At 44.4% G+C, this 248,955-nt stretch overlaps 2 protein-coding genes across 2 annotated transcripts; both read left to right on the top strand.

Annotated features, from left to right (window-relative positions):
* The first annotated feature begins 38,326 nt into the window (after positions 1-38,326).
* LOC127542520 (myosin-11-like) lies at positions 38,327-197,079 on the top strand. Its single transcript, XM_051968183.1, has 6 exons — positions 38,327-38,413; positions 43,324-43,535; positions 43,659-43,723; positions 70,495-70,555; positions 140,271-140,401; positions 195,256-197,079. The coding sequence occupies exon 6, from the start codon at positions 195,636-195,638 to the stop codon at positions 196,671-196,673; it is 1,038 nt and encodes a 345-aa protein (XP_051824143.1). The 5' UTR covers positions 38,327-38,413; positions 43,324-43,535; positions 43,659-43,723; positions 70,495-70,555; positions 140,271-140,401; positions 195,256-195,635; the 3' UTR covers positions 196,674-197,079.
* An 8,446-nt stretch (positions 197,080-205,525) lies between these two features.
* NEXMIF (neurite extension and migration factor) lies at positions 205,526-229,287 on the top strand. Its single transcript, XM_051968163.1, has 3 exons — positions 205,526-207,667; positions 219,049-219,174; positions 224,465-229,287. Exons 2-3 carry the CDS (start codon positions 219,099-219,101, stop codon positions 228,832-228,834), a joined length of 4,446 nt encoding a protein of 1,481 aa, XP_051824123.1. The 5' UTR covers positions 205,526-207,667; positions 219,049-219,098; the 3' UTR covers positions 228,835-229,287.
* Positions 229,288-248,955: the final 19,668 nt, after the last annotated feature.

Here is a 248,955-nt window from a genome sequence, read left to right as displayed (position 1 = left end):
AGTAATAACTGACATGTGAGAAATAGTAAAACCTGGTATGACTGGAAGAAAAATCCATGGATTGGTGTGTAGTGAGAACAAGACACCACAAACAGACAACCATGGAATATTAAATGTTAAAAGGCCTCCTGTGCATTAGTAAGATCATAGACTTTGAGATCTGGATCTGGAAGGAGCTTTAGAGGGCCTTCTGAGGCTAAGAAAGGGTAAGTGGCCTGCCCAGTGCTGTATACGTTACTAAACTTTAGAGTCAGGATTTAGGGCCTGGATCTCTCCACTGTAGCACAACACCTGATAAATGCTATACAAAAGATTTATGGAAAGGGGTAAACGAGAACCTCACCGTTAGAGAAGGTATGGTGGACTCAAAATCTTTTCCAGAATAAGGACCGTCCATATCAGAGAGGTTCCTATAAGCAATTTGTAACCTTTTTCTTTTGGGTCAGCCATACTACTGATTAGTAGCGATCTTCAGCTGCCACAAGGGTACAAAACCATACCGACCTTTAGAGTTTATGTTAAAAAAGAGATAGCGTCCTTTTTGTTAGAGCTCATCAGTCAGAACAAGCTACAGAGGGGGAAATCATAGATTAGTAAGGCTAGAAGGAACATCTTCAAGTTGGCACAAGAAGTAAGTGGCCTTTTCCAGTCGATGGTACCCCTGTATTAATGACCAAACTTCCCTTCTGGACCTGGTCCTTACATCTTTGCCATTTCCTTTGCTCATAGTGACCCTCTCCAGCATAGTGTGTTACTTGCTTTTCTCATTGTCCCTGACAGTCAGGAGGCAGTAGGCCTGAGCTTTATTCTTCATCACTTCCAGGCTCTCTCCATAGCACCATCACTCAGTGATCTCTCCTATGTTCCTCTTTTCCATTCTATCTTACCTAGCCCAGATCCTTGTTATAGTCTCTCCTTTCACACAAAATCCAATGACTGACTGACAGCCTTAGTCTTTGCAATCAAGTCTGGCTTCTTCCTAGACTGTTACAACTACTGATGCTTTTTTTCACGCTTGAAAGTTTGCAAAGCACTTACATTATTTAATCCGGGCCAAAAAACTATCCTGTGAGAATAGGTACCGCAAATGATAAGGAAACTGAGGCTTAGTTTGTGACTAGTCCATGGTGATAAAGTTAGTGTCAAAAGTAGAATTAGTGTGCTAGTCTTCCAGCATTTTATCTACCATACTATTATAGTCTGTGTAGACATTCTGTTATCTCCTCCAGCCTGAGGAAGAGGACCCCTCACCTCCCAGTTCATTTGCTTTCCTGACTCATTTCCTCATTCTTCACATATGGTTGCTTTCTTTTTATCTTTTCTCAGTTCTTTGATAATTCCATTACTGTCCTGAAACTGATGTCACCAAGGAACTCTTTTAAAAACCATTTTCACTGATATTTTCTGTTTTTACATCACATTTAGATCCGAATACATCTTTCCCTCTCCCTTGAGAGCCAACAATCTCTTAAGTACAGGAGGACCTGAATTCAACTCTAGTCTCATACATTTAGCACTTAGTAGCTGTGTGACCCTGGGCAAGTCGCTTAACCCCAATTGCCTCACCTAAAATTTTTTTCATTTTTTTTCTTCAGTTCTCATCCTGCTTGATCTATTTGATTTTGCTAGCTCTTCCCCATCCCACCCCTCCCCTCACTAGCTCCCACCTTCTGGATATTTTCCTTAGCTTCTGTGACCTTGCTCTTTCCTTGTTCTGTCACTCTTCTGTTTCCTTTGCTAAATCATCATCCATGTCCCATCTACAAAGCTTGGGTATTTCCCACCACTTTGTTTAATCCTCTTATCTATGCTATCTTGTCTCTCGGGTTCAATTATCAATTAGTAGCTCTCACACTCAACATAACCGCAATGGAATCTATGATCACCCTAAACCTGCCCCTTTTGCAAACTCCCCACTTTTGAGGGTTTCACCATTCTAATCACCCAGGTTGGAAACTTCGCTCTCCCTTGATGAATTGCAAATCTTATTTCTTCATTATCTCTTGCATCTGCTCTGCACTCATACTGCTCCTCATTGCTCCTGACTTGAAGTATTACTGTTGGCTCTCTTGTTTTTAAGGATCCCTTCTTCACAGCATCCTCCTGACAGCTGCCAAAATGATATTCCTAAAGTACAGATCTGACCGTCTACAGTGGTTTCCCATTGCTTCTAGGATAAAATACAAACAGCCTGTCATTTTAGGCTTTCCATCTGACTACAACTTACCTTTCCAGACTAATTTTATATTACTCCTTTTACATAGTCAACATTCCAGCCAAACTGACCTATTAACTATTACCCAAACCTGGCATTCCATCTCCTACCTCTGCTTTTGCCCAGGCTGTCCCCCTCATCTAGAACATCCTCCCTTTTTACACACACACACACACACACACACACACACACACACTCACTCATTCACACTCATTATCCCGTTAAAGGGTCAGCTTAGGTGACACCTCAGAAAGAGCCTCTTTCCTAACCTCTTCCTCCCAGTTATTAATGTGTGCTCCCTCAAATTACTTTGTATTTATATGCACTTGTTGCATCCCTTGCCATACCCAATTACTGATATAAGCTTCAGGGCCTAATTCAGTGCCTAAAGCATAGTAGGTGCTCAATAAATGTTGAATTCACTTGAATCTTATAATCTAAGAGCAGCAGTTGATTCAAGAGTTATGAGTCCTTGTAGATGAAATTGGGCCAATAAAAAAGGTTAAAGGCAACCTACGTTTTTCTCTCACTCAAGACACTTCTCTGAACAAAAGATGTTGGAGATGAAGTTATGATCTATTTGACTATATATATATATATTGATCTCTGAGAAGCTTCAGCCTAGGATTTGACATTGGTAGGTTCTATGATCCTTTCTAGCAGGGTGAGACAGGGTCTCTAGTATAAGAGGATCATGGGCCATCCCGTGGCCCTTGGAAAAGCTTGGCCCACCTCAGGAGCTTCCCTGTTCTAGTTGATTTCTTTTAATTTGTTGTACATGGACCTCTGTAATCCAACCAAATGTAATTCTGGCAAAGCAGAGGATCTGTAACATATTGTAAAAGTGTAGGCAGCCTTGATTCTTCTCTCCACCCCAAGTTTCAGATTGAATTTGGTCTCTGAAGGTGGAGTTACTGCTGGCTTCCACCCACGCTTCATTCTTAGAACATCTTAGAATATCCTCCCACTTCTCCTTTCTGTAGGAATTCTAGCAGGATAACACTCGTGAACATATCAGTGCCCTGTGCCATTTTCATGTTCACGTCCTCACTTTCCCCATGTTTGTCAGCCATCCTCTGTAACAGCTATTTAGTGTCTACTATATGTTAGATAACAATGTAACCTCTAGGGGAGACACAAAGGAAATGGGAATATGGTCTATGCCCTCCCTCCGCACGAGCAGGGCTGACTCTGGTAGAACTTCAGTGTTCTTTCTTAAGCCCCTCCAGCCATTTTCTCCTGTTTGCGGACAATTCCTAGGGTGGGATGTTCAGGAAAAGAGTGGAATGAACCTATTGGCTTACGTTAGATTCTGACCTTCCTGCCAAGGTCTGTGTAAGCTTATGAATACTTGTGATGTGATGCTAATGATCACAATTGCAGTAAATGCCAATGGAAAGGCTCTACAGTGACTTAGACCCAAGAATTCAAGGACACGTATGCGTGGAAAAGAAGGTGGGCCAGCCATATAGCAAGAGGGAAGGCTTCCCAGATGGACAATCTTGTTGTGTTGGCGCCAGGGAAGTGTTAAAATAACCAGAGGAAGGATTCCAGAATTTTGGATGGGTTATTTGGAAGATTAAACTGAAACTCAGTGCCTCAGTGCTACAGGGAACCTCAAAAGCTTAGCTAACTCAGACCCATATCCTCAAAGGAATCTTTTATATAGTATCTCTGATGAGTGCTCAACTTTTGCTCAAAGACTTCTGTGTGCAAAACTCCCTACCTCTCAAGGTAGCCCATTCATAATTCTAATAGTTGATGGACCTTCCTTACAATGAATACAGTCTGCCTCTTCACGATGTTTAGCCGTATCTTTCTTAAGGAAATGAGAATGAGGACACAGAATGAGAATTCGTGGAGGGGTGGCGGTCTGCCCCAGTGCTTGAGCCCATTCTCTCTGCTGGAGAGAAGCAGAGTCCTGAGAGGAAGATGCCATTAGGCACCATGTGCTGATGTGGACAACCCATTTCTTGCCCAGGAGTCAGATACATGTGATGATCAGTAGGAAAAGTCGCGTGGTTTGGGGCAAGACACATCTTCTCTGGGCCTCAGTTTCTTCATTTATAAGAATTGAACTTAAACACTCGTATCTTTTCCAGCTTCTATGAGTGAATACTCAAAATGAGTATATCCCTCAAGTATTGCACCTCCCATAGGGGATATTTAAAAGGAGTTTGATCACACACCCCTGCACAATTCAGTAGTAGATGGGTTTTTTCTTTTAGTAGATGGCCTTTGTGAATTTCTGTGGCCAAGATTAATCATCGGTTGACAGCCAACCTTCTCTGCCCTTAGCCAGGTTACTCCTGAGATGGTAATCCATTGCTAGACCCATACTTGAAACCTCTACAGCTTGGTTACTCCTGCCAATGCTTGTGTTCTGTTTCAGAGCTATTAAGTAGCCAGGGTTTTTGCTATGTCTCAACATACAAAGTATTTGATTGAGACTCATGTGGAGAAGATGAGGAAATATGAGCTAAACAGACCCAAAAAAAAAAAAAAGTACCTTTAGTTGGATTCAGAAACGTATTGAACTGCCAGATCCAAAGAATAGCCATTAATGGGTCAATGCCAGTTTGGATGGCAGTTTCCACCGCAGTGTCCCAGGGATTTGTGCTTAATACTTGCTATTGCACATTTTTATTAATCCAAACATTTATGCAGTGCATGCAGTGTGCCAAACACTGAGGTAGGGCCTGGGGTTATAAATGCAATGAATGGAAAAATCCCTGCCTTCTAGGAGCTTAAAAAGGGAGACAAGTACATATAAGTATAGGTGCAATAATTAGAATAAATTTGTGTATTTATTCCCCAGTGTTCTGTTCTGGGCTTTCTTCTCTTTTTTGAATATCCTCTTTCTTGGTAACCTTATCAGCTCCTGTGGATTTAATAATCATCTCTATGCAGATGACTCCCTAATCCATATGAGCCTAGAGGCCGCAGGGTAGTATGATGGAAAAGGTACTGGGCCTGGACTCTGGAATAGCTCAACACTACTAGCTGTGTGATCCTGGGCAAATTACTTAATCTCTGTTTGCCTTACTTCCCTTAACTGTAAAATGGGAATACTCCACTTATCCCCAGATTGTTTTGAGTGTCAAATGAGATAAGCACAGTGCCTGGCACATAATAGGGGCTTAATAGATATTTCCTTCCTCCCTTCCTTCCATCAGTCCTTCCTTCCTTCCGTCAGTCCTTTCCCTTTCCTCCCTTCCCTCCCTTCCTTTCCTTCTTTTCTTCTCTTCCTTCTCTTTTTTTCCTTCCCTTCCTTCCTTCGCTTCTTTCCTCTCTTCCCTTTTTCCTTCTCCATCCCCCAGCTACTTTCACTCTCTCCTTGCCTTCTCCCCCAGCTTCAGTCAACATGTCTAAGATTGAATTCACAGTCCTTCCTCCTAACTTGTCTATTTATGTAGGAGCCTTTTCCAAACTTGTCTATTTATGTAGGAGCCAACACCATACCTCCAATGTCAAGTTTATATTCTTAATGTTATCCTTGACTTTTCACTGTCCCCCCAACCCACATGCTGGGTCAGTTGCCAAATCTTGCTCTGTGTACTTTCGTTCCACCTCTTGCATCTGACTCCTTTCACCCATACAGCTTCCACCTTAGTTCAGGCCCTCATCACATCTTACCTGGATTACTGCAACAGCTTAATTGGTCTCCTTGCATCAAGTCTCTCCCTACTCCAGGTCATCCTGAACACTGCTGCCATATGTGCAGATCTGACCACGTGCTTAGACCACTCGGCAACTTAGGGGCTTCTTACTGCCTCTGGAATCAACTAAAAGCTTCTCTATTTAGTTCTCATAGCCCTACACAACCTGACCTCAGCTTACTTTCCAGCCTTATACATTTATCTTTGTGGGTCTTTTTTCCTACACTCTGTGAAATAAGCTAAATTGGCCTTCTCCTGTTCCTCATTCCTAATACTCCATCTCCTATCTCCGTGCCTTTGTATTGGCTACACACTTCCTGGAATGCCCTTCCTCTGTACCTCTGCCTTTCTTCCTTTCAGCTGCAGCTCAGGCACCATCTTCTACATGAAAGCCTTTCCTGATCCCCTTAGTGCTAATGCCCTCCCTAGCAGCCACTATATATATATATATATATATATATATATATATATTTATTATAGCTTTTTATTTACAAGATATATGCATGGGTAATTTTTCAGCATTGACAGTTGCACCTTTTGTTCCAATTTTTCCTTCCTTCCCCCCACCCCTTCTCCCACATGGCAGGTTGACCAATACGGGTTAAATATGTTAAAGTAGATGTTAAATACAATATATGTATACATGTCCATACCCTTATTTTGCTGCACAAGAAGAATCAGACTTTGAAATTAATGAATAATTAATCTGTGAAGGAAATCAAAAATGTAGGCGGACAAAAATAGAGGGATTGGGAATTCTATGTAGTGGTTCACATTCATTTCCCAGAGTTCTTTCGCTGGGTGTAGCTGGTTCAGTTCATTCCTGCTCCATTGGAACTGATTGGTTCATCTCATTGCTGAAGAGGGCCACGTCCGTCAGAACTGATCATCATATAGTATTGTTGTTGAAGTATCTCATGATCTTCTGGTCCTGCTCATTTCACTCAGCATCAGTTCATGTAAGGCTCTCCAGGCCTTTCTAAAATTATCCTGCTGATCATTTTAAAAAAATAATTATAACTTTTTATTGACAGAACATATGCCAGGGTAATTTTTTACAACATTATCTCTTGCACACACTTCTGTTCCGATTTTTCCCCTCCCTCCCTCCACTCCTTCCCCTAGATGGCAAGCAGTCCTATACATGTTAAATAGGTTATAGTATATCCTAGATACAATATATGTGTGCAGAACCAAACAGTTCCCTTGTTGCACAGGGAGAATTGGATTCAGAAGGTAGAAATAACCAAACAGTTCACACTCATTTCCCAGTGCGCCTTCTCTGGGTGTAGCTGCTTTTGTCCATCATTGATCAACTGGAACTGAATTAGATCTTCTCTTTGTCGAAGAGATCCACTTCCATCAGAATACATCCTCATACAGTATTGTTGTGTATAATGATCTCCTGGTTCTGCTCATTTCACTCAGCATCAGTTCCTGTAAGTCTCTCTCTGTATTCATCCTGCTAGTCATTTCTTACAGAACAGTAATATTCCATAACATTCATATACCATAATTTACCCAACCATTCTCCAACTGATGGGCATCCATTCATTTTCCAGTTTCTGACCACTACAAAGAGGCAGCCACCTTATATTTAATTATTTTATATATATTTGTGTTCACATAGGTGTATATATGTATATGTATGTAGTTTTCTATATACTTGTCTTCTTCTCCCCCATTAAAATTAAAGGTCCTTGTTAGCAAGGACTTTTTTTTTTCTCTGTACTTACATCCCAATACCTAGCATAGTAGTTGGCACATTGCAGACACTTAATTACTGGTTGATTGATTGGCATATAAAATAGGTTAATCTGCCAGAGGCGATGGACCAAAGATGAGGAATAGGACATGCACTGTCGGATTTGGCCAGCATATGAATTTGTTTTGTTTGCTTTTGCTTTTTTTTTCTTTTGTTAAAAGCTTTGTTTTTCTTTTTTTTCCAAGCTGGGGTATAATGGAAGTGCAAAGGGGGATATGAATAGGGTAACAAAAAAAAGTAATATTTGTGATGTACTTAGCACAGTGCCTGGCACATAGCAGATGCTATATAAATTCTTATTCCCTCCCCAGGAAAGAGAAAAAAGAATCACTGGGGCATCTTTTTTTTTAAAATGCAGAGAAGAGAAGGAAGGCCAGAAAGAAAGAAGCACAGACAAGCAGGACAGCTTCGAAAGCTACAGGTTGAACTTAATTTGTTTTTAAAAGAAAAGCAAGCTATATATGACAGTCTGCAGTTTCATGTACTGTTCTCTTTTTCTGTTATGAAGATATGCAAATATTCAGTTTATCTGAACATGAGACACGTTCAGAATAAAAATGAAATTTAAATAAATGAAACGTAGTTGGAGAGGGAGGAGGGTACTAGCAGTTGGCGGTGGGGGTGTGCGGAGAGGATTCATGAAAAGCATCACGTAGAAAATTGTATTTAAGTGGCATCTTAGAGGAAGAGAAGGATTCTGGGATTTTATACAATGACTAGAATAAAGGCAGAGGCAAGGTGACATAATTCACTCAGTCCTGAGCTTGGACTCAAAGCCTGGGTTCAAGTTTTGCCTCTGATACTTATTAACAGTGTAGGTTTCGCACCACACAGTATCGTTAGACGCTTGTTATCTCTATCCTGTGAGGGAGTTCCCACATCAGGGAATGCCACATGCTGACAAAATCTTGGCACCTTTGAGAGCTGGCTAAAGCCATAGATGGTATCTTTTGTCAAATTTGCAGGTGACACAACTAGATGCAAGGATGCAAATGGTCCTGACAAGGGACAGTCTAATAGGGATAAATGAAAAGTATTACACTTGGTTTCCAAAGTCAGTCTTGCAATACAAAATAAGAGAGGCTTGGCTAGCCAGCAATTCATCTGAAAAAGGTCTTGGGGTTTTTGTGATCTGAAAGATCAATATGAGGTAATAGTATGATATGGCAGCTGAGAAAACGAATTCAGTATGTGGCTGCATTAAGATGCCTAGTGCCATTAATTGACACTCTTGGGAAAACTGGAAAGCAGTCTTGTGGAAACTAGGTCTAGACCAACATTGCACACCATATACTAAGTTCCAAATAGATACCTGACTTAAACTTCACAAAGCAATTATAGGAGGAAATACAAGGTGTTCTTTTTGGCATTCAACCCCTCTTATTGAGGGCTACCCCCCCTCTTAACTTTCTGTTCTTTTCCATCTATGGCTAGCAGAAGAGTTCTTGAAACAAGGCACACAGATGATCACAGAAGATAAAATGGATAACTTAACCTTAAAGGGCTTTACATGGACAAATCCAATGTAGCTAAAATCAGAAGGGAAACAATTGACAGGGAGAAAATATTTGCAGCAAGTTTCTCCAGCAAAGCTCTCATTTTACAAGAAACTGATTCAAATGTATAAGGACCAGAACCATGCCCCGGTTGATAAACAGTCAAAGATCATAAACTAGATAGCATTCAAGGGAAGAAGTCTAAGTTATCAACAGTCATAAGGAAAAAAAGTTCTAAATTACTAATTAGAGAAATTCAAATGAAAGCAACTCCTAAGTTCTACCTCACATTCATCAAATGGTCAAAGCTGACCAAAAAAAAAAAAAAAACAAAAAACAGAAAATGGTATGTTGGAGGGGCTGTAGTTGGCTGAACAAATTATGGTATATGAATGTAAATAGAATATGTTTGCTGTAAGAAATGATGAAAAGAATGGTTTCAGAGAAACCTGGGAAGACTTGTTAAAATGTAGAAGGAAGAGAGCTGAATAATCTGAAACAGCAACATTGAAAAATTTAATAACTCTGATCAGTGCAGTGACTAATTGTGATTCGAAAGAACTAATAATGAAATTTGCTACCCACCTCTTAAAAGGGCAATCATGGGCCCGAGGTATAGAATGAGACATATTTTTGGATATGGCCAATGCAGAAATTTACTTTTGCTTGGATACATTTCTTTTTGTGGTAGAGTGGAGGTGAGAGGGAGAGAAAATAAATTTTTGTTAATCAAAAAAGGAGTTTTTTAAAATGTCCTTTGCCATAGTCTGACCACATCTGGGTTCAGTTTAGGCAGTACATTTCAAGAGAGACAATTTGGTGAAGCATGTGGATGTGATGCTAAAAATAGCTAACGTTTATATAGCACTTACCTATGTGCCACTCAGTGTGCTAAGTGCTTTACAATTATTGTCTCATTTATTCTTCACAACAGCTCTCGGAGGTAGATGCTGTTATTATCTCCATTTTACAGTTATGGAACATGAGTCAGAGATTAAATGGTTTTCCCAGGGTCATACAGCTAATTCAGGTCTAAGGCTGGATTTGAATTTCTGCCTTCCTGGCTCTAGACCGGGAACTCTCTCCACTGTGTCACCTCGCTGCCGTGTAAGGACCAACTAAAGGAACTAGGGAGGTTTCCTTTGGAGAAGAGAAGATTGAGGAAGAATAGGGATCTGCCTAATTAGCTTCAAAGTATTCGAAAGGTTGTATGGGAGAAGGATTCGGCCTGTTCTGCTTGGCCCCAGAGAGTAAGGCTAAGAGCAGTGGGGCTTGCTTCCTGGGTTTCCCCTTTATATCTTCAGGGCCCGACATGTAGGAAGCCCTTCATAAATTTTTTTTCACTAACAGAGCTATCCATAAGCTATCGAGAGGGATGCTCTTCAAGCAGTCTGGATGCCCCATTGTCCATTATGTTTTGAGGGGTTCCTCACTCGGATAAGGGCTGGACTCAGTGGCCCCTGAGCTTCCTTCCATCCCTGAAGTTGTGCAGTACCTGCTGACGTGGCTGGGAACTAAGAGACTAAAAGAAATCACAGCTTCTGCTTATGACTGAATGCAGCATTTGATACGCACAGCAGGAACCCTGTTTCACCTGTGGCCTTGCAAAGCCCCTTTGTGGGCTTCTCTGGTTTCAAAAAACTGTGGAGTAATATTCATGTCTAACCTTTATGTGAAACCTCTACAGAGCCATGCTGTCTGCACAGGCTTAGGGCTGTTGCTTCTCTGGATGTTTGGTGAAGAACACACGGTACATTCATGTATTTTTAAGCCTCTGCTGCAAAGAACAAAACAACTTGCTTGCTTGCTTCTATTTGTGCAATCCTTCTAATTTGATGTTTGAAATTAGAGTTAATGCTCCAACAAGTGGTGATTAACATTTGCCTCTTAAAACTACTTGAGGAAATTAAACCTCAGACTAATTTTATTGACAAGCTTTAGCCCAGATGTTGCAAAGGTTTCTAGTGGACTCTTGGTGGTGAACCACAAATGGGAATGTTTCAGGTACTAGTGTTCAGCAATTACCTGGCTACTTCTGCAGTGGTATTACTTACTTAGGAAGCAAGGAGGCAAGGAAAATACCGATTCCTTTGTATACAGCATCTTAAGGCTCTCCTTGTGCCCAGAATAATCCTGTGAGGCAGGCAGTTGGTCAGTCACTGCACTCATGTCTGACTCTTAGTGACCCCATTTGGGGTTTTCTCAGCAGAGATACTGGAGGGGTTTACCATTTCTTTTTCCAGATCATTTTACAAGCGAGGAAACTGAGACAAACTGGGTGAAGTGACTTGTCCATGGTCACACAGCTAAAACATGTTTGAAGCCAGTTTTGAATTCAGAAGGAGGTGTCTTCCTTTCTCTAGGGCCAGTGCTTTCTCCAGTGAAGCATCACCCAGCTGCCCTGAGGCAGGTAATAAAAGGCTCTTTCTCTCAGAAAAGCAAGTTGTGAGTTGGACAGGATCCCCGTGGCCAATGAGTTCAGCCCATGCCTGACCTGAAAGGGAATTGCCACTACAGCAGATTCAACAAGTGCTCATCCATATTCTGCTTGAAGACCTCTAATGAGGGAGAGCCCTTTCTTTTTTTGGACATAAGGACATTTTTCTTGCATCAAGTCTGAATTGGCTCCTTTTGCGACTTCTGTTCATTGCTCCTGGTATTACTCTTTGGGTCCAAACAAAGCCACAACTCTCTTCTACATGACAGACTTTCACAATCTTGAAAGAACTTTCATAGTCACGCCCCCTTTCAAGTTTTCTCATCTGTAGGCTAAACATCCCCAGGTCTTTCAGCTTATCCTTACAGGACTTGGACTCAAGACCTTTCACTATAATGGCTGCCCTTCTCTGGCAGCTCTCCAGCTTATAACTGTGCTTTCTTAGTTGTGACCCCCAAACCTGGGCACGGGATTCCAGATGTAGTCTGAGAGAGCAGAGGACAGAGGGACCACTACCACCTCCTTTTTCCTGGAAGCTCAGCCTCTCTGAATGCAGCCCAAGGTCACATTTGCTTTTTTTTGCCTATTACATGCTACCCTTTTTTATTGTACCCCAGCATCTTTATTTTTTTAAGCAGCATCATACTTCTCACAATAATAGTTCCCTATTTTTCCAAATATTTGCAGATAGTTTTCAACATTTGCTCTTGTAAAACCTTGTATTCTAAATTCTTCTCCCTCCCTCTCCATCTTCCCCCTTCCCTAGATACCAAGTAATCCAATATAGGTTAAACATGTATGTTTCCTCTAAACATATCTCCACATTTATCATCACATCCCATTCTCAGCTTGTAATCCACTCAAACTCCCAGAATCATTTTCTGACAAATTGCTATCTAGCCAGGCCTGTGTCCCATCCTGTCTCTGGGAATTTGATTTTTGTGATCCCAAATGTAAGGCTTTACATATATCCCTATGGAACTGCATCTTCTTCGATTCAGCCTCTTGAGATCTTTGTGTATCCCGACCCTGTCACTGACAACAAATGTTCCACAGTACAGGACCAAGCCCAGATCCAAGGGACACTCTACTGGACACCTCCTTCCAAGTTGACATTGAACTATTAATGATTATTCTTATTTCAAGAGTACATTCAATCATCCAAGCATGTTATGATATAGTTCACATCTCTCCAGATGTTCTGTGAGGTGCTTTATGAAAGTCTGAAGTCTAGGTAAACTCTCTCTACGCTGGTTTAATAACACCGTCCAAAAAAAGAAATAGGGTTAGGCTGGCATGGCCTGCCTTTGATGACACTTTTGTAATCACTGCTTCCTTTTCAATAATATCTCTTTATTGATCCATTCTCAAATTTCCCCAGAATTCAAAAGCAAGCTCATAGGCTTAGACTTGACAGATTTGTTTCCCTTTTTAGAAAATCATTTGCCCTTCTCTGATCTCATGACATCTTTCTCATAAACGTTCAGATAGCACTGAAAGGGCTTAGCAATTCTCTGTCCATTTGTTCCCTAGCTGAGCATACTGTTCTTTTCATCTAGACCAGGCGACTTGAATTTACCAAGGGTTATCTGGTGCTCTATCTCCTTATTTATCTTGAATATCAGCCCCCATTAACCATTTTTGTTCTATCATCTGCAGACTTTCAAGGCTTTGAAAGACTAAATCTAGGCCTGTGATTTCATAAAACGTCAAACAGTTTTATCTATACAGTAAATGACACAAAAAGGATATAGAGAGTAAAGAGACCCCCCCCTTCCCCCAGTGAAACAACTTCCCTTTTCCAGGTACTCATGAAGTTCTCCTGTTTTATAGTCAGAGGTGTGCTGATAAATGTTTAGCAACCAGATCTCTGAAAATCATAACACATTTTAAAAGTTGAAGCTGTATTACTAACGTTTTCTCTAACACTTTCTTAAATTTAGACTATCAAGGAAACAATAAATCGAGTCCTCATTTGTGGGGGGTTGATGATCTATGAGATGTAAATGATCATACTGGAAATTTGAAAATTGGGTCTTAGGAGCCAGTTTGAGCTGGCCCCAGCACATCCCCATTTAAGAGTACTGAGCTAGGTGGGGGAGGGGCCAGCAAGTCACATCAGTGCCCTTTCCCAAAGCTCTTTCTCTGCCCCACATTTTTTCTCTTGTTGGGAGCTCTCTTCTGGTACCTATTCCCTACAGCAGCCTCTACCTCTCTGTTATGACTGTCATTTGCTCCTGACAAGTATTATAGTGCCTTTTGATTCTAGGTTGCTTCTTTCTTCTGGTAACTTGTGCTAGCTGCTTCTTCCCTCTTTCCTTGAATAAACAAATATAATAATTATTATAAATTATATTATGTTATTATATTTTTTATTCACTTATAAAAGTGAATGTTGAAAACTATCTTTACAGCTAATTGGAAAATACTATTAAATGGGGAAAAAGTAATATAACAAATCTATTATTTATGTATATATACATACATATGTATTTTAAGTAAACCATATATAATAGGAATTTGTAATTTTAACAAATAATCCTTTTTTCTGTTCTGTTTTATATTTGGAAATACTCTTTTTTTTTTTTTTTAGTGCTCATTAGGCTTGGAATAATTTTTTTTTTTAAAAAGAAACAAATGTGATGTAAAAACAAAAAGTGTCAGTAAATAAACTTTGAAGCCAAAAATAAGATCTATAATCTGCATACAATTATATGAAAACGTCCTAAATATCTAATAATAAAAAAGAAATAGAAAATATAAACTTCTGAGGTTTTGCCTCTCAACCATTTAATTGGCAGAGATAGAAACAATCGATGCAGGAGGATCTATGGGAAGACAGATACTCTAATACACTGTTGGCATAGCTGCGAATTGGTCCAACACTTCTGGCAAGCAATCTGGAATTATGTGAGAATAGTCACAAAATGCTTCATATCCTTTTGAACCAGTGATCTCACTTCTGGGCATATATCCTAGGGAGGTGAAACAGAAAGAAGAAGAAAAAAAGATCCCTATTCAACAAAATATTCATAGCAGCATTTTTTGTGCTACCAGAAAATTGGACACAGTAGCCATTGATTGGATAATGGGTGGACAAATTGTGATATATAAATAACAAAGACTCAAAGAAATATGGGAAAGCATGTATGAACTGATGAAAAGATAGAAGAATCAAGAGAACAATGCAATGTGCCAAGCATTACACTCCAGACTAGGGAGACAAAAACATAAGCAGCAAAGCTTCTGCTCTCAAGGAGCTTACATTCTAAGATGAGACAATATGTATAGACAGCAGTATACAAAATAGCCTCAATAATGTAAATGAAAACAGATACACAAATGCTACATAGAGGTAGCTAAGTGGTAGTGGATAAAGCACCCAACTTAGGTTGGGGAAAAATTGAGTTCAGATCCTGACTTTGTCATTGTGTGGCCCCGAGCAAGTAACGTCAGCAATTGTAATGGCATCAGAGCTGTTGAGGATTCAATATACGTAAAGCACAACATAAACTAACCATTATCATTATTTTGTTAACACAGAGACATCCCAATTGAGATTAAAGGCTGAATTGCCTCCCCCCCCAAAAAAAAAATGCAAGTAGCATGTTTCATATCCTCCATAGCATTATGTTCATTTCTCTTTTTCATTCTTTCCTTTTTTTTTTTTAGGCAATTGGGGTTAAGTGATTTACCCAGGGTCACATAGAGCCAATAAGTGTCTGAGGTCAAATTTGAATTCCTGACTTCAGAGCCAGTGCTCTATCCACTCTGCTGCCTAACTGCTCCCTATCACATTCATTTCTAAATATATTCCCTTCCCTCTACACTAGCTAGTAAGCCTTCCCTTGTAACAGAGATTTCAAATAAAAACTAAGAGGAGAAAAAACCCAGTTCAACAAAAGCAACCAGAATGGTGGCCACATTAAACAGTAGGTACAAAATTATACATGTATAATCCTTGATCTTTATGATGAAGGAAGAGAGGTTATTTTTTTCACCTTTTTTCCAGATCCAAGCTCAGTTTTCTTTTATTTTTTTACATTATTTTGATTATTCCACAGATTGCTTTTCTTCTTCTCTTCACCTTACTCTCTATCAGTTCATATAAATCTTCCCATGTTTGTCTTCACATCTGTAAGTTTCAAAAAAGATTCTGTATATTTAGGCACCAAGATTTTAAACAGCTTTCTCAGTTGATAGGAATCTATTTGTTTCTACTTCTTTGCTACCACACAAAAAGTACTGCTGCTATAAATATAAAAATATGTATGTTGGTATAGGTAAAGATAAAGACCTTTCTGTCTTTGACCTTCTTGGTCAAACAATATGCATAACAATAGGATCGCTACATAATCACTTTTTAAAAAATGTATTTCCCAATTGTTTTTCAGAATAGTGATGGTATTATATCTCCACCGTTAGTCTATTAGTGTGCCTTTCTGCAGTGCCTTCACTATTGACAGTTTTTATTTTTGTCATCATTGCAAATTTACTAGGTGTGAGGCAAGACCTTGGAGTTGTTGTGATTTGTTATATTTTATTGTTGGCAGTTTGGAGTAATCTTTAATTTGATTGTTTTTAATTTATATTTCTTTTAAGACTTTTGGTTATTCAGCAACATTGCGCGATTATCAATTTTGATAGACTTATTCTTCTCAGCAAGACAACGATGTACGACAATTCCCAAAAACTCATGATGGAAAATGCCATTCACATCTAGAGGAAAAACTATGGAGTCTAAGTATAGATCGAAGCATGCTATTTTCACTTTTATTTTTTATTTTTTTATTTTTTTACGGTCTGGTGGTTTTCCTTTTTGTTCTGACTCTTCTTGCATTACATGACTAATGTCGAAATATGTTCAATGTGATCATACATGTATAATCTATATCAAGTTGCTTGTTATCCTGGGGAAGAGGGAGGAAGGGAGAAAAAACTGGAAATCAAAATCTTATAAAAAGTAAATGTTAAAAACGAAAATTATGTATGAGGGAAACACTTAAAATTTTTTAAAAGACTATACTTATCCATTGGGGAGTAAACCTTATTCTAGGAGTTTGGTTCAATTTCTTAAACATTTTGGATCTCAGATTTTATAAAATTTTTGATGCGAAGGGTTTTTTCCCCCATTGAAAATTTCTCTTTTTATTCTCTAGCCACATTCATTTTGTGTATCGAATTCTTATTTTTATATAACTCATATTGACTATTTTGTCTTTTGTGATCCCCTTTATTCATTGTTTGATTACAAATTTCCTGTCTTGCAAAAGTTATGAAAAGTACCTCCTTCCATAAGCCTCTATTCGTTTTTGTCATGTAATCTTTTATACTTGGTTTCTATAACCATTTGGAATTTATTATGGTACATGGCATTAGAATATTGGTCTAAATCTATTTTTAGCCATGCTGCATTTCCTTTTTCCTATCAGTAATTATAAAACAGGGAGATCTTCCTCCCGTAATTTGTGTTCTTGGGCTTATCAAACACTGGACTGACTACTGTTGTCTTTAACTGTTCCTGCATTTTGCTTGTCTATTTTTTAATGAGTATCAAATAGTTCAACAACTGCTGGTTTATATTATAGTTTGGAATCTGGTAATGTTAGGCCCCTTTCGTTCTTGAATTTTTTTTCATTATTTTCTTCAAAGTTCTTGACCTTTTGTTCCTTTAAATGAATTCTGTTATTGTTTTGTCTAGTTCTTTGAAGCTGCCTGTGGTCATTTTATTAAGATAGCCTTAAATCTGTAAGTACACTTAGGAAGTAACAGCATTTTCGTTAAGTTGATGTCACAGAACTTTAAGCAACATATCTCTCCCCAGCTCTTTCATTCTTACTTTATTTCTATAAAAAAATTTTTTTTCATAGTCCTGTCTTTGGCTTAGTAAGTTAATGCCCCAAACATTTTTTATGCCTTTTGGTAATGGAATGGAATTTGTCTTTCATCTCTTTGTCCTGGGTTTTGTCAATAATATACAGGAAAGTTAATGATTTCTGGGAGTTTATTTTGCATCCTGATACTTTACTGAAAGCATTAGTTGTTTTGATTCGTTTTTTTTTTAAAAACATCGAATCTCAGGGATTGTCTAAGTGAATCAACATATTGTCCACAAATAGAACTATTTTACCTCCCTCTTGACTATGTTCCACAGATTTAAAAAAAATTAATTGCTGCATTTAGCATTTCTAATACTGTATCAAATAATAAAATAATGGGTACCATTCTCTTACCCTAGTCTTTCCAGGATTTCTCCATTACAAATTATGCCAGCTTTGGGTCTTACATAGATTCAGTTGATCATATCAAGGTAAAGTACTTTTGCTTATATGCTCTTAGTGTTTTTGATGTAAAGAGGTGCTGTATGTGGTGAAAGGCTTTTTTGGTATAATCATGCGGTTTTTAATTCTTTTGATTAATATTGCCTTTTATATTTGTAGTTTCCTAATATTGAACTTACTTGCATTCCTGGTATAACCTACTCTAACCATAGTGAATAGTTTTGAAAATATATTGTGGTAGTCTCTTTGGTAATATTTTTATTATTTTTGTATCAACATTCATTAGTAGTATGGGATACAATTATTTCCCCTCTGCTTTCTCTCTTCCAGGTTGAATATGTAGTGCATATTTGTCTCAGAGGAAGTGTTTGCTGAGGTGGATTCTCTCTGTTTTTGTGAAGTTTGTGTAGAATAAGGAGTTAATTGTTCTTTAAATATTTTATACGATTCACTTGCTAATCCATCTGGACCTGGTTTTTTCCTTCTTTTCTTAGAGAGTTCATTTTATGGCTTGCTTAATTTCTCTTTCTGAAATCAGGTTGATTAGATTTCCTATTTTCTGTTCTCTTAACTCGGGTATTTTATATAGATTGTCTCAAAAGTCTGAATGTAGTTTTGAGATTGAATCCACGCCTTTAATAGCTTAAAACCCCACTGACTTTTGGGATGCCCCGAATTTTTGTAAATATTCATCTCTTTCATGTAAGTGTACAGTTTTCTTGATAGGTAATCTGCTGTAATATTTTCTCGTAATTTTCTTTCCTCTCATTTATTACGAATTCTTATTTTAACTTTTGATTTTGATTATTTAGGTTTCTCTGTCTCTCTCTTAGTCTCTCTCTCTTTTAAAGAGAGTATAGCAGATTGAGGATTGGTCAGGAAGAACTGAGTTCAAATCTTGTTTCTGACCCATACTGACTGTGTGACCCTGGATAAGTGACAGTCTCCTTGTGTTTGAGGGCAGTTGTCCCATATTGGTATAGATACAGTGTATCTTTACCTGGGAGTTTCCTATTCCAGTGAAATCACAGATCAAGTCCCTATTCCTCTCAGTTTTGTTTTATCTTTGTTTTTTCGTTTGCCTATTTTGTTTGTTCTTTAAAAATATAACTCTTTTAGTTAGCATTTCAGTAGTCTTTTTCCATTATGTTTTCTCTCCTTTGATTTTAAGGTCATCTATACTGGGCTTGTTTTAGGATGATTAATTTGATGCTTTTCTGGGATTTTTTTAGTCGCCCCCTTATTTCCTTGATTGTTCCTTTCTGCCTTTTGCTGATCACAAAAGCTTGGTGTTTCGGCTTCAGCTCTATTTATTTGTTTTTGTTTTTGTGCTCACCCTGACCCCAGATCATAGAGTAAGGGCTGCTTCAGATGCATCCTACAATGTTGTCAAAACTAAAAATATGAAGTGAAGCTGTCAAGATCTTTTTCGAACTGATTTCTGCCTAGCTAGGACTCCCCACATCTTCTATTAATGAAGTTAATTTTTTTGAACCCAAGATTAAGACTTCATTCAGATTGAACAGGAGTCCATTTTATCTTATTCGACTTTGTCCAGCAACCCAGCTTGTCGATGTGTTTTTGGATCCTAGATTTGGTTTTCAGTGTATTGATAATCTCTCCTAGCTGTGTGTCATCTGCAGAGGTGATAAATATGATCTAACTCATCGATAAAAATGTTAAGTAGCATAGGGCCAAACACAGAACTCCGGGGGACATCTATGCAAATATGGGACCATTAATGATTACCTTCTGTATCTGGTTATTCAACCAGTTCCAGACTATGGACGTGGAGCTATCTAGCTCCCATCTCACCAGATGCCTTCATCAGTCACTAGGAGCACAGCTTCTCCTCTGTATTCCAAGTAGAACACTTTTGCCCCTCATTGGAGAAGGTTAAGAGTTGACAACACAGAAGAAGTAGTAGGGGACCAGGGGAGAGACTGAGGAAATAAGCAAAGAAAAACTCTTAGTATCACCTCCCAAGGCAGCCCATTTTATTTTGAAAAACAACAATTGGTAATGATGATCAACTGCGAAAGCCTGGGTTTTTCTGATCAGTACAATGGTGTAAGACAATTCAGAGGGACTCGTGATGAAAAAAATGCTGTCCACATCTGGCAAGAGAACTGATAAAGTCCAAGTGTATACTGAAGTTTCTCACTTTATTTTTCTTGCTTTTTTTTTGGAAATTTCACTAATATGGAAATATGTTTTGCATGATTTCACTTGTATAATAATTGCTTTCTTGATTAGTGAAGAAGGAATGAGAGAGAATTCAGAACTCAAAATTTTAAAAAGAAAAAAGAATGTTAAACATAAATAATTTTAAACAAATGAACATCTATTATCTAACATAAATAAATGAACAGCAACATCTATTGTTAAGTGTTTTTCTTTAGCTCGAGCCTACATTTGCCTTTATGTCGTCCCTCTCCCCCCACCACAATTACTTCTAGTTCTGCTATCTAGGACCAAACAAGTCTGATCCCTCTCTTAGGGTGGAACCTGGAGTCACTTCTGATTCTGATGAGTTAGAAGAAAACAGCAGAGAGACAAAAAGGATGAGGACTCATTTTAGAATGAGGGAAATTGAGGCCTGGAGAGAAGAGCCTTGACTAAAGTGACACTAGTGGTAATAAATCCAGGATTCTTTTGATTTCAGAAAGTGTCCTTGCTACGATACCATACGAACTCCATTTGGTTTCCCTAGCTCTGCCATCCTCAGTTCTAAGGACCCTACTAGCCTTAACATTATTTGTTCCAACATCCCATCTAGCTCTGATATCCTGTGTTTCAAAGTTCCCTTTTAGCTATGACATTGTTGTAATATCATTGCCAACTCTGCCATTCTGCTGTTTCTAGACTCGTCCCAGCTCTGGCATGTTTTATTCTAAGGTCCCTCCCCACTCTAACTCAGTATGTTCCAAAGGCCTCCCCACCTCTCAGATTGTATTCACCTAATTGAGAGCTGAGTAGAACTGTTTTTTCAAGATCAAGGCAGACTCTTAACTAAGTTGTATTCCTTTCTAAAATGAATTGAAAGCTCTTGCACAATCAGATGAGCAAATGGTGAGATGTGTTCAAAAATAACATCAGGACAACTTGACCAGGCTTTGTACCTCTCATAGCTCCACTCACACTCTCCGTCATGTTATAGCTGTTTGTGTACCAGGCCCCCAGCCTGATTACTTCCCAGCCAGATTACTCTTTTGCTGAGAAAAGACTTCTCTCTATTATATCTTAGGAGCCCTCCCCCAGTCCCCTGCCCAATACCTAGCTAAGGGCCTTAGAATAGATCTGCCATGGATGTTTGCGTGAATAGCTTCATTTATTAGCATTCAATCTTGTGCTTTCACAGAAGAGAGAACAACTACATACCTGCAAGAGAAGAAATTGGGTCTATTAGTCTGTGAGTCAGCTGCTTACATCCATGGTAACCCTCAATGGCCAACCGACCTTCTCGTCCTCGCCTTAAAAGCTGTTTTCTGTAATAACAATGATCTAAAGCCATTTGGAGAGTTAGGAAATAACCGCCTGGTAAAAAGGGGACAAAGTTCTGCATAATGAGAAAGCCAAGTCAACGTTTCGGCCACTCAAGGGAACTACTTTGCAGGAGGATAAGTACAGAGAGGGCTGGGGGGAGGGTGTGTAAGGGAAGGGGGACAGGAATCAGCAGTAGAGAAATTGGAAATTCTCCAAGGGATCCTTCTGCTTTGAATATGCACTGACTTTTTAGGTGATGGGGAAGAGGGACTGAATTTCTGATTTCTTTGGGAAAGGGACCTCCTAGGTGAAGAGACTTCCTCTAACAGTACAATTCACCAACCTTCTCTACAACTTAGAATTTTAGTTATCTGGGGTTGAGTGACTTAGCCCATGGTTACATGCCTACAACATGGCAGAGGTGGGATTGAAACCCAGTCTTCCTGTTTTTGAGGCTAGCTCTGTAGTCCCCATGCCTTTCTCCCTCTCCTAACAGTTCAAACACCCTGTAAATGACTCTAATCACTAGGTTAAAAAAAAAAACCCTGGATACAGTAACTTCTTTAGATGAAACCAGAAGCTTGAAGACTAAAGCATTGTTTCCCATCAGGCATCTATGTAACAAACTGCTAACATCACTTTTCTACCAAGGCTGCAGCATGGTGAGCCTCTGCCCACCGAATCTTCTCTCTCTATAACTGTCGGTATTTATCACATGACCTCATAACAGTGAGAAGAAGAGCAATATACCTCAAATGAAAAGCATTGTAATATCAAGAGAGCGTCAAAGAGCAAATAGCAGAAAATAAATTGAATGTGGCCGCTAGTTCCAAGCCATTTCCTCCTCCTGCCTCCAGGCCCATGGGTGCCTAAGGCCATGAATCCTTTCCTTATTTCTACTTCCAGAGCCAGCTTACTGCACTGAGAGAGAAGGAACAGACAGGATGGAAACCTGGCCCAAAAGATGAGAACAAGGGCTCGGGGGCTTCAGCGCTTGATCTGTTCCTTGCCAATGAGTGGGGCTCTATAGCCTCAGTTTCCCTGATGAAGGGTAAGGTCTCTAGTGCAGGTACATGAAGTCCTCAGGGCTAGTCAGGGCAGTCACTGTGACTGAATCAGCCCTCAGATCTAGGATTGACAGGAATGGGAAGAAACCAATAATTCTAACTCCCTGGCAGTTTGGGCCATGGATTGCAGAGTACCCTGTCTTGGCAGCCATTAATCTTTTTTTTTCACCATTGTCTCTTCTTTTCCTGTTCTGTCTTTACCTGGGGGTTTCTTCTCCATTTTTGAACATCGGTCTAAGCTAGATGTACCAATCCTGCGACCCATGGCCATGAAAGCTGGTTTGGAATCAATCAACAAGCATTTATTAAACACCTACTATATGCCACTGCCAGGCAGTGGGCTAAGAAAATGCAGTTCGGAAAAACCTGGGCGACAAATCTGTTCAGATTTCTCACTTAAGAATTATGTGGTAGGGACAGCTAATTGGTACAGTGGGTAGAGCACCAGCCCTGAAGTCAGGAGGATCTGAGTTCAAATCTGACCTCAGATACTTAACACTTCCTGGCTGTGTGACCCTGGGCAAGTCACTTAATCCCATTGCCTCAGCCAAAAAAAAAAATTATGTGGTAGAAGTTTTTTTTTTTTTTTGTTTGATTATTGTTGTTGTTTTGGTATGGCTATCAAGGAAGCTTCTATTAAAAATTAGATTGTCACTTCCATGATCTCTGAATCCAAGTGTTTGATTCCCAGCAGTTGCCTGCTATGACTTCCCTACAAACAACTGAAAATAAACATATAGTATTGCAACTTTCTGATCTACAATTTGATCTAAGGCAACCTACTATGTCAGGTAGGGTTCCTACTGTAAGAAAACAAATGGGCATTTTCGTTAATAAGTCGTTGTCTGCTGTGGAGTTTGGGTCACCACAGTCAGTTCCCCAAAGCCTATTCATTTCAGGGGAATGAGGAAAATCCAATTTGTGAACTCGACTCCCAGGTATAGACCTTAGAAGGTATGGCCTAACCTGGAGAAACTCACATAAACTGATGCTAAGTGAAGTGAGTAGAACCAAGAGAACATCATACACAACAACAAGATTATGTAATGATCAACTGCGATGGATGTGGCTCTTTTCATCAAGGAGGTGATTCAGGTAAGTTCCAATAAGACTTGTGATGGAGAGAGCCATGTGCATTTAAAGAGAGAGGACTGTGGGAGCTGAATGTGGATCACAAAATATTTTCACCTTTTTTGTTGTTTGCTTGATTTTTCTTTCTCATTTTTTCCCTTTTTGATCTGATTTTTCTTGTGCATCTCGATAAATGTTGCACATTTGATAAATTTGACACACTTGATAAATGTGGAAATAGGTATAGAAGAATTGTACATGTTTAACATATATTGGATTACTTGCTGTCTGGGGAAGGGGGTGTGAGGAATGGAGGGAGAAGTTTGGAATACAAAATTTTGCAGGGGTGAATATTAAAACTATCTTTGTGTGTATTTTGAAAACAAAAAACTATGATTTAAAAAAGAAGGAGGAGGAGGAGGAGATGGAGAAAAAAAAGAAGAAAGAGAAAAAGAAGGAGAAGGAGAAGGAGGTGTGTCCTGAACAGCTAGCCTGACTTTTTCTTGAGCAGGTCTTAGTCACAGCAGAAGAGACACTATTATTGAATCTAACCACATGTTTGGCTTGTCAATAGATTTATCAAACTTTTCTGAGAGGGGCATGTAATTTATTACAAAGGAATGGCTTGCTGGGCAGGAGAGGAGGCAGGGCAAATTCAGAAAGGAGGGTCGAGTAAAAATGAAAGAATTCAGTACAATTTTTTTTCAAAAAAGACAAAATTTTAAGTGATTACTATCTCACGTTTGAAGTACTTAGAAACTAACTCCCATTCCATGATGACAGCTTTGAACTTTCCCATCTTTTAAATTAAATGGAATTGTATTTTCGTTTTACAGATGACGAAATAAAGGCAGTTTCCCCTTTTGAAATACTCCAATGGAGTTGTGAGCTTCTGATGGAAGTTTCTTCCAAAAATGGAGATTATAGCTATTACATCATAAGAGCATAGATTCAGAACTTAATGGAAGAGGTTAGGGAAACCTAACCCCTCGGTTTTATAGATGTGGAATCTCATGTCTACGAAGTATCTGAGGGAGGATTCAAATTCGAATCTTCCTGACTTTAGGTCCAGCACTCTATCCATTATGTCACCTGTGTCCATCCTGGGAGGAAGTCCACCCAGATCGTTGGAGGCCCTCTTCATTTTCTTCTGACATCTTCAAAATACCAATACAGGTAGCACATAGGTATTAAAGATGTGGCTCTTTGTTTCCATGAGAAATGGGATCATTAAAAAAGGAACTCTACAATTTCCCTAATACGATCCAGCCGACTATCTTCCTCCTGTTATCTCTAGGCCCAATCTGTCCATTTGTACTATCGGTCCCAGATATTTATATGAATAGACAAGTTCTAAATGGTGCCCATCAGAATTCATATTATAATCTGAGTATTAGACATTTTAATTCACTAGGTCTCTCCTGTGCAGATGGTCAGATAAAAGGCTTTTGAGTGATTACGGAGCTCTTCCAGGAGGCTCTTCTGTGTTCTAGGGCTAGATACAATCACCACCAACAGGAGCATCTGAAGGACTTCACCATCCACAGGGCATCTCTCTTCTACTTGGACTGTGCACTGGATTTCTTCTGTCACAGTGACTAATACCTTTGGTGAGCATATGGCTTCCTCTTTTATGCCTTGAGTGATATTTACGATCAGAGCAGTGTTATTTCTGTAATATTTTCCAAGAACTCTTGACTGATAGAAAATGCCGTGATAGAAAATCACTTTTAAAGCACAGTTTTATTTTATTCTACCAAATCAAATATTTTTTAAACCGATCAATAAACAATAAGTATATTGTAACCTTATATTCATTGCATCTTTTAATCAGTGGCAAAACAGCAAAGATATGGTTCATTATTGTATGCAGCTTGTGAAAGCCTGCATGTTCTCTGGCATCGAGGATGTCCTCATAAGGGATTGTTCTTGTTCTTGTGGTTATCTTGTGTTTGATATTAATGAGGTCTGAGATTGTTTCCCCACCTTTGTTATCTTCTGCTCCTTCAGATACCTCATTGCCTTTTTGTCCATTACCATCCTCACAATCGTATCCTTCCTCAGCACTGACATCTTCTCTAGTCACATGGTGACCAGAGCTTCTTTTCCCACCTCTTTTCTCTTTGGTATTATTTCTAACTCTGCCATTAGCCATCTGAGACTATAATATAAGGATCAAGTCCTTGGTAGTGCTTTATACTCAATCTGTCCTTTGTCCTTTCAGATCAGTAGTCTGATTGTCACGGACAACTGTTCAGAGATAACTCCTACTTTGGTCACAAGCCTTTAGCAGCCACTAAAATATAATGTAATTGCACATTTATAATCTATATCAAATGCTTGCTTTCTCAAGAGGGAGAGAGGGAAGGGAGGGAATTTGGAACTCAAAAATTCTTTTAAAAAACGTTAAAAATTGTTTTTACATGTCATTGAGAAAAATAAGATAAAAACATTCTTTAAAATGATGTATTTCATTCTTTATGGTATTATTTGGGGCTCAGTATCTCTAGGGTCTATCAATTCCATTCTGGAAGAGAGTGTTCCTGATTTAATATCTGTTGTGCAGTCTCCAAATCTTTGGCCACTGATTCCTTTTTCTTGAACCGTATTTTCCCTTATATTTACTGTCACCATCACTTTTCCCTACCTTTACGTTGAAGTCACTGATTAGCAGAGAGTTTATTGATTTAATTTGGAGAGACTCTTGTTCTTCATCCTCAGCAAGGTAGCAAGCATTTATTAAGATCTACGTCTTAATAGGCGTAGACGTTAATAGGCACTGTGCTAAGATCTGGGAATACAAATATAAGTAAAAAGAAAGACAGTACTGTCCCTCAAGGAGCTTCCATTGTAATGGGGGAAGACAATACAGAAAGACTCCCTAAAAAAGGAGAGAGGAAAGGAAGTACTGGAGATGAGATGTGATGACAAAGCCTAGAGAATCCAAAGTTGGTATGTAAGTTGCGGCTCTTTCTAACCATGGTTGTTTTTTGTTATTATTGTTGTTGTTTTTGGTGAGGCAATTGGGGTTAAGTGATTTGCACAGGATCACACAGCTAGTAAATATTAAGTGTGATGTGTCAGAGGTCAAATTTGAACACAGGTACTCCTGCCTCCAGGGCCGGTGTTCTATCTGCTGGGCCATCTAGCTGCCCCTCTAGTGATCCTTTTTTATTATTACAGCTTTTTATTTACAAAATGTATGCATCGGTAATTTTTCAACATTGACCCTTGCAAAACCTTCTGTTCCAACGTTTCCCTTCCTTCCCCCCATCCCCTTCCCTATAGTGATCTTTTTTCAAATGCTTACACTCAGTCCTGCAATACCAAATGACCATTATCTTATTAAAATAATTAATGTTTCTTGCTATCTTAGTGACCTTGAACAAGTCACTGAAACTCTCTGACTCTTAGTTCATTTATTTGTCAACTAAAATCCCTTAAGCTCCAAATTGATGATCCTCTGATGATGGACAAGTTGCTGTCAGTGTTGGTGGAGGGAGGTTCAACAATGGGAGTTCCCTATACTGCCAAAACCACAATTCCTTTGGGTAGTCATGTATGCTTTTTTAGAAAAGAAAGGCACTTAATGAAAACTAATTTTAAAAAATCCATTTTAAGCTATTTTAAGCTATTGATTTAATCTTAATACTCATTTTTCACTTCTCTTAGAGCTAAACTTTCAGAAATACATCAATTGTTTTAAATGTTGTAATTCTATTAGGTCCTGAAAGACATGGATTAAAAGAAGGCAATTCAATTTTCTTTTTTTGTAGGATTCATACTGGAAGAGACTTAGACATTGTGGGATATTTGATAGATGGGGAAACTGAGAACCAGAGACAGCAGGTGGATAAAGCCATGGGCTTAAGAGTAAGAAAGATCCAAATTCAAATTATTCATCCTGTGACCCTGAGAATGTCACATGACCCTAGGCAAATTACATGATCTCTCTTAACTTCATTTTCTTTATCTGTAAAATGAGGGAGTTGGACTCTAAGGCCTCTAAGTTTCGTGATTCAGTTCTGAATAGTTTTATAATCTTATATGTAACTTTTCTCAGGTCACACATTAAAGTAGTTTCAAAGTGACCTTAGAACCATGGTCCAGTCCACTACCTATGCTGACTCTCATATCACGATAACTAGGGTGAAGTCATTGGTTTTTCTCCTGGGTGCTGATATCCCAAGAGTGTCCTTCCTAGCACCACTCTACCAATCCCTTGGCAGTCAGCTTTCATAACATCATGGCCTCTTCCCCCTCAATTGACCTCAGGCTGCCATCTAAAAGAATCCATTTACTATCAAGTCCTTCCTCTCAGACCCACCTGCCCCACTTCCCGCCCCCCAACTGCTCTTGCCACTCCGTCTCTCCTTCCTTCTATGGGTTGGGAGGCCAGGGGTTATCAGTTGTGAGATAGAGGCACAGGTTGGACTCTGAGGAATGAGCCTTCTTCACCCAGTGTAGCTGCACCTGACCTTGCTACTCTATTCTTCATTCCTTCTGCCTGCACCCACGACTAAATCTTTTCCCAGGTGCCAAAATTGTTCACTGAGGCTCAACATATTATTGTCCTTACATACATAAATTCACAAGATTCTAGACTTAGAGCTGGAAATGCTGTTTAAGTCCATCGCATCTAAACCCTTACTTTAGAGATAAAGAAATTGGAAGTTCAGCATGGCTTGCCCAAAGTCACACAGTTTTTGAGTGTCAGGGCTGGGGTTTGAAAATAGGTCTTCTGACTCCAAAGCCAGCGCTCATCCCACTGTGCCACAAGTTCAGTTTCTTAGGTGACATGAAAGGATATGAAATATGGAAGTGGTAGAGTCAAGACCAAGAATCCAGGTTTTCTGACTCGATGATTCCTATGCTTTTTATATCATTGGGTTTTATGCTTTCCACATGATCCCCACTTTCAAAAAACTTAAGAGTATGATGGGAGACATGTGCGTAAAAAATGAAAATATATATCAAAAAACGAGATACAAGCTTGAGCCCAGTAATCCATATACAGTATTGGTGGATGTTGCTTGAGTGATTGGGGGAGTCAGGTTGGGATAATATTATTCCTGTGATTTGAGGAAAGGATGTCAATGAGAAGAGAAGAGGAAGGATATTCCTCTCTTCCCTTCAAAGCAAGCAATCTGGTTGAGGAAACAGATCACAGACATACAAAATATCTCATTTTATGGTTTTGAACAGGTCCCTCCCTGTCCCTGCACCTTAATTTCTTCCTCTGTAAAAAGAGAGAAGTGGACTTTCACTAGACCCTAGCATTCCCTAAAGCTATTATCCCCCTATCTCTCCTCCCTTTCTTAGGCAAACTCCTACAAAAGCTGTCTACACTCATTGTCTTCCTTTTCTTTATGCTCACTCACTCCTCAACCCTTTGCACTCTGGCTTCCAACTTCATCACTCAACTGAAATTGCTCTCTTCAATGTTATAAATGATCTCTCCTTTTGGCTATTGTCTCCTTTTTGGCTTTTTTTGGGGGGGTGACACTACTCTCCTTATTCTTCCACCTGTTTTTATGTCTCCCAGTTGTGGCTGTATCCCAACAATTCTGTCCTTAATCCTCTTCTCTTGCTATGTTCACCACTCTTGGTGACTTCACCAGCTTCCATGGCTCTAATCAGAACATACAGAAAGACAGCTTGGCACAGTAGAGAATTGGTTTCCAAGCCAGGAAGACCTGGGATCAAATGCTCATACTATCTGTGTGACCCGGGGCAAGTTAAGTGCTCAGGAGATAGAGTGCATTGAAAGAGGAAGTTTGCTCACCTGAGAGTTTCCTTTATGAATGAAATCACAGCTCCAGCCCCATCCCTTTGTAGATGACTACCAGACTTATTTATCCAGCCTGATTCTTCTCCTGAGCTCCAGGCTGGTATCACCAGCTGCTTGTTGGACATTTCCCAATGGATGCCTTATAAACATCTTCAACTCACCAGCCAAAACCCAGAATTCATTATCTTACCCTCTCCGATTCCAAACTTCCTTATTTCTCTTCAGAGCACTCTTCACCTAAGTTTCTCAACCTCGGCATCAGCCCCCATACTGCGTTCTCCTTCAACTCTTTCTCTTCCTGTGCTCTGCAGTCCTTTTCCTTCCCTCATTTCTTTATCTCTTCTTTCTCCCTTCCATCTTCTGCTCCTCCTCGTGTCTCCCCTATACTCATTCCTCCTTTTAAGACTATCTGTATTCTTCTGTGGCAATATATAATAAGGGCTTATTGAATGGTGACTCTTTTTTTTCCCTGGGGACAATCCTCTGTGGATTCATACCAACCCTGGAGTGGTAGCTTATGTGGAGAGATTGGCCCCTGCCAGGGTGACCTAGTGATGCCCGGGTAGGCTGGCAGCCTTCCCAGCCTCATCAAATGTTTGATGAACGTGTTGATTGAGCCAGGCAGAAAAAGGACTGTTCTTTGGAGATACCCACTAGGAGCATTCATCCATGGGCCCATGACAATTGTGATAGTCTACATAAGGTCCTTCGCTCCTACAGGGAGAAGTGGCAGATGGGTGGTCAAAGACATTTACAAGTCAGCTTTGCTCCCAAAGGTCCTCTCTCATGGGAAGACTCCTCTCCTACCCCCTCCCCCCCTCCAGAGATAATATGGTAAGGTGGGAAAAAAAACCCTGGCTTTGAGTGCTGGCCTGGCCTGGTCCTAACTGGCTGTGTGATCTTGGGTAAGTGACTTCCCTTCTCTTGCTCTCAGCTTCCTCGTTTGTAAAATGAAGGTTACTATCTTGATCCCCTTCTTACTTTTCATGAGTGCTGTGGGGCAAGTGTTCTGTAAGCCATCAGAAGCTAGAGAAATGACACTTTCCATTAACATTGCGGTATTGTCCATTTCCACACAGGTACATAGGAAGAGGGGCATGTTTCTCAAACCTGCAAGTGTCCTTACAGGCTGTCTCCTTATTTTAATGAGGGAGAAGCTCACTCCTGTGGAGGGGAAGTGGCCCGCTTACTAAGGTCTCATAGCTAACAACCTATGACAGATACACGAGTAGCAGAACCAGTATGAACCTAAGTCCCCGGGCTCCAGAGCCAAGGCTTTCCACTCCCACTGTTCCCATGTAGCTATCCAGTTCCACTGAGACCAGGGACTGTGTCTCCTCCCTTCCTTTCTCTTCCATAGTATTAATGGTCAGTGCTATCTGAGAGTTGAATGAACTGCCTAGGAAGTAGTGGGCTACCTCCTCACTGGAAGTCTTTATGTGGAAAGCAGAGAAGCATTTGTCGGATTGACTAGATGCCCTCTAAGGTACCTTCCAATTGTGAGATTCTGTGAACTGCCCTATAACCACGTCGTGGTAGAGTGCTAGTACTATTATTATTCTTTTCTACAGATGAAGAACAGAAATTGTGGCTCCAAAGGAGAAATGACTCGCTCAGTGTCCCATAGCTAGTGAGTTATGGACTAGGACTTGGATTTAGAACTGGAAGGGGTCTCGGAAGCGATCTATTCCAATCTCACCATTTTGCTGATGATAAATTTGAGACCAGAACCAGAGCAGTGAAGTAATTTGCATAAGATCACATGGAGTAAGTAAATAAATAGCAGAAATAGGATGTGAACCCCAGAGTTTACATCCCAAAGTCATCCCTCTTTCTTTCTCTCCTGATTCACAGACCACTACTCTTTCCATTGTTTTAGGCTGCCTTAACAAAGCTTGAAAAAGCTGGGCCGAGTCTGTCAGGGTTTGTCATCTGGGTTCTAGCCAGTATCTAGTCTATCCACTAGACTATATTATTTCTGTCTGCTGGTGTTATTACCCTCCCACTTCAGAGATAAGAAAACTGAGTCAGAGTCAGAATTTAGGCTCCGACTAAAAATCTAGTATTTTTTCCACTATTCTGTAGCAACACTACAAATATACTTGCAGGAAAGCACTTTTGCAAAGCTAGATGTGCTATATAGATGTGAACTGTTACCAGGATGAAAATTATGGGCACCGGAGTAAGTGATTGATATCTGAGGTTCTATTACTCAGCCAGATGTAGCCCAGGGCTTGATGTTTGGATGGCTATCCATCTCTGTCCATGGTACCGATCTTTAGTGATTGGGGAAGAAATCTAACCCCTCCTTCTTCTGCCCTGGCCATACAATCAGAACCAAAGTTGGGGGGGGGGAAGGAGGGGGAGCGTGCACGCAACTGGAACTTCTCTATTTGGGGCTTCACATACACTGCAGACCCCATTTGTGGTCCTCAACAACTGAAGATGGCTGTTTTTCTATAGCTATCCCTTAACCCACTTATGGTTTCTTCACAGACCCTTCTTTTTCCTAACTCTGCTCTGGGTGCTCTTTTGGGTTCTTTCCTTGACAGGCTTCTTTTGTCTCTCTTCAGCCTTTCTTTTGGCAATCTCCCTCCATCCTCCAACACTAAATATTATTTGCTTCCATACATATGAGAATCAAAACCGCTTCCAGTCCCAACATCCTTTCTGAATACCAGATCCATATCTCCAGCTGCCTACTGGACATTTCTGAGTGCTCTACTACTGGATCGATTTCAACATATCCAAGACCCCATCTTTTTTTCTTTCTATCTTTTCCTCTTCTTATGCCATTGTTTCTGAATGTGACATCACCATTTATTGCCCCCATGATTGAAACCTTGAGGTTACTGTGATTATTTCCTCTTCTGTACCTCTAATGTATGACATGGGAGACACTGGTTCAGGAGAGCCTAGCATGGTGTGCCCTCGTCAGAGAAGGATTGAATTAGCTCAGAAGAAACACAAGATGTGCAGTTAGAGAGTCCACTCCAAATATTCATAGGGATTATTTGTGTCCGACCTGTGGCTGAGCTTTCCAAGCTCGGATCGGTCTGATCGGCCACAGTCGGACACACTGTGACTCGACTCTAATGTAGTGATGTCACGTTGGTCCTCTTCGAGACTGAAGGACAACAACCAAGCAATCAACCGACCTCTAATGTACAAACGGTTCCCAGGCTGTGGCCATTTCATCCCTGCATTTTCTCTCAAATCCACTCTCTTCTTTCCTCTTCCCATTGTCCCCCTCCTAGTACAGACCTTAATTTTCACCCCCTTTGACAATTGTGATAGCCTCCTAACAGGCCTTTCTATTTCTAGCCTCCCCCTTCCACCAAATCTATCCTGTATGTTGCTTCCAGAATAATCCTTCTTAGGCATATGTCACCTCTCTGCTCTATAAGTTTCAGTGGCTAATTATTGCCTACCTAGTAAAGTTGAAATTTCTCTGGCTGTCACAATCTGGCTGTCACCAACCTTTCTAGCCTTAGCTCCTATTATTTCACTTATGCAATGTTCCAACCAAACTGGACAGTTCTGAACACGCACTATGCGGTCCTGCCTTCAGTTCTTTGCTCTTACACTTTTCTGTGTTCAATGCCCTCCTCCTCCCTCTGTTAAATTCTAACTTATCCTTTAAAACCCAGGTCAGATGCTATTTCCTCCAGGACACCTCTGCCCCAATGACTTCCTCCTTGGACCTCACAGAGCATTTGCCACTTTTTTTACTGGACTTTCCACACGCTATTGTATGAGCTCATTGTCAGACTGTCTTCTAAGCTGTGCCTAGAACAGAGCTTTGCACTCGGTACATGCTTAATTGATGTTTACTGCTGAACAGAAGTGACTCAGGAGAAGAACTGAGTAATGGCATCTCTTTGCCTTCATTGCACAATGAAAGGATCCTATGGCTGTGGAATATTGTAGGCACTATGAGACCCAGTTGGTTAGTTTTGCTGAACTGCAGTTTTTCTTTTTAAATCTTTGTTACAAGGAAAGGCTTCCTGGATAAGGCAGGGGGTAGGACAATTAAGAAATGAAGATGTCAGTAGCAGGTAAGAAAATACATTTTAAAACAAATGAATCATAAAAAAAAAATCCTCCAGGATATTCCAGGAGAACAAGAATTTAATGATCTCTTACTTCTCTGGGATTTAGAGCCCCAGTTAGAACACTGAGTTTTGTCCATTTTAGGAGGTACGTTGATAAGCTGGGGTATCCTGGGGAGGGCAAAGATGAGGAAGGGTCTCAAATTCATGCAACTGGGAATTGATTAAAGGAACTGGGGGTATTGAGCCTGGAGAAGAGTAGAAGAGGATTTAATAACTCTCTTTAAGTCTTTGAAGGGCTTACTTATGGAAAGAGGGATTAGATTTATTCTGCTTGGGCCCAGAAAGCAGAACTAGAAGTTGGTGGGATAAGATGGCCACTGAGGTCTCTTTAAAATCTGGATTCTGGGACCCCAAATTAATTCTCTTTTTTCCTACACTGCTTCTGTGTATTTTACCCTTGGCATGTGCTTCACTGTGTCAGTAGGTCTTTTATGTACATGTGAACTAGAGGGCAGGGAGCTTTCCTTGCACCTCCTCAAATGTAGTCAGTGTGGGGCTGCACACATTGTTGGTCCTCAATAAATCCAAGGAATCCTCTGGGAGTTGCTGACATGTGTGGGATAAGGGGAAACAGGAGAGAGGGGAGGGAGGAAAAGAAACTACCTTTCTCTTGGCTCTGCAAAAATAGTTGAACTTGGCTCAAGGTTCCCTTCCCTTGTTCAGGGCCTAGTGGATTGTATACTCTATAATAGGACATCCCCCCCAACCATGCTGGTTATTGACCCCGAACAAAGAGAGATTGGCACATGGGGTTTTGATCCATTGGCCTCTCCATCACAGCCCCCATGACTTCCTCTGGGCCATTCTTCTTCATTATTCAGAAAAAAGGGCCTTCAAACCAGAGCCAGGTATTAGCATTGTTCTATATTCTACAGGCACAATTGTATAATGGTGCATTATACCCATAATAATATGGAAATATCATACATTGTAACACCTGTGTATATGACCCTGCAATAATGATATTTTTTAATTTCCTTGCTTCATCTATTCTGGGTTCAGGTAGAGGATAAGCCCAGAAACCAATGTGGAAAGAGCTTGAGGGGCATAGGGAGGAGCTAAAGAGGTTGTTTATCACACATCTGGTTTAACAGAAAAAGCACTGGGTCGGGAATCCCAGGACTCCAGATCACAGGGCACTTCCTGTGTACACATCTTTTATTTACTTATCTAGGACTACATTGTCTCCCCCAGTAGAATGTGAGCTCCCTAATGGCAGGCACTGGCTCACTTTTGTTTTTCTATTCAGAGTACCTAGACAGTGCCCAAGGCAGAGAAGGTATCTAATAAGCAGTTGTTGAATTGAAATTATTTAAGGCAGTCAACAGAAACAGGCAGCATGGAGTAAGGGCGATAATATTCTATTGAGTAGAGGAGAGGTAGAGGCAGGTACAAGAAATGGGATCAGGGTTTGTTGGCTGGCACCGCCCTTCAGAGAGGACAGGATCGCTGAGTGTTAGAGCTGGAAGGGGACTTGATCATTTTATTTTATAGGAGCCAAGGGAAACTCCAAAAGAAGTGATTTGCTCCAGGTCCCACAGCTAGAAGGTGACAGAGTTTGAGCCCAGGTCATTGGATTCCTAGCCCAATAGTTCTTTGTGTTATACTAATATGTTATAAACATAAAAGTCCCTGCAGAAGAGGAAATGATCTATTTTCTAGATGCGAAAATGGATTTCAAGGAATTTCTGCGATTGTCACTTAGGCTGTTGGAAAAATTGGGACTAGAACCTAGTAGGTCTTCCAGACTGCCACCATAAGGCTCTTAACCCTTTTGGCTTTCCCGCCTCCAGCTGATGTGAGCAGGGTGTGTGACTAACCTCCGAGCTCTTGGGAATTTGGGTGCTTAATGTTGGGCTGGTCATTATGAAGCCAGTAGGGGCCAGTTTCCTCCACGTGGGCCTCTTAGACGCTAAAGTCTGATGGAGCGCTGTCTTTGGGGTAAGATACCCTTATAAAAAAGAGGGTTTTTTTCAGGTGTTTGCCCTTATGGGAAAACCTGCCTTACACCCAGTTCCAAGCTAGTCTGGAGTATTATCATGAAGTTTCCATAGAAGAGATTAGCTCATCAAAAGGAGCTTGGTGTGTTAGAAAGAGTGTGCTAGATCTGCAGTTAAAGGACTGGCTTCACATCATGACTCAGACCTGTTTACTAACTGTGGTCTTCGGCAAGTCCTTTGTAAGCTCCCTTGTAGCATTTGTTTCCCCATCGATAAAATGGGGGATAACAATCCTTGCAATGGTTCACCCAAGAAGATAGTAAGGGCAGTCAGATCCTGGCTCTGGTGTGTTTGTGGCAAGTCATGGAATCTCTTTAGGGCTCATTTTCCTTTTTTTTTATTTGTTGTTGTAAAATAAGAGGGGGTAGGAGCAGATGAGTTTCTGTTTGATGTCAAGGACCCAGGTTCAAATCTGAGCCCTGCCACTTACTGTGTGACTTTGGACAATCCACTAACTTCCCCGGACCTCAGTTTCCTCATCTGCTAAGTGAGGGGATAGGCCTAGAAGGCCCCCATGGTCTCTCCAAGGAGCCTTGGTAAAGTTGTAGATATGAGTTAGAGTAGAAATGTAAGAAGTTGTTATTATCTGAGCCCCACCCAGTAGTTCACAGAAGGATCTATGGTACAAGCAGACAGAACTTTCTTGGTTGCGGACTGCAAAGACAAACGCCAAGAGCACTAGGACTGTGAGCAAAGTACAGCAGACCTCTGTCTCAAACCTTTGCCTCCCAGACTGTGAGTGGCTGGCTGGCCAGGGGGTACTGGGACATAAAGTGACCCTCTGTTCCAAGCATGGCCTGTTGACAAAGGGTGGGGTCGGGGGGTGTGTAAGCAGCGCCTGGAAGACCAGAGAGTTGTAGAGGTGGAAAGGGATATTAGAATATAGAATGTTAGAATGAGAAGGGATCCTCAAAGTGATTTAATGCAACCGACTCCTCCCCCCAGTTTAGAAATGGGGAAATTGAGGCTCAGAGGAGGAAATGCCTTGTTCCAGATGAGTGTTGAGTGGCAGAGTTCCAAGCAGAACTCAGGTCTTCAGACTCCCTGGAGTTCAGGATTGTAGGAGAATGGAGCTGTGATTGCAGCAGCTGAATTGAGGAACAGAAGAGAAACTGTATTTTAAGAGGGTGGCAGACACTTTTTTTTTTTTTTTGCTAGTTTGTTTTCCTTTCTCTTAGGTGAGCTACTGCTGCTGCCGGCACCAGGTCGGATTTGAAGGGAAGGGGCAGTGGTGGGAGCAGGCAGAGTTTAATGAACCAGGAACCCAGAAACTCCAAATGGAGTCTTTTATCAGCACAGCTCTCCAAGAACCTTTCTGGGTCTTGGCCCTAGGTCAGAGGGATCAGGAGGATAGGATAACACTACTCAGGCATAAACCTGGGCACAAAGACCCTCCAGAGGTGTAGCGAGGCTATATCTAAATGTGCTTTTACAGAGAGGCAGCTAACAGAGTGGAAAGTACCCCAACTTGGAGTCAAAGCCGGGGTTGGGAATCCTGGGCCTATTTATTGCTTGTGAGACTTCACCTCTCTGGGTTTCCCTTTGCTTTTCTGTAGGAGAAACTTGATGAGCTATTAAATCTTTTGATCCTAGCACCTTTGGGATCTCCCCAAGTCTCCTTTCCCCCTTTCGGAGGGGAACGTTCCCTTCACCCAACCTTGTTTCTAACTCCTCAGCCTGCCTGGGTCCATGATCTGTTATTTAGGGAGGTGAGTGGATGGGTGGCCAACAGTTGGAGGCATGGTCAGCAAGGTTCTGAGGGGAACTAGCTATGGCCATCTTCTTCCTTCCCAAACTTCAGAGATGCTCCTTTCTGCACCCTCTCATGTCTCAGGACCTGTGGGGGAACTGGCCAGGACCAGGAGCAAAAAAGGACAGTTTTTTTTTGGGGGGGGGTGCCTGCCTTTTATGACAGGCGGCCCGGGCACACAAAAAGGGGGTCAGATGGGAAAATGTGGTTATAGGAAAAGCTGAGGGAGAAGGAAAGTAGAGAGGGGAAGGGTGGGGGCAGGAAGTCCAGCACTAGTGTCACTGGAGCAAACAATGGCAGGAGCATTAAGCTCCCGGGCCTGGGCACCTTTTTTGAATGGGCAAAGGCAACCCAGGGGAAGGAGGTGGAGGGGTGACAGCTCAGGGACAGGCAGTAACAGTAGCAGCGTCAGGGTGAGGGTGAAGAGCAGGAGGAGGAGGAAGGGAAGGAGGAGGTAGAAGAAGAGGAGGAGGAGGAGAAAGGAGAGGAGAGGAGAGGAGGAGGTAGAAGAGCAGGAGGAGGAGGAGGAGGAAAAGAGGGAGGAGGGAGAGGACGAGGAGAAGAGGGGGGAGGAGGGGGAAAGAGGGAGGGGGAGGGAAGGAGGAGGAAGAGAAAGGCACGGGGAGAACTCGAGAGGGGAAGCCAGCAGCATCAGCGGCAGCAGCAGCGGCAGCGGCAGCGGCAGCGGCAGCAGCAGCAGCAGGAGCAGCGGCAGCCGCCCTCCTCCTCCAGCTCCTGCTCGTTGTCCTCTTCCCTCCTACCCCCCTTCCCCCCCTCCCCCCGTAGGGCCGTCGCCGCCCCGAGCGGGCTCTCTGCGCCGCGCGCGCTGTCCGCGTGCTAGGCGCCCGGGGTTCGGGGCGGTGGCGCGTGTGGGGCACGGACCGCGGGACTCGCGGCGGCGGCAGTGGCAGCGGCGGCGGCGGCGGCGGCTGCTGCAGCAGCAGCAGCAGCAGCAGCAGCGGCAGCGGCGACGGCAGCAGCAGCAGCGCGGGCGTTGAGCGGCGGCGACGGCGGCGCTGACTCGGTCCGCAGCGGCGGCACCGGCACCACCCCCCAGAGCAGGAGGGAGGGAGGGAGCGAGAGGAGGAGAGGAGGCGCGTCCACCTGGCGGTCCAGGCGCATGGAGCAGCAGTAGCGGTGACGGCTGCGGCGGCGGCGGCGGCGGCGGCGGCGGCGGCGGCGGCGGCGGCGGCTGCAGTCGGCGCTTGCAGTCCCACTGGGCCCCAGAGCCCTGCCTCGCCTCGCCTCGCCTCGCTTTGCCTCAGGAGCCAGCCTGCTAGGTAAGTGGCCTGGATGCCATCCAGTGCCGGGGCCCTGCCCTGCCCGGCCCCGGGCGGCGGCGGCGGGGGCGGGGGGTGCGGGTGCCACCGCTGCTGCTGCATGCAGCTGGAGAAGGAAGGTAGCGAAGGCAGGCAGCAGGGCGTGTGAGAGAGAGGGAGCGAGGGCGGGAGCGGGAGCGGGCACGGGAACCCGAGCCCGAGCCTGGCCGCCGCGGGCACCGAGCCCCGCGCTCGCCCTCCCAGGCATTGCAATCTAGGAAAGGCCCCGTTCGCCTTCTGCCGCCTGCCTGCTTGTCTGCCTGGCCGGGGAGGGGGAGGGGAAGTCTTGGGGGCCGCGGGAGCCGCGCGCGCGCGCACGCACACACTCACTCACACTCACACACACTCACACACACTCACCCAGATACATGGCCACGGCCACACGGGCCGGCAAATACACACAGCCACGCACACGCAGGCACACACACAGAGACACGGACACGCGCGCGCCTGCTGCGCTGCGGGCTCCGGGCTAGCTGTCGAAGCCCGGCACCGCCGCGCGCGCCTTTCGCATCCCGCCGGGGCCGGAGCTGGGGGAGGGGGCCAGGCGAGCCTTTCTTCCCCCCCCTTCCCACCTCCATACCCCGACGCCCTCCTACCCGGGATCGGCCATCCCTTGTGACAACTGGCACGGGCCAGGGCCAGCCCAAGGCGAGCCGGGCTTGCGGTCCGGCGCCGCCCCGCACAACCCCGGGGGGCCGCTGCCAGGGAGTGCGGGGATGGTGGGCGGGCGGGCGCGCGGTGCTGGCCGCCTGCTGCCGCCGCCGCCGCCGCTGTGCTGTGGAATCCAGCGCTTGCAGCATGACTGCCTCTGCCTGTTTGTGGGCTGCCCGTCCCCCTGGGGAGCTGCCCGGGAGCCCAGAACCCCCCTCCATCCTTCCCACTACACACACACACACACACACACACACACACACACACACTAAAAAAAGCCCAAAAGCAAACCCACCACCCACCCATTGGGTCCGATTGCAGCGTCGGCTGGTTCGGGGGACATTTGGATCCCCCTCCCCGTCGCATCTTTAGCTCTCTGGCCTCTTGTTTGTGTTCGTTGCCGTGTATGTGTGCTGAGACACTTTATTTATTTATTTATTTTTGCGTGGTCTGGTGGTGGTGGTGGTGGTGGTGTGCGCTATAAATATGGCGTTCCCTGCACTTTGACCCGGGGCTTGGATTTCTCTTGGCTGTGCTTTGACTGAGGGGACGAGAGGGAGCCAAGGGGCTGCAGGCACCCATTGGGTCAGGGCGGTGGCAGCGGGGGCGGCGGCTTCTGCACCCGAACCTCCAGGCAGCCCAGCACCCTTGCACCCAGTGTGCTCGCTCGTTCTCTCTCTCTCTCTCTCTCTCTCTCTCTCTCTCTCTCTCTCTCTCTCTCTCTCTCTCTCTCTCTCTCTCTCTCTTCCTTGCTTTCCACGGTGGCGAACATATGCCTGCGGTTTTATTTACCGCCATGACGTTCCATGGCTTGGGAAAAATTTTCCCTTCTTGAAAAGGTATTTTTAGAAGGGGACAGAAAAGTCCTCATGAACTGTCATTTTACATATTAACTGGGAAACTGGCTAATCAAATAAAACTGGCTGACTGTCTGAAACTATCCCAGAGAAAAATGCGGCTGGGAATATAATTAGCCATCTGTCTCCTGAGCAATTTAAATTTGGGCCCGGACATCTGTATTACAATGTCCAATTTTTGGAAGCCTTGGACGTTTACCCAGCGGGGACAACAAAAACGGATTCGCTGACTAAGTTTGGAGGTCTGACCTGTATTTGCGTTCTCCCTTCACTTCCCCCTCCTCCCACCTCCCCCTCTCCTTGGAACCTAGACTCGGCCCTCGCGCCGGCCCGGTTGAGAGCCGATCCCTCTCGCTTGGCAGACTGCAGTGTTGGCAATGGCATAACTGGTTTGACGGGGCTACAGGTTCCACAGTCTTGGCTCTCGCAAGTGTCATCGGCAATCTGACCTCCCAGAGGAAGGAGATTGATTGCAGGAATACTAGCGATGGGACAGACATTCCTTTCGCTACCGGTTCAGATTGAGCAGCAGAGGGGGGAGGGGGAGAAGGGAGCGGGTGGGAATTCAGCAAATGTCTGAATTCGTAGAATCGGTCTCACTTCTCTGCCTTCGCAGCTCGGGCTTATTTGTAAAACTAGGGAGTCGGGGCGAGGTGATCTCTAGGGTCCTTTCCAGCCGTGATATTCTAGGTCCTTCTGACTCTAACCCCCGTAGCGCTTCTCCCTCCCTCTCCCCACCCCCTCCTCTTTTCCGGTCATTTTGTCAGGTTATCTCGTAGCTGTCAATATTCTGATGTGGGGTTTAGCGGTGTATCGGGTACCCGCTGTTCGGCTGAGACCAGGATGTTAAACCGTGCTAGGAAGGGCATTGTCCACAAATCTGCCCGTCTCTCTGTCGAGCTTTTTGCCTGTTCGAATTAAACCAGCAAATATCACTAGAGAGAAAAGAGAACCAATTTGGATGGGGAAGAGATGGCACCGGGAGGAAATGATTTAAGAGAACTTCTCCTAATATCCATTGTCAGAATATAATTAAAACGAGCCACAGAACGACTGTGCAGCCGGCTAGAGAAAGCCATTTAAAAGCACACTTTAAAAACAAACATTTGACTAAATAACGAGCCTTGATAGATGGGTAACAATTACGTAAGCACGTGGCAGATTTTGACATACATCAAGTCTGGTAAATAAATCAACCTGCTCGCTTGAAGAAATCGGGGGTGCAGCCATGCTTTATTAAAACAGGAAAAAAAAAAGCCTGCTCACAACCTCCAGACTGGAGTCGGAGGCAGACCAGCCCCGCACTCGGGGAGCCTGCTTCTGCTGCTGTGCTCGCCCAGGCTAATGATTCGCAATTCCCACGCCTCCCTGGGATGGTCCTGCAGTCGGAAAGGAGCTGGGAGGTGGGGATAGTGGCGAGATCAGAAAGCTGATAAAGGGGGAAAACCTGCTGGGAACTAGGGAGCGGGAACCAGGACATCGGGACAGGCTTTGCCACTTACCAACCCCGTTTCCTCGGACAAGCCATTTCCCCTTTCTGAGCCTCAGTTTCCCTAGCGGAAAAGAATAAGCAGCATCCTACTGCTTGCACTCTCAGAGTAGAAGTGAGTGCCAAATGGGACAATGGAGGTTAGGGTTCCATAGAAATGTCAGCTCTCGTGGCCGATGCTTCCAAGCTTCCAGGGCCCACCGTTTTCCTGCCCTAGGTGCTCCCTCCGCCCAGACACATCTCAGCCCCTTGGCACCTGGGAGTTGCTGGGGCTGAAAACATTTATCAGGCCGTGGCTGGGCTCCGTCCTCACAGCCCAGACTCCCCTGACAGCCAGTCTCTTGGTAAGCCTGTTAGTCCTAGCCTGGCTTTCACTTTCAAGAACAGGCCATTACTGCGTTGGTAGTGCCAATGATGCGTTATTTTATTTTGGATGAAAATCTTTTAGATTAAGATTTAGATTAAAATATTATGAGATCAAACTTTTAATGACACTAACACAAAGAGGGATTCAGGGAGGGATGGTGCAAAGATCCTCAGGTGCCCCACCCCTCCCCATTGAAAATCTTTTAAAAAATGAATGTAGAACTGCCTACCCTTAGAGAACATCGGTCCCTTCCTTTTTCAGAAGAGGAAACTGAGGGTCAAGGAGTCCCACCGTCAATGCCTAGACTCAAACTCTATTCCTTTGACCGCCCCCCCCCCCCCCCGATTTGAGCTCTCTTGTCTCTGCTTTCAAAATCCCAGTTTGGAGGTATGCTAGCTGTGTGGTCTTGGATGAGTCACTTCTCCTTGTCACCCTTACTTTCCCCATGGAAGAAAATCGTTGGGGATTGTAGTAGATAATTTCACAATTGCCTGTTTTCCCTTCCAGCTCTGAAAACCTCTACCCCCTTTTATTTTCCTTGAATTAATTAAGTGGCTTTAGATCTGGAGGGAAAATTTGCTGTATAATAGTGGTTACCTTGAGCCTGTATCATGTTGGGCCTTGGAGATAACGATTTTTCCCATGGAAGGTGGGGGAGTAGGGCCTAGGTTGCCCCAGACTCTGAGACAGTCTTCTTCCCTTCTGCTACCCAGCCTCAGGCAAAGGTAGTCAGAGCCTAGGATGGGGAAAGGAGAAATCGAGCTACCTCCTTCTGCCTGTTTGCCCCACTCCCCAAAGCTTCAGATATTCCAAAATGTGGACCCTGCTCTTTTTTGGAGTCCTCTGTGAAAAATCGCCCAACAGCTCAATGATTGGAGATCTGCCGTAGTAGAGGGTCGATGTGGGAAATGGGGGCGTCGCTTTCCAAATTCTAGTTCATCCGGCCAGCTCCTGCATCCTGGCCTTGCCCTGATCTCTTGGCCCCTCTTTCTTATTTGGAAAACCACCTTTTAGGCAGAGGATAAGATTTTTCTGAGCGCCCCTCCCCCCGCCTCCTTTCTCTTAACATTGAAACCTATGTGACTTTACTCTTAAAGTCATAGGTTACAGAGAGGAACTTTAAACATCATCTAGTCCCCAGCTTCTTAAACTGTGGTTCAAGACTCCATAGGGGGGTCTTGTAATTGAATGTGGGGTCTCAAAATGATGATTTCTTATCAGGAAATGTTTGAGTTGTATACCTGTTTTATATATCTATATACCCGGGATCACCTAAAAAATTTTCCGGTGAAAAGGGATCGAGAGTGAACAAAGTTGAAGAAGTGCTGCCAGCCCACCCTCTTGGTTTTCGAGATGGGGAACTAAGGTACACAGATGGGCCATCATTTGTCCCAAGTCACACAGGCAGTATGGCAAAGCCAGACTTGAAGCTGAGATCTTTCGACCCCAAATTAAATCCTCTTTCCACTTGTGCACATTGCTGTCTGCTTCTCTCATTTTGCAGGTAAGGCATCAGAGAGAAAAGACTTCCCTAAAGTCACATAAGCAGGAGGTGGAAGAAGCCGAACTTCAGCCCAGGCCTCGTGACTGCCAAGTGAAGAGCCCTTGCCACTGGGGCGTCCATTTTGTGCTCTGGGGCCAAAGGTCCCAGCCCTCCTCCAGAAAGCTCTTCCGTGCTCTGAGGGTCTCCGTGGCCTTCAGGGGTCCCACGTGCAGGTGAGGAGGCTCTTTGCGGGTCTATTTCTGCAGCCCGTTCCCTTTCTTTCCTGTCACCCACCCACAATTTTGTCTCTTGCCTTTCTCGTCATCTCACTGTTCCCTTGGTGTTTCTCTCTGTAGCCCAGGGCTCTGGCCTGCCATCTTTCTCTTTCCAGTGGAGAAGGCCCTGAAGTGTTGGAGACCAAGTAAGTACTGAGCTCCCATTTCCTTTCCCCTTTCCCTTGTGCTGGTGCCATAAAATCCTAGGGCCTGAAATTCCAGCCAGCACAGTGCTTTCTTCTCTCACATTGGAGGTTTTCCGATGGATTTCCCTTATGACATAGGGATTACGGGAATGGTTGCTCTCATTCTACAGAGGAGGAAACGGATGCAGAATACAAAACATGGAGAAGATGAGAAATCCCTCACATTTTCATAGCTCCATAAAATTGGCATGAGATTTTTCTCCACCATGGGAGAGAGCTGTTTGCTGACCCCATTTTACTGATGAAGAAACTGAGGCCTAGGGGTCATCCACTCCATCCCTCAGCTTGCTGACTCAGTCAGGTACATCCCTCACCTTCCCTCTGCTTAAAACCGCCTTGGAAACAATGTATCGCCTCCCTTGGAATGACCTGTGGATTTGGACTCAGGGAACCCAGGTTCCAATTCTTGCTACCTGTGTGAGGAGGGACAAGTCCCTTTCCCTCCCTGGGCCTCAGTCTCCTCATCTGTAAATTGACCAGGTTGGTCTCATTGACCTCTGAGGTCCCTTCCAGCTAAAAATCTATGATCCCACGATTCTTCAAGTGTTTCAAGCTTCAAGCTTCCAAGCACCTATTGCTATTGGTTGAAGGGATGGGGTCAGAGATCACGTATCAAAGGGAACAGGTACTTGGTGTCCTTTGGTTTTTCTCGTTTGGGTCTACAAATGTTTGGATGAGGTTTTTTCCCTCCACTGTGCAATTGTCACTTTTCAGTGGCTTCCTACCCATAGACTCCCCCCACTTCATAACAAAGGAAGCCCACCAGGCCAGGCCAGCCAGCACAGAGAGAGAGCACAGTTAGCAGGGTCTGCCTAGTAAGCTCCCTTATTTTCCTTGGACCTCTGGAAGGCAACTTAAAATCCAGCCCAGAGTTTTTCCTTGTGGGACTTGTGTGAGGGGCTTCTTGTGGGATGGCAGAACTGAGGAGAACTGGGCACCCCCGTGGGGTCTCACTTAATCTCATCTGTTTCTGCCTAAGTTAGCATACTGAAGAAAGCAGGAGCAGAAATGACCTTGGGGTTTGGGAAATGGGCCCGAGCCTAATGGCTTAATAACGTCAGTGGAAGGAGCACCAGATTTGGGAATTCCACCTCATGGGGTCGAATCCCATATGCCTTACTTCTTGTGGAATCTCAGGAGATCTATTTTCCTGATCTGTATTTCTTTAAACAGGTTGGAATAAATGATGTCTCAAGAAGGGCCTTCTAAAGCTCTGACTTTATGAACCTACTGTCTCCTCAGTAATAAGGGATATGGACAGAGGGGGAAGGGTAATATAGAACAAAGGGAAAGCAAGTGTTTATATCTCCAGTGGGATAAGAGGGTAGTGAGAATAATCATTCCAATTTCTAGATGTTTTTTTAGGTTTCTGTAGTGCTTTTTTCTCACCAAAGTCCTCTGAAATAGTGTGTGAATATTATTATCTCTATTGTACAAAACAGAGGCTTCCCTGGCTCTTGTGATTGTGAGAATCAATCCTAGAGATGGGTTCATGAGCTGCCTCCCTGGACTTTGGGAAAAAAAGAACAACTGATTGCTGTGTAGCCCTGCCCGGAGGCTGAGGGATGGACAAAATGGCCCCTCAAGATACTTTCTAGTCACAGAATCACCCCGTGTTAGACCTGTAAGGGACCTTGGAGCTCATCTGGGGGAGTTCCCTTATAGAAAGTGAGGTAGCTGGCCCATAGCCAATCCCCACTGGCATTATAAATGAATTCCTAGAATTTTAGAAACAGTCTTTCTCTATCTACAATGTATCCAAGGTCAAACTCAGAAAATACCAAAGGTTTTGCTGTCTCTTCTAAGTCAAGGTTGGTCTAACTCCGAGTCAGCCCCCATTTGTGAGGCTGTCCTGCTTGGCGGAAGGGAAGGGGAAGGGACCCGTGTGCCCTAAGAGGTCGGTCGGCTGGCATCGGGACAACATCTGGCTCCTTCCTCAGGAGGGTCCCCACACAACACCAACATTGGGTTCTTTTCATTTCTTTCTGCTTCCCCTCTGTACCCTAAGCTTGTGCTTTCTAATGTTTTATTCATAGAATGTTAGAGTTGAAAGGAAGCTTAGAGAATTATCTAGTGTAGCAACTCTGCTTCACTTCAACCCCATTCACGAGAGAGTCCCGACATCACCCCACAACAAGAGCACTCCTCTCATTTGACAGTTGAGGAAACTAGTAGACAGAGGCTCATAGTGTGTTGTCCGAGGTCATATAATCAACAGGGCTGGGGTTTGAGTTCAGGCCCCTTTGCTCAAAACTCTCGCCCTCAGAACTCACTGTCCCTTGTTCTGGTATCACAGCAAAGAGCTGATACAATCGAAAAGAATTCAAATGACTGTTTCTCTTGAATTTAGAAAAGCTTCTGCCCCTGCACCCCTGCTCCAATTAGCCTTCCTAATTATGTTTAGGTTGACATTATAATAAATTTACATTTCCTCAAGCTTCACCTGCTACTGTCGGGAAGAAGAGAGTGTTGGGTGGGAGATGAAAGTCTTAAATGTTTTCCTTGGGGGGAATCACCTACACTGCCGATATTGACACACGGATAACCGAGGATTGCCATTTCAAATGGAAACATGAGCCCGTCTTTCTGCGGGTGTGTGGTGCGGTAACCCGGATGTCTTGGTCTTAGTTATTTGCCGACACTGCCGTTCTCTTCCAGGAAATATCACTGTCAGAAGGAGCTGTCAGGCACACCATGCTTCAGATGTGAAAGCACAGGGGTGATGAATTGCGGGCTGGGAGGTGGGGAAATTGAAGTAAGAGATGGGCCAGGGTTTCATACGCCAGTCCTTCCCGTGTAGGCATTAACTTGAGGAAGAATCAGTACCGGCCATATCTGAGGCCAGCTATCATTGAATAAACATATCAGTTCCATGGTTCTGAAACCCGGAACACTATATGGCCTGGGGACCTCTGGGTATCAGGATCTCATCCACGATTGTCTTTGGTAGTTGATGTGCCTCTTGGAACCTGCCCATTAAGATCTGGCTCTAGGGAGCTGAGAGCTTTGTTTTTGTCTAATTCTGGGAGAATAAGGATCTTTGGAACATGACCCATTGGTCTGTATCTACTGGTCTCAGGGGAAAAGTAGGTTCTCTCACCAAGCCTTTCCTCTTTCTCCCAGCTGCTATTTTCTTCTCAACTTGCTTGTGATTAATTAGCCTGCAGGGTTTTAGCCCAGGGACATAGTCCCAGGCTTACCTGGGTCTGAACCAGATGTCTCCCCCTGCCTTTAGTTGCTGAATAACTGGGACAAATTCCTGAGATGTCACCACTCCCTGAGCATATGTGGGGAACAGTCAGCATTGCTCACACTTAGCTGGCATGTGAAGGCTTACAGAAGGTTTTCCTAGCAACAACCCCAGGAGGTAGTGCCAGTAGTGCTGTCTACATTTTTTACAGATGCAGAAACTGAGGCAACCAGCAAAGTACTGGAACTTGGCCTTGAATCCAGGCCTTTTGGTTCAGATGCCATTGTTCCATAACGTAAAGCTTTGTGAGTGAACCGATGTATCCAAAGTGCTTTGGAGTTGTGAAACCCTACATAAATGTCTGCTCTCGATGCTTGTATTACTTTATGGGCATTATAGAATCGATCCAGAAAAGTGCACTCTACTAATTCTTCCTCACTACCTCACCACCCAACAAATCAACCGAATTTCCACAAACCTATCTTGGCTTCTTGTAACCAGAGGATCGTCAAATTTAGAGTTGAAAGGAACCTTCGATCACAGTGCCAGAACTGGGAGGACCTTAGAACATGGAAGATAACATGCTAGAGCTGGGAAGGGTCTTAGAACATAGAACATGGCTTGTCAGAGCTGGGTGGGACTTTAGAACATGGAAGATAGTGCAGCTAGAGCTGGGAAGGGTCTTAAAACATAGAACATGGCTTGTCAGAACTGGATGGGGCCTTAGAACATGGAAGATAGCGTGCTAGAGCTGGGAAGGTCTTAGAACATAGAACATGGCATGTCAGAGCTGAGTGGGACTTTAGCATGTAGAACGTAGCATGTCGGAGCTGGAAGGGATCTTAGGATGTAGGAGATCCTTTAGCTAAACATGAGAAATAGACTCTTTAGAAAAGTCTCAGAGGACAGTGGTGTCAAAACACTTAGAAGCAAAGCCACCAAGTCTTACCAACAGCTCCTTGAGGGCCTCATTTTGACTTTGCTTGAAATTTTAATATCTCTTTTATTGTTTTTTCATTTATTTTGTCCAAGATTTCTCAATGCCATTTTCATCAGGTTTGGGCCCCATTTGGGCCTGTGTTTGACACTTTTGTCCTAGGAGTCTCTTTGGTAAATGCAGTACAGAAATGTAGAATCTCAAGGATGTGAGATTTAGAACTGGAAGAGATTTTTTTAAAACAGATTATCAAGTCTACCCCTCCTCATTTTACAGATGAGGAAATTGAGGTCCAAAGAAGGTAAGTGATTTGACCAGGATCACACAACAAATTACTGTCTGAGGCACGATTTAAAACCAGTCCTCTTTGACTCAGGATATATCACTTGCCCCATTGCACCTCAGCAGCCTCTAGATCCTCAGAGTTAGAAGGGCCCCAGAGGCTTGTACAGTCCATCTTGTACTGGAACACACTCCCCAAGTGGCCGTCCAGGCCTTTCCCCTTTCTCTCCCCAGCCCCTGTTTTTCATACCTACCTCACTGTATTCCTTCATGTTATTCTCTCCATATGGACCTGTTAACTGGTGCCGACATCCAGAAGTTGCTTTTTTCCCCTCAAAACCATTGAATACATTTTTCCTTCCTGGGTCACCATCGAGTCTGTCAGCTCCACTGCTGCTAGATCAATTTTCCTCAGTACTTGCCTCTCAGGCTCTCAGCTCCTCTGGTTCAGTTTCCCTGCCCCTTGTTTATGCTTGCTTTGTGTCTAATTCGCTGCTCTGCTCCTGCCCTATGACCCCCTGCTCCGAATACCTGCACGTAGCATCGATTGCTTCCAAACTCCCATTTTGCACTGTTGGTGACTATAAAAACAGAGCACTCAGAATCTCAGAGGGCAGTTAGGCCAACTGTGGCCCATGCAGGAGTCTCTTTGATAACAGCCCTGACTGTGGTCATCCAGCCTCTGCTTGGCGACCTCTAGTAAAGGGAAAGCCCTGAGCTCATCAAAGCAGTCCCTTACATGTGAGGGCAGGCAGCTTGAATCGACAGAATATTTTCCCTTATGTGGAACCTCAACCTGCCTCCCTCCTCCTCCTTTCCTTTGCTACTAGCTCTGCCTTCTGGGGCCACATATGGGAAGGGCCTCTTCTACTGAATCACCCTTTTCCCCTTCAAACTAAACATCTGCACTTTCGTCAAACCGTTGGCATGGCATGGTGGCACGGGCTTGGCCTGTCATGCCCATCTTTCTCCAGATGCACCTTGGTTTGTTTATACATTTGTCTTTCCCAGGACTGACCGTGCTAATCCCGGAGTGTCCTGACCGAGATAGAGTATAGTAGGTCTGCCCTTCTTTCTGGAAGCAATTAGCCTGAATTGACTGACTTTTGTTGAGTTTGCAGTCCCTTAAACCTCCAATTCTTTTTCAATTCAAAGATTTCTGGATCTTTGGGGAAAGCTAGGTAAAAAAGACTGCTCAAATACATGGGGTTACTTCCTGAACCCGTGTCCACCCTTAGATTACATAGGACCCTGTCTGTGCCTGGAGCTTTTAGAGCAGAAGCAAGCAGATCTCGGAATAGCTGTTGGTTGGCGTGTTCTTAGCCCTCACTCTTAGAACTCTAGCGGTCATGGGGTCGGGAGGGCTCCTGAGGAATAATCCACACTTGCCTTTAGGACCACATGTTCTTACGTAGAACCATCATAGAATCAAGAGCTAAGAAGGGATCTTCGACACCATCTGGTCCAGCCCTCTTTATTTGGACCTCAGAGAGGTTACTAATTTGCCTGGAATAAATAACAAAAGCCTGCCCAAATTTTAAGCCCATTTTCCCTACCTCCCAAGCAGGTGCTCCAAGAATCTCATGCACTGCAGAGGAATATCTGGGGGCTTTTGTTGATTGTCTTCATATCTTTGGGTTTTTTTCCCCTTACTGCCCATTCCTTTCAAAATTCCGCAGTTTTTCATTCATTGGAGAAACATTTACTAAATGCCTATTTTGTGCCTGTATTAGGCTTGACACAGGAGGAGATGCAAATTTCTGGGCCCTACCTTCCAGTTGCTTTTACAATCCAGGTAAGGAGGTAAAAGAGGCAGCGTAGTATAATGTGGAAAGAACATTGGATTGGAAGTCAGAGAGCCTGGGCTCGAAATCTGGCTCTGTAATTGCCCAGAATCACAGAATCTGGGAGCTGGAAGGGACCTTGGTCCCATCTAGTGCATCCTTAGCTGAATGAGATGTCCAAGTTCTTATCCACCTAGGAAGGGTATGACCTTGGGCAAGTTAATTGCTATTTCTGGGCTTCCCTTTCCTCACCTGCAAAAAGAGGGTGTTAGCCTCCAACCAACCAGCTTTGATCTTCAAGATCTCTTCCACCTCTGTCTCTTATGATCTTAGTACAGATATACCAATAACCATAACTCAAATGAAGATGTAGGAAGTACATAAAAGGAATCAATGCGCCTTGAGAGTAGATGAGGGAGAGATCGTTCACAACCAGGAGAATTCAGAGTAGGCCTCCTGGAGGATGTCAATAGGTAGAGATGGGGGGGGGGATGAGGGTTCATCTTTGTCCTCCCAGTTGGCCTGTTGGCCAACAGAGATGCTGCCCATGTCCCTGGCTGAGCGGAGAGATGATTCTCCAGACAGTCTGCTGCAAAACACTTTTGCCATCGATTCCCGGTCCCCCTTCTCTCCTCTCCCTCTTCCCTGTCTAGATCTTTAATGGGGGATGACTGTGCTCCCTCCCCTGCTATTCTGGGGCCTTTGCTGCTGGGAGAGAGGTTGCTATCAGCACAGTGCAGCAGCAAATGGCATTAACTTGTGACTGACACGTTGATCAGTGCCTCAAGACCAGAGTGTGGAATTATTGACTTCTGATTAATGAATTGAATCTTCTCTGCAGTAACCCAATCCCCGTCATCCTAACGGGTTATTTATTACCACTGGTGGACGGCTCATCATTGGGAACACAGATCCTGCCTTTCCAGGAGCCTTAGGGCCAATATTTTGCTGCAATCTGCCCGTAGTAGCTAAGGTGAACCTTTTCTCCCTGGACAGGGATATGCCGCATGGACACATGAACTTATTTCCAATTTACTGAGCAGACCAGAGCTAAGAAGAAGGGAGTTCCTTCTTTTCCCTCACTGTTTTTTTAGCCTTTATATGGACGGAAGGTTAGATAAATGGATGGACAGATGCAGAGACAAACTAATTCTTAGTGAGTATTGGGGTTGTCCATGAATCAGAAGTCTCGAGATCTCCCTCTTTACCAGTTCTAAGCCACCCAAATAGACAGTAAAGATCACTTCTTACTCATATATACTGAAAACAGGTCTGAAGTCAGTGAAGGCTTGCTGCAACAAGAGGGATTTAGGTTAACTACATGCAAGAACTTCCTGCTCATGCAGTTTTAAATGAATAAAAGAAAATTCACAATTACAAAGGAAGCTAATTATACCAAATTACAATTAAAGTTCACAGCCCCAGATTAAGAACCTCTGACCTAGGCTATACTCCTTATGTACAAAGGAAGAAACTGAGACCCAGAGAAGGGAAGTTACTTACCTAAGATCACACAACTAGGAAACGACAGACACCCGTGATCTGACCCAGCCTTCTTACTCCAAATCCACTGCTTTTTGCACAACATTTTCTCTAAGACTCACTTTTTTTCCCACAGAAGAAACACTATCTGTGATTATTTGAGCGTAATCCCCAACTAGGAACAGGAACATGTACTCAGACCTCTGACAGGTCAGTCATCTCAGCAATTCAGCATTTATTAAGTGCCTGTTCTATACAAAGCGTCACTTCTGGGTGCCTAGAGGTACAACAGACAAAGTAAAAACCAGTCCTCATCTGTCTTCAAGGAGCTTACATTCTACTGGTTTCCAGTTACTTCTGACCCTGGGATTCTCTTATTTACAAAGTGCTGATGCCAAGTCTCCTGTTGATATCAGACAATCTCAATTTCTATCTTGGTTTTCCCATTTATAAAGTTGGGGTTAATCTCATTAACACATTTTTTCAAAAGTTTTTGGTGATATGATACAAGCTTCTATGGGAGGAAACATGGTTTGAATCTAGTTTGACTTCCAGATAGCCTAACCCCTACATCTCACACTGGGAAAAGGTAAACTCCACAGTTCTTACAAAATCATAGAACTCTTTGCATCAGATGACAGCTGGGGGCAGTGGAGAGAGAACTGGGCTAGGAGAGTGAAGATCTAAATTGTAGTCTGGCTTCTGAGGATCCTGACCTGCTGGGTGACCTTAGGCCACTTCCCCTCTGGACCTGAAAACGAAGGGTTGGACTTGTTCTTCAGCGGTCCTTTCAGGTCTGGTACTATGAGCGCACTCTCTTTTCTCTCTGTGTCTCTTTCTGTGTGTCTCTGTATCTCTTTCTCTTCTCATCTCGATTGCTATCACTATTGCTCTCTCATAGCCCTCTCATCTCTGTGTCTCTCTCATTCCCTCCCTTCCTTTCTCTTAATCTCTATCTCTCTCATATACCCCTCTCATCTCCATAGCTCTCTTCCCGTCTATGTCTCTGTCTGTCTCTGTCTCTCTCTTCTCATCTCTATTGCTATCACTATCGTTCTCTCATAGGTCTCTCATCTCTCTGTCTCTGTCTCTTCCTCTCTTTCTCTCTCTCTTTGTCTTTGTCTCTCTGTCTCTCATCTATCCCTCTCTCATCTCCATATCTCTCTCCCTGTCTATGTGGCTGTCTGTCTATCCATTTGTCTGTCTGTCTGTCTGTCTGTCTGTCTGTCTCTCTCACACAAACTCTTGGCAGTGGTTCATAGGACTAGGACAGTTTGCTTTGCCATCCAGAGGGCAAATTTCCACTAGAAGACTTGCAGGGCCATTGATATCAGAGGGTCCCAACAGGTCATAAAAAGGCTCATCTTTCAGTTTGAAGGCCCTTAGATTCATTTGTAGCCTGCAGGTCACCCTGAAGGTTGGTTCTGTAAGCCCTGAATGAAATTTCATGGCTACATGGGGCTAGGTCATCCTGTAGCCATTTTGGCGAGGAGCCTCTCCTGTAATGTAACTGCTCTGTTGCTGGATCTATGCTTGATATCTTTCTAGCCTGGTGCAGGTCCAACTAGAGTTGACTCTCCAGAGCTCTGAAGAGACCAGGGTCATCTATGTCCCGGTGAGTCATGGGAGAAAGATTGTTATAGAGGTTAATAATAGAGGTTTACATTTATATTAACACTACAAGATTTACAAAGTGATTTACATCAATTATATCACTCGAACCTCACAACATTCCTGTGAGATCGGTTAGTGCAATTCTTGTTTTCTAGATGGGGAAACTGAAGCTTAGAGAGATGAGGTATCTTGCCTCAAATTACACAATAAGTGATAGGAGATTGTTGTGGGGAAAACTTCTTATAAACTTTTAAGTGTTTGCAGATCACACTTCCTCTCAACCAGGGCCTCTGAAAGCTACATTCAGGTTCGAGCTGCCATCGGGACAGTGTCTATTAAGAAAAACACAGATCTCATGCTTCTTTTAACAATCAGACTAAATCAAAGGAGACACTATGCTAAAGCAAAAGCATTGAATAAGACAGAATTGCAAGGTACATAGCTAGGAAAATTCCCTTCAAATACATAGGGACACACACTTTACTTCTGATTCCCAAATCACTTGTAGAGAGGGAAGATAATGGAACTTGAGCAATTCATCATCTGAGGGTTGTGTCCTAGGTGGTACACCTCTTTATTTTCCTAAGCTCCTTCTTAAGGCTTTCCTGTTGATCAGACCTGCTGATGGCATCCTGGACTGCTTTTTCTGCTGAGCTGTAAACTGCTGCTATCGGATCCAGCTCTCTTTTGTGTTGTAACCTATTTGTTTTTCATTAGATGCTATAGCCACCTGAATTGTAGTTATTAGCATCTTCACAGGGGAGTACATCCAGCATTTTTGTAAGAATAGCTTGTACTCTCAGAGCTATTTTAGCTTTTTTGTGAATCAGACTCATGCCTGCACCTAGCCAGCACAGTGAGAGTCACTCTAGCTAAATCAGTCTTATGATCTACTTTCCTTCTTCCTTAGCAGCAACTCTCCCAAGTCTACCTGCTAGAGGAGTTGGGTAGAGTAGGATGCATTCAACTCTTGGGTTCTCCTCCTACATGTCTAATTGCTTCTATTTAGTCTCCTTTGAAGGATCATCATCATTATCATTTTCTAAACTGTGGATATGCCCTCAGGACCCTGTCTTAGTCCCTCTTCTCTATTTTCTCTTGATAACCTCATCAGCTTCCGGGAGTTTATAATTTCTATACAGATCTATACAGGTCTCTATTTTCTGCTTTAGTCTCTCTTCTGAGTGCAAGATAACTGTACCACCAAACTGCTTATTGAGCGTTTTGGTCTGAATTCCTCCAGATATAGCAAATTCAGTGTGCCCAAAACATAAGTCATCCTCTTTCCACCCAAATTCACCCTTCTTCCAAGCTTCCTGGTTTCTGATGAAGGTACCACTATCTTTCCACTCACTATCCAGCTTCACAACCTTGATTTCATCCTCTGCTTCTCATTCCCACAATTTACTCAATTAACAAGTCTTGTTCTTTTTGCCTCCATAATATATATATATATATTTTACCTCCATGCTCCCAATTGCCATCATAAGTTCAGGACCTTCTCAGTGTTCACCTCAGTGACTCCCCATTACTTCTAGGGCCAACTCCTCCATTTGGCATTTCGAGACCTTCACAACGTAGTCCCAGGGAATCTGTTCAGCCTTATTATACATTGATACCCCTTTTTGCACAGTATTGTCTAACCAGACTGGTGTTCTTGGTAGTTCTCATATACAGCTCTTCATTTCCCACCTCCATGCCTTTTCACTGCCTGTTTCCCATCCCTGGAATTCATTAGTCAGTCAGCAAGTATTTATTATATGCCTACTATGTGCCAAGAAAACCCTTCCTCTTTACCACCAACTCTTTGGATCCCTAGTTTCCTTCAAGGGTCAGGTCAACCTTCTGCATGAGGTCTGTCCCTTTCTTTTTAGCTGTTAGTGCCTTCCCCTCCCACCTCAAAATCACTTTGTATCTGGTCTCTTTTCATATCTCTGCATATTCTCATGTTACCTTCCATGACTAGATTGTAAACTCCTCAAGGGCCGGGACTGTTACCTTTGCCTATTACAGTGTCTGGTACACATTAAATGCTGGGGTAAATGCCTGTTAATTGGTTAATTAATTTAATTCCCATCAGGACTCCAGTAACTCACATGGCAACCATGTGGATCACCCTAGCAGGGGTCCTCAAACTTTTTAAATAGGGGGCCAGTTCACTGTCCCTCAGACTGTCAGAGGGCCGGACTATAGTCAAAACAAAACCTTTGTTTTGTGGGCCTTTAAACAAAGAAACTTCATAGCCCTGGGGGAGGGGGATAATCATCCTCAGCTGCTGCATCTGGCCCTCGGGCCATAGTTTGAGGACCCCTGTGCCTAGAGTTTAACTTAGAGGGACTGGTAGATATGATTTATTGACCTTTGTCCTTCATTCGTGCTGTGGCAGCCAAATTAGTTCCCGCCTTCACACATTATAGAAATGTGAGTTATTAGTGATCTCTGAATCTCAAATATTGTTTAACATAGAATCCCACCCATAGGGGCTCATTTAGCATCAGTAGAATGAATGAATGAGCCATGTTGGAACTGGGTGGGGCCTCGCAACAGAACCCTGAAAGAAGCCTTAGCAATCTGTCAGTCCTCATTTGCTAGAAGAGGAGACTGAGATCCAGTCCATAAAGGTAACTTGCTCATGCTGGCACAGATGAACTCATCAGGTTTCGAATAATTGGATTAGAAATTGCAAGAGCCTGTTTTGGGTTCAATTCAGGAAACGTTTTTTAAGGAGCTACCTTGTGCAGAGCCCTGTGTTCTCTCCCAGAGCTACAATAATGGGGGGAAAGGATGGGTCCCTGGACTCAAGGAATTTACCCCCCCCCCCCGCGATAGTGGGGACAGAACATACACCACCCAGATGTGCCTGGTAAAAGTTCAGAGCAGTGCTACGGGCAAAGGAAAGATCCTGGAGAGATATTCTGGACCAGTGTGAGCAGGAGGCTACTTTTGGCTGATTTATGGGGCTGGGGGATGGTTTGAAGGGCAGCAAAGAAGAGGCGGTGGCCCTCAAGCTGGACCCTGAAGGGAGAGCTAGGTTTCAGACTGACCAGAGACAAACAAGTGCATTCTCAATAAGAGGGATAGCCTGGATGACTACATAGAGGTGAGAAAAGGCAAGTCAGTGGCGGCAGATAGTCGTCCAGTTTGGTGGAGCCACAAAGCCACTGTGGACAAGGAAACAGAATGAGATTGGGTTGGCGATGGGCTCTTCAATGGTAAACTGATGGGGTTCTATTTTTCCTAGCGGCAATAAGGAGTCACTGAAGATTTTTGCCCAGGAAAGTAGTAAGGCGAGAACTGAGCCATACTCTGATTCTTTTAATTGCTATGTAAAGGAAGGGATTAGCAGTGATAAAGACTGGAAGCCAGTGGCAGGGAGATGGGTTTAGAGCCTGCTCCAATAATCTGGGTCAGAGGTGCTAAGTGCCTAGGGCAGTGACCTTAGAGGCAGGAAATGGGAGAGTTGTGGGGCTAGAATCCACAGACTGGTTGGGTGGAGGAGCAAGAAGAGCCACTCTTTGCCATGAGTGTGACATGGAAGGAGCATGGAGCATTCACCTCTAGTGGAAGGAGCTCCGGGCTCCGTTTGCTTTAGGAAGATTCAGGTTATTAAACTCCAGGCTGCCAAACTCCAGGGATCAACACGGCAGCCTCAAACACCTTTTTGATTCATCGCACGAGAAATTTTCAAAATTACTTTTTAAATTAAATGTTGTTAAGGTTTAACGTGAGCGCAAAGGAAGAGTTTACTCTGGCTCGTTGTCTGCCCTTTGGGTCTGTCACAGCCAATCGCTGGCCCAGCTGGCTCTGGCCTCCCTTGCCCTACGACTCTGGAGAGGTCAAATCACTACATTTGCCCATAAAATCACAGAACTATAGAAAGTCAAAGACTCGGGGGACAGGAAGAGAGCTTAGAGAACAGAGAATGTCAGGGTTTGGAGGGCTTGGGGGGAAACTTCGATCAGAAATGAAGCAGAAACAGAGGGAGAGGGGGCCACTGCAAGCCCAAGATCCAGTCTAAACAAGCTCACACAGGCCGTGGGGTGGGGTATAGATAGGCACATTCGGTTGAGGTTAATGGAGAGCAGGTAGGTTTGATTGGAATGTCAAGGATACCGAGGCTGGGGAGGTGCCATGGTGCCAGATATTGTTGGGAATGTGTGTGGGAGAGGGAGAGGGAGGGAACGAGAGTCAAATCCTTAGAAAATAATTCTGTTATTAAGGTTTGGACAGATCCAAGATTTGAGGTTCAAATAGATAAGCATATTCTTTGGAACAGAAATGTGAGCAGGAGCCCCCAAGAGTCTCCATTTTGATGTAAACTTGTAAACATTAATGAAAATTGGGAAGTGGTCAAGATGAGTGACCTTGGTCACAAGTCAAACCTAAACAGAAGGATTTCTGATTTTCAGGCCCCAGAAATCAGTGTTGGAATAAGATGGCACTTTGCTCCCAAGTTGGTGATTTAGTTGGGGGAGGCTCTTACATACTTTCCCCAGCTCTTCTCTCCATCTCCTTTGGCTCTGAGAACATACTTTTTTTTTTTTTTTTGCCATTTTCTTCTCATTTTATTTTATTGTCTAAAGCTTTTTATTTTCAAAACATATGCATGAATAATTTTTCAGCATTGACCCTTGCAAAGCCTTCTGTTTCAAATTTTCTCCTCCTTCCCCCCATCCCCTCCCCTAGATGGCAAGCAACCCAATATATGTTAAACATGTTAAAACATACAATCCAATATGTATAAACATTTATACAATTCTCTTTCTGCACAAGAGAAATCAGATCAAAAAAAGAAAGTAAATGAGTAAGAGAACAAAATGCAAGCGAACAACAACAAAAGGAATGAGCCTGTTATGTTGTGATCCTCACTCAGTTCCCACAGTTCTCTCTCTGGGGTGTCCATGGCTCTCTTCATCACAAGATCATTGGAATTGGCATCAATCATCTCATTGTTGGAAAGAATCACTGAGAACATATTCTTAAAAGGAATTTTTGGACAATCAGTGTTATTCTCCCACAGTGGGAAAGCTACTCATTTTTCTAAGTCCCTAAATGCAAAAGAAGTCCTTTGCTGACAGCCTTGACAGTGGGAGTTGGGAAGTGAGGTGATTTTCTGCATGGTTCAGGGCATCCAGTTCCAATCAGGGAGCCCTAGAATGTTAGAGCTGGACAGGGATCTTAGAACATGTAGTATAGAATGACAGAAGTGGAATGAGACTTTCGACTATAGCACATGTAACATAGAATGTCGGAGTTGGAAAGGACCTCAAAACATAGAACATAGAATGTTAGGGCTGAAAGGGACCCTAGTATGGGGAGTGCCAGAGCTAGAAAGGGGCCTTAGAACATACAACATGGAATATCAGCTACATAGGATCCTCAGACATACCTTGCAATGGCAGAGCTGGAAAAGACTTTAGAACATAGAACATTTGGCATGGAATGTCAGAAATGGAAGGGACTTCAAAATATAGAACATAAAATATGAAGTGCCATTTCTGGAAGTGACCTAGAACTTGGAATGTGGGAGCCGGAGGGCAACCTTAGAACATATAACATGAAATGTCTGGTGTTAAAGACCTTAGAATACAGAATTCAGAATACCAGAGCTGTAAGTAGCCTCAGAGATCATCTAGATACAGGGGGCCTGAAACTTTTTAAATAGGGGGGCAGTTCACTGTCTCTTAGACTGTTGGAGGGCCGGACTATAGTAAAATCAAAAACTTTGTTTTGTGGGCCTTTAAATAAAGAAACTTCATAGCCCTGGGTGGGGGGGATAAACGTCCTCGGCTGCCGCATCTGGCCCACGGGCCGAAGTTTGAGGACCCCTTATCTAGAGTGTCCCCCTGCCTGCCATTTTGCAGAGGAGGAGACCGAGTCAAAGACTCAGAGAGGGAAAGCCTCTTGTGCAGAGGCCCATAGTATATGGCAAAGCCATGACTTGAATATGCTATTATAGCCACTGTGCTTCAAGAGGAAGGGAAACATACAGTGGTATTAAAGCTCCCTCCTTCAGGCTTCAAGGGGCTCAGCAGCCCCTCTCTACGATAGGCTGATCCATCTGTTTCTAGTTTGCCCTCTTCACCACAGCAGCAGACCAGAGAGTGGGCAGATGGAAGCTTGTGGAGGAATGACTGTACTGAGTTGCGTAATAGGGCACTTGTACCCTATTAGTAATCAGGCAGGCAACAAGCATTTGGCCAAGCTGAGTGCCTCACACGTAGGCAGAGAGGCCTGGACCCACCTTGGGATTGGAGAGGGGCCCTAAGTCTGTAGCAGGCACTAAGGAAGAAGCCTGCTGTGCCAGTTAGTGAAAGTGCAAATGTGCCCTTTGTAGCTCGGGCTTCCTAGGGACTCGAGGGTGTGCACACAAGCCAAACAAACCTGTTGATGCCAATTATTTCTGCTGGTGGTAAGAGCTGGGGGAGGGCGAACATACCTGTAATCACCCACATTAGCGTAGTTGACATTTCCATAGCACCTGATGACTTCACAGAGTGCTTCACAAATGTTCTTGGCTACTTCAAGCATCCAAGCTTCTGTGGGCGTAGATACCCCCTTTACCAGTGCAGATTGGGAGCTCCTCCATTCCCTTGTCAGCTGCATGTTTCTGAAAGCCCCATACCTGGCAGCGTTCTGCATTTAGCCAGATTAGTCTGCCCAGCAATACATGGGCCAGCTCTGGGTCTGTGCTCAGCTCAAGGCCTTCCCAGCTTGGGATGGGATGCCACTGGAAGGGGTCCCATTAGCATTTCAAGTTCATCCCCCCTCAGCCCTTGACTGATTCTTCCTAAGTTTTTGCTCACAGCACTGCCATCCTCCCAGGTACCCAAGTTTGAAACCTGAGTGGTTTCAAACTCTTCTCCTTTGCCCCTCATCCAGTTATGATCCAGGACAGGAAGGGGCTTCTGAGGCTAATCTCTTTTCCCCTGGGCCACTGGCAGAAAGGTCAAATGAACCTCCAAGAGTTTACATACACAGTCCTCAAGCCACAGCAACTCAGTCTTTTATCTGTTCTTTGTTTCTCCCTTCCCTCCCTCCCTTTCTCCCTTCTTTCCTTCCTCCTCCCTCCCTTCCTCCCTCCCTTCCTCTTTTCCTCCCTCTCTCTCTCCTCTTTTTCTTCCTTCCTTCCTTCCTTCCTTTTTCCCTTCTTCCTTTTTTTTCTTTCTTTCTTTCCTCATAGCCATCTCTTTCCCCCAGTTTAGGCCCATATCACTTCTCACCTAGCTAATGGGTTTACATGCCTCTGAATTACAGAGATTTGTTACCAGATTGATAAATGAGCTCTTTTTTCTCTCCTGCTCTCTTGCAAGCTGTTTGGGGAGCCATGCTACAACATTCATTTCCGTATCACCCTCTATCTTCCCATTCTTTGGGCATGCAGCAGGTGCTAAATCAGTGCTTGGTGAATGAATAAAACACAGAAGGGAAGTTAATGATGTCAATATACATTAGCATGTAGTGAATGATGGGAGTTTGAGGCTCTGGCTTGCAGAGCTGTCTGTCCTGTGCCCTTTTGGCAGCTCAGCAGTTGGCTCCCAGGCACTATAATGGTTGAGCTTCTTCTGCAGCATCTCCAGATGCTTTGGTTCATGTGAGCATCACTTTAGTCTCCTAGCAGCCAAGAACCCAGCCTGCTTGCAGTCCCAATCCTTGACTAGCTATGTGACCTTAAGTGAGTCACTTAATTTTTGAATCTCTTTTCTCCTCTGTAAAAGCAGAACAGTGAGAGATGTCAGGGAACATTAGGGCTAGAGGTGATCTTTAATTGATTCGATGATGTCATTTTACAGAGGCAGAAACAGGCCCAAAGAAGAGGAGAGACTCATTTGTTCATGGGAGAGCCAGGCTTAGGAAACCAGTCATCCTCTGGCTAGTTCAGTGCTCTTTCTGTTAATGTCCCTTCCTGCCTCCCCCACCTTGCAGCAGTGGCATAAGGACTGAATAACAAAATGTGTATGAAGAGCTTTGTATAGGTGAAGGGATGTAGAAATGGGAGCCCCTGTTACCTCCAAGCTTGATCTGTGCCTCCTTCCCCAGAGGAAGTTGGTAGCACCTAAGGCCTTTATATTCTCAACTTTCCCGGGCTTAGCTATAACCTAGCTCTGGGTAGGGGCTTCTCCAGGCTGCCAGGGCATAGCCAACACAACCGATCCCCACTGGGCACATGCCCTCATGGGCTCCTTGCCTCCAGGTGGTGCAGCCTCAAAGGCTCAGGCTGCTGAATTCTTTGCTTAGTGTCCTCCTTTGCCAGTCAGTCCCTGACCTAGCTTCCTATCTGTTTCTCCTGTTCTAGCTCAGAGTCACTCAAACTTTAGCAAATCCGTCTAGCCTACTGGATGGAACACGGTCTTCTAGGTTTATGAAGAAAGAGGCTGGTGATACGGGATCTGTTGAAGCCTGACTCTATGTTGGGGACAAAACACTTGCATGCCCGCCATCTGTCTGTGGGGTTTGTCTTTTTGTGTTGATTATTACACAGCCTCCTACTGTATTTTTAAATCAAGAACCGTTCTGTTTCCCTCTTGATCTCCATTTATTTAACAAATGGCCGAGTTCCTACTATGTGCCAACCTCTGTGTTGAGTCCTCTGGGGGATACACAAGCTTCCCTCTGGAATATTGTGGTCACTTTAGAGCATTGTATTTTGGCGGAAGGTAAACCTCACAAAACCATGGGTGTCTGGAGAAGGCAGCCAGAAAGGAGGAGGAGTATTGAACTGAAGGATCAGGGCAGGCCAAGGGGAAGAGCTTGGGAACAAGATGACTGTCTGGAGGTTCTGGCAATGGAGTATGGCTTTTTCTGCTTGTCTCCGGTGGGCAAAATCAAGGAAGTGAGAGTGGAAATTGTAGAAGGGCAGATTTAGGCTGGAGATAAGGGAAAACTTTGTGAAGAGGTATCCCCAAAGTGGAATGAGCTGCCCCTGGAAGTGGTGAGTTTTCCATAGTGGCAAAAGTTGAAACAGGAGTGGATGAGATCCTTAACGGTGAGATAAGAAGAAGCCAGGGACTGGGGGAACCCACCAGGAAACCCAGGAAACCAGAGGGTTTAGACGTGGAACAGAACCGGAGATTTTGAGCCTAAAGAGACCTCAGAGATCATAGATTCCCTCTTGACAAGTGAGGCCAGACACAAGTCATCTGCCAGAGTCACACAGCTAGCAATCTACAGAGATAGGAAGTGAACTCTGGTTTTCTGACTCATGGTCAGTCAGTCAACAAACATTTACTAAAGTCGAAGGCTTATTCCGTGTTAGAGGAATGTAACGTAACTTCATTCTCCCTCTTTTTTTCCCTTCATATGTTCATTGACTTCCCCTGATAAAGAATAAGCATTCTGCGCTTGTCCATTTGTCAGACCAACTGGGCCTCCTTCAAGTTCTTGAGGTCCCTTCTCAGTCAGCTACAAATAAATAGCTTGTCTTGCCAATACCATGTGTAGCTTTGGTCACCTTGAGGGTGGAAGGCAGAAAAGATCCTAAGACTCCAGTCTAGAGCACCGGGGTCTTTGCAGTTAGAGCCCTAAAACAGGATAAAGATTTATTCTAAACTGGGGGAGGGGGAGAGATGGTAAGGCATCATACCTCTGTAATTTGTTGTCCTGAATAGAAATAGGAACATATGGCCAGGTTTCGATTCTTTTCCTTAGGGGCAAGCAAACAAGGCTCTTTTTTTTCTTATTTTAATTTGGTTTCATAGACTGGCCTTAGAACAGTGAATGGCAGAGTTGGGTGGGCTCTTAGAGAATGCCAGAATCATGAGATACTTTAAGAACACAGAATGGCAGAGTTGGGTGGAACCTTAGAACAAACAGAAAATGTCAGAACTGTTAGAACATAGGCTGTTAAAGTTGGAAGGGATTTCAGAACAACGTCACAACTAGAAGGGTTCTTAGACTGGAAGAACCTTAGAACACAGAATGTTAGAACAGAGAGAGACATTAGAACTTAAAATCTAAAATGTCAGAGTTGTAAGAGATCTGAGATTATCTAGTAGGTGTGTGTGCACATGTGTGTGTTCTTAACTTGGAGCCTGTGAACTTCAAAAAACAACAACCCATAATTCCATAGCTATTTCAATAGAATTGTGTGTATTTTATACCTTTAAAACCCATGTTTCTTTAAAGAGGGGCCCATGGCTTCAGCATACTGCCTGATTGAGATGTTCATGATCTAGAAAAGGTTAAGATCTCCTGACCCAGACAACCCCATCATTTCACAGAGGAGGCTGAGCTGGGTTTTGAAGCCCTTGTCTGATGACAAAGCCAGCCTCTCTCTACCAAAGCAGCTGTCCCTGCTCACCGTTGAGTAACATGTGGGCTGCCCAGCACCTTGTCCTGAGGCTGTTGGGGGACCCAGGAGAGGAAGGCCAAACTTTGATACTGGTTTAGGTGGGAGAAGAGGCCCTGGGACCTTTTGATTTCCTTAATGTATGCTGCCTATTCCCCACCCCCACTGTCAACCTCCTGGAGATAATTGAGAACTAATTATAATCTCATCTGGTTTGTCCTTGGTAAAATGAGGGGGTTGGGCTAAATTGTCTAAAAGGCCTCTTCCTGCTAGAAATCTACAATCTTAAGATCTTGTCTTAAGTGGGGAAGCCATTGGAACTGCCCTGCCTCCACCTAGGCCTAGTTCTTCCAAACTGGGGCTAGAAGAGGCTTAGAAGAACACCTGCTCCTCGGGCGCCCAGAACCATGACAGTAGAAGGGCCCTTCCAGGTTAAGTGGGCCAGCTCTCATTTTAAATGGGACTGGTCTGAATGGGTTAAGTCACTTGTCTAAGGTCACAGAACAAGTCAGTGGCAGACCTGGGACTAGAATTCTGGTTGCCCGAGTTGCTTGGGAACAAGATAAGTCCCTTAGTCTGTTAGGATATCGAGGATCCAAAGATGTGCTCTTCTTCCTTCGCCAGATGAACTAATGATCATAAGAGTAATAGTTTGAAAAAATAACTAGCATTTAGGTGACACCATATGGTTTGCAAAGTGCCTTACATATATGATCTGTCAGTCAGCCAATAAGCACTTATTAAGCACTTGCTGTGTGCCAGGTACTGTGCTCAGTCTGCATTCTCCTTTGTTTCTCACAACAACCTTGGGAAGTAGGTGTGCTTTTATATTAGTTTATCTGTTTTACAGCTAAGGAAACTGAGTCAGACAGTGATGAAGTGACTTGCTCAGAGTTACAGCTAGTGAGTGCTTGAGGCAGGATTTATTTGCTCCAAAGTTAGTGCTCTATGCACTGGACAACCAACCTGTCTCAAATCTAGTAGATGTATTTGTAAGTCCTGGATAGAAAGGTACCACGCTAACTCCAAGTGGTCTCGATGGTTAAAAGGGGCCAGAGAAGGAAAGGAATTTGCATTATATGGGAAGCAGATTTGGTGTCCAGATGATCTCAGTTTCCAGCTGCAGTGGACTTGGTCCCTTTGACCTTTCTGATTTCTCTGTGGTTGTCTTTTTTTCTCTCTCCTTGAGGGTTTGCTTTCTTCAGGCCATGTTCCAAGAGCCATCCAGCCCTTCTGTTCTTCCCTTCAGCTTTTGCCTCTCTCCAAGCGGGGCCCCAAGTCCAAGGAACCACATGGTGTTCCCAGACTGCCTTGCCTGCTCATCAGTGGTTGTACTTACACACTTAAACGCTCTCACAGAAATAATTAGGTTTCATGGACTGTGGCCAAGTTGACTAATTCTGGTTGGGAGAAAAGCTGGGGGGGGGGTGGGAAGAGAAGAAAAATATGTATTTAGATCTTGGCAAGAATTTTCCTCAAGCTACCAAGTAAAGTCTGTTAAGGTCAGCCAAGTCAAGTTGACCTGGTGGAAGTATTTGTGAGGCACAGGCTAGCTGGGGCCCACCAAGCTGTGCTGAGGAATTGTGTGTGGTGTCGTGAAGGATTCTGGGGACCCTTTGGAGTTCTGTGATCCTGCCAGGGGGTCCTTTCAGTACCTCAAGCTCAATATTGAGCTTCTTGGAACCTGTTTTCTCATTTGTAAAAGGAACCAATTGGATTTAACTGAAATGTTGAATAGTCGGGAAGTCAGGAAGACTCCAATCCCACCTCAGAAACTGTTACCCTGGGCAAGTCAGGTAACCTCTTTATGACTTCAGGGCCTTATCCTTAAAATGACTCCTCAAAGGTCCCTTCCAGCCTTCATTCATTTTGTGGAGAAGGCTGTACTTGAGCTTATGTAGCCCTGTTTGGAACTGGGGAAAGGTAGGCCAAGAGTCTCCTGGAGTTGCCAGGTATGCCCAGGTGTCCGGCGAACACATCTGCGTCTCCAGCTGGGCTGGCTGCCAACTGAAGGCCTGTCTTCCCTTGGGCTTCTGGCTTGGCCAGGGACTTGAGCAACAGGGTCCAAATGGCTCCCTCTTTCCTAGGAGACAACTTGATGTTGTCTCAAACAAAGGTGAGGCTGCCTGACTTGTCTATTTACATCTGTCTTCCACATTCCCCCCTCCCCCTCCCACCACAGTAAAATATTGAAGCTCTTAAATAAGGCCGAGCTTGACTCCTGCTTCAAACTAGCTTTGGACTTGGAGCAAGCCAGTTCATTTCTGGGGACCTCGGTTTGTCTTCTGTTAAATGACAACAATAATGGCGCCTCCCTCTCAGGGTTGCTCCAAGGACCAAATGTGCTAAGATTGGGAAAGTGCTTTGTAAACATTAAGGACCCGTCCCAATGCTAGGTTGAGGAAAGCAGGATGTCCAGCAGGCCCCAAAGCCTGGCCTTGGCGGCTCATAGGAAACCAGCTCATCCAGCGCCCCTGCCACGTGGCCTCTCCCCACTTGGCAGCTGGCCCTTTCTTGGTGCCGAAGCCCAGGAGCTGCCGCCTGTACCTATGAAACCCTTTGGTTTCCGTGCAGCTGCCTTGGCCGAGGGATGGAACAGCGCTTCTATTGTGAGCTTCTGCCCAAGGCTAAAAGCCCCTCCTGTCTGGGCCACGAGGCAGGCCTGGGGGCTCCTCAGCCTTGATTTCCATCCAGGGGAACTTGGTGGGGTTTTACATTTAAAAGGGTGTTTGGGGTATGGGGGGGGGGAGGGAAAAACCTTTTAATGAATTGAAATTGCATAATGAAAAGGTTCGGAAATTTAATTGCCAAAATGGCTGTGTGTTTTCTCTCTCACCTCCGCCTCTCCCTTCTTCCCTCCTCCCCAGAAGCAGTGGGGGGAAGCAGGAGCTTGTCAAAGAGGCCCCACACCCACTCTAGGTCTGTGCTGAGCAGGCAGGCTGATGAAGGGAGGGAGAAAGAGAGAGAAATGGAAGGAGGGAGGGAGAGAGGGAAGGAGAGAGTGAGCAAGCCAGTGAGCCAGTGAGCTATGGGGTTTGCTTGGCAGCAGGCTGTGTGCACAGCAGGAGTGGTCCCTGGCATCGTGGGAGCAGCCTGCTGTTCGGGCTTCTCTGGGGCTTGCAGGTACTGCTGCTCTTGCCTGATGAAGAAGGGTCAGAGAACAGTGAGCATCCTCAGCCCCGGTCCGGGGCCTACTCAGTTGGCCTTACCATGTGGCCCTTTTTCTGCTGCCATCTGGGACAGCCTGAGACTACGGGGGAGATTCCTTAGTGTTGCCACCATAGTTATCTACATCCCAGTACCTAGAACCTTTGAGGCAAAAGGGGCCCCGAAGGAGCCTAGTCCAATCTGGGTACTTGGAGACAAAGAATGTGTCTCCCCCCCAAGTCTTTTCTTCTTCAGATTAAACAAACTCAATACCTTCATTCATCTTACTCTTTTGGGACATGAATTTGAGGCCTTTGACCTCTGTACATTGGTCACCTTGATAATGCAACACAACACCCAGAATTAAACCCAGTACCCCATATAGAGTCAGCTCTGAGTCCTGGATACATTACATTCACTTTGGGGACTGCTGACTCATAAGAATCTTGGAGTCCACTAAAACCCCCAAATCGTTTTCAGGAGGAGTGCTGTCTAATTATACCCTTCCTACTTTGTAATTTTTGAAAAACCCCATGGGTAAGACTTTCTATTTAGCCCTGTTCAATTTCATCTTGTTAGATTCAGTCCAATGACCTGGCCTTTTTGGCTCCTACCTCTGGTCTCCCTCTTCATCTGACCTTCTCAGCCTTGAGTCGTCAATAAACTTGAGGGATGAGCCGGGGTGCCTTCATCTGAATCACTGATGAAGGTGGTAAATGGCTTGGACCAAGCACAGGTCCTGAGGGCACTCCACCAGACACCTCCTTCCAAGTCAACATTGGCTCACCCACGACTGCTTTCTCGGTTTGGCCATTCTGCCAGCTCAGAGTTCTTATAACTGTGCTCTCCGCTACCTGCCTCTCTCCATCTTGCCTACAAGAAAGGCATGAGTACCTCACGCAAATGCATTGCTGAAATCTAGAGTATCTCCTCACCTACTTAGCTGGTGATCCTGTCAGAGAAGAAGGGAGGATGAGTCTGCATGATCTGCTCTCTCTCTCTTTTTTTTATAGCTTTTTATTTACAAGTTATATGCATGGGTAATTTTACGGCATTGACAATTGCCGAACCTTTTGTTCCAATTTTTCCCCTCCTTCCCCCCACCCCCTCCCCTAGATGGCAGGATGACCAGTACATGTTAAATATATTAAAGTATAAATTAAATAAAAAATAAGTTTACATGTCCAAATCGTTATTTTGCTGTACAAAAAGAATCGGACTCTGAAATATTGTACAGTTAGCCTGTGAAGGAAATCAAAAATGCAGGCGGGCAAAAATAGAGGGATTGGGAATTCTGTGTAGTGGTTCTTAGTCATCTCCCAGAGTTCTTTCCCTGGGTATATGTAGCTGGTTCAGTTCATTACTGCTCTATTGGAACTGATTTGGTTCATCTCATTGTTGAAGTGGGCCACGTCCATCAGAACTGATCATCATATAGTGTTGTTGTTGAAGTATCTCATGATCTTCTGGTCCTGCTCATTTCACTGAGCATCTGTTCCTGTCAGTCTCTCCAGGCCTTTCTGAAATCCTCCTGCTGGTCATTTCTTACAGAACAATAATATTCCATAACATTCATATACCACAGTTTATTCAGGCATTCTCCAATTGATGAGCATCTACTCGGTTTCCAGTTTCTGGCCACTACAAACAGGGCTGCTACAAACATTCTTGCACATGTGGGTCCCTTTCCCTTCTTTGGTATCTCTTTGGGGTATAAGCCCAGTAGTAACACTGCTGGATCAAAGGGTTACATGATCTGCTCTTGATGAAGCCTTTTTACCTTTAATGCCACAGGTCCTTACTGCAGTTTGAGGACCTAAGGAAGTTTTCCACAAGAGTCAGGCCAGCGATGGGTAAAGCAAGAAATCTCAATGATGCCAAAGGTTTTCGAACCCTTAAGTGGAGGAGGGAAGCTCAGTTAGGATTTGGCACTCAGAGCTCTCAGCTTTTTGTCATTTTCCCAGTCAGTGTGACAGGGTTGGGGGCCTGGCCCCTTCAGCCAGAACAGCTCACTTTCAGGGGAGGGCATGAGTGCATCTACCTGGTTTCCCATCTTTAGCAACACAGGTAGAGCGATGCTTGAGATCATCCAGTGAGGAAAATACTGAAAATGAAAGTGTGAGTGTGAATGTGTGTATGCATGTGCACCCGTGTGGGGAGAAGGGAGTGGGGGACCGATGGGGAGTTTCTGGAAAAAGTGCAGAGGGGAGAGGATATTGGGAAAGAAGGAAGAGGCATAGCAGAGAAAGTCTGCTACTAGTGCTTATGCATATCTTATTTGGGACACTGAGAGAGTGACTTGTCTACAGTCATGCAGCTAGTCAGAGTTAAAGCCTGAGCCCAAGCCTTCCTCCGAGGCCCGTTCTCTGTTCTCTACTGCACTTGTTGCCTCTTTCTAAGAATCAAAATCAAGCCTAATGGCCGATAATTTACAGATTCCTCTTTTTTCTCTAAAAAGAAATCAAGATATCATGTCAATACTATGCTTAGTTTCTTTTACTTTTCCCCCCAAACCTAAGGTGGATTTGTCATTCCACACCCTCCCACCCCCAAGTTCCCATGACTTCTACTTTAGCAATCCGATGTTCATTGTTCATAAGAGTCAGGTCCAGAATAGTGGTTTCCTTCTTTGGTTTCTCTAACTTTAATAGGGATGGAATTGCTATTGATGCAAACCAAGAACTTAGTAGCATCTCTGCTTTTTGACAGAGTGAGATGTAGTAAATGTCTTGATGAGTGAATCTTCTCATCACTACCGGACCATGCCTCAGTGCCAGAATTCTAATCTTTTTTTTCAAAACTCCTCATCAACGTCCTCTTTCTGAATAGGTGGTATGTAGTATACTTGGATGACAGTATCATTTCTATGTCTGTGTTGATCCCAAATATTCTCTATCATGCTTCCCTCCTTGGGTTTCTGGATCTCCTCATATGAATGATATCTTAATATATAAAGCTTCTTTTTTTTTCCAATAAAGTTCTCATATCTGTTGCTCACTCCTAAGTATTCAAGGGTCCGTCTTCCTTTTCTCCTCACTCGCACATTTAACTCTCTTCTCTAAACTCCTTCTGCAGGCCAAGATTCCCCCTTCTCCTAAGATCCTTTTTCTTTGTCAGGATCACAGTCTCTGATGTTTAAAGGGATGGTTGCCTTTTTTTTTTTGGACAGTGGAGAGGTTTTCTTCAAGCTCCTTAATTCTTATGTATTCTATGCAAGACATGGTCAAGTTATCTTTGCTCTTTCTTCAAGCAGAATCCTTAGTCCTTTTTTTGTTCTTGCTAATAATTCTTTTGGCTTACTTCCTCTTGTTGCAGTGCCTACCGGGGACTTCCATTCTGGAATTGTCACTTCTCCTGTCACCTCATTAGCATCTTGATGATTACATCCAACTTCCTTTTCCTTCTTTTTCACCTGCAACTCAAGTCTTCCTCTTCTTCTTCCTCCTTCACTTTACTCTCCAGTTCTTTTACATTTCCCTCCCCCAGATTTCAGTTTCTGACCTAATGAACAATTCCCATACTCTCTGAATTTCCTCCTTCATAATTCCTCCTCTCTTTTTCTTTACCCCTCGATCTCAAAAGAAAAATAATAGCCTTCCTCAGAATGCTCTTTCCCTTGTTGTTCTTTTAAAACAAGGCACCACAAACTAAAGTCCTATTTCACGTGTTGTCTGATCAGGGCTGAGGACAGCTGGAGTCTGTCCTCCCTAATAGCGAGCCTCATGCCTCTCAATACAATCAAAGGTCAAATTAGCTTTTTGTTGTTGCCAGGACTCCAATTGAGCTGATGCCATGAGCTTTACAGAATGCTTAGCAAGATGTCTGTTACTTAGTAGATGCTTAATAGTTGCTTGTTCCCTTCCTGTTCACTAAGACTCAGAGAACCTTCTCTTGTGACCTGATATCTAGCCATGCTGTCCCATCTTGAGCTTGTGCAATTGATTGTTTGAATCTAACTGTATATCCGTATTATATTTCTCTTTTTAGGTTTGGCCCTGCTTTCTGACCTACTGAGACCTTTTGGGATCCTGACTGTGTCATTTAGCAGGTTAGTAAGCACTCTCATATTTGTGTTCTTGACAATGTTGACAAAGTCACTTCTATGACTTTAACCAGTGGTGTAGAAGTAATGTATTGGTGTAGTAGAAAGAGCACTGGATTTGGAAAGAGTACCTGGCTTCTGCTATGGACCACATGTGTCAACTTGGAGAAGTTATCTACCTCTTTGATTTTCCTTTTTATCCTCTGTAAAAAAAAATCAGAATTCTGCAGTCATTCTCATCTGTAATTCCCTTGTTGCTTTGTTGAGTATATCGGACCAAGGGAGAGAACCCTGGGATATTCTAATAGGAACCTCATTCCAAATTGCTAGGAGCCCATTAATGGTCTTTTAACGTTTTTGAAGGTCACCTGACTGTCCTATCATTTAGCCCATATCTCTACATCTTGCCCATAAGGATAGCATGAGATAGTGATGACAAACTCAAATAGAATCAGATCCCTCTGGCTTATTGAATTAGAAAACCACAAATTAAGATGATATTATACTGTTTGTATTTTTTGGTTAAACATTTCCCAATAACATCTTAATCTGGTTTGAGCCTTTTGCTGACATCGAGAGTTTGGCACTTCTGGCATAAAAGGTTTTGTCAAATGCTGTGCTGAAAACCAGATATAATATACCTCTAGCATTCCCTGGATCAAAATGATGTTAAGGAGCTGCCATTTTGGCTTTGTGGATTCTCCTTCTCCCAGTGCAAAAGCCAATATCTATATAATTTAGTGGGTGATCTTTGATAGTTGGAACTCCAGAATTGATCACCTGGGACCAAGCTGGTATAGAACCTCTAGGGATCCTGTTAAAAGAAGAAAAGGAGATAGAGTTAGTGTAACATAATAATTTCCCATTTTCCTTTCCCTCGATAACTTGTAGTTCATCATAGCCCTTCACCAAATGTGGTACCCAGCACTGAACACCATGCCCCAGATGTGGGTCACTGGATTCTGTGGCCCTTCCTTAGGACTAAACAAAAAATGCTCACCATGGCCCTGGACAGTTTGGATCTGCTCAGTTATTGAGTTTGGCCCATGGCTTTGGATAGAATGGGTTAAAACTCTGGCCTTTTGGAGAAAATACAAACTCCTTACCTCCCCCATCTGGCTCCAGCTGACTTTTCCAATCTGATTTCACATCTCTCCTCCTGCTCTTTATGTCCCAGCCAAATTGGACTATCTCATCGTATCCCCTCCCATCTTTGTTCATTTATGTGGCCTGCCTTCCCTCCTTGGAACCCTGCCTCCCCTTATCTGTGCCTGTGGTAACCCTTCTCCAGTTTTAAAGTTCAGCTCAACTGCTATGTCTTATGTGAGGCTCTCTTGCAGCCAGTCAGAAGCGAGCTGGTCTTCCTTCACTTCTCCTAAGACCACTTTGTGCCATCTCTTTTTTGTCTTTATCCCTGCCTGCTTTCCTTATACTTGTGTACACGCCTCATCTTGCCTGGTAGATGGTAAACTCACTGAAGGCAGGATGCTGTGTAATCATTGTTCATCTTTCAATCCCCAGCTCAGAACACAGGGCCTGGTGTATAGTAAACACTTAATAAGCATTGCTTGACTTGATTGTTGAATCCCACAAGGCTGCCTTGGGGCTCTTCCTTCTCCCTCCCTTCCTCCCTCCTTCCCTCCTTCCCCCGCGCCAGTCCTCCATGTTCCACCAGATGGAACGTCAGGACAGGCACAGTGCAGAGTTCTATTTCTGGCCATGTTTAGTCTGGTGTCTATCCTGGAGGCTGCATGGGCCCCACCCCTCCCCTGCCATCCCCTGGGGGCTTGTGTGTGTTGTACTGTCAGGGAAAGAGGGGGAGGAGAAGGATCTATGTATTAACATAGGTACGTGTATTAATGTTAGGTGTGCGTGAGGGAGACAGGAATGAAAAGCTGTCGATAACTTGCATTTCTTTCCCCCAGAAACAGCCATTTAAAGCAGACATGGAGGACAAACATGGTACCCGGTGGGCTTCCCGGGACTGTGCCTGCTCCAGTGTGAGTGTTTAGTAAAGGCTGTTAAATGACAGAGCTGTCTGCGAGATGCTCAGCTTAACTTTTGGGCTTTAGATTAGGAAGGCAGTGGACAGTAGTGGAAAGAACCAGGTTGCTGCTGTCAGGGGGCTGGCATTTGAATGCCAGCCTGCTTCTTACTACCTGTTGGAGCCTAAGAAAATCACTTTCCCGCTTTGGGTCTCCCTTTCCTCCTCTGTAGAATGAGGAGATGATTGGGCCACAGGATCTCCAAAGGCCCTCGCCTCTCTAAAACCAACAATACACAATCATTTTTCTATTATCCATGCCATGGAATGGTGGAGCTAGGAATGGGAAGCAGGTGTCCACAGGCCTGGCCCCAGGAATGCACTTGAGATCTTTTCCACTTCTCTCTCTCTCCCCTTCTCCCTTCTCTCTAGTCTTCTATATTATATAGCTAGATGCTCCTTGAATAATGAATCTCTTCCTCCTTTCCCCATTCCTTTCCCCCGGTGAAATGATTTGATTTCAAGCTACATATTTCTATTGGGTTGCAGTGAAAGGCTGTGTTTTATAAAATCGTAGCTTTGAATTGTACAATTGTGTCAAGGGATTCATTTTCCGCACTAATCAGGACCTAGCTGTGCCATATCAATTCTGGGTCAGGTACAACAAAGGTAGAAGAATTGCATGGGAGATATGTTGTTGAGTCATTTCAGTTGCATCCAGCACACTGTGAGCCTATTTGGGGTTTTCTTGGCAGAGATACTGAAGCGGTTTTCCATTTTCTTCTCCAGCTCATTTTCTAGATCAGGAAACTGAGACAAACAGGGTTAAATGACTTGCCCAGGGCTATATAGCTAGTGAGTGTCTGAAGCTGGATTTGAACTTAGTTCTTCCTGACTCCATACCCAGTCCTCTATGCACTATGACCCCATCTAGTTGCCTCATAAGAGTTATAGGGAAGCTAATTTTGGGCCCATATCAGTTAGTTCTTGCTAACTATACAAGCAGTCCCATAATAGAATGGACTGCCTTGAATCATAATGAGCTCCCCCATCACAAGTTGGGGAGGCAGAAGCTAGATGGCCACTTGTTATGGATGTTATCAAGGCGATTCCTATCCTTGAAAAGAGAGTTCGTTAGCTTTAGGTGATCGATCTCTAAGGCCTCTTACTTACATATTTCAAGAATTCCTGATTCCACTATTTTGTGCATCTTTTCCGCCTTTTTTTTGTGCATCTGTCGCTTTGCTTTAGTGTATTGCCTTTAAGCAATCAGTAGACATTGACACACACAATAAACATACACGCACTGTGCGAAGTGCCGGGGATACAAATAGCAAATAACAATCCCTCCCCTCAAAGAGCTTACAATCTTACAAACACAGCATGCAAACAAGTCCAGGCATACCTTAGAGATACCGTGGCTTTGCTTCTAGACCACCACAATAAAGCAAATATTGCCATACAGCTAGTCATATGATTTCTCAGCATAGAAAAGATATGTTTATACTATACTATAGACTATTGAGTGTGTGATAATATTATGTCTAAAAAACCCCCAATGTACATATACTTTAAGTTAAAAATACTTCCTCGCTAAAACAATACTAACCATCATCCGAGTCTTCAGGAAGTTGTAATCTTTTTGCCGCTGGAAGGTCTTGCCTCAGTGTTGACAGCTGCTGACTGATCAGGGAGGTAGTTGCTGAAGGTGACGGTGGTTGTGGCAATTTCTTAAAAGAGGAAGTTTCTTAAAAAAATGAAGTTTGCCATTATTATTGACTCTTCCTTTCACTTCAATACTTAGAGGCCAGTGTAGAGTTATTAATTGACTTAATTCCAGTATTGTGTCTCAGGAAATAGAGGGGTAGGAAGAGAGGGAGAGAGTGGAGCAGTCGGAAGGCAAGAACATTTATTGATTTAAGTTTGCTGTCTTATGTGGGTGTGGTCAAAACAATTACAATTGTAACATCAAAGATCACCGATCAGAGATCATCATGACACATAGAATAGTAATGAACAAATTTAAATATCGGGAGAATCACCAAAATGTGACACAGATGTTATGATGTGATCAGTGCTGTTGGAACGACGGCACCAATAGACTTTTTCGACGCTGGGTTACCACAGATCTTTGATCTGTAAGAAATGCAATATCTGTGAATGCAAAAAAGCAAAAATGAGATATTTCTGTGTAGAGAAAGCAAGCTATATATAGGAAAAGTGGGAAATAATTAACAGAGGGAAGGTACTAGAATTAAGAGAGTTTGGGGAAGTCTTGCAATAAAAGATGGGATTTAAAGACAGCTAGGGAGGTCAGTAGATGGAACTGAGGAGGGGGACAGTATTAAAGGCATGGGAGAAAGCCAAAGAAAATGCCCAGAGCCCAGAGATAGAGTGTCCCCAGCCAGGGAACCAGTATCATAAGTTCCAATGATCAAAGGAAAACAAAAATTCATCCCTATTTGTTTGGGCCATAGGCCTCTCTGAACTGAATGAGAGTTTGGTTCTTTGATGATAGACTTGAGACTTGAGACTCCCAGCCTGCCCTTAGCTGCTTTTCTGCTGGGGCTACCCAGAGTCCACCTTCTTTTTACTGGCATGTTCTTTGAAACCATGGTATGATGATACACCAGAGGAGGAGAAAAGTTGACTTTCAGATTCCTTGTAAATCTCATATGCTATGATCTTATGACTAATCCCATGCAGAGCATTGAAAAATCATGAACGTGAATCTAGTTTATTAAACTGATTATGAATTATTATTCCTATTGTATTAAAATGTAATATGTGATTTGAAAAGCTCTTTCTTTACAACAACCCTGTGATATAAACAGGGCAAGTGTTATCCCTATTTTGTAGATGAGGAAGCTGGCGTGAATATTATATGCTTCCTTGTTGGTTTTTCTTGGGCATTGTGTTCTTTTAACATACCCCAAATTGATGGCAGAGGAAGGGGTCGGGGAAGCCACTGCTGCTTTGGATAATGAGCAGAGGTACTAATCTCCATGTGCAGAATTGAGACTTGACGCTGTATGTATATGCTAATGTCTTACAGTAATATCAGCCATCATTAGCCCATGGGGCCAGCTAAAGTTCAGCGAGAAGCACCGTGGCTGGGAGTTAAAGCAATTGGTTTGGAGTCAGGGAACCGTGTGATCATGGACAAGCTCTGTAAATTCTCAGATCCTCAGCTTCCTTCAGCAGATGCTGAGCATCAAACAGTTTCCACCTCAAGGGTGACATTTTCACAAATACCCTCTCTTAAATCTTTGGCAAATTTCATTTCCTTTCTGAGCCTCAGTTTCACTATCTGAAAAATTTTGTGGCATTCAGTCATTTTTAGTCAAGTCCGACTCTCTCTAACCCATTTTGGGTTTTCTTGGCAGAGATTCTGGAGTGGTTGGCCATTTCCTTCCTCAGCTCATTTAACAATTGAAACAAACAGGGTGAAGTGACTTGCAGGGTCACATACCTAGTGAGTGTCTGAGGCCAGATTGGAACTCAGGAACATGAGTCTTCCTGACTCTCTGTTCACTGCAGGGTCATTTAGCTGCTGCCTCTGCAAAATAACAGAGGCTAACCATATAAACTCTGGAGTCCCTTGCAACTCCATGATTCTGCAGGTATGCTCCACAGACTTGAACCAGCATTGAAATAATTTCTTCCCTCCGTTTCTTCTACTTTTCTTAGCCATAGGCCTTGAAAATAACATGGATTAGGCTCATTCCCTCCATTTCCTCTCTTCCGGTGCTTCTTTTTTCCTTCTAAACTCTGATATCCTCCCACAACCCGTTCTCTCTCCTGGAAGTCCCAGCAGTACATAAACCTCTGTCCTATTTGTTCAGTATTTAGAGAAATCAATCCACAGACATTTGAAGCACACCCCTGGTGTACAATGGGTTACAGAGGCCTCAGGGCAGAGGAGGACAGGCCCAGTGCTCAAGAGGCTTATTTTCTAATGAGGGAAATGCCAACTGTATAGATGAGTATCTGCAGAATGGGTACAAAATGAATCCTAGATAGTTTGGGTAGTAGATGCATAAGCATGAACGGGGCAGGCTGCCCGAAGAAGGTGGTATTTGGATTCCAAGAGGCAGAGGTGGGGAGAGGATACTTGCCAGTGCAAAGGCCCAGATGGAAAGTCACATGTGGGAGAATGTTCATGGCCAGACGGTCCAGGAACCGAATAATAATAGACGAGTGTCCAGCACTTTGGTGATTTGCAGGAGAATGTGGCACAGAATTGCTCAGTATGGGCAGATGGGGCTGGTTTGCAATCTGTGCCAGTGGAAGAAGAACCCCCCCCCCCCGACTCTAACAGGATCATTGAAGTATCACAAGATAGATGTTTTTCCAGGGAGCTAGTGAGAGTGTAGTGGCTCACTAACTGGCCTCTCCCTTCTTTCTTCCCCTCCATCCATGTTGACAGATGGGGGTGGGGGGAAGCAGCCCCCTCCATCTCCCTCATTGTTGGGAGGCCCTCTAGCTTTGACTTTTCGCTGGCCTTCCTGCTAATGCCTCTTAAAGCCGCCTCCCACCCTCCTTGGTTGGCATCCCTCTGGTGCCCACAGTGTGACAGGCATAATTTGCCTCAGTTTAATTTGTCACGGTGTATCAGAGTGAGGGGCGTCGCACAATAGCTGGGGACCTCACTGTGCTTTCATTCTCAGAGACCCTGCTAATTAAATTTTTTATGAAGGAGCCAAGGCACACCAGTGAAACTCTCCAGCCCCAATGTAGCAGGCAGTTCCCAAAGAGACCTCATCTGTGCACTTCGCTATGAAAATCAATTAGTGTTATGAATGTGTGATAGCTTTCCTGAAAAAAAAGAAAAAAAGCTGCCATGATACTGAAGTCTTTACACCTTAGTATAGTAAAGGGGCAGGATACCGTGTCTGCCTTTCCCTGGGCAGGCTTTCTTCTTGCATCCTGTTGGATTTCCAAAGCAAAGGCTTCCGTGTCACCTTGTTCTAAGAAGATGTGTACAGTGTGCCGGGGTCAGTAGCAGTGGGTGACTACAAAACATAGTGTGGTCCTTTGAGTACTCGATCAGGAGTCCTAAGGCTTACATCCTATGCCTAGGATCACAAGGAAAGCTAAGGAAAGGCTTGTTGGGAGCAGATTGGTTTTTCTATATTGGGAGAAAGAGGGGATCCCCAGAATGGAGAGGACTGCTGTTCAGGCTGGAATGATGAAAACATATAATGGGGAGAAGGCAGAACTACTCAAGTCTTAATTTGCTTCAGTTTTCTCTAACGAGGAGAATGATCTTTGAATTGGAAAGGGCCAAAGATGATTACAAGGAAGTTGAGACCTGAGATCAGTGGGAGAGCACCCTAGCTGGCCTTGATGAATAATCAATAGCCTAGATGAATTACCTCTTTGGATTTGGGTGGGAATACTGAGTCTCCCTTTGTTAGTGACCTTTGAAGGGCTATAGAGAAAGGGAGAAACTTTGTAAGACTAGAGAAAGGAAAATGCCCAAATTTTAGGGGAGAAAAGAGAAAACAATAGAGTCTGAACTATAGGTTGGTGAACTTGACTTTGATTCTTGGCAAAATTCGACAATGTATTATTAAAGAGAAGGTTAGCAGACATTTAGAAAAGGAAGCAGTGATCTGAAAAAGCCAACCTGTCTTCTTCAAGAGCTAACCACATTTCCTTTTGTTGTTGTTATTGTTACTAATAAGATTACTTAGACTAGGCAGGGGTCCTCAAACTTTTTTTTTTAATTTTTATTTAATAATTACTTTATATTGACACTCGTTTCTGTTCCGATTTTTTTTCCCTCCCTCCCTCCACCCCCTCCCCTAGATGGCAAGCAGTCCTTTATATGTTGGATATGTTGCAGTATATCCTAGATACAATATATGTTTGCAGAGCCGAACAGTTCTCTTGTTGCATAGGGAGAATTGGATTCAGAAGGTAGAAATAACCCGGGAAGAAAAACAAAAATGCAGATAGTTCACATTCGTTTCCCAGTGTTCTTTCTTTGGGTGTAGCTGCTTCTGTCCGTCATTTATCAATTGAAACTCAGGTCTCTTTGTCAAAGAAATCCACTTCCATCAGAATACATCCTCATACAGTATCGTTGTTGAAGTGTATAATGGTCTCCTGGTTCTGCTCATTTCACTTAGCATCAGTTCATGTAAGTCTCACCAGTCCTCTCTGTATTCATCCTGCTGGTCGTTTCTTACAGAACAATAATATTCCATAACATTCATATACCACAATTTACCCAGCCATTCTCCAATTGATGGGCATCCATTCATTTTCCAGTTTCTAGCCACTACAAACAGGGCTGCTACAAACATTTTGGCACATACAGGTCCCTTTCCTTTCTTTAGTATTTCTTTGGGATATAAGCCCAATAGAAACACTGCTGGATCAAAGGGTATGCACAATTTGATAATTTTTTGGGCATAATTCCAGATTGCTCTCCAGAATGGTTGGATTCGTTCACAACTCCACCAACAATGCATTAGTGTCCCAGTTTTCCCGCATCCCCTCCAACATTCATCATTATTTTTTCCTGTCATCTTAGCCAATCTGACAGGTGTGTAGTGGTAGCTCAGAGTTGTCTTCATTTGCATTTCTCTGATGAATAATAATTTGGAACACTCTTTCATATGAGTGGTAATAGTTTCAATTTCATCCTCTGAAAATTGTCTGTTCATATCCTTTGACCATTTATCAATTGGAGAATGGCTTGATTTCTTATAAATTTGAGTCAGTTCTCTATATATTTTGGAAATGAGGCCTTTATCAGAACCTTTAACTGTGAAGGTGTTTTCCCAGTTTGTTGCTTCCCTTCTAATCTTGTTTGCATTAATTTTATTTGTACAAAGGCTTTTTAATTTGATGTAATCAAAATTTTCTATTTTGTGATCAGTAATGGTCTCTAGTTCATCTTTGGTCACAAATTTCTTTCTCCTCCACAAGTCTGAGACATAAACTATTCTATGTTCCTCTAATTTATTTATAATCTCGTTCTTTATGCCTAGGTCATGGACCCATTTTGATCTTATCTTGGTATATGGTGTTAAGTGTGGGTCCATGCCTAATTTCTGCCATACTGATTTCCAATTATCCCAGCAGTTTTTATCAAATAATGAATTCTTTTCCCAGAAGTTAGGGGCTTTGGGTTTGTCAAACACTAGATTGCTATAGTTGACTATTCTGTCTTGTGAACCTAGCCTTTTCCACTGATCCACTAATCTATTTCTTAGCCAATACCAAATGGTTTTGGTGACTGCTGCTTTATAATATAATTTTAGATCAGGTACAGCTAGGCCACCTTCATTTGATTTTTTTTTCATTAATTCCCTTGAGATTCTTGACTTTTTATTGTTCCATATGAATTTTGTTGTTATTTTTTCTAGATCATTAAAATATTTTCTTGGAAGTCTGATTGGTATAGCACTAAATAAATAGATTAGTTTAGGGAGTATTGTCATCTTTATTATGTTCGCTTGGCCGATCCAAGAGCACTTAATATTTTTCCAATTATTTAAGTCTGACTTTATTTGTGTGGAGACTTTTTTATAATTTTGCTCATATAATTCCTGACTTTCCTTTGGTAGGTAGATTCCCAAATATTTTATGGTATCAACAGTTATTCTGAATGGAATTTCTCTTTGTATCTCTTGCTGTTGGGTTTTGTTGGTGATGTACCTCAAACTTTTTAACTAGGGGGCCAGTTCACTGTCCCTCAGACTGTTGGAGCGCCGGACTATAGTAAAAACAAAAACTTTGTTCTGTGGGCCTTTAAATAAAGAAACTTCATAGCCCTGGGGGAGGGGGATAAACGTCCTCAGCTGCTGCATCTGGCCCGCGGGCCGTAGTTTGAGGACCCCTGGACTAGGGGATCAAAGGATGCTATGCTTGATTGAGATTATGGTAAAGCATTTAACAAAACTTTTCCTGCTATTCTTGTGGGTAGGGAGACCTGAGCCAGATATCAGAACAGTTTGGCGATTCTAGAACTTGGAACTGGTCCCAAAGAATAGTTAATTAAATTCAACAAATGTTTATTAAATGCTCACTAAGTGTCATGCTACCAAATATAAAGCTGACCTTGCCCTCAAGAAACTTACATTCTCCTGAGGCAGACGACATATACACACAGATAAGTAAATATAAGAGTTATGTGGGACAACCCATTTGGAAGCATGGAAATAGGAGATGAACTCTGAGTTTGGGAAATAATGAGTAGACCAATTTGGCAGAAAGGTGGAATGTGTGAATAGGAGTAATATGAAATAAGTCTAGAAAGGTTGTATCCCTTAAGCCATAGGGAGCTATAGAAGAGTCTTGATCAGAGGATTGGATTGGAGGCTGGAAGGTCAATTAGAAGGCTATTGTAATAGCCTAGGTGAGAAGTGATAATGGCCTGAGCTAAAGTGGAAAATGACTAAGTGGAGAGAATGGGAATGTTACAGAAGTAGAATTCATAAGATTGCAGCTGACTCTAGACGAGAGATGGGGAATTTAAAAAAGGCCCCAAAGTCACAAAACTGAGTGATTGGAAGGAAAATGGTGCCCTCAAAAATAGGGAAGTTTGGAGGATTGGGAAATATTGAGTTTGGGAGCCCGATGGGGTGGCCAGGTGGAGATGTCTAGCAGGCAGCTTGTGCTGTGGGACTGGTAGCCCAGGAGAAAGAGGAGGTCCAGATATGGAAGTCACCTGCATTGATATCATAATGAATTTTTGAGAGAAGATGAGATAAAGAAGGGAGAGGGTATAGAAAGGGAATTTTTTTTTTTTTTTGGTTCATAGGCAGGCTCCTTTAAAGGCAGATAGTGAAGAAACCTTCCCAAGAATAATGTTTTTACATAAGTGAAGGAAATGGGAAGTATCACTTAGAGGTTAGTAAAAATAAAGATACATTCACTCTTCCAAGTTCATTAACTGCCTGAAATTCCAGAGATTAAGCCTCCAGATTAAGATCCTCATGATGCAGAGAGAGAAGAGACTCCAGTCCAGAGGCATGGTAGGGCTGAAGAATTCTTCCACTTAGGGGAAGAGAACATGTATAGGCCTTACTCAGTGACCATTTATGAAATGTCTACTATATGCCAGCCACTGTGCTAAGCACTGGAGATAGGAATAAGAAAAATACAATCCCTACCCTCAAGGAGTTAACAGTCTAAATGGGGAAGACAACACACCAATGAAAACTGAAAAAGGGTAGGGAGGAAGAACCAGAAGCAGGGATCCAGTGAAGTCAAAGAAATCCAAAACAAGTACATTCAGGTGGATCGATCATCCTGGGAAGGAAACTGCGGGAAGACTCAGAGAGGTAGGAGGAGAAACAGGCAGGAAGGAATGACTGAATGCAAAAGCATTTGTTAAGGGCCTATTATGTGCTAGGCACAGTTCTATGCAGTGGAGAGACAGGCAGAAGAGATATAGTCCCTGCCCTCAAGGAGTTTATATTCTTTTGTTTTTGTTTTTGTTTATTTTTAAAAGCTTTTTACTTTTCCAAATACATGCACAGATAGTTTTCAACATTCATCCTTGGAAAATGCTGTGTTCCAAGTTTCTCTCCCTCCCTTTCCAATATTCCAAGTTATCCAATATAGGTTAAATATGTACAATTCTTCTAGAAATATTTCTACAATTATGCTGCACAAAATAAGTCAGATCAAAAAAAAAAAAAGAAAGAAAACAAAAAGCAAGCAAACACTAACAAAAAGTGAAAAGACTATGTTGTGATCGACACTCAGTTCCCACTCATCTCTCTGGGTGCAGATGGCTCTCTTCATCAAAAGACCATTGGAACTGGCCCGATTCACCTCATTTTTGAAGAGAGCCACGTCCATCCAAATTGATCTTTGTATAATCTTGTTGCTTTGTACAACGGTCTCTTGGTTCTACCCACTTCACTCAGCATCAGTTCCTGTAAGTCTCTCCAGGCCTTTCCAAAATCATCTTGCTGATCGTTTCTTGTAAATAATATTCCATTACATTCATACACCATAACTTATTCAGCCATTCCCCAACTGATGGGCATCCACTCAGTTTCCAGTTCCTTGTGACTTACAAAAAGGTCTGCCCCAAACATTTTTGGACATGTGGGTCCCTTTCCCTTTTTGATAATCTTTTTGGGATACAGACCCAGTAGAGACACTGCTGAATCAAACGGTCTGCACAGTTTGATAGCCCTTTGGCCCTAGTAAGGAGTTTATATTTTAATAGGGAGAGACACCATACATATAGAGAGAGGAGGGGTGGCCAGGGAAGGGTGAAGTCCTAGGATGTGTCCGGTAGAGAAGCTCTGGTCTTATTATTGCCTTGAAGAAATGTGGGGGAGATGGTACTGCTGGTACATGTTGGGAGTTCACTAAAGGATATGAATGGTAGCATGAGGGGAGTCTGTGTTTAGGTGGCTGAGGCTGTCCTCAAAAAGCCTAATTTCAGGGGGAGCTAGAGATCAGGTTGGGACGTAATACACCAGTATGCAGACCAGAGAATGGAATGTCATGGAAGGCAAGAGAAGATAGAGGGAAGTAGCCCAGAGCCTGAAGGTATCATTAAGAGGAGCAATCACTGTGGAGAAGAGGCCCAGACTTCTTGACAGCACCATCACCAACCGCTGACCAATTGTTATCTATGGGCAGTTAGACCCAAGCTCAAGGAATGGCAGCATCCCAGGCCACTGGCTCTGCTGCCAACCCAGACCCTCCCTGCCCTGCCCCACCCCATCCCCGAGTCAAGGAAATGACTGCAATGTAAAAGGAGCCAACCTTCTTCTCCAACTTAGAACCAACTGCCTGAAGCAGCAAGGGACCCTGAGGGAGAGAGAGGCGGTAGGAACCTGTGGCCCGAAATTGGCCCTTTTTTATTTCTTTGCGCTGCCAGGTGGATCAAACTACCCCCCAAAACCCAATCACCACCTGCCTTCAGACCCCAATGGAGACAGGACCCTGAGTCCAAGAGCCCCACCCCAGCAGCCGTAATTCCAGGAAGCGATCCTTATGCAGCAACTGCTCCCGCAGGAACTGCAACCCCCAGTTTCTCAGAAACCCCAGCCTCTGGTCTTGACCTTGTCAAGTGGTGCAGCTCCAAAACAGAGATGATGCTGTCAGTGGACATGACATTAAGATGCCTTACCATCTGCTTTGTTGTTGTAGCCTAAGGACCACTGGGCCTTTCTATCTGACTAGGGGCTGAAACTTGAATGTGTTGCCTGCCTCCCATAAGAATGTTTTCTCTTTGTATCTCCAGCACTTAGAACAAGTCTTGGTACACAGTGAGCATTTAATAAACGCCTTTTCATTCATTTTTTTCAAGAGTGAGTATCAAGGAGGAGGGGTGGCCAACAGTGTTAAAAGGTGCCGAGAGGCCAAAGAAGGAGAAAGATGCCATTAAGGTATCTTTAGTGACCTCGAAGAGAGCAGTTTGAGTTGTGGTAGGGCACAAAAGCAAGACTGTTTGAGGAGTAAGAAGGAGGTGAAGAAGAGGAGGCAACAGTTGCTTTGTTTTCTAATAAAATTTTAAAAGCCTGTATTAAGTATCTACTGTGTGCCAGGCACTGTGCTTAGTGCTTTAAAAATATTCTCTTATTTGATTCTCACAACTTGGGAGGTAGCTGCTGTGACTACTCTCATTTGTAATTGAGTAAATTGAGGCAAACCAAAATTGAGTGATCTGCTCAGGGTGACACAGTGGATTTGAACTCAGGTCTTTCTATCCCAGGCCACTGCAGCTCCACCTGGCTGCCTAATTGGTCTGTACAAGGGAGAATAGATAGAAGATGCTAATGGTTAAAGGAATGAGTGAAAAGGGGTTAGTTTCTGGCCTTTTACTGGAAAGAAACAATATGTCTTTGAACATATTTTTATCTTTGAACATCTTTTAACAGTGGGGCGCCATCATGGCCCATTATATTGGGCTGGTTTTGCGGCCTCTCCACGCTGACTCTTTCCCATCGTCATCCCCGGTGCTCACTCCATACAAACCTTCCCATGTTTCTCCGAATTCTGGTATTTGTCATTTCTCTCGGTGCAGCAATTTTTCATTCCATTCACGAGCATTAATTCGTTCAGCCATTCCCCGGTCCTCGAGCACACATTTAGTTTTCAGATTTTGTTCACGAACAATGCCGCTTTGTACACTTTTGCACATAGGAGTTTCTTTTTGCCATCAGCGACCTCATTGGGATAGAAGTGAACTTTCCGATCCGAAGGGCCTAAACATTTTAGTGACTTTTCTTTTGCATAATTCCAAATTGTTTTCCAGAAAGGTCAAACCAATTCCCAATCCTGTCGCTAATGAATTAGCATGTCTGTCTTCTCACGGCCCCACCAGTGAGTTTTTACATCTTTTGGCATCTTTGCTAGTTGGCTGAGTGTTTTAATTTGCATTTTACTTCTTATTAGTGATTTTGAGCATGTTGTCAGGCAGGTTTTATCTATTCTTTTGAAGATTTTTCACAGCCCCTGTTGCTTATTTTTTGCACACGCTTCAGCGAAACAAGGTAGAGTGGACATTCCCTTCTTGGTTGGTAGTGGATTTTGAGGAAAGAGACCTCCAAATCCATTCTTTCAGAGAGGCCAAGTCTGGGACTCCACCCTCTTGAGTCCTGTGATGTAAAATGGATTAAGAGGTGCTAGGCCGGGAGTCTGGGTATCAGCAGTAGAGTGGCCCACTCCTACTTTGATACTCCATTGGTAGGAAGCTGTTGAATTGTGATGCCACGGGATAGAAGTATAGCTTCTACTTGTGGTAATAGGTTCTGGGAGTAAAGAGGCCTGCAAATCCACTTCCTGAGAGGGTCTAGGGCTAGCACTGGGCATCTACTCTAACCTGTCACTGAAGATAGATTTCTTTCTTTTCCTTGACTCCCAGTTTGGTGAGTTGCTGTGTCCATTAATATCATGAATAGACGTATGTCAGTTTGGAAGGAAGTCACCGGTGGAGTCTCTCATGGATGTGTGCTTGGTTATTAACTTTTTTTTCATCAATAGCTTGGCCATCTAACACAATAGCTTCATCACAGAAATACGATAGGGTAGAATAGTAGACTCTAAAGAGGTGACACTTGAGTTTAAGGAATCAACTCCCCAAGTACAACCTAAGGTATTGATGCTTAAACAGCAATTTGCCTGAAACTGATCTGGGGGATCTTAGTGGATTGCAAACTGAATCAATAACCTGATATGGCAGCTAAGAAAGCCAGTACGATCTAGACTTTGGAATCATCATGGGATGGTGTCCTGGACTAGGGAGGCAGATGGCCCCGTACTCTGGCTGCTCAGGCTACATCCGTAATATTGATTCCAAATGCTACGTTTTCTGAAGGAGGTCTTGAAGTAAAGGCTGGTCTGCCAAGTGAAGATATCAGTCAGTTCCTACAAAGATATGGATTGGAGGAGTGTTGGACTAAGAGGTCAGCTCTAATTGTAAGATTCTGGGATTCATAAAGTAATTTAACCTTTCTCACCTTCACTTTTCTTATCTATAAAATGGAGATAATAGCCACCTAACCAGGCTAAGGAACCAGGAAGGAAAGGGCTTGGTGAAGACTTAAGAAGCTGTATTGGTTTGTTTTTTTTTTTGTAAACCCTTTGTCATTTTTTTTTTTTTTGGAATGGTGTTAGTTCTTTAAAGCTCCCTCTGAGTTCGGAGGAGACAGGAGGGACATTAGTATCCCTACCTTCTAACTACTTTTAATCTCTGAGCATATCTAGTTCTTTCCCACCTCCAGGTTCCTGGCTCTGATCACTGAGTCCCGAGCTGGAGGCGTGGGAGGGGAAATAATTAGGACCACTTAATGGTCAATTTCCGTCATCTTTCCTCATTTACAAATGTAAATGTAAAAAAAAGTACAATTTCCATTCTACAGAATGGGAATTAGTGACACCAAGATAAATGATTAAGGAGATCTCTCCAGGCAAAAATGTACCTCTAACACACTTTTATACCTGCATTATTACCGTTTTCTTTGTTTTTTTCTTAAGTGTAGGCAATCAACAGAACAGTAAATCAAGCCCAGATTTGTAGCTTTGCTGACTTCTGATTTGGAAATATACCAGAATTTCAGCAATTGGTTCTTGTGAGCTGGTTTGAGCTGCCTCCAGGACATCTCTTTTGAAGAGCGAGAATTACTCCTCTTCCCAATCTCGGCCTTCTGAAACTTTGGCCCCTTCACAGACCACTTTCTCTTTGATGGGAGATGGCAGAATGATCTCTCTGTTCTCTGACCTGCTAGAGTAAAAGCACACCTTCATCCGTTCACCTTCCTAGCTAGCAAATATTAACTAAGGGCTTATTCTATGCTAGAAGATCGGCCAGACGCTGAAGAATCCAAAACCTTAAACTAAAAATAGTCCCTGCCCACCGGAAGCTTAGGCTCTAACCGGGAAGGGGGCACAATGTGTAAAGCTGAACCAATACAAGTTCTTGAGGAGTGAGTGAGCGGGACCCCCTGGGATGATGGAAGAAAGACCTTAAAGTACAGGCAGGCACCTGAGCTGAGTCTTGAGGAAGCCAAAGGTGGAGGGAGGAGGGGTAGGGTTCATTAACTATTTCCAGTTCCTACAGAGACCTCAGGAGATGACTTGTGGAGTCTAGGGAACAATCTGACTCAAATGCAGAGTATATGAAAGGGAAGTGAAGTAAAATCAGGGTTCTAAGTGACAGATTACATTATGTATCTTATCCTAGAAACAATGGAGAGCCACTGAAGATTTTGGAGCAGAGAAAGAACCTTAGTTGGGAAGAGGCAGGATTGACAAGCTTTAATCGGGGATGGAGCCATCTCCACTCCCAGTGTTCATAGGGACTATTCGTGATAGAGCCTTTTGAGCTCCTATTGATCGGACACACAGCCACAGATGGACACACTGAATCTTGACCCTGACATCGTGATGTCATTGGTCTTTTTTTTTTTTTTTGGTGGAAAGAAACAATGAGAGATATCATGGTTGAGGGAGTGAGAAGGCGCCAGGATGTCTCCTAAGGTTATGAAACTTGGGTCACCGGTGAGATGGTAGCCTTCAATATAATGGAGATGAAGACTGGGGGGGGGGTCTGGGAACTCTCAGATGGGGCCACCACCCAGAAGTTCCAGGGCTATTAAGTAGTGAGAAAATGCTCTTTCAGAGGGGCCTCTAAGGCTCAGCCAGAGAGTTTTTCTTGGGAGAAGACCAAGAAAGACCTTTAGAAAAGTAGGCTTATAGTTACTATTACCAGGAGGTGGCTCTTTGGTCAGCAGCTGAATTGGTAGAACAGAAGCTCCCTGAGAGCAGGAACTGGCTCCCTTTTAATCTTTATATCCCAGGGTCCAACTCGTAGTAGGCTTTTAATAGATGGCTTGTGGAATTGAACTGAATTGAGGGGTGGCTGGGTGAGACAGAGAAAAGCTGAGGTTGATGGCAATGCAGAACCTCCAGCTTGGGGAAAGTAGATGCAAATTACCATGAATGCTAATTGTTTCTATTTGAAAATTCTTGTAGTGTTTTTCTGCAAACACTTACATTAACTACGCATTAGCTGGGCAGCTAATGCGCTGGGAGAACATCTCCCCTCCTGCATATGCGTGGAAGGGAGGAAGACTCTGTTGCAGGAGGAAACGAGCATGGTGCCTCCTCAGCTATTATACTGTTCTTGGGAGCTGATAATTGGACAGCTTTTGAGAGAGAAGGTTATAATTAGGGTTTAGGGGTTTTTTTGTATGTGGATTTTTTTTTTCTCTTTCAGATTTTTGGTGTTTATTTTAAGGCAAATTATGACTCATTTTTAGAAGGCAGGAATATGTTTTTATCATTATTTTAAAAAACCCCACGAGCTTCTCAACTTGTTTTTTTTTGGGGGGGGAGGGGGTTCACTTGGATCTTTGAATTATATTGAAGACAGGCTTTCATCGGTTAACTCCGATGAAGATGGGTGTGTTAGCCAGTTCAGGAATCAACTTCCCACGAGGAGCTCTTGAGTTTCTTCATTTCCCATCAGCTAGATAGCAGTTTTCCAGAAAATGATCAGGGGTTTTTAGTGGGCCACAAGCTCAACCTAAGTCTGCACTGTGACTTGGCAGCCAAAACAGTTCAAGTAGTCTTAGGTGACTAGGATCGAGAATGGCCTCGAGGTCTTGCTGTGCAGGAATCCCGAGTGCTAGGCTAGAGGGTTGGCTATTGATGGCTGATTCATTTTGGTGGTTCGGGAAAGTTGATGGAAAGACCTGCCTTGTTTATACTTTAAAAGAAGAGATTGTTTTTCTTCCTTACTCGCACTAACTCGATTCTGTACTAATGTCCTATTCTAAAGGGTCGGGACTGGCATCCTGCTTTCTGCTCTTCTCCCTTGGGACCAAGCAGAAGAAGACTAATCCTTTTTTCATATTACAGCCCTTTAAGTAGTTGAAGTAGCTTTCGTGTCCTCTGGCTTCTTGTCTTTTCCAGGCTGAACATTCCTAGTTCATTCAGTGGATTCTTCTATATCAGGATCATGAGGACCCCTTAGCTTTTTGGCTCCTACATCCCATTGCCTACTCAAATGGAGCTTGTAAGCCACAGAGACCCCAGATCGTTTTAGGGGAAACTACCATCTGGCCAGGCCTCCCTCATCTCTTGTGCTTGCAGAGATGATTTTTGGAATCTAAGTGCACGCCAAACACATAAACACACACATGTACGCGTAGAGTTACGCACATATCTCACACATTGGCTGTCTTTCTTAACTTCGTGTCCTGTGTAACTTTGAGAAGCACATCATCCATGTCTTAGGCCAAATCGTTCAAAGCGTTAACTAGCCCAGGACCAAGAAACTCTGGGCTCTCTCTTGGAAAGCACCTTTGAGATTAGCATCAAACCGTGTGGGACTCTGCTTGGGGCCCCCCATGGAGCCAGCTTTGGAATCTAGCTCTGTCCCACACAGGCAGCGGTAACATGGTTTGCCAGACACTTTGATGAAAGCATTTCCTTGACCTACTCACTCATCTGTAAAAATCAGAAAATGAAATCAGTCTGGTAGAACATGTTCCTCTTGTCCTTTTCTATGAACATACAGGCCCCTCACTTATTAAGGTGTTTTTCTTTTAAATATTTTATTGTTTTTATTTAATAATACAGTCTAGAATTTTGAACCAATTTCAAGTTCCTTGATGAACTTTAAACTTTTTCTACCCTTTCATTCCTCACCCCCAATCCCCTTTTAAAAATCAGATTTTATTCTTTGGATCAAGTTTTTCTTTTTGAAAGGATCATTGAGAATGGTCCAAAAATTACATCGGTTAGTGATTTTGCCTCCCTCCCTCCCTCCCTTCCTCTCTCCCTCCCTCCCTTTCTTCCTTCCTTCCTTCCTTCCTTCCTTTCTCCCTCCCTCCCTTCCTTCCTTCCTTCCTCCCTCCCTTCCTCCCTCCTTCCCTTCCTTCCTTCTTCCCTCCCTCCTTCCCTTCCTTCCTCCCTCTTTCCCTTCCTCCCTCCCTCCCTTCCTTCCTTCCTCCCTCCCTCTCTTCCTTCCTTCCTCTCTTCCTTCCTTCCTCCCTCCCTCCCTCCCTTCCTTCCTTCCTTTCTTCCTTCCTCCCTTCCTTCCTTCCTTCCTTCCTTCCTTCCTTCCTCCCTCCCTTCCTTCCTTCCTTCCTCCCTTCCTTCCTTCCTCCCTTCCTTCCTTCCTTCCTTCCTTCCTTCCTTCCTTCCTCCCTTCCTTCCTTCCTCCCTCCTTTTCTTCCTCCCTTCCTCCCTTCCTTCCTTCCTCCCTTTCTCCCTCCCTCCCTTCCTTTCTCCCTCCCTCCCTTCCTTCCTTCTTTCCTTCCTTCCTCCCTTCCTCCCTCCCTTTCTTCCTCCCTTCCTCCTTCCTTCCTTCCTTCCTTCCTCTCTTCCTTCCTTCCTTTCTCCCTCCCTCCCTCCCTTCCTTCCTCCCTTCCTCCCTTCCTTCCTCCCTTCCTTCCTCCCTCCCTTCCTCCCTCCCTTCCTTCCTTTCTTTGCTTTGCCACCTCTCTTAGTACCCACGGATATCAATCATGTTACCCAGGTGACTTCAACTCTTCCACACCGATTAGGTGCTATCTTCCAAGCTCCTTACAAACTTGGAGTGAGTAAACTCCCCATTAGCCATTTTGATTATGTCATTTCCATTCCAAAGATTATTCTCTTTGGCTGAGAAAAGAGCAGTAAAATAATCACAAGAACGGTTGTCTTCCCTCCATCATCTCTGGCCCATTGTCTTACCTTCTCTAAACAACAGATCCTCCGCCTTCTTTGATCGGCATCAGCCTCAGATCATTCTGAGCTTTAGCACTCCTGACCTCACTCTTATCAAAAAGATTTATTGGCTGTTTTTGCTTTTTTCATCCGTGACTGCTACTTGCCAATATACTTATTTCCCCTTAGATAACAAAGAAAACTAGTGAAGCAAAATCACCATGCTTCTCCCAGACTTCCGGCAAAGCTCCCTATTGCCTCAAGGGTAAAATGCAGACTTCTCCTTTTGGCACAGAAAGCACTTCCCAGTCTTGCTCCCGGCTATCTTTTCAGACTCCAGACACTCTTGCTCCTGCGGTCTAGGCCCTTTCCTCACCAGTGCTTCTTGGAAAAACTGGTCCATTTCAAGGTTCAGCTTAAATTCCTCCTCCTTCAAGAGGCCTGATTGCTCGTTTTCCTCCTCCTTACCCTCATCACTTTGTAGTTATTTTGTGTTTTTACATTATTTACTTATGGGGGAAGACAGTTGTATTTTACCTTTTCTTGGGAGAATAGAAGGTGCTTGGGGGAAGAAACTATCTCCGTTCAGGATTTGTAGCCTCTGAGCCTAGCCTAGAGCTTGTCACATAATTGTACTTCATAAATGCTTGTTCTTAAATTGAAATGACAGTGTACATAGCATTCTATATTTGTAGTCCCCCACCTCTCTAAGGAGAGGAGGACAGTAAATTCTACCATAAGTACTCTGGAATTAAGATATATCGGTTATTACGTTAATCTGAATGATAATGTCTGTTAGTATTGTTTTTGCCTGACATGATTGTGATCGTTGTATTATTCTCCAGGTTCTGCTTTCTTTATTCCAAATCTATTCAGACAAGTCTTCTTTCATTGAAATGTTAATATTCATCATTTTGTATGAGATTTTATGACTTGGTTAAAGGCATAGGTATTCCATTTCATTCATTCTTTTATTTATTTTTATTATTTATTTAGCCATTCACCAATCAAGACACTTGTTGCCCCTCCCCCCCATACTTCTATGGCTATTTTGGTGTCCGTGGGAGCCTTTGACCTCTTTGGGGTAGATATTCTGTAATGAGACAGCTTAGCAATTTTTCTCATTTAATTCCAGGAACTTTGAATAATTTTTCAGAGTTCGGATCAATTCATAATTCTACAAACAGTCTACGAGTATGCTTGTCTTCTAACAGCCCCTCTAACAACTATTTCCATCTTTTGTCATCTTTGCCGTTTTGGTGGGTGTCAGGCAACATGCTCAGAGATGAGTTAACTTGCGGTTCACTTAAGGCTAATGATTGTCTTTCACATGGTGGTTGATAGATAGAATTTCTTCTTTTGTCCTGACATTATTCTTAAAGTGCCACACTGTGCCTTTGTGTTCATCCGCTCTGTCTTTGCCTTTCCTTCATTTTCGGTCCGGGTCTCTTTTGAATCTGGGAATGGGGTAGTCCATGTCAGCTGAGCAAATACATAAGACAGGTGAGTTCAAAATGCAAATGGAAGATGAAAAGGGATCCAGTTTGTTTGATGGGAAGTAGTGGGAGAGAAAGCTGACAAGGCAGGCTGGAATCAAATTTTAAAAGGCATTTAATGCTACATTTGGCATCAGTCCTGGAGAAAATTGGGAGCACTGAAGGGTTTTGAACAGGGAAGCGACTTGTGGTCAAATGGCAAAGATAAGGTCAATTTAGGAAGCTTACTTTTAAAGCAATAATGAAGAATGAAAGAGAGATTGGAAGCAGGAGAATGAGCTAGGAGCCTATTGCCTATTAGACAGGCAGGAGGGAATGAGGGCTAGGTTCTTGTTCCAACTGGGCCACTTAGATAAAGACCTCTCTGGGCCTCAGTTTCCTCCTCTAAAAATCTCTCTCACTTTCTCTCTCTCCCTCTCTCTCTCCTTTCCTCCCTTCCTCCTCTCTCCCTCTATTTTTATTTAATAACTTTTTATTTTCAAAACATGCAAAGATAATTTTCAACATTCACCTTTCTAAAACCTTGTGTTCCAAATTTTCCCCCTCTCTTTCTCCTGCCCTCTCCCCTAGACAGCAAGCAATCCAATATATCTTAACCATGTGCAGTTCTTCCATATGTATTTCCACATTTATCATGCTGCACAAGAAAAATCAGATCAAAAAGGGAAAAAAGTGAGAAAGAAAAAACCAAGCAAGCAAATGATAACAAAAAGGTGAAAATACTATATCGTAGTCCACACTCATTTCCTAGAGTCATTTCTCTGGGTGGAGATGACTCTCTTCATCACAAGATCATTGGAACTGGTCTGAGTCATCTCATTGTTGAAGAGAGTCATGTCCATCAGAATTGATCTTTGTATAATCTTGTTGTTGCCCTGTACAGTGATCTCCCAGTTCTGCTCATTTCACTTAGCATTTCACTTAGCATCAGTTCATATCTCTGAAATCATCCTGCCGGTCATTTCTTACAGAACAATAATATTCCATAACATAACATATACCATAACTTATTCAGCCGTTCTCCAATTGATGAGCATCCATTCAGTTTCTAGTTCCTTGCCACTCCAAAAAGGGCTGCCACAAACATTTTTGCACACGTGGGTCCCTTTCCCTCCTTTAAGATCTCTTTGGGTAGTAACACTGCTGGATCAAAGAGTCTGCACAGTTTTATAGTCCTTTGGCAGAATTCCCAATTGCTCCACAGAATGGTTGGATCAGTTCACAGCTCCACCAAATGTCTTAGTGTCCCAGAAAAATTTATTTTTCAAACAAGGTTGTTTCCATCTCAAAACATTCCATTATTATTGTTGATACTAGACCTGGAATGGTACAGTAGAGGGAACACTAGAGTTGGAAGCAGATGACCAGACCAATGGACAACTAGGTAGTACAGTAGATAGAGTGTTGGACCTAGAGTCAGGAAGACCTGAGTTTCATTCTGGCTTCAGGTACTTTCTAACTATGTGATCCCGGACAAGTCACTTCACCTTGTCTGTCTGTTTCCTCATCTGTAAAATGAAATGGAGAAGGAAATGGCAAACTACTCCAGTATCTCTGCCAGGAAAACCCCAAATGGAGTCAGGAAAGTCGGACAGGACTGAACAATGACAACCCCAATGACCAGGTTCTGTGAGGTTGGACAAGTCCTTCCTCTTCTCTGGGCCCCATTTTCCTCATCAGCAATAAGTGATCTAAAGCAGCCTGCTAGTTCTAAACCCTAATATCTTATGGATATTAGGAGTAGATTCCATTTAATTCATCAATTACTGTGGATACAAAGATAAAAGGGAAATGAGCCCTGTCCTCATGGAGTTTATATTTTAGGTAGGAAACACTATGTATTCATGTATGTCTGCAGAAAAGGAAATCCAAAATAGACACTAAGGCTTTTTTTCTTGGGGAGGGGGGTGCGTAATGCTGATACTTGGAGAAATCGACTGCCTTTGAAGAGAGCCCAAGATTCTGAGAGGTGGAAATGAGGAGGAAAAACGTTCCTGGGATCGGGGAACAGTTTCCGTACCAAAGCTGGAAGTAGATGAAATGTCATATATGGGAAGCAGCAAATGGGCCAGTTTGGCTGAATTAGGTGTACTGGGTAATTTGTCTGGAATTTAATCACCAGAGGGGTTCTTTAGTAGGAGAGCCACATGATTAGACTGGGCTTGGGGAATATCAGTTGGGGAAACTTTTTAGAGGATTGATTGGGGGCGGGGGAGGGAGCCATTAGGAGACCAATTTAGGAGATTATCACAATAGTTTAAGTGAGAGATGATAATGGTTTGTAGGAGGGGCATCTTTGTAAGAAGAGAGAAGAGGATAGGTACTAGAGATGTCACAGAGGTAGTTTAAAAGACATGGCAGCTGATTGGATAGCCCAGTCATGGTCCTAGTTATTCAGTCATTTCAAATGTGTCCAATTCTTCACGACCTCATTTGGGGTTTTCTTGGCAAAGATATTGAAGCCCTTTCCTTTTTCACCTCATTTTTACATATGAGGAAACTGAGGCAAACAGGATGAAGTGACTTGCTCAGGGTCACACAGTTAGTATATGTCTGAGATTACATTTGAGGAAAAGTCATTCTGACTCCAGGTTTTGTACTCTATTCACTGTAGCATCATTTAGTTGGTCCGTGGTCCTAGAGACTGAATGATTTCTAAAGCCCTTTCCAGCTCCATAGCCTGCCATTTTAGTTTTTGCTTGGATGTTTAAAGGAGCCGATGCTATGTTTTGTCTGTGACTTAATTTTACCTAAGGACTAGGATGGGAATCCTTTGGGGAGTTAGATATTTGCCCTGTAGCTAGAGAAACCTGTAGGTTCTGCATCTGAGGAAAAGGAAAGAGGCCTTGACCAAAGAACCTTCCCCAAATCCCTGCTGTGTAGAATACATCACTAGGCCCTGGTGAAAACCCCATTTGGAAAAGGCAGGCTCCTTCCCTCTTGGAGCTCACAGTCCAGCAGGGGATGGGATCCAAACACAAACACCTCTAACATAAAATGTTGCATGAGAAGTGTCTTAAAGGGGCCTAAATCAAGTGCTCTGGGTAGTCCCAGGCCTAAGAAAATCCATGTGCTCAAGCAAATAGAAACAAATTCAAGAAGAGTTCAAAGAAATTCATGGAGGAGAATGCCAGGTTAGGCAATTACAGGGAAGTTGGGAATATTGTGGACTCTCTGTCTTTAAGCTCTTACCCTGATGCTAGGTAAGAAAGCTGCCAGACTCTTCCTGAAAGTCACTCCAGTCCCTGGAAATGCTGGCTGGACCATGAGACTGAGTCACTGCCTCTGAACTCAGATTTTTCCAGTTGAGGTCAGTGAAAGAAGGCCGGATGGCCATCTCTTAGAAAGATGGTGTTGGGCATTTCCTGCTTTGGGACTTGAAAGAGACCTTCCAATTGTGAAATTTTGGATTGGCATCTGGTACTTTTCCAGTCAAAGACTAGAAAGCAACATTTTCTTTCTTTTAAAAAAACCCAAACATTTAGTATTTTATTTTTCCCCAGTTATATGTAAAAACAATTCTTAATCTTCATTTTTTAAAATTTGAGTTCCAAAATCTCTCCCTTCCTCCCTTCCCACTTCCCTTCTCCATTGAAAAGACAAGCAATTTGATATAGGCTATATATATGCAGTCATGCAAAATGTTTCAATACCCACGTTGTGAAAGAAAACATAGCGCCCCCCCCAAAAAAAAACCCTCAAGAAAAATAAGTTTTAAAAGTATACTTTAATCTGTATTCAGACACCATCAGTTTTTCTTTGAGTAGGGATAGCCTTTTTCATCCTAAGTCCTTCAGGGCAGTCTTGGATCATTGCATTGTTGAGAATAGTTTTCTCATTCACAGCTGTTTATCTTACAATATTGCTATGACTTTATACATAGTACATTTCACATTGCATCAGTTCATGGAAGTCTTTCCAAGTTTTTCTGAGAGTATCCTTTCTCTCTCTCTCTATTTTATGGTAGAGTGATTTGCTCAGGATCACACAGCTAATTAAGTGTTAAGTGTCTAACATTGGATTTGAACTCAGGTTCTCCTGACTCTGGGGCTAATATTCTATCCACCTCACCATCTAGTTGCCCCGAGAGTACATCATTTCTTAGAGAACAATAGTTTTCCATCATAATTATATACTACAGTTTGTTTAACCACTCCCCAGTTGATGGGCATCCCCTCAATTTCCAATTTTTTGCCCTCAGAAAAGACCTGCTAGAAATATTTTTGTACACATGGCTCCTTTTCTTTTTTGTTTTTTATCTCTTTTTGGATACAGGCCTAGTAGTGGTCTTGGAATGCAACATTTTCATAGAGCCATGCTTTAAAAAAAAAAAAAAGCTGAAAGGAGCCTTAGAATATGGAACATTAGAGCTGAAAAGGATCTTAGAACAGAAAGTGTGAGAGTTGGAAAGGATTTGAGAACAGCAAATATGAGAGCTGGGAGGGACCTTAGAATATAGAATGTTAGATGTGAACGGGTCCTTGTAACATGGAACATAGAATGTCATAGCTGGATGGGATCTGTGAGGGCATATAGATCAGCCCTCTTACTTTTACGATGGAGAAACTGATTTGAAAGGCTTCAGCCAAGCCGAAACCAGATTTTGAATCTTCTCTATAGTGTGAATAAGCCAGATTCAAGAATAATTCAAGTTCAAGAATATTCTAGATAAATGTGGAGTATATGAAGGCAAGGTCACATAGCGTGTCAGAGTTGGGATGTGAAGCTCCAACCCAGAAGCCCTTCAGATCTGTCTTCAGATGCACCCTTGCCAGCCCCATAGAAAGCAAACATGGGGGCTGAGGGATATTGAGACAGGAGCAGCATAGAAGGAGGAGGCCGGACGGGCAATTTCTAATGTCCCTTTTAATATTCTGTGAGCCTCCTTTTGTGGCTCTTTTTCCTCTTCCACTACTATCATATATATATTGCAGGATGGCATGTAGAGAAGAAAACAGTCCCCTTTCCAACCTGTACTCTGTGTGGCTTTGATAGTGCTGGGCTTATACTTTTGGACTAGCTAGGGGAGCTAGGGGAACTGGGGACTAGCCCCGCCCCTTCCTTTCTGTGTGACCTCTTCCTTGAGCCTCAATTTCCTCATATGTAAAAGGAAGGGATAATCCTGAATGCCCTCCTAAGATCTGTTTCAATTCTAAACTCTATGGTCTCATGATACTTTCATTCTCAGTTGTTTACTGTAGTCTATACACTGGTACTTTTCACTTTTCTCAGTTTGAATTGGAGCCTCCTTGAGGGCAGAGACTATTTCTTCTACATTTGTTGTCATCATTCAGGGCTGCACACAGTTGTGCTAAGTGCTTGTGAATGAATGATTGAATGAATGTTGTGTCTAAAGGGTTCTTGGGTAGTATGGCTTGTGTCTTCACCATTCCATCTGCTCTTTTTCTCAAGACAAGTAAACCATGTGGATCCCACCACAGTTTCTTTTAATAGATTAGCTACAAGTGCATCAACCTATGAAGATCAATCCAAAGAGAATTCATTGATGTGCTAATTACTTAATCTGCCTACTCAGACTATTCAGTCACACAGTGAGATCCATTTGGTTCGATAGAAATCTCAGGCTAGGGTAGTTGGGATTGGTTGATGGGAGCATTGGCAGAGGCCTCCGATGTTCAGACAGAGTTGGTGGAACCCTACAAGACAGAATTCAGGGGTCCTGGAGCCATCTAAGCCTGTGGTCTTACTCTGCACATGAGGAAAGGGAGAAAGAATGTGACTTAGTGAGCATCATGTGCCTGGGGAGGTGTGTTTGGGACTGAAGACCAGGTCTCCTCACTTGTGGGTTTATTGTCCCTTCCTCCTGTCATATTCTGTCTCAGGAAGTTGTCAGCATTTGGAGGAGAAAGCCATATGAATGTTGATATCTGATCTTCTAAAGGTGAGCCCCTCCTTGATTTACGGAGACTCCGGGTTCTATGCTGGCAGGGATAGCAATCGGGTAGCTAGTCCAATCCTTCTACCCAGTCTCTGCTGGGAGACTTCCAGCGACGGTCATCTTTCTACCTCCCATGTCCGGGCAAGGCTGATTAGGAGGAGGTTTTTATTGCTAAAGTGTCTCCCTCTGGATAACTCTATCCCATTTTCTCTTTATCTGGCCTTCAAAGCCTTGAAGATACTTTATCAACTGTCCTTCCTAAATCTGTTCTGCTTTCAGCTGTCCAAATTCAAATGCTTTGGTCAATACCCTTGGAAGGTGCCAACAACAAGGCTTTGGGGGGCAGATGGACCTTTCTAGAGTGTGCCACCTCTGGGAACTCTTGGAAATTTCATAGATTATTGGTCACAGAGTTGGAAGGGATTGTAGAGCCCAACCCCTTCATTTTGTAGCAACAGACTAGTGACACACCCAAGGTCACAGCTAGGATTTGATTTGAACCTAGGTCCCTTAACTGCAAGGCCAGGCCTTGTTTTCTTCCCTCATCACTATTTCCCTTTACAAAGGGCCGCTTTGTTGGGGGTTGCACGGCCTTGGCTCCCCTCCATCTGTCAGTCACTTCTAGCCATTAGCCAATCAGATATCAGCAAGCCTGGGGTCAGAAAAGAGGTGGGGGGGGGAGAGGGAAGTAGTGGAACAGGTTTGGCTGAAAAAATGGTGGGACCTTGGAGAGCCTTCCTTGGCAGGTGTCCTGAGGGCCCCCAAAGCCCTGACTCCACCATTTTTCTCCCTTGGAGATATTATTTCTGGGCCTTTGGGTCAGCAACGGCAAAGGAAGGCCAAGTTTTGTTATGATTACTTGGTTGAGCGTGTCCTCTGCTTAAGTGATTAAAGAAATAAGCCTTATGCTTTTCTAGAGCTGGACTTTCGTAGTTGTTTTAATGAGTCTTCATCTATTGCATCTCTTTTCAGTCTGAAACTATAGAAGTCCAGTTCCCATATGGATTGTTCCTACAACACGTATACAGATACATATAAAATTTAATTCAGAGAGAAAAAAAAGAAATAAGCCTAATGGAAATCAGGCTACTGCTTTAAAAGGAGCAGAAATCTGGTAGATTTGAACAGAGCCCTGCCTCCACAGCTCCTTTTAGCTCCAAATCCTATGCAGCCATGAAGGCTAGGGGCTCAGTTATGGTCAGGGAGAGGCCAAAAACCAAAAATGGAGAAAAATGGGCCAGTAAATGAAGTCAGACTGATTTCCTTCCTTCTTCTTTTTTTTTTTTTTTTTTTTTTGGAGGGCGACAGGGGGTAATTTGGGCCAGACTTATCATTTCACTGTTGTAATGACCTCTCAGTGTGGAAACTGTTGCCTGTGTTGTATCCAGAATCAGGAAGATCTGAAATTGAATCTGGTCTGAGATACTTAGTAGCTCTGGCATGCTGGGAAAATCACTTAACCTATATTTGCCTCAGTTTTCTCAACTGTAAAATGGAGTTCAAAATTGCACCTATGTTGCAGGGTGGTTGTGAGGTAGCCATTTGTAAAATGCGCTTAGTACAGTGACTGACACATAGTAGGTGCTCTGAAAAGGCTTGTTCCGCTACCTCTTCCCTCTGCAGATCAGTAATTCCCCTGTTATTGATTCTCTTGGTGGCCCAGGATCACACAGAAAGCATGTTGTAGGTAGGATATAGCCCTCTGCCTTCTTGACTCTCAGGCTGATCAACTATCTGCTTGTTTAACAAGAGAATGAAAAAGGCCCTTGCTTTTGGCTCTGACTGAAGAAAAGGGTAATCTTTGGTATGATGTTAGTCTGTGGATTGGCTTGCTCTGTCGGCTAAGGGAATGGAAGCACGGCAAATATGGTGGGGTCGGTCCCAGCTTTGCCTTTCTCCCTTGTGAAGCCCTGCCCTGGCCTCTTTTCAGCCCTAATTTGCTCTGCTATGGAGTCCTTTCCACAGAAGGTCTGACATTCTACGCCTCTGAGGTAGGGCAAGGCCCCAGCCAAAGGGGAATGGCTTGTGACCGAAGCGGAAAGCACCGGTGGCCGGGGAGAGACTTGAGAGGGCACAGCCCCCAGAGAGAGCCTGGGCCTCCCAACGCAGAGGCCCCTTGCCTTGCTTTTCCAATGCCTCCGGAACCACTCCCCCCCAACCCCCCTCACCCCTGTCAGCTTCCTGCTGCTGCCGATCCAGGTCAGGGAACAGCCAGCCCCAGCTCCCCTCCTCCACTGAATTACTCCTATTCAGCAAACATGTGTTTTGAGGTGGGGAGGCCTTCATGGGAAGAGCTCGAGCTTTACTTGGAATCAGGATTCCTGAGTTTGAATCTCAGCCCTAACATTTATTAAGTGCCCCGAGACAAGGTAAATAACCTCTCGGTTTCAGTTTTCCCCTTCTGTAAAATGGGAGGTGGTTGCCAGGCCCAAGGAGAGGATGCACGGGAAGGCTTTTGGTAACTAGAAAGCACTATCGCTGTGCGAGAGCACGTCTCGTCATTCCTTTCTTCCAGTTTCTCGTTTCTTTCCTGTGGCTAGAATATCTTGTTGTGTTGCTTGCCCTGGAACATGAGCTGTTATTTCAGTCTAATTATGCCCCACGGATGGCTGCTCTCTCATAACCTGGGCCTTTAATCTCTGGACCCTGCCTTGCTACCCCGGCCTTCCTCTCCTCATGGGGGGCTCATCTTCCCTGTGTTGGGATCTGAGGCACCGCCTTTGGAACTGTAATTCTGAGGAATGAGGCGGGGCAGGGAGGAGGAAGTTGTTGAGAAAGAAATGTGGAGCCTAGTGGGCCTTCCTGAGCTGTCATAGTGGTCCCATGGCAGGCCCCCATCCCTTAGAGAGAGCCTCAGGGAAGTGGAGAAAGGCCACAGGGGACTCGGCATGGCTGTGGAAGTCAGATCAAAGTTATGTGGCCTCCCAAGCCTCCCAGGGTCTCATCTTCAACCCAGGGGAGGGATTGGACCAGATCACTTGAGTCATCCAGAATCTTCCTCAGGCCCAGCTCAGAGGAGGTGATGCTTCCCATGGTTTCCTGGATGAAGGCCACATTCTCCAGCCTGGTGGTATTCAAAGCTCTCAGCGAGCCTTGCTGCAACTGCCCAGGAAGCAGAGTGGTATTGTGGGAACGGCACGGAGTTGGAGATAGCTCTGTTTCAAATACGCCTTGCTACTCAGTTTCACCCTGCACTATTGGGTAAGCAATAAAAGCTAAGCAAACCAAACCAAGAAAAAACCCAGTTCTTCCCTCAAAGAGCTTAAGTCTACTAGGCCTAGCAGCTTAGATGCAGAAGAGTAAATCACCTCAGTTGAATCTTGTGGATCAAGGTGAGGAGCAAGAGCATTCCAGGCTTGGGGGATGGATAGCCTATGCACGAGTCAGAATGCTGGGGGTTGAAAAATCGGGTACACCAGTTGGATTGCAAAGTAGAGTCTGTGAAGGGGTTCTGGTGTGTGATTAGACCAGAAAGATAAGTTGGAGTCCGACTACTCCCATTGGGCTTTTTATACCCAACAGAGAAGTTTGCATTGGCTCCTAGAGGGAATAGGGAGCAGTAGGAGCTTTCTGAGCAGGGGAGTGATCTGGTTAGGCCTTCACGTCAGCCATTTTGCTTTGGTGGCTGTTGTGGCTTGGGGAGGTATTTGAGACCCAGACCGGTGAGGAGGCCGTTGTCCAGAGCTGATGAGGATTAACCTTAGGCTGGTGGCTTCAAAGAGTGGACCTAGCCGAAAGTGGCTTCAGGAAAGGGAAAAGAGGAGGTTTTAGAGCCTTGGATGCTCTTTGCGGCTTAGTGACTGTGGGTTGGATTGAATTGAGTTGGGAAGATGGTGGGCCCCTCAGGGGAAATGGGGAAGTTTGGGGAGCCCGGCGACTTTGCTGCTTGTGGCCTGGCTCTCCAGAGGGAGAGCCGGAGTGGTTGGTGGGAGGCGGCAAAACCAAGAAACAGTAAAATGTAATTATGCCATCTGTGCCTGTGGGGAGGTAATTAATATTTAGCTCCCCACCAGGTAGGCCAAGTGTGAAGCGGGGCGGCGGGAGGGAGCTCCCGAAGCCCAGTTCTTGCCTTTCACAGTGCAGACAGGGGAGGGGGAGCAGCTACCAGGCGCTCCTGAGAAATGGCATTTCCGCCCTGTCTGGCCCCTTGACACGACGGGCAGGTGCTGGTAATCTCTGCTACGCTGGGGCCAAGGGGAAGGGCAATATGAATCCGAGAGGCCGTGAGAGCGGCGAGGGCCTTGGACAGCATCCAGCTACTTCTCCCCTCCTTTGACAGATGGGGAAAATGTGGCCCAGAGAAGGGGCTGCCTTTGCTTAAGGCCTCACAGCCAGGGCAGCCCTGAGTAGAGCCTCTGACTCCCAGTATAGTACTCAGTGAGGCAGAGGCCAGTCCCAGGGGCACTGTGCCTCCACTGGGGCCCAGAGCCATCTGCTCCGTCTTTAACTTTCTGATGCCCCCTTTAGCCTCCACGCCAGCCTGGATGTGGGCACGTGCATGGTGAGTGTACAGAATGGGCATGGGATCGTGGCCATCCATGCCGACAGCTTACCCTGCTGGGCCTTGGCCCCAAAGCCTCCTTGGGCTACTTGGGGCCCGGGCCTTCTGTGCTGGCATCCGAAACACCTTGTGTTCTCTGGTAATCTCCATCGCGGTGTCCCATGAGGGCACCCCTTCCCCTGGCCCGATCGTGTCCCCGGGGGCCTAAATGGCGGCCTTGTTCCCCAGCTCGGCAGCTGGCTGCGTGGGCGGGCAGAGGGGAGCTGGCTCGGAGGGGCCCGCTCCCCTCCCTGCTCAGCTCCACTATGTGTCTAATTACTTGGTCCAAGGGGAGGAGGAAGGGAAGGCCCCAAAGCCAGGCCCTGGGCCAAAGGCAAAACGAACAGCTTGCACAAAAATCTAGTTTCTCTTTGACAGAATGGACCTTGTGAGCCATCTGGGCCCAGGGTTTGGACCCTTTCCGGGTGTGGACCCCTTCAGTAGCCTGGGGACTCCCCCTTCTCCCAATGCAGACCAACACAGTTATTAAGAAAAAGTTAATGGAACCCAGATATTGGCCTACTTCCTCTGTCCTCTCCCCATTTTCTAGATAAGAATAGTGAGGCTGGGGGCTAGCTTTGGAGCTTCTACTTGTCTAAGGATTAGAGCTGGGATTCATACCTAGGACTTCTGATGTGCCACCTAGGACTCTTTCCACTGGACCTGGCGCTTCTTAAACTTTGTCTACTCGTGACTCCTTTTCCCCTGAGAAATTTTTACACGACCCTGGGTACGATGGTGTATAAAATAGGTGTCTGAATCAAACATTGAGAAGAAATCAGGATTTCGCCATTCCGACATTTGGATGTGTGACCCCCTATGAAGCTTGAGAAGCTGAACACTCTACCAAATTCGGTTTTTGCACCAACTTCCACCTTCTGTCCCCTTTCTACCTCTTTTCCATCAACATGTCACACTTGTGAGCCCGGCCAATTACTGCCTGAGCTCCTGGTCTAACACTTTCCCTGTCCCGCAACCACAAAGTAGAACATAAAACAGAGGAAAGGGCCACTTTCTCGGGCCACTTCACGAGTGGAATGGCAGGAAGGTTTCGGACTCACGTACGGCTTATACTGGCATGCTGGGGGGAGAGGGGTGCTTTCATTTTTGGGTGGTGAGGGCTCTCGCCTTGCAGCCCTGCCCTCTAGTGTTATAAGGATCTGCCGGGCTCTGTCATTGCCCTGTGCTGAGTTCAAATGTCCCTTGGCTTTTAGGTGTCTCCCGTTGGGCATCCATGTAATGAGCTGAATTCGGGTGAGAAAGTACGGAGGCTTTCTGAAAGAAAGAGGCTTGGCTGTCTTGGGGGTGTTAGAGGATGTTGTTTAGAGAAGGGAGGACGGGAGAATTCTTTGGGATGAGCCCCACGCGTGTCTACACTCAGTGGTGAATACCTGGTGCTCCACTGTTTTCTGTGCAGTAGGGGGCTATTTGTAGTCAGGTGAGTAAGGGCACAGGCCCAGGTGGAGATGAGCCTTTGGCATCTTGGGTAGGGATGGAGCTAGTAGGCTGTCTTCCTGATTTCTATTACTTGCTTATCATGTGCTTCTGAAAAATGGGAGCATGATGAAGGGCCCAAGTAGCCCCTGGCTAATAATAATCAAAATGCAGGCCATTCAGTGCTGGAAGGGCCAGCTGTCTGGGGGCTGTAGCAACTCTACTTCCTCCTCTCCCATCTCCCCTACTTCCATAATCATTCCAAGTCATTTAGCTTTCTTGAGTCTGGGTTTCCCTGTTCAGGACATGGCCATGATGAGAAGAGCTGCCTCTGCCCACTGACTAGAGGCAGTCTGGGAGAATGGAGAGGCCCCAGCTTGGGTACCATGCCACTGGCCTTTGAGTTCTAGCCCCATCTTGGGCAGCTCCTTTCCTCTCTTCCTGGCCTGTTTCATCAGACACTGAAGGAGAAGTTTGTACTGTTTAATTTCAGAGAACTCTTCCAACTCTTCTCCTCCTTCCTCCTCCTCCTCCTCCTTCTTCTTCTTCCTCCTAAAGGTCTTCCTAACTTTAACGACCTGTGCTCTCTGCACTTAAGGACACTTCCAGCTGGAACATTTTCTTTTTTATGTTCTAAGGTCACTTTAGCTCTGACAGCCTGTTCTTTGTTTTGAGGGCACTTCCAGCCCAGCCAGCCATGTTGCATTCTGAGGTCCCTCTTAGCTGGGACATTAAGGCCTCTCCTTAAGAGGACCCCTCCCACCAGGGGAATCATTCTCCCTCTCCCGCCTCTCCTCCCCAGAGGAATGACTGTACATCGATTGGATGTCTGTCCTGTTCCTTTCTGTCTGTAAATAGCCGCTAGAATGGAAGGATCTTAAGGATAGGTAGGACTCTCTTACTTTGACCTAGCAAGATGTCAGTGCTTGCTAATTGTTTTTCGGGGACTATGGGGTCTCTCTCTTCGGGCTCTCCGTTCTTTTGATTCTGTTTCTTTGAAAGTCCAGAAAGGCTGGGTCCATACCCATTTCTCCTCCAGCTGTAGAAAAATCGAGTCTGCAGCTACTTCTCCCCCGCCCCCTGCCCGAGAAGCTCCCGCCCTTCCCTGGCTGCGGATTGTTCTGGGTGAGAGGAGGCTGGGGTCTGGGGAGCACCCTCCGCCCTTTTGGGAAAGGTTTTCCGGGGAGCGCTTTATCCCCGGAGCGAATTCCTTTAATGACCTTCACGGCGGGATTAGGAAATCCTTGGGGCCTCCCCGACGGCGCAGGAACCTTGGCCAGTTCCCGCCCAGCTCCCGGCGAATCTGCCCGCCCCCAAGCTGGGAGGCCCCGGGCGCTGCCTCAGCCCCAGAGCCAGCCCCCAGTTCAAGGGCGCTGACTCCTCGCGGGGCGGCCTCTCTCCCTGGGCTGGGAAGCTGCGGCAAAGGCTGGTGTTAGCCCCCCGGCCAATCACGTGGCCACCATCGAGCTCTTCCCTTTTAGGGAGAGGCCAGCCTGGCCCGCATGGCCGGGTGGCCGTTGAGGATGCTGCTCCTGCCTTAGAAGCGGACGTTCCAAGAGCCCCAGGTGAGGAGGGGACCGGGCCACGCCCAAGGCTAGGGCTCGCACGCTTGCAGGGGTGACCTGGCCTGGGTCGAGGAGGCCCAGTGAGCTGAAGCAGAGACGCTGGGAGAAGTGGCGGGATAGAAGGCAGAAGGGAAACCCCTGGCACCGCCTTTCCATGCGGGGAGGGGGGGCAGTTTATTCTGGGGATCAGTTTGGGGGCAGGGGAGGGATGTGGCCCACCCGGGCTTTGGGAAGATGATCTGGGCCTTTGTGTAGAGAGGGCAGACTCCAGGCATCTAGATCCATTAGGAGGCTGGTGCAGTAGCCTAGGTGAGAGGTGATGGGCGAGAGCTTGACCCAGACTGGTGGCTGGGCTTTGGAAAGAAGTCAGGTTTGGGGGATAGCGTGGATTACACGGGGCAGGGGGTGCTGAAGATGAGGCAAGAAACCAACAGATGATTCCCAGGTTGAGGCCCCATGATGGTGACTTCAGCCCAAAGGGCCAGGTTAGAGAGAGAGGTAGGGGCCACTAGGCTATCCACCAGTAGTATTGGTGGAAACTGCCCCCACCTTGATTTTCACTGCCCAAAAGCCTGAACTCTGCTCCCTGATTTTCACTAGCAGAGGAGAAAAAGGAACCTGGGTTTCCCACTTCCAAGCCCCAAACCTGCTCTCCTTTGGTGCCTCAGAAGCTCCGCTCTCTGCTAATTCTGGGCTCCGCTTGGCCTAACTCTCCTGGGATGTAGTTCAGCTTCCCCTTGGAATATCAGGGGCCCATCCCAGGCGTGACTGGGAGAAGGGATGGTGCAGAGCCCTTCCTCCTCCTGAGGGAAGGCCACCACAAATGACACCATCTTTTTCTTTAAAAATGTTTTATTTGCTGTCCTTTGTCTTTCCATAATTTTCCTTTCTGAATATATCCCTGCCTTCCTCACTCACCCAGTGAGCATTCCCTTTTAACAGAGATTTTAAAAGAAAGGGAGAAATAAGCAGTTCAGCAGAACCAAGCACCACGGTGACCTTGGCTGACAGTATATATGCACTATTCCACTCCATTGTCTCTCCCCTCTGCAATAAAGGCAAGTGAAACATTTCATAAAATGATATGTTATAGGTATAACTTGCCATCTTGGGGAGGGGGGATGGGAAAGAGCAAAAATTTGAACCAGAAAATCTTATAAAAACGAATGTTGAAAACTACCTTTCCATGGAAATGAAAAAAATAAAAATACTATTTGCAAAACCAAGAAAAACAACCCCCGGCCCATGTTAGCTTCCTTCTCTCAGCGCTTTCCCTACAATAGCTCCTGGAAGTAGATGGTGTAAGGATTATTATCCTCATTTTGGAGACCAGGAAGCTAAAGTAGGAGAGGTCAAGTGATTTGCCAATGTCACGGCCAGGGAGACATCTGCAAGACAATCTCCCCTTCCCAGGCCTGGTGCCTCATTCTTAAATTCAGCAATCCCATCACGGTTCTGAGCTTCCTCATTAGACTGTATGTAATAAACTGCAAAATGGGGGGAGGCAGACGTGAGGGCAGACCAGGGCCTGTGCATGGATTCAGGGAGGGCAAAAAGGTCTTGGACACTGGAAATCTGTGTTAAGGGGTGTGTGTGTGTGTGTGTGTGTGTGTGTGTGTGTGTGTGTGTGTGTATGGGGAGGTGGCTCAGGGGAAATGGGATGTTTGAAAAATGCAGTGTTACCATCAGAATAATTTCGAGGAAAAAAAAAGCATTTATCCAGGACAATTAGGAATAAAGTCCTGCCTAAAAGCAGAAACAACCAACTGTACTCTGCCGAAACAAGCCTATCCCTGTCTCAACTTGAAGCCAATCGTGACACTGACCGTGGCTTTGCTCTGGGGCCCTGCTGCTCTTTTCCCATCTGTGCCCTTCTCAGATTTCGGGGCTGTCATTTCTTAATGAATAGCTCCATTTGCAAGCTGCTCCCAGGAGGCCTCGGGGCCCCATGGGCTGTGCTTAGGGGCCACTTGGCCTTCTCCTCAGCAGCCATAATTGTAGATGCCGCTGCTGTAACCATTCACAAAGATCAGCCCAACTGAATACTCCTCCATCCTTTGGGAGGCAGGATTGTCCTTACCTGGTTTGAAGCATTTTGACTTAGGGAACTCCTGGTGAGGAGTCTCCCTCTCCCGATGCAGAACTTTGGCTGCTAGAGTGGTTTGGGGAATCGTGGGAGCAAGGACCTTGAATCCAAATCCTTCTGATCCCAGCCCTAATGCTTCATTTCCACACTATGCCCACTTTAAAAAGGTGAAAATCTGGGTCAAAAGAGGTTAAGATACCGAGAGTCATTTGGTCCCTGGTCACTTGGCCGGGTTCAATCCAGGGACGCCCACTCCGTGGGGAGGGCCTTTTCAGTTATGCTAAACTACCAGCCAGGCAGTTTACCCTGCTGAATAAAATGCTCCGCCTTAGGAGACTGGGATGCAAATACTGCCTCCCACACTTCCTGACTGTGTGACCCTTGGGCTAGCCACTTAATCTCTGAGCCTGTTTTCCCAAGTATAAAAATGGGATAATGATACCTGTAGTACTTAACTTCTCCAGATCTTTGTATGGTTCAAAGAAATAATGCAAAGCCCTTTGCCGCCCCCCACCCCCACCCCCTTATGGTTTCTAAATCCCAGTGGCTTCCTGGGACTGGGCCTGTTGAAGTCTGGCAGCTCCTTCCCTTCTTCCCTCCTTCCCAGGACTGCTTGTGCTGCTGACACTTACTCCTCATGATGCTCTAGAGGCATTGCTGCTCTGGATGCCCTGGGAAATCTTTGGTCATCCCTAGGAGTTTAGGCTTGCAGGATTTAGAGCTGCTAGAGATGGTGGGGCTTGACTGGATCAATCCCTTTGTTTTCCTGATGGGGAAATAGACTCCAAGAAAGGAGGGGACTTGGTCAGGGTTCTCCAGCTTAGAAAAGATGCTAGTACTGGTACTTGAACTCAGGTCATCTGTCAAATGAGCCAGAGAAAGAAATGGCAAACCTGTCCAGTACCTTTGCCAAGAAGACTCCAGATGGGGTCGCGAAGAGTCAGGTGTGAGGGAAACTGGGATATCCAATGAGGAAGACTGCCAATCCGTGCAGTTATTCAGTAGGAGGCAGAGTTTGTTGAATTATGGGCATTTGGGGGTGAGCTCTGAGTTGGACTGGGGAGGCCGGAGCCTTCTGGCTCTAAACTGGGCCTTGGCACCTTTTCCCAAGCTCTGTGGCAAGTTGCTAGATCTCCGTTCTGCAGTGGCACTGATAGTAGTCATTTCTGTACCCACGTGTTTGTGTGGCGAGGAGGTGACCAAGGGCCAGATCTTATGCTAGAGAGGCCCATTGAGTAAGATCAGATAACATATAGCAAGAATTTATTTATATAGCAGTTATTATTTATGCCCACTTTGCAAGTGAGAAAACTGAGTTTCAGAGCAGTTATGTGACTTTGTCAAGGTCACACCACTCAGGAATTGAATGCTATGCGTTGGGCCACCTGGCAGCATAGGCCATCCAGGTAGTTACACTCCTGGTATCCTAGGATTCAGAGCCAGGAAGAGCTTAGAGATCATCCTTGGGTGGAGAACCTGGGTCCTGGGTCTCCTTCCTCCTCCCCCAAAGCAAGCTCCATCCGACTAAGTATTTTTCTTCTTTGTATTTGTACCCCCAGTGCTTGGCACAATGCTTGGCACATAGTGCGCCTTCCTACTTAATGATTGACTTGTAAGGAAGTTAAGCCCTTTGTTGCAATGGATGCAAACGACTTCTTGGTGAGACTTTGAATTCATTATTGTTTCTTCTGTATGTGTTGAAAGGATGTTCATTTTGGAATCAATTTGTTTTCAACTGGTAAAATCATTTGGGATTTGAGAAAGAGAGAAAAATGCCCTTTTCGTTACCAGTCTATGAATAATAAGGGAGAAACCAAGTCACTTGTTAAGCTGGTGTTTCAGTTGCTGACATTGATGTGACTAAGTAGGCTGATGTGACTTCTTAAAACAAAAGTCACTTTGAGATTTGTAATTAAAATAAAGATTCAAAAATCCTCTTGCCTTTGTAAAATGATTACCTGTGTGTTGTTGGGGGAAAACCCCCAGGGCAAAACAGATAAGCTTATTGATTTGGCAGTTTGTTTAATCCCTCTCTCCAGCCTTTGGCGCTGTGGACCACCCCCCTTGCTTCTCCTCCTCCTCCTCCTTCCTGTGTCGCTGCTCCTTTTTAGTCTCCTTTGTGGAGTAAAACTCTAACCCCACAGGCTCCTCTGTGTCCATAGAACATAGAATGTTGTCCTGGGCCTTCTTCTCTTCTCCTCCTCTCTTCTCTCCCGATGATGATCTTGCATCACCTTTCTTGGCTTCAACTACCGGCCTCATGTAGATGACTGGTCCCATTTAAATATACAACTTCGTTCTCTCTCCTTTGCCGCGGTCATAGTCACAAGTTGCCTGTTGGACAACTCCAATTGGATCTTTTATAGGCATCTCAAACTCAGCATGTCCAAGGTAACCTCAGAATTCTGCCATCACCCTGATTTTCTATTTCAGTTGAGGAACCCCCGTCCTCCCAGTCATCTTTGAACACTCTTCCTCTGCTCTTTGTTCTCCCTCAGTCCCCCACGTCCATTCACTTAGCTGGGCTTGTACGTCTGGTTCCGATTTGGAAACTGGGAAATTCTTTTTTTTTTTTTAATTAAATTTTTTTATTTAATAATTACATTATATTTACACTCATTTCTGTTCCGATTTTTTTTCCCCTCCCTCCCTTCACCCCCTCCCCTAGATGGCAAGCAGTCCTTTATATGTTGGATATGTTGCAGTATATCCTAGATACAATATATGTTTGCAGAACCGAACAGTTCTCTTGTTGCGTAGGGAGAATTGGATTCAGAAGGTATAAATAATCCGGGAAGAGAAACAAAAATGCAGATAGTTCACATTCGTTTCCCAGAAACTGGGAAATTCTAAGGCAGTTCAAGGTTTTGGTCAGCACCTTGGGATTTGGGTACAAGAACGTGCCGCTTGGTTCCGTTATTAACTAGATCTCAGGCTTGTCCTTATTAAGCTTCTTCACTAACGAGAATGAAGGGCTGTTCCCATTTAGAACGCAAGGTAGTGTCCAGCGGTAAGAGGAGAACTTTCAGGTTGTCACATAACAGGGAAATGCCTCCTTTCTCAGTGGAGAAAAGATTCATGGGGAGATGAAAACTATTGTGGGCACTGAAAAAATAGGAAGGCTGCAGGTAGACTGCTGGAAGGTAAACAGTCCTCAGTTTCTAAAAATGTAATCTAAGGGGCTCGACCTAGGTATTTCTAAGGGCCCTTTTAGCTTGAACATCCTTTGTCCTGAATTCTAGTCCCTTGTGGCTGTGACGATCTATGTTCTGAGGTGCCTTCCAGCTGTAAGTCCTGTGATCTATTCTCCACCCCCAGCACCCCCAGGCCTAAATTCCTTTTGGCATTGGTTCTGAGATTTCTGATTTTATGATTTAGACACCTCTCAATGACCCCTTACATCTATTTTCCTCAATTAGCTTTGATAAATAAAATAACCAAGCTATCATTCAGTTTCCTGATGGAGATGCAAAATTAATGGGAAAGAGATGTAGAAGTAAATGATTGCTCGAAGATAATGCGCGTGTGTGTTTTATGTCTGGAAATGAAGTCTTTGCATCTGGCTCTGAGTGGAGAAGAATATGTATTAAGGTTTTGTCCAACAACAAGAAGGAGCCCTTCGAAAGGAAATTGATTAAATCAATTCTCCCTGAGTAGTGATGTAAATCCATGTGATTTATTCCATTACTGCCAGAGCCAAGTGCCAGAGCTGCCCCACAGGGGCTCCGTCTGGGGGAGACGGGCATCCGCGGGGGCACCGAGGAGTGGAGCAATGCCAAGGCCGAACCCTGGCTCTTCCCATTGGCTTACAAACGCGAGCCAGTGACGAGCCGCGTTCGGCTCCCTTAAAACCACAAGATATACGCAGCGTCGTTCGGGAAACAGCATGGAGCTGGAAAACAGGAAGTCAGTTACGTGCCGCCCTGGGTCGTTCTCTGATGTTGCCCAGCTTTTAGCCCCCTGAGAGTGGGGTCCATGTCTTCTGCTTCCCTTGTATTGGTTCCCACAGAAAGGACTGGGCACGCAGGCAGAGATTTGCTAAAGACTCATTTGATTGAGGGCTCCCAGGTTGTTACCGTGCCATCTCCCCAGCCCCGTGGCATATTTTTTTCTCTCTGTTATGTCTCAGAGACAGTGTGGATCAGTGTTTAGAGAGCCAGCCTCCAAGTCAGAAAGACCTGAGTTCAAATTTCCTTTTGACAAAGGCTGGCTATATGACCTTGGACAGCTCATTTAACCTCTTAATCTCAACACTCCCTTCCCCCCCTCCCCCCCCCCCCCGCCCCAACACACACACATACACTCCCACATCTCTCTAGGCCTGTAAATTCTGACTTGCATTGGTAGAGAGCATTTCTGATCAAGAATCCCATGCACCAATGAAATCATAGATCTGCTTCCAAAAAAGTGATCCGTCAGTATGCCCCATCCACTATATGATGTATACTCATGCCCAAGGGCAGCTAGGTGGCTCAGTGGATGGAGTGCCTGTATTGGACTTGGGAGAACCTGAGTTTGAATCTGGCCTTGGACGCTTCCTAGCTGTGTGAACCTGGGCAAGTCCTTTATCCCTGTGCCTCAGTTTTTCATCTGTTGAATGAGTTGGAGAAGGTAATGGCCAACCATTCCAGTAGCTGGTCTCTAGTACTAAGAAAACTCCAAATGGGGTCATGGGGAGTTGGGCATGACTCAACAGCTAATGTGGTGGAGGCCTTTCTGACTCTAGTCTGTCTTGCTCATTTTCTCTTTCATGACTGCCCCTTCCATGGTAGGAGCCAGGACCAGAAGGGACTGAAAGATTAATTTGTCTGAGACTTCTTCGCTTGGGATCCACGGATACCCAAGGATCCCAGAGATAGAAAGTCTCCAAATTTGGCTGGGGAAACAGTTCCATGTTTATTTTTACCTACTTATAACTGAAATTTAACATGGCCTTCAGTGATTTGAAAATAATTGTGAGAAAATGGCCAAAGTCTTTCCAGGTTGCCAGATGTTCCATAACACACCAAAGATTAGGAGCCCCTAATTTAGTCCAGGACCTTCATCTTATAGCTGAGGAGACTGAGGCCCAGAGAAGGAAATGGCTTGCATAAAATCATACGGCTTCTAAGTAATAGAGACTAAATTTGAAGCCATTCAGAATTCAGCTCCAGTCAGTATTCTTAGCATTATACCTCATGGAGTCCTGATACCAAAGGCAGCAGGAGCTGGCCTCGTCTGAACGTATTTCCTTCCTCCCTACCCCCATGTCTGGTCCCCACACTTAGCTCCTCCTGGATGGTTTTAGCCCTCACTTCCATCTCTGCCTGCTGCCCTTTTATGACTCCAGGCCGAATTCCGCTGCTTTCTCTTGCGTGAAACTAGAAATGATTCCTTCCCTTATCTGATCTCAAAGCACACCATTCTGTTACACATTTCTGTTCTAATTTGTATCGAGGCACAACATAGCAATGGAATACAGAATCAGCCTCAGACTTGGGAAGACACAGGTAGCTTTAGGTCATGACTGTGACCCTATACAAGTCACCCACCTTCTTAGGGATCTGAGTAACTCACAACACTCTAGAGTAGTTGATCATCTGCCTCTGGAAAGGATATTCCTTGCTGGAAGCTCCTTATACCGATACAGTCACAGGTCTGATTTTGAACAAAATTCTGACTTGTGTTTAATTTCTCCGTACACGGGCTTGATTGCTCCAAAAAGAAGCAGCAGCAGCTTCTTTCAGACAGGAAGTTTTTTTTTTTAAAATCATGGTATCTGTCCTAGCCTTGACATGGTATGCTGAAAACAGCAGGAACTTCATTCTGAGATCGCCCTTCTATAAGAAGGGGAAAGCCTCCCAGTCCCAAATACAAGTTTCCATCAAAGATCAATTCTTGGAGTGATCTTCCCGGCTCCAACTCATTCTTTGCCTCAAGATTTTCCTGTCTTCTGGGAGAGCTCCCTGCCTTTTGTCTTCACCCCAGGCCTCAAGATGAGTCTGGTCAACAGTCAGAGCTCTCTCGGGGTCCTTAATCCCGCAGCCTCTGAGCTAGAAGGGACCTCAGAAGTTAGTCATTCCAGTTGGTCCCCTCTACAGTCGCAAGCACATGGCATGCCTCTGCTTGACCACTTTCATCAAAGGGAGCGCAGTACTTCTCAAGGTATCTTGTTTTACTTGGAGACAGCTCTGATGGTTAGAAAGCTTTTTCTTTTGTCCTCCTTGCACCTTCTATCTTTCTGCCTCTTGCTTTTCTCTCTGGTGCTGAGAACAGGTATAGTGTCTCCTCTACACATGACAACTCTTCAGAGACTGAGAACACACTCCTCTCCGAGTTCTTTTGCCCCTCTCCAGATGTAGCCGGGTCCAAGAGCCGATCCTTGGATGGTATGAACCCCCTTAAGATTCGTGCCGGCCCCAAATCTTGAACCTCGTGATTTTCCGATCTCTCTCCCTTCCTCCCCGCAAGCATCTTCCCTGTCATGTCCCTTATCGTTCCCATACTCCTCTCCTTGTTTCTTTTCCTCGTCTCTAGTCTGCGTCTCGGGCCGTCCCCTATTTTTGTCTCCATCTCCTCCCGCTGACATATTATGATGCTTTAAGTTCTCAGCAGATAAGTTTCTCATTTCATCTGGAACTCTGTCAGCTTTTCAGAAGCTAGGACGCCTGGGCCCGTGATTGATTATTTGTCAAAGAAATGTGAAATAGTAAACGTGATGAAGATTAACGAGGCCAAATTGGTTAAAAATCAATTTTCATAATGTTGGGTGTACAGTTTAATTCTTACGTGGAAATGGACTATTTGGGGGAGGGGAGGAGGCTTCTCTAAAACCAGCAGCTAGAGAAGCTTCGGGGGAGGTAGGAATAAGGGGCAGAAGTAAATATATTTTTAACATGAAGTTTGGAAAATACTTGGATCAGAGTCACAAATCGCAAACACCAGACAAGTTATTGCTGGTGATTAATAATGAATAAAATCGCTTCTGCGATGTGTTAGTTACTATTTACTGAGGCTGAGCACTAGAAATAATGACAGCATGAAAGTCTACCTCCTAATTACTCCCAGGGTCCAATTCTGCTCTCTATCTAATCTTCAAGAAATAATAGCATATTTTTCAACAAATCATGATTTAGGTACTTGTTGGAGAGGGAAGGATTAGTTAGGCCACATACATGCTTTTGTTCCAGCTGAATATTGCCTTCTCGGTTCAGATGGGAAGTGATCACCTCCACTGGCAGCCTTGCTAAGAAGTGGCAGGGAATTGGAGGGCAGAGAGTCCAACCTCACCCCCCCCCCCTTTTTGCAAAAGAGGAAACTGAGCTCAGATTTCCCATTGCTAGCTTCCAACAGAGTGCAGATTCAAACCCTTTGCTCTTGTTCCTCCACCACACTGCCCTTCCTGTGACATCCTTGTATTCCTATGTGTAAAAGCAAGGCAGAGAACTTGGAAAGCTTCTTATTCTCAGGGCCGGGCCAAGAATGGCACACCCTGGGACCAGCCGGCAGTGAAGGAATCCCATTTCAGAGATGTGCAGCAGGGAGCATGGGCAATGGGGAATGCCGGCTGGGGGACAGCTGCTGGCCTGGCCTCCCGGGTCTGGAAGGGTGGAGGAGGGGAGAGTTGGCCAGTCCCAGGTTCAGCTGTGTTTCAAGCTGTGCCTACCCGGTCCCCTTTCTCCCTTCCCTCTCTCCCCTCCCCTCTCCCCCCCCTCCCCACACACAAAGGGCAGCAGCCTCAGGGATGACTCATGTGCTTAGGTAGCCTTGTACCTTGCCAGAGAGAAAACTTGGGAGAAGGGCCCCGGACTATTTGAAGGGCTGTCATAGAAGAAGAATTAGACTCATTTTCCTTGGCCTCAGAGGCCAGAACAAGGAATACTGGGTAGATACTGCAGAGAAGTTCAATTTTACTTTGCCTTGATGTAGAGAAAAAGGGTCTAATTGTTACCACAAGAACTGCATCAAAGCAGGATGGCCTGCTGAGGGGAAGGTAATGAGCCTTTCCTCACTGGGAGTATTCAAGTGAAGGCTGGCTAATTACTTGTCGTTGATAATGTAGAGCTGGTGTGGGCCCTTCTGACTCTGTGATTCTGTGATGAAGCAAGGCTTCGTGAAGTAAGAGGTATGACTTGAACTGAGTCCCAAAGGACAAGTGCCTACTGTGTGCCAGGCAAAGGGATCACACAGGCACAAGTGAAAAAGGCTCCACTCTCCAGGACCTTCCAGTCTAGTGAGGGGAGACATGTTCGTCGTACAAAACAGATGCAGGGTGATGGGGGGAGGGCGCTAGCTGCTCCGACGGAGGGCCGGCAGACCAGGAATAGCTAGTGGAGAGGTTGTCACCTGAGCTGGGCCTTGAAGGAAACCAGGGGTTCCAAAAGACAGAGTTGAGCAAGGGGGCCGATCAGGCACAATCAGTGCAGGGGAATGGGGATGGACAGTAGTAGGAAGGATGAGGCCACTTGGAACAGGCAGAAGGTGGGCGTTTCTGACGAAGAGAGAGCTGTGTGAGCCAAGATACACACAGAGGTGCGTGGCCTGTGGAGGAAGCGGGGAGGAGCCCCAGCTGGCAGGAGCGGATGGTAGGATGCCTCCTGGGGGGGGCACTGGGATGGGAGGTTGGGTAGTTAGAGTGGAGCTTCTTCCCTGAGGTGGAGGGGGGCTGCCATGCCCCATCCTGAGCCCATGTGCCGTGTTGGAAGTCAACCGATGGGATAGGCCCGGTTTGGAATTGGGGCCAGGGGGTGGGGAGGAGACACTGTAGAACAGCAGACACTGTAGGATGTGGGGAAAGGAGGCCTCTTTTGGCCTCCAGGTTCTGTCTGCTCTTTAATTAGCTGTATGATCTTGGGCTTTCAGTTCAGTTCATTTCTCCAAGCTTTAGTTTTCTTATCTGTGCAGTGAAGCTAAGGAAACTTGGTGTTCTGTGGGTGGTGGTGGGCAGAACACTTAATAAAGGTGAGGGATCTTTTTGTGATATCTTACTCTTTTGGCTGGAACGGGGGAGGTTGTGCAAGGGGACCCATCTAGATGTCCTGACCTTCTACAGAAAGTACAATAAATAAGTCTTGCTATTTGGAAAGGAATGAGAAGGCCATGTGAATCAGCCCCCACTCTCCTCCCCCAGTGAGGCCATCCCGGGCTCCTCATCTCTAATTGGCTGCGTTGGCCACCAAGGACATACATACTCCACTTGTTCCTGGACTTGCCTCTTGGAACTCGGTGAATTGCTAGTGGAGAGCCTGGGGCTGAAAGAGAAAAGGGGAAGAGTTGTTTATAAATCTTCAACTTAAAGGACAGAAGGTTGTGGGGGTCCTTCTTGCCCAATTTACTGAATTGGCCTCAAGGCTGTCTCTAAGCCTAGGTCAGCTGCTGGACAATGAGAAGTGCCGGGCTCTGTAGCAAGGGCAAGTAAGGAGACTGGACGTAAGTAAAACACCCTCCCGCTGGGGCCCGGCCGGGTTGGGCTTGGGGGCGAGGGGATCAGACACCTGATGATCAGACAGGACCTTTGAGGTCATCCAGTCTAACTGCTCCCCGCCTTTTAATTAATCTGGGAGATGATCATACATTTATTTTGATTTGTGATTAGCTAATGTTTCTTTTTCTGTCTCTTTCCCCACCCCATCCCCAAGAAATAAAAGAAGAAAAAACAAAGCTTTTGTAACAAATAGACATAGTCAAGCGAAACAGAGCCCCACATTGGCCTTGCCTGAAATGCGTGTCTCGCTCTGCACCCTGAATCCCCCACCTCTGTGAGGAGGTGGGAAGTGGGATTCTTCATGGGAGACATGGCAGGTCATTGTGCTGATCAGATCAGATCTCGAGGGTTTGAAAGTTGCTTATCTTGACTGTGTTCTTGTTGCCGCATGAACTGTTCTGGTTCTGCTCATTCTGCTCTGCATCAGCTCATACCAGTCTTCCAGGCTTTTTGGAAATTGTCTCTTAGTGTCATTTCTCGTGGCCCATTAGTGTATCATTACATTTGTATGCCATCATTTGTTCAGTGATCCCCATTTGATTGGCCGCTCTCCTGCCCCCTTCTACTACCACGACTGCCACTTTTTTTTTTCGGCCATCACCGCCAGAGCTGCTTCACGTACTTTTGGTACAGCTGACTTCCTTTTCTCTTTCTGTGATCTTTTTGAACTCCCTTCTTTTTACAGGTGAGAATACTGAGGCCAGAAGAGGGGAAGTGACTTGGCCAGGTCAAACAGCCAGTAAGTGTCAGAGTTAGGGTTCAAATACAGATACACCGACTCCCATTCTGGCCTTCTCCCCAGATGAGGGTCAGAGTGGTGGGGTTGTGCTGAGAAATGAGAGGTCCAGGTCACTCGGTAAGGATGGCTGAAAGCTCCTTGGACTCTTAGGCTGGTGGTTTTTCTGCTTTAGAGGCAGGGGCCAGACTGGATGAGTTCTCTGGGCCCTACCCAGCCTCAAGTTCCTGGCCTCAGAGGCTTTTCATAGATAGCTCCCTGTGTTCTCTGATGGAAAGATCTGCCCCTGGAGCTGCTAGATGGCACTGCAGTGGATAGAGCACTGGCCCAGGAGTCAGGAGAACCTGAGTTCAAATCTGGCCTCAGACATTTATTAGTTGTGTGACTCTGGGCAAGTCACTTAACTCAGTTGCCTTATTGTTTGTTTGTTTTTTTTAAAGGAAAGATCTACTCCTGTTTCAACTATATATATCACTAGGCTCCCTCAAGGGGTAGGCTGGGCTCTGGACAGTCAAAGCCAGTAGCTTCATTTGCATGGTGGTTGTGAAGGTGCTTTCCTCCCAATAGCCTTGCAAGATTAGTTGCATTTTACATTTGAGGAAACTGAGGCTCAGAGAGGTTAAAGTGCCTTAATCAGGATTACCTAACTAGGAAGCATCAGAGCCCGGGCTAGTCCAGGCCCCTCATTTTGCTGAAGAGAGAACAGAGGCCCAGAGAATGGTACCGACTTGCCCAAAGTCAACTTGACTTGGGATTCGTTTCTTTTGTGTAGATGAGCTGGCTTCCGGGTGAGCCGCGTTCAAGTGGCCAAGGGCCCACGTGAATGTCTGGAAGGAGAGCCAGAGCAATAGTTTGCATCTTAATGTGGTTTCTGCTCGAGCCCTGCAAGGAGGCTAGCTCCCACTCTTCTTTCTCCCTCTCCTTCTCCTGCTCCCTCTCCCGCTCCCTTTTTTATTCTTCCAGGCTGGCATTATTAAAAATTAAACTAACTAAACAAAAAGGCCTCTTCTCCTTGAGACAAGCTTTCTGTAATTGTCATTTTCTCACAAGTCCTCATTATAGCAGGATTGCAGCTTTCAAGAGTGTAGCAGGGATGATTTCATTTGAAATGTGCCTGAGTGGTCTCTTGTGCTTTCACCCTAAAGGCCGCCCGCCCCTCCCACCAGAGCCACCCGCTTTGCCTCTGACCTTGTGTTCCCCTTTGGGAAGGCGATGGGAGACAGGGATGAGTACTCTGTTAGCAATATTGCCTCCGCCGCTTCCTGGTGACCTCTGCCAAGTCACGCCCTGTCTGTGGCCTTTCTCTCGGGAAGAGGATGACTTAGGCTACCTTGACAGTCCTGCAGTCTCTGGGGAGCCCAAGGCTTACCTGGAATGCTTCCTAGCTATGCGAAGTCCTGGCACGGGCCTGGTGAGTTAGGTCTTGCCCTCTTTAGGCCTCAGAACTCTGTGAGCCCTTCCTGGTCAGGCACTGAGTAAATTTGCCTGAGGGGGCTGGGTGGACAGACCTGAAATAGAGGATCAAGGGAACTAGCTCATCTGGGGGTGGGGGGGTGGGGGAGTGAGGAATCCCAGAGTGATCTGAACCAGGCTCCTCATGTTCTAGAGGAGGGGAGGAGCCCTCCAACATTTGGGACAGTGCCTGGCACCTTCTTCATCGATGGATTAGACTGGGCCAAGATCACACAGCACACAGCAGGTAAGTGGGCAGAGCTGGGTCTTATTCTCAGGCCTTCAGATTCCCAGGCACAATATAGCCCTCTTGTGCTCCTTTAAGCTCTCTTGCCAGCCGGGCCGGAAATACTGGGAAGCGCCGATTTGGAAGAGGTATAGAGCAATTTGCTTAGGTGGTGTGATGGTGGATTTGGAATTAGGTTCGAGACCTCAGTCCTTTCTGGGTCTCAATTTCTCTTTTGGTAGTATAAGGGGGCTGAACTACAGGATTTCTTTCTTTTTCTTTGGATATTACGTATTGATTTTTAGTTCCGAATTCTCTCTTCACCCCCCCCCAATTGAGAAAGTCAGAAATTTGTTCTGTTTGACATATGAAGTCATACAAATGGACTCCATGATTCCTAAGGCCTCTTCCTAAATCTAGGACTGAACGCTAATGCTATTTGCAGTTGTCAGAGTGGTATCCCTGAGAGAGAACTAATGTTCCCTACTTTCCAGCCGCCTGTGTCTTTGCCCCCTGTTTTCCTCTCCACCTAGAATGTCTGCCCCCTTCCTCTCTCCCTCCCACCTAACATCTTTACCTGACAACATACCTGTCTTTCTAGGGTTAACTCTTTCACGAGAGGTGGAAGGGGCCTCTGAGGCCATCCACTCTAGCCCTTTGGGACGTTGTTTGTCCTTAGTTCGAGAAGACCCGGATATCAGGGAGGTGATGCCATATCCATAATCTCCTGAGGTGAACTAGAGATCCCTCCAACGATGGAGATGCTTTTTCCTTACACAGAGTGGAAATCAGTTTCTTTTTCAGTTTATTCATTCCCCTCACCAACATGGCTCCTAGGGCTGCCCTCTGGGGCCAGATACACCAAGCCACACCATTCCTTTTCTACTGACTCTCCTTCCCTACTTCTGTGCTGGGCTACAAGGGTAGAAATGCTATCATTGTGGTTACGGAGCCCAGGTTCAAATGCCGACTCTTAACAGAAATAGGGAAATGTGGAGGAACTGGTTTATAGAAAAAGAACACTTCCTTTTTGAACATGGTGAATTTGAGTTTCTGGTAGGCTATCTGCTCTTTGTGGATGCTTGTGATGTGTCCCTGGAGCTCAGGAGGGAGCTTTGCTCCAGCTGTGTCCTTGGAGCCTCTGAGACTGCTTGCACCCATTTAAGTATGAAGAATAGACGATGCTACTACTGCCTGATTGTTTATTTTAAAAACTGCTTTTATGTTTTTATTAAATACTTTGCTATTGTGAAAAAACATAGCCCAGCTCTTCCACACCTTCGCCAATTCATTTTATTTCTTTTGGCCTGGTGAGAAGATTGGATTAAATGACCTAAGATTAGATTCTCTTCCAGCTCTAATGCCAGTGATCCCCAGGAATGAATGAATGAATGAATGAATGAGACAGACTTCTCCTCCAGACTTCTCACTGTTTGGATTTCATACTAAGGTTTTGGCAGGGTGTCATTCTCTCTCGAATCGCACTCACACACCCTCATTCACACATGTGCAGCTCTCTTGTTGTCTTTGCTGTTCGGAGTTCTAGAATTAGGATCCTCAGCTGCCCTAAAGGGCCTTTGAGATGGTGAGCATCACTGCCCCCATTTAAGTGACAGCCGGGGGAAGGTTGGCAGAGCTTTGACCCCCTCCCAGTTCTGTTAGATGAACTGGATCAGTAGAACTGGCCTCATTTAATGGAAGAGGAAAATGGGTCCTAGAGGTGGTCCTCTCTCCTCTCTTTCTCTGTCATCTCTCTCTCTTTCTTTCCTCCTCCTTTTCTTCTTCTCTTCCTCCTCCTCTTCCTTCTTTTTCTTCTTTTTCTCCTTCTTTTCCATCTTCTCTTTCTCCTAGTCCTCTTCCTCCTCCTCTCTCTTTTTTCTCTCTGTCTCTTTCTCTGTGTGTCTCTGTCTCTTTCTTTCTCTGTCTCCATCTCTGTGTATCTATCTGTCTCTATCTTTCTGTCTCTCTGTCTCCCTCTCCCTTCCTTCTTTTTTCTCTCCCTTGTCTCCACCTTTTTTCTCTATTCCCTTTCTCTCAGGTCTCCCCTTTCTTTTTCTCCCCATCTCTTTCCCTCCCTTTGCTCCCTTTCTCTCCTCTCCGATTCTCCCTTTTTTCTTGTCTGCTCCCTCCTCTTCTCCTCCTTTCTCTCCTTCTTGACCTTCTCAGTGTTTCTGCATTCCCTCCCCCCCTCACTGCTTCTCCATCTTTTTCTTTTTTCTCTTTCTCCTCTCCCTTCTGTTCCTGTCTCCCCTCCTCTTCTCTGCTTTCTTTTCTTCCCATCTCTAGCCTCTTACCCCTTGTTCCACCCCTTGAAAATGCGACTGAGTCTTGAAGGACCACTCAGCCACTTTAGAAAAAACCATAAATCCTGGTTTGTTTCTTGGTTTACAAAGCATACACCTGATTGAAGCTGCTGATAGAAAATACCCTGAAGGAAGAGAAAGCAGGGAGCTCATAGTAATCAGGCCCAAATGACTGCCTTTGCTTTATAAGGCCAGTTCTTGAACTGGGAGGATGCCTTTATGGAAAGGGCCTGCCACCAGGCCCACCCGAACCTTAGGGTCCAGAGAGGCCTTGACCTGTCCGGCCGGAGCTCAACCTGGAAGGCCACTGTCTCTCTGCTCGAGAGCAGCCTGGTTAGGCCGTAGCAGGCTGGATGACCCTTGGAGCCTGGTGGTTGCTGACATACCACTATGTGTGAGCCTGCAGCCCAAGGCCCAGCCTAGCTCAGAAACCGTGGATGGGCTGTGCACCAGGCTGAGGGCTTTTTCAGTTACAGCAGAGAGGGCTTTTGATCTTCTACAGGGGAGAGAGGGCCAATACAGGGAAACCACAGATCCTTGAAGTCTTGTGAAGTAAGTGAGGGTAGCATGGCTGCTGGTGTGGGAGGAGATTGGGGGAGATGCTGATGGAGGATGGGGAGCCGACCTTTCCCAGCCTGTTGGCTGGAAGATTCCTCCAGCTGCGGGCATCCTTTCTTTTTTTTCCCCTTGTTTTCTCTCTTCCATTTTTCCCCTACACCAGGGCTTGCTGACATGGGGTCTGTACATTTTTAAAAAATCCTATTTGGATGACTGTATTTTAGTAAAATCGGTTCCTCTGTAGTCTTATGTATTTTATTGTTTGTATTTAAAAACATGATTCTGAAAAAGTGACTGTTGCTTCCCCAGACTGCCAGAGAGATCCATGATGCACACAAAAAGCTGAACATCCTCTGGCCTGTGCTCTAGGCTGGGCAGGCCCACTTGACCAGAATCCTTAGGAGTTGGGGGGGGGAAGGGGTGGAACATCAAGATACTGTCTCAGATGCTAGAATTATAGAGCTAGGGATAGAGCTAGAAGGGATCCAAGACATCAGTCCCCAAGGACTTGTCAGTTTAAAGAGCTTTAAAGAAGCCAGCCTTCTCGTTTTAAAGAAGAGGCAATGGGCCTAGGAAGTAGAAGGGCCTGGCCCACAGTAAGGGGCAGAGGTAGGTAGCGTTTGTACCTGGTCTCCTGACTGGAGAGCCAGCAGGCAGGCATTCCACTGAATCCCGGGGCTCCAAGCTGAGCCTTGCCTTTTCCAAGGCCCATGACCACTCCCACCTTGGTCTGTGGCTCCCCCTACAGTTCTGAGGAAGAAATGTTTAATAGGGAGACCAATCCCCCTATTTTTTTTAAACAATTATTTTTATTTTTTGTCACTCTGAAATCGACAAACACTAACAAAGCTGACTGTTTCTGTATACTAAGAACAGAAAAAGAGGCTTGTATACGAAACGTCACATCCTACTACATTCAGCTTATAAAAAGTATATACTCAGTTCAACATGTTAATTCTAAAAGCTATCTCATTTTTTTTTTCTTCTCAATTTTTTATGGTCTTTTCTGGGCATTTTTATATGCTTCATTGAGGCTCTCTTCTTCCTTTCTGTCAGGTCGCATCTTCCTACACTCCCCCCAGAATTAAAAAAAAGAGAAAAGAAAACAATTGCCTTCTTTCAGTTGAAGGCCAAATCTCCAAACCTGGGGTTACCAACCAGATAATGCTTGAGACAGTCACTCCCCAGACAGTCTCCCTGTTTGGGCTGGTAGGCTGGATTCCAGAACCCCTCTTCCTGGGAAATCCTCCTCTTGGCTACCATCTGGCCAAGAGTAGGTGAGGCTCTTTCGCTGTCTCCCAGATAGTGCCTGAACTGGGCTGTGAGTGAAGCAAGAGTTTGGGAGGCACATTTGGAAAGGATGACATTCCAGGCCCATGGACCAGTCTCTGTAAAGGCCCAGAGGTGGGCCTTGGCATGCCGAGTGCTGGGAAAGCTGGAACAGATCATTTGCGCAGCAGGATGAGATGTTCTAGGTCTGGAAATGCAGGCCAGAGCCAGAACGTGCAGACCTTTAGATACTAACCGGAGAGACATTTGGACTCAGCCTAGATGCTGCTGAAGGTTATCGAGCAGAGGCCTTGTGCTTTAGGAAGATTATTTTGGTAGCTCTGTAAAGGATGACTTGGAGACTTATTGGATGGTCACTCATCCAACGTTGGAGAGGGGATTTGGGGTTCAGGCAGGAGTTGGACATGGTTGACCTCGGGGGGCTCTTCCAACTCCGAAATCATATGCTCCTTGGCCAGAACCGAGCTGGGCCTCAGGTGCTTTATTTATTAGGTGGCGGTGGTTGGTCTAGATGCTTTTTAAGGGCTCTCTCGGCTTTAAATCCACCATCACGTGAGGCTCGCCTGATGCCGTGTCAATGCCCTCATCTGGGCTTCGGTCACCGCCTTTGTGAATTGAGTAGGGTTGGACCAGCTGAGCCCTAAGGGCCCTTCCAACTCTACCATTCTGTTCCTCTGTGAGATTTTAGGCATGGAAAGTAGGGGACACCAAAGTGAGGCCATGTTGGTGTCTGTCAAGAAGTCCCATTGGACTGTACCAATATATGTGTAGGGGAACGTCAGGGACTGAGGCTGGCAGGGGAGGCTGGAGTCTCGAATCCCCGGCCTCTTGTCTTCCTCTCAGCTCCCCGTGTGGATCGGGTAGTCCCTTGGTGGTGATAGCCAGAGCTAGTGGTCTCGGGGGTCAAAGGATCGGGCTGAGAGTAAGAGTGTCAGCAGGCGGCCTTGAGTCCTGAGAGGAGGAAGGGGGGGTGCAGCTGTGCTTGTGGCGGGCCCCCTCCCGGAGCTCGGTGGCAGGGACCAAGTGCTTTCTCCTCTGCCACCCTTTGACCGAGGGGTCGGCCACGGGCTCTCGTTTAGAAGTGGTACCGAAACGCACTTTGTCCTTGGTCTGGGGAAAATCGTCCGATGCCAGCCGGGAAAAAGCGTGCCCGGAGCGTGGGGCGACCCCAAGCGGAGCCCCTGGCGAGACGCCCCAGCGCGTGGCCCCCATATTCCCTCCCAGGGGCTCGCGGAGCCTGGGAGCCGGCTGGCTGCGGCAGCGCGGCGGCTTTGTGTGCTAGCGAGCCATAAACAAGCTTACCTTGTGGGGGCGGAGGCTGCGAGGAGGCGGGGCTTCGCTCTGCACATCAGGGACCCTCTGGCACAGACTTTCTCAGTTTCGGGTGATCGGGCTCCGAATCAGTCAGCAGGCATCCCCCGAGTCCCCGCCGCCGGCCAGCTCGGGTGCAGCCCCGCGAGCGGATGGCGCCGCTGCGCTCGGCGGCGGCGGCGGTCTGGGCCCTCGGACCTGCCCCAGCACTTGCCTCCGCCTGGCTCTCCTCCCCGAACGGTGAGTCTCGCTGTGTGTGTGCGCCGCTCCAGCGCCAGCGCCACAGCCAGCCGAGGGGCCGCCTTCCCCGCTGGCTCCCCCGGCACCCGGTCCGGGCTCTCGGGCACACCAGGCAGTCGGGGGCCCAATTGGGTGGAATTAGAGAGATAGCCTGGACGAGAGAAGACTGGAGACCGGGGGGGAGGGGGAGGGGGGGGCGTCGGCGGCAGAAGGAGAGCTGGTTTCCAGGATTTGAAGGATTCTTCTGGGGAGATAGGGCTAAGATTTGTTCCGCTAGGTCCCGGAGGGGAGGGCTGGACATTGCAGAAAGGCAGATCGAGCTTCGATGGAGGGAGGGAGGAACTTCCCAATGATCCGAGCTGTCGTCCCAGAGCAGGATGGGCTGCTCTTGGCTCTGGAGGTGCCCACGCCTAAGCTGGCTGGCTGCTCTATGGGGGGGGTTTGGGGTACTGGTTGGCCCCGGGCCGCCTCCTAAATGGGAGACAGGAGGGCTTCTGTGACTCACCCATACTGGACTGAAAATGCAGTGGTGTACGTCTGAGGAAAGGGAGAGCTCCTGGGGAGACATGGGCCCCTGAAGTCAGAGCTGGCTCCGGCTAGGTGGACGGGAGGGGGGAGCCAGCTCGGGGACTGCAAGGCTTGACCCAAGGGTCCCGAGAATTATTTTTCTCCTCCCCCCTCCCCCAGTCTCTCCAGCTGTCGTTGAAAGAGGGATTCTTAAGCCGGGGTCTGTGAACTTGGCTTTTTAAAAAATGACAACATAATTGGTTTCATTTGTAATTCTCCATATTTTGTACATTTAACACCATGATTCTGAAAAGGGGGCCAGAGGCTTCCCCGGACCGCTGACTGGCATCCATGGCACAAAAAGGGTTAAGAACCCCTGCTTTAGGAAGATAGCCTTGGACAGACTGCCAGTGCAATCCAGTGCAATCTTGCCGGATGATGCTGTTTGGTGAAACCATTGCTGAGATCGGAGGCAGGAGCCCCGAGAAGAAGTGATTCTAGATCACTTCGTAGCTCTTCTTTCTTCCCCGAGCCTCAGTTTCTCCAGCTGTAAAATGAGGGTAGAGGAGCTGGGCTAAATGATCTCGCAGGTCCTTTTCTTCTCCGTTCTAAAGCCAATGACAGTAAGCCTGTGGACGGATCGTTCCGCTCAAGATCTTTCTGGATTTCCTGCGCTCCCCCTTTGGGAAGAGGCTAGCAATCAGTGACTGGCAGCTGGGCCCATTGGATCACCGAACCCAATCAGCGGCAAACTGCTGCCTGCCTCGGGGGTTGCTGGAGAGTCCGTTCCTCTGGGTTTGCAGTCACCATTCCCACGGGTTGGTGTCTTTGCGGGGCAGATTTTTTCCCCCCTCATCAGTCCTGTTGCCGTCCCGGGCGCTCTCGTGCTGGGTTCTAGTTCTCCGGCTTAAAGTGGGGTGGGCGACGGGACGAAGGGGAAATTATTACCAAGGGATCCCGGAATCTCAGCGGCCACCGAGCATTTTGTGTCTCTTAATGACTCGCGATGGTCTCGGAAGGGGGGGGGCAGATGAAATATTTGGCTGTTCAATAGGGGTCTTCCCGTTCCAAGTTGGGAAATAATAATAGCGCATTTATAGAGCTCTTGAAGGGTTACAAAGAGCATTGCTTGCTATCTCATTTGATCCTTACTACCACCCTGGGAGGGAGGTACTATTATTATTCCTTGGAACTGAGACTGAGGGAGCCTAAATGATTCATCCAGCTGGGGGGAGGGGGAGCATTTTCAAGCGCCTACTATGCGCCAGGAGTGCTTTCCCAATAACGTAGGAAACAGAATTGGAGGCTTTTTGACTCCAGGTTCCGCTCCCTCTCTATGAGACCCCCCCCCCCAGCCGCCTAAAACCAGTGAGCAGAGTCCCTTTCGTCTTCAAGCTGGATGGGGGATTCAAAAGGCAGTTTGGAGCTACGCCTTCATTTTCTTGCTGAGGGAACCGAGGGGAAGTGAGCGGCCCAGGGTTCTCCAGTCCGTTTCCCAATCTGGTGCTGGCTCATGCCATGCCTTGTACTGCGGGACCACGTCCCGGAGCCAGCTCCCGGGAGGAGAAAATGCTTTGGGGGCAGTAGCCACAATAACAGCAGCAGCAGCAGCAGCAGCGATCATCAGAACGCCAATACCTAGCGTTCTACATGACGCTTTAAGGCTCGCAGAGCACTTGACGTGTGTTGTCTCCCAGGCTCTCCTAAGGGCCGGGGGGAGCTCGCTCCTATTTTCGAGACAGAGAAGCTGAGGCAGAGAGATCAGGTGAATCGGGGCGCAAACAGCTAGCCAGGGTCTGGGCTAGGTTGGCCGGGCTCTTTTCGCCTCCACTGCTCCACCTAGAGTCCGGATTTGGTGCGACGGGTGAGCCAGGCCTTTCTCTCTCGGTCTCGGGGCCTCGGGCCCCTCCCGCGGGGCTCCGAGCTGGCTACTGCGCTTCTGGGGGTGGGGGCGGGGTGGAGGTGGGGTGGGGGACGAGGAGTTCACTTTCCTGGCCTTGTGGATGGATGGAGGACTTGGTTGTTCCCCCCAGTGCAGACCTCGTTTTGGAGCCACAGTGAGCAAAGCTCAGGGAAGAGTGAGTTCAAGTGTGTGTGTGTGTGTGTGTGTGTGTGTCTGTGTGTGTGTCTGTGTGTGTGTGTGTGTCTGTGTGTGTGTGTGCGCGCGTGCGCGGTGTGTGTGCGTGCGTGTGCGCGCTTGCGAGCGCGTGCATGCATGTGTCTGCGTGTATCAGTGTCTGCTTGTGTGCGCGCGCCTGTACGCGCGTGTCAGTGTCTGCGTGTGTGACTTTCTGCGTACAGATTCAGGGAGTCGGAGATTCATAGGATAGAGGAGTTGGAAGGAATGGGAGGAGCAGGCTTCTGCCCCCTTGGTCCCACCCTCCCTTCTGCAGCCTCCCCCCTCCCCCCATCCTGCAGCTGACCAGCTCACTTACCCCTATTCCTGGCTCTGCCTAGAAAAGGCTTGGGTGGGGGGTGTCAGCGTGCTACTGGGGGAACAGTCCTTGATTTGGCATTGACAGCCGGAGATCCTGGGCAGGGTTCCCCTTTCGGAGCCTTCCCCACCCCAGGCCTCATTTTTCCTTACCTGTAGATTGGAGGCGGGGGTTGGATTCTGTTCATCTAGACCTCCCCCCTTTCCTCCCAGCTCTCGGTCCTCCGTGAGCCCTTCAATCTGCAGTGCCCAGAGTCCCCCCAGGAGAGGAGGTGGGGTGGGGCCTTTGGCAGGCCCCTGAGCTTTGAGGGGAGGGGGTTCTCTGGGCAGCCACTGCTAGCTGGGCAGTGACTCAGACAGAAAAACAGCAGTATACAGGAAGATAGTGGCCAATGCCAGTAGCCCTCATGGAAGCTCCAGCTCACCTTAGCCTCTCTCTAGGTCCCCCTCGGCTGCCGCTGAGTCCTGGAGCATCAAAGCCAAGGGAACGGTCTCTTGGACGATGTGGCTGACTGTGACTACACGGTGCCTGGGTAGCTGATCATGCTGGAAGGACGGTCAGAACAATTAGAGCTGAAAGGGAACTCAGAGAAAAGAAAACAAGCTCTGTGTGTGTGTGTGTTTGTGGGCACACACCTGATATCTACATGTGTATATATTAGACCATGTGGATCACACTGATGGATGGATAGATGTAGAGACGGACAAGATAGGATGGAGAGAGAGAGAAGATAGATTGAGAGATACAGACAAGATAGACAGGATAGATAAATGTATACACATAGGATAGATATAGACAGACAAGATAGATGAATAGACAGGATAAACAGGACAGATAGAAAGATAAATAGAGAAAGACAGTATAGATAAACAGATAGTATAGCTAGACAGGATAGACAGATATAGACAGACAGGAGGGATAGAGATAAGGAAACAGGTTTAAAGATGTTGATCAATTTGTTCAAGGTCACAAAAATAAGAATGCGACATGGATTTGAAATCAGGCCTTGAGGATCCAAATTCAAGGTCCTTTTCCCTGAACCATTCAAGGGGGAGGAGGGAGGCCCTTGGTAAGGCCTCCATGTGGCAGAACAGTACGACCTAAGAGAAGACTCCCAGATTTTTTTCCTGCCACATTTCTTGAGTATGTCCCAGGGAAGCTGCCCCGCTTTGGGCTATGCTTTCCACTGCCTGAGGTTTGGGGCACAATTGAACAGCAAAGGACTGACTCAGGTCACAGGGTCAGGTAGAGATGGCACTTTTACCATACTTTTTGAATCTTATTCTCTCAGGGAGACCTGGGTCAGAGGTTAAATAACTGTTTTCCAGAGGAACGGAAGTGGGAAAGAAGATGGCTCCATAACCTTTACATAAACTAGACCAATACAATTGGTCCAGAATGTTGTTCTCCCCTTCTATCTCCCACTCAGGTAACAAGTCTAGACTGTTCCCTCCTTCTGCCTCCTCCCCCTGCAGGTTGTCACGTGTTCTTTCTTCCTTTAGGGCAACCCTTAGTTTTCATTCTGTTTCCCTCTGAGATTACTGGCTGTATATCTTGTCCGCACTTAGTTATTTGCATATCATCTCCTCCATTAAAATACATGCTTCGTGAGGATAAAGACTGTCTCTTTTCCTTTCTCTGTATCCTCTGACATGGTAAAGAAAGACTCGATGAATGCTTATTAATTACCTGAAGACTAGAGTTGGGGATGAGTGGTTTTTATTGTTTTGTCATTTTCCAGTTGCGGCCGACCGTGTCACGGTTTGGGGTTTTCTTGGCAGAGACGCGTGTCCTCCATCTTATTTTACAGTCGAGGAAACTGAGGCAAACAGGTTGAAGTGACTTGCCTAGGGTCACACACCTAAATCAGTATCTGACACTGGATTTGAACTCGGGAAGATGAATGAATCATCCTGACTTCAGGTCCTGCATACTATTCACTGCAGCGCCATCTAGCTACCCCAGGTGGTATACAGTGCCATTTATTTGAGATCATTGAACTCCTGAAGAATCACAGAAACCGCATCATCTGTCCCAACCCATACCAGAGCAGGTCCAGATCGTCCAGCGTCTGTTTGCCCCCTCCTCCCACGATAAGGAAGTTTCACATTTAGGAGACTTTACAGTGTTTGGGCTCAGGGTGCGAGCAGAGCAATGTCATTTATCTTACCTGTTGAGGTGGCCCAGAAACTGCCTCTACGTTTCTGACAAGTCACCTTGATTTCACTCAGGGTCTCCATTAGTACCGTGTCGCACTGTCAGAGGCCAGAGCCAAGAAGCAATGTTTTCTGGGGGAGGAAATGAAAAAGCGGTCTTGACTTTTCTTGAGTTCTGATTCCTTGTGAATTGATAGAAATCATACAACTCAGTGCCCTTTATACTGATCTCTAAAGTTTGCACTCTCCTTTGTGAAGATGATTTCATTTGGGCCTCATAGCAATCTTCTGAAATTAGCTACTACTGTTATTCTCATCCCCATTTTACAGAGGAAGAAACTGAGACTCAGAGAGCCTAAGCAGGTGATCCTTAGTCATATAACTCTAAATGTCAGATAAGGAGTGAAAAGCACCGTTTCTGGGCTCCAGGTCTAGCACTCTGGCCGCTATACCACCCAGTCTCAAATCCCCCATCTTTGGCCAGAAGGCAATTGAATGCTTTGGCTCTCTTACTTTGTCTTTTGAACCTCAGTTTCCTTCTCTGTAAAGTGGAGGGGACTGGAGCAGATGATTTCTAAGGTTTCTTACCTTCTAATTCTAATTCCCACTAGATCCTACAGCTTCATGAGGGATACGGTGGGAAAGGATCCTAGTTAGAGTTGACAGCTACCTGCCTGCCAGAATTGGCCTGGCTTCTAAGGTTCCAGGAGGAGGCGCTCTGTCCCGGGCTCTGATCAAGTCACACTACTGAAATACAGCCACAAGGGGGCGGGATGACCTTGTACACAGATCTCTTCAATTTTTGACCTAGCAACCCTGGGATATTCTCAGAATCCCCTCCCACTTGTTTATCGGTGGGAGAAACAGGCAGACCTCATATGGTGGTGATGATGATAGTGCTAATGGGGAGGGTGTTTAGTCAATTAGTTGTGTTCAACTTGCTGTGATCCCCTTTGAGATTTTCTTGGGAAAGATCCCAGAGCGGTTTGCCATGTCTTTCTCCAGCTCATTTGACAGATGAGGAAACTGAGACAGATAGGGCGAAGTGGCTTGCCCAGGTCACCCAACTAGGAAGTGTCTGAGGCCGGATTGGAACTCACAAAGCTGCCTTTCTGACTCCAGGCCAGGTGCTGGATACACTGTAGCGCCCTCTAGCTGCCCCAGATCACCTATAGGAAATGGAATACAGAATTCCTGGCTTCTGGTTTGGTGCTTCATCTAAGGAGACGGCACAATGCCCAGCACACAGTAGGCTCTTATAAATGCTTCACGTCTTGGTATAACACATTGGCACCTGTGATGTTGAGTCCAATTGTGGTGGCTCTCCTGTCATTGATGGGAAAAAAGGATTTCTTATAGCAACATAGATATTTTTCATTTTTCATTTGTTTATTAACCTCTCTTCAGTTTCATCTTTAAACACTTTGAGGATGATCTGGATTAATTGAGCTTTGACCAGTTTATTCATATACTTGTTTTTCCCTGATTTAAGAGGTGAGACTATTCATGATCCTCCTCCGTCCTTTTCCTTAGGATTTTACCAACAAGTTTATCAACAAAGAAGATCAAGTGTTTCTTGGCCGAGATGTTTTGTCGTCATTGTAGTGATTGCTCTCCACTAATTTAACTTCTCACAAAAATGATTATACTCTATGTCAATGTCTGTTTCTTTATCCATTTACCATTTTCATCGTCAATTGCTTGTTTCAATAAGTCGAGTTGGAGCTGCCTCAGTTGCACAGCATATCACCTCGTGTTCTTCCTCATGCGTATTATTGCCTCTTGTTTGTTTTACTTTTGATCTTTGTTCAGAGAAGGTTGATGGTGTGGCTATCTATGGGTAAGTGATTTGGCGATGACTCCCTTTTCAATTACGATCACTTCCTGTTAAGATATGGTTTCGATATTTTTTGGTGCTCACCGTGTCCAATGTCTCCTGACTCTCTTCCTAAAGTATTCATGATATATGTGCAGGGAGGGAGGGGTATGTGTGTGGAGGGGTATGAGGAGGTATCATATGGTATAAACAACTTGAATTTTTGCCTTTGTAACTCCTGAACCGTGTTTTCTATATATTTTTGCCATCTTAGGCTCACCTCTGCGTCCCCAAGTAGCAAAGTATATATTGATTTGATTTGGACTGTCTTCTCGAGGTCTTCATAGAATTTCTCTATCCCCCCGCCCCCCCGCAACAGATGTTGGCACATAAGCTGTAATTATCTTCCTGGTGGTCTTTTTGCAAAAGCTCATATGAGATGACCACGTGACCCATGAGATATTTCTTGTTGCCTTTGGACACATGATAAAACCAGTGCCTTTATTTGCATTTCCAAGGAGAACTTGTTAGCAACTTTCCATTTAGCTGCAAATTCTTTTTATTTTCTGGTTTCATCGTAGCAGGAATGCCAAGATGGATATGACTCATTTCTTCCAGCAGTACATCCACTGAGGTCATTAGACACGGATCTCGAATTTAGAGTACCAAGAGTTAGGTTGATGTTTATAGACAGCCGGAAGACTGATTCCTACCACCTTCTACCCCCTTCCCTTTTAACAGCAGCACTGCAGAAACAGAAGAGTAGCAGACAGGACTAAGAGCCATTTTGTATTTGTCTTTGTCTCCCGTGTTGCTGTGGTGAAAGAATTCAGCTCCGAGTGGCTGGTTTATTGGTGAGGAGCCTCCGGATGATAATAAGTCTACAATAGATTATGAATTGAAAGCTAGAAGGGACCTTTGAGGCCATCAAGCCCAACTCCCTCATTAAGATGAGGAAAATGAGGCCACGGGTGAAATGACTTGCCCAGGAGCTCACTTTGATATGGTCTTTTATGACTTACAAAGCACTTTCTTCACCAGTTACCAGAACCTAACGTGGGCAAGGTGGTACTGTGCCAGGTGATAGATGTGCAGAGACAAAAATGAACCCGGCCCCAGCCTTGGGGCATTACTGGGGGAGTATACCAGCTACACAGATGGGTAAATAGGATGTTATTTATTTGAGGAGGAGCATGACAAACTAGGAGTATGAGAAAGACTTTCCAAAGGATGTGGCAGCTAACTGAGCTTTGAAGGGAAAGAATAAGAGCTGGAGTTGAGAAGGGAATACATTTCGGAACTTGGGAAGAACCTTTGCAAAGGCGTGGAGGTGGGAGATGGGATGTCAATGGAGAGTGAATGAAGCAGAAGACTATGAAATTCTATTGGAAGGGAGCCTGGCTGGAAGGATCTGAAATGCCAGACGGAGGAGCTTGGGTTTTATTCAGGAAGGTGTTTGAGTAGGGGTGTCCCAGTGATCAGATGAGATTCTTCAGAAGATTAGTTCAGTAGCCGTGTGGAGGGCGCATTAGAGAAGGAAAACACTAGAGGCAGGGAGCCCGATTAAGTGGCTATTGCCGTAGTTCAGAAGGGAAGTGATGAGCTCCCGAATTAGGGCACTGGTCACCGAATTGCAAAAGGGAACCAGATTGAGGTGTTGTTGTGGAGGTGAGAAAGTGGAAGGTCTGAGAGGTGAGATGACTTTTCCGGAGGTCCACCCTAGGACGGTTCGTGGCCAGAAGAGTGGCATTGGTTCTTTGCCTGGAATCTCGTCTTGCCCTCCCCAGGCCCAGCAGCAAGATGACGCTGTAACGGGAGTGGGCCAGAGTTCCCAAGGAAGCTGGCGGTGCTGCGGCTGCCTTCTCCGCCTGGGTCCTGGGGGAGCTTGCTCAGAATGGGGAGCAGACCCATTGCCATCCTTTTGGGCTCTCTCCACCTTCGGACCCTGCCGTTTTGTTTTACAACTTCAAGATCCTTTTCCGGTTCCAACATTCTGGATTCTAAGACCCCTTCCAAGCCTGACGGTTTGGGTTCAAAGGCCCCTCCCAGCTCTGACCTTCCTTGTTCTGAGATTCCTCCCAGGCCTTACATCCCCTTTTCTAAGCCCTTTTCCGTCTCCCATATCCTTTGTCATGTCCTTTGCCCCTTCCTAAACCTACAGCTGTGTGCTGAGCACATAGAAGGTACACAGTCTGCCCCCGCTGATAGCTTGCCCATTAATCTCACGTAACGCCCACTTGGAGCACTTGCCTCATACCTCCTCGGGGCCCTGACTTTCCACTTAAAGACACAACGGCCAGGGTGACCTGCCGATCGACATATGTCAGAATGACACCATCTCGAAGCTGTTCAGCCGGTCCTCGGGAGTCCAGCAGAGGTTTGCCTTGCCCCCTGGAGCTGAGGGGAGAAGTCAGGAAGTGAGGCAGATGCGTTCTAGCTACATTGTCTTCATCGTTAGTGGTTATTAATAATTCAGAATTGAATGGTAATTACAACAATAATTTTGCTCCTTGGGAAAAAAATGTCAGTTCTTGCCGGAAACTCCTGCTTTCCCCGAAACAATGTAATAGACTCCAAAGGCAGAAGAGAAAGCCATGCACATTTGGTGGGTAAGTCATCACAGGGCCTTCAGCGGAAGGAAATACTGGATCCATTTGGAGACCATTTCGATGGCACTGTATTTTCTTTTGCTTTGATAGCTTTGGTTTCATTAACAAATTTAAATTTGGGTTGATTTCTGTTTGGGGTTCAGTAAGAAAATGGGGTTTATTTAATTACCGTTGTCAAGCGTTTGAAAGACCGTCATGGGGGACGGGGATTAGCCTCGTTCTACTTGGCTCCTTCTCAGGTGGGGACCTCAGGTGGGGAAGGTAAAGAAAGGCAGATTTTGCCTCGATGTGAGCAGATCTTTTTTAGCCATTGCGGCTGCCCAGAGTTGGAATAGGCTGCTTGAGGAGGTGGTGGTTACAATCACAATGGTAGAGCTTTTGAAAGGGGCCTCAGAGAAGTCATCTAGTCCAAACCCATTGTACAGAGGAGAAAACTGAGACACAGAAAGGGAAAATGACTTTCCCAACCTATTAGCATGCAGCTAACAAGTAATAGAGTAGGGATTGAAATCTTGGACTCCCAATCCAGTGCTCTTACCACTCCCCACATTGGTTCCAGGGACTCATTTCTCTGATTTCTCCTAAGTTCCTAGAACAGGAAGGCTCGATCTGGCTTAGGCTTTAGGGAGTCTGTGATGGCAAAAATTTACATTTTTACTCTAACAATGTTTTCTTTTAATCTATTTCCCACACTTAAAACCATGATTCTGAGAGGATTCTCCCCAGGGTTCCAAGGGATAAATAAGAACTCCTGGACTGGAAGAAATTGAAGCAGGTAGGGGTGTTCTGGACAGTTCCTCCTCAGTACTTAGTGTAATGGAGAGTACTAGGTTTGAAATCATGGCATCTGGCCTCTGACACTAAATAGCTGTGTGACTGTGGGCAACTCCCTTACCTGTTTATAAGATTTGGTTTTCTCTTCTGAAAAACGAGGGCTAAGCTAACTCGTTCTCTCTACTTCACAGGGTTGTTGTAAGGAAAGACATTTGGCAAGTTGTGAATACCGTAGACGTGTTACTATTTCTAGGCCCAGGGTCCTAATGCTCTCTTTCCTGCTGAGAACTTGGATCTGCTGTGGTTCCCTGGGTCCAGATGTTCACCATGGTTTGGTGCACATTTTGGGGAAAATGGTGGGGGGAGCACTGAGGGTTGACCAGTTTGGCTTCAGGGGAGGTTCAGCTACAAGAGAGGGGGAACTACATTGTCCCCCTGTTGCAAGCTGCAGACAGATCCAGCCCTGCTTCTCCTGCTGGCTTTGCTTATCTTGTAGAGAAAAACCAGCCCTTGTGTTTCCCTGCTCTGTTTGTGAGTAGGTAAAATTGTAACTCTTGCCCATGGGGAGAGAAGAAGGATGGCAGACCACTATGTTGTACCGAGCCAGCTAGCTAGCACCGGGAGCTGTCCAGCACCGAGGCAGGAGTTCTTACCCATTGACATCCTAGAGTCATGAAATGCCGGAACTGGAATAGACGTTAGAATGCAGTCTTTTTACAGTTGAAAAAAGACTCAGGGTGCTCTTATATGACAGATGAAGAAACTGAGACCTACTCTCAAAAATGATATTCCATGAACAGCCAAGTAGGTCACAAACATAAGGTCAGAGAGTAGCATTTGATGAAGAGAACCTGCCCAGGGGTTAGATCGCTCGGGCAGTCAGAAACTAGAGCTGGGGGGGGGGCGATTTGGGGGGAGATGGAACCATCACATGGCCTACTCTTCTTCTCATCCAGTGAAATGTGCTCAGCTTAAGTGGAAACAGCTGCTCTGCTGTAGAGGGGGGGAAAAAACAGGCTTGTGCTCCATGTTCAGCTGGCTGCTGTGTTGCCTCGGAGTTGTGCATTCAGACCCCTCCTCCTGTCAGAGGCATTTAGGAAATAAGGGCTCTGGTAATGGGTTTGTAAATCGAGGTTGGTGCTGATGAGGGGCCCTCCTCTTGGGAATTGTGTGTGTGTGTGTGTGTGTGTGTGTGTGTGTGTGTGTGTGTGTGTCTGGGAAGGAGGGAAATACCGGCCTTGGGCTGTTCCAAGCTTTTCTAATTAGAGCACATGGTCTACCTCTTTTGTCTGGCAGAAGCCCGCATTATTAATGGAGAGAGAAGGTGCTGGTTGTGTGTCATTCCCCAGCTCTTCTGTAAAATACCTATAGAAGTCATGAGACTGATGGTAATCTGGTGATCTCCCCGATGGACTTTTCTACATGGAGGATCCCGGATTTAGAGAAGTCCTGCGGGTTGAGAGTCCAAGCTTCTGAAAGTCATTTCTCTCTATGAACCTCAGTTTTCTCCTTTACGATGACTTTGGACTACTTTCTGTGCTTTGTCCTTTCAAGTTCTCTCTGGCTCTAAATCTTATATTCTATGTTCTAAGGCTTCTCTCAGCTCTGTCACTTTCTGGTCCAAGGTCCCTTCTCACTCTGTCATTCTGTTTCCTAAGCTCCTTCCCCGATCTGACCTCTGGCTCTACATACACACATAAAACAGCAGTGACCAATACAAGGGACACGTGAGTGATGATCAAAGTGGGCTGAGGTTCTTGTGGGCTGGAGTAGTCACTGTAGCCTTCCTGGAGGAGATGGCCCTTAACCTGGGCCTCTAGGGATGGGGTAAGGAGCCAAAGTGTCAGCACGGTGAAACGCTACAGTAGATCAGGCTGGTTCTCCCACTAGGTTGTCCACATGACGGTCCCGGCGCCTCCCGTTGGAGGGTTTGCCAAAGCAACATTATTGACGCCCGGGTCAGTAATCACGTCTCCATTGAATTGACCTTAGCTCTGTAGGCCCTGGGGTAAGTGATACATAGCACAGGCATTCCCTTGTGCCTCAATTAATCCATTCCCCCTGACAGGTGACAGACTCACACAGAGGTTGCCTGATTTATTAGCTTTGAACCCCGGGCGCGTTTGGCAGTGTTGGAATTTTCAACCAATGGGTTATCTTGAGCTGTCATCGAGTGTTTATTAAGCGCCATATCTGAGTCTCAGCTGGAGCGGTGGCTTCTGGGAAATTTCCCTCTCTGCCAGCATGGGCTAGGAGGAAGGGTGATGTGTTCTCAGGCATTCTTGCTACTGCTTCTGGAGGGAAGGCAGGAAATCATTGGCTCTATGGGTAGGATCCTGCAGAGAGTTATGATTAGCATGACTTCTATCAAGACCTGAAATTGAGTCATTACCAAGTGACTGGATTTTAGTGGAACTGGTCCTCACAGGGAGTCCTAATCTTAGTAACTTAGAGGCTCATAGAATGTTCTGGAAGAAACCTTACTTATGGTGGTAGAAAGAGCGCTGGGAAACTTGGGAGCCAGGAGACCCGGGTGTGACTTCCTAGTTTCAGCACTGAAATAGCCATGGAGCTGTAGCAGTTTACTTCTCTGGGCCTCAGTCTCCCTCCCTGTGAAGTGGGGACAATAGTGCTTGTACTGCCTTCATCCCAGGTTCATTGTATTCCCTAAAGAGCTAGAGAAATAAAGCTATTGTCATTAGCCAGCTTGGCCAAGGGCACGGCAGGAGGGATCACTGGCAGACAGACGCCCGCCGACGCCAAGGCCGGTCCTCTCTTCTCCGTATTGGACCGGGAGCTCACTACTGCCGTCATGGCAGGGACCGTGTTGTCTGCTAGGCAGCATCCTTTCCCTTCATATGTTGTGGGGACAGTGTTGTGTAAACTGTGAAGTGCAGTATCAAACGGAGTTCCGACAATGATTCCCACCAGTCTGCCCTGTGCATCTGGGCCCTTCCGAGTACCTCTGGGATGTGTCTGGGCTGCAGCACGCTCTGGGATTTTTAGGAACGGTCTGCAGCAGAGCGGCAAAGGGGTGCACGCTGGGCTGGCAGAGATGGCCTCCGGGGGACTTTGTCTCTCCTGGCGATCAGACGCATCTCTGCTGCTGCCGCCGGCCCCTTTGTCTTTCTGTAGCTCCGAGTATTACGTATGCTTTGGCCCAGAGGCTTGGGATTTCCAGTGTGTGGCTGTGAGCAGCAGCGGCATCCGCGGGATCTCTCTAGGCCCCAGACTGAGACTATCCAGACTAAAACGGGGAGGGCCGAGGTTGGGTCTGGATTGGCAGGGTGGTGGGGGAGGGGAGAAGAGGAGGCCCGATTAGACAGCAAGAGACCTGGATTCCGTATTTGATGTTTGTCAGGTTGAGAATATTTTTAAATTGAAAAGTTCAAACCCCTCCAGAGGCCTGGATTTGAGTCTTGCTTTTGCCCACTTGGTAGCCGTGTGGTGTTTGCTTAGTCCCTTCCCCTCTCTGAGCCTCAGCTTCCCCGATCGTGAAAGTAGGTTGACTGAATTAGATGATTGAGAAGGGCCTCTCTAGCTCTAGATCCTAGGATCTGAAGACTGAGATAGTTGCAAGGTAAGGAGCCTTTGGGGCTAGTTTCTTGCACAAGTCACTTCCCTGCCTTGCTGAGTCTTGGTTTCATCCTTTATAAATGAGCACATGGGACTAGATCCCTCTCTCGCTTCTTAAGGTCTGTGACTCTCCTAGATAAAACTGCCCTTCACCCCACCTTCCCTACCCTCAGCCTCAAAGCAGACTTTGGATCTGGCTTCCCTCTGGGAATGGTGAAGGGTTTCTAGTGGAAAAATGTCTTAAAAATCCTGCTATCCCAAGAGCCTGGAGAGGCTCCTGGGCCTCTGCTGGGCAATCTCACTCCTTCCTGAATGTGTCCAAGGAAGAACCCGTTGACCCCGTTCTCCTTATCCTAGTCTTTCTAGTCCCACGTGTACAAGAGTTAAAGCTTGTCTCTCCCAACCGCAGCACAAACGTGACCATAGTCCTCCCTTGCTTCATAAAGTCATGTGTTGACTGCAAGATCAAAGGCAACCCCTTAGCCAGATGTTTGGGGCCCCAGCCACCTCTGCAACTGAATGGCACCCGAGCTTTGAATGGCCGACCTCAATGATGTCTCAGAGCACAGAACAGCAGAGCTGGGTGAGATTAGATCGGAGCTTCTTAACCTGTGGATTATGACCCCAGGAGGGATCACCTGATTGAATGTGGGGCGCATGAAATTATGATTCATTGTCAGCGAATCTTGACTCGTATACCTATTTTATATCCCTCTATATGCCCAGGCTCACGTCAAAATTTCTCAGGTTAAAAGAGGTCGTGAGTGGAAAAAGTTGAAGTCTTAGATTAGAGAACATAGAACATCAGACCTAGGAGAGATCTTAGAACAGGGAACAAACACCAGGGCCGGGAGGTCATTTAGAACATAAAGAGATTGGCCCTGAAGACAGAATGGCTGGGTTGGATGAGACAAGAGTGGGAGGCACCTTAGATTACAGAAGGTCTTCCAAGGGTTGCCATTTAACAGATGAGGAAACTGAGGCCCAGAGAGGTTAGGTGATTTCTCACAGGTCCTCCTCAAGTAGCAGATGTAGCTTTCTTTTCCCTGTACTACGTGTACTCTTAGGACATAGGATTATTATGTTGGAAGGTCATTTAATCCAAACCCTTTGTTTTACAGAATCTTAGGGTCTCTGGAGTCAGCAGAGACATCAGCAGCGACCGTCCAGTCCGACTTGTGCCACGAGACTCAAACCATCTCACAGGAGGGAGCTGAGGCCCGGCGCTGACTCGCCTGAGCCCTCACGGCCCGTAAGTTAAGCAGCATGTGTCAGATTTGTTGGAAGCGGGAGCGACTAAAATGGGTTGTTTGGACTGTTGTTGAAAATTGCTCACATTTCTAGAGTGTATTAAGGTTTGCAAAGTGTTTCGATTATGTTATTTTCACTTGAGACTCAACGGTGGGAGAATGGTGCTCTTACCCAGTGCCCCACCACATTGCTTGGGAACTTCCAGTTCCCTCTGACTGGGAATAATTGTGGACTTGGCTAGAAAGCCCAGCCTGGTTTTAGACCGGATTTTGAAAAATTTACAAACCCCAACGACAATAATCACTAGCTTTGATATAACACTTTAAAAGTTTGCAAAGCACTTTATGAATATCATCCTATTTGATTATATCCTAGATTATTCTCATGTTACAGATGGGGAAACAGAGGCAGGCAGAGTTTAAGTGTCTGAAGCAGGATTTGAACTCAGGTTTTCCTGACCCCAGTCCCCCACTCTTTCCATTGTCCCAGCCACCTTAGGTAATAGTGTCTAATCTGGGCCTGACAAAAACCCTGGGAGGGAGGGGCTATCATTATCCTTAGTTGACAGATGACCAAACTGAGACCAAGGACAGTTGTGACTTGCCGAGTGTCACACAGATAGCCGATGACTGAGGTCATATTTAAACTCGAGTCTTGCTGATTCGAAGTTCATCAGTATATCCAGTGTGACTCCTGTCTATAGGATGGTATAGGAACTTTTTTTTTTTACATCTTCCAACAGAAAAGAGCATCATTGCCCAAAGGGCCATTTTGGTGCCCTCACCCCCAGCTTCTTAAAGTGTGTTTTGTGACCCCCATAACTGAGTGTGAGGGTCATAAAATTATGGTTTATTGAAATCAGTGTTCGATTTTTATAAACCTATATACCCAGGCTCATGTAAAAATTTCTCTGGTGAAAAAGGGCCGTGAAGTGAAAAAAGTTGAAGAAGTCCTGCTAACCCGAGGTGGTCCCTTAAGAGAAAGATTTGAAGTTTCCAAGGAGTGAGCTTTGTCACATCTTTCTCCTTCATTAGTTTTACGAGGCCTTGACAAAGCTCCTTAACGATGTGTTATCCACAACTTCTGTTGCTATCGAACCTCTCTGTTTTATTTCCATGGGAATGGAATCAGTAACTCGAAATAATCTTTAAACGTAGCACGTGGAATGCCCGAGCTAGAGGGGGTATTAGAACAGAGAATGCCGTCAGAGAGCGTCGGCTCCGGGAGGGACCTTAACGCAGAGTGTGAGAGCTGGGGGACGCCTCACAATATGGAATGGCAGAGCCGGGTGCGTGCTTAGAACAGCGAGTGACTGAGAGAGGGGGGACCATAGAATAGAGAATGACGGAGCTGGGAGAGCCGTTAGGAAATCGAGCATGAGATAGGCAGGTGCCTTAGAATATGGAATGTCGGCTCCAGGAGGGTGCTTTAGAACACTGAATGTCAGGCTTGGAAGATACCTTAGAATGTGGAGCGTCAGAGCTAGAAGGGGATCTTAAACATAGGATGTTGAGAAATTGAGCGTCAGAGCCGGGAAATACTGGAGAACAAAGAATGCCAGAACCGGAAGGGACGTTAGAACAGAGAGTGCCAGAACTTGGGAAATCCATTAGACCTTATGTTAGAGCTAGAGAGAACCTTAGAATATATCTATATCTATATATCTATCTACATCTATAGCTATATCTATAAATGTGGAACCATAGTGTGTCCACTCAAGGAGAAAGCTTAGAACTGAGAAGATCAGAATATGAAGAAACTTTAGAACAAAGGGGATCCCAATTGGGATTAGGAACTACCAGGTTCCCAACGAGGCAGGGAGCACCTTAGAGCATGTCAGAATGTCAGAGCTCGGAAGCTTCTTGGAACATTTGACAGAGTTAGAGGAATGCTTAGATTATAGCATGTTGAAACAATGTCAGAGCTGGAAGAACCTTAAAACAGAGAATGTCAGGATTGCCAAGGACCTTAGAACATGGTATATGAGAGCTCAGGGTGAATGTTAATGCTTGAGGAAAGATTTAGAATACTGAAACGCAGTAATAGACAGAGCTAGGGAACATCTTAGAATATGGAATGTCAAAGCTAGGGAGGTGCTTAGAACATTGCCAGAGCTGGCGGGAACTTTTGATCAGAGAATTTCAGAAAAGAGAGAGCCAAGGGGTTAGTACATTTTATGTCAGTTCTGGGGGTGGGGGTGGTGCAGCTTAGAACCGAATCTCAATGCTGGGCAGCCATAGAACGGGCAATATAAAACATTAGAGCTGCAGTATAGGTCTTTTAATTTCCTATTCAGATTCTTCTTATCATGCTCAGATGTGTGGGGAGTCGTAGTAAAGTTCTAGGTTCTGTGGACAGAAGCATTGAAAGTTTTGTGGCCAAACAGGATTTGGGCCAGCCCAATCCTTTTTGAAGGTTATTTCTCAGGAAGTGTGTGTGTGTGTGTGTGTGTGTGTGTGTGTGTGTCCACTCGCATGCATGTGTATGACACACAATTCATCCCCCTATACAGCTCCTTTCTCTCTGTGTACATGAAGGGAAGCAGTTGCTTACCTAATCCCCAAGCTCCCATATCTCTCTGATATGGGCACATAGTGCAAATAGTCACTCAGTTTCCTCAGTTGTTAAATGAGAATAATTTCCAGACAGTTGTGAAGAAAGCTCTTTGCAAACCATGTGGCTACATTAGGAGGGTATTTACCTTGATCTTTTTTTGGGAGATTATCAGTAATGTGTGAACACACATCACCATGTGGTGAGGGAGGCGCTCCCAAATGAACCAGATAACTAGAGAAAGTCATTTTGCTGTGACGCCCATATTTTGGGTCTGAGGCAGTAGTGTGGTTCTAGTCCCAGCTCAGCTACTAGCTTGTTATAAAGCTTTGAACAAAAATTACTTGCCTTTATCTCTGTAACACAAGGATCACTATAGAGAGGCAGCCATGGGAACCTGGTATTTCCTAATTCAGACATTTACTAGTTCTCTGACCCTGCGCCTCAACTTCCTCATCTGTAAAATGAGGGATATCGACCTCGGTGGCCTCTAACTTCCTTTCAGCTGTAGATCGATAAGCCTATGTACACTGGGAAAGAGTAGAGCTAATGATGGGGAAAGAGGCTCATAATTAGCCTGACAATACTGAATCATTAGTGACCTGGCAATGGAATGGAGATGAAGAATTCTTCAGCGTTGCTCTTTATGACTCACCTACAGTGTGCAGAACCCCACGATGGACACTGGGAGAGCTACAAAGTTTGGGTAAGACGTGGTCTCGGCATGTGTGCATCTTACAGGCCAAGAGGAAACTAGAACCAAAACATACATGACTGTCACAAACGTTATCTGAGAAGGACGTCAGGGAATTTCAGTCAGGTCATAAGTGAAGATGGAGTGGGGGAAATTCTCTTATCTAGTGACTAGATCATGGAAGATTTGCTGGTGAGTTTTCAGGGATGAGGAGAAATTCTACCAGGGGAGTGGAAGGAACTTGACAAGGAGAGCCTGAGCCTGAGGCATATCTTTGGACCCACAAGTCTATTTGGGTTGGTTTCTTAGGTTCTCATTCCAGACGCAAGGGGAAAAAAATCTCTGGTTCTGGGTTCAGAAGAGTTGAGTCCTAAGTCCTGACTCAAACACTTATTTACTTCGTGACCCTAGAGAGATCATTTAATTGTCTCTTAGACTCAATTTTCTCATCTAGAAGATGTGTTGTTAATAGTTTCATATCCTGCCTCACAGTGCAACTGAGTTAAAGAAGCATTTTCAAGACTCACAAGTGCCATGGAAATGGAAGTTGTTTTTATCCCAGATTAGGACTCTTCCAGAAGGCCCCCGGAGTCTGGGGCACAGCAGTTTCAAGCTCTGCGAAGTTGTATTTGGCCTCCTTTCCTTTAAGTGTTAGCATGGCTTATCTGAAGCCTCCCGTGAATCTTTAGGGAGGAATTGTGGAGGTGGCAGTAGGAGGACATGGAACCTTGGTCAGCACAAACTGGAGGGAGTGGTAGGGACCTACAGCAACACAGGAGGGCCAGCCATGGAAGACAGAGCAAGGCAGAGATCAGAGAAACAAACAGGAAGAACTTAGTGATTGGGCCCGATTAGAGGAGCTGGTCTTTCCTGCTTGAGAATTCCTCATAACTCTCACAATGGTTGTGGGGAAGGAACACACACTTGGATCCCAGGATCTCTCTCCCATCTCTGGTTTCCTCTTTTCTGCTGCTACATCTAGTACAGCCTCTCATTAGCATCTCCCTGGATTACTGAAGTAGTCTCCTACCTGATCTTTTTGCTATTGGTCTCTTCATTGTTACACAGCTTTCAGAATCATCTTTCTTTCCCATTCGACAATCCTTTCACTCATACAAAGATTACCAATGGCTCTCTATTGCTCCCAAGTAAAGCACAATCTTCTTCCACAATCTGCCCCTACTCTCCTTGTCAGATTGCTCCTGCACTCTAATCATGTGATATTTCTTTCTCTCCCCCCCCAATACCTCATGGGATCTCCTCCCTGTGATCAAGATGTTCCCTATGCTTGGCGTGTCTTCCCTTTCCCTCCTTATCTGGGGGCCTCCTGAAATGCCACCTTAGTGATTCTCTTCCCCTTCAGATTTCACACAGCAGTTTGATTTGTGTATCTCTAAAGCACTTCTGGGTTACTGCATATGATGACAATAACAGTAGTAGCTCATGTTGGGATAGCACATTATTGCCAAGTGTTTTGCTTGTATTCGATTCTTATGACAAGCCTGGGAAGTCGATGCTATTATCCCATTTTTTAGATATTATAGCTATTGGTGTTTTATCCACTTATTAGATGACAAATTCCCTGAGGGCAAAGATTACATTTTATCTCACATTAGTACCTCCTCTAGCACCTAGCACAGCTTAGATTTCTTGTGTGTTCCTGGGACTCTGAGAAAGGACTTGCTGGGTTGGGGTGGAGAGGACAGACAAGAAAGATGGAGCCTGGTAGAGAGATGGTGTAATTACCTCTCCGCTGGGTTCTTTGAGGAAACTCTCCCCTCACTTATATGGGCAAACCCATACTCAGTCACGCCTTTCCCATCCCAGCCCCTTTCTCCTTAACCTCCTAGCTGTACATTTTTTCCCTTCTCCCATTTAATAGTATGTTTTTTCAATTACGTGTAAAGATAGTTTTCAACATTCATTTTTGTAATATTTTAAGTTCCAGATTTTTTCTCCTTCCCTCCGTTCCCCCCAAGACAGAAAGCAATGTGATATAGGTTATGTATGTGCAATCATTTTAAACGTATATCCATATTAGTCATGTCGTGAAAGAAGAATCAGAACAAAAGGGTAAAACCACGAGGAAGTAAAAACAAAAAAAGTTATAATAGTATGTTTTGATCTGCATTCTGACTCCATAGTTCTTTGTCTGGCTGCAGATGGCATTTTTCCATCTCAAGTCTATTGAAATCGTCTTGCATCACTGTATTGCTGAGAAGAGATAAATCTATCATAATTGATCATCACACAAATCTTGCTGTTGCTGTGTACATTGTTCTCCTGGTTCTTCTCACTTCACTCAGCATCAGTTCGTCTAAGTCTCACCAGGCTTTTCTGAAATCATCCTGCTGGTCGTTTCTTATAGAACAATAATACTCCATCACATTCATATACCGTAACTTATTTAGCCATTCTCCAGCTGATGGGCAGCCTCTCAATCTCCAGTTCCTTGCCACTACAAAAAAGGCTGCTGCAAACCCTTTTCTGTCTTTTAGGATTTCTTTGGGATACAGGCTTAGTAGTGAGACTGCTAGATCAAAGGGTACCTACAGTTCTATGGTCCTTTGGGCGTAGTTACAAGTTCCAACCGAATATTTTGAACCCTAAAATGTTTCATCCTTCATTTTGATTCTCACTACCCTGTTATCTTGGCGACTCAAAACATCTCTGAGTTGGCTAGACCTTCAAAGGCAACTAGGCTAGCTGTGTATCAAGCTCAACTTCCCTCTAGCATGTCCCCACCAATGTGGTCTCCTAGCCTTTACTTGAATTCCAGTGAGAAGGGAGCTCACTCAGCCATGAAGTACACCTCTCCCATTGTTAGACCTCCCATAGGCTCCTTATTAAACTCAACCCAAATCTCCTTTTCTGCAGCTTCCACCCCTCCTTTGGGAGCCAAGCAAAACAGGTCTTCCTTTCAAAAGCCCTTCAGATCCACGAAGACAATTCCCCTAGGCTTCCCCTCTGCCTTTTTCCTTGCCGGTTTGAAATTTGCCAGTTTCTGCAACCAGTGTTCATAAATCGTTTCGGGTCTCTTGTCCATCCTGGTCATTTTTCTCTGGACTTTCTCCAGACTTGTTTATCCTAAAGCATGGTGCCCAGAACCAAATCTGATACTCTAGGTGAGGTCTGACCTCACCTAGGCAGGAATAATACAAAAACATTTATTGCCTCCTTTGTCCTGGACAGCATTCCTCTCACAAAGCAAACTAGGATGAGATTTGTTTCTTTGATTTCATGTCACATTGTTAACTTGCAGTCTACTCAAATCCCTAGATTTTTTTTCAGGGAAATTGTTAGGTAGCTCTGCCTCTTGAGGTTGATTTTTTTGAACTTAAGTATGGACTGTTGCCTTTATTCCTATTAAATTTCATATTATTAGATCTGGGCCAGGGAACACTATCATTGAGACCTCTGGATCCCAACTGTCATCCGATGAGTACGCCATGTTTGTTTTCCTCCGAGTTATTGATAAAAGTGTTTGATGGCACAGGACCAAGCCCAGCTCCTTCTAGGTTGACATTGAACTACTACTGACCAGATATTGGGTTCAATTATTTAACCAATTTCGAATTTAACTTGATTGCACTGTCCTACTAGTCCTCTATCAGTCTATCCTTTCTGAAGGAATAGTAGGAGACTTTGTCAGGTGCTTTGCTGAGCCCTAAGTAAACTTAAACTTGATCCACAGCATTCTCCTGGTCTACCAAGCTAAAGTCACAGAGGGAGATGAGGAGCTTAGTCTGAGAGAATCTGTTCTTGAAGCCATGCAACCTCATTGTGCCCGCTTTTCTTTTTCTACATGTCTACTAACTGACCTTTTAATAACAGAATTTTGCTAGAAATCAAAGTCCAGCCCATTGGCAGGTGTTTTCCTCTCCCTTCTTTGCAAATCAGGACAGTCCCATGGCTTCCCTCCTGTTCTCCACTATCTTTTAGATGGACAGGGGCTCAGCATCCACAGCTCCAGTTCTTTCGGGACCCCGGGCCATGACGCCTTGAACTTGGCCAGTGCAGTCAGATTGTGTTCCCCTATAATCTCTTTATGTATGTATCTATCTTGGATAGAAGAGATATCTTGGTTATCTCTTCCTATTAGCAGCTTTTGTCTCTGACTTTTCTAATCTTCAAATCGTTCTTCCTAGCAGTGCAAGAATCGAGTAGTTTTATCTTCTCAGTAGCATCTGTTATCTTTGTCCCGTTCATTCTGAGCAGCAGTCCTATCTCTATTAAAAATTTCCCTCTCTCTTTAACATAGTTTTTAAAAATCAGCTTTTTGTTATTCTTGGCCTTCGTTGACGGCCTCAGTTCATTTTAAGGTTCGGCGCGATCGCTTCGGACATGATTGTGCCACGCTCGTTTTCATTCTGTGCTACTACCTGGCCTCGCCCCCGGCCTTTGCACACGTCTTTCCAAAACCTCAGTCGCTTGCTGAATTTCCTGTGCAGCCACATCGAGCTCTTTAGACGACCCTCCGATTTCTTCTTCGTTAATATCGTTCGACTGCATCGACCCTCTCGTTTTATTGATGAGGAAACTGAGGCAAAGGTTAAGTGATTTGTGCAAGATCATATAGGGAGTACTTTGCCCATTCTGGACACTCTACTTTCAGTGGACTGTTATCTTCTGGTTTCCTTTTTTCCTCTTGTACACTAAGATTTCTTGTCTTAACACCTTCCCCCAGGGAACAAAGAAAATAAACATTCACACAAAGAAAAATCCACGGCTGTTTCTCTCAATGTTTGGTTCAGCTGCCCTCAGCCCACTGCAGGTTCTCTTTGGATATTACTTGAGACGAAGACCTTTCTGTACAGGCATATCCCGCCTACCTTCACTAATTGGATTCTGAGAAAACAGTGTTAGGTGAAACAATGTTAGAGGGGGGCAGTTAGTTCCATAGCAACAGTGTTTATACTGATGAGCTAAGCAACACAGCAACAGCGAGCTGACTCGAGCTGTCTTATGCTCTGGGGGGGTTAGTGCTGCTGCTCCGGTTCAAGTCCTGGCTGAGATTTGCATCTCAGACCCTCGGCCAAGAGATGCAGTGGCGGGATGTTGGGCTTTTACGTTGAGGTTCAGTTCTTATGATCCAGTGAAGCGGTTGCAAATGAACGAGCTGGTTGGATGCAGAATCACAGAATCGAGACACGGGAGGGATGTCATCTAGTCACATCCTCTCATTTTATAGATCTGAGGGCCCGAGGAGGGAAGTGACCTGCCATAATCAGAGGAGAGTCCAAATCTGGACCCGGTTGTGCTCCTAGATGCACGTTCTTGCCATTGTCCAATGCTCTTTCCAGGGCAGCTCTGCCCTTTCAGCAAATAGGATGAGGAAGAGGGTTCACAGAGGTAGACCATTCCACTGTCTCTGCTTCCCTCTCTGCCAAGGATCCTATCAAAGCTCTCCTTGGCTGGACATAGGACCAGAGCTGGCCCCCGGAAGAGAAGCCCAGACATACGCAGCCTGCCTCTTTCTGTCTTTTGCTCTCTTTCTCTCTTGCCTGACTCCCTCCCCCCTCCTTTCTTGCAGCCTCATTCACGCACACAGCCTTGATGGTCTATTGTCACACACTAGCAACATGAAAACCTGATCAAGGACTCCTTCTTTCTTCTGTCCCCTTGACTGCCGCTCTGCAGAATGCCTACTGAGACCCATGAGCAGGAGTGTGGGCGGGAGGGCAGTGCTGGAAGCAGCAGCTTGCTTGGGAAGTCGGGCAGGCCTGCCTCCTCTTTCGGATCATCCTTTTCCAATAAAAAGCCCTTTCTGTGTTAGGAACTTCCCATGCTACTTGGGCTGCTCCCGCAGCCCCCTGTGCTTTCCCGGGCCAACCGCATCTGTCCCGTCTCTTTTTCCAGCATGGCCCTCCAGGCTTACCGGGTTCAAAAAGTCTTTGGCTAAGTCCCCTCCCATAGAAAGTTTGCATTTTCATAACCTGGGAATGGGGACTCTGTGGCCCATGGGCTGTATCTGCTCCTTGGCTTCATCTCCTGAGACCCAAAGGACAAGAACTTGTAATGAAAACCATCTGGCTTTTAAAGGCTCCGGTGGATGATACTTTATGAGGGCAGATGACTTATGTCTTCTAGAAGATATTAGACACACCCCTTTTAACTTTGCTGAGTTGGAAGATGGAATTTTCCGTGAAAATGAGTTTGGAAGCATCCTGCTTGCAAATGTTCAGTAGAATCATCATAAGATCTCATAATAATGCGAACGATGTTTGCGCATCTTCTGTTTAGACAGGACTAGAGGTTCTTCACCTTTGTTTTGTCATGGACTTCTATCTGGTGAAGCCTTCTCAGAATCGTGTTTGTAAATGCAGAAAATATACACGAGATCACAGAGGAAATCAATTCTATTGAATTAAAGATGGAATTGATTTTTTCCTATTCAGATCCTCAAACCCTGAAAATCTTCTCATGGACCCCAGATTAAGAATCCTTGGTTATTGTGAGAGAAAATTTTAAAGAGGCCAAGACAAGGAAAGAGGTATACATTTGCCTGCTCTCTCACATCTGCCAGGGGGTTCTTTGCCTTTTCCCTTGCAGACCCAGGGAGTGACCATGTCTGGACAATTCTACCTTTTCAACATCCCTCAGGTTTCTCCCAAGATCTTGGGAATTCTCACTCCCTGTTGGGAGCTTTCCCTCTTCCTTTTATCCTGAATGACCTTCCTTCTCTCTCAGGCCAAATTTTGCGTGGTCATTTGGAATCTAACAGTTAATGAGGTCCCTAGGTGGTGCTGCAGTGGATGGAGCACCAGGCCTAGACTCTGGAAGACTGACTTTCTGAGTTCAAGTCTGGCCTCAGGCACTTCCTAAATGTGTGACCCTGGGCAAGCTACTTCATCCTGTCTCAGTTTCCTCATTTATAAAATGAGCTGGAGAAGAGCACAGCACACTACGCCAGGGTTCTTTGCCAAGAAACCCTAATGCTGCCCCCTCCCCCCCCCAAAAAAAAAGGGATCACGAAGAGTTGGACACAATGGAAAATGATTAAACAGTAACAAGAAAGACAAAGTTAATGTGTTTGTGTCTTAAGGCCCTTCCTTTCAGACATGAGGGCAGGGGCCAGGCTTCAGCTAAGCTATGGGTCTCCTTTGACAGCCAAGACAGGGTTCTGTACACAGACGGTGCTTAATTGCTATTTTCAGCTGTTATCCTTAGGCAAACATTGAGGGCATGCTTTGGCTACTAGGGAGCATTTATTGAATAGAGGCTTGTGTTGCTCGTTCTTAATTTTGTTTGTTTTACATCTCTCTCTCCCTCTTAAAAAAATCGTCAGTTATTTTTTGACTTGGGTTGCTGTTGACATTTTCAACCTGTAGACCTATGGTTTTCCCAAAGCTTCCCTTCTCCTGCATGGCAGGAATTATGATATAGTACCAAGAGCCCTGGCTTTCCCATCATAATTGGATTTGAATATCAGTTCTGCTACTTTCTGGGTAGGCTTGGACATAGCACTTTCCCTGTCTGCGCTTCATTTCCTGCTCTTTAAAATGAGGAAGTTGGACCAAGATGACGTCTAAGGTCCCAAAATTGGGGGGGGGGGGGCTATCATCCTTTCAGTAGCTCTGCATGGGCAGATGCATCCTTTGCCTACATAGTTAAGAGCTCCCAGGTCTTGATGTGGAAGGAACCTCCCAGGCCATCTAGTACAGTCCCCTTATTTTACAAAGGAGGAAACCGATCCCCATTGTCGTAAAGTGACTTGTCCAAGTCACTCACGTCATTATAGATGTAGAACTGGAAGGGTCAGACCTCAGACAAGCATTCTAACCCCTTCTTTTACCGCTGAGGAGCCCGAGGTCCAGGAAGGTTAAGTCAGGTGGATAGGAAGTATCAGACGTGAGATTCGAACCCAGGCCTTCTGACGTGAGAGGCCAGTGCTCTTTTCACTGTTCCACAATGCTCAGGGAAGGCCGGCCCTGAGAAATACTCTGGGTTCGGCCTCCTGCTGTCCAGCTGCCAGCGATGAACTTGACACTGAAGAGCCCGTGGTGTGGGCAGAGTGGCTCCACTCAGTGCTTGGTCTTCAGGGATGCCGTCTGGACTCCCTCTTTGATTCTCCAGTCCTGCCCAGGGAAGGGGGGGCAGACTTGGCAGCAATGACAGCCCAGCCCCCATCCTGCCCCTGCTCACCATCTGGAGGGTGTGGCGGGGCTCCCAGTGGGGGCCTGGGCCTGTCAATGACGAGCGCCAGCTTTGATGCGCCTGGGTATTTATACAATGCCACCTCACTTTCCCTGGGCTCCGTTGATTTGGAAACTGTGATTAAAGATAACAGTGGGAAAGACAAAACCAACCTTCTCCTGCGTTGGCTACAAAGGCCAATTGCAATTACATCACTTGAATGTAGTTAGAATCCATTTTCCTCCGTGAAGCTCCCGCAAGAATGCCCAGGAGTAATTAAGGCGGGCTGGCTGGTGGCGGAAGAGTGTTTGAGGCAATTAGCAAAAATGTAACAAATGGAGATGGAAATCAAGTCTACATCCCCCAGCATTTCCAAGTATAAACTGGGTAATCTGTGTTCCATATTCCCCAAAGGCAGGCGGTCCCAGAACCCGGAGCCCGGGACCCCGGGGAATTGCTTTGCAAGGAGTTCAACAAGTATGAGAGACCTGGAGTGTTCCATCAAAGGAGGCTGACTGTCAAGGTCAGGGATCTCCCTGAGGCTAGGAGCCTGTCCAGTGTCCCTGAGGAAAAGCTACCTTGCCCTGAAGGAACGCCTTCGTGGCTTCCTGGGCCCGGCACGGGAACACCGGGCTAGGCGCTTTGCAGGAGGCCCAAAGAATTAGGAATTAGTCCCTGCCCTTGGAATGCTCATAATGTAATGAATGGAGAGGCAGGATGATGTAGTGGAAGGAAGCCTATGGCCCTAGGCTTAGCTTGCAAAAGAAGGAACTGAGCAGTGGACGGGGCTACTGTTATTTTCAAGTATTTTCAGGGCCCTCATCTGAAAGAGGGCTTATTTATTCTGCTTGACCCCAAGGGTCAGAATGAAACGCAGTAGAGGGAAGTCGCAGAGGCTGATATAGGTTTAGTGAAAAGAACAGTTTACCAACAATTTGAGCTGTCCCAAAGTGGAATGGACGAACTCATTAGGTGGTGAGTTCTCCATCCCTGGAGGTAGTCAAGCGGAAACGATGGTCACTTGTGAAATATGTTGCCATGGGCATTCTTTTTCGGATAGAGTAGGCAGTAGATGAGCTCTGGGATATTTTCCAACTGTGCCCCCTAAACTGTGTGACCCCAGCATATACACATCACTTTCCCTCTCTGTGTCTCAGTTTTTCTTCTCTAAAGCATGAGTGTGTGCGTGCGTGCGTGCGTGTGTGTGTGTGTGTGTGTGTGTGTGTGTTGGATTCGGTTTCAAGGATCACTTCAAACTTTGCGAGTCTAAAAATCAAGTCAGACTGTGGACTGTAGCCTGTTCTCATACAGCTACCAGTTACAGATGGCTTTTACATTTGTGACAAGTTTTATTGTGTCGGGGCAGTACAAAAACAGGCCGGTGGGCAGGATTCGGCCCCATTGTAGCTTGCCAACCCCTGCCACAAATCATAGCAGAGCAGAAGATGCCTGGCTTGTGTATCGCTGATCACAAGGGCAACAGAGTTTCAGGGAAAGGAAAGCTGCCACGTGAGGTTAGGAGCAGTCCGGGCAAGCTTCCCGGAGGAGATGAGATCTGAGCGATTTGAGTTGGGTCTTGGACGATGGGTTTGATTTTGCTGGGCTGGCAGAGTCATTAAGAGCAGGAGAATGACATCGTGGTGTCTGAGGAAGATTCATCTGAGCAGGGTATGCAGGATAGCTCAGAGGGGAGTGCGGAGGGACCTGATGTGAATCACTGCAGAGGTGGAAAAAATAGAAGACAGGTGGCCATGCTACCTCGACCCTGCAAAACCCTGGCAAACATTGGTGAGCTTGGGAAAGAGCCTTCCTCCGATTCTGCATTGGCTTGTCTGTCTGTCTCCTTCTGTCCCTCAGTCCCTTGCCATCTGCACTGTGACACAAAGGTGGGGCCAGTGGGAGCTCCCAAGCCCTGGCTGTCTCATCTCTTCCCCTCCCCCCCCCCCCACACCGTTGCTTGCAAACACACGCATGCAGGAAAGCAGAGCAGAATGGGCAGATTGGTTTTCCGAGGGAACAAAGTGGAACAGCTGGCGAGGTTTGAGGAGAGAGAGAAGAGGTGCACAAGGGAACACGGGCTGGCGAGGGGGAGCGCTGGGCGCCGGAAGCGGCCCCCACTACTTTGTTGTGCTGACAGCAGAGGCAGGAAGGGATTGGCAAGCATCTACACTGCTAGCTCCAGGGGCTGGGGCCGCCGCCGCCACCCTGAGCGGGTTGAACCTCGGCAGAGATGCTGGCCAAAGAGATGGGTGCTCCAGCTTCATCGTGGGTAGGAGTCTCAGATTCTCATTCCCCCAACTTGCTGGTCAGCCAGTGGCCAATACTGACCCTTTCTGGTGAATGGAGATGGCAGCCATCCCAAGATGGACAGGCAGAAGGAGGGATGTCCTGGGGGGAATGTGACACACTTGGGCTTCAATCCCCCTCCCGTGGAGCCGCACACAGTGATTCTCCCCATTTTAGAGATAAGGAAACAAGCTCAGTAAATTTAAGTGACTTGCCGAGGGCCACACAGCTGCTAAGTGTCGGAGCCAGGATTTCATCCAAAGCCCATGTTCTTTCCTCTCTGACACGTTTAGATCGCCAACATCGCCGGGGTCCCTTATTTTGGATCAGTCTCTGTAAGTGCTTCTGTGACGTCATAAATTCCGGCCTCCGGCCTCCGTTCTCGTTCTCTCGTGGCCTCGTTATTTAGGGATGGCCTTTCAAGGGTGACCTTAACCGGCACCATTCAGACAGGCACCTCAAAGTTGAGTCTGAAGCAACGTGAACTATGGTCTGCAACTAACTAGGGCCTCCGATGAATTCTTCCAAGTCCTACCAGGATGTTGTCCAAAGAGAAGGCCCAGAATCAAATGCCACAGGCAGCCCAGCTGCAACCTAACTCCCCATTTTACCTTGTCTCTTGCCAGTGAATCCTCTATTGCCTCACCAAATACACCCCCCCCCCCACCAAAATATAGGCTAATTGGATCCATGAACCAGGTTCCGAGGCTTCCCAGAATCCATCTCCCTTAAATATCACAGTGGAAGTAGAAGTGGGAGTGCTGTTGACATGAGCTTGATCAGCTGCTTGTGCCAGCCTGGGAGCATTCGGAGGCTGGTTCCCCTGCACAGCAGGAGATGGCACCTGTGCTCCTAACACGCCACAACTCGGGATGGAACTGGAGAGCGCCGGATCGGCACAGTGAGAAGGGCTCTCTGTCTGTGATTAAAGACCTAAACTCCAATCTGGATCCTAGTGACCTCAGGCCCTCTCTCTTGGTTTCTGTAAATGAAGATCTCCGAGGGCCTTTACTGCTTATTAAGGTCTCCCTGTATCCCAGCCCCAGCCCAGCTCCCCAAGCTCCCCTGGGCCAATGTATTGTACAGCCTTGGATTCTCATGGCTCGTCCTCAGCTGTGCTCTCTGGGCCTTCTCCGGAGGATGTGGTCCTCAAAAGACGCACCTCTGGCTTGACTGTCTGTCAGCCCGTGGCGACGGCACTGCAGCTCCACTCCAGCCATCTGGAACACACTTGAGCTGGTTTGGGGTGAATTTGATTGAAGTGGACGACACCCCATCTGGATAACCCAGTGGGAATGGTGGGAAAGTCACTTTCCCTTGTTGGGCCTGTTTCCTACCTGTAGAACAGGGGCTTTGGACTACATGGTTCCTAGTCCCTTCGCATCAATTCAACAATGATAACACATTTGGTGTGTGGCCCCTGCTAGGGGGTGGGACTACAAAAGCAAATATGAAGCACTTCCTAAATCTGGGGATTCATTTTCTATTCCCCAGCTCTTCATCATCATCATCTTCTTTCTTTCCTTCTTTTCTTCCTCTTCCTCTTTCATCTCCTTCCTCCTCTTCCTCCTCCTCCTCCTTCTTCTTCTTCATCTTCTTCTTCTTCCTCTTCTCCTCTCCTTTATCTTCTCATTCTTCATCTTCCTCTTCTCTTTCTTCTCCTCATTCTCCCTCTTATTCTTCTTATTTCTCTTCTCCTGTTTTATCTTCTCTCCTCCTCCTCCTTCTCTTCATCTCATCCTTCCTGTGCTCTTCCTCCTCTTTCTTCTTTTCTTCATCTCTTCCTCATTCCTCTTTTTCTTCATCTCCTCTTCCTTCTCCCCTTTTCTCCTTCATTTTCTCTTCTTCCTCCTTCTGTTTCATCTCCTCCTTTTCCTCCCCCTCCTTCTTCTCCTTCTTATTCATGTCCTGTTTTATCTTCCCTTCCTCCTCCCCCTTTTCTCCTTCTTCATCTTCCTCTCCTTCTCCTCCTCTTTCCCCAACTTCTCTTGTCCTCCTCTTCTTCCTGTTCCTCCACTTCTTCTTCCTCCTTTTGTCTGTGTGTCCTCTCTGTCTGTGTGTCCCCTCTGTCTGTCTGTATGTTCCCTCCGTCTGTCTGTGTGTCCCCTCTGTCTGTCTGTGTGTCCCCTATGTCTGTCTGTGTGTCCCCTATTTCTGTCTGTGTGTCCCCCGTCCGTCTGTCCCCTCTGTCTGTCTGTGTGTCCCCTCTGTCTCTGTGTTCCCTTTCCATCCGTCTGTGTGTCCCCCTGTCCATCTGTCTGTGTCCCCTCTGTCTGTGCATCCCCCTCTGTTTGTGTCTCTCCATCTATATGTCCCCCCTGTCTATGTGTCCCCCTTCTGTCTTTGTGTTCCCCATTGTCTCCTCCTCCTTTTCCTCCTTCTCTCTTCTCTCTCTTCTTCATTATCTTCTCCTCTTAATCTTTTTCTCCTCTTCTTTTTAACCTTCTTCTCTTCTTCCTTTTCCTCTCTTCCTCCTCCTCCTTCTTCATTTTCCTCTTCCTCCATTTCTTCCCCTTCCTCCTCTTTTTACTCCTTTTTTATCTCCTCTTTCTTCTCCTTCTCCTCCTCCTCCATCTTCTTTTCTTCCTCTTCCTCCTCTACCTCTTGCTCTTCTTCCTTCTCCCTCTTCTTTTTCATCTTCTGCTCCTTCTTCTCCTCATTCTTCATCTTCCTCTTCTCTTTCTTCTCCTCATTCTCCCTCTTATTCTTCTTATTTCTCTTCTCCTGTTTTATCTTCTCTCCTCCTCCTCCTTCTCTTCATCTCATCCTTCCTGTGCTCTTCCTCCTCTTTCTTCTTTTCTTCATCTCTTCCTCATTCCTCTTTTTCTTCATCTCCTCTTCCTTCTCCCCTTTCTCCTTCATTTTCTCTTCTTCCTCCTTCTGTTTCATCTCCTCCTTTTCCTCCCCCTCCTTCTTCTCCTTCTTATTCATGTCCTGTTTTATCTTCCCTTCCTCCTCCCCCTTTTCTCCTTCTTCATCTTCCTCTCCTTCTCCTCCTCTTTCCCCAACTTCTCTTGTCCTCCTCTTCTTCCTGTTCCTCCACTTCTTCTTCCTCCTTTTGTCTGTGTGTCCTCTCTGTCTGTGTGTCCCCTCTGTCTGTCTGTATGTTCCCTCCGTCTGTCTGTGTGTCCCCTCTGTCTGTCTGTGTGTCCCCTATGTCTGTCTGTGTGTCCCCTATTTCTGTCTGTGTGTCCCCCGTCCGTCTGTCCCCTCTGTCTGTCTGTGTGTCCCCTCTGTCTCTGTGTTCCCTTTCCATCCGTCTGTGTGTCCCCCTGTCCATCTGTCTGTGTCCCCTCTGTCTGTGCATCCCCCTCTGTTTGTGTCTCTCCATCTATATGTCCCCCCTGTCTATGTGTCCCCCTTCTGTCTTTGTGTTCCCCATTGTCTCCTCCTCCTTTTCCTCCTTCTCTCTTCTCTCTCTTCTTCATTATCTTCTCCTCTTAATCTTTTTCTCCTCTTCCTTCTTAACCTTCTTCTCTTCTTCCTTTTCCTCTCTTCCTCCTCCTCCTTCTTCATTTTCCTCTTCCTCCATTTCTTCCCCTTCCTCCTCTTTTTACTCCTTTTTTATCTCCTCTTTCTTCTCCTTCTCCTCCTCCTCCATCTTCTTTTTCTTCCTCTTCCTCCTCTACCTCTTGCTCTTCTTCCTTCTCCCTCTTCTTTTTCATCTTCTGCTCCTTCTTTCTCCTCCTCCTCCTCCTTCTCCTTTTCTTCTCCTCCTCCTTCTTTGTCTTCCTCTCCTCCTCTTCCCCTTCTCCTTCATCTTCCTCTTCTCTTTCTCTTCCTATTTCACTTCTTCCTCCTCTTCCTAGTTCTCCTCTTTCTTTTTCTTCTCCTTTGCCTCATCTCTTTTCTTGCCCTTCTCCCTCTCATTCATCTTCTATTCCTTCTTCTTCTCTCTTCTCTCCTCTTCCTCCTCTCTTCTTTCTTCTCTTCCTCCTCTTTCTCTTCCATTTCCTCATCATCCTTCATCAACACCTCCTCCTCTTCATCCTTTTTTTCTCTTTATCTTCTTCTCTTCCTCTTTCCCCCTCTTCTTTTTCTCCATCCTCTCCTCCTCCTCTTTCTTCACCTTCTCCTTCACCTCCTTCTTTTCACCTTCCTCTTCTCCTTCTTCTTCTTCTTCCTCTTCCTTGTCTTTCTCTTGTCCTTCTCTTCCTCTCCTCCTCCTTTGTCTTTCTCTCATCCTCCTCTTCCTCTCCTCCCCCTCCACCTTCCTCTTCTGTCTTCTTCTTCCTCCTCCCTTCCTCTCCTCCTTTTTCTTCAACTCCTGCTTCTTTTCCTCCTCCATCTTCCTCCTTCTTCTATTCTCCCTCTTCTTTCATCTTCTTCCTCCTCTACTTTTTGCTCTTCCTCTTTCCCCCTCTTCTTTTTCATCTTCTGCTCCTTCTTTGTCTTCCTCTCCTCCTCCTCTTTCCCTTCATCTTCCTCTTCTCTTCCACCTCCTAGTTCTTCTTTTCTTCTTCTCCTCCATCTCTTCCTTTTCCTCCCACTTCTACTCCCTTTTCTTCATCTCCTCCTTCTCCTTCTTCATCTCCTCCTCCTTCTTTCTTTCTCCTTCTTCTTTTCCTCCTCTTCCTTCATCTTCCTCTTTCTCTTCTACCTCTTGCTCTTTTTCATTCTTCCTCTTCTTCTTTTTCATCTTCTGCTCCTTCTTTTTCTTCTCCCTCTTTCTCCATCTCCTCTTCTCCTCCTCTTCCTTTGTCTTCATCTCCTCCTCCTCTTCCCTTTCTTCTTCATCTTCCTCTTCTCTTTCTCTTCATATTCTACCTCCTCCTCCTCTTCCTAGTTCTCCTCCTTCTCCTTTTTCTTCTCTTTCTCCTGTTCTTCCTTCTCCTCCTTCATCTTTTCCTCCTATTCCTTCTCCCTTTCTTCTCCTCTCCTCTTCTTTATCTTTGCCTCTTTCTCTTCTTCCTCTTCATCTCCTCTTTCTCCTTCTCCTCCTTTTCCTTTCTTCTTCACCTTCCTCTTTCTCTTCCTAATACTTCTTCTTTTTGTCCAACCTCTCCTCTTTTTTCTTCATCTTCTCTTCCACCTCCTTTTTCTCCATCTTCTTCTCCTCCTTCTTTTTCATCTTCCTTTTTTCTTCTTTCTCTTCCTCCTTCATCTTCCTATTGTCTTCCTCTTCATCCTTCACCTCTGCCTCCTCCTCCTTCTTATCTTCTTTTCTTTCTCTTTCATCTTCTCCTCCTCCTCCTCCTTTTTCGTCTTCCTCTTCCACCTCCTCAATCTTTGTCTTCCTCCTCCATCTCTTTCTTTTCTTCTTCATCTCTTCCTCCTCTTCCTTCTTCTCCCTGTTCTCCTCCTCTTTCTTTGTCTTCCTATCCTCTTTTTTCTTCTCCTTCATCTTCCTCTTCCCTTTCTCTTCCACCTCTTCATCCTTATCCTAGTTCTCCTCCTCCTCCTTCTTTTCTTTCCTCCTCCATTTTCTTCTCTTTCTCTTCCACCTCTTCATCCTTATCCTAGTTTTCTTCCTCCTCCTCTTCCTCCTCCATCTTCTCATTCTTCATCTTCTCTTCTCTTCCTCCTCCTCCTCGTTCTACCTCTTATTCTTCATATTCACCTTCTCCTCTTCCTTCTTCTCCCTCTTTTTCTTCTCTCCTTTTCCCCTTCATCTTCCTCTTCCTATTTCATCTCTACCCTTTCCTTCTCTCTCTTCTTCATGATCTTTTCTTGATCTTTTCCTCCTCCTCCTCTTTCATCTTCCTCTTGTCTTTCTTCTCCTTTCCTCCTTCATGTTCCTCTTCATCTTTCACCTCTTTTTCTTCCTCCTAGTTGTTGTTGTTCTCTTTTTCTTTATTCTTTCTTTCCTCCTCCTCCTACTTCTTCATCATCTTAATTTCTTCTCTTCCTTCTCCACTTCTTTCTCCTCCTCCTAGTTCTCCCTCGTTTTATCTTGTCCTATTTTATCTCCTCCTCCTCCTCCTCCTCTTCTTCTCCTCCTCCTCCTCCTTCTCTTCTCCTCTCCATCTCGTCCTTCTCTTCTTCCTTTGCTCCTCTGCTTTCTCCTCCTCTTTCCTTTTCTTCTTCGTCTCTTTATCCTCCTCCTCTTCCTCTTCATTCTTCTCCATCTTCATTTTCTCTTCCTTTTCCTCCTTGTTCTCCCACTTATTCATCTTCTATTTTATCTCCTCCTCCTCTTCCTTCTCCCTCTCTACTCATTGCCTCCTTCTTTGTCTTCCTCTCCCCCTCTTCTTCTTCCTCTGCTCCTCTGCCTCATCCCCTCCTTCTTCCTGTTCTTCTCTTCCTACTCCTTCTTCTTCCTTTTCCTTCTCCTCCTTCTTCTCGCTCTCTTTTTTCACTTCATCTTAATCTTTTCTTTCTCCTTCTCCTCCTTTTCCTTTTTAGTCTTCTTTTCTTCCTCTTCCTCCTTCTCCTTGGATCTTCTTTTCTCCTCCTCCTTCTATTCCTTATTCTTCATCTCCTCCTCCTTTTTCTCCTCTTCCTCTTCCTCCTTCTACCTCTTCTTCTTTTTCATCTTCTGCTCCTTTTTCTTCTTTTCCTTCTTCTTTGTCTTCCTCTCTTCCTCTTCCCTTTCTCTTCCTCTTTTCTTTCTCCTCCTATTCCACCTCTTCCTCCTCTTCCTAGTTCTCCTTGTCTTTCCGTCTCCTTCATCTCCTCCTCCTCCTATTTCTTCTTCTCACTCTCTTCTCTCCTCTTCCTCCTTCTCTTCCATTTCCTCTTCCTCCTTTTCCTTTTTCTTCTTCATCTTCCTCTTGTTTTCCTCTTCCTTTTCCTTCTATTTCCTCTTCTTTTCTTCATCCTCTCTTCCTTGTTATCTTCTCCTCTTTCACCTCCTTCTTTCTCCTTCATCTTCTTCTTCTCCTCCTCCTCTTTCTTCATCTTCCTCTTCTCTTTTTCCTTCTCCTTCTCTTCTTCCTCCTTCTCTTCCTTCATCTTCCTGTTATCTTCCTCTTCCTCCTCCAGCTCTGCCTCCTCCTCCTCCATCTCTGCCTCCTCCTTCTTTTTGATCTTCCTCCTCTTTCTTGATCTCCTCCTCCTCCTTAATTTTCTTCTTCCTCCTCCATCTCTTTCTCTTCCTTCTCCACTTCATCTCCTCCTTCTCCTCCTTCTTTTCCCCATTATCCTCCTCCTCTTTATCTTCCTCTCTTCTTTTCTTCTCCTTCCTCTTCCTCTTCACCTCTTCCTCCTCATCCTAGTTCTCTTCCTCCCCCTCCTTCTTCTTTTCTTCCTCCTCCTCTTCTTCCTTCATCTTCTCATTCTTCCTCTTCCTCCTCATTCTCCCTCTTATTCTTCATATTCATCTTCTCCTCCTCTTCCTCCTCTTTTTCTCTCTTCTTTATTTTCTCCTTCTCCTCTTTCTTGATCTTTTCCTCCTCCTTCTTCTTTGTCTTCATTTCATCATTTTCCTCCTCTTCCTTTCCTCCTCATCTTCCCCCTTCTTCTTCATCTTCCCCTTCCTCCTCCATCTCTTCCTCTTCCTTCTCCTCCTATTCTTTTTTCTTTATCTCCTTCTCCTCCTGTTCTTCTCTTCCTCTTTCTTTCTCTTCTTCTCCTCCTTTTTCTTCTTCATCTTCCTCTTTGTCCTGCTCTTCCTCCACCACTATCATCATCTTCTTTTTTTCCTCCTCTCTCTTCTTTATTCTTTCTTTCCTCCTCCTACTTCATATTCTTGTTTATCAATTTCCTCTTCTTCCTCCTTCTTGTTCTCCTTCTTATTCAACTTGTCCTATTTTGTCTTCTTTTCCTCCTCCTTCTCTCTCTCTTCTCCTGTTCTCCTTCTCCTCATTTGTCTTCCTCTTCTCCTCTTCTTAATCTCGTTCTTCTCCCTCTCTTCTCCTGTTCTCCTTCTCATTTGTCTTCCTCTTCTCCTTCTCTCAATCTCATCCTTCTCTCCTTCCTCTGCTCCTCTGCCTTCTCTACATTTTCCTCCTCCTCCTTCATTTCTTTATCCTCTTCCTCCTCTTCTTTCTCTTCTACTTCCTCCACCTCTACTTCTGCCTCCTCATTCTCCTTCATCTTCCTCTTTCTTCTCCACCTCTTCTACATCCTGCTGGTTCTCATTCTCCTCCTCCTTCTTCATTCTTTCCTCCTCCATTTCTTCTTCCTCCTCCTCCCTCTTATTCGTAGTCATCTTCTCTTCCTTTTCTCCCTCTTTTCTCTCTTCCTTCTTTGTCTTCCTCTCCTCTTCCTCTTCTTCTGCTCCTCTGCCTCCTCCTTCCTCTTCTTCATCTTTTCCTATTCTTTCTTCTTCTTCTTCCTCCTTCTCCTCTTCCTTCTCTTCCTCCCCCATCTTCCTCTTTCTTCCTCTTCCTCTTCTCTTCCTCCTCCTACCTCTTGCTCTTCCTCCTTCTCCCTCTTATTTTTTATCTTCTGCTCTTTCTTTTCCTTCTTCTCCTCCTCCTTCTCCATCTTCTACCCCTCTTCTCTTCCTCCTCCTTCTCTGTATTCTCCTCCTCCTCCTCTTCCCCCTCATCTTCTTCTCTTCTCCTCCTCCTTCAACTCTTCTTCCTCCTCCTCCTTCTCCTTCTCCCTATCCTTCATCTTCTCCTCCTCCTATTCCTTCTTATTCTTCTCCTTCTCTTCTCTAATTCTCTGCCTCTTCTCTGCCTTTTCTTCCTCCTTTTTCTCTTCTGTTTCCTCCTTCTTCATCTCCTCCTCCTCCTCTTTCCACTTCTCCTTTTCCTTCTTCATCTTCTCTTCCTCTTCCTCCTCTCCTTTTCTTTCTTCTTTATTTTCTCCACCTCCCTTTTTTCTCCTTCATCTTCCTCTTCTCTTCTCCTCCTTCTCTTCCCCCTCCACCTCTTGCTCTTCCTCCTTCTTTCTCTTCTTTTTTTTATCTTCTGCTCCCTTTTCTCCTCCCCCAGTTCTCCTCTGTCTTCTTCTCCTTTTCCTTGTTCTTCTCCTTCATCTTTCTGTTCTCTTCCTCCTCCTCCATCTCTTCTTTTTCCTCCTAGTACTCCTCATCCTCCTTGTCCTTGTCCTCCTTTTTCTCTTCTCCTTCTCTCTTCTTTGTTCCTCCTCCTCCTCCTCCTCCTCCTCCTCCTCCTCCTCCTCTTCTCCTTCTTGTTATTCTTGTTATTCATCTTCCTCCTCTTCCTAGTTCTCCCTCTTATTCTTTTTATTCATCTTGTTCTATTTTATCTTTTCCTCTTCCTTCTCCTTTATCTTCCTCTTCTCTTCCTCTTCTTTCTCCACCTCTTCCTCCTAGTTCTCTACCTTCTTCTTCGTCTTTGCTTCCTTCCTTGTCTTCTTTTATTTTTCCTCCTTCTCCCTCTCATTTCTTTTTTTCTTCCTCTTCTCTACCTCCTCCTTCTCTTCCTCCTCCTTTTTCTTCTCTTCCTTCTCCTTCCTTTCTTCATCCTTTCTTCCTCCTCCTTCTTTATCTCCTCCTCTTTGTCATCTTCTCCTCCTCCTCTTTCTCTCGTCGTCCTCCTCCTTTGTCTTTTCCTCTTCATCTTCTTTCTCCCTCTCAGTTCTCTTTGTTTCTTCCTCCTCCTCTTCCTTTTCTTCTTCCTCTTTTCTTTCTCCTCCTCCTTCTGCTTTTCCTTCTTCATCTTGCTCCTCCTGATTCCCCTTCTCCTCCTCTTTTTCCTCCTGCTTCTCTTCCTTTATCTTCTTCCCTTTCCACCTCTGTTTTCCTCTTCCTTCTTCATCTTCTTTTTTCTTCTTTGCCTCCTCCTTCTCCTGTTCTCTCCTCCTCTTCTTTTTTCTTCTTCTTCAGCTTTTCCTTTTCTTGTTCCTCTTCCTCCTTCTCCTCCTCCTTCTTTCTCTTCTCTTTCTTGATCTCATCCTCATTCTTCTCCTATATGTTCCTCTTCTCTTCCTCTTCCTCCTCCATCTCTACCACTTCATCCTTGTCCTTCATCTTCTTCATCTCCGCCTCCATCTTCCTCTTATCTTTCTCTTCTGATTCTCCTCCTCCTCCTGCTTCTGCTTTTCTTCCTTCTTCCTTTTCTCCTCCTCTCCTCTTCCTCCTCTTCTTTCTTTTGCTTCTCCTTCTCCTCCTCTCCTTTATATTGTTCTTTTCATCCTTTTTTCTTCCTCCTCTTTCTCCTCATTCTTCATCTTTCTCTTCTCTTCTTTATCCCCCTCTTCTCTCCTTCATCATCCTCTTCTCTTCTTCTTCCTCCTCCTCCTATCTCTTGTTTTCTTCCTCTCCTCCTTCTTCATTTCCTACTCCTCGTCTCCCTTGTCCTCCTCATCCTTCATCCTCCTCTCCTCTTCCTTGATCCTCCTCTTTCTCTTCTTCTTTATTCTTTTTTCATCCTTTTCCTCCTCCTCCTCCTCCTCCTGCTCCCTCGTTTCCTTCCTCTTCTCCTCCTCCTTCAATTCTTCCTCTTCTTCTTCTTCCTCTCCTCCTCCTTCTTTGTCTTCTTTTCTTCTTTTCCCTATTCTCCTATCCTTTTTTTCCTCTTCTCTGCCTCCTCCTCCTCTTCCTTCTCCTTTTTTATCTACTCCTCTTTCTTTTTCTACTTTTTCTTCATCTTCCTCTTTTCTTTCATCCTCCTCTTCATCCTGTCTTTCACTTTCTCCTCTTCCTGCTGCTTTTCCTTTTCCTTCTTCTTCATGTCTTCTTTCTCCTCCTTCTTTTTCTCTCCTTTTCCTTTTTCTCCTCCTCTTCTTGATTCTCCTCCTCCTCCTTCCTCTTCTTCTCTTCTTCTTTTGCTTCTCCTTCTCCCCCTCCTTCTTCCCCTTCCCCTCTCCTTCTTTATTCTTCCTTTCATTTTCTTCTTCCTCCTCCTCCTCCATCTTCTCATTCTTCATTTTCCTCTTCTCTTCCTCCTCTTCCTTCATCTCCTCCTCCTTCTACTCCTCCTTCATCTTCCTTTTCTCTTCCTCCTCCTTCTCCTTGTTTTCTTCCTCTCCTTCTCCTTCTTCATCTCCTCCTCTTCCTCCTCCTTCTTTATTTTCCTCCTCTTTTCTTCATTTTCCTGTCCTCCTCCCCTTTCTATTTTTCTTCCTTTTCTTATTCTTTCTTTTGTCCTTCTCTTCCTCCTCCTTCATCTCCTCTTACTCTTTCTTCTTCCTCTTCTCTCCCTCCTCCCCTCTCTTGTTTTCTTCCTCTCTTCCTCTCTCTCCTCCTTCTCCTTATCATCCTCCTCCTTCTTCTTCATTCTTCCTTTCATCCCTTTCTTCCTCCTCCTCCTCCTATTTCTCCTTCATCTTCTCATTCTTTCTCTTCTCTTTTTCCTCCTACTCCTTCACCTTCTTCTTCTCTTCTTCCTCCTCTTTCTCTTTCTCCCTCTTGTTTTCTTCCTCTCCTCCTTCCTCATTTCCTCCTTCTCCTCATCCTCCATCTTCCTCTTCTCCTCCTCCTCCTCCTTCTTTCTTTATTGTTTCTTTCCTCCTTTTCTTCATCCTCCTTCTCTTTCATCTTCTCATTTTCACTTTCTTCTTCTCTTCCTCCTTCTCACTCTGCTTCTTGTCTCCTTCCTCTCCTCTTCCTCCTTCTTTATCTCCTTTTCCTCCTTCTTCTTGTCTTCTTCCTCCTCTTCTTTCTCTTCTCTTTTTCTTCTTCCTTTCCTCCTCTTCCTCCTATTCTTCTTCCTTTCCTCCTTGTATTACTCTTTCATCTTCTTGTTCTTCCTCTTCATTTCCTCCTCCTCCTAGTTTTTCCTTTTTTGTTATTCATCTTATTCTGTTTTATCTCCTCCTCCTTGTTCTTTTTTATCTTCCCCTTCTCTTTTTCTTCCTTCTCTGCCTCTTCCTATTAGTCCTTATTCTTCATCTTCTCTTCCTTCTTCTTTTCCCTCTCTATTCTCCTCTCCTTTTTCTTCCTCTTCTCCACCTTTCTCCTTTCTTCCTTTTCTTCCTTCATCTCTTCCTCATTCTTCTTTTTCTCCTTTTTCTTCATCTTCCTCTTCTCTTCCTTCTTCTGCTGCTTCTTTTTCTCCTCTTCCTCTTCCTTCATGTCCTCTTCTTTCTCCTGCTTCTCCTTTTTCTTCTTCATCTTCCTCTTCTCTTTCTTTTCCACTCTTTTCTCTTCCTCATTCTCCCTCTTCTTCATCTCCTCCTCCTCCTCCTATTACTTCTTCTTCCTCTTCTTTTTCTTCTCTTTTTTGATCTCCTTCTCTTTCTTCTCTTCCTTCATCTTCCTCCTCCATCTCTTACTTGCCGTCCTCCTCCTTTTTCTTCTTTCCCTATTCTCCTCTTCCTCCTTTTTCTTTTCCTTCATCTTCCTCTCCCATCTCTTCCTCTCCTCTTCATCCTCCTTTTTCATCTCCTCCCCCTCCTCCTCCTTTTTCTTTTTCATCTTCATCTTCTCTTCCTTCTCTTTTATGTCCTCCTTCATGTCTTCCTCCTCCTGATTCTCTTGCATCTCCTCTTCCTCTTCCTTCTGATTCTCCTCCTTCCTTTTCCTTTTCTTCCTTCTCCTCTTCTCCTCTTCTTCCTCCTGCTTCTTCTCCCCCTACTCCTTTTTCATTTCTTTCTCCTCCTCCTTTTTCATGTTCTTCACTTCCTCCTCCTCCTTCTTCCTCTTCCTTCTTCCCCTTCCTCTCCTCCTCTTCTCCTGCTCTTCTTTCTCCTGGTTCTCCTCTTCCTCCTTCTGCTTCTCTTCCTTCTTCTTCCTCTCCCTCCCTTCAAATTTGTCTAGATATGTGAATGCAGTGTCAGTTGTTCCTGCTTTAGTGATTTGGATATGTTTCACCTAGAGGCAGAAGGGTGAACTACATGATTTCTCCCATGCTTTTGTGGCTCTTTGGTGACTTACACCCAGAAAACGGGCCTTTTCATTTATTCATCTCTATCCCTTGTTCTTTGGGGAAGCCAGAAAAGGGAAGGACGGCTGGAACAAATCCAGTCTGCCACGTCCTGCTTTCATTGCCACGGCCCCAACCTGGTACTCGGCTTCATTCGGCATTCCTTCAGTTTTGTGCTGTCCCAAGTACTTACTGCATCTCCGGGGAAGGCTCAGTCCCTACCCTTGAGGATTTGGCCATCTGGTGGGAGAGAAAAACTACATACACCTGCAGCAAGGCGATATTAACGTCTAGCCAAACAAATGGCAGAATGGCCTGAGGATGGTAAAGGCCTCCAAGGCCCGAGTCACTGCACATTCCGGTTAATACATTAAGGGCGGATGGGCCTTAGATCAGTGGTGCAGGGGCCAGCTGCACACTTCTCCAGGCAGGGAGGAAGGAAGAGATGGCTGGTGATGTGGTCCTTTGGGAGGAACGCTGCACGTGCTTGGAATCAGGACGTGAATGGTGCCTTGGAAATGTTCGATACTGATTGATTGAAACCTGGATTCCAGTCCTGGCTCCACCACTTCCAAATTGTATGACCCTAGGGAAGTCACTCCCTATCGGAAGCTCAGTTTCCTTTTCTGAAATAAGAGAGTTGTAGTAGATGGTTCCTAGGGGCCCTTCCAGCATAGACACTCTCTCTTTTATCATATGTAGTCCAACCCTCTCATTTTCCAGATGGCCCAGCTGTTGGTCTGCCCTGCGTAGAAACCAACCTCAGCTTTGGAAGACATTTTTAGTGCTCAGCATTATTTCCAGTACCCCCAAATCCAGTCTGGAGTCTAAGCTGAGAAACAAGAAACTGAGGTAGTTTCATGAGTCATCTGCAGCAGACATTGGCCCGCTGGCTCTCTCCTGCAAGCTTCGTCTGGGCTGGAGGGCCCGAGCGTTTGTGGAAATGCCATCAGGTTCACGTGGAGGCTTCAGGTGTCTCTGAAAAGCAATTAAAGAAGAGTCAAGGGTCAGGCTCAACAAAGGAATCGGCACAAAAAGACGACAAATGAAAAGGAAATTGCAAGGAGATGGGTCAGAGAAGAATATCGAAGTAGCCGTCGGCTTCGGGCTGCTCGGAGACACCAGAAGCTCTGTTTTGTTGGGGGTGGCAAAGTCACTCTCTCCCTGTTCCTCCCTCCCCTCAGATGTAACTTTCTAAATGTGGTTTTGAACCTGGAGGGTGGAAAAGATTCTGCTTTGGATTTGGCTTCTAAGAGTTCAGCCATTTTCTCACTGAAATTGGGAGCCCAGGTTCAGATGGACCTGAAAATTAGTAGTTGTGTTATCAGGGACACCTCAGCTTAACTCTGAGACCCTCTGGGTCTCAGGCAGGTGGCCACCACGGTTTGAGGCAGAAGCAGAAGTTGTAGCAGTCGGTCCCAGGCCGATATTTGCAGACCAAAGTCAAAAGTCTGCAGCAGGCTTGGTGGCGCAGTGAGGGTGGCCATGAGCCAGCAGCTTAGACAGCGCCCCTGCTGCTCAGGCCTTGCCAGCCCCTAGCATCTGAGGCCCTCCATGTTGCTCCCTGAAGGGGCTCGTCAAAGCAGCTGGAGCCAACGTCGGGCAGGTTCAAAGCCAGAAATGGCTACGTGCAAGAGCGGAGATGCAGGACTCAGATGAGCCGCTCCTCAGGGAAAAGTTTCAGCTTGCCTTCTCTCCATTTTTGTCTGTTCTGTACCTGCTCTGGGCACAACCTTATGCTAGGCACTGGGGACACCAAGACAACTCAGAAATTCATCCCTGATCTCAAGGAGCTTCCATGACATCAGGTAAATAGCTGTCTCTCCACAGATTAATGTGAGCAGGATAAGAACATTCGCAGTCAGTGCAGGTATGAGGGGGAATCAGAAAAGACCGCACCCCACTGGAGATGGCCCGGGAGCTGAGCCTCCTGGAAGCTTGAGATCCGAGAATCTTCGATCCACCTCTTAGAGGAAGTGAGGATGAGGGAGAGCAGGTATGCTGGGGTGGGGACATATTTGGAGGAGTAGATAGAATGAAAAGGAGTGCTGAAGGCAGGATCTTGAGCAGGGGCACTGGGAGGAAGGAGCTGCTTAAAGTCCATTCAGGAGCCGATGGCAAATGATTGTGGAGATGCTGGTTGTTCAGATTGGAGATGGATCATGGGTATGGAATCTGAAGGGATCTCATAGGGCCGCCTCTCTCATTTTACAGATGAGGAAACTGACATCCAGAGTGCAGAAGTGTTTGCCCAAGGTAAAGTATCCCAGATAGCTGCCAAGGTCCCTTCCACTATCTGGACTCTTGGATTCTCGAATAGGATTTTAAGGAAGAAGGGCTCTATTGCAACTTTATAGAGAAAAACAGAAAATGGAGGAAAATCAGAGACAAGGAAGTAACTTAGCCAAGCTAGTGTGGCTAGTCAGCAGCTAAGCCCGAAGAAGTCCAAATCCTTTTCTTTCTACTGGAATTTAACTGCATTGACTATTTCTCAGAATGAGCTCCATTGGCACAAAGAGGCAAACCAGCATTCCCCATTCAGGCGATAGCTGGGGGCAGCTGGTTTGGCTTTCCCAGAGTCTAGAGCACACATACAACCGTTTTCAAGATCTTGGGAAACAGAGAGAAGGCCACTGACAGACATCTTTGGCCACAGCAACATCCTGGATTTGGACTTACATCCCGGCGCTAAAGATTCTAGCTTCTGCTACCCCCATGACAAAAGGCAGTCCTCAGAATCTCCCTTTCCTCTTCTGAAAAATTCTGGTAGAATTAGTTATTTCGAGTTTTCCATCTAGAGAGAATGCCTCCCGTGTTCCCAGCCTTGCCCGAGACCTTTTGTTGTTCTTTGACAGAAATCAGGCCTCAGATAGCTTTTTATTAACGCACGGGACCCAAAATGAGGCACCTTCCGCAGATCAAGTTGAAGGTCATCCATGGGAGCTTGGGTAGGTCACCTCCTCAGGTTTTCCCCTTGAAAGAATGAGGGAACTAATCAACATGGTCTCCAAGAGCCTTTCTGGCTCTAAGACCTAGGGTCTTAATGTCCTCCTAGCCGCTCCTAGGAGTATGAGCTACCTCTCATAGCAGGGATCACCTGCCTTGAGTCATTCTTACTCTAGCCCAGGTTCCTTTGTGACCGACACAGAGACACTGGGCTGAGCCAACAAGCGGGGCTGTTCTGGGCTCTGGGAATGAGGCAGGGACCTGGGACCGACAGAGGGCAACCAGCAGCCTGGGTGACTGAACCCTCTCACTCATGCCTAGCAGCTGAGGGATACCAGCTAGCCCGTAGGGATGGGCAAGACCACACTTCAGTACCAGTCCTTTAACAGGGAGTATCTAGGCAACAGAAACTCAGGCTTGGCAGGGTGAGAGTGAACAGAAAGGCAGAAGCCAGGATTTGGAGATGTGCTAGAAGAGCTTATCCAAGCTAGCTCCCTCATTTTACAAATGGGGAAACTGAGTATATGGAAGCTTGCCAGGGACAAGCCTTACCACAGGCTACAGTGACAGCTATATTGGGTAGCTAGGGGCAATTAGCCCAGGGATTCAGGTCAGAGGTAAATTTTAGGTTGCTGAGTCTGGGGGAAAGGGGTAGCTATGCTTCCTTCAAGTTCTTACAGGGCCCGAGCCTTATCAGAGCCCAGATCTGTCGACATGTGTCAGATGATTGATTACCTGCTCAGACCCTCCGGGAATTGGCATCTTTAGCTCAGTGACCATGCTACATTTTGAGTTTTAAAGGGCCAGTGAAAGCAAAGACCCAGTAACACTTATATGCTGCACCAGGGGCTTCTGTACCTTTGTTGTATCCTGGACCCTCTGTATAGACTGGTAAAGCTTGTTGGCATTTTCCTAGAATAACGTATTTTGTTGTTCAGTCATTTTAGTCAAATCCAGCTCTTTGTGATCTCATTTGGGGGGGGTATTCTTGGCAATGATACTGGAGTAATTTGCCATTTCTTTTTCTGGATCATTTTAAAGATGAGGAAATTGAGGCAAGCAGGGTAAAGTGATTTGCCCAGTATCGCACACTTAACAAGTGTATGAGGTTGGACTGAACTCCATACTTCTTGACTCCAGGCTGGCACTCTAGCCACTGTTCCACCTAGCCGCCCCATTATGTTTTTAATTGCACACAATAAAATACACAGGAGTAGAAAGGAAACCAATTATGTTGACCTACAGTTATAAAAATATTTTAAAAAACTCAACAAGGTTGTAAGACCCCAGGGAAAGAACTCCTGTGGGGCATGGAATAGGGTGAAGCAAGTGGTCTGGGAAAGGAAAAAACCCTATCTGCTTTGCTACTGTACCCCAAGGACTGCTGGACCTTTCCATCTGACTCCCAGGTGAAATTTCCCCCATTTGAAAGTCAGTTTTGTAAGGGTGACAACTGTCTTGATTTTCGTTTGGGTCTCCAGTGCTTTGCACATAATGAGCACTTAATAAGTGATCATTTATTCATTCTAAAGTCCCTTCCCGTTTTGACATTCTGTGTTCTATTTCTCTATTGAATGTCTACATTTTCCATTTTTTCCCAATTACATGTAAAAATAATTTATTGTAAATGAAAAAAGGTTTTTGTTGGTTTTGTTATTGATATGGTCAATTATGCTGATAGTTTTCCTAGTACTGAACTAGTGTGCATTCCCTGTGTAAATCCCACCTAATCATAGTATATGCTCTTTATGATATGTTGCTGTAATCTTGTTGCTACTATTTTATTTAAAATTTTTGCATTACTATTCATTAGCGATATTTCTCTGTAGTTTCTTTCTCTGTTTTTGCTCTTTCTGATTTAGGTATCAGCACCATATTTGTTTCATAAGAGGAATTTACTAGGATTCCTTCTTTGCGTATTTTTTCAAATAGTTTATGTGGTATTGGAATTAATTGTTTTTTAAATGTTGGGTAGAATTCACTTGTGAATCCATTTGGTTCTGGGGATTTTTTCTTGGGGAATTAATTTTATAGCTTCTTCAATTTCTTTGTGTAAGATAGGGTTTTTTAAGTATTCAATTTTTGTAAATATTCATCCATTTCACTTAGCTTGTTAGATTTATTAGCATGGGCAAGATAGCTCCTAATAATTGCTTTAATTTCCATCTTCATTGGTGGTGAATTTACCCTTATCATTTTGATACTAGTCATTTTTTTCATCAAGTTGAGCAGTAGTTTATTTTATTGTTTTTTCTTTCATAAAATCATCTCCTAAATTTATTTTATTAGTTCAATGGTTTTCTTACTTTTGATTTTATTAATCTCTCCTTTGATTTTCAGGATTTTCAATTTGTTATTATTTCCAAGTCTCTTTTCTTTAATTGTATGCCCAATTCACTGATCTGTTCTTTTTTTTTCTATTTTGTTTATATAAGCATTTAGAGAGAGAAAATTTTCCCTAAGTACTGCTTTGGTTAGATCCCATAGATTTTGGCATATCGATAGCCTTTTTGTTGCCATCCTCTTTAATGAAATTATCGTCTCTACAATTTTTTGATCTACTCATTCTTTGGGACTAGATTATTTAGTTTCCATTGAATTTTTAATTTCTCTTTCCATGGCTCTTAGTTAAATGTAATCTTATTGCATTATGATCTTAAAGGATATATTTAATATTTCTTCTTGTCTACATTTGGTTGTAAGGTTTTCATGCCCTAATACATGATTAATTTTTGTGTAGATGCCATGTGCTACTGAGAAAAGGGTATATACCTTTCTAGTGTCATTTAGTTCTCTCCAACAGTCTGTGAAATCTAACTTTTCTAAAAGTTTATTCATCTCCTTATCTTTTTTCTTATTTACTTTTTGGTTAGATTTGTCTAGTTCTGAGAAGGAAAGTTGAGGGTGTCTTACTAGCATAGTTTTAATGTCTTATTTCCTTCTGTAATTTTATTTAGTCTGTTACTATATATAACATTTTCTTGGTTCTGCTCATTTCACTTCTCAGTATTTCATGCAAGTCTTTCCGTGTTTTTTGGAAATCAACCAGCTCATCATTTCTTATATCACAGTAATATTCCACCCGAATCATATACCACAACTTGTTTAGTCATTCCATAATTGATGGGCATGCCCTCAGTTTCTAGTTCTTTGCCATCACAAAGAGAGCTGCTAGAAATATTTTAGAATATGGGTTCTATTCCTTTTTTCTTTATCACCTTGAGAAACAGACCTAAATAATGGTATCATTGAGTCAAATTCTATAACATAATTTTATAACTCTAGGTGTGTTCCTCTGAATTTATGTTTTGCTCTTCTCTATCACCATAGTAACTTTTTTGCTCTTCGTACTGCTAAGTCATTCACAGTTGATCAGTTGTATAGTTTTGCTGTTACTGTGTACTATGTTCTCTCAGTTCTGCTCACTTCACTCAGCATCAGTCCAGGTTTTTCTGAAAGCATTCTGCTCATCGTTTCTTATAGCACAATAATCCATCACAATCATTATCATGATTTATTCAGCCATTTCCCAATTGAAGGGTATCCTCTTGATTTCCAATTCTCTGCTACCACAAAAAGAGCTGTTAGGAATAATCTTGTACGTAAAGGCCCTTTCCTTTTTTGAACATCTCTTTGGGATAGAGATCTAGTAGTGGTATTGCTTGGATCAAAGGGTATGCACAGTTTGATAGTCCTTTGGGCATCGTTCCAAAGTGCTCTCCAGAATGGTTGATTCAGTTCACCGTTCCACCAGTAGTGCATTAGCGTCTCGGTTTTTCCACATTCCCTCCAACATTTTTGGTATTTTTGGGTCCTAGTAGTCAAATTTTTAGTCATCTGTTAAGTATGAAGTGGTACCTCAGAATTTTGAATGTGCATTTCTCTAATCAGTAGTGATTTAGAACATTTTTTATGTGACTATAGAGAGCTTTGATTTCTTCTTTTGTAAACTGACTGTTCATATCCTAGGCCAAACTCTTTTTAAAGAAAGAAATTTTAGGTCTCTCTTAAGCGAGTCTCCATTGTTCTGGAGTTTGGTATAAGCAGTATAATGGCTTCCACACGCAAGAGCAACTGGTTTACTTCACTAAGAGGGAAGGAAAGGAGATTGTATTGTATTTGGGAAATTGTCATGATTTTAATGACCCCCAAACTTCCCCCTGAGACAAAGGCTCATCTTTCAAATGCCGGTACTGTTCTGATGATGCCACGTGACTGTAAACCGTGGGATCTCCCAGTGCTCAAAGAAGTAAAGATGCAGTGGAAAGATATACGGTAGTTGTCCATAGGCTACAGTGAAAAACCATGTTTTCGTTGATAACTACGTGTATCATTGAAGATATCTACAACCGGAAGAAGAGGCGGGGAAGGGAAGAAGCATTTATTAAGCACCTGCTAAGTGCCACGCATCATACTAAGTGCTTTACAAATATTATTTCATTTGATCATCCCAACTGTCCTGCAGGGTGGGTGCTATTATTATTCCCATTTGATCATTGGGGAAAATGAGGCACACAGAGGCAAAGTGACTTGCCTAGGGTCACACAGCTAGTAAGTATGTAAAGTTGGACTTGGCTCCTGGCCAGTGCTCTATCTTCTGTGCCACCTAACTGCCTCGAGATTGGTCTATCTTGTATCAAGAATGAGGGATTAGGTTTCCATTCCACATTCCCGAATGAAACTTTAGTGCTGTCATAATTAGTTAAGAGCTCTAGAAGAAAACCACTGGAATGTTAGGTTGACCAACCGAGGGAGACTTATAGGAAGACAAAGATAAGTCTCACACAGGATGGATTATAGTTCACCCCATCAGAAGACACCTCACATTGATGAAATCAGATTTCTTTGTGTGCTATCACCTTACCCTCAGATTGCTTCATGGTAAAATGGGGCAATTGTCAATTCAATACGTGAAAATGAGGGTCTGGGGCTTTGTTGAGTGTGGAGAGTCTCTCGTGGGGAGGAAAGGGGGAAGACTGTCTGCCGTTGCGGTATATGATTTAGTGGATGAGTTCCTAGGGAATTTCCAGGGTCACACAGTATTCTAGCCAGGCCTGGAATCCAGGACTCTTTCTCTCAGGTCCCAGATGCCTGGTTGCTAGCTTGAAGTAGCACACAAGGAGCCATGCCAAAGGCACCACTTTTCTCCAAGTTAAGTGCTTTGAGATCACTGGAGAGTGTGCATTCTGTTTTTCTCAGCAGTCACTTAGCACTTAATGCAGGCTGTGGACGTGCCATCTGAAAGGAATTCCATCACAACATTGTCAGTCTGCTCTGCAGGGATTGGGCTCCTGGTGGCAACCAGTTTCGGGGGAGCACAAAGAAACTTTATTTGTAAATGGTGACAGCTGCTATTGGCCTCTCAAGGCCACAGGATTCCTGTATGCTCCCTGATTTGGGGCAGGAGCCCCTCTTAGCACAACAAATGTTTGAAAAATTGTCAGCACTCTGAGTGCTGAGGCTGGGAAATGAGCTTCTTCCCTCGTCCATTATGGCTCCTCCTTAATCACAGTCTTGAACGTTCCCGCAATAAGGGAACAGTTTGCTGCCATGACCAGACACTGAGTAATGAGCGAGACATTAGCCAGATGACAGCTCCTGGCCGCTCTCTGCTTCCTTACAAATTGCAAGGTGACTTTTGTGGGGTGACTTCGACAGGCCAGTAAAGAACTATCCCATGGGATGGCTCGTATTCCAGTAAATTCCCTTGGACTTTCAGACACCACCCCCTTTGGAAGGGAGACTTCCGTCATGGTGCAACAGCACGATGGTGGCAAGAAATGGAAAGGGAAAAAGAGGAACCTTGACCTGGATAAACTCTGGAGTCTGTCTTTTTTACCTGTGAGGAAGCTGTAGGGCAGCAGGAAGAGCTGAGGACTAGGAGTCAGGAGATCTGACTCCTAGTCATAACTGTCACCACTAACTCACTGTGACTTTTATTACCTGGGTGACCTTGGGCATCTTTGGGCCTCAGCTTCCATCTCTGTAAAAAAGAGGGGGGATGGATACATGTTCCATAGGGGCCCTTCTCAACCTTAAGGAGCTATGTCAAGGTGAAGAATTTTGTAGATGAGAGGAATACAGTCTTGACACTGGTGTCAGACAGCGGAACCCTGCTTACATCCCTACCTCTGTCACTGGCCGGCCTGTGAGCATGTGTGAGCATTTACCCCCTGGAGCTGGAGGTTTCACGAGCTGAAGGATGTGAAAACCTTTAGAAAGCTAGAAACCAGCATCGGAATGTGGGAGCTTTTAGAACCGTCGTCACTCTTGTCAGCCCATTGGGGATGTGGCAGTGTTGGTGCTTGTGGCTTTTTTGGAAAGCAGTAAATGGGATCGATCCATAGGTTCTTCCCCCACCTGCCCACGCGGATCAGCTGCCACTTCTTGATGGTGATCTTGGCCAAATTTCTGCTCCCTTTGAGCCTTGAGTTATCAGAAGTTGGGAAGTGACTGAATGTAGTTCCTTTTTTTTGTTGTTGTTATTCTTTTGAAAAATCTTATTTAAAATTTTATTTTTTCCAATTACATGTAAAAACAATTTTAGCATTCTTCTTTTTATTGTTTTTCTTTTTCCAGATTTGGAGTTCTAGATTCTCTCCCTTCTTCCCTCCCTTCCCATTGAGAAGGCAAACAATTTGACATAGATTATACATGTATGGTCATGCAAAAGACATTTTCATGTAAGTCACTCTGTGAAAGAAAAAGAAACAAAAACCCCAAGAAAAATAAAGTAAAAAAAACTTTCATTTGAATTCAACCTCTAAGTTCTTCCTCTGGAAATAGCACCTTTCACCACTCCTACAGAGCTGTCTCGGATCATTATATTGCTGAGAATAGCTAAGTTAGATCATCATCCAATATTACTTTTAAAACATTCTCCTGGTTCTGCTCACTTCACTTTGCATTGGTTTATGTAAGTCCTTCCATGTTTTTCTGAGAGCATCCCTATCGTCATCATTTCTTAAAGCCCATTAGTATTCCAATATACACGTTCAGTCATTCCCCAATTGATGGATGTCCCCACAATTTCCAATTTTCTGCCACCACTAAAAGAGCTACTATAAATAGTTGTATACACATAGGTTCCTTTTCCCTTTTATTTTTTATCTCTTTGGGATATAGACCTAGTAGTGGTATCGCTAAGTCAAAGGGTTTTATAGCCCTTTGGGCGTAGTTCCAAATTGTTCACCAGAATGGTTGACTCAGTATACAACTTCACCAATAGTACCGCAGTATTTCTTTTCCCACATCTTCTCCAAAATTGGTCATTTTCTTTTTCTGTCATGTTAGCCAACTTGACATGTGTGAGGTAGTAGCTCAGGGTTGTTTTAATTGGCATTTCTCTCATCAATAATGATTTAGAGCATTTTTTCATATAACTATAGATAGCTTTGATTACTTTGTCTGAAAAGTACCTGTTCATATCCTTTGACCATTTATCAGTAGGGGAATGCTCTTGTTTCTATAAATTTAACTCCGTTGTCTTTATGTTTGAGAAATGAAATTTATCAGAGGAACTCACTGTCAAAATTGTTTTTTCACAGTGATGATTATCAACTATATATTTCCCTCCATCCTATTTCCCCTCTGTTTATTCTATTCTCTCTCTCTCCTTTTACCCTATCCATTCTCAAAAATGTTTTCCTTCTGACTTTTACCTCCCCCAAATTGCCTTCCCTTCTATCAGCACCCACTCCCTTTTCTTATCCCCTTGACTTCCTACTTTCCTGTATAATAATACAGATTTCCACACCCAACTGAGTGTCTATATTATTTCCTCTTTGAGTAATTCTGCTGAGAATAATATTCATGTGCTCCCCTCCTCACTTCCCCTATTCCTCCCCTGGACTGTAAAACCTTGTTCAGGCCTCTTTTATGTCAAATAATTTATCCCATTCTGCCTCTCCCTTTTCCCTTCTTCCATTTCTCATTTCTTAATTTCTTTTTTTTTTTTTTTTAGATAATCATACAATCACATTCACCTTAAGCCTCTGCTTTCTGTCTATGTATGCATCCTGACTGCCCTGATAATGGGAAAGTTTTTCAGTGTTATAAATATCATTTTCCTACGTAGACATACTAACCACTTAACCTTAACAAATCTCTTATAATTTCTCTTTCCTATTTACCTTTTTATGCTTTTTTTGCATCTTGTATTTCCAAGTCAAATTTTCTAATCATTTTTGGTCTTTGCATCAGGAATGTTTGAAAGCCCTTTATTTCATTGAATTCCCATTTTCCCTTTAAGGATGCTACTGTTTTGCTGGGTAGGTGATTCTTGGTTGTAATCCTAGCTCTTTTGCCCTCTGGAATATCATATTCTAAGCCCTCTGATTCTTTAATGTAGAAGCTGCTAGAATTTGTGTTCTCCAGACTGTGGCTCCACAATATTTAAAAGGCATCTATTTAGCTACTTGTGGTATTTTCTCCTTGATCTCGAAGTTCTGGAATTTGGCTGGATGATTCCATGGAGTTTTCATTTTGGAATCTCTTTCAGGAGGTGACCAGTAGATTCTTTCAATCTCTGTTTCTAGAATATCAGGGCATTTTTCCTTGATAATTTTTTGAAAGTTAAAGTAGAGGCTCTTTTTTAGATCATGACTTTAAGGTAGTCCAGTACTTCTTAAATTATCCTTTCCTGGAGCTTCAGTGAGCTTTTGTGCCTCCTTTTCCATCTGGCCAATTCTACTTTTTAAAGGAGTTCTTCTCTTCTGTGAATTTGTGTATTTCTTTTCCCATTTGCCAATTCTGCTTTTTAAGCCATTTTTCTCTCCATTGAATTTTTGTGCCTCTTTTACCATTTAACTTTTTCTATTTTTCTTTTTTTTATTAAAGCTTTTTATTTTCAAAACATAGGCATGAAACTTTTTCTATTTTTCAAGGTGTTATTTTCTTCAGCATTTTTCCTGCCAACCTTGTGGGTTTTCTTGGGCTGGAAGATCGTCTCACTCCATCTTTTGTGGGTTCTGCTGCTCTGGAATTTGTTCAGAGTTATTACTTAAAGACATTTGGAGAGGTTTTAGGGAAAACTCATATGAGTCCCTGCCTTTACTCCCCCATTTTATCTCCACTTCTCTCTTCATTCTTCTTGGTGCTTTCCAGAATGTTTTCTTCCTCTGGGTATTCCTATAAGTTGTTCCCTACGCCTGGAATGTCCATTGGGGTAAATTAAAGCACATGTTCCACTCTCTGCCCATTTGTTTAGTGCCCTCTTCCTCTCCCAATCACCTTGTTTTTAGTGTCTACTTTGTAATCTTTCCAGTGGAATGGAAGTTCCTTCGGGACAGGGGTTCTTTAATTGTTGTCTTTGAGTTCCTACTTCCAAGGACAGTGTCTTATACATGCATGGTAAGTGCTTTATAATGTTTATCGTTGAATCCAATCCATTAAAAACCCAAAAAACTTGAGCTCATCAAATCTAGGAAAGCTGAGAAGTAAGTCACATAAATACAGTACCTCTGACTGTTGTTACTCATGGCTGTCTTCAGCATTCTCAGCACTTCTCTGGGCCATTATCCAGAGAGGGAAAAGGGAATAATTATCAGAACCCACATTTCCTTTCAGCTATTGTTTGCTTATCTATTGATCCTGGCCTCAGTGGGTTTGTAATTGTGTGTCTTTTTCTCATTTGTTTTGAGAACAATGGACTTTTCTCCTGTTATTATGGGCAGCCTCATCATAGCAAGATATCAGATTGGGTCTTGGATGGAAGGGGGAGGAGGCTCTCTTTAGGGGACATAATCAGGGATGCTGCAGTTTTTATTATTGGTGAGCTCAGAAATCTCCCCCCTCCTCTTTCTTTTTCCCCTTTCTTCTCTTTCAGCCTTCTTTCCCCAAATATAACAAGGACCCACCATTTAGAAGGCATCGTTCGTTCCCTGATTAACTCTTGCCCGATCCTGTTCGTTTTATTCCCTCCCCCGTTAGTTTTCATTAGATTTATCTGTGTCTATTCGTAGTTGCTTCGGAAAATATTCTGAGGCTTTTCACATGTGGCTATCCAGTTTACCAGTGGAATGACATACTTGATGAGGGGAAACCATTTTATGTCTTTTCTTTTTTACTATATAGACACTCTCCAGCATTCAGCATCTAGTCCTGTACAGAGCGGGCACTGGAGTCAGCTCCTGATTACCAGACCACCCATTAGAGAGTTGCGATTGAAAAATGTGCTCTCACTTAACTTCTCTGCACTTCAGTTTGCTCAAGTATAAAAATAAGGGATATTCTACTACCTCTAAAGCACCCCCCTCCCCAAGCCCTATTACTGTAAAGCTGCACATGAAAGCTTATGATGGCTTCACGATTTCAGTCGCCAGAGTGATCGTGACTGAAAAATGTATCGGTCTCCGGTCAGCCTGGTGATGAGCACAGCTAAGCTGGCCGGATTTCCAGCTTCCCAGGACTTCCTGGGAAATGTGTCCTACCATCTGAACTTTGGTGAGCCAACACCAAGATGAGATATTTGGGAACTTTAGTGGATTGAGGAAGCAGAGAAACTCTACAAAGAACTTGATAAGACCCTACAAATTAAATCACCATACACTTTGATACTTAGTTCAATGCAAAGATGGATAAAGAGGAGAGTCGTGAAAAATATGTTGGAATATGGTTCGGGAGTAAGGAACACAAGACTGGTAGACTACACAAAAGTCTCGGTACTGTACGGCATCAATATGTTCTCACAAAAAGATCTTGAAGGTACTGGATGTAGCAAAAACATAGCATCACAAAAAATGAAATGATTGTGTTTTAACAAGCAGAAAATTACTTGTTATTCAGGTGGGAGTTATTACTGAGATGGGTTATCTATGTATAGTCCCATCACTGATATTTTAGAGTAGAGATTGAGATGAATACAAAACTAGAAGAATAAAAATGACACAAAATATGGCACGCAATTAAAACAGCTCTAACCTGACCTATTGAAATGAGTTGTTGACACTGAGGAAAGGAAAATGGATGAGGGAAAGGACATTGACACCAATTATAACCATTTTATACAGAGGTTTAACTGACATAAATCAGTTGCCATAACAAGGAGACCAAAAGCATGTAACAACAACCTTAGTGAGTAAACATTTGACCTACTTGCCAAATGAAGAGATATAAGGGCTAAGGGCAGCACTAGTTTGGAATATGAACTTGTTTATGAAATTAATACAGGAAGTTTATGAACAGTATCACCTCATAAAACAGCAAGAAGCAGTAGAGGGAAAACCCCAGTTTCAAAAGAGCTTGGCAAAAGACACAACTAAGCAGCCATCCTGAGGGTATTTAGGGATAAAACTAGCAGAAGAAAAGCTAGATGAAAGAGGGAAAAGATGTGAAATGGTGAACTTTACAAACATCTCTGACCTGAATATATATTGGACATTAGCCGCATGTGCAGCTAATGTCAAGTATCATCTGCTCTTGTGCCAGAAGAGGCACAATTTGGGCCATAACCATTCTTTGTCTTCTCTTAAGGCACTGTGGTTTGCAGAGGCAACATGATGTCATGAAAATAATACAAGGCCGTTTTTTAAGCCCTGGGTTCTAATCTTACTTAGACATTTTTCTTTTTGGCCTTTTTGCCTTGAGCAAGTTATTTAGCCCTGAGCCTCAGGTTCCCTAGTTATACAAGGAGGGTGGAAGTTGGTATAGAAAATCTCTAAGGTTCCTTCCAGCATTAATATCCTATTTTATATTTTCTTATGTTTCTTTCGTCTTTGGCAGTTTCCATGTCCTAGATTCTCTAATGACTGACAATTGGTAAAATTAGATCATGAATGTGGACGCACTTTGTAGACTTGGAAGTGCTATGCAAATTATTATCCCGCTCATTTCTTAAATCTTTATTCCCAATCCGGAGTGCAGGCTTATTATAGTCTCTTATTAATTTCTTGACACTAATTAGAAGAGCTAGAGCCGCGGAAGTGAATACATACAAACTTCTGGGCAGTGCAGAAATCTGCTTTCACATTTGATACTGGGGTATTAACAGGGGCAATCTTGGCTCCCCCCAAAAACCAAACTCAGATAGTTGAACTCATTTGATCTCAGAGAGTTTTCTTCAGTTTGGGGCAATTCATACAAGTCTCACCAGCTCATCTTCTAGAGCACTGTGTTAATGAGGCCAGCGACCTGGATTCCATCATGGTGTGGACCACTCATTTCCTCCATTTGCTGGCCAGAGACTGTACTGCTGACCCTTGCCTCCAGCAATTACTGTGGCCTGATTTTTCTCACAGAAGCACAGAACTCAGTTTAAAAAGACCCACGTTCAAGCCCTACCTCTGACATATATAAGTTGTAGGACTGTAGGCAAGTCACTTTACATCTCTTGGGACTTGGTTTCCCCATCTGTACAATGGAAATGATAATTGTTATACTACTTGCCTCACAGGAGAGCGGAATTCCAATCTCATCTCTAATAGCAATATCCTGGGTATGTCATATTGCCTCTATGAACCTCAGTTTTCTCATCTATAAAATGGACTTAATTGTACTTTCTGCCTCACAGGGCTATTAGAAGAAAAAATATTTTGCATATTACAGCAATGGAAGTTGTTACTGTTACAACTACCACCACCACCACCACCACTACTGTGATATCATCACTACTACTGCCACCAGCACTTCTATTACTACTATATTCTTGCTACCATTGCTCATAAGACAGTGTTATCATATGAGTGGATGACTCAGGCCGGTCCAGCCCCACTTCTGGAATCAAAACTCAGAGTTCAGGGTCTTCTGCTCGGGAGGCGGGGTAGAAGAGGGAGGATCCAATAACGTCATTTCTGTATGCAAGTGACAGTATTATTATATATCTGCATATACATATATATGTGCTCAGTGAAGACATCATTTTTTAACAGCTGTGTTTAGTTGAATAACAGATTTAGAAAGTGCAGACTTTAATTAATCTATGTTTTCTCCTGGGATTTCAGCACCATCTGATTTACTTTCTATGGCCACAGTATTATTGTAGTGTTTTTTTTGGGGGGGGGAGGGTTGGCCTATCAGTTTTTTGCTTATCCTCGCAAGATATTAATTCCATTCCCTTTCTTTGTTTCCTCCCCCTCCCCCCCCCAAAAGAAACTTAGGATTCATTCTGGAATAGGTCGTCCAAATGGAGAGTAGTCAAATAGCATTGTAGTCAGAGCTGGTTGTTTAGCTCTGCTCCTTACTGGCTGGGTCGCTCTGGAAATACTACTCCCCTTTGAAGCCCTGTTTTCTCATCAGAAAAAAATTAGGGAGGGTGGAATGCACTGACCTGTAATCTCTCTTAGCTCTCAATCCTATGAGAACTCTGGAGATAGTCAAGGCCTAACTGATAGGTGAGAGTTTGGGCATGGTGTGGGGATCTATGTGGGATATGGCAGATGTTCAACTGAGGGGTCTGCTACATCTCCCAGCTTCCTCCTTCCGTCACCGGCACAGGTACCGCAGGACCTTGGCTTGGCCCATTAAGGTTGGTTTGGCTTTTGCCTTGATAGAGAGCAAGATAACATTCTCCCTCATTCAGAAGGATTCAGCAGGATACCTCAGGTTGAACCAAGAAGAGGAAGCTGTCACTGGCGAGAATAGATAAAGAAGATGCAGAGACCAAAGGATGGGAATAGTAGAAAGAAACCTAGAATTGGAGTCAATAGACATGGATCCGAGTCCCTGACCTCTTCCGCTAACTAGCTGTATGATCTTGAAAAAGTCCTTTCCTTTCAGCTTCAGCTTCCTCCCTATAAAATGAAGGTCTTGAAGAAGTGTAAGTCTTAGATCACCCTTTAGGTCTGACAGTCTTTGTGCTGACATGATATAGAAGAACTAGAAGGAGCTGTGGAGCTCACGTACGTCCTTTTATAGGTGGCCCAGAGCTCTGGCCCCGAGTCTGAGGTATTTTCCCCTAGACCAGAGCTGGTCCTTTCCCTCAGTCAGTTACACTAGTAAGAATTCATGTTTTTACAGCATTTTTAAATTTAGTAAAACATTTTACATGTATCATCTAGTTTTATCCTCACTAGGAAACAAGTACTAGTTCTCATTTTACAGGTAAAGAAACTGAAAGAGGTTTTGACCAGGTCATATGGCTAGTAGATGACTAAGACTGGATTCAGATTCAAATCTCCCCAATTTCATGTCCAGCCCTCTGACTACTGTTCCACCTCTGGTATTCTATGTTTCTAATAATCTGTACCCTCTATTCTTCTCAAACTCTCAATGTTCTGTGTTCTATGGATCTTCTGGCTGTGACATTCTGCTTTCTAGGTTTATTAGGATTTTTCGGTCCCTTTCATTTCTAGCTTGCTCTTTTCTAAGGTCCCTTCCAACTCTAGCAGCCTGTGAGCCTGTGACCATGTGATTTAATGAGCTAGAATCCCTCAGTCAGGGAAAGGCAGAGGAAAGATGGGGGAGGCTCTTGACAGGAATGGCCTCGAGTGGGACTACAGGCTTCTCTGTCCAGTTCCTTAACTCTCCTGGCATCAGTTTTTCCCTGTTTGCCCACCCGACACCTAGCACTGATTTGCCAGATAGTTTGGTTATGCTCCCAGTTATTGGGAATCTGTGTGTGGAGAAAAGGAAAGGTACTGACAGAGACATACCTGGAGTCCAGACTGATGTCAAATCCTGAGTCGGCCACTTAGGAGCGGTGTGATCTTGGCAAAGTCACTTAACCTGGCTGAGGCTCAATTTCCTCATCCAGAAAGTAGAGCAAATGAAAGGCCCCATGGATAGAATAAAACACCCGGGACATGCTATTAGAAGACCCAGGTTTGACCCATGTATCTGCCATTTACCGCATAGATGACACCACCAAGGTCTGAATGAGATTAGCTGATCTTGGCGGTCCCTTCCTGCTTTAAATTTTTTTGCTTTTTTCCCATTTGGCAGCCTGCTGGGAACCTTCCAGTGACAGGCCCCTGGCTGTGCTGGGGAGGTTCTTTTGGGCCACGTGCTCCTCTCTCCTCTCCCCCACCAACTCTGTGAACTAAGAAAGATAAGCTTTGCAAGACTGACAGGGCCACCAAACCATTGTAAGGAAAGCCACTGATCCCCCCCCCCCCCCGCCTCCCTTGGCCCCCCCTGCTCTTTCTCTGTCTTGGCAGAAAATGCAGCAGCTGGGATAAAAAGACCAAAGCTTGGGTGAGATAGGTCGAGTCAGATAAACAGTCACTTCCTTGGCACTCCTGGCAGTTTGCTCCCGCTCTTTTCTGGCTTTCATAAGTAGAATCTTTCCTTCAGGCTTTAGTTTTCTTGCTGTCTCTGCCCCTTGAATGTCAGTGCTCTATAGATACCCTCATTCTGACCCAGCTTGGCTTTTAGATTGACACATATTTCTCAATGCAGATTGGGGGATAATGAATATTCAGCTGGTCTTGGGATCAGGAAGGCCCGGCGGTGACACGTTCTGGCTGTGTGACACTATACTCTTGGAGGCCCATGTGACTCCCTGAAGAACTGAAGTTGCCATGCTGGCTCCGATCTACATTTATAGGAGTTTCCTCTGTCAGTGAAACCACAGGTCCAGTTGCTTATCCCTTTCTCTCCCAGTGAGGAGTGTAGTAGAAGTAAATGTGGATTTGAATTCAAGGCATCCGGACTCAAATTCTGCCCTTGCTATTTGCTAACTAGGTAAATTTGGATTAGTCGTGTGCCCCTGTGAACCTTGGCTTTCTTACGTGTTTGGTTGATGGCACTCCCATCCTTCCAGCTGCTGAGGCTCCTGAATTCCAGGCCATTCTTGGTTTCTCCCTCTCCCTCACCAGCCCACGTTGGCAGCCTTCAGCTTGCGTATTAGCATCTGCCATCTGCTTTCTGTGCAGCTCTCGATTGGGCCCTTGTTTCTTCTTGCCTTCTCCCAGTTCCAAAATGCAATGGGCCACCACAAAGGAGGTTCAAGAAGGGGTGAGATGGCCATTTGGCGGACATCCTTTAGAGAAGATGCTCTAGGAGTGGGGTGGACTTGCAGACTCTCCAAGAGGCTTGTAAAAAAAAAGAGCACTTTACAGTCTGAAAGTGCCACGTACAAGTCCCTTGTCATTCTCTTATTCAGCTATAAAGCTTCATCTATCCTTTATTATTCTCCTCTGTTCTCAGGCGATTTTTCATTTTGGTAACTGAGCAAATATCCCTTTCCTTGGGGTCTCGGGGACTTCTTGTGTTATCCTTGGGGTAGAGGGGCCACAGGGTATAGCAGAACCCAGGGTCACTGATACCAAGTCAGTGCCTTTGGCCTTCCCTCATTTGTACATTTTTGTGACCTCTCTTCCGTTCTAGCTCAAAGAAGTGGACGGAGGATTTGGGAAGGTGTGGCTACACTTCATAGGGAAAGGATCTCGGGTTTTTCATGGATTCTAAGCTCAACGAGTCAGCTGTATCATAAGCATCCCACAAGATAAATACCATCCCAGGCTGGGTCGGCATCCTTGGATTTAGTCGAGTGCTTCCTTTGAAGAAGAACATTGACAAACTAGAGGGAGACCAGGATGGGGAGGGAAAGGAAATGATGCCATGAAAAGCTCAGTTCAGGGAACTGAGAAGAGGGAAACCTCTGGAGGATGTGATGGTTGTTTAGAAGTACATGTCGGAAGAGGGATTGAGTTTGTTTTGTTGACCCTGTGGGAAGAACTAGAAGTAATAAATAGGTGGAAGTTGCAGAGTGACAGTTTTTAGCCCTATGCAGGGAAACACCCTAACAGAACCATCTCCAAGCGAAAGGAGCTGCTAGGGTCTTCGAGTAGAGGCCAGGAGTTGGAGCTGGTGGCAAAGATTCTTCTTACTAAGTTCCAGGTAGAATTAGATCTTTTCCAACTTTCAGCTTCTACAAGTCCTGGAGTCCTGGAGTCCAAAGCTCCAGAAGACTTGAGTTAGAGTCCCGGTCCTGCCACATGCCTGGTGTGTTATAACCCAAGGCAACTGGCTTGATCTCTCCAGGCCCGAGTTTTATTCTCTGTAAAATGATCGAATGGCTCTAAGTGATCTCCGATGTCCCTCCCAGCTCTAAATATGTAACTTTTTGTAATCATACGCTCCTCGAGAACTTAGCTACCTGTCTGTATCTCCCTTAGCATCCGACATCGTACATAACAGGTATTGAATAAATGTTAATCAGATGAATAAATGCCTGGTCCCTCCAAGTAGCCATTTTTTGGGCAACTTGAGTGCCTGGCCCTGTGGGTGGGTTCCCTAAGTCCAGATTTGTGCTTAAAAGTCTCCAACCTCAATGTGCAGAGATAACTCTCCCCCTGCTCTTCTCACATGCTGGGGTTGTCCCCTGCCAAAAAACGATCTCTGTCCCAGAAACAAAAGGGATGAGACCCGAGATTCCAAACAATCTTGATTCACTGGGCAGAGTGCATTTGTTACCTTGGAAACCAATTGCAGCAGGGTCCCACTTAATGAAATTTATGAAATCAACTTCAAGACATCTTGATTAGGAATGTGCTAAAACATATACAGTTTGATGAAGATGCACAGTCTGCAGATGTGCACAAAGACGGTCCTCATATTCCAGGTTTGGGAATGCATTTCCAAGGCTGCTTAAGAGCATGGAGCTTTCTTGCCATTTGGTTTCTGAGGAAGCTGTTAGTTCCTTTTCAGAATGTTGGCATTTAATTTTAATTTCCAGAGTATGTTTTAGTTTAATTGGCACAGTGGCGGGTTTGCTGCCTGGTGCCTGCTTTATGCAAACCTGGGTTATTAGACCTTGGATGCGAAGGAAATGAAAGGGTGGGGTAAGAATCTCATCAAGGTGGAGAGAAGGTCATAGAATAATGGAATGGAGAATGACAGGCTTAATGGGAGAGCACTGAGAGCCCTTAGAACACAGTGTACCAAGCCAGGAGAGATGTTTTCACCAAGTATTTCATCAAAAACAACAACAACAAAAATCCCCCAAAACAACAGCACAAAAGAAGACACAGTTTTGCCGCTTCAACAGACTTCAAGTCCTGGGTTTGAGTCTTGGCTTTGCTTCATCCCTGCTGGATGTAGGGGAGCCAATTCTTTAATCCCTTTGAGCCTCAGTCCTGGAGATGATCGTGGGCTTTCTTGCTAGTTGTGCCCTCAGAGAGCTTGTAATCGCAGAGCTTCATTTTATAGAAGGGGAATCAGGCCTTCTCTGTAGAGAGGAAGGGACTTGGCAGGGTAAAGAAGGTAAAAGGTTGCAAAGCCGGGACAGATCCTCTCGTACGGATCTCCCGTTTCATATGTTTCTCTGTGAAGAAAGCAATGGAGAAATGGGACTTCCCTTCACTGTTTCTTCTGTCGGCCGGCCTGCCTGTAGGCAGGGATATGCAGCCATCTTGAGTTTCTCTGGCGCTTTAACGGTTAAATCATTGCTCACCCTAGCGTTGTGTGGATTTAATTTAGTCCTTTGGCGTGGAGTTCGCCAAGCAGAAAATCTTTGAAGTCAAAATCATGCCTTCTGTTCCAGGCATCAAATGAGATCGCACTGTTTCAGCTGCTTTCAAATGCAAAGTGGGGACCCGGGTATTTGGAAACCCCAGGTAAGGCTTGAAAATCACAGCCCCCTGTGGCTCCCTGTCCACCTGAGGCTTCCAGCCTTCTTTGTAACACTTCCAACTTGATTTGTCCCCAAATAAAACCCCACAGGCCGCAGAGAGGGGGGTGTTCTGACATTAAAAATATACTCATTTCCTAAAACAAATACTAAAACGGCTCTCTTGTTGCACTCTACCAATGCCCTGCCCCCTGCGCCCCTCCCCAACCAGGTGTTGCACCCTAAGCATCAACCTCCTGCCTCTAATATTGCCACCGTTCAGATTTTTCTTCTGAATCGAGGCAGTGAGATTAATGGAAAAAGAGTTGGACCAGCAATCCAGAGTCCTGGTTTCGGGGCCATTCTTTGCCATTAACTAGTGTCGAGCAAGCCAGTTGATTCTGTTACATCTCAGTTTTCTCATCTCATCTCATACCTTTCTAAGCCAGGGACTGTGTCCCTGCCCCCCTTGGCTCCTCGGGATGGGTTTTCCCCTTCTCCTCTCTGGAACCGGGTGTCAGCTCCCTTTCCAGACCATTTCCTTAGCATGCTATCTACAACATACCCAGTGGAGTGTACGCTCCATCTCCTGTGGGCTTCTTTTTGTGAGTTGCCCTGCTCTGATAGGTAGGCTTCCTACTTCTCTTGCCAGTTCCCGGGAACCAGGCCTCCAAACCTTTTCCCGTCATCTCCACACCAGTCCACCACTGAGGCTTCCCCCATTCCAATTCTTCCTAATGTGTTGTCATCTACCATTAGAATGGAAGTGCCTCGAGGGGAGGGACTGTCTTGCTTGCTTCTCTTTGTATCCCTAGTGCCCAGCATAGAGTAAACCGTTAATAAAAGCTTTCTTTCTCCATTTGTCATGGAGTTGCTGTAAGGCTCACAGCAGATAATGGCCAGTGAAAGGCTAAAGCTCTCTGGGTGTGAGGCATCCTTATTAGAACTGATAGGGAGAGGAAGTGGATTTGGGATTTCATTAGCACAGGGAACTCCTGTGAGATGAGGAGGACTGACTGAGGTGCTCCCGGGGCAGGGCAGTACCTTCTTGCTAACTTGGAATCTCACAGTCATTTCTAGAGCAGGAGCGTGGCCGTAGTTCCTCGGGGTCACATGGCCTGAATGTGTCAGAAGAAGACCTTGAAGCTGAGGAAAACTTCTCTCCCGAGCAGGCTCTAGTCACCTCACCATCCCGCTCCTCTTCTAGAAGAGGCATTGCTTAAATTCTGATCAATGATCAAATTCTCTTGCTGAAGGCAAAACAGGGAATAACCTTAATTGCCATTCTTCTAGAACTTTAAGGCCCGCACTCTGTGTATTGCACATAAAAGGTAGATCGTACATGTTTGTGGAATTGGATAGAATCGAGTGTTTTCCTTATATCCCGTTAGATAAGGAGTGCAAATACCTTTGTTCCCATTTTATGCTGAAGGTTCAAGAAGGGAAATGACTTACCCAGGATGGCCCAACTCACAACTGTTAAGTCAGGTCCACCTGGGGCCTCCTCTTTCCAATTCTGGTGCTCTTTTGTACTATTGCCATTAGCTAGTTTTTCCTACCTGCTGATTATTAAAGGTAAATTCATTGGTGGGAACTTGTGGGTTTTAGAGAAGCATATTTTAAGTAGATTTGGAAATACCCCTTGTGCGTGCTAAGTTCGGGAGGTAACCCGGAAGGGGTGCTTCCATATCTATGTACCTGCTCCTAAGCCTCTGGACTTTTTCACCATGCCCTCAGGTGGCTATCTTCCTCCCCGCTCTGTTCCCTTTCCGGTTTGCTTTTGTATGCTGTCTTCCTGCTAGAATCATCGGGTTGGTTCTCCTCGTTTTATGGATGAGAGAGTACACATTGCAGTAGAAGGAATGTTGGCTCATGCTCATTGTCCCCATTTCAAGTCCTACCTCTGCCTTTTGACTCTGGGCAGATCACCTGATCTCTTCAGGCCCCAAGTTTTTCACGTATAGAATGAAGAGACTGGACTAGAGGAATGCTTCTCAACCTTTGCAATCTCACTTTACACTAGTAAAAGTTACTGAGGACCCCTCAGAGAGCTTTGGTTTATGTGGGTCGTGCCTATGGATATTTCTTTTATTAGAAATTAAGACATGTTTGCATTATTATGAAAACAGTTTTGATCTTGTAAACCTTGAAAGGGTTTCAGTCCTTGAATCCTCCTGGACAAAGCATCTCTAAGGTTTCTTCCAGATCTAAACCTATAGGTCTAGGTTGGATGTTTTGAACAATGCTGATTTAGATTTTGTAGCCATATCTCCCTTGCCCTTCCTCTCCTCCGTGACCTCACGGGCCCTCCAGCAGTCACCATTATTTTTACACCTTTGTAAGTTATTGATTTTTATATTGGGTCATTAGCATTGACAGATGCTTTTAATTAAAAGAAACACACACATTACCACTCCCTCCCCAAGCTCTCAAGAGGCAAGCATTCTAATTTGGCATGACATTATCAGGCCTAACAGTTGTTGGCATGTGAAATGTCTAAAAGATCATCCGTTGTTACCATAGCCTTTTGGAGTAGTCAGATGAAGTTCAAACTCGGGATGTTTTTGAAGTCTGAAGTCTCCCTGGGGATGTCTTTCATAACATCTCTGAACTGGCTAACGCTACAGTAAATGAAACACACAGAACTGGATTAAAGGGTTATTTCCCCGGAGTGTCAGGCTGACAGAGATGGCAGAACCTTAGGCCCTAAACATGACACGCTGCCAGTGACAGGAGGCACCCTCCACAGGCCTGTCCTCACAGTTCAGTGCCAACAGCCTGGGCCGAGAAGATAAAATGGTGACCATTTACAACAGGTGGTCATGCAGCTAAGCCGGTTAGATGCGGTCAGGACTCAGAACAGCTAGGTCCTTGTCGGAGCTCAGGGCGAACCAGAATTTATCCTTGAAATCATAGAATCTTCTCGTTGGAAGGGACATCTAGATGCACCTCTCATTCAATGAATGCAGGACTCCAGAAACACAAAATGTTAAAACTAGGAGGAACTTTAGAGCTCATTTGGCCCAACCTTCTGGTGATGTTGCAGAAGAGACTGGAGGCTAGGGAGATTGAAGGGCTGGCCCCGGATTACAAAGTAAACAACAGAGCCGGTACTCCAGACTGGGCCTTCTGATATCAGGTCCAACACTAAGCTGTGCTTCTTTGCCCTCTACGGTATCCCCAGTAGAGCATTCATTTTGTAGCTTCCACTCGGAGTATGGAGAATTGTATAAGTCCAAAGCAAAAGGTATAGTACCTAATTGGGCAGAGTAGGCTGGGACCAATTAAAGAATCTGGGCAAAGTACATGGGCTTTGCGTAGTTAGGTGGCTAAGAATTGGAATAATGGTGGCTCAGCAGGGGACCTACAGGGCTCAGGCTGTACTTGATCATAGGTTTTGTACTAAGAAAATGAAAACAAAGCCAATCAGATGCCTCCATATTGATTGCATGACATCAGAAGTCCTGGATTTGGAGTCAGAGGACCCGATTTGGCTACTTACTAGCTAGATAATCTTAGGAAAATCATTTCCCTCCATTGAGTCCTGTCTCCATAAAATGAAGAAGTTGATACTAGAATGACAAAATTGGGTAGGCCTGCAGGGAAGCATTTGTTCATAGATAGTGTTGTTGGGATTGTGGATTAAGATGAGCATTGTGGAGAGTAACCTGATGTTTAGTATAAAGTCACAGAACTGATCCTACCTTTGACTGAGTGATTCTCTTGCTAGCACTTTACCCTGAAAAGGTCATTAAGAGGAACTATATTTGTAGAAACATCCCTAGGTTTTTGGTAATAGTCAAAAATTGGAAATAGATTGTGTGTCTAATTATTAGAAAATGACTTTAAGTAAAAATGTAGCAGTATAAAGGAATATAAATGATGTTGCTGTTAAAAATAAATGTGAAGCATATAATGAAATATAGAAAAGACAGATAGGAGGTGATGCAAAGCCATAGCAATAGAACCAGAATGAAAGAAAGAAAAGAAATTTAGCTCATAGATCACTAGCTTAAGCTCTGGACTTACATGACCAGAGTTCAGAATTGAGGATGTGTCAACCTTCCTTCTCCCCCTTTGAAATTATACTCTTTGGCTCATTTTGCTTCCACTCAAGAATTCCTTTTGGGGATTCTTGGAATAGAATTAAAATGTAGCTTGTGTCTAGGTCTTCACCAAGTAGATAAAAAGGTTTCTCAGCTCCTATAAAAGCATTCAGGGAACCAGTGCATACTGGTATAGGACAGATCTTACTCCTCTCCATAAAAAAAGATAAAAACAACATAAAAGAATCATACTAGCCCCATAGTGAGCCGCAAAATTCTTGTGTGTATCTAGTGAGTTCCACCTTTCTCCAAGTCTTTCCATCTAGACCCCTAGACTCATAGTTGTGCCCGACGGGCAATCTCCCATCATTTTTACAAGGCCTACTCTTACCCCTAGAGATCCAGTTGGATACTCATTTTATGATTTTTTTGAATGCTTGGACTACCCCTAAGCAAAACTAATTGGGAGTTTAGAAAGAGGCAGCTCCCTTCCATAAGACCTGTACCATACAAATAATTAATGATAGCAGGGTAGGGCAAAGTTCCAGTTTTTTCTGCCTCTCTTTCTATTCCCATTCCCATAGCTTTATTCACCCACTGTGCCTTCAGCTGCAGGGGGATTTGAGCAAAATCTTCTTCTCCACTCCTAGGGACCAGCACTCCCCAGAAACCGTCTTTTCCGCCACCTCCTTACCCTTCTAATTTCTCACTCTAATTCAGTCACGGAACTCTTTAGGAATCTTCCATTGTCCAGAAAATTTCACCCCCTCTCTCCAAGAGGCCACAGTTCAGTGTCTTCCATGCTAAGGCTATATAGTTCCCTTCTCCTGGGTCCATGTGTTTGAGAACACATGCCATCGCCCTGCACCCGGACCTCTGCCTCTTCAGGATCTGGGAACTGTTGATCCCACTTACACCGCTGTTAGAGCTGCTCCTATTTCTTCAACTGAAATGTTCCCATTCTTGGAGCAGAGGAGAGAATAGCTCTTCGAGAGGCTTTGCCAATACGTGGGTCCTCCCATGGGACCCAAGGCTACATTCAAACCTCGGGATGTTGAACTCTGCACAGAAAGGGGAAGATGGACAAATAAATCCCAGTCTGAAACAAAAATGCCTTTAAAGCCCAGAATAAAGGGATGACTCTGGCCCACAAACAATCTAGGCAAACCACAGCATCTCCAATTACTGAGATTCATTCACTTATTCTCCATCTGATAGCATGATTTCAGTTCTTGCTTTCTTTGGGTTCACTTGATTCACAGTAAGTTTTGTTTCAGCCCCTAATTTTGATTCTGTATATATCTTTTGAGTTTGAGGTGTACTTCTTGTAGGCTACAGCTTGTGGAGTTTTGTTTTCTTCTCTAATCCATCATCCCTTTTGTTGTTGTTGTTTTCTTAGATTGTGTAATGCATTTATATTTAAAGGTAGGAGAGTCAGGTTTAGATTTTCCTCCATTTGTCTCTAATAGTGATTTGTCAGTGTTGCTCCATCATCACCAAATTAGAATTTTCCCCCGTCTTTTGTAAAGAAGTTATTTTGTCTCTTCACTCATTTTATCTTGTTGTTGTTGTTGAGTGATGTCTAACTTTTCATGAACCCAGGGACCATAACTGTCTCTGGGGTTTTCTTGGTAAAGATACTAGAGTGGTTTGCTGTTTCCTTCTCCAGTGGATTAAGGCAAACGAGGTGGTGACTTGCTCAGAGTCCTATAGCTAGCAAGTACCTGAAGTTAGATTTGAACTCAGGACTTCCCGACTCCAGGCCTAGCAACTCTGTCCCCTAATCCCATTAGCCTCTCCTTTAAAGCAAATCTGTTCTTACTGATTCTCTCATATATGAGCCATTCCCCACCCCTCACTCCCACCGTCACCCCACTCCCGCCTCTTTGTTTCCCCTTTAGCTAATTCTGGGTTTGTTGACTTTATTATTTCTTTTTTCCTTCTTTTTAAAATCTGGTTATTAATTCTTCCCCTCTTGTTTTTCCCTTCCAGTTAAGTAGTAGAGTAATCCTTCCTCCTCTCTCCTTCGACATGTTCTTTCATTTTTTTCAAAGTTTCCTTTTCTGTGCTTTTTTCCCAAAAACATTCTTTCTTTCATTGTCTTCAGTATTTCTCTACCCTCCCTTTTCTTTCATTCGCGGACATTATAGTCCTGCTTCAGTTTCTCTATTCGTCATGGAATCAACATTTCTCAGGTACTTATTTTGAGCTCCCTATTCCAAACAGGTTCTATATTATTGCCTCGTGGGTCATGGGAAAGAGGGTGCCCGATGACCGAGTTGGGGGCTTCCAGATTAGCGTCGTCTGCTGTTAGTTCACTAGATTTTTAGCTTCCGTAACATTTTCTCTGTCGTCCGTGATGACTATTTGGAGAGGTGTGAGGATTGGGGGAAATATCTAGTCTTTCATCTCGGTGGTCATGTGACCCTTCGGTACTCATTCTCAGTGAGACCTGAACGAGTCTCATTGCCAACCTTGTTACCTCATTAAGTTGATTACTGAACTCCCCTGATTAACCCCAATAGAAGGGGGCAAGAAAGAAAAAACAAATGGAATAACAGAATTGTCAGTAGCTAATATTTACATAGTGCTTTAAGATCTGCAAAGCATCTGGTAAATATGAGCTCGTTTGATCCTCACAGCGACCCTGGGAGTGATGAGTGCTATTATTATCCCCATTTTCCAGATGAAGAAACTGAGACATTGGTAAAATGACTTGCTCAGGGTCACATAACTAGTAAGTGTCTGAGGCCGGATTTGAATTTGTCTTCCTGATGTCAGGTCTACCAATATTTTTGAAAACTTGGAAAGGGACATATAATGCGTTCTCTTGGCTCCCTGAACTTTGGAGGCCTTCAAGGATTTAAGTAGTGTTTCGGTAGGCATTTTGGTTCTAGCCATGGAACACGATTAGCAAGTTAATGGAGCTGGGACGTGGAGGTAGGACCTTTGACCCCATCCCAAGGACTCTTTCTACTGTCTCCCAACTGTTCCAGTAGAGCTGTATCCAGTATGGGATGTTGACCAGCCTCCTTCTCTTCACAGTTGCCTTCCTCAACCTGCTCTCCTTGTCTGTGGCCTTTCGGCACTCTCCTTGACCTACCTAAAGACCAAATCAAGAAGAGAGGAAGAGACAACAGAGCAGACAGAGCACACAGAACCACCCCAGCTCCGGGAAGGTGGGATCATTGGGGAAGAGTGAGTAACACCTACTCCCGTTCCAGGTCCGGCCTCTGCCCTTCTCTTGCAAGAGTACTTGACGGCAGGAGACGGGATAATTCTAAGGGTTGGGAGTCAAAGTAAATATGGGTGGTTGGACCTAATTTTGTCAGGTCAGTTGCCGTATTTTCCAGATACAGAACCATACATTGATCATTAGTGGTAGGCCATAGAATTCCAGAGCTAAAGGGGCCTCGGAGCAGAGAATGTCATATTTGGAGGGGGTTTTCATACAGAGAATGTCAGAGCTGAGAGGCAACTTAGAACACAGATTTTCAGATTTACAAATGGCCTTAGAACAGGGAATGTCTGTGCTCGGAAAAACCTTAGAATGGAAACTGTTAGGACTGAAAGGGACTTTGGAACAGAGGGTGTCAGAGCTGAAAGAGACTTTAAAACAGAGAATACCCAAACTGGGAGGAACCTTAGAACAGGGAATGTCAGAGCTGGAAGGGACTTTAGAACACAGGCTCCGCAAGCTGGGAGAACTTTTAGAACGAAGAATGGCAGACCTGGAAGGGTTTTTAAGACAGAGAATGTTATACCTGGAAGGAATTTTGGGACCCAGATTGTCAGATCTGGGAAAGACCTTAGAACAGAAACTGTCAGAACTGGAAGGGGTCTTAGAACAGAGAATGTCAGAACTGAAAAGGGTATTGGAACAGAGAATGTCAGGGCTGAGAGGGGCCTTAGAAGATGGAATGTCAGGGCTGGGAGGGATCTTAGAACAGAGAATGACAGAGCTGGGAGGGAACTTAGAACAGAAAATGACAGAGTTGGAACATATCTTGGAGCAAAAATTGTCAGGGCTGGAAGAGACCTTAGAGAATACGTTTTCGGAGCTGGGAGGGACCTTTGAAGAGAAAATGTCGACACTGGGAGAGATCTTAGAACAGAGAATGTTGGCATTGGGAGGCACTTTGGAAGAGAGAATATCAGAGATGGAAGAGGTCCCTGAACAAGAAATGTCATTGATGGAAGGGATCTTAGAACAGAGAATGTCAGAGCTGGGAGATGTCTTGGAACAGAGAATATCAGAGCTGGAAGAGATCTTAGAACAGAGAATGTCAGAGGTAGAGGGTGTCTCGGAACAGATAATGTCCGAGCTGGAAGGGATCTTAGAACAGAGATTGTCCGAGCTGGAAGGGATCTTGGCCCAGAGACTGGCGGAACTGGAGGAGACCCTCGGACAGAAAATGGCCCAGCTGGAAAGGGCCTTAAGACAGAGAATGTCAGAGTTGTAAGAGACCGGAGAACCGAGAATGTTAGAGATGGGAGGGACCTTAGAATACAGGACATACCAGCTGGACAAAACATTGGAAATCATCTAGCCCATTTTCCCCTTTGCTTTTTCTCTCCCTCCTGCCGCCCCCTACACAGCTCAGTGCCACCTCTTGTCAGCAGAGGATCAGGGTGAAGGAAAGAAAAGATAAATTACATCAAACCACTGAACCTCCTGATTAGCTGCTCTGGTCAAAGTTAGGAGTGGGTGGAAGAGGTTGGGACTATTTGAAGAAGGTTTTGGATTATTCTGGGACCACAGATGATTGAGAGATGGCTGCTGTACCCTGTATTAGTAAAGTATTAGTAAAGGGGCAGTTGTGGTGTCTTGACTTGATTTACCCTTCTGCAAGCTGTAGATGGTTTTGATGGGTAAGCGTCCAGAGCCCGGTTGGAGGTCAGCTCATCTGTGGCCGTCGCTTAGCAGCTGGAACAACAGCTGGAGCCGGAGCCGTGCTGAAGTCCCATCCGTGACATGGGACCCAGAGCAGCAGGACAGAGAGGCCTAGGGGTCCAGGCTGAAGCCTGTGGTGAGAGTGGGGATGGTTGGGATTCTTGGAGAGTGTCCTGACCTCTGCTCCTGAGCTTACTACTCAATTGGCCTGAGCTGTCACACTTTTTTATTAGATGGCAAGCCCCTAATTAATAAGAGTAAAAATCAAGGGCCACATACTCCAAGAGAGCAAGAGCCTCAAGGGAAATGCTCATCTCTTAGAATAAAATGTTTGTCAAAGCTGGGGGTGGGAGGCAGACTTTAGATCAGAGGATGGTAGAGCTGGAACTCAGAACATGGAAAGTCAGAACTTAGAGGGCTCCTGGAACTCAGAATGGTAGGAAGTGAGACTGACCTTAGACCGCAGAAAGATGGATCTAGGCATTTCCTTCGGGACAGAGAATGGCAGAAATGAAAGGAACCTTCCCAGGACGGAGAATGTCAGAGCTGGAAGGGACCTAAGGACGTGAGCGCCAGAGCCGGAAGGGAACTTGGAACAGGAGAGATCCAGATTGGGAAGGGGCGGAGAATAGACAGAGGATGTTAGATCTGGGAGGGATTTTGAGGCTTATCACATAGCTTATGAGAACTGAGAGGGATTTGTAAAGAGCATCTTGTCCACCTCCCCACTTCCCAGATAGGAGGGGTTTCTGGAGATGCCATAGAAAGTTGATGGCACAGCCCAGTCTCCCGATCCCAAGCCGGTGTTATAGCCACTTCTGCCTTCCACTCACCCAAATGAACAATCAGCCTTGCTAAGTGGAGAGCGTTGGTGAACTACTGGATTTAGAGCAGCTGGAGATCTTACAGGTGACTTGACAATCTAATCTGAGGGGCTGATTATAAGGTAGAGTGTGATGATGAAGGCAAAGGGAAAATCCAGACAGAGAGCTCTAGCGATATTGGAGGAAAGAGAACCTACACCTGGGGAGACTGGAGAAGGCTTCTTGAAGAGGGATCTGAACCGGGACTTAAAAGAAAAGAAGACTTCACTAGGTAGAAATGAGGAGGGAATGTGTTCAGGGTTAGGGGACAGGTCATGCAAAGGCAGGAAGAGAGGGTAGGGTGAGAGTTTCCTGCCATTCCATCTTTCTCTCAGCTTTGCTCCTTCTGACCCTGTTCTTCTGGGTAACGAAGTGCCATAATGGATTTGGAATTGGGAATTCTTGAGTTCAAACCTTCCTTTAGAACATACTAGGTGTGTGACCCTGGACCTCTTTCATTCTCAGTTTTCTTATCTGTAAAATGAGGATAATAATAGCCTTTACCTCACGTAGTTGCTGTGAGGATCAAATGAGGTAGAATTTTGAAAAGTATTTTGAAAACATTCAAGCATTATATATAAGTGCTAGCTATGTTGTTGTTGTTACTTCACCTCCTTGTGGCTCCTAGTCCCTGGACTATAGCCCTATCCTCTCTCTCTCTCTCCCCCTCCCTTTCCCTCCCAGTTCAGCTATTCCCAACTTCTCTCCTTGAATCTCTTGCAGCACCCTTTGTCCTCTTGCTGCTCATGCCTTACCAAACCCCGACCCCAGGTACTCTCCCCACCCACCTTCCTTCCTCCTGCTGCTGGAGAATGGCATGCAGCTTTGCCCATTGGCCCACCTACAAGTCGATGTTCCGAAATCTCCCACAGCTATGTGGCAGTTCCCGTGTTCTTCTTTGTTGTCTTTGGATTACACTTCTCTTAATAGCTCTCCCACAACTTCTCTCCTCTAGCCCTATGCCCCACACCCTCACCTTCTTTCTTTCTTCTCCCCAGATGATCTCTCTGTGTTCCTTTTTTTAAACTCATGGCTTAAGCTAGCACCCTAGCTTACATGGAGCAGGTTCGATCTTGGAGGATAGCCTCCTCCTACCAAATTCTCTCTTTGGTTCATATTACCCTGTCCTCAAATTGCCTTTGGGAAATTTCCCGATATAGCCCAATCATAGTTTATTTCTTGGGCTCTACAGACATGGATACAAGCTCTTGAAATAATGCATATTGCTTTCGAGATATCCTTTCTTTCTCCCCCAGAATGTGCAGAAGACACATAAAGGAGTCATTGGAGCCCATAAAAGAAAATTCTCCTCTCAGCCCGGCAAGTCCTACCTAGATAGTCCCCCTAATTATTAAGGGATTCTTTATCAGCTCAGATTGGACTAGATGGCCTGAGGTCCCTCCCAATTTTTGGATACATACATATGGCCGTTCGATCAATGCCTCTGGCAGTACTGGGAAGTGAAAGATGACCTTTCCCCAAGTTCCACACAAAGTCTGGTTCGCTGTAGCACCAGCCAACAATCCCCAGAATTAATAGGAAGACAGAGCAGTGGGTTATATTTAGGCTGAGTACCTGGCAATTTTCCCCTACTCGGGCACACGAGGGCTTGGTTTCCTAGGTCACCGGTTCAAGGACCGTCTATATATACCTATCAAGCAAATACCAAGTTAGATATGTCATTCTCCATCCTGGAGCAGACAAAAGAATTGGCAGAACGCCCCTCTACTTTTTGGGTTATTGGGGAGAAGAAAGTCTTCTTAAAAGACTGAAAGAAGCACTGCTGGAAGGGGGAAAAAACGGATTTCAAGAGTGAGAGAAAAATCCTGACCCATGACATCATTGGAAGGTCGAAGAATGTGATGTGGTGAACGAATAATTATTTGTAGCTAAGTGATAGGTCTGGGGCTCTTCCCACAGAAAGAAGTAGGCCCTCTTAGGAGGAAGTAGCTTCTTGTACTCAAAGGAATTATGATGACAATCCACAAGGATCCTCCCTCCCCCAGGTGAAAGATCTCGTAGCAGGAAGAAGAGAGGAGTGATGATTAGCGACTCCCTATTGAAGTACATCGAGGTGAAGATTTGTCGAATTGACATAAACCATAGAGAGCTCTGCTTCCTTCTCAGGACAATATAGCTGATGATATTAAGCCTATCATCCGCTAACTAAAATCGGGAACCCAAGATGGAGGGTATTTGAATATGAGGATTAACAGAAGGAGAACCCAGATACCGGGCAGTGATCTGTGGAGCACTTGGACAGAAAGGGGGATTATCCAAGGAGTTTGGGAAATAGGGGCACGATGGAGTATACGTGGTAGACATGCTCTCTCAGGAATCTGCTCAAATTATCCATCTGTCAAGAAGAGTGGGGTTGATAAATTCTTGATTTTTTTTTCTTGATGAAAATTTGATTCTTTACAAGGTGGAAGCAGTGCTAGACCTGATCCTTATCAGTGGGGACGAACTAGTTGTCAAAGTGAAATGAGGGGGAATCTCAAAGGCAAATGAATACTTTGCCTTAGAATTTGGAATAGAGAAGGAAAGGAAGGCCAGGCAGGTTGGGAGTTGTATTGTTTCTCAATAATGTGAGTGTCTAATGAGGAAGTCAGTGGGGCGGGGGGGGGGGGGGGAATAGCCTGGCAGAAATCTTCTGGATAGTGGCTGTGTGACCTCTGGCAAGTCATTTCCCTCCTCTGGGTCTTAGTTCCTTTTCTGTAAAATGAGGAAAGAGGACTGGGTGATCTCTAAAGTCTCTTCTAGCTGTTTATCCCCGGATCCCTTGTGAGCTCCATGAGGGCAGAATTCATGTCTTATTTTGGCTTTCTATATCTCCCAGTGCCTACCACAACGCCCCGCACACAGTAGGTGTCGGGCAAGTGTTTGTTTAATTGAATTGCACCCCACCAAGTGAGGCCTCTGGTTGTGATGTGGCCTAGGGCACTAGGCAACCTGTCACCTCAGATCACCATTCCCTGCTGGGGCAAGGGTTTGGAGACTCTAGAGATGAACTGATTCTTAGAGAAAGATAATGACAAGGTGTGAGCTAGCCAGCTCTGCTTCTCTGCTCATTAGGGCCTTGGTAGAACAGCTGTGGGTTTAATGAGGCCAAGGCCAAAGTCAGATGCTAACTGAACATACATGTGAAGAAGGGGGAGGGGGCGGGAATGAGGGCAAAGCTTTCTGGGAAACAGCAGGCCACAGCCTCATCTGCCTTCTTATCTAGCCTATCCCACTGAAGACTCACATATCAAATGATCCCCTGGGATGTCGAGGGAACAGAAAAACCAGGCTTGGGAAGCAGACCTTATATTTATAGGGCATTAGGAGATAAGGAAGCTATAGCACTACAGATGGCTCTTTGGGAAGCTATTTGTCCAGCATTGTGGTAGCAGAAATTGTATTGGATTTGAAGCCAGAATACCTGGATTAGAGTTCCTGGCTTTGCTTCCACTTGTGTCACCCTTTCTGGGTCCCAGTTTTGTCATCTTAAAATAAAAGGGTGATCTCCGAGAACCCTTTATCCCATATGTGATCTTCATAATTTTGTCGTGAGGGAGAAGCAAATTTGTTTCCTTAAAATCTGCTGCCTGTTGAATGAATCAAAATAGAGGGAATGAATCAGATCTTGTCTGGGGGGGGCGGTCATAGGAGGTTGAGGCTGAGCCCATACACGGGCTCAGGGAGTGGCTAGCAGGAGGCTACCCCATCTGGATTATGTTCCATCCCAGCAAAATATCTAATAGAGCCAGGAAACTCCTGGGAAGTTTCTCAAAAACCTTTTAGTAGCTCAAAGACCTTTGATTTCACGACTGTGGGAATTCTTTGCGTTGTGAATGTAGCTCCTGCCCTCTCCCTTAGTAGCACTGTAAAATGGAAAGATAATTGGCTGCTCCTCTTTCCTCTCTTCCTTTGGTACCCCAATCCCATCCTTTTCACTTAGAGGCTAAGCATTCCCAGGGCCTTCATCTGATCCTCATAGGAAGACATGAAGATGAGGCAACTTCTGGTTGCTCTCTTCTGGATACCCTTTTCCTAACATGTAGCTCCCGGAGCTGAACACAGGCTTCTCAGTGTTGTCTGTCCAGAGTGGATGACAGTAGAGACCATTACCTGCTTTGTTTTAGACGTGATGCTTCTCTTAATTCATCCTTTCTCAGCTCCTTTGCTTTTATAACTGTCTTAGTTTCTTCTCATCTGCAAAATGAGGGAGCTGCTCTCCATGGTTTCCAAAGTCAATTCTAGTGCTAGAACCAATCTGTGGTTCCAGATTTGGCTCTGTGCTCTCCTCATGACACATAGTTATAGTTCTGAAGGTGGAGGAGGAAGCATGACAAAGGGGATTAGAAATTGCCCTTCCTCATTGGGCAGCAGAGAACAGTTTTCCCATGTGAGAGACTTCAGGTTAGGCATAGGGAAAAGTTTCTTGTTTTCTAGAGTTGTAATGTGCATCATATTATATTTCCAAGGGAAGTTGTGGAAACCCTTTTTTGGGTCCTCTTCAAGAAAACACTTAATCCAGGAAAGTTTTGTTGGGTTTTTTTAAGTGTCTGCTGAGTGCCGAGCAGCGTGCTGGAGGAAGGATTAAGTTTGGCTAACACCTCGCCTTGCCTTCCTTGTCAGCATGGTTTAGGGAAGTTTTATGAAGTAGGGTAAAGGCCTAGGGCCCCTTACATCATCCTGACAACTCAGAGTAGACTAGCTTATAAGCCAGTCTGTTATCTAGGCAAGGGGGAGCCAAGGCCAGTAGGGGCATCTCCATGACCTCCTCTTCTCTCTGAGAAAAGAAATCACCTCTCCTGTACTCTACAAGGAGCCAGCTGGCACGCCTCCTTGGGGAAAGGAGCTGAACCAGGAGAATTAACCAGCTTAAACCAGAGACCTCACTGGTCTAGAGCCAGGATTTCTCCAGAGGGCCAAGCAAAAAGGGGCTAAGGAAAAGCATGAAGTTTGAGGCAGGAGTAAATTCCAAGGCCAGATCAGGAAGCCCCATATATGGAGTAACATTTGAACTGAGCTTGGAAAGTAATCTCAAGGATAGGCAAGAATGGCTAGAGAACTGCCCTCAGAGCCAAGAAGTACGGGGGTTCAAGTTCTGTCTCTGTCACTTCCTGACTGTGGCATCTCGAACCTCTCAGTTCTGGGCAACTTTCTGTGATGCTGTGCTTCAGAGAGGGTGTCAATCAGAGAGGGAGTTCCCTCATCCAGAATTTCTCATACTGATGAGATCTTAGATCCACTTCTTAACCAACTTTGAAAAGGCAGAGGCGAGAAGAGACATGCGGAACAGAAAGCCCGTGCAGAGTCATAGAGATGGGAAATAGAGCACGAGCAACAGTAAGATGTCCAGGTAACTAGACTCCAGAGTATGACAAGAGGGAAATACATAGTGAGACTTGGAAGGGAGGTTGAACTCAGGCTGTGCAGGGCTCTAAATACCAAGCAGTGGAATTGGTATTTGATCTTAAAGCAAATAGGGAGCCGTTGCAATTTATTGAACAAGAGAGTAAGATGGTCAGGAGCTGTTGTTTCGCGATATCACTTTGTGCAGGATGGATTGGAAAGGGGCGGAGACTTGAGGCAGCGAGACTAATGAAGCTATTTCAATAATTTGGTGAGGGATGATAAGGAGCCTAATGTGGAGACTATATCATTAGGGAGAAATCTGGCTACGAGGGCAGTCGTCATGTTGGAATTGACAAGACTTAGTAAATGACGTGATATATGGGGTGACGAAGAGTTGAGGATGACTCGGAGGTGACAGACTTGGATGCTTAAAAGGACAGGAGTACCCGAGTTTAGTTTTGGACGTGTTGAATTTGAGATGTTTATAAGACACCAGGTTGTAAATTATAATAACCAATCGGTGATGTTGGTTTTGAGAGCAGGAAAGAGACAGGAGATGTAGATGTGGTAATCATCGATGTAGACGTGAGCATTCAATCCACAGGATCTGATAAGGTCACCAAGGGATGCAGAGTGAAAACAGAAGAGGACCTAGGACAGAGATTTAGGCTATGACCACATTTGAAGACAGGAACAGCAAAGGAGACTGAGCAGGTAAGAGAAGAAGCAAGAGGCAGCAGTAGCACGAGAAAAACCAGAGAAGACAAAGTATCCGGGAGGAGAGGGAAGGCGAGAGTGTCTAACAGGTAGATGGAGAAGGGTGAGGATTTGGCAATTAAAACATCATTGGGAACTTTGGAAAGAACAGTTTTATTTGAGTGATGAGGTTGAAAGGAATGACTGAGAAGAGAAGAAACAGAAGTGATGAGTTTCGACAGTTTTTCTTAGGAAGGTAGGTGTGAGAGGGAGAGATAGAGGGAGGGTAGCTTGAGGGGACAGTGAGATTCAAATGAGGATTTTTAAAGGTGGAGGGAGATCTGGGAATATCTATAGGCAGGAGGGAATGAGCTAGCAGAGAGGGCAAGATGGAAGGTGGTGGTGATGAGGGACTGATAATAGGAGCAGTCTTCTGCAGAGAATGGGATCGAGGGGACAAGTAGAAGGATCAGCCTTGGCAAGAAGGGCCACTTTTTCACCTTGGACCAAAATCAAGAAGGACTAAATTGAAGATTATGTCAAAGAGTTTTGAGAAACACAGGAGATGGAAAGAGGGAGTTCATTGAGAATGGGCATTACTTTCTCCAAAAAATTATGAAGCAAGGCCTTCTGCTGAGAAGGTTTGGGGGAAGGGTGATCCAGGAAGCCTGAGAAGAGAAGGTTTAGGATAACTTCACTGGGGATTGTGAGGAGTAAAAGAAGCTCTTGGCTGCAATGAGAGGCCACCTGAAATGAGATAAAATCCATCTGTAGTAAAACCAATCCCCAAGGTTGAGTGACTTCCTCCAGTGTCATTGAGCAGTACATGAGCAGGAGCAGAGGGTTGGCGAGCCACAAGCAGCAACGGATAAGGGGGTCAAGAAATTAAAAAGTTGAGGATGCTCTAATACTGGATTGGTTATCGGTAGTGCCTACTATAAAGTGAAACTACAGCAAGAGTGGTGGACTGGGAGTCTGCTGAGTGATAAGGAAGGGACTGGAAGTCATGGTGAGGATGAAGTAGTTTAGGAGGAACTGGGATGCATAGGGTCAGAGAAAATGATAGGACGTGCCAATTGGATATAGGAATTTCAGAATTTTTAATTGGGGAAATGGAGCACTTGTGTGCGATGACGATATCGACAGTGGGAACTTCCTTGTGTGGGACTGAATAGAATGATGGAATAAGTCATGGGAGTTGAGGAAACTGAGGAGCCCAGCCATGAAGGAGCAGAACTGGAATTCAGACTTAGGTCTTTTGTCTCCAGAGCTAGGGCTGGCTCCATTGCACCACAGCAGTTTGCTTCATATCACAGTGACCCAGTAAAGCCTCCCTACTAATTATTGACATTAGAATTGGTTGCAGTAAGGGAACTCCCTAGTTGAGATGAACATCTTTTCCCTAAGGCTTTCTTTGGGTAAGTTCCTACAAGTTGGAATTGGGGTCTGAGAACCTGGATTCTAGTCTCAACTCTTCCCAGATCCAGCTTGGTGGCCTTAGTTGAATTGAACTTGTCTTCCCCAAAGACTTCCTCCATCTCTAAAGCAAAGGGAGAATCCTTGGAAATAGGATGCCCTTCAAAAAGAACGGCATTCTTACTGAATTAGATTTGTAATCAGAGGACCTGGGTTCAGATCTCAGCTCTGTTATTTAACCAATCATGGTCCCTCTGGGGGCCTAGTTCCTCATCTAGGAAATGCTTTTCATCACACACCCCTCGGAACTATGTGGGACTCCTTCTCCAAATTCTATTGTTAAGTGCATAAAATCAAATGCTTCCATTACAAAGGAAGCGCATTCTATTGAAATGCAGTTATCAGAATTAAAAAAAAAAATCAAAACAACTTCAGCACCCCCCAGGTGAAGACCTCCTGGGCTAGATGATCTCTAAAGTCCCTTTCAACTCTGACATTCTATGAACCAGTGCGTCTTAGAACTAGGAAACCAGGATTTGAATGTCGTCTCTAACACTAGCTTTGTGACCCTGGGCAAGTCACATTGTCTCTCCGAGCCTCAGTTTCCTCATCTGTAAAATGTGGACAAATAATCCTCATACTATCCTCCTGACTGAATAGTTGGGAAAGCAACATGCTTTTTGCCAATACGGGTGATATTATTCTCAAGGTTGGCATTCTATTACAAGAGACCACACCGTGAAAACATTAGAATCACGAATTCAAAGCTGGAGGGAAAATCCCTCTCATTTTTACAAATGACGAGACTGAGGCTCAGTGATCCGCTTAAGGCCACACGGGTAACATGGCAGAAGCAGGACCGGCCCACAGTCTTTGACTCTGTGCCCAGACCTCTCACCACTCGATTCTCCTGTCTCTTCAAAAGTTTGAGACTTGGGAGATTTGTCAAATCCCCATGTACTAGAATTCAAGCCCCCTCCACCCCCCAGCAGCTTAGAAAAGGTGGTTTTCAGAAAACAAGGTGGAAAGCTCACTCTGCACGCCGAGTGAACCTCAGGAGCGTCTGGTGGTCAGAGGGGGTAAAGACTGAAAATGCAAATCCTTTCAACGACAATTTATGGTTGTTGAATGATGGGTCATCAAAGAGAAAAACTTTCCTTCAAGTAGTCACACACACACCAAGATCCGGACACACGTACTCGGTGCACTTCAAATGCAATTTGATTCCTAGAAAATCAGTCACAAAAGGTCAGAGCTGGAAGGACCTCTACTGTCAGAGGTAGAATATCTGACATTAGCATGGGAAGGGCTCCTCTGTGGCCCCCCACCGAGCTGGATGACCACTTGCTGGGGGTGTCTGGTGGGGATTCCTGTTCAGGATAAGGTCCTGTCGATCTCTGAGATTCTGGGATTCTCCATGATCTGCAAAGAGAACCCCACACCAGGAGGCGGGCTGGACGGGACTTGCTCAAAGTCACACAGCCACTCAGGTGCAGAGCTGGACCTTCACCCGATTTCTGACTTCTAACCCAATGTTCTTTCTACAACACACTACTCATACGTGACTTGGTGCCACCTGAGTGATCTTGGACAAGTCAGGTCCCCTTCGAGGAGCCTCCGTCCTCTCTCCCCCCATTAAATAAGGGGAACACACTAGGTGAGCCAAGCCTTAGAGCTCTAAAATGCTGTGATCCTGTTGTAGGCGCAAAGCAAGGTTCACCGGGATCCTGAAATGTGCTTCTACTGGGGACTGTCTGTTGGCTCTCCTTTTCTCCTGCTCACCCTGATGTGCTGGGCCTGACTTGGGGTCTCCCTCCTCCCCTTCCTCATCTTCCTCCTCTTCCCCTTCTTCCTCAACTTTCTCTTCCTCTTCCTCCTCGTCCTCGTCCTCCTCCTCCTCCTCCCTCTAGTCCTTTCTCCCTCCTCCTCCCTCCTCCTCCTCCTCTTCCTCTTCCTCCTCCTCCTCCCTCTCTTACCTCACCCTTGGCAACATTCCCTCCTGCTGTTGCCCAGGAACCTCCCTGGCACGTGCCCAGGGCCCCTCGGCCGCTGCCCCTCGGGGCTGAGGGGCCGGATCTCTGCCTCTGCTGCCCCCACAGGCAGGTCGGGGTTTTTCCTTTCTTTTCTTTTCTTATCTTCTTTCAACTAGATTAACCAGAAGTAAGTTTCAGGCTCTCTGGGGCTGAGGAAGCAGCGCGGAACCGGCCACGACCTCAGGTTTCTGCCGCTCGGCCTGGCCCAGGTATTTTTCCTTCCTAATCGTTGGAGCTCACCTTTCTCTAACACTTAAAGTTTACAAAGCATTTTCTCCCAGATGGCCCGGGAGGGGCAGCAGTGCAGTGGGTAGGGCGCTCGCCGGGGAGGCAAGAGGACCGGGCTGCAAATTCCCCCTCAGACCCTCCTAGCTGGGACATCTGAAGCCCTTCATCAAATTGCTCTCGGCCCCAGCCTTCTCCTGCAAAAGCAGGCTCCTAGCTTGTTTCCCTAAAGTGGTGATCAAATTCGTGGCACTGTCCTCCCACTATTGTTAGAATAGTCAGATGAGATGTCTGTAGAGCACTTTACGAGTTCACGTTGATGATATTCACGTGAACTCTAACGTGACACTATTGTGATGCTATTACGATATTACAGATATCATCATTCCCACTTTCTAGAGGGGAAAACTGAGGCTCGGATAGGGGAAGGGACTTGGCCAGGGTCACACACCTGGCGTCAAGAGCTAGGATATGAAGCCAGATCTCTAGACTTCAACCCAGTGCTCTGCCCGTGCCACCATCAGAGTCAGTTGTGACCCTTTTACACATTAGGAAATTGAGACCTACAAAACTGACGTGACTCATCTGGACAAGTCAGCTAAGAAACGGTAAAGCCAGGACTTGGCCCCCCAATGCTTCTGGCTTCGGGGCTCTCCCCTTCGTACCCCTCTGCCTTTCGGCCCACCGGTAATTTCAAACCGTCAAAACATCAGAGCTGCCGGGTCCTGGGTGGGCCTCAGAGAGGGGCAGGGGATGGGTAACCACTTTCCCCTTCTAAACTCTCCTATTGACTATTACACTAGTCTAGTGTATCCTGGAGCTGTCCTCTGTTTGTAGCTGATTCACTTACTAGACTGGGAGCTGTAGGAGTCAGGAGCCACTTGACCTCCAGCTGGGCACACAGTAGGTGCTTAGTGTTTGTTGATTGAATGCATAACTCCATACCTATGTCTGAGATAATGTTATTTTAATGCCATTCCTGGCTTGATTTACCATGATTAGCAAAGCAATTTAGAGCACCCGCTTCCAAAAGTGTTAATCACTTTCCGCTCAAAATAGATAAAGACTGTCACTGCTTTCCAAAATGCTCATGGCTCAGGAGAAATCCAAAGCATGGCTGCTGGGATGTTATTCACAGGCAACTTCTGAGCTTCCTCCCATTTCTTATCAGACCTAGCACGGCGCTCCGTACAGAAAGCAGCGCGGCATATCGGATGGGCCGTGTTTGAATCTCGCCTCCGTGTGTATCGGCCGTGTGACCCAGGTGGCTCGAGGCACCTGAGGCAGCATGCCTATCTAGTTGCCCTGGCTATCCTATTGTCACAGTCCCCAGCACAGCACTCAGCTTTCCTAGAGGGTTCAAAGTAGAGGGAGGGCAGCGGCCTTAATCCTAACCCCTTTCAAGCTCCCAGGATACAAGAGTATTCTTCTAGGCACTCGTCCACTGCCAGATTCCCCACTGGTCACTGCCATCCCTCCTCACACTTGCGCAGCTCTGCCTAGCTCTTGTGGCAAATCATCCCTTCCTCCATACAATTTGGAGTTCTCTTTTAACATGCCCTGTTACCAACTCCCAAGGGCTAGTTCTTAACCGGGCCTTTTCCCCCTGCAGATGACTTCATGGCATCATGAGCCCCACACTGACACTTAAGCGTCCCAGAGATACACGGGCAGCCGCGAGCCCTCGAGGCACAGCTACCAGTCCCTTCAAAGTCCACCACTGTGTGACCATGGGCAGGTCCCTACCTCTCTCTGAGTCTCGGCTTCCTTCTCTCTAAAAGGAGGGGGCAAGATTAGGAGATCTCCAAGATCTCTTTGAACTTAGGGTCCTGAGAGTTAATTTGTATTACTTGTAAGTTAGGCAGAACAGAAATAAACAGGTTCAGAGGTTAATGAGGATGGAGCTCAATTACTTGATTTGGGAGAACAAATGAGTAATTTCTGCAAACCCCTACTTGTGTATTTGGGTGGGGGGCACTTAAATGAATAAGCTACATGCTCTATGCTTTAGGAATTTCTACTGTAGCAGGGGAGATGATACCACAGACTGAGAGAAAGTGCTTCCACTTGGGGAGATAGCATTTGACTTGGACGTTGAAGAATGGGTAGGATTTTTGCTAGGCGGATATGAACTAGAGCGAGGCTATTTCTGAAAGTGGGTATGGCATGAGAAAAGGCCTAGAGATGAGGACTCATGAGGTGTATTTGGGGAACAGCAGATTGTACCATTTGGTTAAAAAAGAACAGTGGGGAGGTAAGGCTGGAATGTTGAGAGACCCCGGCATGCCAAGCCACTGAGTTAGAGGCTTTTCCGTCTAGTTCCAAAAGACAGAGTTATAACTAAAGGATGGCAGCTATTAAGGAGGCAGATTTCAGCTCAGTGGGAAGAACTTTGTAAATACCTGAATCATAAAGACAGTGTCCTTCCAGTCTTGTGAGGTAGTAAGCTCTTATCCCTGGAGGTCTGAAGGCAGAGAGAAAGCTGAATGGCCAGCTGGCAGAGATGCCATAGAGAGGAGGATACGGAGTTATATGCTCAGCCTTTAAGGTCTCTTCGAACTCCCAGGACTGAAAATTCTGCAAATAAGAGAGGTGGCGGGAAGAGACAAGAAAGACAACCAGGAAGCGGGTGACTAAATTGTGCCCCCCAAAGTGAGAGATAGAGAGGCTGCAAAGAACCCCAGCAAAATTTATCCAAAACGATGCAAATGAGCCTTGGCAAACTAATTAATAAAAGCTTCTATATTGATTACGGCTATAGAAAAACTGCCAGTTCATGAAGTTGGAGAGATCGGACTGGGGCCCCACAGATCACTAGTTATTGTTCCTATTCTGTTAAAGTACAGACGGTCTTTTGTAAATAGCTTGGTCTTATTAATTGACTTGGGGTATAATCTCGTAGTCTGTTCATATATATTTTGGCTCTAGAGCCCAGCCTTCTATTTCCCAAAGAGTATGGACTTAGAACGGCCTTCCCCATAGGAGGGAAACTGTCTCACCTTCTACTAATGGTGGAAGATGGACCTGGGGCCAGCAGCTGACAGGAGGGAAAATATGGAGTAGGCAGGCAGCCTGATCTTTTGCCTTCACTGAACAAGTCTCTTGTGCCTACATGGGATTCATTATCTAACATTTTATTAATGTGGGACAGGAAATCCATTTTGCAAGTGTATTCTATCAGTTATGACCTGACTATGACATTACTGGTTTGAGCATTAACGATGTGATGATTAATCGTGCTCAAGAAATCAGTGATGTTAGCTTGGAGGTACACGGCTCAGCGCTCTGTCGATGGAATTCAGGAGGTATGGATTAACCCATCGGCTTTCTATAGGACGGATATTTTCATATAGGGTTTTCACATTAATTTAGCTCAATTCGACAAATGTTTCCAAACAATTTCAAATAAAAAACAAACATGCCGGTGCCTCTCCTGGGCTTGGGGATACTAAGGGATACTCAAAAAAAGTCCCCGTCCTCAAGCTAGTATGATGAAGAGCGGGGGAAAGATGGACGACGTGTACACACAGGATACAAATTAGAATACTGATGAAATGAAGAGATCCAGACAGAATTCTCTTGGAGGTATCAGAAAAAGCTTCCTGGAGGATTCCAGCAGGCAGAGAGAGATGAGGAGAGTCTGTTCCTGAAATGAGGGCAGCCTGTTTCAGTAAGTACAAAGAGGCAGGCCAGGGCAAGAGGAGTTCAGGGAACAGCTGGTAGATCAAAATGACTGGGAGAGAGTATGAAGAAGAGCATTGTGAAAATAATTCTGGTGAGGCAGGTTGGAGGCCCACGGTAGAGATTCTGATCTACTCCAGCTGGTCTTTGTGCTGCGTACGAAACATGAAAACAATCCATGCCCTTAAGAAGCTAACATCCGAGTCACTCGGAAGTGCCAGACTGAGAAGTTTATCTCCTCATAATGTCCTTGGAAGGTAGGTAGGAATGGCTACACTTGTCCCCATTTCACAGATGGAGAAACTGAGAAGTCCTGTCTCCCGATTCAAAGGAGTATTTGATGTGAGGGAGAACTCAACCATACCTGTTTTCTCTGGGCCCTGGTGGACTATGAGGAGAAGGCAGTTTTGCTCTCTTGTGGTGTTACAGCTCTGGTTTCCTAACATGCCTATGAGGAAGTGATGGACTTCTCCAGGCCCCAGGAGGAGGCAGCCTGAAATCAGCCACGAAAGAGCCCACATTAAAACTCCCAGGCCCTTGGCTATAGCTCAGTCTGCCACCGTGTGGTACAGTCTGAGGAGCCCTGGATTCAGAATCAGAAAAACCTGACTTCGAGCCCCAATTTCCTGGCCGTGTGTAACACTGGGAAAGTCACCTCACCTCCTTTTTTTTTCTCATCTAGAAAATGGAGATAATATTTTCAGTGTCTCTGTCCAGGGAAAGTTAGCCAGAGGAACCTCTGTAGTGACCAGCGTTCTAGGCGCTGTGAGAGTTACACAGCTGCAAAAAGCACAGCAGGGTCTGCTTCTCCCAAGGTGGTTGCGAGGACCGAATGAGATGATAATTGTCAAGCACTTAGCGTAGCATTTGTCACACGGTAAGCACTATAGAAATGTTAGCCACTATCACTACCACTACTACTACTGATAGTGGCGTTGGTATTGTTACAGTATCTATAGGCTCTGTGTGTGAGGATGGGTACAGAGACAAAAGGGAAGACAGGCTGTGCTCTCAAAGAGTTTACCATTGACTCAGAGGGAGGAACGGCATATATAAAAATGATGAAATGAAAAGGATATACAAGTAAACAATAAGAGCTAATATTAGATAGTACTTTGCTAAATGCTTTACGTATATTATTTTCATTTGATCCTCATAACTCAAAGCTAGGTAGGTGCTCTTATCCCCATTTTACAGATAGGGAAACTATGGCAGACAGGCTCAATGAGTCACCTATCAATTTAATGTCTAAAGCATGATTCCAATTCTGCGGTCTTCCCTCTATACCAAGCTGCTGTGAATGCTTTCTGAGAGCCCTAACTACTAGAGGTATCAAGAAAAACCCTTTTAGAAGGGTGCACCTGAGCTAAGGATTCCAAGAGGTAAAGGTGAGAAGGCAGCACGTGCTAGGAAGGGGAGAACAAACCTGTGCCAAGTCACGGAGATGAGATAGGATGTCGTATGTAGAAAACAGTAAACTGTCCAGTTTGGCCGGAATGAAGGGAAGCAATGTTAAAGCGGTCTGAGAAAATGAGCTAAAGTAAAGTAAGTGCTCTAAATACCAACTCGGGAGTTCATCTTTTATTTTCGAGGCAGTGAGAACCACTGACACTTTGTGATCAGGGGAGTGGAATCTGTATGATATTCTGGAAAAGGGGAGAGTGGATTCAGGAGATCCATTCGGAAGAGACTGCAGTGGTCCAGGTGAATGGTGATAAAAGCCTCAGCTGGGGAAGGGTGATCATGTGACCATAAATTACTGTGTGATAAATGCGTAGGAGTATAAGGCACTATGGCCATTGAAAAGAGTGAGTTCCTTGACACTGGAAGTGTGCTAACAGAAGTTGGATTCCTGTTTCTTGGGGTCATAAGATTATAAACTTAGAAATTCAGGACTAGACTCATGGATGACCTTCAGTGCCTTCTAGTTTTTCAAGCTGGGGAAACTGAGGCCCAGAGAACTTAAGTGATGTGCACAAGGTCACACAGGATGTAAGTGGAGAATCCCATTTCAAACCATATTTGGATTAAATGCCTCAGACGTCCCTTCCAGCTCTGAAATTCTGTGATTTGGGGAGTCTCTATTCAGAAGCCAGCTTCTGAGCTGGGGAGAAGGCCAAGCATATTTCCAACAAGGTGAATATATTTCAGAGAGAAATGCCTTTTGCAGCCAAGATAAGATACATGACTCAGGAAGGGCATTGTTTCACTCTTTCCCTTGTTAAAATGATGATTCGGTGTGGTTCAGAGGCTTCACATTTTACTTACATAGTCTTCCTCTGTGGCATATTTCAGAGAACATCTATGTAGTCTCCATCAGTGGAGGTGAAGTTGACCTTGCTGGTGCTGCCCTCCGGCCAGCTTCCCACGATTGGCCGTTCCTAACTGACGGACTAGCTCAGACTGCACCATTCCATACTTTCACCAGTAGGGAACCCTTTGTTTTCTGGAGTGAGGCCTTCTTTCCTATTCGCCTTTTCCTTGCTGTAGAAGAGGGCAAGAAGGAATCCAAGCCTCTAGATTGCCTTCTCCAGAGGTCACTAGGCCTCTCCTGCCTGCAGAATGATCGATTACATACGTGGAAGATAAAGGTTTTCTTCCTTTATAACTCCTGAGGGTGTACATTGCCACCTTGAATAGTAAACCTATTAGTCTGTATATACTGCTTTTTCAAATCATCAGTCAAATGTTTTGTTCAGCCTTTAGTAGGTACAAAACACTGGGAATGGGGGCATGATCCAGGTTGCTGCCATTGGGGAGCTTCCTATTGATAAGCATTCTACCTGTACTGTTCCCCAGCTCTACTGTTGAGGGGGATGAGACCAAAGCTAGATCCTTGGTGCTCTTATATGATATTTTATGAAGTCATACTGGATTTTAATGATTACTCTTCTCCTTCATTTCTCCTTAACATTTGTTCACTGGCCCTCTGATACCTTGGATTCTGTGCCCCTCCTCACCCTGGAATTAAAAGTCAAGCCTACAGTTGTTGATTCTACTCTGTTCTGTATTTTTTTGTCCAATAGCGCTTCCCTTGTTCTGGAGACTCTTTGAGTTCAGAGCCCAGAGCTCATCATTCCTCAATCCTAACCCCCAAGCCAAAAATCCCAATTCCATTAGGACCATAGATAAATTTGACATTATTATTATTCATAATCTTGCCATGCCTTAGTTTCTCCCTTGAAATAGGGCTGACTTTCAGTCATAGAACAGAATCCCAGATTTCTACCGGTGATCTGAAGTCCTCATTTCAACCTGTATTTTCATGTCCTTCATTTACCCACTGACCAGAGGCCTCACAGAATAATGGAAAGAATGGTGAATTTTGAGTTGGAAATTCTAGGTGCCAATTCAGACTCTGCTGTTAAACATCTGTGTGACTAATTTTTCTGCACCTCAGTTTTTGAATCTTTTCAGATCAGGCCAGATGATCTTTGAGAGTACCTTCTGACCTTAATCCTTTTATCTAAGACCTCTCTAGGTTAGAAAAGGAGTTGGCAAGGTAGGAACAAAGAGTAGATGATGCATAGGCTCTAAAGATCACCTAATCCAGTCTCTGCCTGCTGTAGAGGAGGAAAGAGGCCCTGACGGGTTAGAGGACCATCCTAGAGTTGACAGAGTAAATTAGAAATTCCTAACCATGACCTGAGAAGTGTTTTGCTCTCCCTGAAGGACTTCTTCACCCCATAGTCCTGCAGAAGTCACTTGGATTTTCCCTCAAACTTTCTATAGTACTTGATTTGAACTTCTCAGGTCATGGTAGGGTTGTATATATCTGTGCCTTGTCCCACACTAGTCTGGGTGGGCAGAAAGCATGTGTTATCTAAGGACGCTACCACAGCAGATATTTAAGCCATCTATATGAGTGTGCCCAGATCTTTGCTGCTTGAAGGGGAAGCTTAGGGAGACGATGCCACTGGCTGGCTGGGCAGAGCAGGATAGGCTCCTTTGGCCTGCCTTCCACTTGGTTTTCAGGAGAAGGGGGCTCTGGTAAAGAAAAGGCTTAGCAAAGAGAGCAAGTTGTGACTCTGGCAGGTCTCTTTATCCTTCTCCCTCGTTCCCCCAAGCCCTGCAACATGGCACAGTGGAAAGAGTATAGGACTGGATCCAGAGGTCCCAGGTTCAAATCATGGTGGGGTCACAAAGTATGTATCCTTGGGCTTACCCCTTAACCCCTCTCAACCTCAATTCTGCATCTACAGAATGATGTTTGGGGAGTAAATTAATCTATAAAATGGGGATAATACTTAGATCATCTACTTTTACAAAATTGTTGGATTGTTCAGAAGAAAATGCTTTGTAAGCTTTGACACTAAATCAGTGGGAATCATTATTACTGCCACCTTCTCGCCTTGCTTAGTCATTCATTTCCTGTTTTTCCCTATGTCTTATGGTCCCTCTCACGCTGCAGGCCAGCTCTGAGTCATCTTGTCATCTGCCTTACTCCCTCCCTCATCCTTCCACCAGCTTCCAATGGCCCATTCTGGTTAGTGTAATGGTCAGAGGCATCAGGTAGCCGAGTCCGACTCCTTCCACAGGTGCAGCTGCCTGTGGCCCCGGAAATATAAGTGAGCTCTTGTTACTTGAGATCTCACTAAGACTGGGACTATTTGGCAAGTCCAAAGGCCAATCTGACCATCTCTGTGTGGGTCTGCAAGGACACACAGAATCCCCAATGGAGAAGCTAAGAAGCCAGGGACTTTCTGCCCTCCACTTTCATTCTTAGCATTTGGCTTCTGCAAGTGTCCGTGCATCTCCTCAGATTGCTGTAGGCTTTTCTTCTCTGTCCCTTATCCCCATCCTGCTCCTCCTTCTCCTCCTGACTTCATTATTGCTTTCTTTGACAAATTATCACATAATCCTTATATTAGAGATTGTTTCATGACACAAAGGCCCTAGCTATATGGCAGGATCCTTTTCTAGTCTATTGGCTTCTAGGCCTGCCTCCACCCCCTGAAAAACTGGAATAATCTGGGCATGAGGCCTCCAGTGTTCAGAGAACTCATTTGTAAACACACAGTTCACTGTGTTACTAAAGAAAGTTTTACTGAGAAAAAGAAAACAGAAGAGACTCAGCACCTAAAATGCCTGTCACTCCTCAGAAACTCAATTCCAAATATTACGGTTCCTTTACCAAAGACCCCCCCACCAAGAGTTCTGTCTCATCTCCCTGCTCTTTGTTGGTTTAAGGGAATCTCTCTCTCTCTCTCTCTCTCTCTCTCTCTCTCTCTCTCTCTCTCTCTTTCTCTCTTTCTCTCTTTCTCTTTCCCCCTCGCTCCCATCCTCTCCCTCACTCTCTTTTCTCTCCCCCTCTCTTTTCTGCCCCTTTCAGTTGTCACATTGCCAGCTCTATCCATTACCTCTATGGCCCTGCAACATACTTCCATTTCCGTCAGTTACCAAAGAGAAAGAGGAAAAAGGAAAACTATTCCAGCCTTTCATCACATTGATAAAAGTGAAATTCCTAAAAAGTCCTATAACCCAATGTTCAGTGACTTGGGGAAGGACATCCCTATTTGACAGTCACTGCTGGGGAAACTGGGAAAGCAGCTTAGCAGAAGTGCATCTTACATTAAAAATCAGAATAATCTAAATATAAAAAGTTACATCACAAATGTAAAACAACATCACTGGTGAAAAGAAGCAGGGGCTTTTTCCATCTATGGTAAGGAGGAGAATTCTTCATCCTATAAGGGATAGTAGTGATCATAACAGAGGAAAGGGGCCATTTCAACTGCAGAAAGTTAAAAAGCTTTTGCAAGTATAAAATAATTGCAGGCAGCATAAAAAGGGAAATTGTCAGTCAAGGAAAAAAACTTTATATCAAATATTGCTGGAAAAAGTCTGATATGCAAGATAGCGAGATAAATTTGGCCCAAGGTCTCATTCTCCAGTAGGTAGTCAAAGGATAGGAAGTTTTCAAAAGAATTGTAAATTATAAACTACCACATTAAAGATTATTCAAAATCACATATAAAATAAAGGCAAATTAGAACAATGCTGACGTTTCACCTCACACCGACAGATTTGCAAAGATGACAAGACTGATATAATGAGGGCTGGAAAGACAGGTACAGTAAAGCATCACTGGTGGAGCTATGAATTGGTCCACAGATTTTGGAAAATCGTATGCAAGTTAACAAGTCCTGTCTGTAACAACATATCCCATTCTTTTCATTCTTATTCCTATCTGCCTCGATTATTATAGTATCTCCACCCAAGTCTTCCCATCTTCACTTTCTCCCATTTCCAATCTGAACTTCATGCTGCTGCCAAAACAGCTTTCTTAAACATAAGGTCAAAAACCTTCAGTGGTACCCCGTTTTCTTTCAAGTAAGGTGTACCCTCCTTAACTTGGTACATACTCACCATAAGCTGGTACCACCCTGCCTTTCTAATCTTCTTTGATATTATTCCTTTCCCTATATTCTACTCTGTAGTAAAAATCTAGACTATTCTCTGCCCATCCCGACACCAACGTTCTCCGAACTCTCACAGCTCTTTTCTTTTGCTCATACTGTTCTCTCTGGCCGGGATACCCTCTCTCCCTCTCCTCATTCCCGAAATTCCTACCCATCCTCTCCAACCTAACTCAGATGCCATGCTTTTCAGGAAATCTCCTTTGATCGCTCCCCCCACCCCAATCCCATCATTCTACCTGACATAGGACCTTGCTTTGCACCTCTCTGCTGCATTTATCATGCATCGTATATTCCAGTTATCTGTGTTTGTATGTTATACCCTCACCCCTACACTGTTAGATCCCTGGGGGCAGGGACCATGTCTTATCTAAAATTTTTATCCCCTTATATGTAACAGTACTCTAAACATAGTGGGTACTTTACAGATCTTTGCTGAGGTTGTTCAATTTAATTGAGCCTCTGACCATCTGAATTAGATATGGATTGAACAAGCACATGAAAGGACACTCCATTTCATCCCCATGATCCTTTGAATTGATTAATTTTCCCTCAGGAAAGTCCTGGAGCCAATGCAGTTAAAAGGCTATCCTGGATCCTGTTTTCCCCTTCCTTCCTACTGGAAGGAACCTGGTGAACCAGGAAGTTTCTGTTTGCCCAGCTTAGGGTCAAGACTTGAGCATCAGAAACCATGGCTAAGAAACTCCCTCTCTCTAGAGAGCCGACAGAGCTCGGAGTTGACCTTGATTAGGGCATAGTGACTCCCCTGGATTGAACTTGTAGAATTGAAGGCCTGCTCAATATTGTGAAGAAGCCAGTCAACTGGAAGTCAGAAGGCCTAGCTAGACCTTTTGGGTCTAGGCTCTGCCATTAGCTCAGGGTGTGACCTTGGATGAGTCCCTTCCCCTCTCTGAAGCTCCATTGCAGAGAGAGAATAGCAGCCTCTCTACCTCCTTACAAGGGCTTCGAGGGAGGCAGAGAGAGCATTCTGTCAAGTGGATCATGTCAGAGAAGCCTGAGCCCTAGCCCGAGCTTGGGCAGGTTGCATCAGGCCCTGGAACATGGGAGGGAAGGGCATGGAGTCGCCAGCTTGATTTCATGTACACACTATGGTACAGGAATCTGAAAGCACAGTGAGCAAGAGGCCCAATCTGGAGGACAATTGAATTCCAGGTTTTATATAGAACCTTTTGTTTGCTTTTCAGCTTTGTGAGCTTCTTGCAGCCAATTTGAATGACTCTAATTACTTGTTTGGAAACATGCAGGTTGGACAGAAGCAGCAGGGTATGGATTGAAACAATAAAAGGTTAAATTGATGGATGACCAACAAGAGAAGGAATCTGCCTCAGAGGACGGAGGAACCAGGCTGATTAATGGGATGAAAGAAAATGGTAAGGGAACCTTATGAACCACCCATCCCTATCACTCCTCAGACAAATTTTTTTCACTTCTCACCTTTGAGTTCTCATGTTTTTTTTTTTTTTTTTTTTGTCATCATGCAATGCTGCCGAGCTGAGAGAGGGGATAGGCCAATACTGCTAATTGGACTAGGAGGCCAAGATGTCACTGACTAGAGGCAGTGTGATTTTGTGGAAGAATTGTGAGAAATGGATTTCTTCACTGGAGCTGGATTTGAATCCTCGCTTTGGGGTTTCCTAGTCGTGTGCCCATGGGCAAATAACTTCTTTCTGAGCTGAAGTTTCCACAGCTGAAAAGATAGAAAATAATTCTTGTACTAATGTACTTGGTAAGCTTTAAAAAGCTATGTAAATGTGAATAGTTGTTAGGCTGACGGTATCACCTCTGCCCTGTAACTTTTTTTCTCCAAATTCACGGAGCTTCTACATCCATGTGGGTAGGACAGAATGTCGATTAAAATTTTTCCAAGCAGAGAGAAACATGGGTAACGTACATTTAATTTGCAGCTAATCCCATGATTTGTACTCTATTCTTAGGCAACTTTCGAATAAAGGTTATGATTCCTCTAAAAGGTAGTTTTGGGTCCAAAGTGAAGATAGTACCTTCTCACATACATTTTTCATTGATCCAAATCACTCTCCTACTTACTATCTATGTACTCTTAGACAAATTACTTGCCTAAATGAACTAGAGATGCTCTGAAATCCATTCTAACTGAAAAACCCCAAGCAAGCCACCTCTGTGGTTGTCTGAGCTCTTCTATTCTGCTTCTCAACCTATTTTTGCATCCCCAGTTTCTTGGAGAAGCAGAAGAGATGTGACCAACTGCCGAGCCTCCTCATTAAGTTTACTATTGACATAATTTGCCCAGCCTATTGATAGGGTTCAGCTCAATTTTCTTTTATTCACTGTCCTGTAGTTAGCAGTTGCATCTCAGAAGATATAGAGAAAGGTGTGCCATAAGAGGAAGAAACACACATTTGGATCAGTCCCATCGATTCTAGCCAATTTTGGCATGTGATCCATGCAGTCAGTCTGATTCAGTAATTGGAGGGGGGATGTAGGAGGAGAATTTGTAATGTAGCAGAAGATCTCCTGATGGTCCTGCCCTTTGCTAATTTACTCTAGTCAAGCAGAATTGATAGCCACCTTGTCAGTGGGGATAATTTTTTCCTTGAGAATTTGGTTCAGTTGTTGGGAAATATGTTTCAGCCAGCAGAGCAAGTTTGCTGCGTTGGTTTTGTTCACAAAACAGACCTCGTTACACGCCTGTAATCCACCACCTCACTGCTAAGCAGAGGGAGGTTTGTTTCATCAGCACTCTGGAGTCAAAATTAATCATGGCCTTGATATGTTTTGATATTTTCTCATGGAGTTTTCCTTTATGTTCTTGAGACAATATTGGGATGTTATGTATATCTTTCTCTTAGTTCTTATTTTACTCTGCATCAATTCATACAAGTTTTCTGAGATTCCTCTGAGTTCTTCATAGTTGTTTCTTACAATACAATACTTTTCTGCTGTAGTCATATGCTTCCCATTTTCAGCAGTTCCCCAATCAGTGAACGCTCATTTTGTTTCCAGTTTTTTGCTATTACAAAGTGTCGGTGTGGATATTTTCATGTAAAGGAAACTTTTTCTTCTGTCTTGACTCTCCCTGGGGTTTAGGTAGGAGAATAGTTTTGTTTTCTCTTTTGCAGAGAAGGGGCCCAAATATGTTTGGTGATTTGCCCAAGGTCACACAAGTCAAGCCTCCTGTTTCCCAATTCATTAGTCTACTTGCTCTATCTATTGAATTGCCTAGATAGGATTATAATTCAAAGATTCATAGAAACCATCTAGTCTTATTTATTATATACTCTTTCTTGAAATGGAAATTTATTAGTTCATCTTTTGAATCCTCTCTCATGTTCTGCTGTACACATGGCCATGTTTTTTCCCCTTTTTTCTTTTTTGTTCTTTTTCTATTTAAGTTTTAAACAAATAAATAAATTTAAAAGTAGAAACCATCTAGTCCCACTTCCTGTTTTACAGATGAGGGATCTAAGGCCTATTAAAGGTAAAGATCAGTCAGTAAGTAGGAAAGTCATGCCCTCGCTCCATTCACCTGGGATAGGCTTACTTAGTTCCTCTCCATTTTATTCAGATCTTCTATAACCTTCAGGGACTGTTACAAGTCCTACTCCAATTTACTTCAACAAAACATATATATACAAACCTATATTCTGGATGTTGGAAATTCAAAGATAGACATGAAATAGACCTTGCTCACAAGAAACTTATAGTCTAACTGGGCAGGCGAGTTCCCAAATAACTCTGATACAAGGGTGAATCTGAGAAGTGCAAAGGAAAAGTACAGGCAAAGCGCTGTGTGAGAGCTCTAGGTGGGGAGAGGGAAGGCTCTATGAAGAAGCTCAGTTCTAAATTGGTCCTTGAAGGGGGAAGGACTTCAGGAGTCAGAAATGATCGAGGAGAGACTAGGTGAGCAAAGGCAGAGGACCAGGAGAAGACATGGGGAGAATCGAGGCTAGCAAGTAGCTCGGTTTGGCTAGAATACATCGAGCAAAGCAGTCTGTGAGAAGTCTAGATATGTAAATTAGAGCCAAATTATGGAGGTCATCGAATACTAAAAATGGGGGAGAGAGAGCCACTAAATGTTTTTGAGAAGTGCCTCATGGACATAGAAGAAGCAGTGTCTTGCCTGGGGTTAATAGCTAGGTAGCAAGGCACATCCACAAGCCTGGTCTTCTGTTTCAAAATCTCTTCATTTGCCACCATGTCACAGCTATCATTTTTGGTACTTTTCTTTTACTCATAATTGCCACGTATTCTAAACCAAGCACCAATGCATGATTATTCATAGGGCTAGGGACTGAGATCGGACTGGCGATTTCACTGGTATGAGTAACTCCTGGCTGAGGAAAAACCTTTTTGCCTTACCGATGAGGGACAGCACTTGCTTCTTAGCTTCTAGTCTTAAAGAGCAAAGTGAAACCATTTGTCCAGAGCCACATAGCCTCTATGAGTCTGAAGGAAGACTTGAACCCAGGGCTCTGTGCTTCTGAGGTCATTACACTGACTCTAATAAACGAGGCTATATACACTCTTTGGATCTTTCTCCAATTCTGTTTCTAGTTATCTTCTTAAAGGTATAAAAGGCTTTCAACAAGCCAGGATGGAAAAGTCATTCAGTCGTGTTCCCTGCCTCCTCAGACTATCCTTGATAGAAAGAATATTGTTTTTCCAAATGCCAATGAAGGCAGTTGTCCGAAATGGCCAAACTGGATTACTGTGTGTCCCCTATTCTTATTCAAATGGAACATAAGCTCTAGAGGGAAGGAGCTGTTTCGTCACTGCCTTTGTATCCCTAGCACCAAGTACAAGACACTTAATGTCTATGGAACTTGTCAAATTGAACTGAATTACTGCCTTCACTCACCTATTTAATACTTGACAATCTAGAACAAATTTGGTGGCATGCAGTGCCATGAGGTGGTGTCACTTTAATTCTATTCAACTATTCATGAACCATTTATTTGATGCTTACAATGTGCAAGATCCTGAGCTGTTTGCTGGGAAGAAAGACAGAGCTTTTCCTTAAGGAATTTAGGAGAAATACACGTACATAGATTACAGGGATATAAGGAAGAGCAAGACAAGGGTAGAAATCTAAGGGCTAGATGACCTTCAAATGGGTTGACCGGGGCAGGGGGTGGACAGGAGAGACTCCCTGGGCAAGGAGTTGGCCATCTAGTTCAGTGGTGTTAGATTCAAATACAAATCCCTATACGGTACATATTGACTTAGTTTTTAAAATGTAATGTTATTTGTATTTTATTGTATTTTTGTTGATTGACTCGGAGATGTATTTATCAGCTATGTTCCGATCTCCTTTGGGCCATGGTTGACACCTCTGATGTAGTCCAACCCCTTTATTTTTATGTATGAGGGACCAGAGGCCCAGATATGACTTCCCCGGCATCTCAGAAGTAACAGTAGAGGCAAGATTTGAATTTAGGTCTCTTGACTCCAAATCTTTCACCCTTTTCATGCTGGAAGTGGTATCTGAATTGGGTCTTGAAGGAAGGGGGAGGGATTTCAGCACAAGTTAATTGAGGATAGCAGAGTCTGCTCCAGCCACGGGTGATGGTTATGAGTAAAGGAACAGAAAAGGAAAAGAACTGAATGAGAATAGAGAACATAGGATAGTCCAATTTGCTTAGAATATAGAATAAGTGAAGGGGAATTATATACATTCGGCCTGACTGGAAAGATTAATTGGAGACAGATTGTGGAGGAGCCTTGAGTGCCAAGATTAAGAGTTCTGTTTTATTAAGTAGGTAATGGGCCTTGAGTGCCACAATTAGGATTTATATTTTATTAAGTAGGTAACAGAGGGTCACTTAAGGATTTTGAGCTAGGAAGTGACATGCTCTAGCCTATACATTAAGAAGCTTCTTTTGACAACTATGTAGAAGATGGAGTGGAGAAGCGAGAGATGGGAGTCAGGGAGACCAGGGAGATAAGAGGCCATTATAATATCCTGAGGAAAGATAGCAAGGGACTGAACTAGGACAGTTATAGTAGAAATAGAAAGAAGAGGATAGAGGTTAGAGCTATTACAAAGAGCAAATTCAATATGACTTTGCCACTGTGGAAGGGAGGGAGAATGAATATCAAAGATGGCTTTGTGCTCAGGAGGTTAGGAAATTGTGAGGATGGTAGTGTAAAAATCAACTGAAGTAGAGAAATTTTGAGATGGGAGGGAGCACGGTTAAAGGCAAAAGATGACACTTTCCATTACTAGATTTGTTAAAAATTGAGGTGTTGGTGTGACACGCAGGTAGTGCTGTCCAGCAAGCATTTGGAAATGCACTTGCCACATACCGTAGGAATGAGGTGATGGGATAGAGGTTCGTGTTTCAAAAGAACAAAGAAGCCCTTCCGACTCTTCCTAGCCTGAAACTCTGGCCTTGTGATTTGTGTTCAGGCAGATCTAGATGCCCCAGAAGAAAATGAAGCTGAGCTTCAATAAGGGCCATATTCACCAGTTAGGGCTATTCAAAGCTAGTTTGAATGGTAGTTCTTTAGGACTCTGGTATTTACTTCAAGCAATAAAAAAGCTGAGGATGGCTGGGTTTTTACAGGTCAAGGAACAGAAAAGTAGATGATAACCTACTAGAGGGAAGAAAAGGGAGCAGAAAATCAGCTGAAATCCTTACCTGTGTCTCTGTGTTCTTCTGTTTCCATTCTCTTCCCCAGCCCACCCCCAAGGCTCCAATGACCAGGATCTGATGGTGAAGCTGGCGGCAACGACATTGCAGACCCTGAGCCTGACACCCAAAGAGACTTTGGTGTCTACCCGGGGCCTTCTGCCTCTGACTTCTAAGAAACCCTGCCTACCAAGTCCCCCATCTCCCCTGAGGCTGACCGATGCACCTGAACACTCTTCTAATGACTCTTCCGTGCATGCCATTGCCCTCACATCTGGTATAACCAAGGGCCTGAACACATGGTCGTTGCCAGGGGACTGTGAGAAAGCTCCACTCACCATCATGGAACCCGGAGGCATGTCGGCCTTTACTGGCGACTGTCTCATGCAGCCAAGTCGGACTTGCCTGGGCTGCTTCATTGAGTCTAAGGATGGGATTGACGCAGAACCGGGTATCAGCTTGAAACCAGGTGATATAAATAGGGATTATGATACCTGTTCCGTCTCTGATATAGGGATCCATTGTATGAACACGGGAGAAACCATGAGATTTGGAGATGAGCTGCTTTCTGACCAACTCCTAGGCTTCCCTCTCCATAAATCCAGAGCAGGAGACAAAAGAGACACAGAGAAATCTGACAGCGACTCAGAGGACCCCACTCAGAAAAATTATTACGAGGGATTGCTATTGGATAAATGCAACGGTGAGGAAACTCTGCTTTCAAATACTAACCAGGAATGGGGCTACTTTGAATCTTTCATCAGTGAGAGCAAGATCGAGCTCCTTGACCTCTGCTCAAAAAATGAGCTGTCCGTCAACCTATTTTCAGAGGAGGATGTAGACAACTATATGTTTGACGATGACGACTCTACTCTGGGCAGTGACGTCTGCTCCCTGAAGATCCGATATGAATCCTTCCAGGACAACGTGCGAGACAAGACCAATGTCCTGCAGGACGATGCCCAGTTCAACTTCTTCCCCAGTGTTTTCACCAGCTGCTCCAAGAGGGAGACAAAGAGTGGAGGCCTGAAGCGGAGTGGAGACTCCTCCCAGTTCAAAGTCCCCACGGAGAGCATCATCTGGGGGGAAGAGGATGAGGAGGAAGAGGACAAGAAAATCAGAGATCAGGAAGCTGAAGTCCAGGAGAACAAGGGAGTAGAGGAAGAAGAAAAGGAGTTTGGAGGGTTGTCTGCCTTAAGCAAACCGTGCAAGGGGACTGATGTGGTCAAGTATGTCAATTCCAAGCGCAACCCCTTCCTTGACTCTGCCAACTCTGCAGAGGATTCTGGGGAGTTCAGCGATGACAGCTCCTGCACTGAGTCTTCGTACGATGCCTTGAAGGAGAATAAGGATTGTAGCCGCTATCTTACCCGTGATCCTCATTCTGGCTCCTCTTCTGCCTCCACCACCATCCAGCAGAACTATGGACTGAGGGCTAAAAGGAAAGTCCGGTACAGTGAAGACTACCTATATGATGTTGATTCCATAGAAAGTGAGAGGATGTGCGAGAAGAAGGAGTGGCAGCCAGATGGGCAGAAGGAAGAGGATGATGACGAATGGTGCCCCAAGAAGAGACGGAAAGTGCCTCGCAAGGAACCTCCAGTCATTATCAAATATATTATCATCAATCGATTCAAGGGGGAGAAGCACATGCTGGTGAAGCTGAGTAAGGTGGACGCCAGTGAGATGACAGTAACATTGAATGAGGACCTGCTGCACAAGTATGCCAGGCTGGCCCCACTGAAGGGTTTTTGGCAAGAGAAGCAGCAGAATCGCCTTGATTCCCTTAGATCCACCCTTTACCACAAGCAAAGCTTCCACCTGAATGGCCTCGAGGCCCCATTCCCACCTCCTCCTCGGAAAAGAAAGTGCAAACTGGCCAACCGGCACAGGATCCAGAGAATCCAAGCCATCGAACATTCGACAAACAAACAGGGCTCCTTCTCCTGTGATCAGAAGCAAGCTGCTGGCAGTAAAGAAGATGCAGGCTCAAAAGGTGCACCTCACACAGGGGCTAGAGCTACCTCCAGCTGTGCCAGTGAAGTGCATTTAAATGACATGGCTGGTCCTGACTCAGCGAAGAACCGATCACAAGACCGAGAGTTCCGCAAAGGGCCAGAGAGGAAAGTGCTCCACCGAATCAAATTTAAAAGTGAAGCCAGGTTAAAATGCAAGAAGAACAAAGCTGGGCAGGAAAGTAGTAAGGCGGCCCCTCATCCAGCTCCGGACAGCCAAGAGGCAGGCTCCTGTCTCAAGAATGAGAATATTCGTAGAGCCCCGGACAGCTCCCATCGATCCGATTGTCGGGAAGATAATGCTACTAAAAATTCTCTCTTCTTACCAGCCACCTGCTCGCCTGACACGCCTCTACCATCTGCTAATATCGCCACCAATGTACCCGTTATCCCTGGAGGGTATCTACAGACATTGTTAGATGCATCGGATTTATCAAACGCTACCACCATCTCCTACTTCGCCCACCATCCCCCAGGCCAGCATTCTGCTGTCCTTCCTCAGCCAGAAAAAGCATTCACATCTCTCCAAACTGGCCAGAGCTGTGTGCTCTCCCCACCTTCAGAGTCTGAGCTGCAGCACTCACCCCATCCCCTCAAAATGGATGCAAGTTCCTTTGGAAGTATGTGGCCCAACAAGGCTATGACTGGCCCTCAGGATTTTATGGCTGATGCCCCAGGAGAGGCAACTGGGGCCCTCTCAGGCAAGTTTGGTGGCTCTGAAATAATTCCAACAGGGGATAACCTCTCAGCTGCTATCTATGGCCCAATGGGGGGCAGCAAGCACCCATACCCCTCTAAATATATGCAGGACAACCAGCTGCCACCCGATGATGTCTATCAGCAGTGCCATTTCAATAATGCAGAGGCCTGCTTTCCTTTCCATCGGGGCACGCTCAACACAGACAATGGCCGGCTCATTAGCTTTGATTCCGTGGGCTCGCTGTCAGTCAGCTCCAGCAATTACAGCTCCTTGAGCTTGAAGTCTTGTGAAAAGGAGGGTGACGAGGATATCAGTGATGACTTCTTAGCTCACTGCAGTCCCAAGCTGGTGATCCAGCAGAGCATTGATGAGATCACCCCTTTAAAGGAGTCCACTGACCTCCTGGACATCTCTAATTTCACACCAGACAAATTCCGCCACTCATCTCTCTCAGAGATGTCTCCACCAGACACCCCTAGTCTTTCGCCACAAATCACAGGCTCAGAGAATGGCAAGGCACTAGGGGTACTTAAGGTGTTCCCAGAGGGCACCCCAGGCCCTTTGAGCAGCGGAGAGAAGGTCAAGTGGGACTGTGGCAGCCTTCCACACCAAGATGAGACAGGTGATGGATTTAATTTATGTAACCATCAGTTTCAGTTCCATATGTTCAATGATGAGGACTCTGTCGGCCTACTCCAAAAAAACCCTTGCCTGTCAACATTTAATGAGCCATCTGGTCAAATTAGCACCAGTAGCAAAGTGTCAAAATCAAAAAAGAAAAGTTCACCCAGCAAGAGTGGGGTTATAAACCAAAGCTCTTCCCCAAAAGGCACCAGGAAAAAGACTTCTAAAGCCAACAATAAAGGAATTGAAAAGTCACCCAGCAAAGCCTCCCGCCAGATGCCCAAGTCAACAAGAAAAGGAAAATATGCAGCAGCTGTGGCTAATGGTGAGAAAACTCAAATCGGTCTCATCCGAGGAGGTGGTCAGCTCAACAATGCCGCCACGGGAAAGTTCTTGGCAGGATGTGTACACCATGGTAGCCCCACAACCCCTGTGAAGATGACAGGCCACAAGGACTTCTCTGGGGAGTGGTCAATGGGGAAGGACAGTGGCACAGGCTGGACTGATGTAGGCATGGGCAATACCAACAGCCTCCTGGATGACGACCAGAGAGAATTTGAAGAACCTTCTAACATTTTGTCCAACATTGCTTCTGGCATGGCTGATGTGCAGAGATTCATGATGGCCTCCATGGAGCCCCTTTGGAGCCCAGTGGGCCATCATGGGGTTCCAAATATATACCGCTCTCCTGAGTCCAACAGCCTAAAATTAAAAACCCTAAAAATCTTGGCTGGTACCCCACAGGAGTCTAAGAAAAAGGCCAACAGTGGCTCCCCAGGAGCCAGTAAGAATCACAGATCACCCAAGAGTTCTAGCAGAAGCAGCGGGAAAGTAGTCATAGGTGATCCTAGCCGGGCAAACACAGCAGGGTACAACTCAGACATTCACTCTCCCTTCTTGGATAAAAACTATAGTAACTTGAGCACTTTAGGAAATAACGGACCTACACACAAAAAGTTATACCGTCACAAATCCAGCTCAAAAACCCTGAGGGATGAGAATTGTAAGGGAAAACGTCAGGAGCGGGAAGCAGCCCTCAAGGATTCAGCTGGGACATCTACTTTCGAAAAACTGAGGTAATAGTATACCAAAATGGCTCAGATATACCCTTATCTTTCCTACTACCTGCTAAGCCTGCAGTCCTACATTTTCTCCTTCCTCAAAAACAAGTTTGCATGAAAGAGACCATCCCCTTTCCCCCTCCCACCTTTTGCAAAATTAAAAAGGAAATGAAAGGGGAAAAGGGCACCAGAAGTACTCATACTTGCAAGCTACCTAGAAAGAATGAAAAAAAAAAAAACCAAAAAAAAAAAAAAAAAAAAAAAAACCAAACCCAAAAACAAACAAAAAAAGATTTTTTTTTCTGACTCAGCTGGTGTTAAACACTAACAAAGCTCCTTTTTTCCCCCCTCCAGTTTTTATTCTTTATTTCTTGAGGGAAAAAACGCCCAATTATCAGATGTGCTCTTCTTAATGATTTAGAAAAGGGAAAGACTTCAGGGGGAACCACCTTTTGTAAAAAAAAAAATAGAACTTTATGAACACACACAAAAATCCGAATGGCTTCAATGGAAAGGATTTTTAGTTGTACATTTGAGAGCTCAAACCTCACTGAGCTGCATGTGGCCAAGTTGAGTGCTTTGTGGCCCCCTCTGCTGTTTATATCTTTACCTGCATCTTTCGGTATCTACCACAGCTGAGTTGACATTAATAGATAATCCTGTGGTGGGACATCCATGAAAGCCAACAAGGAAGGATGGCATAAAAAGTTTGATTTTTCTGCAGGGAATTCAGACTATGGTCTTCCTAAAGCAGAAACAGCATTTTGAGGATTTCCCTGTGTTGGAAAACAAGACTTATTCTTCTCTAATAAGACATTTGATGTTTGTTTTCTGTTTCTTTCAAAATCTGCCTTGTGGTATGTTGACATGTAAGTGCTGAAATTGAGTTTGACCTTGTGGGAATACTTCTTTAAGTGCAATCCCTAACCTGGGATTCTCTATGAAAAACTTTTAATGAGTCAGACAGTTGTACAGTAGTTGATGCACAATGGCTCCTAAGGGAAAAACGACAATGACAACAACAACAAAACCACAAAATTATCGTGCCAAACTGATGAACAAGTGACTGGACTGGAAACATTGTTCCTTCTTTCTCAGCATTGGGTTATGAGTGTTGGGGGAATTTAGCCCCTTTGACTTAACAAGAAACATTCCAGTGGTCTGCTATTAACCAACCCTACTTCCTTGGGTAACAGCTCTAGCTCTAGGGTAAAACTGGGTTGTTCATTTACGCCAATTTACCAAAACTTATGGACAAGGTTAACAGTGTGCCAAATTGACTGACCTCATTTCACAGATGCACCCCCACAGTTTACAGCTCAAAAGTATTCTCTCTCTCTCTCTCTCTCTGTTTCTTTCTTTCTTTCTTTCTCTCTCTCTCTCTCTCTCTCTCTCTCTCTCTCTCTCTCTCACACACACACACACACACACATACATACACACACACACACACACACACACACACACACACACACAATTGCTAAACAAACATAAAAGTCCTGTGTAGAAACAGGACCAGACCGGCAAGGGGATGAGATCTTTTTGTTCACACTCTCCTTGCCGAAGGATTGAGTTCTATTAGAAGAATATAGAAAACACGCCAGGTAAGTCTAATATAGGAAGTCGAGTGTACACATTTCAAGAACATTTTTCAAGGAAATGAAACAGCTGCTTTGAAAGTTTCTGTTTTCTAAAAGCAAACTCTGTAGCTGAAGATTATTTAAAGTGCAAAGTTATTGCTGATCCTTTGTATCTCCGTTTTATATCTTTTCTAAGAACCTGGGGAAAATTCTAAATATCGGCATCAAATCTGTGCTGATGATGAATCAAGTGTGTTGATTGTTGCTTACAATATTTCATCCTGCTTTGTGTCTTTTCTGGCTTCTATGTTCTTGGAGTGTTTAATTTCATAATGCTGATGTCATGTAACCTGTGTTTGGATTTTATTGAGAATTTTAGTTTGATCATTTATTTCTCTTTTTACGTCAAAGAACACAGAGCAGTCTTGGGGGGGAAATGAGCCAATTAGGGCCGAACAACCTTAATTGGGGGACAAGCATCAAGTGCTACCCACTCAACCCAGTCCCAAAAGAAACAAAGTCTCTTTGCTTAGTGCCACAGTTCACACATCCACTACTATCGATCCTTTTTGCCCCTCAACTGATGCATGTCCCTAGTTTAAAATGGATCATCTCTTTTACTTGCAGTGGAGAGCCTCCATGTCTGATGCACTCTGATCCAAAATGAGATCATGGGGGTAAAAGTACTGTGAAAACTACTGAGCACTATAATGGGATTGTTATTATTCTTATCATCATAATTATTATTTGTCCTACTGACCTAGGACTAAGAGGGCTGAGGTAATGAGAAAGGTAAAGTGGGTAGGAGAAAAAGCTTAGGAGGCAAGAAAGGGACAGCATACATTTGGAAAGGGAGAACGTGATAGATTAGAAAAGGATAATGCATATTTTGAAAGGGAGGATGTAAGCAAGGATACCTATAGATAGGGACTAGTTAGTGATTGCCTTCCTAACATGTTTACTTGGAGTTTTGGAAAGGTGTTAAAGAAGATATGGAAGGAGAATCATTCAGAAGCATTGAAGGTCAGAATTGGAAGGATCTTAGAGATCACTGAATCCAACGCCCTCATTTTACAGATGAGGAAATTGAGGCCCAGAGAGACATGACCTGAGGTTATGTCATAAGTAACTGGCAGGGCCAAGACCTTGGGGGACAAGCATCAAGTGCTACCCACTCAACCCAGTCCCAAAAGCTTCTTGACTCCTGATCTGGGTTCATGATTCATTTCATCAGTCTGCTATGTTGACAGCTCTACAGCCAGGAAACACACAGGTAGCAAAATGAGTAAAACCAGCTCTCCTCTCAACGTGAAAACTGACTTTCCCTGGACAAGTGGGCTGGGAGCGATTTGAAAGGCCAATGACCGAATTTAGGCTCTGACAGTCAACAAACATTGACTCTGCTGTGTAACTTGGGAACAATGGAATCTTGACACCAAGTGAAGCAAGACCCTTGCTCCACAACTGCTGTCCAAAAGGGAAAAAGACCCAAACTGGAATACTCTCATTCTGGCACTCTGTTGGGTAGTGTGTGCCGACTGCGCTGAATGCATGGGAGCTGGTTCCTAGAACTGACCAATTCAAGTTGCTTTAGCGAACTTTTCTTAATTACCTGCTGTGTTTCGAACGTTGCATCTCCCCCAGAGAAGAGCACGAAGTCTCACTACAATACGTCTCTTCCATCGTGGAAATCATAATCTGGAGGGGGGGAGATAAGACAATCCAGATAACTAATGCACAACACTATGGACATTAGGCTGGATGAGCTTTGAGAGAAGAATCATGACCTATGGAGGTTAACAAGGGGGGGCTTCTTGGAAAATAATGAATTCGAATTGAGCTTCAAAGGATAGGGAGGAAGCAATCAGGTAAAGAGAGGTAGGGAGGTCATCCCAAGCAAAGAAGCATGACCAGAATCTCAGAAGCCAAAGAGTTCCAGTTGGGATGAGAGCCTGGGAAGGGAGGGGTGGGGGGAGGAGAGGGTTTACCATGATTCTGAGTGATCCAAAGAGACAGTGTTGGACATTATTCTATAAGTAGAAAAGATTAGATAAAAAGAAAAGTGGCTGGTTTGGGAGGATTCTCAGAGAGTCATTGTCAGGTCTACCTTGAAGTGGGGAGGATGAAGTTAGGGGTTGGGGGTAGCGAGAAATCAATAAATGATGAGAACATTTCTATGTTTCAACTTGCTCTTAAGCAACTCCTTTGGAAAGGGATATTTTGATGGTATCTCCTGGGAACCAATAAAGGATTTGGTCTAGGGAATAACACCTCTTTCTCTCCCCAAACCACTGACGTTTTCAGGTACCTTTTTTGGCCTGCAAACCATTGGGTTTCCAAAGGTATTACTATAACTCAGAGTTCTAGGAAAAGACACTGTGTTGAACACAAAATGAGGACCTGCACATGGGAGAAAACTGCAATAGGATTTGGAATGTGAGATTGTAGAGCTGGAAGGGACCTTAGAGATAATGTAATAATACAACCCCTTTATTACACAGCTAGCTAGGTGGCATAGTGGATAGAGTGCTGGACTTGAAGTCAGGGAAGACTTGAGTTCAAATCCTGCTTAAGATACTTCCTAGCTGTGTGACTTTGGGCAGGTCACTTACCTTCTCTCCACCTCAATTAATTTATCTGTAAAATGGGGAAATAATAACACCTACCTCACAGGGTTGTTGTGAGGATCAAATAAGATAATACACACATACACGAAAAGTGCTGAGCTAAATGTCATGAGCAAACTGTCACCATTGTTGTTACAGAGAGGGTAGCTGAAGCCCAGAGAAGTCACACAGCTAGTAAGTGACCGTCGGGACTGGAACTGAAAGCTAGTGCTCTTTCCATGAGACGCAGCCTAATGTAGTATGAGAAGCACTGGATTGGAGTCAAAGGGCCTGGATTGGAATCCTCGCCCTGCTAATTATCAGTTGACCAAATTTTTTCCCTCTCTTGGCTGCAATTTCCTCATTTATAAAATGGGAGAGGGTTGGACTAGCTGATCCAGCTCCAAATCTATGATCCTATGGTCTCAGAGCTCTGAGTTCTCAATCCTATTCTTCTGCGTGTATAGCGTGTGTGTGTGTGTGTGTGTTTGTGTGTGTGTGTGTATTATATATAATATATATATATATTATATATATATATATATAATATATATACACACACACATACACATGGCACATGCAGCATCGAGCCACCAGTAATCTAGACTAGTTTTTGGAAGATCCCAGCTTAGCCCATCTAGGTCTCTGAAGACAGACACACCTTGAAATCTGCTGAGAAGTTGCCCGCAGCATAAACTGCAGATGAACCCAAGGGAGGAGAATGTGTTTGCCGACTTCAGTATTATTCCAGCAGAGAGACAAAAATAAAGATGTCACTTGTATTATTTAGATCATAGGGTCATTTATTTCAAGCTGGAAATTGCTTTTGAGATCATCCAGTGACGCACAGGGCGGAGATCTGAACCGAGGTCCTCTGACTTCAGAATCAGCACTCTGTCCAGCCCACCATGAGGAGAATGGGATACCACCTAGCTCTAGCAGAGATCTTTGTGCTCTTTTGCATTCTTGAAAAATTCTCCAATTGGAGGGTTGGGGTTGGTTTCAGTTTGTTTGGTTCATTGAGACAGGGAAGGCTATACTCCACTGCAAGTATTATTATTTTTTTTTAAGAAAGAAAAGATGTTTGAACTGTGTTTTGTTTCTTTTGTTTTTCTTGATGAAGCCCATCATTAAGAATGGCTTACCCCTAGAGGCACCCAAATTTTTAAAATGTCATTAATGGGGACCTCAAGCAAGCAGATCAAGCCTTTTAGAAGAGTTTCTCAAATAGGGATCTGAAATAAAGGCGAGAGAAAGAACTTGCATTGGCTTCAGCTGACTTCAGTCTGGGAGGCACCTCATCCCTAGCTGGGATGGTGTCAGTTAGGGGATGATGCTCAGTCTGCCTAGTACCAAAGCACAAACCCTTTACAGCACTTTCCTGGCTCAGCTGGGCAGCTCCTGCTATCACTCAAAGGGAACTGGCTGGCTTAAGCCTGGGTTGACATTGGGACCACATGCTCAATCCTTGAGATGCGTGGGGTCCACAGAGCAAGATTGGGGAGGTAAGAGGACGCAAAAAAGCCCACGGGAGGACAAAAAAATACCAAGTTTGTGGTATCAGCAAGGCTTTCAAAATTGGTATCTCAGGTAAACAAGAGACATTAATGGCAGTAGAGAAACAGCCATGGAAGGAAATCTTATCTAGAAGGTGAGGATGGCTACTGGGGCCCAAGGTGATGAGGTGGGAACTGTCAGACTTGTTTTAAAGGCTTTGAAAGATGCTCTGTTTAAAAGAGAAGAGAAATGTTTCTAGTTTGAATGACCCTCTCCCTGGATAGCTAGAAAAATGTCAAGTTCTAAAGCACAATGGAAAGGCCAAAAAAGAAAGATCAACCCAGAGAGGCCTGGGAAACTACTTTGGATTTTGTCACATAGTGGGAAGGAAAGAAAAAGGGAAGGAAGCAGGGTGGAGGTAGAAGAAGATAGATGTTCTCTTTGAATTGCCTAAGGCACACTGGTTGTGCAGTTGTGAATGTACCATTCCTGCAGTTCACTTCCTTCCATAGAACTTAATGCACCTCTGGAGTAAGTTGTTAATGTTTTATGGTGCTAAAGGAAAGGAAATGATGATTTTCAGCCCTGCTCTGACCCCCTAAGCATTCAAGGAAATTAAAAAAACACACAAAAAACCCTTTAATGGCCCTTTTTATGAATGTAACATAAACATTTCTGTTTGACATATGACACTGCAATTTTACCATGAGTGAAAATTATTTGCCTTTTTTCTTTTAGAATAAGCTTTATAAATATTCTGTAGAGTCAATTGAAGTATAATTCTTAAGGATCATTCTAAGACGCCTACAAAATCTTGTATATTTTTAAGTGTGCCAATTTGTAAAATATTTTGTAAGTGTATATTTTTCTTAGGAAAGTGCTGTGAAGTGTCTGTATGTGCGAGGTTTCCTTTTTCCACACCCCCGGGTGTGAATAAAAGGACATATACTTAAAAGTTCCTGGTTTTAAAAACCAAACTATAAAGAAAAACAATGAAACTTTTGTTGGGAATTTTGTAATAAGAGACATGTTGTGAACGAGTGTAGTGACCTTGTGTAAAGAAAACTGGAACAGTGGTGAACTTGCTGTTTTATAGAACCTCCTTGTAAATTATTCTTGTAATATTTTTGGTTCTCTTGTTCTTGTTGCGAAGGTTTTAAATATTTGTGACTGTATGGTGAAAATGTCATATTGTTAACTTGCTGAGTTTTGTTATATCGTTTATGGAATAAATAAAAACAGTTTAAATCTTGTTTTAAGATCATATATGAGGAGATCAAACCATTTTAAATTCATTATATTCCATCTCCTGAATGTAAAGAACTTCATTGTTCAGAGTACTATGTAGGGAAGAGGGGATGATTTTGCCACATTCTGGTGGATTTAGGCTGGTAGATGAACAAGTGGAATTCTTGTATGATGGTTCACATTGGTTCCAGTTCCTTCATCTGCACAGCTCTAGTCCTCAAAAGCACCTAAGCTGTTGCTTCTTGTGAGTAAGGAATGTTTTGTTCATTGTATTTGTATCCCCAGTGCCTGGCACGCAGTAGGTGCTTAATAAATATTTGTTGATTGGTTGTTGATTTCCTTATGATGCTGATTTACAAAAGATTTAAAACTGCAGTCACACTTCTAATTTCTTTGGTATTTTAAGATTAGAGAAGAGAGGCAGAATTGCAAAAATTTCCCTAGTTCTCTTCTCCCTTTCACCTCACAGCCATCCCCAGTCCCTGCTTTCAGCACACCTCTACCATGTTACCTAAAAGACCAACACACCTCACTGCTCTGCCCTTCAGTTTTTTCATCCATAAAATGTGGATAATATTATTTGTGCTGCGCTCCCATGGGTTTTGAGAGGAAAGCACTTAGTATAAAATGAAGAGCTATCAAGCAGCCAGCTAATTAGACTATTTCATCTTCCCCAGCTGACTCCATTGTCGCAATGTTCAAACTCCTGTTGTTTTTCTAGTCCAGGCTAGTCTCATCAGACAGACACAAATGGATGAGTTTTGCCTTCACATGCCTTACCTCAACCACTCCACAATGACCCATCTTCATTTGGAACAGGATAGGAGCAACTCCTATGGATCTCTCTCCCGAGAACTCTGAAAATGTGCCAGCCATGCATGAAACAGGGTCTGTTAGCAAAAAAGATGGAGAAGAGCAGGATACTTTCTGAGAATAAAACCCTAAAACACAATCATCTCTAGATTAAAAAAACAATTTTCTTATAAACTTAAATTCAATAAATACTAACCATATGGAATTGAACTTAAGGTAAAAACCGAAAATCTAAATTATGGACATTTCAAAAATAATAGAAACTTTAAGAAAATAATAATCAATTAAGTCTGGGTCCCCCTTTGCATCTCTCTTCAAGCTGCATATTGGTTTTTATTGCCTTGGTTTTTAGAAACTATGTCAAAACTCAGTTGAATAAATTCAGTTGGAAAGACCTCAGAGTTCACTTAATCCAATCTATACCTGAACAGAGTAAATTCTAACCAAGAAGAAAAAGTTGGATCACTCTAGCAAATTTCAACTCTTCAGATCTTTAAAGACAGCACCAGCATCCTACCAGGTATGGAGGTTGGCAACCACAGAGTCAATCTCAATTCTTTATTTCCTCCTCCTTTACATATCCACTTGCTAAAATGACTCAATTCTGCCATCATAATGTTTCTCAAACCATCTCCTCTTAACTCGTTCCTGGATTACTGAAATGGTCTTCTAATTTGCTTGGCTTAAGTTTTTCTTCCTCTCTAGGCCTTCCCCACCCACCTGCCAAAGTGGTCATTCTCCTGTCCAAGAAGCATTTTGGGATCCTTATTCCTTGTAGGATCAAGTTCAAGTTTCCCTGTTTGACATAAGTCCCACAAAACCTGGCTTCAACAAACCTTTCTAGGTTTATACTTTACTCCTCTTATAGTCTATGGTTTGATCAATTTGGTTTTCTTGCTATTCCCCATACACAACATTGCATTGTAGATATTCATTTCTTCACATAGGCTAAACCTTGGTATGGAATGTACTCTCTCTTCTCTATCTTATAGAATCCCTAGCTTCCTTTAAAGCTTATCTCACACCATGCCTACATGATGATTTTCCATGTCTCCTAAAGCTGCTATTGCCTCTGTCTAAAAGTTAGCTTTTACTAACTTTACATACATATGATAAATGAATTTATAAGGCATATAAATGCATATACATATGCATATATAAATGTATTCATATAAACATGTATAGTATATATAATACTTATGTGTGTGTACATATTCACCCCTCCAATAGAAGGTTCTTGAAGGCAGGGTCTTTTGTTTTTCTCCATAGACAGGAAGCTCGGCAATTTCACCGGTAATCAGGAGATCATCAAATACGTTTATCTCTATTATATCCTTCAAGGAATCTTAGATTATTTTGATGTGTGCATGGGAGCCACTTTGTTGAAGGAGAGTTTTGAGGTGGAGTTTTACTATACCAAATAAAATGTTTCATTATAGTCAACAAAAAACAAGCCAGCAGGTCATTGTGCCCTTTGCATCTTTTAGTCACTTAAATAAATGACTGTAAATTTGTGGCCTGAGAAGAGCAATGCAGCTAGAATAAGAAACTTGAGTAGGAAAGTATCTTTACCTCAAACATACCTAACAAAACCATAAATCCAAGGTAAACTAAGAAATCAGAAAATGAACCATTCCTCAAAAGAGAACACTCTCTCCCACCCACCCCCTCCTTTTTTTTGAGCGTGGGTCTCCCTCTCTTGCCCAGACTGGAAACAATTCTACGGCTGATCAAGCAAGGGAGCTTTGCTATGCTCTGTTTTTGTGACCTGGCCAGTTCTGTCCCTAGTCTAGTGGCCCATCACTTCTTGCAGCTCACCATACTAATGCCAGACTTGGTGCTGATATCAGATTGGCTTTAGTCCTACCGCAGCTCAGAACTTCCAAACGATCCATGCACTTGCCTCAGATGCCCCACAGCTGGGTCTACAAGCATGTACTACCAACACCTGATGCCTATGAGTTATTTGGACAGTACAGGTTTGAAAGGAAGGTTTCCAGATTTGCAGCCCCAAGGGGTAACTTGCCTTCCAAGAAAGTCAAAACCAGGGGACACTATAAATTCTGGAAAGACTGAATAGGACCTTGTGTGAGATCTAAGGATTTAGCAGAATGAAAGAGGACTGCCCATCAGTTAGATAAGTTCAGTGTGTTGTCAGTAGCTATTTAGGGACTCCTGTGAATTCTTTACATTTTCCATAGGGTGAAATGAAGGTTTTTCTCTAATAGGGAAGCATTTGTTACCTTGAATATAGAAATTGGGAGATCTTAACTCATATTTGAAGAAACATAGACACAAGAATATTTGGAGATTACTAAAGTAGATTATGGTGCAGACATAATAACCCCCTCAAAAATAACTTTTCTGGTATATCTTAAGATCAGACCCTGAGATATGCATTACATATGCAATGCTACCCAATCTCACCCTCCTTTTACATATATATGTGTGTGTGTGTGTGATACCCAACTATGAGGTCTAATTTGCCTCCTTTAGGGCCTCTGATTCGAGAATTCAGAGAGAAACATGGAAAAACTTGTATGAAATGATGCAGAGAGAAGTAAATAGAACAAAGAAGACAAAATTCACAATGGCCACAATAATGTAAAGGAAAATAATATCAAAAGATAAAAATGTAGATTAAATGCAATGGCCAATCTTATTTCCAAAAAAAACTTTAAAAAATATAGTCTTTGGGAAAACCATTAACATAATCATATTAATAACAAAAAAATCATATTTGTATCAGGAGATACTTAAAAAGTCTTTGAAAACTGATTTATGCTAAAAAAAATCACTAAAAAGCTTAGAAAGACCATTTTTAACATGATAAAAAGTACATTTAAATCCAAAAGCTGGCATTATTTGCAAGGAAGAAACAATAGAAACTTTTCCAACAAATAAGAGGAAGGAAGCAAAGATATCTCCTTTTTCTACTATTATTTAACAGAATTAGAAATGCTGATAACAATAGACAAGAAAAAAAGCAAATAAGTAGCTAGGTGGCACTGTGGATAGAGCACAGGACTTGAAGCTATCCCGACATTCTCCTCTAAATAATTTTTAAATGGGTCCAATCAAATTCTAAGAGGCATAACTAATCAAAAAAAGTCACAGTGAGGGATTTTTTTTCAGCCTGGGAGAGCATAGGAAGACAGAAAAAGGTCGTTTGTAGACACTAAGGTAGGGCTGCCTGGAACCCTGGTGCAGTGGAGAAAAGATACTATCTATGAGCTTTTGAGGTGATGTAGCCAAGAAATAATAAAACAAAATCAAAAGAGTAAAAAAATAGAAGAGAATGTAAAATATTTCATTATAAAAACAACTCATCTAGAAAACAGATCAAGGAGAAACAATGTAAGATTGATTGGCCTACCTGAGTATTATGATTAAAAAAAAAGAGTCTAGACATTATATTGCAAAAAAAATTAAGGAAAATTGTCCTGAAGTTTTAGAACTAGAGAGTAAAGTAGAAATTGAAAAATACAATAATCACCACCTGAAAAATCTCCCAAGGTGAAAACTCACAGGAACATTATGGCTAAGTTTCAAAGCTCCCGAGAAAATACTATAAGCATCTAAAAAGAAACAATATAAATATTGTAAAGCTACAGTCAGGATAACACAAGATTTAGCAGCTTCTACATTAAAAGACTGGAAGGCATGGAATATAATATTCCAAAAATCAAACAGACTGGATTTGCCATCACAAATAACTTACAAGTTAAATGTAAATCTTCAAAGAAAAAATGGATATTTAATGGATTAAAGGATTTTCAAGTGTTCTTGAGGAAAAGACTAGAAGTGAACAGAATATTTGACCTACAAGAATCAGGAGAAACAAAACAAGGTAAACATGAAAGGCCAATTATAAGGTATTTAATAGGGTCAAATTACTTTTTGTGAGGAAATATTATCTGTAGCTCATTTTTTGTTGTTTGTTTTGCTGAAGCAGTTGGGGTTAAGTGACTTTCCTAGGGTTACACAGCTAGCAATTGTTAAGTGTCTGAGGCCAGATTTGAACTCAGATCCTCCTGACTTTATGGCTGGTGCTCTATCTATTGTACCACTTAGCTGCCTCTATCTGTAGCTTTTAAAAAATATCATTACTAGGGTAGTTTGAAAGAGCATAGATTGGTAGAAGGCTTTGGGTGGAATTGAGTATAATGGGGTGATCCTAAAAAATAAAATGGAGTAGGGAGAGGTAAAATGGAGCAATTGTATCATACAAATGAAGTAAGAATGGAAGAACTGTTACAGTGGAGAGCAGAGGAAGATAGAAGGCTGGTAGTTCTAGAATTTTATTCTTATCAGAACTGAATTAAAGAGGGCAATAACATAACGTAAAAGTTTTCTTAGTTTAAAGAGAAATAAGATGGCTAGGAGATAGGATAAGGGAGAGACCCTTAGAAAGCATGCAAATTAAGAAATAACAGGGCAAGGGGATAAGATAAGAGAGGGATTCTTAGAAGGGGTGCAATTAGAGAGGCAATAGTCAGAAGTAAATTAAACATCAGAGTAGGAATATGATAAAAATTGCAAAAAATGCAAATTAAAACAACTTTGAGATAGCATGTGATAGATAGTATGTAATAGACAGTGATAGACATGTGATAGTGATGAAATATAGGATGGAGGGAAATACATAAGTAATAATTATAACTTTGAATGTGAATGGAATGAGCTCACCCATAAAATTAAAAATGTTATTTACAAGAAACACATTTCAAAATAAGAGAAAAACATAGAATAAAAATAAAGGGCTGGAGTAGAATTTATTATTCTTCAGTTGATGCAAAAAAGCAGGGGTAACAATCACAATCTCAGAAAGTTAAAATTAAAATGCATTTAATTAAAAGAGAAAACTACAGGGAAACTATATTATGTTAAAGCTACTATGCATAACAAAATAATATATACATCAAATTTTAAAAGAAAAAGGAATTACAAGTGAAAATAGACAGCAAAACTGTAATGATGCAATATTTGAACCTTCCCCTTTCAGAAATAAAAAAAAATATAACCAAAAAGAAACAAGAAAGAAGTCAAGGAGATGAATAGAATCTTAAATAAGCTAGATATCATTAGCTATGTAAAGGGAACTGCATGGAAATTGAAATGATACCTTTATGAAAATTGGCACTATATTAGCACACAAAAACTTTAAAGTTAAATGCGGAAAAGCGGAAATATTAAATTCATCCTTTTCAGATCAAAAAAAAAAGAAAAAGAACAAGTTTTAAATCCACAATTAAACAACAATTTGGAAATTCTAAAAAATAAAAGATTAATGGAACAGAATATCAGAAAACCATTAAATTAATTTTTAAAAACTAGGAGTTGGTTTTATGGGGGAAAATAATAAAATCAATCAACCACTGGTTAACGTGATTTAAAAAAAGAAGAAAACCAAATCACTAATATTAAAAAATATATGCCATTAATGAAAATGAAATCAAAGCAATTATCAGGAGTTATTTTGTCTAATTATATGCCAATAAATTTAACAGTTTAAGAGAAATGGAAGATTAGTTACAAAACTACAAAAAACTGGATAGATTAAAAGAAGAGGAAATAAGAGTATTTAAATTAACCTATTAAAGCAAAAGAAGTTGAACAAGATGCAAATAAACTTCCTAAGGAAAAAAAAAAAAAAAAAAGATCAAATGGATGTACAAGTGAATTCTTGTATATTTAAAAGTCAACTAAATCCCTTATGGGATTTATATGGAATATATAATAATATTAATATAATAGTTATATGGAATAATAAGCAAAGAAGGAGTCCTACCACACTCCTTTTATGAAACAAATATGCTAATACCTAAAACAGGAATAGTAAAAAGAGAAAGAAAATTATAGACCAATTTCACTAATGAATATGGATACAAAAGTTGGGGAAAATTTATGGATAGTTTCTTGGATTAAAGGTCTCATATGTCAAGTATAATAAGAGAATTTGGTAAATTTATAAGTCATTCCCCATTTGATAAATGGTCAAAGGATATGAACAGTTTTTGGATGAAGAAAGTTATATATGGTCATATAAAAATGCTCTAAATTATGATTGGTTAGAGAAATGCAAATTAAAACAACTTTTAGATGGTTTGTCATACCTATGAGATTGGCTAAAATGATAGAAAGGACAAATGACAAATGTTGGAGAGGATGTAGGAAAATTGGGACATAAATGCAATCTGGAATTATGCCCCAAAAGTTATAAAACTGTATCCTTTGACCCAACAATATGACTATTAGGTCTGTTTCCCAACATGATCAGAGAAAAAGGGAAAAAATCCCTGTATGTTCTAAAATATTTATAGCAGCTCTCTTTGTGATAGCAAAGAATTGGAAATTCAGGGGATGCCAATCAATTGAGAAATGGCTAAATAAGTTGCAGTGTATGATTATGATGAAATACTCCTGTGCTATAAGAAATGATGAACAAATTGATTTTTGAAAAGCATGGAAAGACTTGCATGAAAATATAAAGAGCGAAAAGAGCAGAACCAAGAGAATGTTGTGTACAGTAACAAAATTGATCAAAAAAGAATAACTGTGAATAACTAAAATATTCTGAGTATTATAAATATTCAAATCAACCACAAAGAACCTATAAAGAAAGCTGCTATCTACATCCAGAAAAAGAACTAATAAATAAAAGTACCATAGATGATGAAGTAATATCAAAAGTTTTTACAACAAGCCTTATTTCTCAAATATATACTTAGTATGGAATTGAGTCAAATTTGTAAAAGTAAGAGCCATTTCCCAAATGATAACTGGTCAAAGGATATAGACAGGTAGATTTCAGAAAGAGAAATCAAAGCTATCTATAGTTATATGAAAAAAATGCTCCAAATCGCTATTGATTAAATAGCTTCCCTGCTTTTGCAGGGAAGATTCTGGGAAGATGGTGGAGTAGGTTGACGAATTTCAAGCTCTTCAGATTTTCCCCACAAATGGAATAAATTTGCACTTCAGGGAGAACACAGGCTAGTGGAAAATCAAGAAGATTTGGGGCAAAACAGGTGTCCTCCAAGTACAACCCAAGATCTGGAGAAAGACCAGGATCCCAGGAAGTGGACCTGTGGGAAGTGCAAACACCTCCAAGGTTAGCAGCACAGAAACAGCAAGTGGGGAACCCTGGAACTAGCTGGGTTTGGCTGAAGCCTCAGTAGAAATCACAGAAACTTTCACCTCTGGGACTGTTTGTTAAGTTGGGGTCTGAGTCCAGAAAGACTGAGGGAACTTCAGCTGATTAGAAATACCAGAGTCAGCTGTGCTACTGAGACCTGCCCTGGATGAGAAGGAACCAGCACACCAGGTGAGTGCAGAGACAATGCTGGCAGAGAGCCAGCAGGGACACTGCTGGCTGTGGGCATTTGTAGGAGAGAAGGAGCTCTTGGCATGGGGCTCCAGGTCAGAGGGGAGAGCTGAAGTGAAGCCTGAGGCACTATCTTCCCACTCCACGATTAGAGGTGCTTACACTAATAAAACCTCTTACTTTAAAAAATGAATTGGTAAAGAAGAAAGAACTGATACTGAACGAAAAAAAAGCTTCTACCCCAAAGAGTAATGTGAAATGGTTCCCTGCTCAGAGAGAATTTATAAAAGAACTTTAAAAAGAATTTAAAAACCAAATGAGAGACATTGAGGAAAAACTAAAAATTAAAAAACTAACTAACTAAAAACCATCCAAGAAGATTATGAAAAAAAGGTTACTCAACTATAAAAAGAGGTACAGTGTCAAAGATGAAAATAACTCTTTGAACACTAGAATTGGGCAAGAGGATGTCAGTGAAGCTATGAGACCAAGAAATAACAAAACAGATTATAAAGGATGAAAAAATTGAACAGAATGTGAAACATCTTATAAGAAAAACAACAGATCTGGAGAATATTCTGAAAACCTACTCACATCAGGAATGGGTTAAATAGGGAACATTACATATATACCATGAAGGATATAATACCGCAATAATCTAAAAAGTAATAAGGGAGGAGGGATGGGCAGATGGGGAAGCAAAGGGTGAGTGAAGAAGACAAGGGAGGGTTCCATAGTGGGGGGAGATTAAGTAATAGCAAGGCAAGTTAAGGAGCAGAATTACAAAAAAAAAAGCAAATTAAAATAACTTTGAGGTACCTCTTCACAGCAATCAAAAACGACAAATACTGGAGAGGATGTGGGAAAAATAAGTACAATAACAAATTGTTGATAGAGTAGTAAACCAGTCCAATCATGTCATTATATTGAAGACAATGTGGTACAATAATAAAAGCACTGGATTTTGGAACTACAAGACCTGAATTCTTATTCTATTCATTTGTCTCTGCAACTTACAGAATATATCACTTTGAGCAATTCACTTGTTTTTCTCATTTTTCATCTTCAGTTTATTAGAAGTATGGTTTATCATTGCATTGATCATAGTTTTTAAGTCTTTAAAAGTTGCTTTCTTCTCTTAAAATAGGTTTCAAAAAATCTTATTTAGGTGTTTGTTTTTTCCGTTACAAATATTTACAAGTTACTCCCACTTCATGATAGGGCTCTTGTAACAAAGTAAAATTATTAAATAAAATTAATGATACAAAGATCTTATCTGAAAGTGCATTCGACATTTTGTATCTATATAATTTCCCTACCCATCTCTCTTTTTAAAAATTAACAGAAATCTATTTTTTCTTCATCTCATCCCACTCCATTAGGAAAAAAATAATTTATTGTAATAAATATACATAGTTGAGCATAATAAATTCTCTCAATGACTATATACAAATATATGTATATATAATACATGTATGTGTGTATATGTCTAAACCATGACTCCAATAAACTTCAGTTAAAACACACCACTTACTGTCAGAAGTTGAACTAAAAATTCAAAAAGCTATGTCTAAAATATATTTATCTGACTTATATGTGTATTTTTAAATATTATTTTTAAATAAAAATAAATTTGGGATAAAAGCCCACTTATGTAGATAATTTTTAAAAACAATAAGCCAATATCCTCAGGTCATTTGCAAATGTGTGTGTATGGATGGATGTGCTACAAGCTATCAAAGATGGTTTATATAGTGTTGTTATTATTATTATTTATTTTATTTTATTTAATAATTACTTTATATTGACAGAATCCATGCCAGGGTAATTTTTTTACAACATTATCCCTTGCACTCGTTTCTGTTCTGATTTTTCCCCTCCCTCCCTCCACCCCCTCCCCTAGATGGCAAGCAGTCTTATATATGTTAGATATGTTGCAGTATACCCTAGATACAATATATGTTTGCAGAACTGAACATTCTCTTGTTGCACAGGGAGAATTGGATTCAGAAGGTAAAAATAACCCGATAAGAAAAACAAAAATGCAGATAGTTCACATTCGTTTCCCAGTGTTCTTTTAGTGTTGTTATTATAATATTAATTTTTCTCCCAGTTCTACTCATTTCATTCTTCATCAATTTATTAAAAGTCCTCAAAATTATTCATTATTATAATATTGATGTTATAATGCAAACTTTTCTTCTGGTTGTGGTCATTTCACTCTGCATCAGATTCAGATAAGTCTTTCCATGTTTTTGAAATCATTGATTGATATGCTACAACTTATTCAGCCATTCTTTAATTGAAGGGAATTCCCTTACTTTTCAGGATTTTGCACCACAAAAAGCTTCTATAAGTATTTTTATGTACTTTTCCTTTTTCCAAATTGTTTTTCAGAATGTCATTTGGATCCACTGCCAGATTTGCCAAGAGTGTTTCGATGTGTATTATTTCCTCATAGCCCTTCCAAAATGTATAATTTTCCTTTTTTGTCATTTTTACCATTCTGATGAATGTTAGGTAGAATATGAGAATTGCTTTAATTTATATTTCTCTCGTTAGCACTCATTTAGAGCATTTTGTTTTTTTTTTTTTTTCAATATGGCTATGATTAGCCTGGATTTTTTTTCTCTTGAGAACTGTCTTCTGTTTATATCCTTGAACCTTATCAACTGGGAAATGTATCTTATTCTTATAAATTTGAATCATTTTCTTATATATCTTGAAAATGAGGCTTTTGTCAGAAAACTTCCTTCAAAATTTTTCTAATGAATTGTTTCTCTTTAATCTTAGCTTTGTTAGATTTGTTTGTACAAAAAACATTTAAATTTTATGTAATGAAAAGTATCCATTATATCTTCTGTGTTCCTTTATACTCCTTTTCTGGTCAGGAATTTTTCTATCTATAGATGTTCTTAGGCATTTTTTCACGTTTCTCTAATTTGTTTATTTTGTGACCTTTTATATCTAAGTCAAATATCCACTTGAAGCTTATTTTTGTATAAAATGTAGGGTTTTGGGATTAAATCTATTTTCTTTCATACTACTGTTCATTTTCCCAATAGTTTTTGTCACATAGTAAGTCCTTATCATAGTAATGGGAGTCTCTAGCTTTATCTAACAATACAATACTAGGTGGTTCTGCTTTTGTATGTTGTGTATCTAAACAATTTCCCTGAGAAGTCTTTTCTACCAATATCAAAACATTTTAAATAATTACTGCTTTGTAGTATAGTTTGAGATCAGGCACTACTTGTCCCCCTTTGTTTCTATTTCCTTTCATTATTTCTCTTGAGAATCTTAACCTTTTTTTCCTCCATATGAATTTTGTTATTATTTTTCTAGTCTTATAAAGTAACACTTTGGTAGGTTTGATTGCTATGGCATTAATAAGTAAATCAACAGTATTTTTTTCTTTTTTTAGTTTTAAATTTATTTTAAACAAGTACAAAATAAGAAAAAACATATATGTAAATACATACACATACATAGACATGACATAGACACATATATACATATACACATTGTTATCTGAGGGAAAGGGAGGAAGGTAGGTAGAATGTGTGAGTGCAAACCGTCTTTCCTCTGCTCATAGATCTTATTGCACCAAAAGTTATATGATAAATATAGCACTTTATTTTGAAAAAAACATGAAATTTTATTGCAGAAGTGGGCATCAGATCAACTGTAACTTGTTATTGTGAAGCAGTGCAGTACTCTACATTCTTGCTGTTTCTTACAAGCAAAATCACCCATAAACAAATGTGAAATTTGCCTTGTGCTTAAATTGTTAATTGATATATCAGTCCTGTTGGAACAAATTTGTGTTTTCAAAACAAGTGTTATAGTAGAATTGACTGTAATTAGCTTTTAATTTTTCTCTTGAAAAATTTCAAAGTTCCTTTCCAGGTCTAGTTTTTTCATCAAGAAGACTTGAAAAATCCTCTATTTCATTCAAGGCCCAGATTTTTTTTCTTTATAGGATTATATTAAATTTTATTGGGTGATGCAAGATAGATGGTGTTATTATTCCCATTTTCCAGTTGAGAAAACTGAGGCAGACAGAGATTTTTTTTGGGGGGGGGTTGGTTTGTTTGTTTGTTTTTTAAAAGAAAGACTTGCCCAAAGTCACATGTAAATGTCTAAGGCTGCATTTGAACTTAGTTCTTCCTAACTTCAGGCCCAAGGGATCTGCGCTCCACTACATTCTCACCTGCTATCATCTTCCCAAGAGGATGTAGTGATGTAAGCATCAGGCAATTTACCTTGTAAGGGCAAGCTCAAATCCTTTATGCTTGGCTGGTTATATAGGTGTCTGAAAGGCCAGGACAGTAGCTATACAGGTAAAGAAGACAATGACTTTGTTTCCTGAATTCTGCTTTTTCTATGCCTTTTTTTTCCTGCCCCCTCAACTATACGGAATAGCAGAAGGGGTTTGGAGTTACAAATTCTGGGGAATTGACATCTCAGATTTGTTTGGTGAGTGACCAACACATGGATGATGACCAAATGTAGTTTAACCTTCCTTGATTACAATTGTGAGATTTATATACAATCTCATCATAAGCTAGAGTGAAGTCACATAGGGAGACCCAAGCCCAAAGACCAGGAAGTTCCAGCTAAAGAAAAGATGAAGTCTAAAGACATTAGGAGACAGAGAAAATCCTGCACTCTATTCTCATGAGCTTGTCAACTTGTTTTCCCTGGCAGCGAATCTCCTGATATATAGATTGAAAGGCTTTCTAGTCAAGACTTTAGAAAGAAATAGGCTGCTCCAAAGAACTAAAAGAATATGGCAAAGTCCACTTTTGTCTTAAGAAAGAGATAACCCTATAGCCAAGGACTTCAAGCAAAGCCAGAAGCACAAGGCAGAGAGAAATTCCACAGCCATGTGCTCAGAGAGGCTGTATCTACTCCACTGCAGTTCCATCCAGTGAAGGCTACACACCCCGAGAAGCGAATGACAGTACTATATATTAATGTCCTGCAGAGCAGCATCTGGCAGCAAATAACGGGGAGAGGGCTCAGCAAAAGCAGTACAATGATATTACCAGACTCAATTAGCAGCC

This window comes from Antechinus flavipes, chromosome X (assembly GCF_016432865.1).
Source record: "Antechinus flavipes isolate AdamAnt ecotype Samford, QLD, Australia chromosome X, AdamAnt_v2, whole genome shotgun sequence".
In the NCBI taxonomy this organism is placed as follows: domain Eukaryota; kingdom Metazoa; phylum Chordata; class Mammalia; order Dasyuromorphia; family Dasyuridae; genus Antechinus; species Antechinus flavipes.
This window is presented reverse-complemented; position numbering and strand designations above follow the sequence as displayed.

Excerpts from the sequence above, each read along its gene's own strand:
- LOC127542520 (XM_051968183.1), top strand. The coding sequence starts at position 195,636 with ATGTCATATTTGGAGGGGGTTTTCATACAGAGAATGTCAGAGCTGAGA.
- NEXMIF (XM_051968163.1), top strand. The coding sequence starts at position 219,099 with ATGGATGACCAACAAGAGAAGGAATCTGCCTCAGAGGACGGAGGAACC. Across the intron at positions 219,175-224,464 it reads TAATGGGATGAAAGAAAATG|CCCACCCCCAAGGCTCCAAT; the intron begins GTAAGGGAACCT and ends TCTCTTCCCCAG.